The sequence below is a fragment of the Mus caroli genome, unplaced genomic scaffold (genome assembly GCF_978045245.1).
Source record: "Mus caroli unplaced genomic scaffold, Mus_caroli_1 scaffold_20, whole genome shotgun sequence".
Classification (NCBI taxonomy): Eukaryota; Metazoa; Chordata; class Mammalia; order Rodentia; family Muridae; genus Mus; species Mus caroli.
This window is the reverse complement of record NW_028227275.1, coordinates 18,875,012-19,160,979: the sequence shown is the minus strand read 5'-3', so window position 1 is coordinate 19,160,979 and position 285,968 is coordinate 18,875,012. Positions and strand designations below refer to the sequence as shown.

Sequence of the window (285,968 nt, the reverse complement as noted above, 5' to 3'; positions counted from 1 at the left end):
TTGTGTGTGCACATGAACAGGTAAATAAATGGGCACATGGAGGCCACTGTCAACTTCAAATGTCTTCCTCATCTTCCTCAGTTGCAAAACCATGTAATTCTGGCCGCGATGGAGCTAGCTATGTAGACCAGGCTATCCTCAAAGTTCTAGTGACCCACCTGCCCCTGCCACCACACCTGGCTTCTACCTTATTCTCTTTAGATATTTTTAAATTTTATGTGTATGAGTGTTTTGTTCCCATGTATGACTGTACTGAAATATTTTTATTGGGGGGTTTTCTGCCCCACTCTTTCCCATTTAGCTCATCACCCAGAAACATCAGAATTTATTAACAAGCTACAAATCTAAACTGGGCAGGGCCTGAGACTATTATAACCCCCCCCCCCCCCGCCGCAACTCTGACTCCGCCTCCTCGTCCCTGGGATTACAGGGACCATACATCATATCCAGCTTTTAGTCCGGGTGCGGGGCACCTGAACTCGGCTCCTCATGCTTGCACACCAAGCTCCTTATGGGCTGAGCCATCTCCCCAGACCCTTCAATTTCCCAGATAAAACTAAAAGTTATGCGGCTTCACACAAGGGTCCAGGAAACATGCTCTGCGTGATGAGTGTGGTTCCCGTGTTCTGGCTTTCCTCTTAGGATGTCGGGCGCCGCTACGCTGGCGTGCAGAGGATCGGTCAGAATGGTTCTGGAATGGGTGGGGTCCCAAGTCCGCCTCTTCCTTCCAGGGAATCAGACGCCCTCTGTCGGCTGCCAACCAGGCCAGGGGTGGGTGAAGCGGAGGCCAGGACCAGCAGGATCCCAGTCTCATTGGGAGTGAGTGGAGGGTGGGGCATGAAGGCCTTCTCCGAGGGTCTTTAATGAAGCAGCTCTCTGAGATGAGACTATCTTAGCTTGTTCGTTTTGTTGTTGTTTTGTTCTTTAACTGGGGGTGGATTTGAATGTGTACATTGAAGGGTGTGTGTGTGAGAATATCCACAGAGGAAAAGGTTGGCTGAAGGATAAGGCTTATATATATATATATATATATATATATATATATATACACACACATATATATATATACACATATATACATACATATATATACATATATTCATTCATTCTTTTTTTTTTTACAATATTTGGAGAATTAAACAATTAATACAGTATTTAGGGTAACTATTGTTGTGGCGAAACGTCAGGACCAAAAGCCAGCTGGGCAGGAATGGGCTTATTATTTTGTTTACCCTTACAAGTAGGGAAGTCAGGTCAGGAACTCAAGGCAGGAACCTAGAGGCAGGAGCTGAGGCTGACCCACAAGAGAGTGCTGCTTACTAGCTGTCTCCCTTGGGGCTTTCTCAGCCTACTTTTTTTGTAGAACTAGGGACCACTAGCCCAGGGATTCCACCACGAATAATGGACAAGGCCACCTCACATTGAACACATTAAACATTAAGAAAATGTACTACAGACTTGTTTATAGACCAACCTTAAGAAGGATCTTTCTTTCTTTCTTTCTTTCTTTCTTTCTTTCTTTCTTTCTTTCTTTCTTTCTTTCTTTCTTTCTCTCTCTCTCTCTCTCTCTCTCTCTCTCTCTCTCTTTCTTTCTTTCTTTCTTTCTTTCTTTCTTTCTTTCTTTCTTTTTCTGTTTTGTTATTTCAAGGTAAAAGTCTGTGTAGCCCCAGCTGTTTTGGAACTCTGTAGACCAGTCTGGCCTCGAACATGGAGAGCTGTAGTGATATGTATAGTAAAGCCTTTGTGTCTGGCTTTGAGTGAAATGTCTCAGCAAAGCCTCTGCTGTGTTTGGGTCAATCAGTAGAGGCTGGGAAATTGCTATGAGATTGAACCTTGAAGAAATGTTGTCTCTTTGGAAAGTCTGCCCTTGGTGTTACATGAAAGCTTGCCTCTGCAGTCATCTTGGTTCTCAGACACTCCTGGCAAACCTGGAGTTCTTACTTGTGATTATGGCTAGCCATGGTCAAAAGGGACTGAGATCTGTGTGGGATGTCTGCTCTCATGGGCAGTAAGGGCAAGATAACTTTGGTAGTTGGAACCTTCCCCAGGCCCAATTACCCTTGTATGATGTTTGAATAAAGTAACTGGGGTGAGCTAGCTGGGTGTCAGTCTTCTCTGAGAGGCTGCACCATTCTACTCCTTTGGAGAATGAAGGCTTAGCATCTTGGTGAGCACCTACGACCAACATCAGTCAATAGAGACCCGCTTACCTCTGCCTCCCGAATGCTGGAATTAAAGGCATGCACCGTCTCCACCCGGCTAGAAAGCATTTTCTTGGGGTTTTTGTTTGTTTGTTTGTTTTGGTGTTTGTTTTTGTTTTGTTGTTGTTGTTTTTTTGAGACAGGGTTTCTCTGTGTAGCCCTGGCTGTCCTGGAACTCACTCTGTAGACCAGGCTGGCCCCGAACTCAGAAATCCGCCTTCCTCTGCCTCCCACGTGCTGGGATTAAAGGCGTGCGCCACCACCGCCTGGCTAGAAGGTATTTTCTTAATTGTGAGTCCTCTTCCTAAATGACTCTAGTTTGTGTCAAGTTGACATAAAACTATCCAGTGCAACTGATGTAATAGCAATATCTGATCATTAAAAACACATTTAAATTTCTATTTTTTGTGTGATTGTATATGATGTCTGTGAGGCCAGAAGACAACTTTGAGGAATGGGTTCTCTCCTTCCATCTTTCCGTAGGTCCCTGGGATCGAACTCAGGTTGTTGGGCTTGTGAGGCAAGCAGTTTTATCTGCTGACCCAACTCGGTGGCCCAGTACTTACTTATATTTACTTACTGTAGCCGAAGCTGGCCTCAAATTGGCATAGGTAGCTGAGAATGACCTTAAACTTGCCGCCACTTTCCAAGTACCGGCACACATCATTGAAGGCGCACATCAAACGTGTTTACGTGTTGCTGGACTAAAAACCCAGTGCTTGGTGCGTGGTACGGTGCGCATGTTCTCTATCAGCTGAGCTTCATCCTCAGCCCCTGTCCTGGGTAGCTTTATGTCAATTTGACACAAGCTAGAGTCATCAGAGGAAGCAGCCTCAACTGAGAAAATGCCTCCGTAAGACTGAGCCATAGACAAGCCTATAGTCATTTTCTTAATTAGTGATTGGATGGGGGAGGGCCCCACCCATTCTGGATGGGTCCTCACTAGGCTGGTGGTCTTTGGTTCTATAAGAAAGCAGGCTGAGGGCTGGTGAGATGGCTCAGCAGGTAAGAGCACTGACTGCTCTTCCAAAGGTCATGAGTTCAAATCCCAGCAACCAAACCATATGGTGGCTCACAACCATCCATAACGAGATCTGATGCCCTTTTCTGGAGTGTCTGAAGTCAGCTACAGTGTACTTACATATTAATAAATAAATAAAAAATAATGCTTATTAAAAAAAAAAGAAAAGAAAAGAAAGCAGGCTGAGCAAGCCATGAGGAGCAAGAATTCTTTCGTGGCCTCTGCATCAGCAACTTCCTCCCAGGCTTCTTCTTCCCTGGGTGAGTTCCTGTTGGAACTTCCTTCACTGATGGAATCCTAAACGGAATAAACCCTTTCCTCCCCAAGTTGCTTGGTCATGGTGTTTCATCACTGAAATGGCAACCTTAACTAAGACAACCCCTATTTTAAGTTTTAAAAAAATTACTTTTAATTATGTATATGCCTGTGGGTGTGTGCACTTGAGTGCAGGGGGGGGGGGGTATTGGATCTCCTGAAGCTATAGTTACAGATGGTTATCGGTGCAGATTCGAGTGCTGGGAACCAAACTCTGGTCCTCTGCAAGAGCAGAACAAACTCCTAACCACAGAGTCAAGTCTGCAGTCTCCCAGGGGACGAGCTTTCCCCAACCGTCCACAGGTTACTGGCGTGGAGAGCTGCCTATTAAAACAGGGGACCAAAACTGTTGGAAGAGATGATTTTATCCAAGTTTGGGCTTGGAAAATGGGGTAGTGCTCTTCTGTTTCATAGAAAAGCGTTCCCCATTTTCAAAATGGGAGTTAGTTTCAGAAGCTTTTACGGGATAGCAGGTGGGGTGTTCATGTGCTTGGAGACATCGGAAACCTCTGGGTTCCCAAGGTGTCTTGTTTGTTTGTTTGTTTGTTTCGTTTTTGTTTTCTCCATAAGTTCTCTGAAGGATTTGTAGAGTGGAGACTCTGTCTCTTTTTTTGACATTCCCCTTCTGGCGTCTGGCTCAGTGGTTCAGAACACTTGTTGCTCTTTTGGAGGACAGAGGTTAGTTCAGTGTCCCAGCTCTCAGAGTCATCTATATCTCCAGTTCCAGGGGATCTGATGCCGTCTTCTGACCTCCTCAGGCACCAGGCATGCATGGGGTATGTGTATACACATTCAACCAAAAGCTCATTCGACAAAATAAAGTGAATTTAAAAAGAAATATTCTGCTGGGTGGTGGCGGTGGAGGACACCTTCAATCCCAGCACTTGGAAGGCAGAGGCAGGAGGATTTCTGAGTTCAAGGCCAGCCTGGTCTACAGAGTGAGTTCCAGGACAGCCAGGGCTACACAGAGAAACCCTGTCTCGAAAAACCAAAAAAAAAAAAAAAAAAAAAAAAAAAAAAAAATCCTTCTTCCCTGATCTGTTAAAGAACGCCTGTTGCAAGAGGAAAATAAGTGGTGTCTGGCAGAGGAAGAGGAAGTGTTGCTAAGGATCCCTTCCTGGCACTTAGAGGAAAGAACCCGTTCTGTCCCAGGAGCGGGAGGCGATTGGCAGGGGCTTTATCTACATACATTTCCTATCATAGCCAGCTAAGGAAATGCTAATTTCCTGGTAAGCTCAGCTCCTTCTTTATGAGTTCATTTGCATTTCCCTCTGTAACTTCTAGCCTGTTTAGTTACACAAAACCGTCACCCAGATAGGGTTCCTTTGAGTTTCTTTCTGTCGCCAGCTGGAAGGACTGTAAAGAAACCCAGCTATTACAACCCTGGTTGACAGGGGTGTTAGAGACTTCCCTTCAGGTTAGAGGTTCCCTCGCTGTGCCAAGCCCAGCTCTCCTACTTCCTCTGCTGGTTTCTGTCTGCCAGATGTGCACAGACAACCCCGAACCTAAGACACTCCTTCAGTGTAACCACCTGGCCTGCCCGCAGCCTGCTTTCTCAGTCCCTCCCGCCTCTCACAGGCTCCTCACAACCTCTTCTGTGGCTCCTGGGCATTTAACATAACTCTCTTTCAGTCTGGTCAACCCAATTTCCTGCTGGTTGGTCTGGTCTTAAGCAGCTTCCTGAGCCTCTGTGGCTCAGAACGCCATCACTCAGCCAATGGGGCTAATGCTCATGCCTCCTTCACTGGATGTAGAAAGAGCATCATGAGATGCTGGCCAGGCCATAGACCGGAGGACCCGGCAATCAAATCTATACAGCTCTGCCTGAGGCAGCATGGCTGTTCTCTGCAGGATTTCACAAGACCAAGTACAATCAAAGCAGAGCCCGTACCATGCCCGATAGTCTGTAGTGATGAGGAATGTGAATTTTCTTCTGCCCAAGGCTCCATGCCTCTTCCCCAGCTGAGAGAGGACAGTCTTAGCATCCGTAGGCCGATGTGGGGGGCACAGCTTTCCTGTAATCTGAGGCCCTTCTTTGTCTCCTTCTTTGTTGTTCCCTTGCAATGCCCTCCCACCCTGCCTTGTCTCTATCTCCAAAGGTTCCTTCTCCTGCTTTCCTTTCAGCTAGCAAGGGACGCGTTCTCATGAAGAACTTATCTGGGGGTAAAGTAGCCTCTGACCTCAGCTGTCAGTAGTGAAAAGGCTACAGATTACCCTCGGGAGTTTGTTTATGTTTTTATGGATCCTGAGACTTATCTGGGCAAAGGGAGCTGTTTTCAGTCACACAGCTGGTGCATATCTTCCCTTTGCACGCGACTTTTCTGCCTCTCAGATCATCAGTGGTTGAATTTATCAGCTGCTTGCTGTCTCTTCCCTGGGTCCCTGGGAACTAGTAGGTTTCTTGCAGAGTCTGACTTTTCAATTTAATTTTGTACGCATGGGTGTTTGGCCTGCACGTATGTCTGTGTACCATGTAAGTGTACCGGGTGCTCACAGAGGCCTAAAGAGTGTGTCGGATCCCCTGGAACTGGAGTTATAGATGGTTGTGTATCACAGTATAGGTGCTGAGATCGAACCTGAGTCCTCTGGAAGAGCAGCCAGTGCTGTTAACCGGTGAGCCATCTTGCTAGCCTTTGGATTTTTTTTTTTTTTAAGTTAAATAAATGAACCACCTTACAGATCTTATTGTAGGGTATGTAGATATCAGCTTGGTATAACTATAGCCGTGTTAAGTCATGATGGAGACAACTACTCCAAGGAAACAAACCTACCAGGTTTTTCCTGCAAAGCATCAGAAGTTAAAAGTTTAGGGTCACATGTGTGGGAAGGGGATTAAATATGGATCCTGCTTTTTTCCCCTCTGGCAGCAGCCATCAGGTGAGTCAAGATGGGTACATACAAATACATCCAGGAGCTATGGAGGAAGAAGCAGTCCGACAGAATGCGCTTTCTTCTGAGGGTCCGCTGCTGGCAGTACCGCCAGCTCTCTGCGCTGCACAGGGCTCCCCGCCCCACCCGGCCTGAAAGACTGGGGTACAAGGCTAAGCAAGGCTATGTCATTTACAGGATTCGTGTCCGCCGTGGTGGTCGTAAATGCCCAGTTCCTAAGGGTGCAACTTACGGCAAGCCTGTCCACCATGGTGTTAACCAGCTTAAATTTGCCCGAAGCCTTCAGTCTGTTGCTGAGGAGAGAGCTGGGCGCCATTGTGGGGCTTTGAGAGTCCTGAATTCCTACTGGGTTGGTGAAGATTCCACATATAAATTTTTTGAGGTTATCCTCATTGATCCGTTCCATAAAGCTATCAGAAGAAATCCTGACACCCAGTGGATCACCAAACCAGTCCACAAACACAGAGAGATGCGTGGGTTGACATCTGCTGGCCGAAAGGGCCACAAGTTCCACCACACAATTGGGTTCAGGCTACTCTCTAGCTCCACCGTTACTGCCAATACACGTGATATTTGTAAAATTCATATCCAATAAACAATCTAGGACAGTCAAAAATTTGGATCCTGATTCTCCACATGAATTTGACTATTTGATTTTTTTTCCCCCAGATAAATAGAATGCATGCCAGCCCGGATGAAGTCAGTTTTATCCTATTAGAATTTCTGGCCCGAATTGCAGCGGGCCTTGCTCTTTGCAACCCGTGACTACACCATCTCTTCAGCCTCCCCCACCCCCCTTTTAAGACAGGTTCTTGCTATGCTGTTTTAGGTGGTTTGATCAAGGTGGAGACCAAGCTGGTCTAGAACTTGTAGTGAACCTCCTGCCTTTGCCCCCTGAGTGCTGGGATTACAGACCAAATCATTCATTTTTGTGACTGGGTGTATTCCATTGTATGGAATTTATTATTATTATAATTTATTTATCTCTTCACCTGCTGATGGACATTTACATTGTTTCAAAGGCTTCCTTATAAATGCAGTTACTATGAGAACTGACCAAGCCTTCACTGGGGCTTCAGTTTCCCTTGATCTGTCCGTGATGGTCAGTCATGCAGTAGATTTTGATTTCTGAGATGAGGTAGGTTGTGGTTTGGCTCAGCGTTTGTATCAAGCAGGGTAAGTCCAGACCCAGGATAAATTAAGGAGTTTTTCATCTTATTCTATGTGCCGGGATAGTTTGTATTTTGCAGGGAGGGGCTTGTTTGTTTGTTGGTCGGTTTTTGGTTTTGTTTTTAAGTTTTTTTTGCTGTTAGTTTTGTTTTTGTTGTTTGGAAGGGGTTAAGACAGGGTCTCGATATGTAGCTTTCTCTGTCTGGTCTGGAACTCACTCTGTAGACCAAGCTGGCCTCAGGCTCAGAGAAACTCATCTGCCTACGTGAGTGCTGGGATTAAAATGCATTATTACGGGGCTGGAGAGATGGCTCAGTCGTTAAGAGCACTGACTGCTCTTCCGAAGGTCCGGAGTTCAAATCCCAGCAACCACATGGTGGCTCACAACCATCCGTAATGAGATCTGATGCCCTCTTCTGGTGCATCTGAAGACAGCTACAGTGTACTTAGATATAATAATAAATAAATCTTAAAAAAAATGCATTATTACCATGTTTGACTAATTCCCCATCTCCCTATGTTTTCAAACAGGGTTTGTGTAGACTTGACCATTCTGGAACTCATTTTGTAGACCAGGCTGGCCTTGAACTCACAGAGATCTGCGTGCCTCTGCCTCCCAAGTGCTGGGATTAAAGGCATGTGTGACCATTGCTTGGCTGCTAGTTTGGTTTTTAAAAAAGACATTTATTTTGGGGATCAGTGGATAAAAGGACTACTTGCTCTTGCATTAGTACATGGTTCCATGCTTAGAGCCCACATGGTAGCTCACAACCATCTGCAATTCTAGTTCCAGGGCAAGTAATATACCTGGTATATACTTGGTATATATATATATATATATATATATATATATATAGGCAAAATCTGAAATACAAATAAATCTTTAAAAAATATTATGTATTAGTTTACTTTTGTGTGTGTGTTTGTATGTGTATGTATGTGTCTATGCACATGCCACAGCATAGTTGTGGAGGCTGCAAGCAGGAAACAAAGAACATACGGGGATTAGCAGGACCCCTTTTTTGTTTGTTTGTTTGTTTGAAACTGGGTCTCACAATGTAGAGCAGGCTAGTCTCAAAATCAGAGATCTGCCAGCCTCTGCCTCCCAAGTGCCAGGATTAAAGGTGAGCACCACCACGCCTGAACTAGAGATTGAACTCAGGGCTTTGTGCACACTAGGCAAGCATCTACTATTCTGGGCCCAGAGTGTGATTTCCCCCCAAGAAAGATGAAGGCTATTAAAGCAGGCATACAGGCACACGCCTGTAACTTAGCCCTGGAGCCAGGAAGGTTAAAGAGCTTGAGAGTTTGAGAGCCAGAGACCAGCCTGGGCTGGATACAGACAAGAACTTGTCGGGGCTGGAGTGATGGCTCAGTGGTTAAGGGCACTGACTGCTCTTCCAGAGGTCCTGAGTTCAAATCCCAGCAATCACATGATGGCTCACAACATCTGTAATGGGATCTGATGTCCTCTTCTGGTGTGTGTCTGAAGATAGCTACAGTGTACTCATATAAATAAAAATAGATAAATCTTAAAAAGAAAATGAACTTGTTTTTAAAAAAAATTCTGAGGTATTTACCCCCATATTCTCATGAAAGATATTCTGTGAATCCTTGATTAATGGATGTTGTTGCCCAGATATTATAACAAAAACATTTCAGGAACCTAAGAAAATCAAATTGATTAATATTCATACATACATACTTTTTTTTTTTTTTTGGTTTTTTTCAAGACAGGGTTTCTCTGTGTAGTCTTGGCTGTCCTGGAACTCACTCTGTAGACCAGGCTGGCCTTGAACTCAGAAATCCGCCTGCCTCTGCCTCCCAAGTGCTGGGATTAAAGGCGTGCATCACCACGCCCAGCATCATACATACTTTCAGTTTAATTTTTTGATATTTTATGTATATGAGCGGTATGCTTACATCTATGTCCATGCACCATGTTTGTTCTTGGTGCCTGTAGAGGTCAAAGTGGATGTCAGATCTAATGGAACTGGAGTTACAGATGGTTGTGAGCTGCCAAGAGGGTTAGGAATTGAACCTGTGTCCTCTGCAAGAGCAGCCAGTGCCCTTAATCTTAATCCAATCTTAAGATGGTGAGTCATCTCTCCAGTACCTCCTTAAAAAAAAAAAACATTTTTATAAGTTCTTTAAGAACATCACACAATGTATTTTGACCACATGACTTCCCAACTCCTCCCAGATCCACCCCAACTTCTTGTCTTCTTAGATTGTTTATTTAAAAACTCCAATTTTTGCTCCATACATTTCTAGGTATAGGGCTATCCAATGGAGCACAGTCAGCCCACCAGGAGCTGCACCTTCAAAAAACCAAACTCTCTGGGCTAAAAAGGTGGCCAAGCAGTTTACAGGACTTGTTGCTCTTGTAAGAGGACCCAGGTTCAATTCCCAGCAACCACATAGTGGCTAACAACCCTCTGTAACTCTGGTTTCAGAAGATCTGATGCCCTCTTCAGACCTCTGTGGGCACCAGGCACACACGTGTTGCACATACATACACACAGCAAACACATCCATACACACAAATAAAATAAAATACACATAAACACTCAAAAGAAAATACACATTAAATAAAACAAATAAAATAAAATACACACAAACACAAAATAAAATATACATTAAATAAAACAAATAAAATAAAATAAAATACACATAAACACACAAAAGAAAATACACATTAAATAGATGTGTATTTTAAGCAAACCCCATAGCCCTCCCTGTCAGTTAGGGGTAGAGCTTGTGACCTCATTCCCACCCCATGCTAGAATGTTGACTGAGGTTCTCCTCTCACAACGGTGGTCCACTGTGGGTTGTCTCCAGAAGTGGGGGATGGTCTCTACGAGGTACTTTCCCTCTGCAGTGAGCTGGCTGGTCCAGGAGGGAGGTAGCCGGATGTAAGTTTCTGACTTTTGAGCATCTTGGACTGCAAGCTACGTTCAGCAACCCCACTCACGTCCTTGGAAGTTATATGCATGTGCAAAGGGGCCGAGAGCCATCGTCCCCGACGAGCAGCCTCTGCCCATCAATCCCGTGGTTCCGTGGAAGGGAGTGTGTTGTGCGTGAGGGAGTGATCCCTGACAGGTTTCGTGGATGATAGTTAATTGCCTCTTTCGTGGGAGCCAGGAGGTTTATTAGGGAGGTTTTTGCTGCTTTCCACTGTGAGAGTTTTTTTGCGCCAGTGTTTGATGAATGGTTGTTTTCATGGCTGCCAAGAGCTGCTGAGTAAGGATGTAGCTGCAGACATTCGTTGCCTTGCTGTTTGTCCAACAACTCACTGTCTCCCAGCTGGAAAGCTCATTACTCATGAGCTCTTCTTTCCCAGGTACAAGAACATAAAGATGTATTTATGGAACACCGTTCAAGGGCAACAGGAGCAAAGCTGTTGATCAAAAAGAATTATACAGTCAAAGGGTGCATTTACATACAAAAGACGAAAATGCAAATGCTAAAGAGAACCTGAAGACATGTGCCAAACATTCTTTCCTTTTTCCATTCATTAAGAGAAGGGGAAGCACAGTTCATACAGTGTAGAATTCCACATAACAGTTTTCACTTCAAGATGAATTTTACAGAACTAATATAAGCCATTGCCACCAGCTCATTCCAGAATAATTTCAGCCTCAAAAGAACACTGTGTATCTTGTGAGTAACTCTGATTTCTCTCTTTGCAGCATGAAGTCCGTTCACACTGTTCATTGGGCAGCATAAAGTCCGTTCACACTGTTCATTGGGCAGCATAAAGTCCGTTCACACTGTTGGGCAGCATGAAGTCCGTTCACACTGTTCATTGGGCAGCATGAGGTCTATTCATACTGTTGGGCAGCATGAAGTCTGTTCACACTGTCTGTTGGGCAGCATGAAGTCCGTTCACACTGTTCATTGGGCAGCATGAGGTCCGTTCACACTGTCTGTTGGGCAGCATGAAGTCTGTTCACACCATTTGTTGGGCAGCATGAAGTCCGTTCACACTGTTCATTGGGCAGCATGAAGTCTATTCATACTGTTGGGCAGCATGAAGTCTGTTCACACTGTCTGTTGGGCAGCATGAAGTCTGTTCACACCATTTGTTGGGCAGCTATCACCACTGCCCCATCTGCAGAGCTCTTCCCATCTCACAGGATGGAAATTCTCACTAAACAACTCGTTTCCCTTCACATCCTTCTACTTTCCATTCATGTGAATTTAGCCACTCCAGGAACCTCACGTGATTGGAATCTGTACAGTTTTGTGACAGTTGCCCAGGTTCATCTGTGTTGTGACACATGTCAGAACCCTCCGCCTCTGCCCCCACCACACACACCTCTTTGGGACAGGGTCTCACTTAAGGCTGAACACTATCCTAGTGTGTGAATTCTAGTTTTGTGTGTCCACTCATTTAGTGATGCACACTGGGTGTGTCCCACTTAGTGCTAGTATGAGAAATGATGCCCAGACATGGACATACACATCTTTTTAGACCCTGCGTTCAACTCTTTTAGGTATAGTGTGTAACCAACAGTGGAATTGTTGGATTACATTATAATTCTATTTTTAAATTTCTGAGAAATTTGAGGTGGTAGTGGTCACAGTTATATGGATATAAAATGAGTAAATAAATTATCGAGGAAAAATCTTTGAGAAATTTCTATGCTGTTTTCTACACAAGCTGCTGTTGGAAATTGGTTCTAATGTTTTGTCTTCTTTGACCCCCCAAACCAGCATTCTGTGTGCCCAGACGCTGAAGGGCCTTGTCCCCAATTGGTTTTGATCAATAAAGAGCCAATGACTAGTGGCTGAATGGGGGAAGGGAAGGGGGGGAAGGGAAGGGGGAGTGGGGGTAGGGGGTAGTAGGGTGGGGTGGGGTTGGTCAGCAAAGATAAGGGGGTGCCCAGAAGGAACCAGGGCAACAAGATAAAATATAGATTTAAGAGATGTTAAGTCAGGAACACTGGAGGGGAGAATGTGTTGGCTGGGGGAGGTTTAGAAGTGCCCAACCATTGAGCTAGTCAAGGCATAACAAAATTGGCTGGAGTGTGTGTGTCTTCCATTTGCGAATCCGGAGAGCTCTTGGGTGGGTGCAGCACGCACAACTGTCAGGCACCAAAGTGGATTAACTAATTCACCGCTACAGGCTGCACCACTCACAATGCTTGTATCCCTTTCTCTACAGCTTCACCCACACTTATTATTTATGCATTTTAATAAACAGTCTGACTATGTAGCCCAGGCTGGCCCAACAACTTGCAATCCTCCCTCTGACTCGCTAGTACTAAGGGTGCAGGTTTGCACTACCAAGCTCAGATAGACATCTATTTTTAAGCAGCCACTGATCACCTAGTATGTCAGGTCTCTATACTTGGTAAAAACTGGAGATGCCCAGATGTTGAATGTCTGCTCTCAGAAGCTCAGGGCACCACGGGAGAAATTCAGGATGATGGGCGTCTACCAGATGTAGAACAGAGCTCTGTCCAAGCATAGAAAAGGAGGTGAGGGGTTATATGAGAGATGCCACCAAGGGCTGAGCTATTTAACAGGATGTGGGTGGTGACTGGGAGGTGGTCAGGGGCAAGCCCTCCACAGGGCCTGTACTCTTCTCAGCTGCTAATATTACTTTTGTATAATATTCCTTCCACACTGAAAAATAAAAGTTATTCATTGCTGAATTGTTGTATTCGTTCTTATGTATGAGGCGTGTGTGTGTGTGTGTGTGGGGGGGAAGCAGTGCAGAGGGTGACTTTGCAGTTAATTATCGTTAGTCACTTTTATATGAGCTTTGGGGGTCAAACTCAGGCTGTCAGGTTCGTGCAGCAAGCATCTTGCCATCCCCCCTTCCACATACAAAAGGGACTAACCCATAAAACCATAATACAGTAACGTAAAAGTGACAGAGTGCTCTCTGGGGGATTGGTTTCTTGCCTCGTTCCATGTTGGATCTCTTGCTCCGGAATGTTAGTCATGGTGCCGGTAAGACACTCAAGAATCCCTCTGGAGAGCCCCAGATGAAAAGTTACCAGAACCGTCTTCCAGTGTGACTGTATGCTCGTGCTAGCACCAAGTTAGCAGCCACGCAGCGCCAACGCTTACAGGGACAAAGCTCCATCCAGCCTCAGATGTAGGTGAAGCTAAGATCTAGCTGAGGTGTCATCCAAACCCACACACTGTCCATTCAGACACCTCCAAACCCTAGAGCCCTAGAATGGTGTGAGGCAGTGCATGTTGACTGCTCATTAAGGAGTTTTGTTTTTGTTTTGGTGGTGCCCTCTTGCCCAGGTCAGTTTCCATAGCTCTGGGGATTGAACCCAGCCAGAGCCTTGTGTATGCCAGGCAAGCGCTCTGCCAGCCCGAGGTGTTAAGTTTTGACATAATTTGAACAAGTATTGAGAGACGTGAGAAAGATAAGGAATATTTTGAAGAAATGAGAAAACCATAGAGGATAGCACGGGAGATCTGGCCAGGAACGGGAATTTGAAGTGCAGAGATGCTTGCGAAACCCACAGTTCTCGGGAAGAGTAGGCGAGTGCGCCCCCTCGTGGCAGAAATCATGCTTAACCATTCAACCTTTCCAGCTTGCGCTCAGAATGTCAGCTTAGAATTCCTCCAAAGGCCATCGTGAATTTTATGACTCAGTTATGTGGCCCATAAACACACTCCCGTAACGATGCAAGACAATCCTCTGAAATGTCAAGTTAATGTATTAAGTGTCCTCTCTGGTCATTTTCTGTTCTTTCTTAGCCTCTTGTTTTTATTTGCAAAGCCTGCTGAGTCATGATGTTCAGGAGGGGACAAATATGTAGAATTCAATTATAAAATGTCAGAGCTAGGCCTGGAGGTGTATCTAAATGCTATAGCACTTGCCTAGTATATGCCACACCCTGGGTCCCATTACCAGTACTGAAAATAACTAAGATCACCCCAAAGTATCTTATGAACAGGGCAAGGCTTTGCTCATTGTTCTGGTCTTTAGAGCCTTCTTTTATTCGCTGATCTTTGTCCCCCCCAAAAAACCTAGGAGTTTGGGAATCATATTCCCCAATCCGAGAGTAGCCGAAGGGAACAATCAATATAATTAACGCTGCCACCAGTCACAGCCAGCCTCAGGTCAGACCCAGGTGGGAAAGTTGCCTAGAGAATGGATTTGCCTTTGGGGAGCGTTACTGAGGGTAGAATGCCAGGTGGTTAGGTCATCAAAACAAGCAATTTTTTTCTCTAAGTGGGGAGGCCTTATTTTCTTTGAGACAGGATCTTGCTGTTTAGCCCAGGATGGCCCGTGGTGCGCTGGGATCACAGGTCTGCTTTCCCACACCTGACTGGAACAGAGGCAGGAGACTCTAACTCTTCCCTAGGCTCAGACTTTTACTGGAGGAACTAGTGCGTTGTATTCTGAGTCGAATTAGTGCCTCCTATGGAACTAAGAGCTCCTGGAGACTTTTTTTTTTCTTTTTTTCTTTTCTTCTTCTTCTTCTTCTTCTTCTTCTTCTTCTTCTTCTTCTTCTTCTTCTCTCTTTCTTCTTCTTCTTCTTCTTCTTCTTCTTCTTCTTCTTCTTCTTCTTCTTCTTCTTCTTCTTCTTCTTCTTCTTCTTCTTTTTTTTTTTTTACCGAGACAGGGTTTCTCTGTGTAGGCCTGGCTGTCCTGGAACTCACTCTGTAGACCAGGCTGGCCTTAAACTAAAAAATCCGCCTGCCTCTGCCTCCCAAGTGCTGGGATTAAAGGTGTGCACCACCACCGCCCGGCGAATGTGAGACTTCTTATTTCTCCCAGACCCAATGCACCATTTTAAGGGAAGAGATATTATACTGGGCTTTAGAGTGGAAGAAACGAGAACATACAAACCTGGAAGATGCGTGCGTGAGTGCCCAGACCATGGGGAGATACTGACAGGCATGAATCACTTGGGGAATAGTTGTGCTAGAGGCTAGATGCATTGAAGTTACTCCAGCCAGTTTTCCCGGTAGCCTCAGTCTAGGCAGAGGATCCATTAAGCAAACAGGCAGCGACTTTGCATGTGCCAAGTGCAGGACTGGGCAAGCCCAGGGAAGTAAGCCAGACGGACACCTATCCCACTGGGGTGTGTGAGGGAAGACTCCCTGAAGGGACCAGGTGAGCTCTGAGCTGAGCTGTGAAAAGAGTAGGAGGTGGTTAAAGCTGGAGCAGGTTCTGGTGGAGCTGAATAGGCCCCCCCCGCCTGGGGGGCGTGTCCCGGGGCGTGTCCCAGGGGCGTGTCCGGGGGGAGTGTCCCTGTGTCCTTGAAGATGGTCTCAGGTGAGCAGAGGAATGGGTAAAGGTGTGTGTGCAGGAGGGAAGAGGGAAGAGTGGGAGCGGCTATGGACCCTGTAGGTTCAGGGATGAGCTGGGTCAGAAGAGGGAGAAGTGGGGTCTGCAGAGGCTGCGTGCTTGAGAGACTAAGGGGGCCCCTGGGAACAGTCATCCAAAGGAGGAGGTAGATTCCAGCAGACAGCTTTGGTATTACGTGTGGCATTCTAGACTTCTGGACCTCCTACAATGATGATGAGTCTCCTTGTCCTCCTCCTGGCCTTGAACTAGCTATGTAACTGAGAATGGACCTCTTCTCCTGATACTCTTACCCCCATTCCCAAGTGCTGAGATTACAGCCATGTACCTGGGGTTGATGCTGGAGATCAAACCTAGGGCTATGCAAATACTCTAGCAACTGAATAGAGTATTTCATTAACTCTGGGTCTACATCACTAACTCTAACCAGCCCCAGGTCCTCTGCAAGAGCAGCAAGTGCTATTAACTGATGAGCCGCTTCTCAGTGCCCACCCACAACTAACGTTAAAAAAAAAATTATTATGTGGTGTGTGTGTGTGTTTGCAGCTGTGCATGTGTGCATGAGAGGAGGAAAGAGGACAGTTCTGGGGAACTGCTTCTCCTTCACCATGGGGCTGGGGGATTGTACTCAGTTCTTCAGGTTTGTACAGCAAGTGTTTTATCCACCAAGTCATTTTGCCAGTCCACAGATTTTGAGCACTTAAAACGTGCTGAGGAGCCAGGTGGTGGCACTGCACGACTTTAATCTCAACCCTCAGGAAGCAGAGGCCAGTCTAGTCTATAGGGCGAGTTCCAGGACAACAAATGGACGAACAAACAAACAAAACAACAAATCCACCAAAAAACCAAACCAAACCAAAGGAATTTCCATCCTTTAGCTCACTTCAGTTTCGCCCGGTGAAGTTGCTCTTGTGATTATTCCTGCTCTACAGTTGGAAAAAGCAACCAGGTAACTCATGCAAGGTGGAATCCTCCCACCTCCCTCAGGCTGGGCCTGCAAAGCAGGACTTTACAGCATTTTCACATTCGTCAGCACTTCATTTTGAGGTAACTACAAATTTACATACAGTGGTAAGAGATCCTGTGAGCATCTCCTAATGGGACATCTTGCAAGCCCTTTATCCTTTCATAGCAGAGATACTATGTGCCAGTGCTCTAGCTTCTGGAGACATTAGCTAACAGCTGATGGTGAATGTGAACGTGAATGCAATCCCCAGGGAGGGTTAGAAGCAAGGAAGGTGGCAGATAGATGACATTCAAGGGAAGAAAAACCCAAAGGAGACCTTGAGGGTAGGAGGCCAAGAGAGGTGGTCTCCTGGACGCTAAGGTGGGGAAAGGAAGAACAGTGAAGTGTCCAGTGTTGCTGAGAGCTCCTGCAAGGAAGACTGGAAATGTTCGCTGGATGTAGCAGCCAGAAAGGCAGAGGTGACTCAGGAAGATGGGATTACAGTTGGCGAGGGCTGAATGGGTGAGGAATGAGCAGAAGAGCGGGCAAGTCGGAGGAGAAAACAAAAGTGGAGGTAAAGAAATTTCTTGTGCATCTTGTCTCCAGGAGAAGGGGTATTACCGAGAGTAAAGATTTCAGAGCCTGTGGGACAGTGACCGGCCTGAAGGAAGTGAGGAGAGCCTGGATTCCCAGTGCAGCTGAGTCCTGGCTGAGGAGAGCAGGCGTGCCTGTCTCTCTAAAAAAAGAGATGCTGGACGAGATGTCAGTGAAGCTTTGGGTAGTTCAGAGGAGGGGTCATTGTCGGCTGAACAGCTAGGGAAGGCTGCTCACAGCTGACTCCTGCTACGATGGCTTGCTTGGGTTTGGATGGAAGCAAGAATCGGGGCAGGCAGGTGTGACAAGCAATCTTAGGACTTGGCAGGAGTCCAGGGCCCTTGCAGGTAACAAAGAGGGTTCAGCTGGCTGAGACTGAGGCACCTGAAAGAGAACAGCAGGACAGATGAAGCCAGTGGATGCAGCCTCGTGTGGGTGGTGGTATGGCTGGGGTTGCTGGCATCCAGTGATGTATTTGGCTCAAATCCCAGTTCCAAGCAGTTTATGTGCTGTGACATTAAAGAAGTTACTTACCATGACTACAACTCCTCATCTGTGAAATGGTGACAACCCCGATAGGGTTATTGAAGGAGGAACAGATAAGATAATGTGCACAAAAAGCTTAGTGTACTGCCTGCCTGCTGGTTAAATGGAAACCCATGGGAGGTGTGTTTTAAGGGACAACAGCTGGGTCACAAGATGTGAAGAGGATAGAGCTAGGAACGGCCTGCACAGGACCTTGAACACAGCAACTACTGACCACCGTTCTGTCTCTGCTAATGTTGTAACCCTCGAAATTACTGATACTACTAGAGAGACTTCAGTGTTGTGTACAGTTTGTCTCTGCGTTCTCTGCTCCCCCCCCCCCAGCTCCCATCTTCTTTTTAGCAAACGGCAAGCACTATAGCAGACAGCTGGTTTCTGTGCTGCTGTGTCTTCCTGCAGCAAGCCAGGGGCTCTCTCACCGTTAAAATGGCACTACCCATAGGCACCTGACATACAAGATGTGTTTTCTGCCTTCCCTAGGTTCTCAGAGCTTCTATTCACATTTTCTTTCTTTTTCATCCTTCTCCACTCCACCTTTTTTTTTTTTTTGAGCCAGAAGCTCCCATAGCCAAGGCTGGCCTTGAACTAGCAATACTCCAGCCTCAGAAACCAAAAGGCTGTGGTTACAAGAAGTGTGTCACCACACTAGTCTCTCGAACTGTCCTTGCTGTAATGTTCCGGAGCTAGGCTGGCTCCCAGGTCCTAGGACTCCCGGGCATTAAGTGAGTCATCTCTTGAGTGGCAGGAACATGGTTAACCAGAAATTAGCCAAGGAGGGAAAAGTGCGCAGGCGCAGTATCAACGCGCTTGCTCACCTGCGCTTGGGTGGGAGGAGCTAAGCCCGGAGGCCGGACCCAAGGCGGGACGGGCGCGGTGACGTCACGGGCGCGCCACCGCAGAGTGAATCGCGTCCCGGAAGCGACGGCGGTGGAGGGGCAGACGGCTCCCGGGTGGACCTGCGACTTCGGAGCGTCGGTGGGAGGTGGCGCGGCGTGGGGTGGGGCGGGCCTGGCCTGAGGGACCGCTCCGGGGCTTGGTGGCCCTTCTGTCCCCTTGGCCGTCCCTGTCTCTCCCTTTCCTGGGATAGCGTCCGGGTAGGTGACGACCGTGACGCCCCAGCCTCACTGTATTTATTTACGGAGCCTGGCCCTCCCACCGGGTGTGGGCCGCCACCTGCAGGCACAGCGACCTTAGGCGTGGCCTGCCCTGCGCGGCCTCAGACGGGCTGGTGGTCGAGGCCTCTGTCGGCCCTGACCTGCTAAGCCTGTCTCGCGCTTGCCCGGGTTCCCTTTCTCCCTAGCTCGTCCTGTCGAGAGTTTGGGGTCCAGTCGACCCCTTTTCAAGTGATGAATGAGAGCCAGGGTTAAGAGTGTTGTTAGGAAAAATTCATGAACCTCTGGGAGCCCTGGTAAGGGTCTCCCAGTGTACACTGGCGCGTTCATAAAGACTTCCCAGGACAAGATGGTCCCCCTTACCCTGACACCTGAAGGAGGAGCTAAAGATAGGAGAAAGATGTCACAGGACATCTTTTCTCTTGGGATTACCTACTGCCTTCCTTCAACAACCTGGTTATTAATGGTTTATATGCTCTTGAAAGGTCTGTGAGGGAAAGGAGCGTTGGAGGGGCTCATGAAGAGTAATAGGCTTTATAGCTAAGACACCACCTTCACCCTGCTACTTCCTACTTCAGTAGGAATAAAATTTCTTGCAGTGTGAGATGGGTATTCGCGTTCACCTCTCACAGTTACTCTTAGGAACCACACGAACTGTAATGCAAGGGGGAAATGTGTTGTAGTCTGGAAGTGCATCGTGAGTGTAGGGATTTATGATTACAGAATGCAGACTTCAGATCGGGAGCTGAGTGGGCCGGAGGCGAGCCCCAGCGGGATGCCTGAGGTTCTCTCTGAGTGTTCACCTGCCCCTACCAAGTCAGCAGCGTTTGATCTCTTCAACCTGGTCCTGTCCTACAAGAGGCTGGAGATCTACCTGGAACCCCTGAAGGATGCAGGGGACGGTGTTCGATACTTGCTAAGGTACAGACTTTAGGGTTCCTTTTTTTCTTCCTCTGGGCTCTCCTGTCTCCCTGGTCTTCAGCAGTTCTGGCCAGCTAGGCAGTAGTTGGGCGATCCTTTCTGCTCTAGCGATGACTAGTTCTGGGGAGACTTGTTGTGTGACCTTTAGGTGTATTCGGGTCTACTTGTGTTCCAGCTCTATGCAGGGAAGGTGGGAACTGAGAACCACTTGGTCTTCATTAGGACTCTGTAGTTGGATAAGCTCCTCTTAGGGACTGCCGGAAAGCCTTGGACACTGGCCTAGTATAGCTTAGAGCAGATGTAGGGATTTTTTTCCCTTTTCTCTCTGAATATTAATGTAATTAATATTAAAATCTTGATTTTTATTATTTTGTATGCACGTGGCATTGTGTGCAGGTCAGAGGGCAGCTTTTGGGAGTTAGCTCTCCTTCCAGGGTGGATTCTAGGGACAGGCACAGGCTTGGCAGCAAGCACTTTACTGGCTAAGCTATTTTGTTGTTGGTTTTTTTTTTTTTTTTTTTTTTTTCGAGACAGGGTTTCTCTGTGTGACCCTGGCTGTCTTGGCACTCACTCTGTAGACCAGGCTGGCCTCAAACTTAGAAATCCTCCTGCCTCTGCCTCCCAAGTGCTGGAATTAAAGGCGTGTGCCACCACTGCCCAGCTGGCTAAGCTATCTTACCATCAAGTTATAATTTTAAACAAACTCGACCACAAATACCTTTGAAAAAACGAGATGCCATTTTCACTGTTGCTTGGGATTATGGTTTTCAATTTTTTTTTTCTATTTTTGCTTCATTTTTTTCATCCTCAGTAATTTTCTTCTAGCTTCCTTTCCTTTCGTTGTTGAGATAGTGTCTCACTGTATATAGCACAGGCTAGTCTGAAACTCATAGTGCAGGCTGCTCTCAGACTTACAAGCATTCTGTTGCAGACTTACAAGAACTGGGACCAACTTGCTTTAAACATGTTTTTGTTTTCTGAGCTATGGTCTCATTATATCCCTGACTGGCCGGGAACTCACAGAGGTCTGTCTGCCACTATCTGGAGTGCTGGGATTAAGGGCATACGCCACTATGCCTAGCCTGGTTTTTTTTACATTAAAATGTTTTTTTTTTTTCCTTAAGTGATTTATCTTCGTTTTAGATTTTATGTGTGCGGCTGTATTGTCTGTATATATTTATATGCACCATATGTTTGTTTGGTGTCCTTAGCGGCCAGGAGAGGTGGTCAGGTCACCCGGAACTGGAGTTACAGATAGTTGTGAGCCTCTGTGGGGGTGCTAGGAGCTGAGCCTGCATCTTAACCAATGAACCATCTCTTCAACTCCTGCCTTGATTTATGTTAAAAAGTATTTTATCTGGGAATATGCCTGTGATCCCAGGACTTAGGAGGTAGAGATAGGAGCATCAGAAGCATCAAAGTAGCTGTAGCTTCATAGCAAGTTTGGGGCCAGCCTGAGCTATATAACACCTTGACTCAAAAAAATACCCCCCCCCCCCAAGAGCAAAACAAAAAGCCTAAATTGCAAATAAATGGCTTTGCACTTCTGATTACTTAACTTTATGGTTTTGTTTTTTTTGTTTTTTTGTTCTTTTTGCTTTTTTGTTTTTCCGAGACAGGGTTTCTCTGTATAGCCCTGGCTGTCCTAGAACTCACTTTGTAGACCAGGCTGTCCTCGATCTCAGAAATCCGCCTGCCTCTGCCTCCCAAGTGCCGGGATTAAAGGCGTGCACCACCACTCCCGGCAGTTTATGGTTTTTTATAAAGGCCTTTGATATTATCAAAATAATGTTATACTGAATTAAAAGTAATTTTTTGATATCTTTCTCTGGTGAGTTCCCACTTTTCTATTTTTTTTTCCAAGGATGTCATGGGCACTTGTTTTGCATCTCCTGTCAGGTTCCTATCTGGCACTGCATTTCATGTGGTTATTATCTCCTATAAATCTTTTCAAACTATACCAGGCTCTTGTTTAATGTACTGGCTTGCTGAAGTGACTGGGCTCACTGTCCTACAGAATTTCCTTCTAAGAATTGTCTGGTTAGCTGTGTGTAGCTCTTTAACTGGAAAGTTAGACTAAAATCTGGACTTATTCAAGCTAAAGACTTTCTTTTTTTTTTTTTTTAAAGATTTATTTATTTATTATATGTAAGTACACTGTAGCTGTCCTCAGACACTCCAGAAGAGGGCATCAGATTTCATTATGGATGGTTGTGAGCCACCATGTGGTTGCTGGGATTTGAACTCGGGACCTTCGGAAGAGCAGTCGGCGCTCTTAACCACTGAGCCATCTTGCCAGCCCAAGACTTTCTTTTCTAAAGGAAATATTGTGTCCTTAATGTGGCATGACTCCCAAGAATCACATAAAATTTGTGTCCAAAGCAGAAGAGGGGAGAGTTGTGTATGTGTATACATCAGAGGACAACTTGGAGAAGTTGACTCTCTCCTTCTATCACATGGGTCTCAGAGATGAGATTCAGGCCTGCAAGCTTGGCTGCAAGCATCTTTACCTGCTGAGCCATCTCACCAGCTCAGAGTAGGTTCTTTTTTTTTTTTTGTTTTTGTTTTTTTCGAGACAGGGTTTCTCTGTATAGCCCTGGCTGTCCTGGAGCTCACTTTGTAGACCAGGCTGTCCTCGAACTCAGAAATCCGCCTGCCTCCGCCTCCCGAGTGCTGGGATTAAAGGCGTGCGCCACCACGCCCGGCCCAGAGTAGGTTCTTAAGTTGGAACCTGTGGACAGGTTTAAGGGTTCCCTGAAGCTGCAAACAAAATTGTGTGTTCTGGCATGCTTATTCATGATAAACAAGCCTCTAGTTCCCATCAGATTGTTTTAAAGACATGCAGCTGCTTTGGTTGCCAAAGAAGATGGTAGGAGGCTGGAGGAGTGGACTGGGTTACCTTGAAGGGTGCTGTTGAGTCTATATCCTTGTTTCAGTCTAGAAGTAGGGGACCACTTCTAATTAGGATTTTTTTCTTTGAGCTCCCAGGCTAAACAAACCTGGTACATCACTTAGTAGTATTCCTTGACAAGACCGTACAGTCTCACCCACCCCTTGTGACTGTATGGCAGAGTCTAGAGATGAGAGTGAGTGCTCACAGCTGTGCTATCTGCTGTGAGATCCGTGTGCTCTGAGTGCAGGACATAGGAAGGAGGAGAGGCCTTTCTCACTTTCCTTAGCCCATGAACTTTGACTTTCCTAGAGAGCTGTGGCTGTGCATTCTGCCATTCTTACCCTGTCTGTCTGTCTGTCCCCTCTGTTTTGCCCATTTCAGGCAAAGCACCCAAGTTACATATCCCCTATTCTCCTTTTCTCTGCTGACAGAGAAAAGTGCTTCTTGGCACACTGACTTTAAGGTTTTCCATGATCTGGAATCAGAGGTCTGAGGATATTCGGAGAGCAGTGTGGCGCTGGATGGAGGGGGAGCTCCCCGCAGCTGGAGTCTCTGGATGCTGGCAGAGGGATCACTGGTCTGTGAAAGTGGCTGTCAGATTAGTTTATTCTTTTGATTGTTCTTTTTTTAGTAAAGAGAGTTTGACTGAAGAGGGACCTAATCTTGGAGTTTGGCTATTGGGTCTGGAGCCACAGTAAAATTTTAAGGCTCTTCTAGGATCAGCTGCTCCACTTTGTGGGTCTCCCAGGATCAAATTGTCAGTAAAGGCGTTAGGACAGGAGGATGGCTTTGAAGGAGAGAGGAGAGTGCCTTCACTGGCAGCGTGATGGTCTCACTTCTCAAACAGGGTGGAGCTAGACCTTTCTTACTTTCTTTTTTTTTTTAAATGTGTGTGTGTGTGTTATTTTACTTTTACCATAATGCCAACCACCTGTGGTTCTGTGACTTGGTGAAATGTGTTTGACTTGATGAGAAAGACTTCCTCATAATCTTCAGCAGAAGCTAAGAGCCCAGGCTGGGGAGATGGTTCATTTGGTAAAGCGCTTGCCGCACAAGTGAGATTACCTAGTTTTGGATCTCAGCACCTACATAAAAAGCCAGGTGTAGTGCTGTGCGCCTGGGGAGGTGGAGACCAGAGGACTCTGGGAACTTCCTGATGAGGTAGCCTGGCTGAGTTGGTGAGCTCAGGGTTCAGTTGAGACCCTGTCTTCAAAACATAAGGTGGAGGGCTGGAGAGATGGCTCAGTGGTTAAGAGCACTGACTGCTCTTCCAGAGGTCCTGAGTTCAATTCCCAGCAACCACAAGGTGGCTCTGTAATGGGATCGGATGCCCTCTTCTAGTGTGTCTGAAGACAGCAATAGCGTACTCACACATAAAATAAATAAATCTTTAAAAAAAATAATAAGGTGGAGAGTGATTAGACACATGCACAAAGTAAAAGTCCCATATTAACTAGTTGACTTAGTAGTTGTAGATTTTAAAAATTAAAACATAGGAAATACACTTATGAGCAGGCAAGATGGCTCACTGGGTAAGGCTCTTGATTCCAAGCCTAAGGGCTTGAATTCAATCCCAGAAGCTACACAATAGAGGGAGAGAACTGACTCCGTAAACTGTCCTCTGACCTCCACATGTGCACACATTGGTGCACATTTGTGCACACACAAAATATAGCAATTAACTTCTAAACAGAAAATCATGTCAGTTCTGAATGCATTGTTTGCCGGCAGTGGATGTGGTTATTTTTTTGGTCCTTGTTTCACTCCTCTGATGTCACCGTGTGTATATTGACTGAGGAGAGGATATCAGTGGCTTCATTATTACTGTCTTCTTTTTTCTTAGCTTGCTTCTTTTTATTTTACTTTATTTTTACTATGAGACAGGGTCTTATGTAGCCCATACTGACCTCCAACTAACTGTGACTGTGGCTGACCCTGAACACCTGACCCTCCTGCCTCTGCCTCCCCATGCTGGGATGACAGGCGAGGGCCTCCACACTGTGATCTGCATCTGTGCTTGTATTAAATATAAAGATGTCCCTTTCCACAGCCAAGCCAGCAGCACTGTCTTGTCCTAGGAGAGCCGACTCACTTCTTTCTCCTCTCGTTGGGGACTTGAGTATTGACATTTGGTGGTGGTGTGTGGTGGGGACTGCATCTCTTTTCAGTTCACACTGGTTGTGTTTTCTGTGTGGCAACAGCATTTCATGCTCATGTTGGGGTTTCTCCTCTCCCCCTCCACCCCCCACTTCTTAGCTCAGGACCCTGTGCTTGCTAGAAGTGCTCTATCACTGAACTAAATTTCCAATCCTTCAGTGTTAGTATAGTATAGTAGGTAGTATTTTTATCCTTTTGAATGATTATATACTTAAAACAAAGTATGATAAATTCTCAGATTGTAGAAGTAGAGAGAGAAAGTAATGGGTGGGAGGAAGTCCATGCTGCTCTTTCTCACCTTCTGTGCTGATGAGTACTTTTATGTTGGTTGGTTTTTCTACACAGGGTTTCTCTGTGTAGCCCTGGCTGTCCTGGAACTCACAGAGAACCACTCACCTGTCTCTCCTGAGTGCTGGGATTTAAGGCGTGTACTGCTGCTCCTTGTCCCTGTTGAGTTTTTGTGCAAATGGTAGACTGGGGAACTTAGAAGGTTTTGTTTTTTCCCCATATCTGTTGTTTTCTGCAGTCCAGCAAGTGGCCTGGGGGTGTGTTGATATGGTCTTAGGAAACTGTGAAATAGGATAAGGGAACCTGCTAAAAGAAGAACCTTCTTACTCAGTGCCCTTGTGTGTGTGAGAGAGAGAGAGAGCCTTACAAAACACGGGAAGCAGCAGTGACCAGGTTTCTCAACAGACGTTAGAAAGCCTCTTCCCTCTGGAAGAAAGTTCTGTGGGTCCTCTAGTGTGGTCCCCCCAGGGCTACTGTGTGTCCACTTTGTTCCTCTGCTAACCTCCTGTCTTACAGATCGACTCATGTGCATTTCTCCTGGGTTTTTTGTCTTCTCTTCTCCAGATTGGGCTGTCTGCACTGCCAGGCCTCCTTGAGGCTGGAGGAATGGCTGTCTTGTGATCAGAACTTTCTGTGTTGTAGGTGGCAGATGCCTTTGTGTTCCTTGCTGACTTGCCTGGGCCTCAACATCTTGTTCCTCACTTTGAATGAGGGTAAGAACTACTTCTTGAGGCCAATGTGTTTTTTCAAATGAATGTGGGGGAAGAGCCCTGAGGTGGGCTCAGTGGGAGGGACTACCTCTTTGCCCGTTTGCTTCTTCCTAGGTCTGTTTGATGTTGGAACACAAGCTCTGTGTGACTTTGGGCACATGATGTAGCCCATCGATGGAGACTATCTTCCTTATCTCTGAAGGGAGGATAGCAACAGTCTTTTCTCATTGACATCATGAGATGAGAGCTCGTGTGTGTGTGTGTGTGTGTGTGTGTGTGTGTGTGTGTGTAGAGCTCAGCTCAGTGCCTTACACAGATTGTAGCCAGCACACTATGGCTGCAGTCTGTGTACTGCTTGCTCCCTTTGTGGTACATCCACCTTTCCATTTTGCTTTCCTACCTAATTTAAGGGTCGTTTGTCAACATGACACGGGGTAATGGGATCAGGAGGAGGAGAGGAGGAGATTTTTTTTTTTTCCCCATATCTGTCATTTTCTCTGGTTCAGCAATTGAGCCTCGATGTGCTGGGTGGCCACCAGCAGTGGGGAGAGGCACCCACACAAAGCTACGAGGAAGATGTGTGTCTAGGTGGTGACTGTAGATGTCCTGGGTGACAGTGTCTTCTAAGGACTTCTGTAATGTATGCTGTAATCCAGACCTTTCAGGGTTGGAATTGTCAGGTACTTGTAGATAAAGCACTGCCCATCCCTTCCCCTCCAGGAGCTGAGTGAAGGCTCCAGGGCAGGATGTTCTGAGGAACTAGTCCTTTATGTGTTCTTAAATCAATTTCTCTCTCTCTCTCTCTCTCTCTCACACACACACACACACACACACACACACACTTCTTAGTATCTTCTGTTTTCTGTGGACGTACGGAATCAGTGGGTTGAAAATTTCACCAGTTCATACAAGATCATATATTTTTAGATTTTCTTTTTTTGAGGCAGGGATTCTCTGTGTAGCCCAGGCTTTCCTTAAATTTACCACATAGCCCAAGTTTGCCTGGAAGTACCTATTCTCCTGCCTCAGCCTCTCAGATTCTGGGGCTACAAATGTAACCACCGTTATAGCCAGCTTTTTTTTTTTTTTTTTTAATATTTATTTATTATAAGTACACTGTAGCTGTCTTCAGACACTCCAGAAGAGGGCGCCAGATCTCATTACGGATGATTGTAAGCCATCATGTGGTTGCCGGGAATTGAACTCAGGACCTTCGGAAGAGCAGTCGGGTGCTCTTAACCTCTGAGCCATCTCTCCAGCCCCCAGCTTTATTTTTCTTAGTTGGATTTTTCTTTGATTATATCTCCTAGGATTTCAATATTGTGTTACAGAGGAGACATTTCTGCTTTGAGTTTGTCTCTGCCTCATTATCAATCCTCAATTCTCAGGACCCCTATGTTATCCTCAAAGCCAAAGAAAAGGCTTCCAGTCTGCCTTAGTGGAAGAGAGGGCTACATTTCTATCATTGGGGAACTTCCAGCTGCACCCAGACTGCAGATGTGAACAGCTATTCTGTGTGTTGTGGCATTTTCTATTTTAGTTTATGGATATCTTGCCTACATGTATGTCTGTGTACTGTGTATGCACAGTGTGTGTGTAGGCCAGAAGAAGGCGTTGGATCCTCTGAACTGGATTTACAGACGGTGGTAAGCCACCGTGTGGGTGGCAGAAGTGAAGCCCAGGTGGCAGAGCAGCCCATACTTTTAACCACTAAACCGTCTCTCCAGCTCCTGAGACAGTTCTTAATGTGCTAAACAAGGCTGGAGTTCCTCTGTGCTCATAGGTTAGAGCTGACTTCCTCAGAGGAGACAGTGAGAGAGACAGCCACAGTCCATGGTGTGGGACAAGGTCAGTGAGGGAAACCAGAGCTGGGGTGAGCAGGCCATAGAGCGGGAGATCTGGAGTCTTCTCACCCACAGTGTGATCACATCAGGCCTCTGAGCAGGGCCTAGAGTGGGTGAGGAAGCATGCATGTGGGCGTCAGTGGGCAGGCTCCCGGGCCTCATTGACTGTTTGAATTGTAGCAGTTTTGATCTCTTAGGTGCATGGTACTCCATGGGTGCCTTGATGATTTCGGTGCCTGCCCTACTGGGCTACCTTCAGGAGGTGTGCCGGGGACAACTGCCAGAGTCGGAGCTGATGCGGAGGAAATACCACAGCATAAGGCAGGAAGACCTGCAGAGAGTTCGCCTTTCCCGAGTGCACCTTTCCCGCCCTGAGGCTGTTGCTGAGGTGAAGAGCTTGTAAGTATTGCAGGGAGGCCAGGAATGTTTGGGATCGAGCCAGTGCCACACTACAGACTACCTATGCCACAGGCTGCACTCGACTTAATCTCGTTACCGGTCCTGAGCAGAGACGCTGTTATTATCCTCCACTTACAGAGGAAGGCAGAGGCTTAGGGAGCTGTGACTGAGACTCCAGATTCAGCTACTTCCACAGCTATGCTCTTTCCCCCAGAGACACCAAGAGGGGTCTTGCTTAGGTACCGCCTTTGCAAGCCTGTGCAGGGCTTCAGCCCTACCTCTTCCACTTCTGTGCAGTGTTGGAGAGCTCAATTTTTTATGTCTCTGGTCCCTCATCTGTCAGACATAGTGCTTGGCTTACTCAGAAAGTGCTTGTGAAGATGGCTTGAGTGTGGAGTACCCAGGAATTGTTCAGTGTCAGTTATCATTACCATACTAAACATGACGTGGCTGGCACTTTGAGGAAGCAGTGCTAAGACTGCTGGGAATGTTAAGTGTGTCAACATCAGGGGCAGCGGGCATTTCCTGAGCCTTTCCTTGGATCAGGCTCCGTGGAGGCTTTTGACATCTAGTAGTGGTGATGTCAGAGCCCCGAGTCATGGGAGTGAGGGAGCTTCAGGTGTCTGGGGATCTCACACCTGCCCCCTCCACCCATAAAAAGAAACTTTTCTGTTTTCCGAGATAGGGTTTCTCTGTGTAGCCCTGGCTGTCCTGGAACTTGCTCTGTAGACCAGGCTGGCCTCGAACTCACAGAGGTCTGTCTGCCTCTGTCTTCCAACACCCTTTCTGTTTACTGCAAACATTGAGCATTTATTTCCTGAGATCAAGGACATTGTCTATGTATTCCCAGCAGAACGCTCAGAATTAGGACATTTATATTGATATATCAGTACTGTTGTCTGCTATGTAGTCCATAATCACATTTGCCAGCTGTATTGATGATGTTTTTATATTGATTTCCCTTGGTTCAGAATCCGATCTAGGATCATGTATTACATTGAAGGTTTGTTCCTTCCCTGTAGTGCTAAGATTCAATCCAAGACCTTGCCTGCCAAGCACCTCAGCCCTCATAACCTGTGTTCTGTTCATCTGGGGTGAGCAGTTCTGGGGTGAGACCTGACATACTTGATACAGCACAAGCTCGCTGTGTTGTTTGCCTTCTTGTTAGACTGAAGGGATACATTTTGAACAGGACTAAAAGTGGAGTATCATAGTCCATATCAGAGCCAAATGAGGTCAGGAAACACTAACTTTGGGCACTTGCTTAAGGTTTGTTTCCCCTTGGTTCGTAGTAATCTGTGGAGAGACTTTGAGACTGGAATATCTTGTTCCTCGTTAGCATTCACTTAGGTGCTGTAAAAGCCATTGGCGGGTCTTCCCACATCATTTTCTTCCTGGGATGGCTGAGGTAGCTCTCTGCTTACCATTCCGTTTGCATTTATCTTCTGGCATTCTGCAGTGAGGAAATGTGGTTCTCATTTGTTATCAGTATGAATGCATAGATTCTTATTTCACTCAGTGGGGTCTGATCTATCACAGCCCTTCCTTCCATTTTGGAGTGTTGTGGGTTGGCCACTGGGACCACTTTGAACTGGTTTTGTGTTCTTCCATCATATCCCCGTCATTTTTCTGTGCCACCTTACTGTATGGCACAACAGAATATTCACACTTGTCTTACACTATCCCTTCTCAGCTCTAGAAGCAGCTGTGTTTCTGGGCCTTTTGGTGGTAGAAAAGTAGTGCCTCCCAATTGTAATAAAATAATATTAATGATAATAATAATAATAACAATAATAGCAGGGACCTGAGCTGCTTCACTTCAGCAGGTTCTCCCAAGGGGGTTGGAATGGATTGGAGCATCTTTGCCAGGCCATCTTATCCCTTAGCAGTATTTACAGATGGTGACCACTGCTGACTGGCTATGCTTGTGAACCCAAGTTCCACTTTCTTGTAGCTTCTGTACTCCTGAATTTGTGACTAGGTTGGTTTGGAGGGAGCAGGGACTGTCCACTCACAGAAGCTCCTGTGTCTGCAGCTTGATCCAACTGGAAGCCTTCTTGGCCCGCCTGTGTTATACCTGTGAGTCAGCCTACCGTGTACTTCACTGGGAGAACCCCGTGGTGTCCTCACAGTGAGTAGGCCCCTTCTTTTCTACCCTGCCATCCTGTAGTAGTTGAGAGTGGATCCCTTCTGTTTCCAGTGAAGCCAATGCCTTGAAAAGGCTTCTGCCCCACCTACTTCAGGAGAAGAGTACTGCACGTCTCTAGGGTGTGGGTCTGCACATATGCTTTTGAGCTCTAAATGGTTGCTTAGGTGCCCTTTAAAAAGATAAACAGTAACAGTACTGTAATAATATATATAATAGGTTGTAGTTGCTGCTAATCAAACTGTGGTCTTCTGCAAGAGCCAAAAGTGTCCCAGGCCAATGAGCCACCTCTCTAGCCTGTATATGAGATTTCTTTCTCTTGACTAATTACATCATAAGTGGTTACAACAATGTCTTTGGAATTATAATGTGGATTGTGAATGACTGAAATTTATGAAAGTGTTCTGTTTCATTACTAGCCCTACAGTGAACATTTTATTGGACTTTAGTTTTAATTCTTTTAAATTTTCAGGAATTAACTTAAAAGATAAGAGTACTGCATAAATGAATGAGGTTTTCCTATGTCAATAATGACTCTAACTAGGTCTATCCAGGCTTTACTTTGTGCCCGTGCTCAGAAGTTCCTGTTATTGTCTTACTCTTTCTAGTGACCCCGTGAAGTAGCTGCTGTTTTAACTTTCGCTGTGTAGATGAATGAAGTAATGCTTGAGAACTAAGGCACTTGCCATAGAGACAAGTGCCAGTTTCAGGTTTCAGGCCCAAGCCTGTGTCTAGACTTCAGAGCCCAGACCCTGGAGCCAGAATGTGGGCTCCCACTTGAGACACAGTGTAGCTTCACTGGTCTCACTTGATGGAAGCCAGCGATGTGGTACTTCTGTGTGCTTTCACAGCTGTTCTACACTGGTTTGCTTGGCTGGTCTTGTCAGTTTGTGGCAGAGCTGTGTCTCACCAGGGTGCTCCCCACCATTTCCCTTCTGACTGACATTGGACTTTGTGTTCACCCAGGTTCTATGGCGCTCTTCTGGGCATGGTGTGCATGCTCTACCTGCTGCCGCTCTGCTGGGTCCTCGCCCTGTTAAATAGCACACTCTTTCTGGGAAATGGGGACTTCTTCCGAGGTAAGCTCCGAGAGCCCAGCCCGACAGCTGGGTGGGTCCTGTTTAGCTTTCCTGCTCCTGTCTGTTTGCTGTGCTTGCCACCAGGGGGCAGCTTCTCACTCTGTCTCTGGGAGGGCTGCTGCTAGATCTCTGGAAGTGTGCTGAGGTTGGGGGCTGACAGTTCTCTAAGGTGGCTGCCTTTAGAGGGGTCACCTTTCCCTTTTAAGACAGATACATCACTCTTATTGATACGGTATCTTCTAGAAGATAAGGAAGGGATCTTTTCCCTAAATTGCTACCTACTCCTGCACTGGGGCCAGCTAGATTAGCTGCCACATCTCTGTGTGACCCCTGCGTCTGCTGTCTGGCTTCTGGATGCTGGGCAGTCTGGGGAGGCCTGTGCCTGGATGGTTGCTTGCTTTGTCTCCTCTTTCTGTCCTTAGTTTATGGAGCACTCGCTGAACTGGATCACTGGCCGACTCTTTGTAGCCTGGGGCAGGTGTGATGGAGAAGACTTCCAGAGCACCACTTACTGTGTCTCTGTCTGGGGAATTCTTCCTAGAGTTTTTTAAGATTAAAGGTGTGGCGTGCTCCAGCACACCACTCACTGTGTCCTATCACCTCCAACCCTGTTTTGCATCCCCTTGGCAGTGGTGTGTGAGTACAGGGCCTGTCTGCAGAGGCGGATGAACCCCCAGCAGGAAGAGTGTGCCTGTGAGAGCTCAGCACTACAGGGGGCCGGAGGGAGGGGCCTGCTGGACAGCTCACCTGCCCCTACACCCACGGAGGTGAGTGCCTCCCCACTGGCAGGGCCTGTTGCCTGTCTGCGAGGGCCTTTCCCTCCCTCTTGTTCTTAGCGATGTGTTTATGAGGCACAGCTTCTGGGCCAGAGCTGAGGGGCTTCTGCCTGCCAGTGAGGGGCTTCTCCATGTCCAGTGCCTCTTTAGGTGCCCTGTGGGGTGTGCCGTAAGAATGGGGCTGAGATATTCCCTGTGGCAGGACAGAAGGCTAGACACAGAGTGAGTGCCAGAGGCTTTTAGCTAGAAGGTAGGGCTTGGTTGTTGGCTACTGTTGGTCCAGCAGTGCCTTGTTCTGTGGCCTGGCCTGTGGAGTTGGAGGGTCCTCCTTGGTGTAATTTTCATCTTTCTTGCAGCTATGCAGTTTTCATGGGGGTGGGATCTAGGGTTTTGGAGCCTAGCCACTGGCTCTCAGCAGATGGCTCTCTACTATAGGGACCACGATTGCCAATCTTCCTCCATTTTGCCAGAGAATCTTTCTTCCTAGGACCTCACGCCAGGCAGTGTGGAGGAAGCTGAGGAGGCTGAGCCAGATGAGGAGTTCAAAGATGCAATTGAGGTGGGTGGCCCTCTCCCAGTCCTCTCTACTGACCAGGCCAGATATTGGGTGGAATGAGAGTTGTGTGTGTGTGTCTGTGTTTTTCTAACATCCACATGGGGGGCCAGAACTCGCTGAGCTAGAACTCACTGGTTGAAACAGTACCACTGGCTCCTTCTACCCTCATCTGTCCTGGATGCCCAGGCAGGGCTGGCACTGCTGGCTTGTTGCAAGCCACTGTTGGGTGTTGGTGGTTTGTCACCTGGGTTGGAGGTCATGATGTCAGGGGTATGTTTGCGGAAGGTCCGGCCTTGTGTCTTGGCCTTTCTGTGTACTAAGGTCCATAGATGTCCCCTTGGGAGGTTGGGGAGAGTGGTTACATGGCCAAGCACTAGTTCAGGGAAAGTTCAGCAACCTTGATTAAGACAGTGATTTAGACTGGTAGTTTGAAGATGTGTTTTATTTGGCTTGTATACTTTAAAAAAAGAATCCTTTGAGCCAGTGGATAAAACAGGGCAAATTTTAGTTAGAAATTTAGATAGAAAATGTACCCTTGAAACTTTCCTAGTGTCTCTGAGTCTGCAGCAGCCACTATAGCCGAGGGCCATCGTCTCCTGTTAGATAAGTCACATGGGCTAGCAAGATGGCTCAGTGGGGAGAAGTGCCGGTTGCTAAGCCTGCGACCTGAGTTTGATTCCCACAACCTACCTTGTAGCAGTTCCTTGCAGAAGGGAACTGACACTGGAAAGTTGTCCTCTGCCCTTCATCCGTGTTCTGTGGCACACACATGTACAAACATAATAAGTGAACGTAGGTATCTCATATGCTGCAGTTCTCGAGTTGTCCTGCACTCCCTGCCCTCTGCTTACTGAGCCTCTGACTGTTGTCCCTGTGCCACTGCTGCTTGTCACTTATGTCCCCCTGGAAAGGGGGAGGTTGTTTGCGGAACAAGAGTCTTGTGAATGTAACTAGGCCCTGGATGCACAGCTGACTTCCTCCTCCCAGGCCTGCCTCTTCTGCCATTTTATTTGTGAGTGCTATAGACTTCCTCGGGTTGAGAATGGTGTAGGCTATGAGTCTGGAGAGGGTGCGGTGCTATGGTGGGGGTTTCAAGCCTTTTCTTTATGACCCAAGTAAGGAACACATTTGTATCTCCAGCCCTGGTTTATCCTTTGCTCTGTAATCTGTGGAACTAAGGGAGACTTAGCCCGACACTTAGCTGCTGTTAGGGTGCTTCCTTTCTTACCTGTTCTGTTGAACTGTATGATGGCCTGCAGGAGTAGCGTCGGCTTCCTCTGAGAGCACGCCTGTTGATGTCCCCTTGCGGGACGTGCTTAGAGCTCAGCAGGCACAGCTGTTCCCCTGCCCCCTCCTGTTTCTCCCTTCCTGCTATCTCTTTGTTTCTTCTTCTTTTTCTTCTTCTTCTTCCCTGCACCCTGGGAGGCAGGAGACCCACCTGGTGGTGCTGGTAAGTAGGAGCAGGGTGAAAGGGATGGGGCCGGGCTGGGCAGGCTGAGCCCTGCTGAGTTAGCTGTGCCACACTTGGTGGGGCCCACCATGCCCAGGTGCCTTCGCATGCAGGGCCTGGGATGTTGTAGGTGACGGGCAGAGTGGAATAGGCTGTTCTCATAGGAGGATGAAGAGGGCACCCCGTGCCCAGCAGAGGATGAGCTGACCCTGCAGGACAATGGATTCCTCAGCAAGAATGAGGTGCTGCGCAGTAAGGTGTCCCGGCTTACGGAGCGGCTCCGCAAGCGTTACCCAACCAATAACTTCGGTATGGCCAAAGAAATGGTTTGGAGGTGGGGATATGGTGTTAGGGCTGGTGGGACTCGTGGAGTGGGGGGAACATCTGGGCCACAGGGACAGAATCCAAGATTTGTGGGCACTGGTAAAGCTCTCTGTGGAACCTTGGGAAATAAACATGTCTTGGAAGTATGAGTGTGGAGTGAGTGGTCTCTTCATGTCTTCCTCTCATTGAATATCAGTTGACAGGAAGACAAGGTGCTCATAGGCCCAGGCTGCAGAGAGCTGTGGTTCTGAGGCTATAGAGTGACTGCTAATTGTAGCTCAACTAGTGTCCTTGGGCAAATTATGCCTCAGGTTTTACCCTTCTGAAAGAGTAGTGGTGGTTGAGTTGTGGATTTTATGATGGTGTATGCCAAGTCAGCACAGGTCCTGCCTGCCTCTTCGTACTGGGTGCTGTTTATGTGGGAGGTGCTGGTTGGGCTTCTGGATGCCCGAGAGCCCATCCTGGTCTTTGTGGTCTGGCTTTATGCAGTGAAGGGCACCTTCTTCTGGGCATGGTAGTTTTTTTTCGGGCACTTCTAGCCAAAGTTGTAGTTTGGTAAGCTAGTCTTTTCTTAGGGTTGTGGGTAGGTCAAGATCTTGAAGGGTGTGTTTGACTCTGAGCCCAGGTTGGGACCCTGGCTTTGATTTGGCCCTGAGAGCAGAGCCAGCTAAAGTCCTGGTGAGAGCCTGGAGTAGCTGCTTACTGAGAGTCACTATGGCCTCGGATTGTGTGTTTCAGTGTTTAGTGAGCTCTAAGTCTGTGGAGGGAGGGGAAATCCATGGATTTATCTTCAGGAACTTGAGGGGCCTCTGTGGCTTGCCTTCTTGCCCCTTACTAGTGTGGTTGTCTTTTCAGGATTAGATGTCCTAGGCCTGCTGTTTGTGTCTGTGTTCATATCCCTAGGTACACAGAATTCCTTTTACCTTTGTTGACTATTGGCTTTGGTAGACAGGCAGGCTCAGGTCCTTTCATAAGCTCACTCTCATTTCTCTGGTGGATGGGATAGGGCGAGACAGGCTCTGGGCCCAGGAGCAGATGGGTCGAGAGGTTCCAAATGCAAAGGGGTTACTGCTGTTGGTCCAGCAAGTGACATTTTGTCTTTGTGCATTGTAAGTAGAGGCAGTGAGAAGTTCCTGTTTTGCAGAGGGGTAACCTGAGGTCACCTAAGAGCTTTATCTCACAGGGGGAGCTGGGCTTCAACTGCAGGTCATCGGATTCCACTCTGGGTCCTGTTTGCCACCTCATCTGTCCTGTGACTTCTCTTAGCTCTGATGTTTAGGAGTGCCTTGTATAGTGTTAGTCCTGTCTTCAGACCTGGGTTTTTGGGTCAGATTCTCCTCACCTGGATAGGCAGAGGCCATATAGGTGTCTGAGGGCGGCCTTTTTGGCTCTTCCCTGCCTCTCCCCCTTGCTACAGTGCCTATGTTCCTTTGTTAGTAGGGCCTGTTCTCTACCTTGAGGGCAGGTGTGACATTCTGCTTCCAAGATGTTGGCCCCTGGGTCCAGGTTCCCAGATCAGCCTTGGGTAGGCTGCTCTGAGATCTCTCTTAGTCCTTCCAGACTGCCATAAGAAAATACACCATGCTGCGTGCTTCATAGATGAAGCAAATGTCATTTCTCACCATTGCTGAAACTGAGGTCTAAGTTGTGCCAGCACAACTGGGTCCGGGTAATAGATGGCACCCTTTTGCTGGCTCCTCAGGGAGACATGACAAAGTGCTGTCCAGGGCCTCCATTATAAGAGCAGTGTTCTCACTCATGAGTGCTCTGCCAGTCACTCACTAAAGGCCCCACTTTGTGATACCATTGCCTGGGGATTAGGATTCAATATATGAACTTTAGGGGACCTTCCATTCTGGCTGTCAGTAGATGACGTGGGTCTTTGGGAGGGATGAGATGAGGGCTTCCTCTGGAGCCTCCACGTGAGTCTTGGTGGAGCTACCAAGGGTCCAGGCACCCCTGTCCTAGCGATCACTGCCCTGGTGGGTCCTGCCCTGCCCTTCTCTCTTCACAGTAGGGTCACTAGGTGGTGAGTCGAGGGGGATGAGTATAAGAATGTGGCTGAGAATGGGCAGAGTGGCTAGGCTTGGGAGGAGCAGGACTGTTCTCTGTCACTGTGTGATCTGATGTCAGCTTTCAACCTAGATGTGCATGGGGACTGTGTAGCCCTGGCTCTCCGTCTACTTCTGAGGAGCTCTTGGACATGGGCTCTTTGTCCTGTCCAGTGTTCTGTCACCATGCTGAATAGGGTGCTTTCCTCTGTTCTTGGCGGAGGAGCCATAGTCAGTGAGCATGTTTTCTTATCCCGCTAGCATCCTGGAGTTTGTGTTCTCTCTGTCCTTTACATGGCTGTGAGAGGTCCAACAGCAAAGGGATGTTTACCTCAGATACCTCAGCCTTGCTCCCCTGGCTCCATAGTCTATTATCCTTGATCCCAGGGAGCGTCTTTTAGCAAGAGCTGTGGGCAATCCTGGCTGACTAGGAAGGAACTTTGGGACTGTCACGGGCAAACATGTTACCCAGGAGCACAGTTGTTCTGTCTGCTGCTGCCTGCTGCCTGCAAGGTCATAGCAGGCCCCAGAACCCATCTCTCATCTCTCCTCCATCCGCCCCAACTGCCAGTCGTCACCCGAGCTGCTCTGGCTGCTCTGCCACAGTCTGAAGCTCCTCCGTCTCCCTGTACTTGTGGCTTAGGAAGGCTTGTGTTGCTGCTTGCCCCCAGTGCTTGAGAGCCTGCCCTTCATGTCATGTTGGAAGGTGCCCTGTTTCAAGCTTTCTCTTGGGATCTTCTGATGACAGAAAGGAGGAGTTTGTGTTTCTTGGAGGCATATCTGTCCCTCGCTGTGGACAGATGTTTGGAAGGAGACATTATGAAAGGGTCACATCTAGTAGGCTTCATTGAGGATGCTGGGGTCCAGGTCCATGTTGGCTTGGCTAGATTTCAGTGGGGAGATTCTCTGGGTGTTCCTTGATTATCTGCCAAGCTTGTGAGTGTGTGTGGCACTTGGTGTTGGGAGTGTGCAAGGACTCGATCTGTGTGTAGCTTGGTGAAAGCTGCTCTGAGGAGCTGGCGCCTTTACTTATTTTAAATACACATATTGCTCTCTGCACCCAGCTAAGATGCTGGGCTGTGCCTGGCTGGGTCCTGAGTGGCCCAGTTAGAGTCAGGAACAATTTGGGTTGAGTGACCTGGGCTGGATCGTAGCTCAGCTGCTGCCTTTGTCTCTCAGGGAACTGTGCAGGCTGTGCCGCCACCTTCTCCGTGCTGAAGAAGAGGGTGAGTCTGCTGGTGTTTGCTGGGGCAGTGTGCTGTGACTGGGGCTGATGCACGACTTGAGGAGAGTCAGCAATAGAGTCTAAGCCCTCATTCGAGTCACAGGACCAGTGCCCTCTGTTTGCTAAGGCCCACACCCTTATCAGCCTTCTGTTGGCTGTTTTGTCCTGTCTCATCCCACCCACTGAGGCCCCTCTTAGTTGTATAGAATTGGAGGGAGCACTGGGGTGTCAGGTGCCTGAGGGTGGGCTCCATCTGACACTGTTGTTCCCGTCTACAGCGGAGCTGCAGCAACTGTGGGAACAGCTTCTGCTCGCGGTGCTGCTCCTTCAAGGTGCCCAGGTCCTCTATGGGAGCCACAGGTGAGCGGGGCAGTGAGGAGGCCAGAGAGGCGGCCTGTGGGAAGGACTGAGGCGGCCCTGCACAGAGCAAGACAGCTCCCTGAGTCTCCTCTTTCCTCCCAGAGGAGACCACCTGGTTGAATCTTATTTCATTACCCCAGGTTCATTTTTAACAGAATCAAAGTAACTTCTCTTCCTTTTCTAAATGCTGTGTATGTTTGTTGTAAATAAAACCTGTAGATGAGCAGAAGGAAGTCCTCCCCTGCCCCTATGTTCCTGACAGGGAGGTCGGGGACGGGCAGAAGAGAGCATGGATGTGCAAACGCAGGAAGCATGAGTGTGCACACGTAGGAAGCGTGAGTGTGTACATACAGGAGCATGGGCGTGCACATACAGGAGCATGGGCGTGCACATACAGGAGCATGAGAGTGCACAAACAGGAGCATGAGTGTGCACATACAGGAGCATGAGTGTGCACATACAGGAGCATGAGTGTGCACATACAGGAGCATGAGTGTGCACATACAGGAGCATGAGTGCACATACAGGAGCATGAGAGTGCACAAACAGGAGCATGGGTATGCACATACAGGAGCATGAGTGTGCACATACAGGAGCATGAGTGTGCACATACAGGAGCATGAGTGTGCACATACAGGAGCATGAGTATGCACAAACAGGAGCATGAGAGTGCACAAACAGGAGCATGAGTGTGCACATACAGGAGCATGAGTGTGCACAAACAGGAGCATGAGTGTGCACATACAGGAGCATGAGTGTGCACATACAGGAGCATGAGTGTGCACATACAGGAGCATGAGTGTGCACATACAGGAGCATGAGTGTGCACATACAGGAGCATGAGAGTGCACATACAGGAGCATGGGCGTGCACATACAGGAGCATGAGAGTGCACAAACAGGAGCATGAGTGTGCACATACAGGAGCATGAGTGTGCACATACAGGAGCATGAGTGTGCACATACAGGAGCATGAGTGTGCACATACAGGAGCATGAGTGTGCACATACAGGAGCATGAGAGTGCACAAACAGGAGCATGAGTGTGCACATACAGGAGCATGAGTGTGCACATACAGGAGCATGAGTGTGCACATACAGGAGCATGAGAGTGCACATACAGGAGCATGGGCGTGCACATACAGGAGCATGGGCGTGCACATACAGGAGCATGAGTGTGCACATACAGGAGCATGGATGTGTATTTGTGCTTTTGATAACTGCGGTGATAACTTCCTGCCCTGTGATGTGCTGCAGTGTGGGGCAAGGCTTTTTTCTGCCAATCTTACAAGTAGCACATGCTTGCTAACTATAAAGTTTTGAGGTTATTATAAAGAAGAAAGGAAGAGAAAAATGATCCTGTAATCTTACCACCCAGAGATTTTTAACCACTGTTAAAACGTTTAGGGAAAATTTCCTCTGGTATTTTATTTTGTTGATGCCAGAAGAATTTCCAATGCATAGAACACCTGGGAGAGGCCTGCTGTTGGCGTCAGAGCCACAGTTCCCCAGCGTGTCTGAGGGAGGGAGCTGGGTCAGGGAGGGTGTGGGCCGGGCCGTGGGTGGTCTGTCTCAGGACTGGGGAGGCTAATTCAGTACTTGGCACCTTGAGCCTTAAGGGTACAAAGAACTGTCTCACCGAGTTTTTCTTTCTTTCCAGCTCCTGAAGCCCAGAGAGAGACTGTGTGTGTGTGCGCCTCCTGCAATCAGACCCTGAGCAAATGAGGAGAGAAGCCAGGCTCCAACTGTCCTGGGGCCAGCAGTGACCCTACTGTCCCAACTCTGGGCCTCTGAGGCCTGTGCTGGGCAAATGTAACCTGACAGCTAGGTCCTTCCTGCCCTTCTCCTGCTGCCTCCAGCTGGGCTGGTGATGCTCTAAGGCCCAGGGGGAGAGGAGCCCCTTGGGTCCTGGCTCTTGGTTCTGCTCTATCCTATACCCTGTTAACTCAGGGCTAGCGAGGGAGTGTCCACCAGAGGGCAGAATTGAGCACAGCCTGCTCTCATCTGGGCTCTGGTCGTCAAGGTCAGGCTGGCTAGACCTTAGGATCCAAGAGACTTGAGGTTGGAAAAGAGGTTCTTCCCTGTTGGGTACTTGGCAGTCTCTCAGCCCCAGAGAGCCTGCGAGGGGACTTAGAGCGCCATGGCCTGCCTGCCTTTGCCTTTTGAATAGCCTCAGGACTGGCGTTCCCAGGAGCCCAGAGGAGAGGGGATGTGAGGGCGCTGCTTAAGTCCTTCAGTGTCAAGTGGATGGCAGGATGGGGAAGCTCTGCCTACAGAATCTTAATTCCCATGGTTCTCTGGTGTCCTCATCCCTGCTGGGTGGCTACAGGACCCTCACATCACTCCTCCATCCTGCTCTGAGTCTAGGGCACCCCACCTTTCTCCCACTGCCACATATCTCTAACCCTTATCTCATGGAGCATGTGGCCAGGTGAGTGGAGCAGAGAGACTGAAGGAAAGCCTTTGAGGTCCAGGGAAGTGTAGGACTGCCCGGATTTCAGGGCTGTTCCTGGAGTAGAGATTGCATTGTAGGATAGGGTTGGTCACATGGCCGGTTTTATGTTCCATCTGACTTGCCAAGGGGATGCTGCGCCTTTTCTTAAGCCATGAGCTGGCTCAGGCCCCCTCCCCTAGAGCTTTTTCAGAGTATTTATTTATTTATTTCATGGTTCCTGAGAGCATGCAGCACAGGGTAGGATGAAGAAGACGAGGGGCTTCTGCCTGAGACCCTTCCACAGTCATGGACTGCCCTTGGAGCTGATCTTCAGGAACTGTTTCTGCTGCCCAGTCATGGGCGTGGTGCCCACACCTGAACCATCTGAAGTCCTCCTTGCTGATAGGCCACACACACAGCAGTAGAGCACTGAGGGTTTGGCAGTGGGGACCAAGCAGTTGAGGTGTACTCTTTTGTCCTGATGAGAGATGCTCACCTCTGCGTATTTATACTGTAGAGCAGTAGACAGGAACTCTGTGGAGAATTGTCAATAAAAGGCCCCATGCTTATGGTTTTGCCAGGTCTCCTAGTGCTATTCAGGTCTTTCATGTTGCCCAGGGTGGGCTGTGGGTGGGCTTTGCACACCTCCTGTGGCAGTGCGTGAACCAGCCAGGCCCAGTGGAAAACTGTGCCTTATCAACAGGAGGGGTGGGCTTTGTCTTGTGACCAGACCCAGGGTCTTGGATTGAGGTTGGGACCAGAACTTAACTATAAATAATGCAGGCTTCAGAATGGAAAGGTTTTAGCTAATCCTCTGGGAAAGACAGAAAGGCCAGCGCTGCAGGAGGCTGAGAACTGGTAAGCAGGTTCCTGGAGGGGTGAGGTGCAAGTTGGCCCTGTGATCAGGCTAGGCTGGAGCACCAAGCTCATGAGGTAGGCTGCACATGATAAGGCCAGCAGTGCACAGCAGCAGCACTGTGAGCCAGCTCTGGGCTCAGCCCCACCTACCATGGACCCTGTAGCCTTTAGAAAGAATGCACATCTGTCCTGTGTTCTTACAGCAAAAGGCACCTACTGCTGCCTCCTCCTCCTCCTCCTCTTCCTCCTCTTCCACCTCCTCCTCCTTCAACAAAGAATGATTTAACTTTTCATTTTTTAAGGTATCAGGGAGAGTCCAGAATATAGTTTGAAACAGTTGATGCCATCTTATTGAAAGGTGACTGTGTAGCCGGGCATGGTGGCACACGCCTTTAATCCCAGCACTCGGGAGGCAGAGGCAGGTGGATTTCTGAGTTCGAGGCCAGCCTGGTCTACAGAGTGAGTTCCAGGACAGCCAGGGCTATACAGAGAAACCCTGTCTTGAAAAACCGAAAAACAAAACAAAACGAAAGGTGACTGTCACTGCTCAGGAAGGCTGGCTGTAGGGCGTAGTCACAGATGTGAGACAGGGGACTTGCCTTTTTTGTTTCCTGGAGGTCCCTGTGAGAACAGGTGGGGAGGCTGTCTTCAGATGCAGGTTCCTCTTGAGAGAGCAGAGCTAACAGGGTTCAGCAAGGTTGGTGGTGGTGTCACCATGGAGCCTGTGGTACAGAGATCTCAATGTGGAATGACAGACAGCTTGCACGTTGTAGAATTGGATGTCTGTGTCAAAATACACCTGCCAATTTCCTGGGTACCCAGGAACAGAGACAGAGAGCCAGGTTGTGTTAGAGTCCTGGCACGTGGCAGGGCAGGTTTGGAACTCTGGCATCTAGCCTGACCTGGGCTCAGGTCTGTTGAGTCTTTTGTGGTCTAGTATGTGGATGTCTTCAGAAGGTCTTGGCAGACCTGGAATAGGTGATGGTTTTGGGGTGTTTTCTGTAGCCCTTGGGGCTGAAGCCAAATGAATGTCCTTTTTCAGAGGTCTGTGTCTCTTCTCACAGCTGGCCCTGTTCACAGGTCGTCCTGCCAGTAGCTCATGTCTCACAGTGTCACAGTTTGTCTAGTTCATGGATATTCTAAATGGGTAAATAGAGGCACTGGGGTGGGGGGTGTTAAGTTACCCACCAAAGGTGGAGTGGGAATTGTGTTACAAGTGTTCATAGCAGCTACCGTCTAAGAAGCCTTGGGTAAAGGCCATGTTCTGGTCCCCACTCTCTAAGGAGCTGGCCACTGAGCTAACAGACTGGTCTGCCCCACCCCCACCCTCTCAGCACCATCCCCCTTCAGTCTCAACCAGAACAGAAGTGGCCTTGTGGCTGGAGCCCCCACCTTCCCCAGTTCCCAGTGACCCCACCTCCTGCCAGCAACACCCCGGCAGCACATTCCATTCTCTGGCACTGCTGGTGGCTGGGGATTCCGGGCTCCTTTGGCGGTGAGCCTTCTCTGGGGCTCCAGCAGAGGCTGTTTGGGCTGGGACACTAGGCTCCAGCCACACACATTCCAGCAACAAACACCCCCCACATTAGATTTCCCAAGGAGTGAACTTTAGCCAGGATTACAGATGGCTGCACAGTTGTGGGATGTGAGCTTGCTTTGTGCAGACCTGAGGCTGGATGCTAGTAGGGGTGAAAAGGAATGGGTGGGAGCGGCGGGCTTCTCTGCTGCTGCCTGGGCTCTTGTAGCATCACGGAAGCAGCTGAAGGCAGCCTTTGAGATTGCCTGTCCCCGTCCTATCTCACCTCTGTAGAAGGTGTAATCGTCCTCAGACTTTTAAGCTATAGGCTGTGGTTCCATGTGGTGTCCCGTAACTGCATGTGAGGATTGGGAAAAGTTTGGTGACAGTAAAAGGCTATCAGACACTGAGCAACTAAAAAACAATTCAAAACCAAACTTGAAAATCAGTTGGAGGTGTTTGTGGAGTCCTGTCCTGAGCACCGCAGTCTTGGTTCTGAACACACAACAGGCACCCTGTGCCCTCTGCCTCCTCTCCTGCCACACAGCCAGTGAACACTCCTTGAATCACACAGATGGGAGACCGCTGCATGTTGTGAACTGCAGTGTTTTTACTGTCTGTTCAGTTCCTGCTTTTATAGAACACAATGGCTTACAGAAAATAAGGACGTACTATTGCCCTACTTGCATGTAAATATCAAAAAAGTATGTCTTTGCATCACATTATGTTGGAATACTTGATTTTAAAAATTAATGTTTGTGGACTAGTGAGATGACTCATTAGGTAAGTCCTGGTCACATAGGCTGGATCCCTGAATTTGATCCCTGGAACCTGTGTTAAAAAGCCTGATGTGTTGCGTCTATAGTCTCAGTGTTCCTATAGCAAGATGGGAAGAGACAAGAGGATTGCCCTGGAGTGTGCAGGAGGCTGGCATAAGCCAGAGACTGCCTCAAGAAGATTGAAGGACAGAACCCACTTGGGCACTGTAGCACAAGTAATAATAAAAATTAAAAAAGAAGTGGAAATGGCTGACTTCAGTTTCATAAAAAATTTTTTTTCAGTGATCTTGACTTGGATCAGGGATCAGGATAGAATTTCAAACAATTTATGAAATGTCTCTAAACGTACTTCTGCCATTTTGTACTCTCTGTGTGTCTATATGCAGAATAGCATTCTTTATTTTTTTTTTATTTTAATTAAAATTTTTTTGAGACAGGGTTTCTCTGAGGAGCCCTAGCTGTCCTGGCACTCACTCTGTAGACCAGGCTGGCCTGGAACTCAGAAATCCGCCTGCCTCTGCCTCCCGAGTGCTGGGCATAAAGGTGTGCACCACCAGTGCATGCCACAGAACAGCATTCTCAGCACTGGAGATTATAAAATCAAAACTGATCATCTGTAAGAACTGAGTGCTGTGCATCCTACGCTATCAACCACTCAGCCAAGGTTTAATCCCTGTGTACATACAAACACATCTGTGCATTTCTGTGCAGGTTTGCTTTCATCCTTAAGTGGTGTGTGTATGCCCAAGGGTTATTTTGAAATAGATTTATGGCTAAATGTTTGATTTATATAATATATGGATTTTACGTATCTATGCCTGGAAGCAAGTAAGCGCTTCTTGGGTGGAAGGTTGTAAGTGGGCGGGGTTTAAGAAGCCCTGGGAGGTGGTTAAGAGTTTGGGGACAAATGGAGCATCACCATTTATGTTGTGCAGCTTGGTCAAGAACCTTAATGTCTTTGAGCTGTTACTAAAATGCACCTCCTCTGGCTCGGTGTGGTGACACACACCTTTAATCACAGCACTTAGGGGTAGAAGCAGGTGACTCTCTTGAGTTTTTAGCCATTCTGGTCTACATAGTGTGGTTAGCCACTTAGGGCTACACTGTGAGATCCTATCTCAAAATGGCAGCTGTAAAGCTTAAATTAGAATTCCAAAGTGCTTTTGAGTAGTGTCTGCTATTCGCCCTGGCATGGGTTTATATGCTACCTAGGGGCCTAATTCTGAAGCAAGCAAAACCCCAGATGTAGTCTCCATACTTCTGGCCTTTAGGTAAGACGTCCCTGCTTTTCCTTGCCCTCTTGTCAGCCATGTATCGCAGTTGAGTGAAGAATCAGTTGGGTATTTTGCTGGGTACCTACTGCGTGTGGGCATTGTTAGTGACAGTACAAATAACCACCATTGGCCATCTAAGCTCTGCATTATGTCCAGGTCCTTGTCGCACACTCGGCAGCACTGCCATGTACCCAGTGTCGCCTGGCTACTAATTCATAGGACCAGAGGCCAGAACTACACTGCCTCTTCTCACCCTCACCCCGAGTGTGAGGTCCCTTGCTCCCAAGTCACTCCTGTTTTGTATGAGAATTTTTTATGTTCAGGTGAAAACTTGATTTCCTCCGCTCTCTCGAAGGGAGGGGGTGGTCATGTGATTTAGTCCTGGCCTGGAGCTGGAATGGAAGCCGACCAGGTTGGCCTGCTGGCCTGCTGCTTGCCTGCTCAGGAGGGGTGGGGACTCCTGAGCTGTAGCTGTAGGCCTTGCTGTCAGGAATTGGGAAGAGGTACTGTCTTGTAATGACAAGAACTGCAGACATCTGGAGCCTGGGGCATCCCCAACACATAGCTGCCTACCTCTAGACCTTTCGTGTGGAGAGGTTCCATGTACCATGGGATGCAGTTCCACTCCTGTGATCAGAGGTCAGCCTTCACTGGTTTCTTGAGTCCAGGTGTGGGCTTTTGTCAACTGGGAAGGAACTCGGTATGACCAGCAGGACTAGCTAAAGAAAGACTGGCCCGGGGCCTTGCAGAGCCTCCCTGCTCTCTGGGAGAATTCCTCTCCATTCCAGAAGAGATTCTAGGCAGGCAGAGAACAGAAGTGGGGCATAGGGCCAGATCCCTTTTGGGGTGGTAAGAAGTGCCCTCTTGGGCTCTCCCAAACGGTAGGCTACAGAAGCCCTCTCCCACCTCCACTCCCTGCCGCCAGCACCTGCCAGGCGAGCACTGGACTTGAGCCAGAGGTGCCCGGAGTCCTGTGTGCTTGGTGGAAAAATAATCTCTGTGCCTGGTGAACCAGAGAAGTGCCTGTCAATATTTGGTTAGAGCGGAGGCTGGGAGACAAGGCACAGATTCAGGGAGCCAGGCAGGCTGGGCAGGGTTTGGGCAGGCTGGGTGGCAACCACCTCCTCTGAATGAGCAGCAGAGGCCTGTGCTGCTTGGGCAGAGCCCACCTGACGGCCCAGAGGTGATTTATGGTTACGTGGTCAGGCCACCTGCTCGTGAGGCCTCCATGGAGGGCAGTTTAACTGGCCCGCTTTAGTCTTTGCTTGCTGTGCCCTTCCTGGCCATGCCACCACTTCTGTTTTGCCCAGGTGACATTTTTCCAGGGAGTACCCTTCCAGAGCTGGTGGCTCCTGTATTTTGGAGGAGTAGCAGGCCTTGACTTCTCTGCTGGCCAGGAAAAGCTCTCAGAGTGCCTGCTGCTTGACCTGTGGACATCTACCCGATCTTCTCACATCTGTGGACGGACCTCACCTCGTCTCCATAGTGAACTCTTTGCACATGCCTCTTCCCTCCAAGCCTTCTCCTGGCTCTGCACCTGTACCTCAAAGCTGCTGTGTGGACCCCAGCCTTCTCCCTCCCTGCTTCAGGTCTCTTTGTCCTAGTGATGGCTCCCAGAGCCTCCCTGCATGCCACTAGGTGGCAAAACACCGGGGTTCTGGTGCTTGGCAGAGGCCCTGTTTTCATTCCACAGGAGTGGGGCCCAGGATTTGTTAAAAGCTCTGTAGATGGGCTAAGGTTATGTGTTTAAAAAATGCAGATTCTCAGGTTTGACCCCCAGTAATATTCTAAAAATAACAAAGCAGTCTATTACAGCAAGGTTGAGTGTGAATTCCCAGGCAAGTACTCTGTCTCCCAATGGCAGACACTCCTAGCCCTCTTGAGATGTGTCTCTAACTAGCTCCTGGGTAACATGGCTGCTGCCGGCCCAGGAACATGCTTAGAGTGGCGTCCATATAAAGCAGCTGTCACCTTTATGTCAGGATTAGTGCCCAGGAGTATCTGGAAATCCCAGGAGAGAGGTGACATTGTCCCCGGCGATCTGGCCTACTTAGACCCTTCTGACCTGGAAATGCCCAGATGGGGACAGTGCATGACAGGGAGTCTTCTGACTACGGGAAAGGGTTGGAAACATGGCACTTCTGTGTCTTCTCAGGGACATCTCTGTTCCTAACTTAGTGGCTTGGAGGTGAGAGTGACACCTTGTATTCTTGGAGAACAGTTTTTCTTAGGCTTTCCAAGGAGATGAGTGGATCAAGTGTCAGTTCAGGGTCCATTTCTCAAAGCCATCTGAACCTTCCTACACTTCCGCCTCTTGAGAGCTACTGGATAAAGAAATTAATTGGTCCAAAGCAACTGTTGTTTTATTTAATTAAAAACTTTAAAAAAAATTAAGGACCAAACCTGTTGTCTAGAACCAGCGGCCCCACAGCAGTAGCAATAATTTATCGTCGTTGGGATACAGGGATTGAGGCGGCAGGGCAAGAGCCAGGGAGCAGGGCTGTGTGGCAGTGAACGCAGAAGCAGCTGAGCCTGCACTCCAGTCCAGCGTGGCTCCAGATGAGGAGTGGGCGTGGCTGGAAGACGCGGAGGCCTTGGCTCTTGCTCTTTGGAGGACTGTGATGACACACAAAGGGGGATGGGGGAGGAAAGCTGTTCCCTAAGTACGGATCCCGCTTAGGGATGAGACCCACAATCCTTTCTGGAAAGCCCCTCCCACGGCTGCGGGAGGCCCTGTATCCTGTATCCGTCGTCCTTCACATTTTCCTTCTCTGCCTGTACTTTCAGACACCAGGGCTTCCCCCAGAAGAGAAAGTCCTTCTACTGGGAGAGGGGGCGTCCCCGGGCAGGCCCCAGGATCCCAGAACCCTTCAGTCAAAGAGGGTAGCCCCATGCCTATGCTCTGGAGCCTGTGCAGTAGGTGCGTGAAGGCATCCTTCCTGGGGATGGGTCAGCCTGGGAGTGAGGGTGAGGCCAAGTGGGCGGGGACAGAGGGCGAGGCAAGGCACAGCTGGCTGGTTGGGGCAAGGAGCAGGGGGTCCTTCAGTGGGGTTCAGCTGCCCCATAGAAAAAAGGATAGTAGAGGGAACAGGGGTAGGAGAACATAAATTTGACCGCAAACTTCATCTCCTTATTCTTCTTGTCCCAGTGGTAGACGGCCGTGAGCAGCAGCTGGCCCTCTACTTTGCGGCCCATGACCAGGAAGCTGCCCGTCAGGTTGTCTAACTGCGGGCAAGGGCAGCTTGCCCCGTTCTTCATATGCAGGACCATCTTCTTGGTATCCTTGCGTTTTAAGGGGCCTGCCTTGAGCAGCTTCTTCTTCTTCTGGGCTCCAATCAACTTTCGGTCCCCGTTGTCTATCTTGATCTCCTTAATGCGCATCTTGACCACTGTGGCAAGGTGGGCAAAGGATGGTCAGAAGAGGGTCACATTTGCTTATGACAGCGGGAGCCCTAGTGTGACCACAGAGACCTAGGGACAGGAATCCTAGGGAGAGGGCCCTCTGGCTAGCTCCACCCTTCTTCCACAGCTAGCCTCCCCAACTCAAGAAGCCAGGGAAGAACTTTGCACACCCAGGGAAGGGAATTGTTCTAAAAACATCTTTTCTCCCCTTTGCCCCGCCTTTTGCACTATAGTGACATTTTCTTTCCTAAGAGGCTCCCAACATAAAGATTCCTCCAAAGCAAAGGTTTCGTCATTGCTCCTTTCCCTATTTTATAGACAGGGAGGCTAGGACACAAAACAGAACCAACTTTGCAAAGGTCACATGCAGAATTCCGTGGCCTACAGTGATCTTGGTCCTAACTGGCTTGGTTCAACTGTCCCAGGATAGAAGAGTCCAAGATGAAGCCGTGGGGAAAGCTAGTCATAAGCCACCCCAGCCAGAGGAACACTGGGGACTCAGTAGAAATACCAGGGATAGGAGACCTTACTTCTATTGCCAAATCCCGTGCCCTAGGAAGGCCCCATCCATCTCTTAGCAAGCTAAGCTTGCTCCCCCCTTAAAAAGATAGCCCAGCCATGGAAGCATCTCTGTGGGAAGTGACAAAACACAGCTGCAGTAGCGGTAGTCAGGTGGGGCTGGCTGGTTCTGAGCCAGGCTGCTGCGGGCACTGTCAGGGTCCTGTGATTCCACACTCACCAAAGTCACTGGAGCACATCTGTTCCATGAGGCCATCAGCGCTGTGCTCCATCTCACACTGGGCACAGATCTTGGTCACTGAAGAGAGAAAGCAGAGTGGTCTTAAACAGCAGGACAGAACAGGCTCCTCCCTTAGCCCCTCCTCACAGAAGCTGCTCTAATTCCCAAAGGGGAGGATGGCAATGACTGAGTGTGACAATTCAGGAGTTCATATAGTGCCGGGACAGTATGGTGAGGTAGGCTCTCTTCTGCAGCCATGACATACATTACGGTCTAAGTTTTATCCCATCTAGTGCTTGCGGTGAAACGGGCACTGCCTTTTCTACTTATCAGCAGAGGAAAACCAGGTGTAATGTGGTAGCCTAGTCAGCAGAGCTTAGGGCTCAGGACTGTGGCCCCTGCTCTATGACCAGGGTGGATATTGTTTGCAGGGACCAGGCACAAGCCAGCATTAACTTTCTCGAAGAAAGTCCAAATGACTCATTTTTATGTGAAACATTCTAATGTCATCTGTTGGCCACACACACTTTTCTACAGCCTGCCTTTGGGTTCTCTTGTGTGCTGGCCTCCAGGTGACAAGCCTCGCTGTGAGAAGGGGAGTCATGGGTAGCAAGGTAGGGCCAGGACAGGGTTCTGAGCCTGAGTTTGTCCTGCTGTTCATGTTTGGGCTCCAAAGAAACTATAAAAGGAACCTGGAGGATTCTGGAAACTGTGGATTTCTTGCTTAGCTGACTCTATTCCTGCCTGCCACTCTCAGCCTTCAAGATAGGGACTTTCCCCTCCCAGAATCCCTCAGAGAGGGAGAAGGAGAAGGTGGGAGCCTCCTAAGACCAAGCCGATTAACTTGAGAGGGGTTAGGGTGATACAAGGAGGAGCTCAGATGCTTTGGGAGGAGTGGTGGGGGCGGGGGGAGTGGAGATTTGAATGTTCCAGCTGTGGGGGCTCATGGGAGCTCTCACTATCCCAGTTAACAGGCAAAGGTTGCCTGCTGGGAGCTATGGGTGTGAATGTGGGGGCGGGGGAGGTGCTAGGGGCCCAGGCCAGTTTGGAAGAGGACAGGCATTCTTGGAGAAAGGAGGAGGGGGTGTGGCCCCCAGATATGGGACAGCTTTGAGGACCTGCACAATGAAAAGGAAGCTGAATCAGAAATCAGGTCTAATGGCAGTATAACGTGCCAGTGGGAAGCAGGGCTTGGGAGCTCAAGAAGCTGGACTTCACTGCTGGGCAAAGAAGGTGCAGAAAAGTTAAGTACCCAAAAGCCTAGGAATTGGGAGGAGAGGAAGTTAGGGTTACAGGCGTAGAAACGAGGGCCCTCAGGACTTCCCTAACCACCCGCCTCTTCTCAAAGTTCCCTAGGTCAGGGAAGGAGTAGCGCTTGTCTGGGTGTTCAGGTCAAAGAAATTGCCTAGCGACCCCAAGCATCCTTGAGATGAGGAAAGGAATACGGCATTTATGAGGGACGTCTCCAGGGCATCCAGGGATTCCGCAGCTCGGAAAACCGAGCGTGCTGTGAGTTGCACAAGGTACAGGTCGGAGTGGGGAGAGACTCAGTGAGAATACCCAGAGCCTCGGGTAGGAAAAAAAGGAGACAGTGCCTGGGCGCTGGATGTATGCACTGTGTATAGGGGTTTGACACCTATCGGGGAGTACAGATGAGGGTTTGGGGAGAGGATCAGTCCGAGGTGCTCTGGGCGCAAAGGCGCTACCTGGAGGCGCGGTGGCAGGCAGGTGCCCGAACTGTACCGCGATGCAGAGGTCGTTGTCCAGGGGGAACTTGTGGCAGTGCAGCATCTCCGGCCAAGGGAAGCCGTAGGCCTCCATGAGCGGCGCGCAGCCGGCGCGCACGGCTTCGCACAGCGAGCGGCAGGGGTAGATGGGTCGGTCCAGGCAGACGGGAGCGAAGAGTGAGCAGAGGAAGACCTGGGTGTCCGAGTGGCAGCGTTTGGCCAGCAGTGGCAGCCAGCTGCTTGCCTGCTGCTTCACCTCGGCCAGGCTCTCGTGCTCCAGCAGGTTGGGCAGCCGCATGCGCTTGTAGCCCACCGTGTGACAGAGCGGCAGATCGGCGGGGATGTCGAGGCACTGCGGTGGCTTGGAGTAGGAGCGGCCGTGTAGCGGCTCGGCCTGCCAACCGTAGTAGTCGTACTCCTGGCCGTGTGCCGGCGCCCCATGCAGCGCCCCGAGCAGCAGCGCCAGTGCGGCCGTCCGTGCGCTCCCGGCCACCCACATGGCTGGATGTTGCGGCCTGCCCCGATGGCTCGGTGCTCGGCGCCCCGCTGCCCGGCGTGCGCCCCGGCTGGGATGCTCCCTGAAGTCGGCCGCTACTCGGGTCGTTCAAGTAGGTGGCAGCCTCTGCTCCGCTCCGCTGCCGGAGTGATCCAGGCGCCTCCCACCACGGGGCTCCAGCCCAGGCTTCGCCGTTCCCTAGCCAATCTGCAGCCGCTGGTCCCCCTCACCTCCCAACCCCGCCCCGGGTTGGCGGACCTGGGAGGAAACCCGAGTCTTTCCCGCCCGGCTCGGGTCCCGCCTCGCCTCGCGACCCTGACCCGTCAACTATTCCGCTGCCTAGACCTCTCCTTGTGCCTTTTCCTGGGGGCTCAGCATTTTCTTCACCCTTGCCCTCTGCTCCGTCTTCTTATCTCTCTCCACCACAGTCTCTCTCCTGTTCCTTTTCTCACTCACTTCACCTGCTTATCTCTGCGCCTCGGCCTTTCTCTGTTCGGCTCTGGTTTCCCTTCTCCAACACCTCCATTGCTCTTCTCAGATAATGGAGTCTCTTGACCATCCACGCCCTCCTGGCCAGGCAAGCAGAGCTTCACCCTGAGGTCTTTAAGTATGCCCTGAGGTTCTGCCCAATGCCAGGCACTTGGCAGCCCTCTGGGGATAGCAGATGGCTAAGACAAATCCGTGGCACCCGAGGGGGCGGGGTGAAGGGAATTTTGGCTTGTATTTAATGAATTCCTACTAAGTGCCATGCATAATGTGCACCACTGAACGATCTTATAAACATCTGTTTATGTTTTTGTTTTTGAGACGGGGCTTCTCGGTGTAACAGCCCTGGCTGTCCTGGAACTCAATTTGTAGACCAGGCTGGACTCGAACTCACAGAGATTCTCCTGCCTCTGCCTCCCGAGTGCTAAGATTAAAGGCATGCACACCCCGCCTGGCTATCCACGCCCTTTTCTAATGAAAGCTCGCACCCAATAGGTGCTAGCTGTGCTTGGAGACTGTCCTAGGCGCATTTCAAAACCTACCTCATGGGATTTTCACAGTGATGCCCTAAGGAGGGTAGGAACCATTTATTATCACTACTTTACAGATAAAGATGCTGAAGCTGAGGTCAGGTGAGGATTCGAAGTGGCTATTGGATACAGGTAGTGCGGTTCCAGAGTCAGAGCACACATCAACACCTGAAGGTCTGGATTCCGAGGATTTGGAGAAGTGGGGTTAACTGTCCCGGGGTCATGCGCTAAGGAGGGCAGGATCTGATTCAGGCGGTAGGCTCCAAAGGGCAGAGTCATTATTGCTGGGCAAGATAGAGTCCAGCCTGGGCAGGAAACACTGTGGGTGTAAGGAGAACTGCTTCTGTCCTCCAAGCAGACATCAGAAAGGTGACTTCCAGGATCCCATGCTTAGTGTCTGTCTGGGTTTTGTCTTCCTTGACTTTTCTGTGAGAGGAACTGGGACAGAGGTTTGTGGAAGGAGGCTCTTGTTGGTTTCACCAGACCTCTGGCTTCCTCTCCAGGGACGAGCTTCCAAAGGGCTGGGGGTGGGAAAGTGGGGTGTATGTGAGGGGGGTAGGGATTGAGGCGGTAGGGACTGGCTCCACTTTGAATAAGGAGTGTTTCTCCCCAATTCTCCTTCCTTCTTCTCTCTGCTCCTCAATATATCCAGGGCTCTTGGCTTCTAACCGACCTGCTCATGTAGGGGAGAGAGGTGGACCCACACTATAGTATCCACTCCACACATAGAGGACACTTGCCACATGCTGATATATATGAGGTACAAAGGCTTTGTCCTTCATGTAGCTGGTGGGGCTGTGAGGACAGCAGGCAGAGCAGAGGAAGCAGGCAGTCCAGGGTGGGATGGGATGCCTCTGATGTCCTGGTTGACATAGTTGAGTCCATGTATAAGCCAGCTGGGGCCTTTCCTTTATGTGTAGCATCAAGAGTCTCTGCAGATGGGCAAAAGGTTGATCCCACAGAGAGAAGCAGGGTGCAGTAGTAATGGGAAAGGATGCTGTCTGCAAGTGAAAACCAGGTTCAAATTCTGCCCCCTCCTTCCCAACTACTTGCGTAGCCTCTGGCAAGTAGGAGCAATCCTGACCCTCAGTCTCCTTCTTTATAAAGTGGGACTTCCACTGAAGTGGTTGTGATGGGCAAAGATGAATGGAAAGGCCTTGTGCAGCACCCACGTGTAAAGGACACTGGGAAATGTCAGATGCTCACAGGGACGAGGCTTTTGGGTGAATGTACATTAGGTGTCCTGAACATCCCCCCAAGACGCCTTGGACAGGACTCTGAGCTCCAGGGAGAATGGCACTGTTCTCTGTAATTCACTCCCTGCCTCATCTCTGGGCTTGGCCATCTTGTATGCTGTCTGGGAGGTGTGGCTCTGTGCCACACCCACTCCAGTTGCAGCAGCTCTGGACACTTACAGGAGCCTTGGACCTCCCAGGTGGTTGTGTAAGGTGTTGGGTCCTGGGCCAGCTGGTTTGGCTGGGCCATTCTTGGCATTGCTATGGGTGACCTGGACAGAGCTGGGCATTGTTCCTGTGGCTGGTTATGTAAGGCCAGCACATGGCTAGAAATCAAGCCTGTCTGGGCCTGGAAGCTTGGGCTCTGAAGGACAGTGGGGCTGAGCTGGGAGGATGATGAGCCTTCGTTACCTGTCAACTCTGATGTGGGGAGGCTGAGGCTCCCCAATATTGATGGGAGCAAGGGGAAGAGCCCTTTATAAGGCATGAAGCCAGAGTGCACTCTGCTGCTCAGGCAGTGCCCTTCTGTGGTCAGCCCTCCCCCTGGGTCTCCGGCTGAGCTACTTTCTGATGTGGTGTTGATTTTTGATGAGGTGAACCCAGGGCCTAGGCAGCTGGGTTGAACACCTGGCGCACTTGGCATCTGTCCATCCTGGGATGTATGTAGTCTGTCCAGGTTCACGCTACTTCAACTGGTAGAGGAGATCATTTGTTCAATAGAGCAAAATTTTGCATAGCTATCTTTCCCATCGAAGATGCCTCTCCGATCAAACTTAATTATTTTCATAAACTCCTACTGCTTTCTACATTTTTATTGCGTTCCCCCCCCCCAATGGATCTCAAAATCTCAAACCTTTCCAGAGGGTGTACAGAGTCAAACTTACGCGTAATTTAAAAGTCAATTTAAAGAGCAAGATAAATCAATTGATTTCAAGGCAGTGGGGTAAGGCAAGTTTATTAATAGACTTCAGATTACATATTATTATAATGAACATATAGGCCATATGTCGTTTTTGGGGTGCTATCAAAGAAGATATCCGTAATTATCTGCAAAGGCCATTAAACCACTTCTTCCTTTTCCACTACATTTCTGCGTGAGGCCAGATTTTCATCATACTGTTCAACCAAAGCACATGTGGTAACAAATTGAACACAGAAGCAGACAGAAGAGCCCAGCTGGCCTCTATTAGCCTGCACACTGAGGGGATTTACGGACCGTAAAGCAACGGCATTGTGGATTTTACTTCTCATTTTGAAAAAAGCATAATTATTTTTGCGACGTTTGTTTATATTTACATACAATGATTTATTAACGGAATTCATGGTTTTTTTCTCCTATTTTAAATTTCAAATGCAGCAAATGATAGCAACAGGGACAAAATCACTCTTCAGGATTCTAAATTAAATGAGTGAATGATTGGTAACGGAGACAAGGGCTCATAGGTGCCAGGCTGGCCTTGAACTGGCCACATAGCTGAAGAAGAGGTAGAATTTTTCACTTTCTTGCTACCATGTCTTAAATGATGAATTTACAGGGATACGCTGTGATCCCCAGTTTGGGATTCTGAACGTATGTACCTTGAGGGGTTCAGAGAGAACACTGTTTAAGATCTGCTGGTCTAGTTATCCTGCCAGCCTCTAAGAGAGTTGTCTAAAATTCTGCTTGTAATGTTTATCTTTCTGTCTATGTAGCTGATCTCATCTTGCTTGACACACTTTGAGGCTATGTTGTCAGGAGCACAAAACTTCATGATTGTTGGGGGTCCTCTTGGTATCCTCTTGGTATACTCCTGTTTGGAGTATTCTACTCGGTTACTTGTTTGTTTGTTTGTTTGTTTGTTTTTTGAGACACAGTTTCTCTGTGTGGCCCTGGCTGGCCTTGAACTCAGAGATCTGCCTGCCTCTGCCTCCAGAATGCCCCTGTTAGAGGTGTGCTGCTCCTTGCCAGAGCTGTTTGGTTCCTTTTAGTGTTTGAGGGGCTCTAGTTCTGTGAATCAGCACTCAGCTAGAACCTGAGCATGCTCTCTGTGTTTTACCAAGAGACAGACAAGACCGCCCGTCTATACTTTGCAACAAGTCCTGAAAAGAAGCAACCTTGGGCAGTGGGAGTGACCCCAGGTTGGGTCTGAGAGGTCTGAGTTACACATTTCCAATGTGCGAGCAAGACTTTCCCGTGCCCTGGGTCTCAGCTGCCTCTTGTGTGATGTGAGGGTGACCATTATCATTTTACTCTTTATGATTCACAGGGTGAGCTCAAAGGGCAAACGAGATAGTACAAATAAGAGCTTGGAAATTTACTTATTTTACCTAGGGGATAACTGCACCGTCCAGGAACTTTTTATGTGTACCAGGTTGGCCTCTCACTCAGAGATCTGCCTGCTGAGTGCTGAAACTAAAGACATGGACATTTTGATGGAGGAGAACTGGATATTGCCCTTTGCTTTTGAGGGGTCCGTCGGCCTCTGTCACCTCTTCCCTCTCCTGGCTGGGGGAGGTCCCAGGGGAGGCAAGACAGACTCTTGTTAGTATTTCAGAGTCTGCTGGGGTCACTGGCCTTTACAATCTCTCATTTCTGCCAGGACACTGTCTTCGTACAGTGGCTGCTCTGTGTGACCTAACAGAACCATTAGTGCTGTCGGAACCTTTCTGACTCCAGCTTCCCGCTCTTTTCTTACACTCCAGCCTTTCACCTCTGCCCACAGCAGAGCCAGCATCTGCCTGGAGGTTCAGAGCATCGGAGCATCGGAGCTGTGCAGGGCCCTCTGCAGAGCAGCCTTGGTTATCACTGGGCATGCACAGACCTGCTCGGGATCGCCGGGCATGCTAGTAGCTTTGAGGACTCGCACAGAGGAACTTAGGTCAGTGGTCCTGGAGGTGTATATAAGTCCTTCCTGCCACAAGTCTGGACATTGAAGCCTCTTCAGGTTCTTCTAGAGCCTATAAGGTTCAGGGAACTAAAGCAGAGACCGGGTTTGTCTTGGGCCTGGGTCTTGAATCAGCTCAAGATTTACCCATCTGAAGGGGGAACGCAAGAGGGTCAGCATGCTGGCATGCAGTGGGTGTGGCAGTGGTAGGCAGAGCTGTGGATGAAGAGAAGGCCAAATACACCCTCCTCTTCTCCCTGGGCCCCTAGCATACTGGGGAGTCCCCAGGATGTGGGACAGTCCTGGCCAGAAGCTTATCAGAGAGGCAACCAAATGTATTGCTGAAGAACATGCTCTCTGAGGCTGGAGTGAGTTCTAATTCATCAATGCCATGTGGGTGAGTTGCTTTCCACCCTCCCCTCTTGTTTCATTATCTGTAAATTGGGAATATTAATTCTTGATAGTATGATCAAGAAGGTCGCTTTAACTTTTTTTTTTGAAGATAATATCTCATGTATTTTTCAAACTCCTGATCCTTCTGTCTCTCCCTTCATGGTACTAGGGTTACAGGCATGTGTGGGGGCACTCAGTTTCTAGAGTTAATTTTAAATATTGCTTAGAACAGTGCACATAGTAGGAGCTGTCTGCACAACTGTTAGTTCATGTCGAACATTGGCACGCCAGTGGTGATCAACACCAAATCCTGTAGTTCTTGGTCCCTAAATTTCTCTTCTCTCCATCCATGTCTTCTCTCTTCCCTGTCTCCTTGCCTCCCCTCCCCTTTGGTCTCTTGAGCTCACTCCTGAGCACTGGGATTACAAGCGTGTGCCTTGTGCCTGGCCATGATCTTCTCTCTCCTCCCATCATGCCCTGCTTCCTCTCAGCCTCACCATGTTCCAACAGCTGGAGTGGAAACAGTTCGGTTCAAGACCTTCCGTAGTCTCCCTCGCTTCTGGGATAATGGCTCTGGTTTGGCCAGCTCTCCTTGTGGGGTTCTCTAGAATCCTGCGACACACTTTGCAGTGGTCGCTCCTTCAATGGCCTGGTCATTATGTGATTGTATTTTTTCCCCCTTACTTTCTGGCAAATCTGGAGGAGAATAGAGAGGGCATTAGAGCCCCTGTAGCTGGAGTTACAGGCAACATGGGTTCTTCTCATCGGCTGATCATGTAGATCTTTTACAAAATGTATTATTGGTTATTTGGTTAGGAGGGACATTATGGCTATTAGAGTGTTCTGTGGGATGGGGCTTAGCCTGGGAGCTTAGGGTCTTCAGGAGCAAGGCCTGCCCATTGGCGGGATTGCATGGTTGAGGCTTACGAGCCCCATTAACCTCGGAGGGTCTTGAACTGAACGGTTTGCACTCCAGCCAGTGGAATACAGTAAGACTGAGAGGAAGCAGGGCATGGTGGGAAGGGAGAGAAGAGATCGTGGCCAGGCACAGGGCACAGGCTTGTAACCCCAGCATTTTGGGTGATGTGACCCAAGGGGATCAAGCTTGGGTCCTCTGCATGAGAAATGTGTATGCTTAACCACTGAGCCATCGCTCCCATCTCACTGCTCCCTCTCTTGGATGCAGTTTAGAGGTGATGAGGCACCTGGTGTTGTGCTCTGTGCTTTCCTGTGTGCCATCTCATTGAATTATCCCAATAGCACCGCAAGAGAAGCATTGTCCCCGTTTTATGTGAAGAAACAAACTCAGAGAAGGCAAGTAACATTCCCAGAGTCGCACAGCTGAGAAAGGTATCAGGACTCAGATCCATGGTTTTCGTTTATGGTTGCATGGGAGAACTTACCGGGGGATGAAGAATTCTGAGTCCAAAGGGGCCTGAGGAAGCAGACCCTTCAAGGAGACCCAACCCACTATAGCGGAGGCAGGCCAGCTCTCTGATTTCAACAACACACACTCTAGAAGGCAGAAGGCCATCGATGAACAAATACATGGACCTGTGGTTGTTATGAAAGAGGACTTTCTAAGGGAGAGGTACTCTGAGCCACCTCTGTGGGGAGGGGAGAAACTCTCTTCCCTTAGGCTTTGTTTCTGCTGCTTTCAGGCTGTGGGAATTTGGACACAACCCAATTCCTTGTGCTTGGTTTCCCTATCAGAAAAGCGGATGGGGAGGGTTACGTAGAAGATTGCTCAGGTGTTAGGTGCAAAGGGTTCTGTGCAGTCACAAGCCTCAGAACGGATTGCTAGGCTTGAAAGTACAAGGCCCCCTTTCTATCCCTAAACACAGTGATGTGGGCTGCTGGGGCTCCCCACATTTAGAAACTGTTGCAGCTGAGAGTAATCCTCAACTGTGCCCTGACCACCAGCGGCTGTGGACACGGTTCTGGAAAGCTATCAACCATTCCCCACGACTCCCCAAATCGGCACAGACACAGAATGGCTCATTTGCTTGTAAATAAAACAGCGATTTCTGTGATTGGAGCTAAATGACATGCTCTCAGGGTCACAGCTCCTTCCCAGGCTCACAGAAATCAGCTGGCAGCCCTTGAGGCAGGACGGGGGAAGGGACCGGCTTCTCAGAGGACAGCAGGTCAGAGGCTCTGGGGGGGGGGCACTTTGTGCTCTTGGTGCAGGAGAAGGAAGTGAGCATCTTTGGGAGGGACCTAGGGGCAGGACCGGGGAGGGCAAACCCAGGGCATCAGTGTTTGGGGTTGGGACCAGCTGTTGGGGGAACCCTGGTCAGACAATGGCCTCATTAAGGAGAGGGTGCAGGCAGGCAGGAGCTGGGCATGGCTACAGCAAGAGGAGAATTTGAGGAACTGAACCTCTTCTTGCTAGGCCAGCCAATGGAGCAATTGTCCTCTGGTGGGAGGGAGCCGGAGGTCTGAGCCTGGGAATGGCTGGACAGTTGCCCTTGGGGGCAACTGAGGTAGTCCCGGCCCCTTTGCCCGGCTTACAATAACTCCTCCACTGGTTGCTGAGAACTTGGGCCTCAGAAGGGATTGCTAGGCTTGAAAGTCCAGGGTGTGGCTTCTCTTACAAGGCTCTTTGAAAAGGGATTCCCAATTCTTAATTGCCCCCTTCTGGGGAGCCATTCAGTTTAGGGTTGTCTCTGGCCTGGCTCACCAGGCTTCTCAGCTCTCCTGTGCAGCCCCACCCTGCTCCTCTGTGCTAGTGGGTCTGCTCGGTGGGTTTCAAGAGCTCCACCTGCTCTTGAGTTGAACTGACAGTGCTTCTCTGCCCGGTGAGCAGCTTGCTCCACCTGAGCTCCATCCATCAGCACGGCTGGTCCTCCACTTAAGCTGAGCAGGAGACTTCCTGTACAATACGTGACCAGACGTTTCTGGACTCAAATGCTGACAGAGCTCCCACTGAGATGTACCCAGAGCCCAAAGACAGAGGTGGCATGGTAGAGTTCAATAGAGAAGACAGGGGCAGGGAAGTTAGGGCTGGCACTGAGCCCCAAAGTTCCACCCAGCTGTGGATACTGCCTCGGGGGGACCCTTTACTAGAATACCTGATGGTTTTGGAAGCTTTTAACAGGTCAGACCTCTGTCGTGATGGGTCTGTGTTGGTTCTGATTGACAGATCTACAGATCTGCTGGAATTGGTCTGTCTGCATTGTAGCAAATCCTGGTTCTGACTCCTGGCTTTGGTTTTTGCTTCCTTCTGAGAGAGGAGGTGGGCAGCTAAAGTCTGAGGATTAGCTTCCTGCAGCTGGGAACTGTTGCTGGTTTAACATGGCTGATGCTGGCACCTATCACAGTAGAAGGGAGAGAGTCTTAAACGACACAGTAAAGCAGTTGCTGCACATAGAAATTGATCAGAACATACGTTTCCATACCTAGGTCACCTGCAGAGATCCCAGTTTGGTGTCTGTCACCAGGTGTTTGGATGTAGTAGACCTCGGATGGGGGGGTGGGGCATTGGTCTTGAAGGTGTTTTTGTGTGTATGTGTGTGGCAATGAAGGTGAACCCAGGGACCTCTATAAGCCAATGCTCCATTACTGAGCATTGACTACTCTATGTTCATGACTACTCTATGTTCATGTTCTATAGTTCATGACTACTCTACAAAGGCTGTGACTGGTCCTCCACTCTATCCTTCCCCTTCTGGCAGTTAGAGCCTCTCTTCCCATCTCCTGCTCACGGGGCTCCTTTGGGATAAAATAAGAATCCTCCTTTCTGGAAGGTCCACATAACCTGGCCCTCTCTCCTCTGCCCCTATCTCTTGTCTTTGGTGGTCTAGTTTTTCACAGCCCTCTTGTTGGCCCAGCCCCCAGCTCAGCGCTCTGACAGATGGCAGGGTCAGGGGACAGCGTGTGTCCTACATTAAGTGATCCATCATCCAAGTGTCTAGGCACACAGTGGGGGTGTTATCACCAACCCCCCTGTGCATAAGATGGGAAGACGGAGGTGAATCGGTCGCACAGTAGGGAGGTTCCGGATGGATGCCCCTCTACCATCCGTCTCTGTGGCTCTCTCTGTGGCTTCTCATACTCACCCTTCACTGGACCTGGCCAGCTTTATACGAACAGCATCACTGATGAGGACATTATAGGGGGTCCTGCTTCAGGAGAGAGTTCCATACGACAGCTACTAGGGTCCTGGTGAAGATAGCTCATCTTAATTAAGGATTTGGTAGTTACTGATATTGTCCTGTTCCATCATGACAGCACCAGGAGGTTTCTGTGAATGGTCCTTATTTGGAGATGAGGGCATTGAGGTTAAAGGTTAGCTTCCTCCCGTTCACCCAGGCACTGCGTGATGGAGAGGCCCAGAACAAAGCTCTGATTCTTTCTGCTCTGACACTCTGTCCTTTTCCACCACCCCATGAATCCAGTAGGCCAAAGTCAGGAAAGCTAAAAGAGCTGGAGTGGTCCCTCTGCAGCCCACCAGGGAGGGCTGTTAAGTCAGATCAGGGGCCGCTGTGTTGACCTCGCTAAGCAGTGAGGCAATTGGGGTCAGGAATAGGTGCGTTCTTTCCCCTTAGCACATCACCCAGCCTCCGGCTTCCTGGAATTGTTGTCAGATTCCAAACTACTTGGCCGCGAGTTCTTTCCCCCTCCCCCAGATCCTGCACACAGCAACGAAGCACCCATCCACTTCCAGACCACACCCTCTCACACCCTTTGCTGAAGAATATCTAGTTGACAGGAGAATAGGAGGCCAGCTGGGCTTCCATGCCCCAAGAGCAAGCATAAGCCCAGCTACTTTCTGTGCAATCTTGGGGTTCTGCGTCTCCTCTCCCAGGCTTGGTTTTCCAGCCTGTGGAGGCAAAGGTAAAACCATCCTGGTAAGAGGATTGGGTGATGTCATGTCTTAGGAGACGGTTGATCACTATAATTGATTAGTTGGAGGTCAAGGTTGACAGAGTGTCTTAGTGGAATCTCTGTAGTCATGAAAACATCTCCTCCTGCCACTCCAAGTCATGGCCACTAGCTACGTGTACCTGGGGCTACTGAGAAATGGAGTTTCAAGGTAATCATGCTTTAGGGAGGTAAGAATCATATGGCACAGAATAACCATCTATTAAAAATGTTTTTTAACCTTTATTTTGTGAGAATGGGCATTTTGCCTACATGTTCACCCATCCACTATTTATGCATTGGATCCCCTGAGGCTGGAGTTACAGACAGTTGTGAGCCACTGTGTGAGTACCAGGGATTGAATTCAGGTTCCTGGAAGAGCGACCAGTGCTTTTAACCCCCAAGCCAACTTCCCAGCTCCCTTACCAACTTAAAATGAGCAACCCAGTAGTGTTTAGTGCACTGACAGGAGCCACCACTTCTCTGTAGTTACAAACTCTTGGTCATCTTCTAAAGAAACCCTGCTCATGAACGCAGGCCTTTCCCCTCCTCTCCCTGCCAGATCTGGCAGCCAATACAGCACAAGGGTCTACGACTTTGCCTGCTTTAAATGCTTCTTAGGAATGTCCGTCTTCACACACAGAATGTGACTGGCACGGCCAGCTTCTTTCCCTTAACTTGACGTTGTAGAGTTTCTCCATGCTATAGCAAGGGCTAGTCCTCTGTTCTTTTTCAGTGATGGCTGACGGCCACGGCACTGCACAGTGGCCATGATGATATGCTTTGAGAAAGTGAGAGAGCAGGGCATCCTGTGCTGCTCCCCGAGGGATGCAGTGGGACAGAAGGACCTAGAGAGTGGGAAGGATGAAAACGCTGCCTGGGGTCCCTCCAAAGACCTCAAAAAAGTCCAAAGCTTTGCCTGACGACAGGCAGGGCGATCACGTTTGGAAGTCTCATTGAGGCCCAGTACTGGGCTGGGTATGAAGTAACTATTTAATACTAACAGAGCCATTTAAAATATATTTAATTATATATACTTTTGTATACTGTACTATACAAAAGCTATATATGAATTTATATGAAAAAAATCTTTTTGAGACAAGGTTTTCCAGTGTAGCCTAGGCTGGACTCAAACTCATAGCCCTTCTCCTTTCCAGGGGCTGGGACTATAGGTGCGTACCAACACATTCAGCATCACAGAGTTTTGCAAGTAGAATCTCAGGGTGCTGAAAGAAGTCATTGGCTCACTTAGCTGGGACATGGCAGGCCTATGAACCTGAGTCTGTCTCTTGTGGAGGCCAGTGATCTTCACCAGAGCTGTCCCATACAAGAGAAGCCAATTAGGGACTCAGTCCCCTTCCCCCAAGCTTAAGGGTTTCCCAGCTCCATTCACTGCTAGTCTTTCTGTACTCTAATGGGATCTGGGCTTCTTGGAGAGATAGGAGGGTGGCTCATAGACTAGGGAGTAGACTCTATCTCTTTCCCATTGTTTATCAGTGAGTTAACCTGGCTGTGCCCTCGGAGGTCCCCACTATTAATTGATCTGGGAAGGGGGATCTGTTAATTGCTGACCCAGAATAAACAGGCCTAGGAGAAATGGGGCTGATAGCAGACTGAGCTCCTCAGCTGTGCCGCCCTTTGCCCTCTGGGAAAGGGCGGTGGGAAGGGGTGATAGACAGCAAGTGGGAGGTGTGCTCCTGGGAATGGCTTTGGAGTGGGGGATGGAAACTGGCTTCCTGGGGCCCCAGAGTCACTGGGTATGTCCTTCTGGGAATAAAAACTGGCTAAGCTCCCATGTTGCCATGCCCCGTCAACAGGGTTGGGATGACAGTCAGCAAGACTCTGATAGTCATCTCTTTTATCTTTCCCTTTTTCCCTCTTTTCTTTCTTCCTTCCCTGAACATCTTTTCGCTTTGAGCGATCTATGCATGTTTCTTTCTCCTCCCTCTCAGGATGTCAATGTATTCTTTTTGTATTCAATGTATCCATCTAAAAGCCTATGCTTTCCTTGTAACCCTTCCTTGTCTTCATTAGTCACCATTATCTCCATCCATCTTTATCTTCCCTTCCCCTGCAGAGTGACCACACGTTTCTGGGGAAGAGAATGACTGGGATCCTCCAAACATCCTGGCCATGGGGTTCTGAGTCTGGGTCCTACACAGTCTTGACTGAGTTAACAGGCTGACCTCAGGCATGCTGTTCACTTGCTCAAGGTTAAGTAGTCTCACTGTCTCTGGGGGAAGAATAAAACTTTATTCCTTCAGAGTAGAAGAGTCTTATTGTCCAAACAATATTATTACAGGATGCTGTTAGTCTTAGTAACCGCCCACCATGAGTGACCTCAGAACGTCCTGGGTAAAGAATGTGCAGCCATCTTTCCTTGGCCTCAGCCTGGGTGAGTCTGTGACTCAGGCCCTTTTGTCTCCTAAGCCAAGACTAGATTTGGGGAGGGGCCCAGGGAGTAGAGCACACTTCAACACCAGGCCCTTGGTCAGAGTTGGGTGTCTGATCCCCCCTTGGTTACCCCAGAGCACGCACTTCTAACATGTCAGGAGTACTCACATGGGAAGAGATTTGCTCTAGCCTCCAGTGATTTACCCAACCTCCAGTTACTGGGTAAATAACACAAAAAACCAAGTCAGTCCAAAAAGTCCTCTTTTGAGGCTTCAGGGAACAACTGGATTCCTGGTCCCTCTCTTTGCTTTCCCCAAGAAGGAACAGCAGTAGCAAGAATGACGGTAATGATGATGGAGCCTTCGTTAAGTGACAGACCCAGTCCTGGGTACCCACCCAGGAAGGAATGCAGGAGGCTGCTGAGGGACAAAGCCATTTGGGACCTTAATCTCCCGCTTCTGCACCACCCCCAACCCTTAGGTGGATCTGGTTGATTGTGTTCACCTGCCAGCCACCACCCCTGATCCTTAGCTGCCCTACTGAGAGATAAGATAATCACAGCCCATTAATCAAGGTGGCCTGGCACGCTACAGGTGCAGATAAGCCCCTCCTGGGCTGAATCCCCAGTGCTGGGCCTGTGGAGTTGCTAGGGAGTTCCAATATCAAGTGTGTGGAGACGGAGGTGGAGTCTATCTACGATGGGCACTGGAATGGTGATGAGCTGGGAGGTTAATTGAGAGTCCAGAGATCTGGCTGGCTGTCCCTACTCTGTGTCGTTACCACAATCCACAACACCTCTCTGGGTCTCTCCTTACACCCGTGGGGAAAAAATGGAGAAGGGGCAGGAAGAGGGTGAAAGGCCCCTATAGTTTGAAGATGCTCTGTGGCCAGCACAGGGTGGTGAGGAGTTTGTTGCAGGGATAGAGGCAGAGGGTGTTTGTGGGTAGAGGGCCTGCCTCGGCTAAGGGACGATGGGCTCCGTGGGATTTATCTTACTCCCTGTCACAGGGTGGTGGTTGGTGGCCATAAAGGCTGTGTGACTGTGACAGGGTAGAGAATGAATAGCAGGTCATGTGCACTTTGGGGTCATGTGTACTTTGGAGTCATGCATACTATGAATAGGTTCTGGGATAGTGGAATTTGATTGAGGTCCCAGATCTGCTACCTTCCTATATAGAACCTTGAGTAGATCACTCAGCCTTTGTCCCTTAGTTTTCCCTTCTGGATAATGAGGACAATATCAGACTTGGTGCTCTGGGAGGTTATAGGAGGAAGACCAACACAGAGCACTCGGCTCTGTGCCCGAAAGGCAGCTGGCAGCGGGAGGCAGGTGCTCAATAAACGTTAGTTTTTTAAAAAAATTATTATTCTTTCTTCTTGGTAAGGTCCAAAGGGCATGGGCAGCCTTTAGTATCTAATTTGTGTGGCCAGGACTGTGGAAACAAGACCGCTTAGCCCCTAACAGCTCTTGACCTGAGGCACTGAGTCTAAAGTGTATTAGTGGCTATTTTAGAATTTTATTTTAATGATGTCATTGGTTGTGGTGGTCAGGAGTTAAGGAACATTTCAGTGGTGGTGGTTCTGTCTCAAGAGCTCTCATGAGGTCAAGATCAGCTGTGCACCGGGGCCGCGGTCCTCCCAAGGCTTGTTTGAGGCTGGAAGCTCTGATTCCAACCTCACTTATGTGGCCACTGATCAGAGGACATCTAAACAGCCCATATCCTCCAGTGCACAGAGGGAGTGAGTATGGGACTTTTCTTTGCTTGCTCTGGAGTTGCCAAGAGCACCAGAGACTGATCGGTAAGTCCAGCTCAAACTCCAGGGCAAGGGGACCTTTCTGTGCCCCGACTCGCTGTCCCCATGCTCTGTCTCTGGATGCTCTGCCCCTGGATGCTCTCTGCCAGGATGCTCTGTGTTGCAAACTGTACATTGTCTCTGGTCTTCACACCTAAGTCAGGAGTTGCTTCTCTTTGCCAGTGAGACCACAGTAGTTCAGAGAGGCTGAGGGATCTGCCCAAGGCCACCCAGCAGGGATATCTGAGGTAGTGTCTGGTCCTGGGGGCTTGCCTTATTTGCCCTGGGCCATTTCCCACTCCAGCTGAGCCACATCTAAGGCATCTTGGCTCTGAAAGATACAGAACCAGCTGGGAAAGCCGGGGACATCCTTGGTTGTGGAGTTAGAAATAATAGATGAGGCACAGGGCACAGGGCAACTGGCCCAAGGGAGCTATGCTTACTCTGATGCCTTAATTTATTTACTCCGTGCCTCTTTTTCTGTATCTACCTGCAGGACAGATGCAAGGTGAGCTGAGGGCAGTACTGGGGGGCTGCATGCTACTGTCAGGTAAACTGAGGACAGTATGGTATAGGAGGTATGCTGTATGTTATTGAGATGGGATTAGTCAGTGTCGGGTTGGGCTGGTAGCCTATCCTTGGGACGATTATTTATTTATTTATTTATTTATTTATTTATTTATAAAAGCAATGTCCCCCTTTCAGTCTGGAGCCTCCCATCCAGGCCTTGCTCAGCCATGACTCCCTGGTCAGCCCTATGGGCAAAGGTCAGGACCAAAAGCCTCAGTAGAGAAGGCCCCTGACTGAGGCAGGACTCAGGCCAGACTACTGGTCCCCCACCTCCCGTCCCTGCTCACCTTGTCTCTTCCCAGGCTCAGGATATGCTGCAGGGTGCCACAAGGAGCTCAGATAGCATTTCATTTCTGCCTTCTCAGAGAGAGGATGGTACATGGATGTCCAAGCACTTCTCCAGGTTTGCCAGCAGAGGGGGCAGATGCTGTGTCTGGGACCTGGGAAGTTTTAAGAAAGGCTGGGGTGCTCTTGTCCCTGAAACCTTCAGCCCAGATACTGGCTGAAGGGTTTTGTTGTTTTTGTTTTTGTTTTTACAGTCCATCCATCCATCCATCCATCCACCCACCCATCCATCCATCCATCATCCATCCATCTGTCCATTGTATGTGTGTGTACAGGTCAGAGATGAACTAGTTCTCTCTCTCTCTCTCTCTCTCTCTCTCTCTGTCTGTCTCTGTCTCTCTGTCTCTGTCTCTCTGTCTCTGTCTCTCTCTGTCTGTCTCTGTCTCTGTCTCTGTCTCTGTCTCTCTCTCCCATGTAGGTTCCAGAGGCTGAGCTCAGACATCAGGCTTAGAGGGAAGTGCCCTTACCCACTGAGCTATCTTTCTGGCCTGATTTTTTTTTTCCAGATTGGGTCTCATGTACCCTAGGTTGGCCTGCATCTGAGACTGATCCTAAGGTTACTGGCATGCACCATCATCCTGGTTTTATATGATGTTAGGGATGGAACTCGGATGTTAGGGATGCATGCTAGGCAAGTGCTGTAGCACTGAACTACATCCCCATCCCTGCAATGGGGTGATTTGGTACCCAGCTGGCTAGAATGGGAACACCATCCCCCAAAGGACCTGTTTCTACTCCCTGGAGATAAAGCCACGGGAAATGAGGAAATGACAGAGTTTCTGGGCCTGGCGACCTCAGATCTCTGCTCATGCCTTCTGTGGGATCCAGAGGAGGGACAGAAGCCATTGATTCACTCCTTGATCCCTTTGGCAAACATCATCGAGCATCTACTGTCTGCTAGGTTTGTGTCACAGGGGAGTTGATGGCAGGCGTGGTCTCTTCCAGGGCTACTGTTCTACTGGGAGCTGTGTGGTAAAGTGGGGTTTTATTTCGAGTGGAAGGTGAGGAAGAGAAGGGTGAGAGAGTTGGAGACAGGACATCCGTGTCTCCACTTGCTCGCTGAGATGGCCATAGGAGACTGAGGTGGAGCAAGGCAGCAAGTTTGTGAGTGGGAATTACCCACATGCTTTGTCCAGCAGCAGGGTCCTACTGTTATCACAGGGAATGATAGCTACAGGGAAGACTTTGGGTCCATTACATACTCGCAATTGGCACCAGGCAAACCATGGAGGTCCTGGAAGGACAGGCCAGCAATGCCACTTAACCAATGGTGGGACAAAACCAAAGAGACTAAGCTCAACTTTCTCCTTACAAGCTGTTTTTTATTTTGTTTAATTAAGACAAGGTTTTATGTAGCCCAGGCTGGCCTTGAACTTAAGATGTCCTTGGATGTCTGATCCTCCTGCTTTCGTCTCCCCAGTGCGGGAATGGCAGGAATACATACACATATGATTTATGCATTGCCAGGGATTGAACCTAGGACTTCATGTATGCTAAGCACACCTACCAACTGTGCTACATCCCAGGCCCCTTGAACTTATTCTTTAAACCCAGGAGTGTGTTGTTCTAAAGTTTAGGGACACAAACTGCACCTGAAGTTAATAGAAAGGTTCTGAACACATGCTAGATCAGCGGTTCTCAACCTGTGGGTCATGACCTCTTCGGAGGTTGAATGACGTTTTCATGGAAGTCACGTAAGACTTCTTACCATCGGAAAACACAGATATTTACATTATGATTCATAACAGCATTAAGTTTACAGTTTTGAAGTAGTAATGGAATAATTTTATGGGGGGGTCACCACAGCCACTTAACCAATGGTGGGACAAAACCAAAGGGACTGTATTAAATGGTCTCAGCATTAGGAAGGTTGAGAACTGCTGGCCTTTTTTCACTCATGGGAAGCAAGCAGGAGGCGTTTCAATAAGCAAATGGATCAACTATGGTATGTTCACGCAGAGGAATATTATTCAGCAAGAACAAAGGAAATGACTTATTAACCCATGAGGAGCCATGGAAGAAACCTCAATGAGGTAAGCAGAGACCAAAATACTACATACTGGGCAAGGCAAAACCATGGAGCTAGAAAACAGGTCGCCAAGGTTGGGGTGCAGAAGATGAAAAGCTGGGGCATGGTTATTTTAGGGCGGTGAAACCGTTTTGTATGACACTGTTAAGGCCGACATGTCACCATGCCTTTGCCCAAACTCATAGAGTGCAGAATCACAGGGCAGAGTCCTAATGTGAGCTCCAGCTTTAAGTTATGGTGTCCTGACATTGGATCGTGAATTGCAGGCAATGACGCACCGAAGCGAGATGTTAGGATAAGGGCAGCTAGGAACACTCAGGTCTCCTGTAAATGTAGATTCCAACAGCCACCGATTTGTTCTTAAATGCTGCATGTAACTAAGACCCTAAATGCCAAAGACTGTCTCAGGAAAGCCTTTGAATAACTGTCACAAAGACCATCGTGCTCATTAAAGGCTGAGCAGCAGGGAGGTGTGATTTGGAAGCTAGTGTGAGAGCCTAGCCCCAAAATCAAGGCTGAGCAGGGGCAGTGTGTGAATTGGAAGAGCAGTGGGAGGTGTGAATTGGAAGCTAGTAGGAGGGCATAGCCACAAAGGCCGCTGAGCAGTGGGAAGGTGTGAATTGGGAAGGTGTGAATTGGGAAGGTGTGAATTGGGAAGGTGTGAATTGGGAAGGTGTGAATTGGGAAGGTGTGAATTGGGAGACCAGTGGGAAGGTGTGAACTGACAAGGTGTGAATTGGAAGAGCAGTGAGAAGTGTGAATTGGAACCTAGTGTGAGAGCCTAGCCACAAAGGCTTCACTTATTTGGACAGTAGACCAATGGAGGGCTTTTCAGGCTAGGGGTATTGCATGGTGATATAGTCCAATAATGATAAGAAAACCTAGAATGATTTCTGGGTTGTTTCCTGACGTCTTCAGATTCAGTGCTAGGCAAGGGGCATGTTGCTCCGTCGGTAGACAGCTTGCCTGGCATGGACTTGATCCCCCGTGCTAGGCATGGGAGAGTTCATCTGTAATTTCAAAACTCAGGAAACAGACTTAGAAGGATCAGAAGTTCAAGGTTATAGGGTAAGTTTGAGGCTAGCTGAGATAGGTGAGCTCTTGTCTCAGAAAAACTGGGGCTGGAGAGATGGCTCCGTACTTAAGAGCTCTGGCTGCTCTTTCAGAGGACCCGAGTTCAGCTTCTAGCACCCACATGATGGCTCACTTTGGTTCCAGGGGACCTAATACTGTCTTTTAGATTCCATAGGCACTAAGTACACACATGGGACAGAAACATACATGCAGGTAAAACACCCATATGGGGGAGTGTATTGGGGACTTTTTGGATAGCATTGGAAATGTAAATGAGGAAAATACCTAATAAAAAATTAATTAAAAAAAAAAAGAAAAAAAAACACCCATATTCATAAAGAATATGAATTTAAACCCCTCCTGCTAGGATTTTCTTTGATTTGGACTATGATGGTCCACTTCACTGCCATGGCGGGGGGGGGGGAGGGGGGGAGGGGCGCTCCTGTCAATCTCTTCCCTCAGTGTGTCAAGACACTGCACTCATCTCTCAAGACCTTGCTGGCACACAGGAGAAGAGTCACATTTCTCACATCTTTAAAAACTTTAATTGACTTTCTTAAAGTACTCGGGGGCTGAGGCGATGGCTCCGTGGCTCAGAGTGTACACGGTTCTTCCAGGGGACCTGAGTTTAGTTCCCAGCATCCACATCCATGGCTTTAAACCACGATAACTCCAGCTCCAGGGGATCTGATGCTCCTTCTGGCCTATGTGGGTACTTGATATCATGTACACACACACACACACACACACACACACACAGAGTTAAAACTAAATCTTTTTTTAATTTAAAAAACTATTTTTGTTCATACTAAAATTGATCCCCACGTATTCCCCACCCCATGTCATTCTGAGTGTCAGAGCGGTCCATCTGTTACCATTGAGGAACCCAAGTTGCTGTATCATTAGCATCTGGGTCCATAGTCTACACATGGGTCCTTCAGTGTAGGACACTCGGTGTGTTTGGACAAACATATAAGGGTGAGTACCACACTATGACACCACGTGGAAAGCTCACTGTCCTTTGAATCCCTGCTCCAGTCATTTACCCTTTCTGCCCCTAGCCCCGGCAACACTGGGGTCTCCTCCATTAATTTGCCTTTTTCAGAAGTTGATTTTGCCAGAACCAGACAGTTAGTAGCCCTTTAAAAGGTCATTTATGGGCTGGGTGTAGTGGCGCATGCCTTTAATCCTAGAACTTGGGAGGCAAAGGCAGGCTGATCTCTGAGCTCTCTACAAGCCTAGTCTGTATAGCAGGGTCCAAGTGAGCCAGGACTGCAGACCAAGAGCCTGATTAAAAAAACCCAAAAAACAAAAAACCCCCAAAACAGCAGCCTTATTTATTATTATTGCATGTGTATGTTCATATGTGAGTACCACAGCGCTTGTGTGGGGGTCAGAGGTATCTTTCAGGTGTTGGTCTTTTCCTTGCACTGTGGAATCAGGGATGGAGCAGGCAGGACACTTGATAGTTTTTAGTTTTGTTAATTTTTCAAGCTTGGACTAACAGTTGCTTGAGTGCAGTATCCCGGACACCACCAGGGTTTTGTGTACCTTTGAGTCTGCTGATGTTGGCTGTTGCATTTCATTTTATTTTGTTTTATAGACAGGACCCAGGCTGGCTTCAGTTTGTTATGTAGTTGAGGATATCCTTGATCTTCTAGTCCTCCTGCTCCTACCTCTGGAGAGTGGAATTTATCACCTAACGTGGTGTTGAGGATCAAACCCAGGGCTTGTTTTGAGGTGCAAGCTAAGCAAGCATTCTTTCTACCAACTGACTACATACCCAGCCATACATATTGCCCCATGTTTGGAATAACACCTTGATACCTAGGGTTCAAAACCCAGGGACTATTTTTATTTTCTTCAGATGTAATTTGATCACCAATCTGGCTGGCTGAATCTGGATTTGGTGTGGTGCTCTCTCTGCTCTTCCTGCCCGTGGTTCACACATGCAGGCTCCAGTCCACGCGTGGTCTGGGTTTGCAGCATCCTTCCTTCACAAACCCCGTGGCTTCACTTTTCCCCCCCGCTCCAACCCTGAAGGGATCCACAGCACAGCCCTGCTCCGATACATTTCCAAGGTCAGCAAACATCCTTGAGACGAAGGAAGAGAGCCCAATAGCTCAGCACTGGGCATAGGATCTAACCTGGGAATGTCTCAGTGACTTATGCTTTTCGGCACTTGCAAGATGGTGTTTGTGTGATTTTTGGCTTCTCTTCCTTTTATTATCCTTAATGGAGAACTGGCCTGAATTAACTTGTCTGACTGAGTTTATGGCCAGGATGAGTATCTGTGATCACATCCTCCTGAAATACCCCTCCTAGGTTCATTGGATGCAGAAGGCTTGCTTTTATTGGATGGGCTTGTGCTCGCTAAAGACAAGGCTGACCCAGGCTTTGCCACTGCAGTCATTCTGTTGAACCTGTCTGGTCTCTCGTAAATATTTGAAGGGTCCCCAAGTGACCAGCTGTGGAGGACGCTCTCCCTCCTTTCCTCCCACTTTGAAGCAGGAGTCCAGGGCTAGGAAGTGACCTCACTCCATCAGGGTCTCCTGCCTCCATCCTTGGTACATTGCCTCTGCATCCAAAATGCTGCCCATGCTACACCTGTGTTTCAGACAGCAGCAGGAAGAAGGGGAAGATCACTGCCCTCCCATGCAAGGAGACCTTTCGGCTGGAAGACCCAAGCAACACACTGCTTAATCTCCTGGGCCAGATCTTACACATTGCTCACATAGGGCGGCCAGAGAAGTGGTGAATGGCATCTCTAAGCTGAACAGCGCTGGGAAGTTTGTAGGGTTCTTTTTCTTAGGAAAAGGAACATTGTCAGTGAATCACTTGAAATCTCTTTCCTTATGGGACTCCAGTTTCTCATCTATAGACACTGGCGGAGGGGTGCTATTAGCACTTTGAGTGGCACTTTCTTTACTGTGCGGTGCTGTTCTATACTATATAGGATACCTGCCATCCCTGGCCCTGCCTATTAGATGACAGTCACATCTGTAGGCACTGTGATCATACCCCAGGAAACAACATCACTCTTGTCTAGCTGCCCCTGGGTGACAATTCTTCTCCCTGATGAGGAGCTTAGGGGCAAGATGACCCTAAAGCCTCCCACTGGGAGCATCCTTGTTACTCTTGATTCTGTGGTTCTTGGGTCTCAGGATTTTTATCTGTCATATGGGTGAAGGTAGGGGAAAGGATGCAGATGTCTTCATGAGTCCTCCCTGGAGGCAGAGGGGGATGAAGTCATCGTATAGGTAAAGAACAGGACATTAATGTATCTCTTAGTGGAGAAGAGAAAGGATGGAAAGGAAGAGGCCAAGACAGCTTTCTAAGAAATGTGGGGGAGGCATGGATTCAGAACACCTGGTCTTAACTTAAGCCCCTGCTCTTCCCCGAGGTCTTTCTCTGCGCCCTGGTATGAGGGATGAAGGGAGATGCTGGCAATGCTCACCTTCATCTGTCATGATGCCCTCATTAGCGGCTCTCTTGTCCATTGGCGGGACCTCATCAGTGGGACCACCTGACCTTTAGGCTGGCGGATACACTACCTGGCAGACCTGATCAAAGAACTGGGACCAGGAAGCCCCAGGACCTGGGCCAGTGCCCATGGGCTCTACCTCCCATCCTGCAGGTCTCAGCCCCTACCAGGGTGGGGAGCAGCTAGATGGAGCATGCTGTGTCTAATCACTGATGGAGCCAGGGGAAGGATGTGTGAGTCATGGGACTCACACTGCCTGGATCCAAGGCTGGTTCTTACACTTCTTAATGGTGTGAACATTGGACACACTGTTTGACCTTCCTGTGTTGTTTGTCGGCCCTTCTTCCAAACGGAGATAATAATAGATGGTTTTCACGGGGTCACTGTGAGCTGTAAATGGGACACTATTGGCAGGCTCTGAAGAACAGGGCTCGACGCACAATTCTGGGTGGTGTACGCCGGCTTTCAGGAAATGCTGGCCGCCGATGATTTGAATGAAGTAAGGTCTTTCCTTCTGTTCTTGCCTCTGGAGATTCTGTATATTTAATGTGATTTACAGGGCTTATGGGGGTTTGCCTGAGGTGCCACAGCTAGCCAGCACAGGCAGGAAAGTTCCAGTTCTCCATCACCACAATGAGGTACCCAAGGAGTGGTTAGGGAACAGCTTAGCTCTGCTCAGAGCTGGTGAATCTCTGGGCCTTGAGAGGAGAGGCAGCTTCTCCTGCGGAGCTCGAGAGCGTTGGTGAACAGGTAGCATGCAGCTTATGAGAACCCCGAGGAAGACAGAGTGAAATGGATTGGAGGATGCCCAGCGGAAGCCACATAGCAAGCAAAGTCAAGAGGGCCTCTACTCAGAGAGGAGACCTGAACCCAAGCTGCCTCAGTGGTGCCCATCAGAGCTTGGGAACCCAGAGCCACCTCCCTGCCGCCTGCCCCTTTGTTAACATGGATGCTGACACAAACACAGGCTTACTCTGTTAGATTTTAGCTTTCCACTCTACATGTGAATGTATGCTGAGAGCTGGAGGGATGGGGTGGCTCAGCCTCAAGTGAAATGATCCAGCTATACTCAGGACATGGTGGGATGGGGATAGGGAGGTGCAGTCAGGGGTTTAGAAGGCCAACCCTTAAGGGTCCTTAGGGGGAGCTGACTGTCTAGCCATGCTTGTTACAGGGGAAGTCGAGCACAGTACGAACGAAGCGGGTCTTACTGGCTTCCAAGCACCCAGCAAGGCCGACAGAGTCCCTGTTGATGACTGCCTGTCTCCTCCATGCTATTTCCTCTTGTCTGTCCTCATTCGGTGAGACTGGATGTGGGGAGAGAGAGAGGAAGGACTGTGTCTGGAGACATTGGGGGTTTGGGTTGACATATTGGATCTGGGGTTAGGAGACCCGTGTTGGTTCTAGAAGGCGCTGCTGCTGAGTATATTTAAGTAATACGATAGCGGCAGGGTTCATTAGATGTCAGTGAGTAATGAATATGAATTAATAACGGCGATAACCACATCCTACAGTGCTGCTCAGTGCCAGACATTCAAGCCCTGTCTACAAGGTCTCGCTCATGCTTCCTAGTAACCATATGAGGAAGGCACTCCAAATCCCGTCTTGGAAAGGAACACTGCACTATGAGCTGTGGCTTGTTGGGCTCTACGGCAGGTCTCCAGAGGAGCTGGGGCTGGATTCTGCCCTGTGTCTCTCTAGCACTTCTGACTGTCCCTTGGTGTTATCATGGTTTAAATGCTCTTATCTGGGTTATGTTGCTGTAACAGGATCCGTAGGATGAAGAACGTGACCAGTACTTCAGGCTCACCCACTATTCAATCCACAAGGGTCTGCAGAGTCCACCTTCTGCATGGGCACCTCTCGCACGGGCCAGAGATAGAGCAGCGAGCAGCACCGCTCCTGATCTAGACAACAGCATGGGTTCCTGGAGATGGGCGGGCAATCACCAGCTCCTAGAATAAACAAGTCTAGAGTTTCGGGGAGTTGTTCATTACTCACAGGCAAATGAGTGGGGGGGGGGCTGATGGGCGCAGTTGACTTTGCATGGATTGGAAGAGAAGAGACATCTGTGCTGGTGGTAACTGGAGTTGAAGTCAATAGACGACACCAATAGACATCCGGGAGCAGGGCTGTGTAAAAAAACCTTACAGGTGAGAGCTGGAGAGGTGTGACAGTGACACGAAGTGGAAGGGAGGGCCTTCGCAAGAGATAGAATTTGGTAGGGCCCAAGTGGGGAGTCTTGTGGGCACTGGCAGGAAGCTTGGATTCTATTCTCGGGGCTGGTGGTGTAGCTGTGTTGGTGGATACTAGAGCAACGTTGGCCGAAACAAACAAAAGCTTGTTTTGCTCGCTTGAGAAGAAGACGGGAGCGGTGTGGCTGTTGAGTCTGGTTCCGTGGTTTGTGGGACTGTCCTCTGGGCTTTCTGCTTGTGTTGTATAAGCAGAGGCAGCTGTAGGTGTTAAGTCTCTACTCCAGGCAACTCCCGTTCGCCTCTTCTCAGCCCGAGCAGCTAACCACTCTGCAAGCATGGCTGGCAAAGGAAGCCAGTGTGCGAATGGGGGATTTTGCTGAGTTGGAAGGAAGGTGCGCAGCAGGGTGTGCACTTCAGTAGGCTATCTAGCTGCAGAGAGCAGCTCAGGTTTCTATGTCCCTTCTATACCTGTATGATTGAATTGGCATTTGGCACCCTGGCCCACAGACAAAAAATCCAGCTACCACCTAGTTTTGTGTGGCTCGAGAGCTAAGAATAATTTTCACAGTTTAAATGCAGAATGCCAAACAGGCTTAGGCCTTCATCTAGGGCATTTGCTCCGTTTTGCTTTGGGCTTGTAAAACCTAAAGTATTTACTCTCTGGCCCCTTGGAAGAAAAGCTGGCTGGCCCTTGGCCTGCATTAATCGGTTTGACCGAAACTGACTGAGACAGTGTGTTTGAGTGTGAAACCCTCCTTGTCATGGCTGACCAACTTCTCTGGTGTTTTAAGTACCTGCTGGGTGTCAGACACAGGCACACCACCCACTGTAAGCCTACGCCCCGCAGGACTCAGCAATGCATAGTTCAGTCAGATGAGCTGATGAATGCTATCAGGGCACTGTTTACCAGAACAAGTGATTTATTTAGCATCTAAATTTTAAATGGTGCCCAGGCTTCCCAGGAAGCCGCCTGGCTTAGAAAATTACCTATAATAAATGTGTGTAATAAATCCATTCTTTTGAACTTAAAGGAAGGTACCCAAGTTTTCTATGAAAAAAAATATTTCAGATTCTCCTCATCCCTGCTAAATACATGTTGTGTTAATAATTAAAAAACAATGGGTTGAATGGATGTTAAATTATCAGCTTGCCAAAATGCAATCAGCGCTCTTATTTTTTCACAATTAACCACGTGGAAAAAAATAAATTCTGCTTGCTGGCTTCTCCGTGAAGAGTCCCCTTCTGTGCTTCTAAATGATCCTGGATCCACAGTCTTTGCTCAGGGGCTGTGCAGGGTTGGGGTTGGAGACATTTGGAGAGGCGATCCGGGCACTCAGGGTTTTCACAGTGCCTCCAGGGCCACCAGACTCTGAGACTCTCCAGGTTGTAACTCAGTTTGTATTCATTTAGTGGCCAGGAGCTTTATATCCTAAGTAGTCAGCTTTAGGTCTCTTGTCACAGCTGAGTGTCTAAAAGCACCCCAGAGCTTTGGGGGTGCAGGACCTAGTCAGGGAAGAAGGTGGCCGGAAGGGTGGGCTGGGGCTGCATTCTGAGGGGCTTTGAAAGCTCGCCCTAGAGGAAGCCTTACTGTGACAGTCACAAAGTCTTCCAGAAAACTGGCATCCCCTATAGCGGGTGGGTTTTCCCTATAGCTAGTAGTTTTGTTTTGTTTTGCTTTGTTTTTAAAATCTGGGTTTCTGGTACCCCACGACCCTTTGAGGCCCTCTCTGTGTTGGAGAGGAACAAGCTGACATTATGCCATGTCACCCTGCCTGCCTAAAGATCATGTTGAATAACTTCCCTCCTTCTTGTTGCCTGCGCCACACCTCCTAATTTAAGAGCAGAATTCATTGGCACCTGCTTCACACTCTCTTTGGGCACTTCAATCATAAGGACAAATCCTTGGAGCTGTCTCTGCATCACTTTGCAGAGATATTTGTACTCAGCCTGGGCATGCAATAGGTGTGCAGAGGCCTACCCATCAGCCAAGGGTACATTAGGAGAAAGAGGGACAGAGACACAGGGTCCCTTCTACTCTTATAGAGCTCCCAGAGCCACTAAAGAGTTAAGGCACACATGCAGGCATCACAAGGTTATGGCATGAGCATGGCCATGGTGCACAGTTTAGCATTTAGCACCAACTACATTGATGTGGTCTTGGGAAAGAAGAAAGAGGTCAGCAGAAGGGAGGGGAGGCCCTAGTTTGGGCTCACAGAGAAGGCAATCTGTCAAATAAAGGTGCATGGGTAATGGATTATTCCTGAGACATGAGCTACTTGGGGGATCCTGGCTGCAGCCACACATTTACCATGTGTCCTTAGTCAGCTGAACGTCCCTCTTCCTTCTGTGGCCAGGGTGATGCACCGTGAGAAACCCTGGCAGAGATCTTTCTTCTGTATGGTAGGGAGACGGCAAAGGGCCTGCTACCTAGGCCCGAGGACCCAGAACCCATATAAAAAGCTGATCGTAGTGGTGCGTGACTATAACCCCAGCCTTATAAGTCAATACAGATAATTCAAAATAAAAATAAGTATTTTCAAAAAGGTAGGTTAGCGATTAGAGAAAGGCATTCCACAGCAACCTTAGGCCTCGAGCTGGAGAGATGGCTCAGTGGTTAAGAGCATTGGCTGTTCTTCCAGAGGTCCTGAGTTTAATTCCCAGCAACCACATGGTGACACATGAGTACTTAAGTACATGTACACGTACACATGTATGCACATAAGAATACGTCTACCCACATCCATAGTGTGTGTGTGTGCGCACACACACACACTCACATGGACACACACATGGATACACACACACACGGACACACACACATAGACACACACACGGACATACACACACACACACGGACACATGGACACACACACACACACATACATGGACACACACACATACACACACACGGACACACAACAGAGTCTTTCTCCTGGCTGTTTCTGATGCTTCTGGCTTGTTCTATGTTCTATGGTTCTGGGTTTCAGGGCTCAGCTTGACCCCCTCAGACACAGACTTCTGCCTTTACATGGCTCCTGAGCTGTCTGTGAGTTTGGATTCACTGGTCTTGCAGCTCCAGCTGCAACATTTGGACCTTCCTCCTGTGTTGACAAAGCCTCTCTGCTGATAGATGAGTTCTAGGTGCCATGGAACTGGTGTTCTCCCACCTCTGCCCCACGGCACACAGGCAAGAGTGTGAATGTGCTTCAAAACCTGTGACAAATGACATCGGAGACTGAAGCTTCGTGTCTGATCTTTAATTCATGGGGATTTCACACGTGCTGGCTTGAACAGGTCATTGTGATGTATGGCGTTTGAGTCAGCCTGCTGTCAGAAAAGCACGCCCTGATCTGCCACGGCTGCCTGACAATCAGTGCATAGACCGCAGCGGCAAATGGCTACCAGGTCTTCATAGGGCTTTGGTATTGACACTACATACTTTTCCATCTTGTGCTTCTTCTATTCGTCTCCCTTGCCCCTCCCCTTCTTCCTGTGTGCACGCACATGTGGAGGCCAGAAGTCTATGTGGAGTGTCTTCCTCTGCCACTCCCCACTTTGTTCAAAATTAATTACTTAATTTTGTGTGTGTGTGCATGTCCTGCGTGCCTGTGGAGGTCAGAGGACGACTTGTAGGCCTCACTTCCTACCGTCCACCATTTAGGTTCCACGCCGGGCTTTACCCACTGAGCTGTCTCACTGGCCTTCTACCTTCTGAGATCGGTTATCTCGCTGAATCTTGAGTTTATCAATTCAGCCAGGTTGGCTGGCCAGGCTCTTCCCCGCCCCTTTCAACGATGGTTTGTCTATTCAGATGAAAGTTCCATAAAGTTCACTAATCTTTAAATGTACCATATCATTTAGGGCTTTTTCTGTATGTAGACATCCATGTGAACAGCAGCGAGATTAGAATGTGGGACATTTCCGTTGCTCTGGAAACTTCCTTATACCCTCTCTCAACAGCACCCGGCCCCTGCCTGCCATCAGACAAGCTTGCCCCAGGAAATCTTCGCGCGGTGTGATGTCACGCAGTGCAGGCTTCCCCCTTCATTCCTGACTAGTTTCAAACATGCAAACACCATCACACTCTTTCATGGACCAGGCTCATCTTTGCTGCATATCACCAGTAACAGTCTGTTTTTGCTCCCCAAAATGGGCAGAACCCTTAGATACGGCTCCTCCGGCATATGGCGGGGTGGGGGGTGGGGGTGGGGAACCAGAGGGAGCCTTTCCCCTGGGCGTGGCTCCAGGCGTGGCTCTGCTAGCTCTTCCTGTAGCAATTCTTAAGGAGCTGGAGCAGGTGGAAGCCTGGATAAAGATGGAGCAGTGACCTGACCGAGAACAATAGGAGAAAGAAACTCAGCAACAAAGTGGACCAAACTGGAGACTCAGGAGAGGCTACATTGTATCTAGGGCTCCTAGACAGTCCAGGGAGTCTGAAAGTACCTGAGATCAAGGAATGGTGAGTTAGTCATTATTAGCCTTGACCTCCACTGAGAGTGCAGGAGGTGAGACCTGAGGCAGGACTTACTGATTGCCCAGGATGGGCTCAGCCACAGTCATCATCTCCCCCATAGAGTGTCCCTTTCACTTGCTTGCTGGCAGTATGTTTTCATTTTCTGGGAAGCCCCTACAGCATCTCCTGTTCCAAGACTACAGAAAGTTCCCTAGGTGATGTCAAAATCATACAAGTACAAAGATCACAAAGAGGAGGCTAGGGTTTAGAGGTTAGGGTCAGATGTATACCATGTTTTTAGGGCAAAGCTGAGGACCCAATTCCACCATTCACTTTCCTGGTGGAGCTGTGTCCTGAGCGCCTCTCTCCGGCTCACCCCCACCAGGCAAAGGGCATGAGAAACACCTTCTCCAAGCTCCCTGCCCCTGCACCTGGAGAAAGGTCACGGTCGCTTATGCCAAGCTCATCATCTCCTGGAGTCTTTGAACTACTACCCAGGCTGGGAGCCAAGTCCCGGGTGTGGCAGTGGCAGCTGCCAGGTAAGAGCCATCTCGCCTCCTTCACAGCCAGGTGGCTTGACAGTTGCTGGGCCCAGGCCAGGAAGCTGGAATCATGGCTCTGTGCTTACAGAGATGAGGACTTAGAGACTTGTATAAAGGGAAAGTGCTTTCCTAAGTTGGAGGGGCCGAGACAGCGTGGGAGTCTTGGGCTGTGAGAACTTGGGGTAAAGAGATACACGGGACTCAGGGATATCAGGGAAGGGTCTAGAGTAGGGAGTACATAGGAAAATCCCCCTTCAGTGCTTGGGGTCAAACTCAAGGCTACCCCATATTAGAAAAGCACCCAACCAATGAATTACACACCCAGGTCCAGGAGGCACTTGCTCTTAGGGTGACAGAGTGAACTCAGTTCTTAAAGTGACCGTGAGAGTGAATATTTCCTGAGAGGACAGTGCAGAAGAAGCAGAATGCAGGGGTCCCTGAGCCCCTGGGTGTTTGTTGGCTGCTGCCTATGCCACACAGAGAAGTGCTGGGACCTCTGGTAGAGGAGGAGAAGGTGGAGCATAGGGGATGTCTGAGGACACGCAGAGACCACCCTAGGTTCTCAGGCTGACCACACACGGAAGTCCCTGGGCAGCTTAAGAATTTTATCATGTCTCTGTTCTAAACAGTGAGCCTCTGATGACGTATTCTGGGGTGCAGCCCGGCTGCTGCAGCTTTTTGAAGCTGTCTGGAGATTTGAATGCACAGTGGTATTTGCAAATGTATTTATTTAAATGTGTGTGAATGTTTGCCTGTATGTGTGTATGTGCATCACATGCATGCCTAATGCCCACATAGGCCAGAAGTGGGCATTGGATCTAAAGATACAGGCAGTTGTGAGCCACAGTGTGGGTGCTAGGAACTGAACCTTGGGTCCTCTGCAAGAGCAGCAAATGCCATCTCTCCAGCCTCAGACCTCAGTCTTGAAGGATCAGAGAGGGTGTTGTGCCTCCCTGGTTTTCCCTTCTTAGCTTTTAACTGAGGGCTCACAAGCCTAATAGAAATGTCTGTGGCAGAGCCACAGATCACATGGAGGAAGATGTCTGTGGTGGAACCACGGCACAGACCACACAGAGGAGGGGACTGGAACAGGGAAGGAAGCTGATAGTCAAGTTCTCTGCCTATGCCTGTGAACCTTGTTTGTTACCTAAGAGACAACCTTGGGCAGGTGGGGTTTTATAGCCTCAGGCTCAGTTGACAGACAGGTGACCGAGTCTGCTAGGTTGAGGACATTGTAGGCGTCCTACAGCTGAGAAACCATGGAGCCTTGAGAGATTTGTACTTGTGAGAAGCTGATAAGAAATGACGGTCAGGGGGCTGGAGAGATGGCTCAGCAGGTAAGAGCACTGACTGCTCTTCCAAAGGTCCTGAGTTCAAATCCCAGCAAACACATGGTGGCTCACAACCATCTGTAATGAGATCTGATGCCCTCTTCTGGAGTATCTGAAGACAGCTACAGTGTACTTACATATAATAAATAAATAAATCTTAAAAAAAAAAAACAGCTGAAGCAGGGCGTGGTGGCGCACGCCTTTAATTCTAGCACTTGGGAGGCAGAGGCAGGCAGATTTCTGAGTTCGAGGCCAGTCTGGTCTACAGAGTGAGTTCCAGGACAGCCAGAGCTACACAGAGAAACCCTGTCTCGAAAAACCAAACAACAACAACAACAACAACAAAAATTAAAAAACCAAAAAAACCAAAACAAAAACAAAGAAAGGTCAGGTCTGTTGCCCACAGACTTGACTCACAGAACCCCCGTTTTGTTTTTTTACTATCTTTAATTCTTTATTAGTATATATTAGTTGTGCATAGTGGGTCTCATATGACAGTTCATAATGTATATAATATGACAGTTCATAATTTATATAATGTATTTTGATTATATCCATCTCATCTCCCTTTCTTGTCCCCCCTCCTTTTCCTTACTAACCTCCCCTTACTCTGCTTTCATGGATGCTTTTGTTTTAATGATCCAGTGAGTTTCATTAAAGTTACCTACAGGAGCATGGTTGAGGCTAATTAGAGTTTGGGCACTTTGCCAGTGGCTATACCACCGAAGAAATGTCTCCCCTTTCCCAGCAAGCATTGACTTTGCTCAGTCCTCAGGGAGGACCAGGGACCTATGAGCCCCCTGACCCTATTAGAGGGTGTTGGGTTCAGGCAGGCAATCTGTGCAGGTAATCGTGGCTGCTTTGGCTTGAAGGATGCTATAGCAATGCCATGCATCCCACACCACTCCATGTCCTCCCTCTTGCTCTTACATTCTTTTAGGTCTCCTGTTCTGTGGTGTTCTCTGAGCTGTGAAGGGGGTGATGGAAACTGTCCTTCATGTCTGAGCATTCTACCAACTGATGGTATTTCTAACGTCAGCTTCCGTAGTGTGAGATGGGACCCATCCTTGCAAATAAATCAACATGCATTCTCATAAATATGCACACATGCACACACACACACACACACACACATATGAATACATGCCACATTCTTCTAATGAGGTCACTACACCAAATGAAAGATCTACAAGAAGGGATAGACACAAGAGACTGTTCAATCATTACACGAGAGTGTGGGTGACAAAAGACTTGGTGGGGAGCCAGCTCCCAGCAATCCTTGACAGATCCCAGCATCCTCACACAGATATCAAATAACACAAGAACAGATCACAGAGGTTTCTGAAGATGGGGATGGGGGAGCATTTAGGGTAAGGCTAGGAAGCTGCTGAAAGCTCTACATAACCGTTCTGTGAGACAGTTGTCATGCTGGCTTCCAAAGGAGGTGACACTGCTGAGTGGCTTTTTGCAGTGGCAGCAAAAGTCTGTTTTACTTTCGCTGATGTGGGTTTTTGCTCTCACAGGGAAGTTCCTGCAGGAGCAGTGGGGTGGGAGGAGAGCACTGGCTTTGGTTGCGACACCTGATCCACTTCCGACTATTTCTAAGCTGCTTAGCCTTGGGTAAGGGGCTTTGCTTGGGTCCTGATGTCCAAGTGTGTGTGTCAGTCGGCTTCTTCTAGCCATGAATAAGGGATGGGATTGCATTTATCCTCCATATAGTAACACTTAAAAAACAAGCAGACAGCATTCTTGGAGTAATGATTTTCAAGACACAGGACCCAATAATTAGGATTCAAGATTCTGGACCTCAGAGTGTTATGGTTGTCCCTGCTGACTGCCTGTCATAGAGAAGGGAACAGGCCAGGAACAAAGCAGAAGGCTGCCACTGTGATGCCCTCATACAGTGTCAAGTGTGTAACATCATTGAGGGTAGGCAGTGAGAGAAAGCTATGCAGGCCATAAACTCTAACGCACTAAGTAAAACAGCAGAACTCTAACTGGTCATCTGGTGAAGACATTGGAAGTAGCCTTCAAAGAGGCAAAAAAAGGGGACCAGACACAGAGAACAATCAGCAAAATGTCAGGTAACTTCAAACCCAACCACAGCAACGATCACATCAGATGGAAGGAGTCACAGACTAGTCATAGTCACCTTGGCGTCAATGCTACGCTGCCTTTCAGAAACACTTAAAGAGCCATATATATGCTCAAAGTAAAACGGCAAAGAAAGGTACTGTCAAGAGGATGCTGGAGGAGCTGAACACATGTCAAGTCTATTTAAGAACAAAGGGGATTAGCTCCTAGGTCTAGATCTCTAATCTCTGATCCATGTCTGTATCGTAGGAAACATCCATCCATCCCTTGTGGGGTTTGGGAGAGTCCCAAGTGTGGTAGTTCCTAGGAAACGGCTCCTAGATTGTAAGCCAAGGGGTGTAATTGGATCCTAATAATTAGCAGTGGAATCACTGAACCCCTGTGAATCAGATGGTTAGGCCTGGACTGTTTTGCTCTCAAGAAGAAATCTAACAGGGATTAGATTTGCCTAGACAAACACATGTGGGAAGGTAAACTTTGCTAGAAGAACCAGCTATAGGGTGTGGGAGGGCTCAGTGGGTTAAGTGCTTGCGGTGTGAGCATGAAGACCGGAGCTCAGATCCCCAGCACCCACATAAAATCCTGGTGCAATGGCACGCACTGTAACCTTATGGCTTGGGGAGGGTGAACAGGTGATCCTGGGGGCTCTCTGGCCAGCCAGCCTTTTGGAAACAGGGAGCCCCAGGTCCAATGAGATACCCTGTCTGAAAACATGAGGCAGAGAGCAGTAATACAAGTCACTAGAAGTCAACCGCTGTTCTACACACGCACATGCACGGATAAGCATACCTATACACACATGTGCATAACACACACACACACACACACACACACACACACACACAAATGGATAAACACACCGGTACACAAATGTGCATAACACACACACACACACGGATAAGCACACCTGTACACAAATGTGCATAACACACACATGTACACACACATATGGATAAACATACCTGTACACACATGTGCATTACACACACACACACACACACACACACACACGAACACACCTGTACATAAATGTATACAACACGTACACACACACACACATACACACACAAGTTTCAGTGATCACTTTTTTTCTCCTATCAGCCCCCGGCAACCTAATCTGCTTCCCCTTTTAATGAATTTATCTATTATGATCATTTCAGATAAAGTTAATTATTCTCTGTGACATTTTGTGTCTTTAGCATAATGTGTTCATGGTTCATCCATGTTTTAGCATGTGCTAGTATTTCATTCCTTTCTCTGGTCAAGTAATAATCCATTTTATGGATATGCCACAGTTTCATTGGCCATTGATGGACATCTTTTTTCTACCTCTTGGTTCTTGGCTCTGTTACTGAACATGTGTGAACAACTGCCTATCTGAGGATCTTGTTTGCACTTCTTTTGAGCATAAACCAAGCAGTGCAATTGTTGGGTCATATACTAATTCTGTCACACTGTTTCACAGAATAATTATCTCTTGTTATTTAATCTCAATGTACCAGTAGCATGGGTATGTGTGCCCCTAAAGTGTGCGTGAGTGCCGGCGAGTGTGTGCCATGGCACAGGCGGGCAGATCCGAGGACAACTTTCCAGAGTCAGTTCTCTCTTCCCATGGATTCCAGAGGGGAACTCAGGTCATTAGACTTGAACGATAAGCATTTTTTACCCTCAAAACCTCCTCTGTCATTGGCCTGATCTCTTTATTTTTAAGACTCTATTCTTCTGAATGAAAAGATGATCTACTCTAGAAAAACTTGAAGATTATTAAAAACTTACAAAATTGTTTTAAAAGTAATTTAGCTGGATGTGGCAGCCTGTGCCTGTAATCTCAGCACTTGGGGGGGGGGTGCAGTAGAATTGTGGTTTTGACATCAGCCCCCCCCCCCCCAATATAGTGAAACCTTGTTTTATAACCAGGGTAATTGTAACAAGGCTGTAACTCTGTGGTAGAGGGCTTGCCCAGCATCACAGGTCCTGGATTAGACTTCCAGCACTGTAAAAGGGGAGACAATATATATATATATATATATATATATATATATATATATATATATATATATATATATAAAACTTGTTACTATATATTACATATTTAATATACATAGTAACAATTCAAATAAATTTCTATGGAAAAAAGGTATTTTTATTTCCTCCCTCTTCTTTCTCTGAGGCTGACTCATTTGCCCTTTAATGAGTACATTTCACAATTTTCTAGTATACTTGGGTTATGTAGTGGTATATACCTTTAATCCCAGCACTTGGAAAGCTGAGGCAGCTGGAGCTCTGTGACTTCCAGGACAGTAAGGACTTTGTAGGTAGACCCCATCTTAAAAACAAAAAACAAAAAAACAACAACAAAAAAAAACAGAACAAAAATAGACTTAAAAATTTAATATTTACTGTGACTATGATTGCAGTATTAGGGATTCAGTGTAGTGCCTCTTGTACTAGGCTGGTGCTCTACCAGTGAGCTAAATCCCTGACCTACTGTGTGCCTTTCCATACATTTTCTGGGCATCAATATCAATTTGAATATTTTCATATAACTATGTCAAACTACCCAAACTGAAACCCTCTATTCATTTCTTATGAATTTCTGTGTCCTAAAGACTATCTTACAGCCAGGGTGAGGGTCCCCACCCTCAGATCTGAGATCTGTCTGGATTCCATTTAATGAAGTGTGACAGTCCGGTCCTCAGACTGGATATAGCTGCCTTTGGGTATGGGATAATGAGTATAGTATATGAATACGTTATAAATTTTCTTTTGTCTGTATATACAGATTCTTTGTAAAAAATGATCATGAATTACTTATAAGAAATAAAAAAACCAGTCTAGAACCAAGGGCCTGCAGGCTCTGTGCCCAGCTTGTCCCTTAATTTAGCACTTGCTTCAGTCTTCCCCCACTGCATAATGAGTTGTTTATGTCTTTGCATCCCTCGGGGGCGGTTGGGCAGGCTTATTCATCTCTCTGCCCTCCCTGCCTCTTCCCACAGAGCTGAGCCCAGGGCCAGGCACACAGCAGGTTGGCTGAATGGCAGGCTACCCCTCTAGCTTGCATGGAGGCTACCAAGACCAGGGTGGGTCCTAAAGTCCCTCCTCTGAGACTCACAGAAGGGTGTTATAGGTATAGAGTCCAGACCCCAGAGGCAGGCCTTGGGTGGTCACACTCTCTGCCTGGATAGGGGAGCCTAGCCTCCCTGGGATGTTTGGTGTGAACGCAGGTGCATTTGTTCCTGGTGGCTTCAGCCAGGGGTAGCAGGCTGCACCCAGCTGAGAAAGTAATTAGCAACTGCCAAGAGGGGGGAGGAAGCAGGGATGCTGGGGGCCCTGGCTCCCTTTCTAGAGAGATATAAATAGCCCGGTCTCTGGGCTCTACTCTGGAGGTGGAGAGCTGTATACTCTGAATAGAGGTGTGAACTGGCAGTGTGGGGAACCAGGGTGCAGGCTGCCTTCTTGGGCACATCTGTCAGTCTGGGTGGGGAAATGGTACTGGAAATGGGCTGAGGTCTGTGTCTATAAAATGCCTGGCTAAGGCTCTTCTCCCCCAGCCTGGGGCTTCCCATCTGTCCCCACAGACTAGCCTGCTAGGACTCATGTTCCTGCTGGCCTCAGGTTGCTGTTGGGGTCATGACGATGGCTGGCCAACGCAGGCCCCATCCTCCTACCTACCTTTCTACAAGGAGTAGGCTGCTAGGGGTCGGTGGGAGCCCAGAAATCCACGCTATTTATAGCATTTCTCCTGGCACATTCTCTGAGGTACTTACTGGGCAGTGTGTGCCTGACTCATCTGAAAACACTTTATAAATAACCCAGCGGGGTACGGTGGCATGGGCTGTCCACCCAGAGCCTGGCTTTGAGCCCCAGACTTGCTAGCTGTCCTCTACAGAGTGCCTCTCTACTCTGGGACAGCTTGGGATGCTGGCGGGAACTTTGACAGCCCTGGAAGAGGTGCCATAGCAGGTCTGTTCCTCTCGGTCATGGTGTTAACACCACAGCTTTCTATTGGGAGCCTCAGGGTTTCCTAACTAGGCAAACTGAGCTAGTATGTGCTAAGTTCTCTGGGTGACCTAGAACTGAGGACTCAGAACCTCGCTGGTAAGAGGCGAGGGCAGAGTGTGGTGAGCAGCAAGGCCATGTCCGGATTGTCAGTTCTGAGTCTCCTTTCTAAATTAGACTCCAGGGTATTTACTGAGTCTCCGGGTGCCTGAGCTGTACTGGAAACATATTTTAACAAGGCTTGGCTGGTTGGTTGACCTATTGTTTGGGGCCTTCGCAGATTAGTCAGTACCCAAGGGAGATGTTTGAGGTTTCTCAGGAGCACAGTGGCCAGGTGTTCCCCTTCAGGACAGTCCTGAAGCACACCTGGAGTGGGCTGAGAGGTGAGCAGGCAGCGTGCTGGGCCAACAGTGAGCGTGTATTGTCTGCAGTTCTTTCAGAACTCACAGGGGAAGCTATAGTCTGGCCAGCATATATGTGAATATAGTCTGGGCCAGAGTATATGTGAAGATATGGCTTTAATCACTTGCCTATGCCGTAGCAGAGAAGAGAAGCAGGCCTTGGACTTGGGTCTGATGACACTAAACACACCAGGGTCCCTCAGTGCCACACTCTTCCCTTAAGGACACCAGCCTCCAATTCTTATTTAGTTCTTTCTCAAGACTGGGTCTCATTTATATAGTCCAGAATGATCTAGAATTCACTGTGTGGCCCAGACTGGCCTCCAGCTCACAATCCTCCTGCCTCAGTCTTCTGAGTGCTAGGACTACAGGCACATATCACCACACCTGACTCACGAGAGCTGTTCTCCTGAAGTGCGTGGCATCTATGTGCCCAAGGCTCGGAATGGATCTGCCCAAGGTCAGGGCATGTGCCCAAATGATCATGAAGTCAGCATGAAGTGGATTGAAAGTGCACCGGAGACATTCGAAGAAACCTAGAATAGTCTGACGCTGTCTGCAGGACCGGAACCCAAGACAAGTGTAGAATCAATTGCTGGGTACGGAGGCAACAAGCTCTGGCCCCAGCCATGCACTCCTGTTGTGTGGGATCCTGGCAGTGGGATGGCTGTTAATACTCCCTGTTTCTGCAGTGGATGGCCATGTTTGAGCTATGCGGGATGGGCCCCAAGAAACAGCGCTCCAGGGGGTCTCTCAGAAGATGTGTTGGGATAGGTGCAGGAGTTGGGTATAGGAGAAAAATGTTCTAAGGGCTGAGGCAGCATTTGTGAAAAGCTCCCACGATCGGAAAGGAGAGTTGGGGAGATGGAGATGTTCTCTGAGGATGGGGTAGCTGAAAGGGAGATGACTGGACGGGTGAGACAGGTCAGATCGGGAAGGGTGGATAGATGTGTTTCTTTCTGACCTTCCCTGAGCCTCCGTTTCCTTAGCTGAAACATGGGAAGAATAAGCCTTCCTTACCCCCAGGGCTGTGGGATTTAAACTGGATAGCAGCAGTAAGCAGGTACCTCCAGCGAGGTGCCATTAAAACCGCATGTTGCTATTGAACAAAGGGGTCCCAGTTTCCTTTTACCTATTTGCAACACTGTAGCAAGAGGGGGTGTTAGACACATGGTGGGTCGTGTTCCCCTCTGCCCACAAGTCTCCAGGGCATTCTTGTTCTAGTCCCTGTGTGTCCGCTGCTTCTGTTCCCCAGTGCTCAACTCCAGCTACACTGGCCTCTTTGCTACACCTTGAACTCACTCCTGCCGTGGGGCCTTTCATTTGCTGTTTCCTTTGCCTCTGGCCACCCACGCTATTGAAAATGAGCTTTAGATGAAGCAGACACACTTACACTGCAACAGACACGCCTCAGCTCAGCTCCTTTCCTGCCTTTTCTCAGCTTTCTCCCCTCTTAATGCATTATTATTATTATTATTATTATTATTATTATTATTATTATTATTATTCACTTGTCTCTCCCACTAGAATAAAAGGCCCAGGAGGGCAGTACTTTTTGTCTATTTTGTGTCTCACTCTATCCCTACCTCAAAGCCGGTGTTCAGGAATGCATGTTGTTATTTTTGAATTATTTCTGGAACCCAGAGGGATAGGCTGAACCAGCCTGGGGGCGGTGCCTGGCAGCCTATGTACCATCTCATTCCTGAGGAATTCCCCAGATCCCCAAAGCATCTGAGGGCCCAGGAGCCTCCAGCCTGGGTGGCCTGACTTAGATGCTGGGAGCAGAGCTGCAGCCGAGGCTGCCCCTTCAGCTGCATCTCTGGGGGAGCACTCTGACCGAGCCTCCCACCTTACGCACCCTTTTTCTGGAGCTGTTTTTCTCCAGACCTTTCTCTGGGCTGTGTCCAAGCACGAAGCACAGTCCTGTGGTCCCTCTGACTGCACCACCCAGTTGCTGGTGTCCCCGAGACCTCTCTCCTCCCAAGAGTTCCAGTCTCCACCCCAATCTAACCCCAAAAGCTACATTCCACAGATTTATGGTCTGACGAGTTGGAGTGTCCATGTTCTGACACATTCCCTGAGTCCTGTGTTTCCTCTGGAAACTTTAAGAGACCCAATGCTTCTTTATAAGGTGTGGACAGTTGACCTGTAGGCCTGTGAGGCACCATTTAGAGAGACCTGGGGTGGGGGTGGGGGACTTGCTGGAAAGAGGAGGAGACTTAGATTCACGAACCAGCCTTGGATCCTGACTTTACTGCTTAGCTGAATCACGCAGTAACCTGCTTGCTCATCTATAAAATGGGTATGGTAACTAGGCTATAGGTTACATGAAATACCGTTTCTGAGGACCTTAACCGGGCCTGGCACAAATCAAGGGATCAGCAAAGGCAGCTAATAGTGGGATGTGGGATGTGGGATGTGAGCCTTGGCTTCCCCCAAGAACTAAGCCTTCATTTAGTGGTCCAGGCTTGTCTAAAGCCCTTTAGGTGCAGGGGGTGTTAGAACCTGCCAGAAACAAGGCAAGAGCCCCTCTCTATAAACCTGGCTTCTCTATGGCTGTAGCTCGCTCTAATGAGTCTGTTCTTTCCTTCTGACCAACCAGGGCTCTGGTGAAGAGGATCAACCTGAAACTCAGAGGGGATCCCTGCCCACAATATTGGGTATGTTCTTCTGGTACTTACCTAGTCCAGTTTTCCAGGAACCCCTTGAGGATCCTGAGTTACTGCTGTCCTGGATACAAACTACTCTAGAAAGGGAGACATCCACATGTGTATGAGCAGCTGTGAGGAGAATTTGCAGACTGAGAGTCAGGCCCAGGAGAGCCTTTAGGGTCGTGAGGCTTATACCCTGTTAATAAGAGACTATCTGAGGACCAGAGTGGTGGCCTTGTGAGCTTTACATAACACAAAGCTAGTAAGAGTGTAAGCCTGATCTTGAACCTGGGTCCCTGCTGCTTATCTGGGGCTCTCTCCATGGTCCCTTACTCTCCAGTGTGCTGGTAATGTCAGGGCAAGCCCAAGTCTCACTTCCTGTTTCTGGGTTTTGACTTGTACTCCTATTCTCAACTAGTTAAGCAGGTCACAGGAGCCATTGACGTTGTGGGATCAAGAGGGTGAGGGTTGACTCTGATTCCAAATGAGCCCATGACAGGAAGACCCCAAGGCCTGTGCTTACTCTGTCCCTGCTGTCCCCACCAGTGACGGTCTCCCCAGTTCTGTTATCTAACCACCATTCTCACTCCTGAGAGCGCTCTCCCAACCCCACCCGAGGAGGCAGGCCTGTGAACCCTCTCCCACCCCGTTTAGTAATTTGATCATGGCGCTTTTGGGATCCTGGCTTCTGACATTTTCTGAAGTTCATGGCCTCTCTGGTGTGTATTTGAAAAAGTTCAGCGGTCAGGTCAGTTTTAGAGGCCACAGGCAGGGAACTTGGGGTCACCTGTGTTCCCAGCCGAGGTCAGAGTGCAGGCCTATCTCCTGCCGAGCCTTTGCTGCTGTGGTGTCCTCCCCTGCAGGCCAGCCTGGCTTCGCCTCACCACCCTACCCAGTCATACTCCTATCTACCAGGAAACCTGATGGAGAGGGGCTTTTCCCAGAAATCTTAAAAGTTCTTTTCTTTTTTCAGTACTAGAGATGGAACCCAGATCTTCTCACATGCTGAGGAAATGCTCTGTGCTTGAGCTACATTCCTAGCCCAAAAGATAATTTTAAACTAAGGGTGCCTCTTTCAGAAAGCATTTTACACAGAGGCCTAAATGAAAGCCCGTCTCTATAGGAGATGAGGCACTGGACCTGAGGCCAAGGGGCCTGCTGTCCATCAGATCAGCAGAAGGCTACAATTTGGTTAGTCTCCACTGCCTTGAAAATAAAGGAGAGGAAGAGGTGGAACTGCCTGGCCAGGCTTTCCTACTGAGCCTCACAAGATGCTCACAGCACCACAGGTTGTGCTGTCTGCACCAGACTGCCACCAACGGCACCAACGGCGTGGTTGAGGTAGAAAATGGCACATTACAGCCTATGGAAGCCCCGGGATTCTGTGGATCCAACTCTATCCCCATCCTACTACAGATGGAATCCCAACAAAATTTAAGGAGTGTCTCCATTTAGAGCTTAGAACTGAGACCTAATGCATTTTCTATTTACCCAGCTCTCTAACAAGAGCTGACACAGGCTGTCACATTTACTTCCCCGTGTACTTTATAGCACTAGTGATGTCACCATTCCCCAGATGCAGAAATCAAGGTCTCAGGCTCGAGAAACCACATGCCCATGGCCACACGCCAGAAAGCTGTCAGCTGGGCTGGACTCAGCCTGCTTGAATGACCACCAGACTACCCCACCATCAGATTGCCTCTGGCCAACCTTTGATCCCAACCTTCTAGAATGAGGTAGCTGTATTTGCAGTCTCTGGATGGCTCACAGTGGGCTTAAATGCCACCAAGGTGGTACCTGTTCCTTCCGTTAGAACTGTGCCCAACCTCACGGCTTTCCTGGGAGGAAACAGTTCCTACCACTAAGCCTAAAATCCCCTGGGATTCGTTCTGTTCCATTTCACATAATTCCACCTTCCACAGAATCCCCGATGCACCCTCTCCCTCAGAGGGCTTCATACCCTGGAGTGCCTCAAGTACAATTATCTGCTCCCATTTAACTTGGCAGAGGCCAAAGTGTGGCTCTTCTTATCCGCTGTAATTATTCCATCCCCTGTCCACACGTTTTTTTTCAGACATTTCATCTCTGATCATCCTCCAATTTTGGGTGTCTTTCTGGAACAGTGGCTGCCAAGAAACTAAGGGAAAGAACTCATTAGGAGTGAGGGCGAGGGTCCATGTGCTCACTGAGGAGAGCATTGATCTGTCAGCAACAGGGTCGTCTGGAAGGTCTTACTTCCTCTCTTCTTGGATGTCTGGATACGAGTCTGAAGGTGGAGAGAGCTAAGTGCCTGATTGGGCATAGGAGAGATGGGTAGAGGCTCTGAACTGGAACACGAGTGGGATCTATTTCCGTGTTCATATGAGCTGCCTTTTACCAGCCAAGTTCAGCTTTCTATTCATTCCATCAAGTTAACCAGCGCTTGCCACGTGCCTGACTAGAGCTATGAGATGCTCTCTAGGTTAAGATGTTCTAGTATGGGATTCTCTGGTGAGCGGTGAAGAGTCTATGGGGAAGATGTAAACAGAACGACTTAGGGGCTGGTGAGATGGCTCAGTGGGTAAGAGCACCCAACTGCTCTTCCGAAGGTCCAGAGTTCAAATCCCAGCAACCATATGGTGGCTCACAACCTCCCGAAATGAGATCTGATGCCCTCTTCTGGTGTGTCTGAGGACAGCTACAGTGTACTTACATGTAATAAATAAATAAATAAATCTTTAAAAAAAAAAACAGAATGACTTAGTAACGTGGACAGTTAAAGCTGTGGCAGGGCAGAAGGCAGAGCTCCGTGAGCGAAGTAGAAGGGCCAGGAAAGGTCTCCCAGAAGGCGACATTAAAGCAGAGACTTGAAAGTAGGCAAGACCCTCCCAGGAAAAGATCTGGGGTTTCTGGGAGAGGGGAAAGATGTACAAAGTCCTTGGCAGGAGGGTCCGTCCATTGGGTGTGATGGGTGGAAATTTGAATTAAGGTTGGAGGTTCGCTTGTCTGAGACGTGAGTGGCCATTTGGTTTAGCTCTAGTGTTCTCTTTGCTGGTATGGAGCTATGAGTAGCCCTTCCAGATCTAAGCTTCAGTGATAGCTACCGTATGGCTGAGCCAGGCTCGGGGCAAGGCCTCTAGGTAGGAGCCAGGACTGTTCTCCTTAGTCTCACCTCTAAACTCCCCCAAGGAGAAGCATCTGGACATCCCGACTGTCTCCATCCTCGCTCTCTCTTTCCTTCAAATGTGGAGCTCACAAAGTCTACCTGACACCAGACAGAAGTGGTCAGAGTTCAGCCCGCCTGGCTCTGTGGCTTCTGGGCTCTGCAGACTCTAGACAGTGGCGCAGTGGAAGAGTTTATCAAAGTAGGCTGCAGCAGGCCTCATCTTCCTTTTAATTATTGTCATTAAAATTTCCATGACTACAAAGGCTATGTAACCCATAAGGAATAAGAATGTAATAAAACCCTATGCTCTAAGTGGTCTAAGCTGTTTAAAGAGAAAGTTTCCCTTCCTATCTGAAGTCCCACTCCCCCCCCCAACCTTCCCCTCATGCTTGTCCCCAAGCTTGCCTATAGCTAATCATTTGCTTGAATCTGGTGTGTGTGTGTGTGTGTGTGTAGTATTCCTCTCTGGTAGTTTTACATTCATGTTAATTTATATCTAAGTTGCATACTGTTTTAGCTTTTGCGTGTTATGGAACTTTATATAAATAACCACCCTGGATGTACTCTGATGGCGTTTGCCTTTTTGGAACAGTGTCTTCTGAGATGAATGCAATGTGTGTTGCTACTGCTAAGCAGTGATCATTCTACAGTGACCCCAATATTCCCCGTCCAGTCTCAGGATATTTTGGTTGTCTCCAGATTTCTTTTCCTTTTACAGGGTGTGGCTATGAATGTCCCCATTTATAACTGGACACACATATACAGGGCTGTGAATCTAGAAGTGGAATTTAGGCTATGGTTTGTTTTCCAAAATGGCGGAGGCAGCTGATGTTCCCATCAGCCTGTGAAACAAAAATGTCCCCTTTGCCTCCCAGTGTATGCCTTGTGTGTCTTCTGCATAGTTGATCCAGAAAGCATGGCCCATTGTGCTTCCCGGAACCTTTTGGGTTTTGGTTTGCTTTTACTTTGTTTTGTTGAGACAGGGTTTCTCTCCCTGTGTAAGCTGGGTTGGTTTGGAATGTACCACCCTCCATCTCTTTCCTGAGTTGAGGAATTATGGGTTTGAGCCACCGCGCCTGGTCTCATTTTTTGGCTTGGCTGAGGTGACAAGAACACTGTCTTCTCTTTAGAATCTGTTTCCTGGAGTTAGAGAGCTCAGCCATTTATAAGCACTTACGAGTCTTCTAGGGGATACAAGCTTGGCTTTTGGAATCTCTTCCTAGACTCAGCTTTTTGCCTTTGCTAGAGAAAGACACAACCTGCTCCTCCCCCAGCTCAGCCCTTTCTATCTCCTTTAGGATCCTATCCCTTCCCTTCTTTCCTGTCATCTTCAGTGTGACAATTCCCACATTTCATACCCAAATAGCAAGGCAGATGGTGTTGGTCACATCCCTAGTCTGGCTGCTTCCAACCTCTTTTTCCTTGTCTCCCTTCCCTTTTGGAGTCTGATGGGGTCTTGGCTTCCATTGGTACTAGACACAGGCAATGAAACAAGCCATGTCTGATAGAAGGCTCCTGGGAAAGATTAATTTCCTGAGAAAAGGAAGATGCCCTCTCTTCCTCCCCACTGTAGATGCTTGTACATGGTGGCCTTGGTCAGCCTCCACTGGACCACAGCTCTGAGGGGGAGAAACCTGGTGCTCAGTAGTTGGCAGAGAAAGGATGGAACCAATTCCTGGGTTCTCGGGGACACTGGTGAGCCTCTGGGCTAATTTTGGAGCCGCTACCCTCCAGACTTCATATGTTAGTTAAATGTCTGCTCCTCAAATGGTGTTAATAGAACAATCTATTTGCAGCCTAACCTCCTGGCTGATGGAGTTCCTCTTTTGATACGCCCCCACCTCCTTCTCTGTTATTCAGTTCACTGGCATCCTTGGCTCCTCCTCTCTCCTAACTGTGCTCTCCCTCCCTCCTCCACAGTGTAATTCCTGCAGTGGCTCTTGAAATCCCAGTGAGACCTGACATTCTTCATCCACCCTCCTGGGGGACTGACTTTGGGCTTCTGCCACAGTCCAGGGCTCAGGCTCCAGCTGTCAATGGCTTTCTCCTTACTCCTCACCCTCCTTCACTGAACACCTACTCCAGGCCAGGGCTGAAGCTGGCTCCTTTCAGAACTCCTTTGACTCACTGGTTCCCAGTGAAGCTCCTATAGGAAACATCGTGCTCACGTGACCTAAGTGAAGCTGGGTTTGTGGAGGTTAACTGTCTTGCCAGCGGCCATCTAACCAGTGAGCAGCATAGGAGAGACTCAGAGACATCCATGTACCCACCATTCAATAGCCAGCCCCTCCTACAGCTCTGTTTACCTTCTACTAGACTGACCCATTTCCATGGCATCAGCTATCGCAGGGATCCCCGAGTTCCACCTCTGTTCTCCCACTAAACCCTAGCCTTGAAGAATCATGGGTATTTGTTTTTCATCTTGTATGTGGAACACATAACACAAACCTGCTCTGACTTGGAACTTGCACTGTAGCCTGAAGAGAGGTGACACTTTTTAGTGACGGGGAAGGAAAACAGTGCCCGAGAAGAAGGACTGAGGCGTGTGAGGCAGAGAACAGGCACTGGCTGGTGGAACATGGAATGCTGTGGAAATATTCATTCCAGTGCAGGGCCCCTCCTCATGACCTGTCAATGACTAGAAATTCCAAACCCATGTGACAGGGGCCAGAAAGCTCTGTCTGTGTGTAGGGTGGCTGAAGAGGGGCTTTGGGCTGGCAGTCTTTGACCGGTGGCTATAAGGTGGGAGTTCTAGTGCTGGCTGATATGGGCGGTTAGGACAGCTTTCTCTCCTTCTGCCTGTGCAGCAAGAGTCCTTTCTGTCAAAACAAGATAAGGTTCCCAAAGTGAATACATGGAGGCGGCATCATGAGTCTGACATCTAGTAACTTAAAGGCAAACACTGGGAGAAGTTGAAGCAGAAATCCCCCAAAGAGTGAAGCAGCCATATCTCCTGGTTAAAGGGTTTAGGGTATGGGGCAGAGTGGATAAGACTTCTTACTTTTTTCCTATAAAGCCTTCTGTATGTCCCGAATTTGTTATGTTTTGAAATAGGGTTTCTCTCTGTAGCCTTTCCTGACCTGGAACTCACTCTTGAGACTCTTGATGTTGGCCCCAGACCCAGAGATCTGCCTGCCTCTGCCTGGCATGGATGCCTGGATTGTTAAAGTCATAGGCTTGTATTCTGCAGAGCCTTGGTGAGGAGAGGTTTTGGCAGCTTTGGTGAGGATGAAGGGGTGGGTGTGTGGTAAGAGAGCAAATGAGTTGTGTCTCCCTTTATCCAAATCCACCTCTTTTTTTTATAGACCTTTCAATGTGAGATTGTGTTAGAATGAAGGATTCTTCAGCCTAAATTGGTCTAAACTGCATGATCGGGGTTAACTAAGGATGCTTTAAAAGCACCTGTTCCCTTTTATGCCTTGACTTCCTGAGATCGCACCCTTCATTTCTTCTCTGTCTTTCCAAGTGGACTGCCGAAGTTTGCTGACCATGTACTAGATGTGAACATAAGACCCTGCAGTCAATCATTCATGACTGACACTCTGGTGGGAACCTCCCAGAGGTGGCTCACACAGCTTCCCAGCACAGTGGCTGTGGTAATGACAGGCAAACATTTCAATCAAGAGTTTTCTGGTGTTATCCTTGTCTCTGTACTTCCCACTGATAGCTGTGAGCTCTACATGTAGACCTTTGCCTCCTACTCTACTCTCTGGAGGAGGAGGGGGGGGGAGAGAGGAGCAAGAGAGGGTAGGGAGTTAAAGGAGGTTAATCCCACGTTGGCTTAGTCACCTTCTAGTGACTCCTCTTGCAGACATGTGTCATGGTCTGCCTCCTCTGGCACTATTTTTAGGGCAGTCCCCTCATTCATGTTTCTGGGGGCTTTTAGTTGCCCTTGTCTCTGCCTGGCTGCTGCTTCATTCAGTCTGCAGTCCTAGAGACTCTGTGTTCCCAGGTACTATGCAAACATTCTTAGCTTCTGCAGCTGTCTGAAAGTCTGACACTAACCCTTGAAGGTACTGTTCAAATCCCATATACCTTTAGGGAGACGCCTCTCAGTGCTATGTCTTTATTGTCTTGGTCTTTGTTTAGGAGCAGGGTCTTTCATAGACCTGGTTGGCCTTGAGCTTGGTATGTACCAGACACTGACCTTGAACTCCTGCCTCCACCTCCCAAGTGCTGGGATTACAGCTAATGTGTCACCACTCCTCTCATCCCAGTCTCGTTTTCTGCAATTGACACATCACAGACTGGGTATGTTATAAAGAAAAGATGTTCATTTTGCAACATGGTTCCAGTCTAGGGTCAAAGTGTCTTTCCTGGCAAGGTCTTGTGGCAGCACAGAGTATCATGTGCTAAGAGGTGGGGAATGTGGAGAGACCTGGTCCGACTGGCTTTTATGGCAGATCCATTTTTAAGATAACCCACTAGCCCATTAATCCATTATTTCATTAAAGGCATGAGACTTAATAACCTCTTAAAGGTCCCACTTGGTTTTCTTAATATAATGGGGATTAAATGTCAACATACAATTTTTTGGCATGTATATATGTATGTATGTTTGCATGTGTATGTATATATGTATGTATGCATGTGTATGTATATATGTATGTATATGTGTATGTATGTATGCATGTGTATGTATGTATGTATGTATGTATGTATGTATGTATGTATGTATAGCTATGTATGCACATGCAGGTAGCATGTCTACTTTATTCCCCTGAGACAGGGTCTATTTCACTGAGTCTGGACTTGTCATTTTCCTTCTAAGCTTGTGGCTATCAAGCCCCAGCAATTTTCCTATCTCTGCTCCTCCCCTTCACCCCAACACTGGGGTTACAGATGTGTATAACCATGTCTAACTCTTAACGTGGCTGCTGGGGTTCTGAACATAGGTTCTCATGCTGGCACGGCAAGTGCCTTGCCCATCGAGCCACCTCTCCAGTCCCTCAGCATACGTTTTAGACAGAAAATCTGTACTCAAAACCATATCCCTGGTTACCACTGATGAAGTGCCGTGCTTGTGTCGGGGCGGCAGCACCTGTGAGCATCCCGTGCTCATCTTTCTGGCTGCTGGGTAGTATATATTCACTCTGCTGACTGAAGGAACTGACGATTGTTTGTGGATCTCTTTTCTGTGCTTTAGAGAGTCCTGCTGAGCGGGGAAGGAGTGTCACTGACATTCAGTAGGGCGTCCAACGTAAATCTGCTGCTGTTTTCTTCTCAAAGGACTGGGTTTGGAAGTCAGGTATGATCTAGAGAAAGCTTCCTGGACTTGGCAGCTACTCTCTGGGGAGGGAAAATGATCACATGACCCCCACAGTGACTAACAGAGCCAGAGGCTCTATCCCAAGCAATCTGGCTCCAGAGACACTGTTCCTGCCACACACTTCCTCCCAGTCTCCAGCGCACTGCACTGTGTAATAACACCATTTAAGACTCTGCAGACCACAGTTTCCCCCTCAAGCATCCATGCATTTGTTCCCCTCCTAGGCCTGTCTTTCCTCCCCTCCCTCCACCTCCCAGGGGTTTGCCCGCGCTCTCCCTGGCTCCTCTGCAGTCTGCAGGACTGATTCTCCCTCTCATCTCTTTCCAGATGTCAGGATTTCCAGATCTTTCAGTTGGTTTCTTTTTCTGGCCACGATCCTCCTTTTGGAGACTTTCCAAAGCAGTCGCAGATTGGAAGATGATAACAGTGAATTAGTTAGTAGATCTTCTTTGATGTTATTTTGTGGGTGAACTCATTAATTTATGACAAAAACATCAAAGACCCAGGCTCCTGCACGGGGCTGGGCTGTCTCAAGGCATCTGGATAATAATGATTAGTCAGATTAAATCTCAGGGCCTCTCTGCCTCTAGAGTTACAGCCCAAATGACTAGGGTGTGGGAACATTCCATCCTATGGTGTCTTAGCTCAGTCTGAGTCAGCGTGCTGTGGCCCTCTCTTCTCACCGTACCTTCTAGGCTTGAAATCCATCAAGGTTGGCGTAACTTCCCTGGAGGCAATGCAGAAAAGTGGGCAGAGGCTGTGAAGGTCTCTTCCTGTCAATGAAGTTAGATGTTGAAAGGGACCCTCTGTGCTTGCATAGATGACCCCAAAGCCTTAGAGTTCTTGTCCTAGAACGTAGATGGAAAGACTCCTAGGACAGAGGCAGCATCACACCTGGTGCCTCTCAAGCTCTCTCTGCACTTGGAAGCTGAATGGACTGGTTAAGTCAGGACTGGTTGGTTGAAGTGGAGCTTGGAATAGAATTCATCTTTCTTCATGGCACAACACCTAATCAGCTTGCATCCGTGGCCATTGGTGTACTTCCTTCACTGGCCATGGTGGAAAGCTGGAGGTTTCCTACAGTCATACTCTCTGGATCACCCTTGTATTTCACTCTCTGTTGCTTCAGTCAGGTGTAGTGGCTCATGTCTTTAATCTCAGCACTCTGGAGGCAGAGGCGGGAGGATCTTTGTAAGTTCAAGGCCAGCTTGGTCTAGATTGAGTGGGCCAGTCAGGATGTATAGTAAGACCTTGTCTTTGAAAAAAAAAAAAAAAAAAGAGCCGGGCGTGGTGGTGCACGCCTTTAACCCCAGCACTGGGGAGGCAGAGGCAAGCGGATTTCTGAGTTCCAGGCCAGCCTGGTCTACAAAGTGAGTTCTAGGACAGCCAGGGCTACACAGAGAAACCCTGTCTCGAAAGAAAAAAAAAAAAAAAAGGGTTTTCTTCTGAAATTGCCTGCTCTTCTCTGAACCACTGATGTTTGGTGTTTCCCCTTCCACCCGACTTCCTGCCAGTGACCCCAGTGTCTGCATCTTCACAAAGAACCTTCCTGGTTCTCTCAGACAACCATGCTACTATCAAGGTTGCTGCTTCCTCTCTTCCATTCCAACTCTCAAACTCTAACCAGGAGAACATGCTGTCCCACTGACAGCCTTCCTCAAGGTTACCAGTGACTTCTGTGCGGCCGAACCAATGGTTGTAAGAGATTGCTTATTTTAGGATCTGCAGAGTAACAGCGCTGTGAGTAAGGTGACCTTCCCAGCCTTCGCTGCTGGGATCCAGGGTGTCATTCTCTCAGGTCTTGGGCTTCACTGTCTCTTTTTAGTCTTTTCTGTCTTCTAGTCGAGAAGTGGTGAGCTCAGGATTAGTTCTTGGCAACTGTCTGGCTATACGTCTTCCTTCAATGAACTTACCTAGTCCATTTGTGAGGGATGGGAAGTTTGAGACAGAGTCACTGTTCTGTAGCCCTGGCTGTCCTGGCACTTACCATGTAGACCAGACTGGCTTTGAATCATGGAAACCCACGTGCCTCTGACTCTCAGGCACTGAGATTAAAGGCGTGCATCACCATGCCTGGTTTGTCCTTTGGTTTAAAACCCCATTTGGATCTGGAGATGTCTACAAGTTTTATTCCTAACTCTTACTCCTTCCCTAACTCCTAAATGTCTTTCTTCTTCACCACTCTATACTATTTGCATTAAAGTTCAGACCTAAGTCAGCCAAACACAATTCAAACCATACTTCAGGGCTTATTCAGACCCTAGCTCCCGCTCTATATCCTCAGTAGATTGAAGATCTTCACTTCCAGGTGTCTCTGATATCAATATTGGGATACTTTTAGATCATACATTTTAAACTGCAAACACTGTCATCACATTATCTTCCAACCGTGTCTAGAACTTGGTTACTGACTACTTCCAAGTGTCTAAGCTATCTCTCTCTGTGTACCTTGACTGGAATAATTTAATGGGTCTCAAAGCTTCCAACCTAACCTCTCCAATAACTCCAGCATACAAAACAAAATCCAAAAGACTACAGTTAGGTAATGTCAATGTCTCTACCCCAAACTTTCCACTGTATCTTACTATCTCACTTTTTTGATCCAAAGTTCTTGGGGCTGCAAGGCCCTAAAAATCTGGTTACTTCTCACTTTGTTTTGTTTTATGAGATGGAGTATTTCTGTGTTATCTTTGGCTGTTCTAGAACTGGCTGTGTAGATCATGCTGGCCTCAAACTCAGAGATCTGCCTGCCTCTGCCTCCGAAGTGCTGGGATTAAAGGCATGTGCCACCACCACCACTCTGCTACTTCCCATTAAAGGAGGAGGTGGAGGAGGAGGAGGAGAGGAGGAGGAGGAGCAACAACAACAACAACAACAACATTCCGTCTTCCTTTCCTTTGCCCTTCATTCTATGGACTCTGGTTTGGAGCTAGTTTTTGGACACATTAGGCGTGCTCCTCTTCAGAGTCCTTGAGCTCTGTTCTTTCTGCCTCGTTGCTCTTTTCTTAGGCAGTTGTGTGCTTATTTCCTTCTCTTTCTTTCAGACCTCTACCCACATCTGTCCTTATTAAGAAAGTTTCCCCTGTGTATTCCTTCAGAAATCACCTCCTTTTGACCTTTGACCCCAGGTCTGTATCACAGCTCACTTCATTTTCTAGCAATGACCACACTCTGCACTGAACTTATTTTCTCATGTGTGGCAGGGACAGTCTCTGTATATTTAGTCGTTGCTGTATCTCAAGTCTCTGCAATCTAGGACTCAGTGAGTACTCAACAAAGAGTCAGTGAATGGAGAGACTTGTTGAATGGCTTTCTTCTAGCCAGCAGGTGAACGGGGGGGGGGTGTTCCAGATGACTGTCAGGTTAATAGGATTTTGACGTCAGTGAGAGGGACAGTGACACTTGCTGTGCAAGAGTAAGGAATGGTCTTAGATTTCCAATGGACACCATGAGATGACGGGCTCATTTGTTAGCAGTGACCACTGTAGATTTGCAGATGATCCCAGTTTGTACATTAGTGTCAAAGCACTTACAGAGAGAGCTATGAGGCAGACCACAATACCTGCCCTTAGCTGTTTTGGCATGTCACTTATCCTTAGAGACCCAATGTGCTCTTAATGGGCAGGTGGAGATGTCTGTTCTCTGTCAGCTTATGGCCTGCAAAGTACTAGAAGGTGGCAGGGTAGTCAGGGCACAGACCACACACTGACTGTTTCTGTCTAAATCCTTCTCGTGGGAGACTTTGGGCATCTTATTCTGGAATGCTGAAGGGATGGATGACTTATTCTGGGATGCTGAAAGGTGACAACAATATGGAGTGGGGCTGGGGAGATGGCTTAGCAGCTAAAGTGATTGCTGTGCAACAGCGAGGAGGGTTCAAATCTCCAAGGTCTATGTAAAAAAGTCAGATATGGCATGCCTGGAACCCAGTGCTCATATGGCGAGATAAGCCAGCTAGCCTGGACTATGCAGAGGCAAACAAAAGACCTCATGGAAGGTATAGATTGACAATGACATTTAAGGTTGCCCTCTGGTCACCTCCCCACAGGCTCTGTGGCATCCACACAGTGGCACTCAGAGCATAAATCCACCTCCCCCCACACACACGAGAGAGAGAGAGAGAGAGAGAGAGAGAGAGAGAGAGAGAGAGAGAGAGAGAGAGAGAGAGAGAGGCAGACAGACAGACAGGAAGACACAAGAGAGATACAGAAAAAATGTAACTCACAGCAATTGTCAGGATTTCAAAATATATGTGCAGTGTAGAACTGTCTGGCACACATTAAGTGATCCATAAATGTTTGGTATTAAAAATAGAAAGTTCTGCTGAAAAAAAATGCTATTAATATGTCTTTGGGGTAACAAACCATCCTAAAATAGTAGGGTTACCATGGAATTTTATAAGACATGATAATGATATTGTGATTACAGAGGAGAATGTTATTTTGCTTTTTGAGACAAGGTCTCACGTCTCTCCACCCACCTCAGCCTCAGGAGCGCCGAGATTAAAGGTGTACACCATCACACCTGCCTCAGGAAAATGTTCTTATTCTGAGGGGATGAGTGCTGAAGTATTTAAGGATAAAACTGTGGAATCTATCGCTTTCTAATAATCTAGTGAAATTATATACGTCTCCTTGATCCAGTTTCCGTCAGCAAAGCCAACAAATCAAAATCAAATGTAAAAATACTATTGCTGAGGTAGTTAGACAGTACAGTTCTGGCAAATGTCTTTTCCCCAAATTCTCCTGTATGTTTGGAAAAATTTAAATGGGAAATTTGGTAGAAAAAGAAAGGACCCTAGCTAAAGGCTAATGAAGAAGGCCAACAAGTATATCCTGCAGAAAGAGGACCGTAAACTCAGGGAGTGAGACAGCTACTCAAGGTAGGAAATCGGGAGAAGTCTGAACTGGAGTCAGGTCTTCTGGCTGCCTGTTGTGGCATCTACTCCAATCCTATGTCATGGCCGACGCTGCTGACCTGTGGGCAGCCAGGCTGTAGAAGAAGTACCCAGCTCCCTTCAGACACAGATCTGGGGTTATTATGGATGTGTTCAAAGACACCTGTGTTGGGGTTTCCTTTCTGCTTATTAAGTAGATAAACCATTTGATTGGAAGGCCTAATGCCAAATTACCACCTTGGAGAGTGGGCATACCGGTTTGGCATGAGGTTTTTGACTAGTGGTGGTAATTGGGTATTGTGGGAGTGTGTATAAACTCTGGGATGGCTGTAGGGAGACAGAAGTGTAAGGGGTGGGACCTGGACTAGGAGGACCATAAAGAAAGACTGGCTTCCATAAAAGAAAGGGCCCCAGGAAAAACCTGGGGATGAAATGTGTGTACGTGTTTAAAGAAAATGCTCTCTCATATCTGCAGCATATTCCCCTGGCTAATGGGATTTAAGGAAGCAGAAAGGAGAAAAGAGGAAAGGGAATGTTCCCATAAGGCTGGGCAGTGCTTGGGGCAGGACGGGGGAAGGTTAGAGTGAGAATTTGAAGGTGTTTGGAAAGGTCAGAGGCTGGCGGCCTGTGGATGGTGGGGACTTCCGTATTGCAGGCCGGGGTGCCTTGCCGCAGAGCCCATCTTCTTTCTTCAGCTTCTGGAAGTCCCCGGAGGCGGTGGAAGCTAGCGCAAAGCTCTAGGCACTCCTGCTGGGGGGGAGGGTAGGCAGGAGAGGCGGGGCGCTGGGCGGGGCAGGACGGGGTGGGGCGGGAGCGGAGCCGGTGGCCGCGGGCGGGGCTCCTCTCCGGCGGGTGCCGGAGTCTGGGGGCCGCGGCTTCCCCCTCCCCGCCCGCCGAGGCGCTGGCCCCTCCTTCCCCCGCCGCCCCCGTGCCCGCCGCTGCTGCCACTGTCAAAGATAAAACCGGGCCATTGCCTGCAGGAACCCTGGCAGCAGGCGATCGGGTGGTGAGGAGCCTCCGGCGCGGCCTCGCCTCCCCGGTCCGGCTCCCGCGTCAGCACCGTGGACAGCACGGACCACCTTTCGGGGACCCTTCGGTCCGCAGGAGCACGCTTCAGGTTTCGGCGATCTCATCAGTACCGCGGACAGCGCCCAGGCCCTCGCTGGCCTCGGCCAGCCCACCGGCTCTTCCTATCAGCACCGCGGACAGCCCCCCTGGACCAGCCCAGCGACAGCCAAGGACTAGTCAGAACGCCCTGAAGATGGCCACTGAGGTAGGGGCCAACACCTTAACCCGCAGGCAATGCCGCAGGGAATGATTCCCCACTAGGGGCAGACTGGGCACGAGGAGAAGACGGGGGTGGATGGGGGTAGAGGGTGGTTCCCTGGGTTCATAGGGGGAGGTGTGGAGTGGCATGGCATATAAGCAGAGCTTTGCTGAGTGGTCCCTTCACCTTTGACATGCCAATCTTGCCCATGCCACCCTGAGCCCTGGGAATCTACTTGTTACCAATAGCACCAAGTCCCAGCTGGTCTGGGGTTTCCCCTTCTCCTGAACACAGGGTTCTGACTCCCTAGAGGTTTGAAGATCCCTGCACACCTGTGTAAGGGGAGGGAAGGTGGCCTTCTGCTGTTGTTGCTATGTGGTGCAGTATCCTGCTTCTAACCCAAATGCGTGTCTAGGGAAGACACACCTTCCCTCACATCCACATTTCCTTAGGAAGAGAACGTGGACAAAGACATGCTCGGGCCCAGAACCCAAAGGGTTGGTTTTAATGAACCTCCTTCACCAGCCCCCACTTTTGAGAATTTCTTTCCTTCTCCATTTGAGCTGCTGTTCTCAGTGTATCCACATTTGCCTGTGAGGGGGAAGAGACTGTGTTCTTCACAGTGTGTCTATAGACCAAGGGACCTGTTAGCTAAGGACAAAATCTTGGCATAATGTGTAAGAAGTCGGGACTTGTGTCTCTACCCCCAGAGGTTACTCCTCCCCAGGGAGAGCTCTTTACGCATGGTGAAGCTGACATACGGAAGAAAGGATTGGCTCGGTACCCACACAGCATGCCAACAGCAGAGCTGAAAGTTTCTTTGAATTTTTAGAGTGTTGCAGCACACTGGGTCTCCCCAGCTCTGCTGCTGCCGGCTTTTGTGGTGACTCCCCATTTCCAGCCTAGCTGGACCACTGCCAAGGAGGAGAGCAAAGGCCTGTGAATGATTCTGTGCGGTGCCTCTGGGATTCCGGCGAGTGGCATGACATCAGTACCAGGTGCTACTGCCATCATTCCATTGGATCTCCTGATGTTGCTTGGCATTGTTTGCCCGCTGATGTTACACGAGGTTAGCTAGCAGGGACTCATGCCCTCCCAGAACCCCTGCCTTCCCATGGGCGGGCAGGCCTGTCAGACCACAGCAGCAGTTGCTAGTGTGATCTAATGGACTCCAAAAGGCCTGTCCGACTTACATTCTCTCCCCTACAGGTTTGCTGTGGCCTACACAGTCTACCCACAGACTCACACTTCTCGGTCGAGGCTAGGTTTCCAAGAAGCTGTTGGCAGTAGACTTGACGACTCTCCCCTGGGAGAGACTCTGCTCATAACGCCTTTGTGGGTATAAGGCCACGGCATACAGAATGGCTGTGCGTGTGTGAGCAGCTCTGTGAAGTGGCCATGGATGGTGTTATTATATGCAATTAACAGACGAGAGGACGGAGGCTTGGAAGCTTGCCTCAGCCTGGTGAAGGAGTCAAAGAAGGCTTCATTATCCCATTTTACAGATGATTCAACTGCAGCATTAAGACAATAATTCACCTTGCCTCCATGACCACTATCTTCATGGTTTGCATCGAGGATAGTGTATCCAGGTAGCCAGTATGATGCTTACTAGAGTTCTAGGGGTCTTGAGACAGGGTTTTGAGTGAGGAGAGACGTGTTAGAAAGAACGAGAGCAGAAGTTTTAAACCTGTGGGTCACAACTCCTTTAAGGCCATCCGAAATATCAGATATTTACATCACAGTTCACAATAGTAGCAAAATTACAGTTGTGAAGTAGGAATGGAAATAATTTTATGGTTGGGGAGTCACCAAATACAACATGAGGAACTGTGTTAAAGGGTCCCAGCATTGGGAAAGTTGAGGACCACAGAGCCAGAGGGACTTGGGATCTCTGGCTGTTCATCTTGACGACAGAGGGGACAAAAGTCTGTCCAGATTGGGCAGGAGCTGAGGGCTAACACTTTCAGCCTCTCAGCTTGGCCTGGCTGGACTCTGTTGGCGGTGCTGAGAGAAGAAACTCAGGCTCTGCCAAGGCACAGGATGTATGGTGTCTGGGCCAGGGTGACTCATCCCCCTAGGCTGTTTTTTTACTATTAGGATTGGATTGAGATTGCCAGGAAAAACCTGTTGGGGGGAAGGAAAACCTCATTCCAAGTTCCCATGATCATTTCCTTAGCAGTCTAAAGAGAAAGCGGAACTGTGTAGGAGGAGGAGATGGGGGGAGGGGAGGAAGGGGAGGGGGAAGACAGCTTTCTATGGAAACTGAATTTTTTGCTTCCTGATTTCTGTTTAGAGGTGAGCATTAGGGGAAGGGTGTGTGCGGTGAAGGGGGGGGGCACAGAAGAGGGAGGAAGGACAGTTCCTGAGTGAGATGCTGACCTCATTTGGAGAGCTTTACCGAGCCCATTTCCTGAGCAGTGAGCCTCTGCAAATGTGTGTCACTAGGAGCAGGGTCTACCTGGGAAGCAGGCCAAACGGCCAAGAACAGCTGGGAAGTAGCTTTTTGTTCCGAGGGGCATCCTGAAGTGGATTTTGACAGGTCTTTAAGTGCACCCAAGTAGCATTATCCAGGCAGGGTATTTGGAGGTCTGATCTCTGAGTCACTGGCTTGAGCTTGGGCCCAAGTATAGGCTGAGAAGAAAGGTGGCCCTGTGCCCAGTTTTCCACCCTCAGGCCCTACCTGGCTGCAGTGACTCATGAGCTGCGTTCCTCTACTGCCACCCAGCCCATCTCGTGATTCTTGAGCTGGCCCTCACCTGCATCTTATGGAGCGAGATGTTTTTTAGTGAGGATGGATATGTGGACCAGCTGGGACCTCCTGTTTGTCTTGGGCATGCCAGGCCTCGGAGCTCATTGCATTCCTGTGGTTGTTCTATTCAAGCCCAGCCTGAGGGACTACAGGTGTATAGAGCCATATACTATGTCACCTGCTGTGCTCTGTCTCTCTAGGTCTCCTTCCCGCCCTTGTTACACTGTGGCCTGGGAAATGGTGCCCACAGATCCCATCTCTGATTTTCCTCCTCATGAAACACCCTTGGTCTTGGCCTCAGCTGCCAACAGGCTGGGTTATGGTGATGGAAGAGAGAGGAGGACAGGCAGGGCTGGGGACTGTGAGATAGGGGGAGTTCTCGGAGACATCTAAGACACTCCTGGAAAGATGCTGAGGGAGAACTTCCTAGGGGAGACAGATTCTGCAGCCCCAGGGAGTATTGGGGGTGGCTGTAAGAACTCTTTCTTGTTTCCTTAAAGCTAAGAAGCTAGCTAGAAAGTACTTGGAACCTGACTCTAGCCTCTAGCTTTATTCTCAAACTGGAGCAATAGGAGTTAATTTTTTATACATGTGTGGCATTATTTAGCCAGGTTAGTGCTTGCACTTAAATAAAATTACCTGAAACATTTAGAAAACTGAATAGCTGATGTTACGAACTTTTAGATTTGTGGCTTCCCTTAAAAAAATCAGAAGTGTCAGGTACCTGGTTGCACATTCTTCAATGACAATGGCAATGGTTGGCTGGCTGATGACAGACATGGGTACAAGCTCTCTTATTAGCCCCAGGTCCAACCCAGCCCACTGACTACTCTATCTCTGGAAATGTCCATGTCCTCTATTCCTGACAAGGCTTCTTTCAAGTCAGACATTGGGAGGTTATGATTATGGGGCTCCTGCTTAGTGTCTTTGAAGAAACGGGGACCAGAGAAGGGCAGACTCTTCAAGGGCTATGTGTTGTCCAAGACCAGGTTTCCTTCTGCCATCTTTGGCTTGGCCCCTTGGTACTTCTGGATGGAGCCACCATAGATGGAGAGAACCATGAGGCCCTTTCTTTCCTAAAATCCTACTCTTTACCTACTGTGCCAGACTGTGTGATTTGTGTGCATCGGGTCAGTCCGGCATGCCAAGGCTCTTACATGTAAATCATGTCTCATCTGCTCTTCTCCAGGCCAACAGACATTTCTCCAGGGCAGAAGCAGGTGCCTTGTTACCTGGAGCCAGGCAAGGTTCTTAGGTTCAGGATACAGCTGTTGCTAGAGACTTGAGAGTGAATGAATCGGTCAAGAGCAAATAGGTCTGTATTATGTAAGACATCACCTAACATCTTACTAATTGAAGATTACTTCCTTCTCAGTAAAGTCCTGAATGGAGCGTTCCCAATCAGCAGGCATATGTCTTCTGAGTGGTCAGTTAGGGACTCAGGTCTTTTCCAGTTCTACTGTCTTTAATGCCTGACTCCTCTGGTTTTTAGGGAAGGAAGGAGTTTCAGGTCTGTAGGAGTCAAATCAGATATTCACCATGTCCACTAACGTTGCTTAGCATGTGGTCACGCCAACGTGCAAGGAAGCCTTGGAATGAACTTAGTTGTTCTTAGGAGAACGAAGAATTAGCTGTGAGCCAGCCAGTCACTAAGAGACACACCATCACGGATCATGGAAGCGCCTGCATCTATGTGTACACAGGGGCAAGCGTGTGCGTGTGTGTGTGTGTGTGTGTGTGTGTGTGTGTGTGTGCATGTGCGTGTGTGTGCGTGTGTGTGTGTGTGTGTGTGTGTGTGTGTGTGTGTGTGTGTGTAGGTTCAGACAAAGGATGATGCCTGGGCCGGAAGCCAAGTCCCGGCCAGAGTGGCTGAACTAATGGTTTCTGTTTCCTTTCCATTCTTATCCCTGCCTTCTGTGGTTTAGTACTTTTTTTATTTATTTAATTTAATTTAATTTTTTATTTAAACAATTTTTAAATTTATTTTTTATTAGATATTTTCTTTATATACATTTCAAACGGTATCCCTAAAGTTCCCTATACCCTCCCTCCGCCCTGCTCCCCTACCCACCCACTCCCGCTTCTTGGCCCTGGCATTCCCCTGTACTGGGGCATATAAAGTTTGCAAGACCAAGGGGCCTTTCTTCCCAGTGATGGCCGACTAGGCCATCTTCTGCTACATATGCAGCTAGAGATATGAGCTCTGGGGGTACTGGTTAGTTCATATTCTTGTTCCACCTATAGGATTGCAGACCCCTTCGGCTCCTTGGGTGCTTTCTCAAGCTTCTCCATTTTTTACCTTGAACTATGACAGAAAGGGACCATCCAATGGGTCCCTTAGGCTTACCTGCCCCTACTGAACTGTCAGCTCCTGCCTAGTAGAATCAAGAAATACTGAGACTGGAGGGGCATTTATGTGCCATTTATTTTATTCCCCAAACAATGAGATCAAATCTCTCTCTCTCTCTCTCTCTCTCTCTCTCTCTCTCGTTTTTCGAGACAGGGTTTCTCTGTGTATCCTTGGCTGTCCTGGAACTCACTCTGTAGACTAGGCTGGCCTCGAACTCAGAAATCCGTATGCCTCTGCCTCCCAAGTGCTGGGATTAAAGGCGTGCGCCACCACCGCCCGGCTGAGATCAAATCTCTTGGTTGAAGCAAAGAGAAGGTTGAAGCAAAATTTCTCCTGAATTTAGGAGAGCCTTATGTAATGTTCTGTTTTCTACATTTCTAAGGCCTTGATAAGCCAATCATTCACTCTTTCTGTCTTGTCAATCCCTCTCTAGTCTTCTCTGCTTTTAGGCATCTCCAACCTGAAATCCTTCCTGTTGGCCGAGACCCATCCTGTTTGTGACCTCGTTCTTGACTGAGGTGCATGCTTGTCTCCCACTGATCGTATCTATCCTGCCGATCAGTGTGGGTCTTGTTAGATGCAGCGTGGGTCTTGTTAGATGCTGCTTTGAGCCGCTGGAGCAGATCGTGTCTTCGTTACTCCCCTTTCCAGGGCCACCCTTTCCTCCTCTTTCTACTCTGTCCAGCCCCCATCACTGCGTATCCCTAACCTTCCCTTAGGACTCTGTGCGGTCTCCAGAAGCCTTTGTACATAAACATCTCTGAGTAGCTGTGACTTTGTTCCAACCATTCATCACAGTCCGACTCATTAGGCTTTAACTTGTCTTCCTCCCTGGAGCCCATAGACTGACTGTTGCTCAGTATCTGGAGAGCCTGGCACTTGTAGGGACTCAATAAATGAGAGAAAAGTGACTGGATGGATTCAGCTTAATTACACAGGATGAACTAGCTTTCCTCCTCTCTGCCTCAGGGCCTGGTCTCCACGCGTTTCCAATGCTGGGTGTATTTCACCAATGGTGTGTTTGTCTCCAGTGTGAGTGACTGAGGCTGGAAAGGGAGAAGAAAGAGACCTCGTTCTTCTGCGGTGTAGTGCCCACTTCCCTCAGGGGCCAGGTCAAGGTCAAGTTTTCAGATTGGATGGAGAGACAGAAGTCACTCCATGCCTTCCTACCAAGGAATGCTATTAATTCAGCAGCTGGCCCCAGTCAACTTTACACTCAGTCATCTCTTGGGATATAGCCATTCCTCGGCCTTTTCTGGGTTAAGAAAACCATGGTGGGTGTTTCCTGGCCTTCTAGAACTTGGCTAGGACTTCACTCTCCCTTGGAGTCCAGGGACGCATCCCGGGTTTCCTCTCTTCCACGGGCTCCACTCCCCAGCTTGCTTGTCACCTCTACTTGCAGAGCTTCCATCTTTGTCTGTGCAAGCGCAAGACCAGCGGCCACTGCGCCTCACTTCTCTTTGTTAGAATCCAGTTTTTGCTGTGATTGACGGCTCTGAGCGTCTCGTTTTGGTCCAGCCTTGCTCCTTCTCTCGGCTTCTGTATGCACACTATGATAACTTCAGGAAGCTCAAGTGAGCCACACGAGGCCTGTTTCTCAACAGCCCTGGAGCCTGGCTGTGGGGCCAGCCTATGCCTGTGCGCCAGGATTCAACGATGCTGGAGAGTCCTCTGTATCAGTGCACTGAGACAATGGTCGCCTAAGCACGTGTCCCCTGTTCATCTCCCCAGGTCCACAATCTTCAGGAGCTCAGGCGAAGCGCTTCGCTGGCCACCAAGGTCTTTATCCAGAGAGACTACAGTGATGGCACCATCTGTCAGTTCCAGACCAAATTCCCGCCAGAGCTGGATAGCCGGGTAAGGGCACCTTTTTAAAAACATGAGCTCCACCTCTGTGGTGGCCCTGGGAATTAGGTTTTTTTGTTTTTTTTCTCTCCAGTCTTATATATGACACATAATGTCACAAAATGCCTGACTTGTTCACCTGCCTCAAATGGAAGAATGATAAATCCATTGGATTGTCTTGCATTTCCACACAGAAAATTCTCTGAAAAACTAAACAAAACAGAACAGAAAACCCCAGACTTGTTCCTGTCCAGCAGTTCAAGTTACCATGGCATTCGAATTCACTAGAAATCTTGTTAAACAAATGTAAATTCCTGAGCCCCAGTGAGTGAGATCAGGTGTCCTCCACACTTGCTGACACAGTAGCCGGCCTGTGGTTTAAGCATCTCTATTTGCTGGCAGCTGTCCTTAAGCTTGGTTTTCTGGGGAGCTAGGAAAAACCTCAGTGTACCCCAAAGCACTTCAGTCGGAATCCGGGGAGCAGCGCCTGGGCACTGGCAATGTTTTATGCCTTAATTTGCAAATTAATTTTTAAAAGTTAACTAAAAATTATTTTAACCATAATTGGTAGGACTTCATTTTTTTTTTTTTTAAAGTGAGGAATTCTCAGGTGAGCTAGAATTGAGTGGTCCCTAGATCCTGCTTGGGCAGTGGCTGGCTGTCAATCACAGCGCCTTTACCCACTCTTGGCTGGATTGGGGTCATTTGTGAAGTTTGGGAAATGGGGAACCAGACAAGACATCTACCTGGGTAGGATAAGATGACAGTCGTAACTGCTGCTCTGACCTAGCGCCCCCCTTCCCAAACTGAGCCACCACCTCCTGGGGTGGTGACTGGAGTGCAGTGTTGCCTTTAAAAAGTGCCTAAGAGTTGTTAGTGTGCAGCCAGCACTGGGCACCACCACTAAGCCCTTGTCTCAAAACTATGCCCATGGCTGCCAGGGTCAGCACCACCTGGGAAACAGTGCAAGGGTTTACGGTTACCTTAGAGCTCCCAAATATGAATGTGTTCTAACCAGATCCTTACACACACACACACACACACACACACACACACACAGAGAGAGAGAGAGAGACAGACAGACAGACACAGAGAGAGACAGAGAAAGCAAGAGAGAGATAGAGAGAAAGCAAGAGACAGAGACAGACAGACAGACACAGAGAGATCAAGAGAAAGAGAGACACACAAAGAGAGACAGAGACACAGAGTGTCAGACAAAGCAAGAGAGAGATCAAGAGAGAGCAAAAGAGACAGAGACAGAGAGAGACACAGACACACACAAACACACAGACACACACACACATGCTCACAGATATACACACAGACATACACATACAGACACACACACATGCTCACAGATATACACACATACACCTACACACAGACACACACAGAAACACACACATGTTCACAGATATACACACATACACCTACACACAGACACACACATACACACATATGGACAAACACACAGACATACTCTTACACACAGGCACACATAGACACACACAGAGACACATACAGACAGAGACACACATAGACACACACAGACATACACTTACACACAGATACACAGACACACAGACAGACACACAGACACATACACACACACAGACACATATATATACAGACACACACACAGACACACACATGCTCACAGATATACACACATATACCTACACACAGACACACACAGACACACACACACAGACACACATACGGATAAACACACAGACACACACACATACACACTTACACATAGGCACACATAGACACACACAGAGACACATACAGACACAGACACACATAGACACACACAGACACACACAGAAACACACTTATACACAGATACACAGACACACACACAGACACATACATACAGACACATATACACACTGACACACACACACACACAGACAGACACACATGCTCACAGATACACACACATACACCTACACACAGACACACACACATACACACATACGGATAAACACACAGACACACACAGAGACACACTTTTACACACAGACACACATAGACACACACAGAGACACATACAGACACAGACACACATAGACACACACAGACACACACTTATACACAGATACACAGACACACACACAGACACATATTGACACAGACACACACACAGACACATATTGATACAGACACACATACAGACACACATAGACACACATACAGACACACACAGACACACAGACGCACACACAGACACAGACAGACAGACAGACAGACAGACAGACAGACAGACAGACACACACACACACACACACACACACACACACACGTATGGCAGCTGTGGTGGTTAGTGACTTCTTAGCCCCTGGAGTGTCACTTCTAAGCTCTCACTGTCAGTTGCAGGCAGCTGAAGCCCCTTCCAAATCAGGAGACTTTGCCCTGGCACAATCATTACAGTGGGATGTGACATCACCAGAATACATGACCGAGCTTTTGCATAAAACATCTAGGACATACAGGTTCTCAACCTGTAGGTCGTGACCCCTTTGGAAGTCGAATGTCCCTTTCACAGGGGTCACATATCAGATATCCCCCATATCAGATATTTACATTATGATTCATAACAGTAGCAAATTGCAGTTATGAAGTAGCAAAAAAATTATTTTGTGATGGGGGGGGTCACCACAACATGAGAAACTGTATTAACGGGTCACTGCATTAGAAAGGTTGAAAACCACTGACCTAGGACACCATAGGTCTCCTGTTTCCAAGGGAGGCCAAAAGTCATGTTGGTTCTCATCCTATCGGAAACCAACACGGTATGGACAAGCCACTCAGGCAGGGCCACACGGCTAGCTCATGGGCAAGTCCGGACCGAACCCCAGGTCTCCTGCTCCTGAGCTCTGTCTATTCTGCTTGCAGCCTCTCAGTCATGCCTTTGTGACACTATTTCACCCCCTCCCACCCATGCAGCCCCAGGACTGTTATCCCACGCTGCTGGGGATTGCCCCCAGGCTGGGGAGACTAACAGTCTGCCTCTCTCTCTCCAGATTGAGCGGCAGCTCTTTGAGGAGACCGTGAAGACCCTCAATGGTTTTTATGCGGAGGCTGAGAAGATCGGGGGCAGCTCCTACCTGGAGGGCTGCCTGGCCTGCGCCACGGCCTACTTCATCTTCCTCTGCATGGAGACCCACTATGAGAAGGTGCCGATTCCCCATCTCCCCTTCCCCAGCTACCTTGCCACAGGCTCGTCTTTAAGGACCCCTATTTCTGCAGGTTCTCAAGAAGATTTCCCGTTACATCCAGGAGCAGAACGAGAAGGTCTTTGCTCCCCGAGGGCTCCTGCTCACCGATCCGGTGGAACGCGGAATGAGGGTTGTATCCTTCCGCGCTCTTCTACGCGAGGTGCAGAGTTGTCTACCCAACGGGCTCCTTGAGGATGTCGCTAGGAAATGGGAGCCTCCCTAGGGGCCTTCCGGGATCCCACACACCACTGGCTGTAGGCGTCCTTCACCGTTAGTTATTGGGGTCACATGTGAGTTTCAGGATTGGTCAGCCACCATGCAAAGGCTTTGAAAAATACTATCTCGAGTTCGAGGCCAGCCTGGTCTACAAAGTGAGTTCCAGGACAGCCAGGGCTATAACAGAGAAGCCCTGTCTCAACAAAACATAACAAAACAAAACAAAACAAAACAAAACAAACAAAAACAAAAACAAAAACAAAAACAAAAAGAAAAAGAAAAAGAAAAAGAAAAAGAAAAAAAAAGAAAAATACCATATCATGTGACGTCCATCTCATCCCAAGAGGTCGGGCCTTTCCTAGCCTCCCGTGTGTACCAGGATGGTGAAGGGAAGCTGGCTCAATCACTTACTTCAAGCAGCAGATTGTCACAGTTAGGATTTGAGCCCAGGCTCTCTTAACCTGTAATACTTTCTGGTACTTAAAGAGTCTGCAGGGCTTCCAACAATCTCCTTGAATAGCCTGTGTTGAGTCCCACTGTCCACTGAATACAGATGAGCAAAATGAGCGGCAGGATGGGGTTGCTGTATGGGTTGGCTGTCTTGGTGACAGGCCGGGCAGGGGGTGGATGGGAGTTCTGCTGACCCCACCTGGAACAGTAGTTCAGGTGAATAGCTCCCCGTGCAGTAGTTAAAATAATACATTTTACAATAAAGCTGAGAGAAGAGTTCAGAAAACATAGTCCCCAGAAACACCCATATCTCCCCCGATTCTTTTTTTCCTGAGTTCTTGTGTTGTGTTCAGTACTCAGGTACTCCATTTAATTTTCACAGGAACCTCAAGGCGCTGTTAGTGTCCCCACTTTGCAGATGTGATAATTGACTGTTAGCAGGTGAAGGGACTGGCCTGGCCTAACTGGAGTGGGCCATTAGGGATCTGCAAAGGGAAGTGGTTGTATCTAACATCATTTCCAGGTGCATCAGTGACTTGGGATCCCCTAATGCATCTCGAAGAATGGGCATAGCGGGATTCAGGTCACAGGCTCGTTCTGGGTCTGTACCCCGTTCTTTGGTTAGCAGCCGGGTGTTCTCGGCTCCTTAACTATCGTCCCAGATCGAGATCTCCATCTATGAGGACCGGTGCAGCAGTGGTAGTTCCAGTAGCGGCAGCAGCAGCGGCAGCGGCAGCAGCAGCGCTGGCGGGGGAGGGGCGGGGGCCCGGTGACTGGCCGAGAGTCCCTGTAGGGAGGTGTACGGCCGGAGCGAGGGGCTGGCAGATCTACGGAGGCTGCGCTACCAGAGCACCCGCTTCTGAGTCTTTCTCTGGGCCCACCCTGCCGTGTGGTGCGGAAGGGAAGGTGCCTGCCCGCTGTTCCGTGTCCCCAGCCCTTTGCCCCTTGGCAGGATCTTCTTGACCCTGGACATTTTTTTTTTTCTCCCATGAGGCTGATCTGGGTCATCAGAGCCAGACCTTCCTAGGATGGCTGGGGTGGGGGTGGGGGACCCAGCTTGGACAAACCCTATCTTTCCTGCCTCCTTCCTCACTCTAAGGAGGACCTGGAAATTTTCCACCCTGCATGATACTTCACCCTCAAAGACTCTTTCTAAGGCCCAACGCTACTATGGGCTCCTGCTTGTCAGTGGTCCCATCTCCTCACTGGAGATCTGGAGAGATGTGTGCCCTGGGAGCTATTCAGCCGCTCCAAAGGCAGTGACTTTCCTGTCCTTAACTCAGAGCCGAAAGTTCTCTCAGCCTTGCCAAAAAGCACCCAACTCTGAGACTTTGCACCCCACCAGGAACTGATTTTAGGGGTTCAGCCTAGGACTCTGATGTGCTCCACTGGGGTATGGGAAAACTCTTTGGATGAATGAAGCTGGACAGAGCTTGAACTCCTGAACTGGAGCCAATTCCTGCATCGTGTGCATACATGTGGAGTGCACTGTGTGCGCAAATGTATGTATGTATTTGTATGGGTGGCTAAGCATGTACACATGTGAGCAAACAAGGGTATGAATATGAGTGCCTGTATATGTATGACTGCACAAGTCAATGTGTGTATGTGCACATGTGTGTGAACCTATGTTTATCTGAGTGAATGAGGGAGAAGGTAAGTGCATGTGTGCAACACATGCATGCAAATTATGTATGCGTGTGCACAAGTGCACTGCGTGAATATGCATGTCTATGTGTAAGTATGCATGTGTGTGTGGAGAGAGAGAGAGAGAGAGATTCCGTTGTGTCGTTGTGTGTTCTCTTTGGCTGCTGGGCTAATGACTACTGAGTCTTGCCCCATCCTGTCTCACATTGGTCTGCAGAGCCTCTCTGTGAGTCCCTCCTGGCCCTCTGTAAGTCAATGTCCTAAAGCTGGGCTGTCAGCTTGGCTCTTCCTCCTGGCCTTTCTCCCACCTCTGGCTCTATTGTACACATTCTGATGGAGGGATTGTTGGGCTCCCAGGAGAACAGAGCCAGCATTTAGGTGGTCTTTGGTGCCCCTCTCCTAGCCCCCATGGCACAATGGGGCCACAGATGCTGCATATTCATCCTGCCCAGGTGTCAGGACCCTGAGGCCCTTGTAGATGAGGCTTCCCTGGACATTCAAGGCGAGGAAAAGCGAATGGAGCCGTGGCTCCCTAGGGGAGCTAAGTTGAAGGTGATGCATCCTGGGGCCTTAAGACGGACGGAAAGGGGCTGCCTACCTCAGCGGGCAAGAGGTGCTAGAACTAGACAGGAAACACCAGCCACTATCAGCAGCTTCCTGGAGCTGAAAGGGCCTGTCTCTCTACAGGCCAAAGCAGCAGCACGCGACCGCAGGAGACTGTGCTGCAGGATGGAGAGGGCTGGCCAAGCCCCTGACGCCTCAGGGAGCCCAAGCCCCATGAGCCCTGGTGCAATGAACCCCTTCTTTCCGAGCTGCAGCCCCCGATCCCCTGCAGAAGCCTGTGCCCTCTGTAGCCTGCTGTGCAGCCAGGCGTCATGTCTGACTTTGCACAGCCTGTTGGGAAGGTTGGGAAGAGGCAAAATGGAGGGAGACCTTTTGTTTTATTCTGTTCCCAATAAAAGGACTTGCCAGCTTGAGGGTCCATGCTGTTTCCACCAGGCCATCCAAGGAGACACTGGGTGTGGGTATGAGGAAGCAGCAGATGGCACGCAGGACTGATACACTGTGCCCTTGGAGTGTATGGGTCAGTGAGGAGGGGGACTGCCCAGGTCCCTCTACCAGCCCTTAACCTTTGGTAGATTTGCAACTTCGGGTGGAGCTAGTAGGGTCAAATAAAAGCTAAGCCAAGAGTAATTTATCAGTGAGATAGGGAAGGCCTGTTTCTTGAGTTCTTACCCTAGGTCAGGCACTGTCTGGGGTTGAGTCACACAGGTGGGCAGTTCAGTGTGGAGGACTAGAAGGGGCTGCCAAGGAGACTCAGCCAGTGAAATGCTCGCCACATAAGCCTAGTGACCCGAGTTTGGGCTCTGGAACCCAGGTAAAGACGGATGAAGAGAACCGACTCCTTAAATTGTCCTCTGATCTCCATACACGTGCATCACAGAATGGTACCCCCCCCCCGCGCTGTGTGAATACATTAAAGTTTTAAAAATATTAGAAAGCAGGAAGATATTGGAAACTAGCATAGCCTATAGCCCGAGTTTCACCAGATTAAGCATTTATTAATCACCTGTGTTATACCAGACACTTCGATAAAGCCATATTCTAGGGATGAGGAGGGATTTAAAGATTAGCTGAGTCTTCTCAAAACGTCCAGAGAGGTTGAATAACATGCATCACCATAGAGCCAGTGGAGTTAAAATGGATTTACTCCCAGGTAGAAAGTTGTCCGAGGTTTTGGCGGGCTGGGCCATGTACACAGATCTGTGGGTCAAGGGTCTGTTCCAGAAGGGACCTCGATAGACCACAGGGGGTGTCCTGGAGTGGGGTCACGAAGGGGGTCTCCTCAGGAGCTTCCGGTTGCTGCTACTAAGGGACACATGGCTGGTGCCTGAGCACCCGGGGGAGCCGGGGCCTCTGTCTCTGCTCAGTCTTCGGGTGTGTGTGGGTTGGTGGGTTAGTGAGCTGCTCCGGTCGGTGGCAGGGAGGTCTTGCTTGAGTTCTGCTTTGGGGGGAAGTTGGCTGTAGCTTGAGGTCAGGCTTAAACCTCAGCCTAACTGTTTAGAGAGGAAGGCCTGCAGATGGCTGGGGATTTCCAAACTGGCAAAATTCACCCGCTCCCCCTACCCACCACCTTGCTTGACTGGCTGAGAGGCATTCAGCTCTCCCACTTTTAAATGGCAAGGATAAAGGAGATAAAAAGGGTAGCCATGCTGGAGAGATGGCCCAGCAGTTGAGAGCACTTCCAGAGGGCCCGAGTTCACTTCCTGGCACCCACATGGCTGATCACACCTGTGACTCTAGTTCCAGGAGACCTGACACCTTCTGACTTCCTCTGGCACCAGGCACACACATGGTACATGCAGGTAAACACTCATACATATTAAAAGAACATTTCTTTTTTAGGAAAAAAAATGGTATTTGTTTGAGGCTTATCATGTGTGCACTAGGCTAAGCCACCACATAATTCACTGCTTGGGCCTTCTGGTGAACTTTCCATGGTGTGTGTTACTATACCCATTTTACAGAGGAGGCTCACAGAAGTTAAATGACCCCAATTCACACAATTAAGTAGCAGAGCTTGGCTTTGGATCTAAGGAGGAGGCTGCAGACTGCAGAAAGGCACATGGGTGAATCTAGTTTCAAGGGTCCCTTAGATACTCAGAGACCAGAGTCATAGATTCCCAGGGAAGGACCTGGGTCTATTTGTGTCTAGGTTCTGAGGCAGGCCTGGCACCTCCATGCCCCAGGAGCACAGAATTATGGGTGGGCTGTGTGCACAGGCATGTAGTACTCACAGGGATAGCTCAGTGAATGGCAGGGGAGACCTGATTTTGCAGATCTGGTGAAGTGTGTGGCTCTCTCTGCTGCCTCAGTGTTTCAAGCGGTGGCCTGTCCCCTCTGGCTGGTCACAGCCATGTCACTTCCCCTTGCAAGGAAGACACAAGCCACAAAGGACAGGTCTTCCCTGGTTCCCTCTGAAGGGCACAGCCTTCCTGACACACTCCACGCAAGTTTCAGAGCATTGCCTTTCTTCCTTTGGTCAAAGACAGCCTGTGTGATACGAAGACTACAGGGTTTCTATAAGTTCGAGTGCCGCCAAGTGGTGGGATCATGTACTGCAGCCAAGAGCCAAAAGACTACAGAAAAGCCAACCACCCTAAGCCAGCAGCTGTTGTGGCCTGGAAGTTCTTTGCGGTGTCTAGAGTTGTGAGTCCAGGCAGAGATCCTGCCACAATCACTCTTTCTCCCCACAGTCAGCTTCAGCTGCTCCAGGCACTTCCTGGTCCGGGAGGTCCCCCTCACCCCCACTTCCCGTGAGGTTCCCGAAGGAAGCACCCTCACCTGGCCTTTGCCTTCTATTCCAAGGACAAGCTAGTGAAAACGTGGCTCCAAACAAAATCTGGCTTTGAGCTCTGACTTCAAGATATGGGCCAGCATTAGAGGCAGCCTCGGCTTTCTCCATTATCACACAGAAAACACTTCACACAACTGTTCAGACCTAATCCCGAGACCTGGATTAAAAACACTAGCTCCACAAAAGTAATCAGACCCAGCCTGGAACAAGTTCAAAGAGAGACGAAATTGTCTATCTGAGGTGGAGGAGAGGAGGTCTGGAGAGCTGGTAGAGCACTGGGTCCTCACTTCTTAAAAAGTCAGTGTACTGAATACATGAGCTCTGTGCATCTTTCTGTGTTTTATTGTCTGATAAAATTAAACAAAAAAGTGTATTTGCTCCAAGGTAGGAAAACAAAGCAAAACACTAGAATTCATGGTTTACTGAAGATCTATTAGCATGCCTCATGTTAACCCAGGCAGTTGCAATTTAACATATGAAGTGTGTGTGTGTGTGTGTGTGTGCCTCTCCTGTTTGCTGTTTATTGGGGATATTTATAAAAGTGTTTGATATACTGAGGGTGAGGCCACCAAAAGAGAAGGTCCCTGTACGTAAGAAAACCAGAAAAGGTTAACACCAGCTTTTGTTTTGTGTGGTTTTTTTTTTTTTTTTTTTTTTTTTTTTTTTTTTTTTTTGAGACAAGGTCTCACTATGTAGCTCCAGCTGTCCTGGGGTTCACTATGTAGACCAGGCTGGCCTGTCTCACAGAGAGCCACTTGCCTCTGCCTCCTGAGTGCTGGGATCAAAGGCGTGTCAAGGGCTTTATCTTAACTGATATCTATCCTCCACCTCCAGGCCCTGCACGTAAATATACGATCAGTATTTTTATCTGGGAGACAAAATCCATAGCTCTTAGAAGACTCTCAGGCTGATAGTAAAGGTTAAGAATAACCCATCTCTGGGCTGGAGAGATGGCTCTGCCGTAAAAGGCTAGGCTCACAACCAAAAATATAAGAATAACCCATCTCAAAGAATCATCCAGAAAATGGCCAGAAGTGTGCCTGGCATGAGATCGGTGCTCTGTAATGCCAGCATCCCTTTTGGCTTTTAGAGTCTAGCATTTGAGGGATTCCACATGGTTCTTCTCAGGTGACTCCTGAGGCTATATTTTTCCAGGCAGCACCAAGGGCAGAGTATGCCGTGCTCACAGCTCTTCTTTTAAGAGGTCCTTCAAAGGACCTGTCATTTCAGCATCTGTGGGCTGTGGGGTACAGGATGCAGTGCACAGCATCTGGAGAGGAATACAGGATGCAGTGCACAGCATCTGTGGGCTGTGGGATACAGGATGCAGTGCACAGCATCTGTGGGCTGTGGGATATAGGATGCAGTGCACAGCATCTGTGGGTTGTGGGATACTGGATGCAGTGCACAGGGAGTGGCACCAGGGTTTGTGCTTTTGACTCAGGGATGACAGAGGAGCAAATGTGAAGGTCTCAGGGACAGCACCAGCCAGGGGACTCACCACCCTTACCCTCCCACCCCAGCCACTCATTTAACTTCCCAGAGCCTCGGCTTGGTCCTTCGTAAATCAGCAGGCATTACGGGAATGCATCCTTGTAAATGATAGTTGGTTTCCTCAATGTAAGATATTAATGCGATTGTGGAAGGGACACAGGGACCTCAGTATGCAGCGGACCTGTGACACAGTGTTATAGAAGGTTGAAGATGCTCACATGGAACTAACTGGCTTCAGTGACCCCTAATATGCACAGCAACATTGGTGAGCATCATTGCCTCATCTACTTCTCCAACACTCTGGTGGATGACCATACTTGAAATCTGATTTTATATGTGAGGTTGTTTAGGTAGCTGGACAAGAGCCCAAAGCTGAATGTCTCGGAGAAAAGATTTGAATCTAAGTCCCTGACACTGCATCCTGGTTCACTCTGCCTCAGCATGTCACAGTCAGGAGCGAGATGCCGTTCTACCTGGGCTGCCTCGTGAAGACAGATTCCAGACCCAGAGTGAAGCACGGGGAGAAAATGCAGACACTGAAAAATTAGTTTTGGAGGGGGGATGGAGGGGCTCGTTATTTTGGAGTAATTCAAGTTATTGATTTCTGTAATGGAAAAGTGATTGGGGACCAGCTACCACCTGAGAGCAGTGTTGCTGGATGTTTGGGAAGGAGGAAACATTACACACAGCTTACAAGGTCTCATATACAATGACAGCCCCTTTCCTGGCTGTCCCCAATTAATCAGTAAACCCCATGAGGGTGGGGATCTTGTCCACTCATGTCTCCCCCTCCCATACCCGCCTCAGGTGCCTGTCAAAATGCCTCGCCTTGGGCACTGTATGGGAGATGCAGACTATCACGGGCTGCCAGGAAGGAGAAGATGCAGCTGTGCATTCTGAAGGCTCCTGGGCAATGTGCTGCCAAAAGGCAGATGTGGATAGGCAGTGCTTAAGAGCGATACAATTGAACGGCAAATGGCCACCAAATAACTCAATTAAAAGGCAGAGGCAATGGTCTGGCCATCCCCTGAGCTTGCCACAGCTCTCAGTAAGGTCACCCTGGCTGCGTTTCTGTGGATCTTCTGGGAGAGGAGGGGGACAAAGAACATGTCCTGGCTCAATTTAGCCCTCATCCATACTGCCTGAACACCATGATTTCAAGCAGGGAAAATCCTTTTGGACTTTCATGATTTTTTTTTTTAAGCCTAGGTATTTAGAAGGTAAAATACTATGGGTGGGTGGATGGATGAATGGATGGATGGATGGATGGATGGATGGATGGATGGATGGATAGATGGATGGATGGGGATGGACGGAGCAGAGATGAATTGACAGATATGTGGGTGGATACAGAGAGTATGGGTTCAGGGGAATGACTGATGGATCAGGACTAAGAGGGCTGCTTGGCTGGAGATGGATGCTCGGAGACCCTGGAGAGGCAGGTGAATGGAAGAGCACTGATTGGCCTTGTGTTCCCCTGAGCCGTTCACAACACAGGCCTGGACTCTTCAAAGCAGAGACTCTGTTTATCCCATCCCCAAATGAGTTCGGCACTTGTAACTGAGTGATGGATGTGTCTTGCTGGGAAGGAGTCTTCTAGGTCTAATATTGCCTGGTTAATGACTTATGGATTGTTGTAAAGTCAGGTACCACAAGAAGTGCAGCCAGGAGTTGAAGGCCTTGGAACAGATTTCATAATAATAATACCACATTTCATCAGCTAGGTGTTGCGCAGAGCCCTTTCCTGGAGGGAGCCTCGCCGCCGTCGCTCAAGGCTGTTACTACCCCACTCTGTGGATAAGAACCTGAGGCTCAGAGGGGAGACACTGTACCTTACTCCCGAGTGTGGAGGTGGATTGTCTGGCAGGCAAGCTCCAGCCTTTGATTTTATAGTCTCTTAGTGAAGAAAAAAAATTCAAACATAGATGGATAGAAGGAAGGCCACAGGGACCTAGTACTAGACCTCTAAGAAGTGATGTGGCACTTGGCGCATGGGAAACCTTTTGCTTGGACTGAGCTACTGTGACTATTTTAATGACAGTGTCCCAGAGCCAACCCCCAATTCTTCCTCTTTCTCTTCTCTGCATCTTCCTGGAACAGCAGAGATGGGTACATCTGGTTTGTCTTCCTCTGTCTGGTTTCTACCTGTTCTCCTGCCACTCAGGAGCAGTTGGGAGCTGGGGTGTGTTTCTCCTTCCACAGAGGGAAGGAAGTCAACCCTTAGCTTGGAGGGGCATCCAGCCACTCGGAGGGTAGGATGTTTTGTTGCTGCTCTGGGACTGGCCATGCAAGAGGAGCTACCTTTATGATAACGAGTGGCCTCAGTTGGATTTTCTTCGTCCTCACAAACTGGTGTGGTGGCATGGATGGGCTCTGAGCAGAGCTCCCTAGGAATGGTGGCAGATTCTCCTTGCTCCCCTCCTTGCTAGCTCCTGACCTGCCTCCTTACTCCCAGCTGCCCAGGTGTCTCCTAGAGGGCGCCTCTCTATCTTGGAGTGCTTCCAGGATCAAGCATGTGGTTCTTTCTGTCACTTGGTGGGAGGAATCAGTTCCACTCACTTAACTCTTAAAACTGTGGTCGCATGCTTCTGAAACAGTGGAGCTTTCTGGGGAAGGAAGTGGGGAGGAGCACCCTGGCCTGAGGTCTTCAAAAGAACCATGGGCAGTGTGAACCCGGGGAGGACACACGGGGTCGCAGAGTCTATGGTCCCCAGTCTCCCTGTCTGCAAAGCATGCGGCAGAACTAGAAGACCTCTCAGGTGCCTCGACACCAGCTGCTTGGGGAGTCTGTTAGTGCTGATGGGCACTGTCTAGAAAAGTGCTGTGGCTTCCAGCAGCCTCTGCTCTGTGCGGCCCAGCCGACCTCATGCCTACCCAGCTCTATTTACCTTATTTATCCCCATCTTTGGCAATGATGCCCCGTGAGCACTATGTTGAACCTGGCATATGCCAGGGCCAGGGAGCTGGCCTCTGCCCCTTGATGGCTATTTGTGGTCCTACTGTCTCTTTCCCACTTACCTGCAGCATCCCAGGGTAGACAGTGCACACCCCTGGTTGTTCCAGGCACAACTGTTGAGGAGCGTGGGAGCTTTGACGTCAAATAGAACCTGGCTCCATCATCAATTTTGGTATTTATTAATAATGAGGTCTCTGATTTATAGGAGGTGCACTCCATGCCAGACACTGTGGCAAGTTTAATACAATAACTATGAGGTATCCGTTACTGCTAAAACTCAAGTTTAATAAATGTACGCTTCATACTCACTTTAGAGAAGAGAAACCGAGGTTCAAGGATATTCTACCTACTTTAAATCTTAAATATCTTTTTTTCCTCTAGGGGCTGAGCACTCTGGCCCACCCCACCTAAAGTAACAGTTTGCCTCTACCCAGGTGCTCGCAAACTCCCTTAATGTCTCCCCTTTTCCCCCACTCAGGATTTTCTAACACACAAGACTTTACCGTCATGTTTATATGAGCATGCCTTGCTAAATGTCAACATGGAAGGGATGTTGCCAGTGTTGTTCACCGATAAATATCCGAAGCCACTAGAATAATGTGCAGCGCATAGTGGTCTGTATTTGATTTTCAGTGACCAGTTGGTTACATAACTCCCTCAGGTGCAAATTACCTGGAAACTGAAAGCACACAGCTTAGGAACCCAAGCTGCAGAGTAGACAGTTTGGGGTCTAAATTACAGCGTCGGCCACTTCAGTGAACTCTGACCCTGTGTAGCTTGTTCTTCTCAAGCCTCAGTTTCCTTGGTAATGGAGTAGACCAGTAACATTTGCCTTTCAGGATGGAGTAAGGATTAATGTAGACATCTATGCCGTTTTTGGCATATAGTGGGCATTTCGTAAATGTTAACTTCTCCCCGAGGATGCTCTTGTGTCTTCTTGCTTCTCGTTTCTCCTCTGATGGTCTACCCTCTGACTGAACCGTTGCTCCACAGTGCTGCGTAAGAGGGCAGAGCTGCTGAGGGCAGAGGACAGTGGGATTATCTGTCCTGTTAACTAGCCCTAGCTGCCTGCCTCCTTCTTCCTCCTTCCAGGATGTTCCTGTTGCCAAGGAGACACAACCTCAGCCCTTGGCAGGTTTCTGACTCCCTGTGGCTTGGCTACTGAGCTTACAAAAGGAATGAGACAGCAGTGACCTTGGGCAGAGAGGTAAGGGGAGGGATTTGACTGTACTCCTGAACTTGTTGGAGTCTGAAATCTCTGGAACCCTGAGATGATGAAATGATGAAATGTTCTCTGTCCCCATGTTCCTCTAACAGAGGCTGTGTTGGAGTTCTTGCTTGGTCCAGCCTTCTTGGTCGGGATGTGATGCCCAAGCCCTGGGAGGGGGCCATAGCAGCCAGAGTGACTTATATTCAGACTCTTGGCCCTCGGAATGGCACCTTCCCAGAGTCGGGACTGTTGGTGATGGGGGTGACCTGGAGAAAGTGACCAGGCTGGCCTGGTGAGGGCGCTCTCCACGTGGGTGTGGCCTGCTCTTCCTGCAGGCTTTGGTGTGACTCTGGTAGGATTGCTTCAATTCTCAGCTCTTTGGGAACTCTGTTTCTCCCTTCCCACTTAGCCCTTGACTTGGAGAAGGATGAGAGACTGTGGCTTCTGCCCAAACCAGTTGGCTACCTGAATGAAGTGGGTAGGCACGGCAGGGCAGGTAAGCATGCTGCTGGGAGACAGCCAGACTGTCTGGGATGCCACCCCACCTTTGCTTATCCCAGCTGTGTGATCCCGAGGAACCACTTAACCCATCCCTATAATTATAGCCTCTTCCTCTAGGGATTGCTGCAGGGATTAAGCGAGTTGGTTCTTGTAAAGAGTTTATGTCCTACCCAGACACGCTGAGCTCACTCACTGAAAGCCATTATTGTCATTCTGAGGGGGAACATTCCTGGAGGAGACTGCATCAGACAGAATAAAAGCGATATTTTGTTGTAATTATTATTACTATTAAAATTGTTAAAGATCATTTTGAAGAGGTATTCTTGAAAAATGGAACGAAGGATGGGAAGGACCCCACTTCAGGCTTGGCTAGAGTTGATCATGTGTTATTCACCTGCCCTGAAGGTGGCTTTTCCATTTATTATTATTATTATTATTATTATTATTATTATTATTATTATTTTTTTTTTTTTTACTTTTTACAACTTGGAGCATAACCTAAAAAAAGATGTCAGGGACCTAAGTGGGTCTATGGGACAGAAGAAAGATGGGTGTGTGTGCTCCGAAGTGGACAACGAGGGCTCAGAGGCCATGAGTCTCAGGACGAGGAAGTGGAGGGGTTAAGGGGATGGAGACAGTGGCCTCCTAAGCCTTGCTGAAGCTTGCACCCAGTCACTCATGGCTGATAACGCTCAGGAAGTGAAATAAAGGTCTGGAGCCAGGGGCACCCGGCTCCAATATCTGGATGCCTGGTGAGTGGCGGGCAGGTGACATTGGGTTGGTTCAGAGTCTGCCCATCTTCCATAAAGTTTAACCTGGTATTTTTCCCTCCAATATAAGCATCTTGGGTGTAGGAGACTTAACCTTCTCACTGAGGGAAGCTGGTTACCCTCTTCATGAGAAACCCACGAGGTTCTTAATAAACACTTGCTGAATGGACACACGGATAAATGAATGCATAGTGTTTGCTTCTCAGGCACAGCAACCTGAGAACCTAGCTAGACTTTTAAGAAAGCCCCTTATAGTCCCCTCCCACACTATACTTGGCTTTTTCCATCCAGCTGGAGGGAAGGTGGTGTGCGTGTGGGGTATCAAACATGTTATCTTTACTCACTGTTACAAACCTAGAGCTCTACCCAGGCCCTGTTGTAGAACAGGGGCTCAGCCAACAGCTGTTGAATGAATGAACAACGCCATGGAAAGCCTTCTTACCCTGAGTTTGCTCTCAGCAGTTAGGGAACCTTGAACTTCTTTCTTTGACTCCCCTGACCTTCCCACCAGATAGGATGAAATGGCACAGCCAGACCCCGTGGCCTGAAACTCAATGTTTGGGGGGGGCGGGATCAGGCATCCTCTGGAGTTGGCCGTCACACTTGGTGTCCTTGGCAGGCTGTCTCGCTGGTTTTTATTTTAATTTTTTCCTACTTCCATTTCTCAGGCTGACATGTGTGGCCAATCAACGGAGCTCGCTATCTTGTCATTTCCTACTGCTCTGCGCTGCATTTGCGACCAGTCCCCTTGGGCTCTGGGTCTTCCTTGTCTTGCTATCTCAGATCCACTTGTTCAGGTCTGAAAAGGCAAGGGCTTCCGGGATGAACGGGGAAAAGTCTGAGCAGCGAGTGTACAGCCGCTCACCCTTAACACGGTGGCAGGAAGAGAGCTGCATGCCTGGTGTGGGGGCCAGCTGGCTCTGTGGCCCTGGGCAGGGTGACCTCCATCACTTCATCTCTCTGAGTCTCATGTCTGGGGCCCTTGCAGATCTTTAATTCCCTGTCGATGGGTAGGGACGGTGCTGGTGGAATTGGAACGATTTTTAAGTTGTTGTGTGCTTCCCAGGGAAATTGTAGCTGTTTTCATTTTAAAACTTTTCATTTAGGCTCTGGTTCTGAGTGTAAGCACAGCACTGGCTACAAGGAATTCATATTTGGTGATTTATTGGGAATATTATTATGGTATCAGGAAAGGGTAGTTTTTTTGTTAAATATGTTTTTAAAAGGCTTGCTGCATTCTTAAGCATGATTTTATTATATCTTCAAGCGACTTTTTTCCCCCATGAAGAATATATCTGTGATTTATAATGGGCCTTCACTACCAGAGCTGGTCATGAGCATATTCTGTGGTGTTACATCATCCCCAAAGAGTACTCTGGCTGCGGGCACTCCCAGGCTCCCAGGCATATTGCAGAGGCTGAGTTGCAAAGTTCTTTCTAGAAACCAGCACTGCTGGAGACTCACCATACCTACGTCCAGTCATGCAGCGGGGAGTTGGGGAGAACAGGGGGTGTATGGATGTGCTGACCCAACTCTCTTGTCATTTACGGAAAGGCAGTGGGGTTCCAGAACGGAGATGTTAATTCCTGGAAGGATACTGCACAGAGCACTGCCTCTGTGCCTGCCCCTCACCCACTCCACGTGCCTTGTCTGGTCCTCCGAGTATTTCCTTCACCCAGCCTGGGGCCCGAGGACGACACTTCTCTTATGTCATGACTTGTTTCCTTGTACCCCCTGGTGGAAGGGTCACAGCTAATTCAACACTCCAACCAGCATGCACTTGCTCAGACATCCCCTCCCCCACTAGCTAATATCCAGTAGAGAGTCTACTGGCATCATTTTTCCAGAAAAGAGGCTGGAAGACTTAGCAAGTTCAAACTTAAGCATTTTTTTTTTTTATCAACAGTCCCAAAGGGCCACCTTTTCCCTTTCCGTCGCCACCACCAATCCAATAAGGCTTCCGTAATCATAGGAAATCAGGTTGTACAAAGCAGCAGCAGCAGCACAGGCCGGATCAGCAGGCACAGGATACATTACTGAATCAACCGAGCCAGCAACCACCCGGGAGCCATCTTTGTCAAGGGCAAAACAAGAAGAAGCTCACGAAGATACAGAAATGACTGGACTCTCTTGGTTCTTCTCACGGAAGGAGGGGTGGGGTAGAGGAGATAGTTTTCCTTTTTCTGTTTTCTCAGAAAACATGCAAAGAAAGGCTTCACCAACAACTAAGGTCCCATCAGTATCTCCCAAACTTCCCTTTTCAAAGATGGCCACCCCTGCTGTCCGTTCGAAGGAGCACATGGCGGGATCTATGGGGTGTGGAGAGAGGTAGGCAGCAGGAGAGATATAGTTTTCCACAAAGGTTGTTAGATTTTTTTTTTCCTTTATTGATGGGATTTAAAGTGCATATAACTGAAGGCAAAGTCCCAGGCCTAGAGAAAGATACGAGGCCTGAGAGAGAGGCTCAGAGAGTCTAAAGGCAGCCGATGAGTACCCACCTAAAAAGGCCACTTGAGCTGCAAAAAAAAAAAAAAAAACAAACAAAAGCGCAGGGAGGTTAAAAAAAAAAAAAAAGGGGAGAGACAAAGGGTTGGTTGGGAGGAAGGATTTTGGGAGGAAGGATAAGACAAACACTAATTCAGAAATTATCTGCCAAAGGTGACTTGGAATAGCTATTTCCACCCCAGCTATGAAAACACGGCTGACTGCCAGGTCAGAACACTTGCTTCAAGGACCACGAGTAGTGGGATAACGATAAAACCAGGACACATTACCCTGGGGCCCTTCCGGTGGGACAGGAGTGATAGGGCCTCTCCAAGCCTGGCATGGTCTCTGCTGAAGAACTATTGTGAGTCTAGGAGCACCTATCAACCCAGGGTGATGCGGGGGCTAATGGCTGTGGCCTGGAGCCCACTTAGAACGACCCGTCCCTCCCTGCCACTCCCCAGCACAAGGCAAGTGTCTTCTGCTACTGAATGTGGCCAGGGTTCCACTTACCCACACAGGCTGTACCGTCTTCATTGGGTTCATAGCCCCGATTGCATCTTTTATTGGTCCGACACCTGTAGCTTCCATAGGTGTTGACACATACGGGTTTGTCTCGAGGGCACACAAATGGGAACTGGATGCATTCATTGGTGTCTGCAAAGCAAGGGAGCCACTCGCCAGGGACGTGTGGGCAGTGTGTCCTAGCTTGGGATCTGTCTGCCCACTGAGCTGTGACCCTGGGCATGTCCCTTCTTGCTGGGCCTGTCTCTCTACTTCAGTGCTCTAGGATAGCTCCTCCTATCCTGGCCTGTGCACACTGGGAGAGCTCAGGCTTGGTCCTGGGTCTCTTCTGTACACGACACTTGCTCTAGGTAAACTATACGTGGATGAATGTAAACTTCCTGCCTTCAGCCATAACCTCTCCTCTTGGGCTCCAAGCTCCTGAGTCCAATCACCAATGACCTAGATGTCAGTTCCACCTCGATGCCTAATCCCCACCTCAGACTGATCATTTCCAAAATGGAACTCTGATTTCCCTCAGCCCTTAAGCCTCTTCTGTCCTGTTTCCATCTTCCACGGTTTCATCAGTGCTGCCACCAACTACTCAGCCACGGCAGCTGAAATCAGAGTCATCTCCGGGTCTCCCCTTTCCTCACCCCAGGGTGCGATCGCACAGCAGGGGTCCTATCCACTCTGCCCCCCTCATCTGTTTGCCTTCCTCACTCTGCCCCCACCTGTACCCAGCCCCCACGATCTCTTGCCTGGATTTCTGCAGTGGCTGCTTTATTGGCCTCCTGGCTTCTATGCTCCCCTTCAGCCTGCAATTCAGCAGCCAGAGTGAATCCATCAGGTTACTCTCTTGCTTAGCTTCCGAGGGCCTAAGAACAAAGTCTAGCCCCTTCCTGGAGCCTCAGGCCCCTCCTTGACCTGTGCTATGCTCTCTGCCTCATCTCAGTTGTAACAGCGCCTGTGACATGCAGTCCTGTGGCAACCTTGTACCCTTTGCCTTTGTTCTTCCTGTGACAGGGAAGCTCTCCCATCATCTCTTTCTGGGGATGGTCCTTCTATTCCTTGAGGTCTTAGCTTAAAAGTTCTTTGGCCAGTGCTACTTTCTGATCTCTCTGCTGAGTCCCCAGACAGCGCCTTGCTGACAGGGTTCTTAACCCATTTTCTCATGCTGTGTAATCCTGTGTTTGAGATCTGACCCTCTCCATCAAGATACAAAGGTGAGGCAAGGCACTTGTCAGGCTCAAAGCCAGACACGGTGCTTAGTATCATGTAGGAGGTCTGTTGGGTGACAGAAAGGAGGACTGTGCTAGGTCTGGGCTCTCAAAGGGTTCTCTCCGCATGTAGAGAAGGAACCAAAGTCTCCTGTGCCTGTGTTGTCCGTGTATCATGTGACCAGGATGAGGCCCCGGACTGGATGGGGGAGTCATGTCTTCCTCTGCCACCCTAGCCCCTAATTCCTATACTTCCTCATTTTGCTCTCCTGTGCCCAGTCAGCGTCCTCCATGGGCACACGGACTCCCCTTTCTGTGGCTGTCCTACACATCATACCATCCCTCGGGTCCCAGACCGACCTCAGTTTCTCCAGGGTGCCTTCTGGGATCTACCCCAGATAGTGTAACGCCTCCCTTGCTGCCACCCTGCTCGTTCTATCCCTGCTCCCACATATGGCCGTCAGTGGTTTGTATGTGGGCCGCTCTGTTGTCTGGGAGATCCACAAGAGTAGGGCCGCGTCTAGTTTTCTCTGGGTCTAAGGAAGGAAGAATCCTTGTCCTACATCCTCATTGCAAACCATCAGTGTTAGCATTCTGTCTAAACTCCACCCTGCAGCAGCCAGGTATGCTCCTCCCCACAGTTACCTGGCAACAGCCAGGTAGGCCTGACCTACTATCAAAGGGGCTGCTTGCCCCCTCCTCCCTCTCTTGTTCTCTTGCTTCCCTCTTGGGCTCTTCCCTTCCTCCTTCCCTTCCCCCCTCTCTCCACGTGATCATGGCCGGCCTCTACTTCTCTACTTTCTTCTTCTCTCTACCTTTCTCTGCCTCTACTATCCTCTTAACTCCCCTCCCCATGCCCTGAATAAACTCTATTCTATAGTATACGGTCATGTGGCTGGTCCCTCAGCGGGAAGGGATGCCTCGGCATGGGCCTGCTGAGACACCCCTTTCCCCATATCTGGCTACACCCCACCCATAGAACATACTCCCTTTCTCTTTTTATAAACACATCAGTCAGGATGTAAGGCTTTGGGTTGGACATCTTCTGGACACTGGGCTGCTAGATTATCCCCTTCATAGCATATTGGGAGACTTTAGAAAGTCATGAGGAGCTGGAGAGATGGCTCAACGGTTAAGAGCACTGGCTGCTTGCTCTTCCAGAGGTCCTGAGTTCAATTCCCAGCAACCACATAGTGGCTCACAACCATCTGTAATGGGATATGATGCCCTCTTCTGGTGTGAAGCCTGAAGACAGCTACAGTGTACTCATATAAATGAAATAAATAAATCTTTAAAAAAACAAAAACAAAAAGAACAAAGAAAGAAAGAAAGTCATGAGACCCTTGCTGAGCTGGCATCTGGCAGCTATGAGCCTTCCCTGTGCTGGACCCTATCTGCACTGCAGCACCCTATCTGCACTGAGATCACATTCCAGCCCTGCTGTGCCCAAGCGCCTTCCTCAATCATCACCCTCTTCATCTCTCTCATGCTGGCATAGCATGTTTCTGCTCTGCCTCTGCCAGGCTGAAGCTTATCCATCACAGTCTCAGTAGACACTGAGATGACGCGTGCCATCCCCAGGTGGCAGGCTGGCCCTGCCAATGCCCAGCAGTGAACTGAATCAGCCTGCAGTTGCTAATGTCACTTTCACCTTGGTAAGGTCATGGAATCGCTGTCTTGGCATCTGGAACCCTAAGGACCAATAGTACCTTTTTCTCCCTATCTTTCTAGCCCCTGTCTGCATCTTGGACCTTGGCAGGTCAGGCTGACAGTCCCCAGGAAGATCCCAGCCTCTGCCCCGTCCTCTGGTGCCTATAGGCAACTCACCCATGCAATGGCCATTGTCCTGCTGGGAGAATCCTTGGCCGCACTGCAAGGTGGGCAGAAGCAGAGACACTTGTGAGTTGAGAGGCCTCATCTCAGTCCCCTCCTAGTCACAGTAACAGAGTAGCTGTCACCCTGATTGCAGCTTGAGAGGTGCTTTTAGCCTGGGCCTGAGGGGAGCCCCTCCCTCTTATTCTAGCCTTGAGCTAAGAATGGAGAGAGATGGTGTGGGTGGGGGAAGGCAGAACAGTTGTAATCCACACTCTCCCTGTACTAGAGATCTATGTACCTCAGATAGACCTGAAAGTGGACTAGAGCTGACCTCTAGAAAGCCTCCAGAACTCTGGTGTATGGTCTGAGCCTCTTCCAAGGACAAGAGGAGGCCTCTTCAGGTATTCAGAAAACACCGAAAGTAGGAATCAGTTCTCAACACAGTGCACAACAACCTTAGCTGGCTTTGGCTTCATTCTCTGGGCCTCTGGTTTCCTCATCTGTAAAATGGGTGCACAACCCACTGCCTTGTCAACCCTCCAGGATTCTGTGAGAAGTTGAGATGCGAGTGTGTTGTGTTGATAGCGACATCATCTGAAGCCTGCCCTTTGCTGAGACCATCTCTATTGCTCTGTTATTCTAGAGGGCAAGTCTACAGATTTACCCCTAGGATCATGGGAGATGCTTGCTTTTTTGTTTGTTTTTTTTTGGACTATGCGGCTCAGAGGCTTTGGCCCACCTCTAGTGGGGCTGTGTTCTGAAGTTTGTCCTCATCCTGGGGGTAGAGGATCTCCAACACCGAGTTCATCTCCTCGCTAGCCACACTTCGGCTCACCATCTTGCCATCTGGCCACGTCACCTCCACACTGCTGGCTTCATCCCGTCCTGCGGAAGGAAGGAGAAAGGTCAGGAGCATGAGAGAGAGAGGGCCTCTTGGAGTAACTATGGTAACAAAGGTTGTAACTGATGACACACTCTCCTAAGGGCTGTGGGAATGATTTAGAAGCTCCTCTTTGGGGCCATCCTGTCCAATTGACCATTCTTTAGTGATGGAAAAGCCCAGTGTCTGCCCTGTTCAGTGCACTAGCCACTGGCCGTGGTGCAGAATGAGAGTTACTGAATTTAGCATTTTACTTAATTTAAATTAATTTATATCTCAACAGCTACACGATGCATTCCAGGCAACAGAACAGGCATGAGGAGGCTGAATTTGGGGAGCTGTGTGGCTCAGAGAGAAGCAGGTTGACTTCAGAGCCAGGGGTTCACATCTTGGCTCTGTCACTTGCTTGGTATGCTGAAAGAACATGTCGGGAGCAGGTGGCTGGGAGTCCTGGGGACAAATCCTAGCTCTCCAGCCAACTCGTGTGACCTTCCGAGCTCGCTCACATTTCTATTTCTGGAGCTCTGCTAGAGCCAAGCCCCTTCCTGTTACTGGAATGTCTCCTCATGGGTTTCCCTGTCCATCTGGGAGGTGGGCAAACAGACAAATAAAGAAATAAATCATGGTGTATATAGACACGCTTTGTGAAGAAAGGACGGGGAGTCATTCAGGGCTGGCCAGATCCTGTTCAGTGGTCAGGGTCAAACTCCTGGGGAGGAGGCACTTGAACTGAGCTGTAAGTAAAGCTTACAGGAAAGATGGGGATTGAGGGCACCTAAGGAAGGCCACTGCAGATCCGAGCCATTTACAAAAGATACCTGTGGGGGCTTGAGAGATGGCTCAGTGGTTAAGAGCACTGACTGCTGTTCCGATGGTCCTGAGTTCAGTTCCCAGCAACCACATGGTGGCTCACAACCATCTGTAATGGGATCTGACTCCCTCTTCTGGTGTGTCTGAAGTCAGCTACAGTGTACTTACAAATAATAAATAAATAAATCTTTAGACTGGAGCAAGCAGGGACTGAGCGAGTGGAGTTGACTGGAGCGAGCAGGGCCGACTGGAGAGAGTGGGGTTGATCAGAGAGAGCAGAGGTCCTAAAAATTCAATTCCCAACAACCACACGAGGGCTCACAACCATCACATACATAAAATAAAAAAAAATCTTAAAACAATAACAAAGACAAACAGAAGATACTTGTGAAGCTCAGACACAGTCCCTACAGCAGCATGCTATAGCAACACATCAGGAAACAGGTTGGGAAGGTTGGTCCAGTGTTTAGGCATTGCTAACGTTCGCTCAGCTCCTGCGTCAGGAAGTGGGCTAGCCCTGTGGCAAGGTCTGGCTAATGGTGATGACCTAGGGGTTGATCAGCAGCACCTGCCAGCCTTTCTCAGGTTGTAAGGGAAGGCAGGCAGTGCCCAGTACATCGCTGGAAGAGTGCAGGGACAGTCATGGAAAAGGCTCAGAGGACATCCCTGCTCCTCCCACAGATTCCCCGGGGCAGGGTGAGGCTTGGACAGCTCACATGTCTGTTCCAGGTTTTGCTTCATCTAGATCAGAGGTTCTCAACGTTTCCAGTGCTGCGCCCCTTGAATACAGTTCCTCATGTGGTGGTTACCCCCAAACATAAAATTATTTTCTGTGCTACTTCATAACTGTAGTTTTCTTACTTATCATGAATTGTAACAGAAATATATGTGAGAGGGCCCTTCAACTCCAGAGGGGTCTGGGCCCACAGGTTAAGAACACCCTATCTAGTCCGAGGCAGCCTCTCAGCAGGCCAATTACTATCCCCACAACTCCCAGAGCCGGGTTGGGAAAGGACCCGAAGAAGGCTAAGTATAATTCTTCTGTTTTAAAACAGAATCGTGAGGTAACATGAAATCTGGCATTTTTTAGGGCGTGCACGTGCCCAAATTAAGTGGCACATTTGAAAAGCAAACATTTTCCATTAAAAAAAAAAAAGGAGACAAAAGCAAGTGTTTCTCACCTAAGCCAACGGAACAGCTCCATGAATACATTTTACAGCCTGACTGAAGCCACAAATAACTCAAAAGAGTTGAGGAATATTCATAGACTCAAATTTGCAGCCCCCAGCGGGGCATGTGGCGCTGGACCAGGGCCTCTCCCTGCGCACCAGGGAGGGGCTGTTAGGTAAGTAAGCAAGCCATCCTTTTCCAGCCTTGGTTTATTTGTCTGAAACTTGGAGGTGCTGGCTGGCTCACAGCCCCTCCGCCCTGGGCAGCACAGCCTCTCACCCTTGGATCATGAAGACACAACTTCCACTGACCATGTATCATCACCCTTGGCATTCTGGTCAGTATCAGTTCTTAGACAGGTCTTAGACTGACAGCATGCTCAGACCAGACCTGACGCCTCATGGTGTCAACATACCTTCATACATCTTCATCTTAGAGACTAGAACACTGAGACTTGGAGAGGCCAGGGACACTACCCAGTCACCCACCCAAGGCCTGTGTGACCCCAGAGATTCACCCTTGTTATACTGCCCCCACCCATATCATAATATTAAATATCGAGCAGGGATCTAGGATTCAGCCTTGAACAGAAAGGACCCAGGCAAGCTGGAGGATGCGGGTGGCTGTGGGGAAAAACAATCACAATGTTATCATAACAAGTGAGGGAGGTGTTGGGACAGGGTTGGTGAGAACAGCAGGTCCGTTCATTCGGTCAGAGACAGAGAAGAAAGGTGTTCCAAGGTTGGGAGCTGCTTGGTAAGGACACGGGTGTGGAAGGATATTATTAGGTGGGGTGTGGGGGTGGGGCAGGAACCGAGGGAGGAACTTTGAAGCTTGGTGTTTTGTGTCCACTTTCTGAATGTAGACACCTAGACTTGGCAAGGCCGGAAGTGACTTGGGAGTGTCTGAGCCAGGGCTGGAACCCAGGCTCTGTCCTGGGACAGGCAGATAGATCCTCAGCCCTAGGCTGCTGTTCAGGCATCTCCAGTGTTGTGAAGCTGGAGGACCTGGCTCCTGGTCTCCAAGGCTGGGCCTATGTGCAGGGAGGGGTCTGCCTAGGGGACACTATTACCCAGCAGAGACATAGGTCAGGAACAGCAGGGAGTTGCCTCTGGCAGCTTTGAAAGGACAAAGGCCAGGGAGCCACATGGAATTGTGCTCTTCGGAATTACAAGCAAAACAGATGGTGGGAATACAGTCGGTGGAATATTTTTGCACTTTAATAAAGGCATTTTTATGTGGGCCACTGAATTTTCCTTCCCTAAATGAGCACCAGCCGGTTTGGAGGCAGCTTTGAGGCACTTACAAACAATTAGCTGAAGGGAAGGTGCGGTGGAAGGGGGGTGGGGTGGGGTGGGGTGGTATCAGTGCGTGGGGTTGGGAGAACTTGAGTGGGTGACCACAGTGGGGGCATACAGGGTCCAAGAGGGTTGGAAGGTCTTGTTTTCATTTGCTGGGTTTGGCTGTGCACTGGTTCAGCCTACTGGCAGTCAGGAAGGGCAGAGGCAGCCCTGTTGGGGGCTGGGTGGGCAGTAGTCAACACTATAAACAGAAAGGCTTATTTATGAAGCCAGCAGGTGGCCTGCACCCAGGAGGAGCGGCGACAAGGGATGGTGCGGGGAGGGGGCAGCTGTGCAGGAACTGCCGAATGTGGTTAAGGTTCCCTGGAGTGAGGGCAGGGTCGTTGTCGGAGGAATAAGACCCATAATGCCCTGCATAGCTGGCTGGGTCCTCAGGGGACCCCTAGAGACCAAGGCTAAGAAAGGTCCCGGAGTTTTGGTTTGTAATTGTCTGGTGCAGCACAACTCAGGTACTCTAGGGAGGGAGGTGAGAGTACACGTACGGTTTGAGTCTGCTGTTCTTATTTGTTCCTGCACAGACCTAGGAAGGCCTGGAGCATACAGAGAGGCGACTGCAGGCAGGTGAGCCTGAGCAAAAGCAGCCTCCGGGAGTCTGACCCGTCCTCGTCCTCCTGTGTGGACCGGAAGTCCGTGTGGACCGAAAGTCCGTGTGTACCGGAAGGGCTGAGGTTATATACTTTCTGGGTACTCACCTCTGTGCTCACCCCCCCTCTAACCCCCCCCCCCAGCACCAGCTCACCACATCTGAAAGGAGCATCTGGGAGGGATTCAGGAGTGAGGACCATCAGGGAACGGGGTTGCTTAGGTTGGGCAAGAACTGTGTGTCCACTGTCTGGAGGGCCTCTTGCAGCTCTCCCCCTCCAGACCCGGCCCCTGGACACAGCCTCACCCTCTACTCAAGTTCTCAGTCATCCAGAAAACCCTAGGGCAGGCATTTCTCACCCCCAACTGCTCAGAACTGGAAACAATCTAGCTGTCCATCAACAGGGGACTTGGTAAATAAGTTATGAATGCTGCCACACAGTGCAATACTCCGTGGCGCTGGAGGAAAATAAAAGACGCGCATAGTGGTGGAGGGACGGCCAGGCTTTCACTGTTCAGGGCAGTAAAAAAAGCAAGTTTGCCATTTTTCATTCTAAAAAAAAAAAAAAAAAAAAACCAACAAACCAACCCAAAACCTAAGTAGTATGTATATTTATATATGTGCCCCTGTGTGCATTGCATGGGAGAAAGGCTTATTTGAGGCATGGCCTCATATTTGAAAATTGCTGTTGTCCCTTCTCCCCCGCCTGCTCCTAACTTCCTTTTCTGCTTGGCATTTTCTTTCTTTGTAGCACTTAATGCAGTCTTAACATGGTCTATTTCACCTACTTATTCTGTTCACCATGTATTCCGTGCTTTTCATCTCTCACTAGCATACAGGGATTTTCAAGGCAAGGGTCTCGATGATGTAGTTCCTGCTGGGCACCTAGTAGGTGTTCAGTGCACATGAATGGAATGAGTGGATCAAACGGATCTGGGGTGAAGGAGATGTTTGTGTTTTTTACTTAATATTCTAAGCACTGTGATGAGGTTGTGGGTGATTTTTACTTCTTTTTATGATTTGTTATATTGTCTCATTTCCCTATAATCAATACACATTGTTCTCACAATCAAGAGAAAAATTTTAAGAGGCCTCTGAGAACGAGTGTTGTGGGGGATGCTGCCCCTGCACAATGACTCTCACCACAGTGCTGCCTCGGCATTCTTGGATATGACAGGACACCCTCTGTCTACCACAGCCTTTCCAAGCCTCCCCTGGAGACCCCAGGGAGCTTGGCCCAGCTCCCACTTTCTAGGCTCTGCTCCTATCGCCCCAACTGAATATTCCCACCACTGGGCCTTGGCTCAAGCTAGCCTGGCCTCTGGGACGCTCTCAGCCCTGCCCCTGCCCTTTTAGTTCCTACCATTTTGCTAGCCACCCCCATCCTCCATCCAGTCTTCTTGGCAAAGCTGTCCAGAGCAGGGTTGATTTGACTCACAAAAATCACATTCTCTCAAAACTCCAAGTCAGCACCGGGTGCATCCAAGTTAGTTTTGCATGACAGCCTTACATGAGATTTCCAGGGTTTACCCAGCAGACCGGAGCGTTTCTTCCGGCCTCTCTTCCCCATGTCTCTGCCTCTCTTTCTTTCTGCTTCTGCCCTATTCTCTTCTCTTGTTCCTTTTCCTCTGTCATTTCCACTACCTGGTTTCCCCACCGTCTCTCTCCCTGCCTGCTCTGCCCTACTGCTGCCTTTCCCATCACTCAGCAAGGACAACTCTATGCTTGGCCCAGAAAGAACCCGTTGGAATCCTAAGTGTCCCTGAAGAGGCAGGGATGGAGCTGGCCTGTCTCACTCACTGTTCAGGCTTCTGGAATGATCCCGGAGGCTGCTCTAATGCCTGAGACCCATCTTAGGCAACTAACAAGGGTCTATTCTGAAGAGTAGGCCTCCTTTTAGGGTCCTTCTGGGAATGGAGCCCTACAAAGGAGGAGCCTGGTAGGGGTAGGGTGTGGGACCCTTGCGGCAATTTGGTTTAAACCAACAGCAAATCCCATTCTTTGCACAGTCATGAGGGCTGGCATCAGGAGGGGCCCCTAGTCAGATGTAGTTTATGTAGCCTGGGTGGTAGATGACTCCTGAGCACCCTGGATCTCACCAAATGATCCTGTGAGCTGTCCAGTCAAGGAAGCAGGCTCCAATGGTGATGACAGATTCTAGACAGAGAAAGGACCCAGGGAGGTCTCTAATACACATCTCAAAATACCAGAGACTGTCTACAGGATGTGAGGCTAGACAGTCTCAGCTCAGGCCCTGTCTCTCTGCTGGTTTACTCTGGGAGCCTCGATTTCTTTTTCTGTCCAGTGGAGCAGGGCTGACATCTAGCTTGATAAACATCCCACCTTGAGACAACAGCCACTTTGATGCTTGAATGGCCTTCTGGGATACCCAAAGGCTGAGGAGATATACATGGAAGAAAGGGGCGGAGAAGACACAGGAGGCAGAGCCACAGAGCTCAGCAACTCGGTGTCTAAGGAGGAGTCCAAAGCCAGCCTTTTCCTATCCTCAGGAGCTGTGAACTGGGTCAGTGCATTTAGCACTAACCTCAGATTTCTGCTCTGTAAAGTAATGGACTATGGCTCATAATTCGTCAAATTCCCAAGAGAATTGATGAAGAATTTAGGCAAAGCCCTGCACATGCGAAACACTCCGTAGGTGTCAGCTACTGCTAGTTTCCAAGAGGGAGGACTCCATGTTTAAAAATCAGCTTGTACCTTTAGGGCCAGCACAGCAAATGGCTGCCTTAGGAGTGACAGATGCCCCAGGCTCAGGCTAACCCATCCAAGCGCGATAGCCCAGGAACATGCTCATATAACCAGGCCCTGGGTCCCCTAAATATTTATTGCTTCTTTCTCAGACTACATAAATATTATGTGTTCTCTATAAAAACCAGAATGCACACACATATACTTGAACATATGGTAGAAAATACAAATTCAGGCAGGCCAGGGTTTGAATCCCAGCTCTGTCATTTGAGAATCATAAGCTCCTGGTCAGTCTTCCTCTAACATTAGGATCCATGTTTTCCTCATTTGCAAAATGGAGATAATGACCAACAGAGGTACTCAGGAGAACTGAGTGCTCTCCACTGTGCCCAGAACAGGTGCCAGTCCCTGTAGTGATCTAGCCACACAGACCGAAGCAATTGCTTATGCTCTCTGCATTTCCTTTCTGTGCACATATGATGCGTGCCTAACGTTAATGCTGGTATATACGTATCGATTAGAGAACATGTTGTCTAATCTTTTTATATTAAGATCATATCACTTCACAAGGTGCTAACACACGGGAAAGCATCTGGTTAGCACCTGAGAATCTTCGACTCAAATGCTTTAACTCCTGCTCACCCCTTCCCCAGTGCCCCTCCATCTTTGGCCCATTAATTGTAATCCCTGTAGCCTCCCTGTGGAATTTTCACATCTTCCTCTAACCTCCAGGCTTTTAAAAAATGGTTTATTTTGAAATAGCTGGAGACCCAGCAGGTAGTTAAGATAGGACAGAGGGGGTCTGTATACAGAGTTGCCTCCGTGGCTATGGCTTGCTTTATGATTGTACCACATGGAAATCAGGGCTTTGCCATGGGGACCAGGTGTGTGGACAGTTCTGGCATGATGGCACCTTAGATTCGTATAGCCACTGCCAGTGAGACACCCATCACTGCGGGGATGCAGAGATGGGCATCCACCTGGCAGCATCTCTTTATCGGGAGCTTACTACGACCTCGTCATTTTGGGAAAGTGACTTTGGAGATAAGACCCCTTCACTCAGCAAACAGCTCTTACGGCTGGGCTGCATCAGTGTACCACAGCAAGCTGAATCACGAGCCAGTAACCAAGCAACCAAAGGATGCCTGCATTGTTTCTGTTTCTGTTTTGTCTTTTGACACAGGGCTCTTCTGTGTAGCCCTGGCTGGTCTGGAACTTGATCTGTAAACCAGGCTGGCCTAGAACTCAGAGATCCACTTGCCTCTGCCTTCTGAGTGCTGGGATTAAAGGCATGCCCACCAACCCCGGACATTGTTTTTGATTTTTGTCTCACAAACATACTACTACTATGAATAACAGTGCAGAGATCTCTGGGTCTAATTTTTCATTCTTCTGCGATCCATAGTCAGGGATATTACAGACTGTCCCCCAATTGGTGATGGCAATTGTAACTTTTAGATGTGAAACCCGAGATATTCAATTAGAAATTGAACCTAGGACCTTGAATGTGAATTCTTCCTGGTCCAGTAATATACATTATGGTCCCCCCTTGGGACACTGGGCAGTGGTAGATAGTCATGAAGGGAACAGCTGACACTGCAGTACACCATGCTGCTAACTGAGGACATGTCTTTGATATGCTGAGCAACTCAATGCCTTTCCAACTTGAAATCTCTTAACTTACCTTGGCACGGGACCCCAGTATAGAACAAGAAGTACCTGTAACTACTGGGGCACACCTAACAGCTTTTATTATTTCAAAAGAATCTACCAAATGGGCCAGTGAGATGGCTCGGCAGTTAGAGGCACTTGCCGTGCAAGCCCAGTGACCTAAGTTCAATCCCCGGGACCCACATAAAGGTGGAAGAGAGAGCCGACTCCACAAGAGTTGTGCTCTGACTACCTCGTGCATGAATGCCTACCCCTCCCCGCTGCCACTAATGATAGATACAAAACTAAAGCTATGATCCACAAAAGCGTTTTTTAGAGTGGGAGCCTATGCACACCCCATGGCTGCAGCAGAGCCAGTTTCTCCTGTGTCTGGAAGCTGCCGAGGACCTTGCAGCATGATTTTGGGGTTGCTCTAAATGCTGTGGAGTAAGAGCTCATTAGCCCCAGGAGTGTGCTGTTGACTGCTTCTGTGATAGATGGACACCCCTGCTTGTAGACACACAAAAGAAAGACCGTGGTTGTTTTAGAATCCCATTCTCCATCAAGATCCAACCTTCACCTCTTCAAGTGACTCTGTGCCCATTGAAAACTCAGGACTCCGGCTGGAGAGATGGCTCAGCAGTTGAGAGCAACGACTGCTCTTCCAGAGGTCCTGAGTTCAATTCCCAGCAACCACATGGTGGCTCACAACCATCCATAATGGGGTCTGATGCTCTCTGATGCCCTCTTCTGGTGTGTCTGAAGAGAGCAATGGTGTGTACTCATATAAAACAAACAAACAAACAAATAAATAAATAAATCTTTAAGAAGAAGAAAAAAGAAAGAAAGAAAACTAAAAACTCTAAGCCTTCCGTCCCAGGAAGACATCAGACTTTGGGCAGTACCTTAAAGACTGAACTGGCTCCTGGGGATGGGGGTGGGGCACAGACAGCTGCTCTGGACATATTTGGTGGAGTTCAGTGTGTGAACAGAGCTATGGTCTGGGCAGAATTAAGAATGGAGAATTAAGTACTCTGACCTCTAGGTGAGCTATTTCCACAGAAGTCCTGGCTTGGGGGCTCTTGCTTTCCCATTCCTTCGTTCCTCTCTCTTGGGCACAGCCTCACCACCGAACACAGGTGGTGGCCTTTACAATGGGCACCCACTGTGCTGCCACCGAGAAGTTACCTCCCAAACCCTAGGGCTGCAGTACACAGGAAGGCTTAGTTGGAGAATCTGCTACTGTTGTCATGGGCCCCGACTCACCCAGGCCAAAATGTGCCACAGGCTCCATTTCACACAGGTAGCCAGAACCCCCATCAATGATCCGTAGGTGCGCCCCACTCTTCTTGGTGTAGAGTACAACCTTGGCGCCCCTGGCAAAGGCCCCGAACCGGGTGCGAGGTACCACACGCAACCAGTTGTTGCTGAAGCCCTGGAGGGAGGAAGGATGGCAGGCATCAGCCAGGGTGGCATAGAGCCGGGAGGTAGGAATGCTGGGAGAGAGGGAGGGGAGGAGGAAGGGGAAGAGGAGACGGGGAAGAGGAAGAACGGGAGGAAAAGGAGAGGCGCAGAAGAGAAAAAGAAGAGGAACATGGGCAAAGCTTGCTTCAGGGAGGAGGGAAAGAGCCAAGAGACTGTGGGCAAGGTTTGGGGCCAAGAAGTTCCTGTGGCAGATGGCAGAGGGCTGAGCAAGGGATTCTCCCGGAAGTGGTCCTTTCTGCTGGGAACTTAGGTGTTTCCAGGTACTAGGTTCTCTATCATGCTGGCCAGCGAGCCCCGGGTTCCTGTGCCCTAACGCACACGTGGGTCCCCGGGAGCACAACCAGGCTGGGAGCTAAAGGTCCTGAGGTCAGTGCATACCTGATTTCCCCGGAAGACAGACAGTGGCTGAGCCATGGACTCTCCATGTGACAAGATGAGATCCAGCATCCCATCGCCATCGAAGTCGGTCACTACGCCCCCTACAAACAATGAGAGTTCCCCTCTGGCCATCAGCATCTCGACTTAGGGGAAGAGGGGCCCACAGGTGTGGTGACAATAGACAGCCATGAGTGTGAGAGGCAGACAGCACAGTGCTGGGGCAGGAACGGGGCTGCAGGCTCGTTTCTCTCCTGTCCATCATCCAGGAATCCACTGACAGACTTCCCTTCCTCCCCCTGAATTTTCTTGGGGTGGGGGGATGGGTACAAGTTACTTCCGGCTTCTCCTGTGCTTTGAATGATACACTTTTTTATTTACACAGTGGTTGTTTCTGTTTTTTGTTTGTTTTATTTTGTTTTCAACATCTGCAGTGTTTGTATAGGCATGGTATCTTTTTGGTCTTCTTTACAACCCAAAGAGGTGAGAAAGGCAGACACTCCCATTTTGTGGAAACCAAAATCCAGAAAACAGAGCGGCCACTTGTCTGCGTCAAGTGCCCTTTGTCTGACAATGAGCTGGTTGCTAGCAGGGGAAGGGTCAGACACAGGATGCCTGCCAGGGAGCAGAGGGGGGCACATTCCTCAGCCCTCCCAACTCTATACAAGGCCTGGCTGGAGAAACTATGGCTGCCCACAGTTCCTGCCCCTCCCCTGCAGCCCTGAGGATGGCAGTGGTCTCCTGCCTCCTGCCTCTGGGCCCAGGACTCTCCTTCATCCTCACTCGGGACAAGATCAGCTGCCTGACTTCTTGTTCCTCCCTCCCAACTGCTGAGCTGGGGGGAAGTGCTGCAGCCTTCAGGTGTCTTACCTGTACCCCGGCCCTCAGGCTCTAGGGCGTCACCAGGATTGAGCTCCTCGATGAGAGGGTCCCCGTGCTCCCTGCGTATGACACTGTAGAAAGGATAGAGTTGTTCCAACATGGCCACCGTGGGCTCCCTAGACCCACTGGCCCAATCGCTCCATTCCCCAACACTGTGCGCCCCGGAAGCCCGTGGAATTTCTCTCTGCCTTCGCACTATGTCAGGTCTCTTCTTGCGTTTTAATTTATGTTGGTAAACATTGATTTTTCCTTCTCTAATAGATGAATTATGGACAGCTAGGGGAGGAGCAGGTGATGGATGGAGAAGGGCAGAGGCACAGCTACCTTCACCTGACCTTCATGCTCCCCCAAAGGGTGCTGGGTTCCATAGCTCTGAATGTTACCCGAGGTTCAACCCCATGCAGCTTCTCCCTCCTCAGCCCACTCCCCCTCCACCTACTGGCTGTCCTGCCACAAGCCATCCCCATGGCTCTTCCTTTATCGCTCTCCTGGCTTTTATCACTTTCTGCCCATGTTAACTCTACTTGGGGCATTTTATCTCTCAGGCTTCTCTGTGCACTTGCTGCAGGTTGGGGCCTCGAACAATTCATCTTTGCTTCTCCTACAACATCGAACACAGGGTCTAGATCCCAAGCAAGCTCCAAGCAATCACATGTGTGTGGGCTATCAGGGTGAATTTCGGAGGCAAACAGAACAGGAAGGGTTCCTTTGGGTCGTGAGATTCCCTCTGTGTATTCGGAATACTCAGTCATGTCCCTGAGCACGAACTTCTGAGACCTGTCCTCTTGTCTGGCTGTCTCTACAAGTGAGCTATGTGTGGTCGACGGTGGTAAAAGCTTCCCTCTCCAGCTTCTTTCCCTGGTTGAACTCTGTAGCTGTGGATCCCTGGCTGGGGCAGGAGAAACTTGTTTTCTTCTCCCTATCATACTGTCTGCTCACACCACAGAGGGGGTCTCTGCAGGAGCTGGAGCCTGTGGTTAGTGGATGCAGAGCACTGCAGAATTTCAGGGTTATACAGATGCCCACAATGCATCCTCCATTCACCTAGGGCATCCGGCTGAACACTGTGTGTGGGTAGCTTACAGTGTACCTGGGCAGGGTGCTGTGCTTAAGTACACATGAGCATGTGCACATCTGCTAGAGGTGTGACCCTTCAGCTTATTGGCAAACCCTCTCCTTTTGACCATCTGTGTGCTACAGGCTCCGGTGCAGCTCAGCAGAGATAAAGGGTGAGAAGGAGGTCAGGGGAGGGTTCAGTCTGGCACATCAGCTGGTTGCTCTGATGGACTAGAGATGTGGGGAGGCTTGGGGTGGGCACAGAAAATTTCACAAGACCAGGAAGTAGTGGAGGGAGACTTGAGAACAGACCAGAGGTATTTAGATGTGGGAGGCAGCTCACATGGTAGTAGGCCTGGGAGAGTCCTTGCTTGCATGGTCATCACAGGCTCGTGTCACTGGGGCTTGGTTTGGGTGTTACACTCCCTGAAGCAGCACTAAAGGACCATGAGGCTTTGGGTCCTCAGTGGCATGTGGCAGGAGAGACACTGAGCTCTAGGGGCTAGTCTTTCAGTGATGGCAACAAAGTGGCACAGTATGGGGCAAGTGGGGGTTAAACTTCCAAGCTGCCAGCGGAACAGTGGTTCCAGCTGCAACTCCTCAGCTGTGTGCTCAGGACCCAACCATCTGCCTCGGGGACTTGGGGTGCAGCTGTATACCTAGGTGGCTTCTGTTGCCCCTGAGTAGAAGCCGACTTGCCCCAAGGTGCGACCATGTGGTGACTGATAGCCCAGCATGGGAGACCGCAAGGCTGAAGTGGGCCAGGAAGGTGGACAGGCAGAGAGGTACCTGGGGTTCTTAGGCCACAGAACTAGAGCCCTAGACAAGTCGGTGCTCAGGGCCCCAACAAGTGACACTTTATTAGCCAGAGAAGGAAAGCAGCATCTCTGTTAACGAGCAATTGATCTTCTGCAATTAATCTAGAAGTTGTGAATAAGCTTTTTGCAAGGCACCTAATTAGTAAATCTGGTGCCTTCAGGGGGTGATTACATCCAGTCGGGATTGATGCTTGGTTAATAATTATATTTTAAAACATGCTTAGTCACAGCTTGTGCCTTTTATTAATAGTCAAGCCCCACTCCGAGAGAGGGAAAGAGGCTTGGAAGGCCATGCAGGTGACCTGACCCATTTCCTGGCTCCAACACCCTTGTTCCATCTCCCAACCTAAGCGTCTTAGTGACATCACAGACCCCGTGAAGTGTCCGTGCTGTGCTTTTCAAGCATCCGTGTGGAAGAATGGCTGTATGCCCATCGTTCTCACTAGGCATCTCGACTCCTGGGCCTCAACCCTCGAGATCCGACCTAGAGATCTGAGATGGGCAAACGCATTGGGTGATCCCTCCAGTCCCTGGGATGCGCAGATGTTTGAGGACTTAGATTCCCTCTTCAATCTCTACCATTAACCGTCAATTCCAGCATTCCCTAAGATGCTCTGATGAGCAACCGTCCTCTGAGAGATGTGTCCTGTGGCCAAATCTATTTGGAACACTCCATCTGTCCATCTTTCAGAAAGTTGAAATACTCTGATGTTCTACTATAGGTTCTCAGAAGTCTGCAGTAAATAAGCCAGACCCTCTTTGTTTAACCCAGGTTTACACAACAGAGGATCCTGGAAGCCTTTCTATGGCTGTTGGGGTTCTTTCTAGTGGGGGTGGAGCTTTGGGCCTATCTGGACCATGTACTCTCTGCTCATTCTCAGCCACAGCTGGGACTGATGCTTTACTGCTTGGTCTCTATCTTGCTTGATACTCTATCTTGCTTGGTCTCTGTACTCTTAATCAAGAACCATCCCACCATCCCCCTTCCCCTATCCCTTCCCCCCCTCCCGCAGCACAACCTCCCTGACCCTTGGAATCCTGCCTTCTAATTTTTCTACCCGCCAATGGCCTGGGTTTGGTACCGGAAGAGGCGATTGGCTGAGGAGCTTCTGTAGGCAATGTTGTTGAAGAAGACTTCCAGTTCCTGGTCATTGTCGAAGTCGGCAGCAATGACAGTCCGGACAGGGGAGGGCGTGGAGAACTTGGGCGAAGCAATGTCCTGGAGGAGAGAGTGCCAAGGGTCAGAAGACAGGAGGGTAGCAATGAGCAAGGAACCACACCCATCTCTTGTACATCCCCTCTGTCATGGACCTGGAGTGGTAGCCCTTCGGGAATCACACACACTTCACACTGCCTGCAGAACATGGAGTGCGGCAGAGTAACAACAGCCGCGGTTCACACAGGAGCTCAGAGCTGGGTCCAGATCCAGATTACACTTAATCCTCCTGCCAGTTCCCTGAGCAGCCTGGTGTCAGCATTCCACTTTACAGATGGGATAACTGAGGCTTGAAGAAGGAGGAGGGTTACTGAAGATGGGCCCAGAGCCAGAGCTCCAGATTGTAGATTTGGACCAGGTACATTTCCTTCTTAAGTGCAGAACCGGAAGCCAGGACAGCACCGGGAACCACCTGCTTCTGAGTCTAGGCTCTAGCACTGGCTCGATGCTCGACCCTTGGGGTACATCTCACTGTGGATAGCAGCAGGCTACACTGTGAGGCCCACATGGCAGGTGTGTAGCCATCTTGGAGTGGCCAGGAGACAGCTCCCTGGGGATCCGTGTTGCCTCATCCCACTCACCAGCCCCATGGAAAGCCAGAGCATCCTTTAGCTTCGTCTTCCACTGCTTCTGTTCCCTCATTATGTTTCCTGGGAGCCTTAGGGTTTTATTTGAGACGTGACTTGGAGAGGTGTCATTATCACTTAATACCTGCCCAGGACTTCCAGGGAGACTCTGGACCCAAGACAGCCAAACTAGGAATCTTTCCCAGAAGTTCTGGCTGTCTGGGGAGGGTCTGGCTGGTCCTAAGTGTGGGATTTGCCTCTAAAAGGGAAGAAGAGCTGTGCAGATAGTTTTTTTGTTTCTGAGCAGAATACTCCCATTGTGGGTAGGGGGGTCCCTTGTAGAAACTCAGTGGCTGTTCAGATTCCACTGCCTAATTGAAGAGAGCTGGGAAGGGCTGAGCTGTTCTTTGGGAACCCCTGCCCTTGAGTCAGGCCCTGTGCTGGCATCCGGCCCTGCCTCCTTCTCTCTCTGTGGTGTGCTTTGGAACCATAGGAAGGAGCTTTCTTGGCCCAGCTGCAGGGATGCTTGCTCCTGGAGGCAGGGGAGGGTGACAGTCCTCATCAGCACTGTAATGAGGTTGATTAAGAGCCTGGCTGGCTGGTCAGGGTGGGCTGAGCAGGGTCTTCAGAGCCGGGGAACAAGGAGACCTGAGGATCTCTAACTCATTACTGCTCCATCGATCCTGTAAAAATGGAAACTTACACAGCCCCCCTGGGGTTGCCCCTCTGCATGCCTGGGCTTCGAGATAATCTATGTAAAGCTTTTATCAGGGATCCTGGCACGTGGGTGGCACGTGATAAGTGGGGCATTTGTTATTATTGTTATGGTGTTGGGAGCTCTGTGGAGGGGCCTCAGAAGGCTAGCGTGTTCTCTAACCTCAGCACAGGACATCTGGAGCCAGGTGACTCTGTAGAGTGGGGGCTGTCCTGTGCATTGTGAGATGTCTGCAGCAGCCGCTCTGCCTTTTGTCCTTTCCCAGTCAAAATGCTCCTAGACTTTGTCAGATCTCCTGAGGGCAGGGAGGGCCGAATCATTTCTGGGTCAGAATGCCTGATAAAGAAGGAACTCACCCAGAACCCTGGGATCAATGCCCCAAGTTCAAGGCAAGCATCCTCCTCTCCAGAAGGCCTGGAGCCTCAGCAGGGAAGGGAGCACCAAGACAGATGTGGGTGGGGCTTCTTCAGTGTCTCACAGGCTTTGAGCAACTCTCTGCATTCACAAAGCCGGGAATACCATAACTTCTCATTTCCTGTTCATTGATATTATTTACCAAGTCCCAAGTATTGCAAGAGTAGCCTAGCCTCTTGATATCAGCTTCATCAAATCTATACTCTGTCATATGCTGAAGACTCAAGCTTGGTACTACCACCCAGCAGTCCTGAAGGAGAATACCCGTCATTACGTTCTGCAGACAGCTCCCTAGGTGGACAAGGTTGTGTGTGTTTATCCTATCCTTTATTTGACCTTGGGGACATCTTGGGAGCTCCCTGGCCTCAGCTAATCTCCTGTCTCATCATTTGACCCTAGGTCTGAAGCTCAGTTGGAAGGCCCAGTTAGACTCTGCAGGTGGCATGTCCCTGGAGCCCCGAGGAACAGTGGTTACCAATGACAGGATTCCTGCGGGCTACCTTGGAGGATTCTCTTCCTCTCTGGACACTTGCTTTCTGCCCTGGGCCTGAGACTCTGCCCAGAGCTGGTGACCTGGATCCCTGCATATTGCCTTCCTTGAGATCCCACCCCTAGTTCTCAAGAGCTCCAAGGTCTTCTGGACTTATCAGGAGGCACAGGGCAGGCTCCATCTCTCATGGTCTGCCTAAACAGCGTGCAGGGCCTGGCTGCTCTTACCCGAAACCGGACCTTCCCGTGAGCACTCATCTGTAGATAGAGGCGATGTGGGCCGTTCCAGTTGCCGTAGACGATGTCTACTTTGCCGTCACGGTTGAAATCTGCTAGGGCCACACCTCGGCCATGCTGATGAGGGTCGTCTACGCCTGCGGAGGAGAGGAAGGAGTTTCAGGGTGCTATCCCTTGCATGTTCCATAAACATTCACCTCCAGCCACAAGAGGTGACATTTATACAGTTCTTGTTTTCCCAGGAAGATGGGGGTGGGGTGGGGTGGACAATTACATCTTAGATGTTGTCATAGGGGCAGGAAGTAGCACAGTCATCTACCCACATGCTACCTGGACTCATCTCAGGGTAGTACGGCCCAGGAGAAGGAGAGTGTGGGCATTCTTGGGGACCAAAACCTTCCCCAGCTCTGATGCAAGGGCACATTGAGACACTACTCTGATCACATCCCTCTTCGGTGAACTCTCTCAAGGGTTCACCAGTGCCTTGGGTCAAGTTCAAATTTGTGCCTGGGGATCACGGGCTCTGGCTTACTGTGCCTCTTATTGAGACTTCTTTATGTTTTACTGTCTTCTTGACTTCCTGGGCTCTGACCACCACAGTCCTTCCATCCTTTAAGTGAACCAAGTTCTTCCTACATTCCCCATCTTTGTGCTACCTGGTGTCTCCTCTCCAGATGCCTTCCTGGCCTCTGGAAACTTAACCCCTTAAAGAAGCCTTTCAAGACCTATGCATACAAAGCAGCCCACAAAATAAACCAGGTTCAAGAAAACAAATGTGACTTGTGTGTGTGTAAGACAGGGTTTCTCTGTATAACCCTGGCTGTCCTGGAACTCACTCTGTAGAACAAGGCTGGCCCCAAACTCTGAGATCCTCCTGCCTCTGTTTCTGTCTCTCAAGTGCTGAGATTAAGGACATGTGCCAATGCTGCCCAGCAACGTGTTTTCTTGAATAGTTGGACTTCAGGTTTAAATTCACACACACATACATGCACGCATACACACACACACACACACAGAGACATGCACACGTGTGAGCACATGCACAAAGACACGTATACACAGTCATAAAACTTGGCGTGAAAGTTGGAAGAGGGCTATGAAGGAAGAGGCCTGAAGGTGCAGGGCGAAGAGACTAAGAAAAGGCACACGGGTATCTGTGACATGTGAAAGCAGATCGGGGAACTGTTTGAAAAAGGAAGTGACGGAACAGCAGGAAGGGTGACAGGAGGCGGGGAGGAGTTGACTACGACCAAAGCATGACACGTGTTTGAAGACATCACAATAAAACTCAGTATTTTCTATAACTAGAGGAATTAATAAAAAGAAAAAAACTGCAGCCGCCTAAAGCAGCTCCTCCCACCTGCCCCTCGTCATTCTAATCTTTCCCTTCCTGGTGCTCTGGTCACAGACTGTGCTCTTTGGGGGGGGTCTCTTGGCTTGGGGGTCCTGTCTCTCCATCTGCCCCGCTCTCTTGAGGTCAGCCACGCCCCGTGGTTCCTGTGTGCTGCAGGTCTACCTCTGTGCCTGTGGCTGCACAGCAGCATTCAGTCAATACTTGCTGAATGAATGAAGAGACATAAATAATTTGACAGCAGGCAAGCTGGGGATGCTGGTGACACCAAAGGAAATACAGCAACCATGACAGAGAACCCGCAGCGGGCCTGTGAGAGCAGGAAGTGCCCCGCCCTCCACTTTCACCCTCCACCGAGGAACCCATCAGCCCCGAGGTCTCTGCTGCTGGCCTAGGCTCAGGGCTAAGCAAAGATGACACTTTCAGAGGATAAGCAGCTGCAGGTTGCCCTTAGGTACAGGGTGGTAGACCAACAGAATAGAGGTGAGATGAAACAGAGAGTCGAAGATCCTGAGGACAAAGTCTGGAGAAGGCAGGGGTGGGGGTTCTGAGGACCTTGGAGGTGTTCTCATGGAGAAGGGAGGCCTGGGGGGCTGAGTACCCAGAGACTCAGTTCAGGAGGATGGCATTGCAAGGGACTGGGAGCAGCCTCCGATCCCTGGGGCTGGCATTCCATTAATTCTCTGCAAACTCTCTTGCCTAAGCAGAGGTTGGTGGCCTTCTGAGCTGGCCCATCTCTCTCCTATCTGTGAGGCACCTTGACAAGGAATGGGTTCCTCTTCTGGGGACTAAGCTGTGCCAGGCTGCATTTCCTAGCGGCATCTGTTTGGGTGATGAATGCCCCCTTGACATGTCTTGTTAAACCCCTGCAATCACTCTGACTTTCAATTATGGGACTCGCACCTTGCATCTCCTCCTGCCTGATACCTTTTCCCACTCCAACGTGTTCGCTCACCTCTGCTCCATCTCCTTAACACCTTATCAAATCCTCCCGGTTCCCCGTGCTGCCTCCTCCTCTTCAGCCTGTGAGATTTCTCAGCGGCAGCAAGCCGGTATACTGCTGGAGCATAGCCCGGGTGGGGGATGGGCACGGAGGGCAGGCCAGACGACCACACCCCTACTCTGCCAGGGGCAGAGAGACACTGGGCCAAGGGTGACAGGCAACCAGCTTGGGTAGGCAGTGTTTCAGCTGGGGTGGGAGGTCAGGAGTGTCACATGTGGAGACGCCTGAGCAGGAAGCTGGAGGGGAAGATACTCTTACTTTGAAGAGAAGGGATGGGCTCACACTTGGGGCTTGGATTCTGCTGTCTGGAGAGTTGGTGGGTTCAGACCCTCAGTCAGCCCTTGCTGCGGCGCCAAGGAGGAGGTGCACTGAAGCCTCCGTTCATTCTTAGAATGGGAGGAAATGGGAGATGAGGAAGGGGCTGAATGGCACACACATATCCACAGCCTTTGATTAAAGTATTCATTCTGCCATCACCTGGGTGCCAGTGGCAGACAGTATAAGATCCCAGTCTTTGTAGAGCATACAGGCTGGTCATGTGGGCAATGTAGAAACCTGAATGAGAGGAACATGCTAGGGGCAGAGGAAACACAGAGAAGGAAGAAAGAATGTCTGCCAGGTGCCACAGAGGGGGTCAGCAAATGCTTCTCAGAGGTGACACTGACCACAGTGTTGACTGTCATGTGGAAGTTCTACTGACAAAGAAGAGGGAGGGCAGCCCAGCAGAAGGAATGACCCATGCAAAGGTCCTGAGGCTGATGGGAGGGAGGCAGGGATGGGAGCCGAGCCAGAAGCCCTGGTGACGGCTTGGTTTGCATTTTACCCTGCTTCTTAGTATGGCTGTTCACATAGTCGTTTGTTTCTAGAGTGTTAGTTCCTTTCTTAAATGAGGGGATGTCTTCAGCCTTCCTCAGGTCAGGGTTCCCAGCTCCTAACACTAGCTAGACACTTAGCAAAGCTTCATGACATGGTTGTTTAATTAGCTGGGCATTGTGGTAAACTCAGGAGATAGAGGCAAGCTGATCTCTGTAAGTTCGAGGCTAGCCTGGGGTACAGAATAAGTTACAGGACAGCCAGCGCTTCAGAGAGAAACCATGTACCAAAAAAAAAAAAAAAAAAAAAAAAAGAAAAAGAAAAAAAAGAAAAAAGAAATCAAAACCAAACTAGCCAACCAACCAACCAAATAAACAAACAGACAAGACCAAACTAATTTAACAATGACTGGTCTACTCTGAGGTCCACACGATGAAAAGGATCCCATGCCAGACGCTGCCCATATGACCAGAAATCAGAGGCTGGACAGCCCAGATACCTAGGATAGGAAAATAATGAAGAACATAATTCCTAGTGATACTCTACTCTACTCATCGATGGGTGCCTAGCCCAATCATTATCAAGGAGTCTTATTCTAGTAGCTGATGGGAGCAGAAGCAGAGACCTACAGCCAAACACTAGGAGGGTGGGAGGGACAGATGGAGGGAGGGAGGGAGGGAAGGGAACTGTGGATGTGATATATTGTATGAGAGAAAAATTTAAAAAAGGAGATGGTTATTGAATTAAACTGAATGTTTATGATAACAAGGGAGATGTATCAGAGGGTCAAGGTGCCCCGCTGCTTGTTGATCTGAGTTCGAGCCCCGAGAGCCACACAGTAGAGGGAGAGAACTGGCTTTTGCAAGTTGTCCTCAGACCTCCACTTGAGTGCCACAGCATGCACACATCCTCACATATACACACAGTACAACGAAAGAAAGAAAAAAACAGGAAAATAAATGGGGCAAAGTCAAGCTGAGGGGGGAGAGGCCAAGCCGAGAGGGGAGAGTTTCAAGGGGAATTTATGCTAGCAAACAAAAGCAGACCGAGAGGTTCACAGGCCAACGCCAGTTCTGGGCATAGGGCACGCCTGGCACTGGAGCCTCCCTGCCCCATCACCAAACACCCTGGTGGCTTGAGGATAGCAGAGAAACCCAGTGGGCCCCGGGGACCTCAGGGGCACAGGGGACGTTCGCATCTACTCACCGGCACTGGCCGCAGCATCCACAAAGGTACCGTTGCCTTGGTTGTGGAAGAGGAAGTTGGGCCCGTTCTCGTTGTCACAGAAGATATCTGAGGCACTGCTGCTGAGAATGGGGCCTACGCTGACACCCCGACCCGCTAGGAGAAGAGGAGCATCCACAGTGAGTGCCTGGTGCGCACCCACAGCGAGTGCCTGGTGCCCACCCACAGCGAGTGCCTGGTGCGCACCCACAGCGAGTGCCTGGTGCCCACCCACAGCGAGTGCCTGGTGCCCGGACCAGCCAAGGCACCAGATAAATTACTCTAAGGAAACAATTCAGAGAGACCTCAGGGAGCTGACCTTTGGGAGGCTTCCAACTGAGCTGGACCTCAGCTCCCAGTCTCCATAACTCTGGTCCCATTGAGGCCAAAGAGGAGCTAGATAGGACCACTTTGTGCCAATGGCTTCATTCCATGCCCCAGGAACACAGGGTGTGGTCATCATGCATACCAGATGAACCACAACATCTCCCAAACCAGCTCCATCCCGCTGTGAGGCACAGGCAGTTCACAGGACCCTCAACAGTGTCCCACTCCCACGGCAAGCCCTCAAACACACCTGTCAGAACCTATGCCTGTGTTTTGGGTTAAGAGTCTGTGGAAGTCAGCTCTACCTGCAGGCTCTGACAGGCTGTGGGTTCCAGCTGTAGGCCCAATGTTTATTTGGCCTTGGCTGATGTACTAAGCAGGTTTGTCCATTGATAGTGAACTGGCTGAACAGATTACGGTGTATCTGTATAGTGGAGCATTCTGCAGCCACTAAAAGGACTATGTAGATCCATATGTATTGACTTGGAGGAGTGCCAGTGATGGAAAGAAGAAGGAGAAGGAGGAGGGGGAGGGGGAGGGGGAGGGGGAGGGGGAGGGGGAGGGGGAGGGGGAGGGGGAGGAGGAGGAGGAGGAGGAGGAGAAGAAGAAGAAGAGAAGGAGGAGGAGGAGGAGCAACTTGGCAAGTTAACAGTTCTTTGTGATCTTACATTTATTTAGAAAAGAGATGAGAAAACTCTTAGTATTCCAGAATATACAGGTGTGTACAAGCTAGTTTGAATTTGGAGAAAAGTGAAGACATTTACACTGACTAGCTGGACCAGGAAGAACTAGGGAAAAGGAGAGATATGGTAATTGGTCCTTTCTTGAACATTTCCTGTTGTTTGGCTTGTAGCAACAACTCTTGCTTTTGTAGTCTGAGAGTGCAAAATTCAACAGAGTATTCACATTAAAAAAAGAAAGAAAAGAAAAAACCAACAACAACACAAATCAAGCCAGCTCTATGTTAGGCTTTGGGGACTAACATCAATGTTGAGCTCCTGATATGCAGAAGTCCAACCTTAGTGCACCCCGAACACATAGCCTTCGAACTCAGTGGGCTTCAAAGACAGCATCTGCTTCCTGGACCTCACCTGCTTCCTGGAAAAACCATCCACGTCTGGGAAGCCTCACCAGCCACGGGCCCTGGATGCTGGGCAATTGTTAAAATAGCCCACAAGGAACTAATGCAGATTCTCACAAGCTGCTGGAGTACAATTTGTTCCCCATTGAGCGTCAGTTTCTTCTGTTAAATGGGGGCTTTTCTGACCTGCCCTTTCTGTCTCAGCCCTTATAAAAATCAAATGAGAAGCGATGATGGCTTACAAGCATCCAACAAGAGGGAGCTGAAAACGAATCCCTAATCACAGTTGGAGGATGTTAGTACAACCACAAAGCAGTGTGGCATACCCTCAGAAAAATAAAAATGGAACTTCCATATACCATGGCAAATTTGCTGCTGGGCATACATTCTCCAAAGGAAGTGAAGGCAGTAGGGTCGAGAGTTTCTGCACTCCTGTGTTCACTATAGCAAGATTCGTGAGTGCCAATATGAATCTACCCTCAAGTCCATCAGAAGACCGAATAAAGAAACTGTGGTAATGTTTGTTATCCAGCCTGGAGGACAACGTGCCAAGCGGAGATGAGACACACATACAGGAATCCCTAAGGTGCGGAGTTCAAGCTACAGAAGCAGGGCACAGGGTGGAGTTACCAGGGTCTGGTGAGAGGAGAAGATGGGAAGGGAACAGTTAAACAGGGGGAGCTAAGTCAGAGAGACTATTATACAGTCTGGTGACTACCGTCAACAAGCACTTGCTGTTCTTGCTACTTATGATGGTGGGTCGTGAGTGACCTCCCCACAAGTGGAGAGTGATGCATGTTAGTTCAAGCCAGCTACTCCACAAGGAATAAGTATTTCAGGACATCACGTTGTGGATGATAAATATGGAGTTTTCAGAAGTCAATTTTTGAAATCTGAGGTGAGACCCATGGAGGCTCTGTGAAGCCTACAGCCTTACTGCGCAGCCTGGCCTGTGGAGCCTCTGCTGGGGCTTCTCAGAGACACAAAGACTCAAGCCCTGTTGAGTCCTGCATCTCATAAGACCACTGTGTGGTTTGTACGCCCCCTAAAGGATGAGGCATATTACTCTAAGGAACTAGCTATGATGACAAAAGGAAACTGGGAGGGGGTGGAGTTTTTAAGTAAATGAGAACTCTTGCAGAGCCATGTGGTAATGGCCAGGCCCATGGCCATCGAGGGAAGTGACTGAGCTCATCTGAGGAAACTGTTCTTGGGTGTCCATGGTCCTTCACCCTGAGAGATGCTCCCTGAAGAATTGTGGGGCTTTGTTCCTGATGTGAAGGGAGCTGGGACAGGGGCCCCAAAACGACTTCATCGCTTTCAGTACTCTGACTAGACTTCTTGCTAATGACTTCTAGGCTTCTTCTCACGGATTTGCTTTTCCCAGGTACTCAGTTTGTCTCAGAGGAGAGTCCAGTCTCAGGAAAATGAGCAGCCAACTCCCCATTGCTGCTCTCAGGAGGGGTCTCACAGAACATGAAGGCCGTGGAGTCAGGTGATGCCAGTGGAAAGGATGCTGAGAAAGGACCCGGGCATCATCCCTGCCTGTTAAAAAGCAGGGCTAGCAGCAGCTGTCCCTGCCCTGGCTACTGCCAGACTCCAGCCTAGGGGAAGGCTTCCAAGAGATTCCAGGTGGGACTCAGGATCTGCCACCATGCAACCCAGTCCTCCCCTCTCTGTGGCATCCTCCAGTTTCCTCTGCCTCTGGCGCCCAAGCTGTGACACATTCCCTTCATTTTCTACAAAGCAGGTTATTTCCCTTTTGGACAAATTTCTAAATCTTTCTAATTAACTAATTGGGTTGGGTTGAAGCCTTGCACCATTTGTAACCTGTAATTACTAGAAAATTGCCATGGTAACCACACTACTAATTAGCAGCAATTTATTGCCATAGCAACCGGACCATAACAGAGATGTTACCCACAACTCCTTTCTTGGCAAGTTGGCCACGCATTTGGGGAGCAGGTGAGTCCACAGTCAGGGAGCCAGCCTTTTGGGGCTCATTTCCAGAAACCTTAGGATATGGTCCAAACCAGGGTCTAAGGCAAGTCAGCCAGGTGCTGTGCCCCTTGCTGATGCCGTAAGATTAAATCTCGAAACCAACAGAAACATCCCATCATAACTGTATCCTTTCCGTCCTCCTCTTTGCCAGTCAGACAGAAGTAGCAGCATCTCCTCTCCCAGGACCCATCTCTGTTTTCCTTTCTGCTTTGTGACATCCATTTTCCCCCTCCTCTCCCTAGGCTCAGGGCTACCCAGACGGTTGCTGTTAGGGATATCTTTGTTTAGTCTTGGAGAACGACACCTTAATGAAGTTGACTCCACCCCTTTCAATGGATTCTTTACTGTCTGGGGCCAGCACCTTCTCTCAGAGACACATGGCTCCCCAGCTGAGCCTGCTGGGCTGTGCTGGTGAAAGGACTCAGGGTCACCTCATCCAGGGTTGAGCTGTGTGACCTTGGACATATCACTTAACCTTTCTAGGCTTCTGTTTTCTCATCTATGAAGTAAACTGGTAATAATAATAGCTCCTTCCCAGGGGTGTCATAAATATTAAGTGGGATGAATTTTGGAAGGTACCTTGGAAAATGTCAGGTGCCACACAGTCATTAGCTGGGACTATTTACCACCTGCTGAGTGAATAATATCACTTTATTTTTGCCCAGCACTTCAAGCTTCAAAGGCCCCTTTGTTATGCTGTTGGGCTTTGAATGTTTATCTCTCTCCCCATCCTTCCCAAGGACATGTGTCCACTCTGACAAGTCTGTCTGAGAGGCTGGGGGCTCCAGGGGGGTAGTGACCCCCACTTTAGTCCCCACTTCCTCTGGCCACCTATCAGGCTTCCCTGTTTGTTCATTGGACCCAATTCCTATGGGGAACCCTTGGCTATTCTCAGTCCCTGCATCTCTAGACCTCTGAGCCCCAGTGCTTTGACTGTGGTCTCAAGTATGATTCTGGTGCAAGGGGTCCACCTCCTGGCTCTCAGGGATGGTATGGAGAGGGAAGGGAGAGGCTATGGGTGGAGCATGCACTCAACTGCTCCAACTATGGGTTGTTGACCCAGGCATGAAGCAGCAGACTGGGATCCAGGTTCCTAGGAAGGGCATCTGGGTTTTGTGCAGGGCCATTGCCTCTCTCTGGCTTCAGGAACTTGGGAAAGTGTCCTCCGGGTATTATTCCTCTGCACTGCAAAATGTAGGAGGTGGGGTAGGGTGGTGAGAAGGCCCTTGAGATTTTACTTTTCAACGTGTTGAAACAGTTGGAACATGTTGGAGGTGGTTTCCTGCCCCACATCCGACTGTTCCTCATCAATGGGGTACAGACCTGTGACACTCTCCTGTGAGAATCTTGTAGAAAACAAGGTTCTTGTGGACACCAAGGTCCATAGGCTGCCAAGAGCATCCAAGATATTATAAAGGAGTTGATCTAAGATGCTGGAAAATGTACGAGGTAGAGAGATGAAGTAGATGGAGAAGGGGCAATGGGTAAGGTGTAAACAGGGCCTCCCTCTCTACATTTGCTTTCTGCAGAATTCCAAATTGAGGTGCTGATGCTGCTGTGTTGGTGGTGGGCAAGCCTGCTGATGTCGGCAAGGCTGGACCGTGAGACTACGTGGGTGCCGATACTGTGAGACAAGGACACTCCTGATCAGCTCAGGCCTCTCCAACCCCTTTCCCTAGAAGGTTTCCAATCTGCCACCAGAGGCTGTAGGAAGAAGGGCCCTTCTTCCTGGGTCCACCCTGCATCAAGGAGGCAAGCAGAAGCTGTGTGAGGCCAGAACAGTCAAATGACTGGAAGAAAGAGTCTGGGGCTTCTGCTCTGTGCGCTGGGCAAGGGTGCAGACATCTCACATTAAGTGTCCCAACACCCAGAGGTGTGTCTCGTCACCACCGCCTTCTTAGCCGAGAAATAACAAATTGCATATGTTTATCACATGCAGCATGGTTTTGGAGAATGCATATGCTATGAAATGGCTAGAATGGGCTAATTAGCATATGCATGATCTCACATATTTATTATTTAAATTTCTCGAACACTTAGAATCTATCTTCTTGGCATGGCGCAAGAATACAGTAGATTGTTATTAACTGTGGTCACTGTAGTGTACAATAGACCTCCTGAACGCACTTGTCCAGTGTAATGAAAGTGTTGTTTATTTTGGCAAATACGTCTTCAATACCCTCCCGTTCCCTCTATTTTCCAGGTGTAGAAACTGAGGCTTACACGGGAGCAATCACAAGTGGCAGGTGATAGGGTCTCAGCTCAAACACTCATGCTGTTCCCTCTGCTTGCCTTTCTAACACATCGGCTCGGGTTTCCTCTCAACAGGGAGGGGACCGTACTGGCACCTTGTGATAGAGCCACTAGTGTCCTTTCTTTACAGTCTCTTGAGACCACTGGGGGAAATGCGTGTGAAAAGTGTGAGTCTATCAAACATCTATGCACTTCAGAACCAGGATAGACCCCTGTGACAATCGTACACTGCACCTGACACTCCCGGTAAATGGTTCCTGTGTATGCTGGACTTTGGGAACCCCTCTGGGGATCCTCCTGGGGTTTCTGGACCTGGCTGAGGTACCTGTCTCTCTAGCCTTGTCTGGTCCTGGCTGCTAGTGTTGGCTGAGCTACAGCTATCTAGATAGCTGACACCCACCTGGAAACCTGAGAGGCTCCTCAGCCCCCACCCGGCAGACACCAGTCATTGCTGCTGATGGGGATCTGCCAGAAGGGCTCAGCTGGGCTTTGGGCCTCTCCGTCTCCTCCAATAATGACTTCCTATAAATCAGATCTGCCCTCCGCTTTGTTCCACACTGCTCCCAGCCAACAGCAGAACTCTCCACCCAACATCATAAATCCACCTCCATTTTCTTTCCAAATTTCCTTAAAGGCTTCTTTAATCACCACCTTGCAGCCTGGGCAGATGCTCCCTCAAAGGGGGTGTGGCCTGAGTGCAGAGGTCCTGGGAAAAGGGTAGGGCCTGGGAGAGGGAGACCATGTGCAGAGGGAAGAAGGATGACGGTGACAGAAAGCTGCACTCCATTTGGGGATGAGATAAAGATGCCCGCCTGCATGGTGCCCAGGCGGGAAGACACAGACTTCCTGCCTCCATGACAGGTGGGCTGGCTCTCTCAGCTCCATCCTCGAGCTAGCTCAAGGCCCCAGGAGATGCCCAGCAGAGAAGCCTGGTGCCACTGTGTCAGAGCCACAGGCCCAGGCCATGGACTAGGCATTCCCCATGTTATTTCCTTCTCCAAAACACTGTGAAGGTAGAATTTGTGTGGGGAGAGGTCATTGTCTTCTATGGTTGTCCAGGCCAGCATGGGCCTGCTCCCTTTAGCCACTCTGCTAGTTGGTCAAGGTGCCTGGTGAGATACCACAAGACTGCTGCTCTCTCCTATGCCAAACCCTCTGCGGGACGGACACCACTTCTCAGGGTTCCCACACATCTCAGCTCCCAGCCTTTCCTGGTTCCAAGCGGTCTCTGATAGTTGAAGAGGCCTTGGAGTGATTAGGGAGCCACAGCAAGGGACAGCAGGCTCTCTACTGCCACTGTGGGTGCCAGCAGCTCAGGTTCAGACACCCTCCAGGGGCTCAGTCCCCTGAGAGCAGGCATTTCAGCCACTAGATGGCACTGTGACCCAGCAGAGTGGTAGTGGATGCCAGAATCAATAGTGTCTGGAGAGATCTCCCTTCCCCCCTCCTGCACAACTAACAACTTGTGTGTGGTTTGCGTGCCATTGCTCTCCAGCCCCCCACCACTGCAGCCTGCTGTCCTGAGCACCCCAGGCCAGACAGCTGCTTTGGCCTGACAACCTGCGTACGCAGTTCAGGGCCTGTCTACCAATGCATACCCAGAGGGTAAGGGGCCTTCCCTTTACCAGCTGGGAGCAGCTTGCTCTAGTTGGAGGTCATCAGAACGGTCGGCTGGTTATGGCTGGTTTAAGCATCAGGACATAGGGCCCCAAGTGCTGGCTTTCTCCAAGTCTCCTAAGTGACCTTGTACAAGTCCTTTCTGCTCTTTGGACCTAGTCTGATCCCTTGGCAAATGGGAGGTCCTGGTGGCTGCCCTCAAAAAAAAAAAAAAAAAGGGAGCTCTGTGGCTTGGCTGCAGAAGCCTCAGTTTCCTGAAGCACATCTGGCCACTGCTTGCTTCTCCCTCCCAGCCTGCTTAGGCCTTGCTTGTCCCTCCTGGCTTCCCAGACCCCTTCCTTGCACTATTCTGGCGATGAGCGCTGGCCACCTGCCCAGAGTCTTGGCCATTGGGCTGGGCTCAGCATAGTGGCCCTTACATTGGGGGTTCATTCCTAGGGCTCAAGGGAGCACTCCGGGGCCATTTCCCAGCCAGATGTCCATGTGTCATTAACCGAGTGACAAGTGGGGGTTGCAGGATAATGTTGGGGGGCTGGGGAAGGCGGGCAGACAGAACAGTAACTTGGTAGGCCAAATTGGTTCTTGCCAGCCAAATAGCTTCTGGAAGTCTGCAGAACTGCTCTTATGTGTCCTCTGGGTATGCCAGCTGCCCCGGCCTCCTCCATCCCTCCACAGAAGCTGCTGCCCCCGCCTTGGGTTGCCCTATCCTTCCAGCACGGCCAGCACAGTTGGCTGGGGCTCCCATCGCATCTCTGCTCCTCAGCTGTCTTTGCTTGCACCCCTCCTATCCCTCCTGGGTTCTGTGCCAGCCCAGCCAGCATGAACAATGCCCCCTTCATGCTCCAGCCTCCTGAATTCTTCCATTCTGCGTGTAATGCACTCTCCCCGTCCTTGCCTCCCTTCCATCTCATCATTTTCAAGTGTTTCATCCCCCAGCCCATACCCCTCCCTCTCCTGCAAGATCAAGGCACTTAATTGCCAAGCCAGCCCAGTACACAGAACTGGGAGCTTACTCAGAAAAATTGACTGTACCAATCTGGGCTGAAGCGCCTCATGTTTATTCTTCTTCCCAGGGAAACATGGTTTATTACTGACACTCAGCCTCTCCGCCACACGTTTATGCCCAGGGCTCTCAGGCACATTGATGGGGCTTGAGCCATGCAAACTATTTTATTGTCTAGTCATTTGTCCCCGAAAACTTTGTCAGATAGGCCAGCATCAATCTCTGTCTCTCATGGAGGTGGCGAGTCGGCTGGGTAAGGACACCGTTCACTCCTGCAGCCTTTCCAGCATGCTACCATCCCAGTGTCTGGAGGAAGGGAGAGGCCCACTTCATCTCCCCTGCCACTTTCCAGCTCCACAAGCCTTGAGTGTAGGCTGGCCGACGCTGTGGTAGTGTCTGTGGTATAACTTGGAGCAGATGTACGGGGAAGGCTAGCTAACGGGAGGATTTCTACATCCCAACTGCAAGGCGGGTGTGAACGAGACCAAGTTGTTATGCACAGGCCTGGCTTCCTGATTTTTGGCACTCACCACAGGAACTGGATGGCTCTGCCATCAACAGCCCTACTGGCAGATTATCAGAGTTTAGTCAGCAGCCCTGCTGGAATTAGAAAAACAGCCTTCCCTAGAAAGAGCTCCTGTCAGAGGCTCTCTCTGACAATAGGTCCCCCATCCAGAAAGTTGAGGGGGGAGCGCACCTTCCATAAAAAGTGCGGGAGAGGGTTTGGAACAAGAACACAATTCTTTGAGCTCAGTTATCCGAGACGGGACCCAGCCGGAGCTTAGGGACTTAGCGCTCAATTCCTGGCCGCTTATGTGTGAGTAAATAATTTCATCTGCTGTTGGGCAATAAAGAAAGCTTTAAATCTCAACTCCTGTGATCTGTCAGATTTCTCCAATGCAGTCTGCTCACTCATCACTGGGGTTACAGCAGGGGAGGGGGCACGGGGTTCCTGGGACAGGATACATGGTGTTCTTTCCCTTTCACTTCATGCCTGCTGTACGGTGTCCCCACCCCGCCAAGCTCACACCTGCCAAGGATCTCACCTCCCCTTTGGAGGGGCAGCATACATGGTGGGAAGGGAAAATGCCTTCCTCCCTGCTCAGGGATTATAAACCTTCTCTGTCCTCCTGGTTGCTGATGACTTAGACACAGTGCTCTGCAGGGCCCCGGCCCCCCGGCCCCAGCCCTTCTGCTAACGACTCGGCTTACCTGTGTACTTGCTGACCCCAGCCTCAGCTGCCACGTCCCTGAGTGCCAGGATCCCCCGGGACAGGTCACTGGCCTCAGGGTCCATTTCGATGAGGGCATCAGGCCCCACATCACCATAGGCATAGTTGGCTATGTAGATAGAGTATCTTCCGGAGCCCTGAGGAAGAAGAAAAGGAGGAGGGTGAGAAGCCCTGGCCATGCTAGCCCTGGCTTCCCCAGGATTTGTCCCCACCCCAGGGATCATAGCTTCATCAGTGGGTTGAAGCCTGTGCCGCTACAACCCTGACAGGTGCTCATCACAAAAGCTGCGTGCGAATGACGACCCCCCCACACGCCCCTTCTCGAGCCAGACAACAAAGCAGCCTCTCTTGTTCTATCCTGATCCAGAAGAACACATCTCTCCCTCTCCCCCACAACCACCTTTTTATAGACAATTTTCTAATGTGCCTCCCTCCAGCTGAGCTCGCTCCAGCTGCCAGCCAGGGTAGCTGCTCAATAAATATTTGCTGATTGATTGATCTACCAGTTCCCATTATTCTCCGTCTCTCTCTCTCTCTCTCTCTCCCATTCAAGCCCACTCCAGCCAAGATGACAAGCAAATTCCTGAGCCTGCTCCCTCTCCTCCTTCCAGGAAAGGCACAGATTCGCGGGGTCTTCCATCTGCCTTCCACTCCCATCTCCCTATATTATCAAGAGGAGATGTTTCACTGTTTTGGCCTTTATAATACTGTCTCCGTTTTTTTTCCCCCCTTCATAAGAAGGGGAAGCCTGGGGCACTGGCTTTTCCTTCAGTAGCCGTTCTCAGTAGTCCAAACCCCACAGATAAGATTCCTTTATGCCTGTTATTATAATGGTGTTCCTTCTTCCCAGGAGATACACAGTTTCTAAATCTGTTTCCAGCGTCCCCATTATCTTCTCATCTCTTCTGTCCAGAAGGTATTTCTCCAGCTCGTACGGTCTATAGGGTGCTCTTCACACCTTGTAAATTCTGAACCCACAGACCCTGTCCTTGGGTGGCTTAGAGTCTAGTGTGGAAGGACAGCTAGAGCAGAAAGGGAACAAGCTGAGCTTGAGCTGACAAGGTGATGCTGTGGTCCTCATTGGCTTCTGTTTGCTTCATTCTCTTATCCTACAGCATCTCTATCGGGCCAGGGTCCTCACTCCACTCCTTCTTAGGACCATTTTCTCTGGGGTTGGGGGAGCTGATCCAGAGACACTCAAGTGTGCGTGACTTGGTGGCTGAGGACAGGGAAAGACGCTTAGAGTTTCCAGGGACACAGAGATGTCAAAACCACACCCAAGTGCATGGCAGATGTAAGGCACAGGGTCTTCTGGTTGGCAGCCTGGAGGCCGGCACCTCGCTATGCCAACTTTAGGAAAGGTTTTCTAAGAAGGGTCCAAGCCAGTGAGTCAGAGGGGAAGAACCATCCGGGCAGAGACAGGGAATGGTGGGTGCACGGAAGGTATGGTTCAGTGTCACCAGAAGCTAAAACACAAGGCAGGAAGTGTTAGGAGATGAAGTTGGAGACTGGGAGGTTGTTGCCCGAAAGCCTCACTGCCTCTTCTCCTTGGATTATTGAATTTCAACCCTGGTATCTGGGAATCAATGCTTTATAGGTTCCATGACTCAAAGTGGTCCCTAGATAGCACCCCTGATGCCATCTGGGAGACAGTATTAGAACTAAAGAACCCCAGGGCCCACCCCAGACTTACAGGAATCTATATTTTAATAAGACCCCACAGGACACTTAGGCAAACTAAAATTTAGGATGCTTTACGACCCATTGGCTTCTCGATAGAGGAAAACTTTGAAAGGTTCTCACTCCTACCTACTCCAGGAGCTTGATGTGAGTGTGTGTGTGTGTGTGTGTGTGTGTGTGTGTGTGTGTGTGTTTGTGTGTGACTTGAGGTGATTGGATGAAGAAAGAAGAGGACCAAAGGGAAAGGTGCACCAGGGTGAACCATTCCTGACTCCACCACCTGTTTAACAAGCCCATCAGCAAATGGACAATTAAGTCCACATGGGCTGAAATGCGCTCTGCTACAAATTAGGAGATTTATATAATTCAGTTTTACCTAGATCCTTACTTCAATTCATCAGGGTGATAAAGCAGATAAACACAGACATATTATAGCTATAGAAGATTGCAGAAATTCACATGTGAACTTGACCACAGTAATTCTGAGAGGGTGAGATGATTGCAGGAGGTGTTTCTGGAGCTCTGGGTCTAGAGGAAGGTACAGAGGTGTTTCTGGATGCAGAGCTAACAGTGGAATCACCTGGAGGGCTGGTTTAATACAGACTCTTGGCCCCATTCCTAGGGCTTCCAACCCAAAAGATCTAGAATGGGCCTGTAGTATGTGCATGTCTACCAGACTTCCAGGTGCTGCTGAGGCTGTAGCTTAGTGGCACAGTGGTTACCTAGAATGAATGAGGTCCTCAGTTCAAAACCCAGTACTACCAGGAAAAGGGAGAGGGAAACAGATTTGTGGGGGCATGTTGCTGCCGCTGGCTAGTGACTCTAGATTCTGAAAAGCACCAGTCAGAGGCTACTAGCCTAGTCCTGGTCTAGCCTCAGGCCCCGGATGACTCTTTAGCCGTGGGCACGTCCATCAAGGCCTGCAGGCTGCCTCTTGCATGTGCTAAATGCGGGGGCGGAGGGGGTGGTGGTGGTGGGGGGGGCAGGGTGTCTGAGAAGCCGGAATGAGACAATGTATGTGAAAGGTCTCCAAGAAGATAAAAAAACGCAATATAAACATGAGGCATAATCGTTATTGACCAGGGAACGCTTCTTGTAAGAGATCAGCTTTGAGCTCCATCCAGGAAGGTGAGTGAGTGACGGGACAGCTGGAGATAAAGGGCAGGAGATGGCTCCGGATCTGGAGCAGAGCATGAAGAAGGGACTTGTGGCTAGGCAGTGACAGACTCCCCTCAGCACGTTACCACCCTTGCCAGTCCCCATGAGTTGAACTGTGTCTCTGGCATTTCTGATTCAGCGGGTCTGAGGGATGCAGCAGGCAGGGCCTGTGCTTTTTAGTGCACACACAGAGTCCAGAGGAGGATGTTGTGTGTCTCATTCTACACTGACCACCACATTTCTCCTGCGACAGGGTTTCTTCCTGAACCTGGAACTTGGCTGGTGGCCAGCAATCCCAGGAACCCCCCTGTTTCTAACCCCCAGAGCACCAGGATTGCAAGCACTTGTAGAACCACCCCTGGCTTTTTACACAGCGTCCTGGGATTTGAACTCAGGCCCTTGTGCTTGTGCAGCAAGCACTCTTACCTGCAGAGTCATCCCCCTCACCTCTGAATCTCCATTCCTCACAGTGCTTGTGCTAACAATAGTCTGAGGGCCACACTCTGAGAACCACTGAGCAGCTAGCCCAGACACCCCCAGGTTGGGGGTGGGGGTTAAGTGAAGATGGCTTGAATGGGGTGGGGGTCGTCAGGAAAGCCTGTCTATTATCATGTACCCAGAGCTGGGGTAGCAGGGGGATGAAAAGGGGGTTTGCTCTGCTTTCGGGCAGACAGAGTTCAATTCCCAGCTGTGCCTGCCATTTATTATGTGACCAAGGTCAAGTTGTTTAATTGCTCCAAGCCTTAATTTCCATATCTGTAAAAGGTGATAATGGTAGCTTGTACCCCATGGGCTTATTGTAAAGATTCAGAAAGAAGAGGCCTGTGACGTGGGCATCCGTGCATGGTTGGTTGCACAAGGGTGGGCCGCTTTTGTCTTCTGTCCTTTGCCACTGCTTTTTGTGTTTTCTATGCCACGCTGCATTCCTGTCTTCTAGCTTCTGCATTGGCCTTGGTCTCTCCCAGTTCATTCCGTACAATTCCTTGGACCCAGGAATGGGCGTAGTGGTGGGACCCAGAAAGCACCTCTTCCCGTGGTGGTGATCCACTGAAAGGTTTTTTTTTTTCCTCCAGTTCTCCAAGGTCTTGGAGGATGGAGTGAGGCCAGGCTGGGAGCAGACAGCTTCTGAGCACCGCCCGCTGTGCAGAGGGACGACGCCCTCTCCCTTTTGCCTTCCCCACAATGCTTTTGTCCCATGGTTAAATGCCAGTGTGAGGATGACCTTGCTAGGACATAGAGTGTATCTCGGTGATTAACCTCCACTCCTCCCTCCAGTTCCGGGAGAACCTTCCACTTTGGCCAGTGTGGGAGGTTAAGTCCTGACGAGAGAGGCGGGGAAACAGAAGGAGTGTGGACAAGATCCCCAGCTGTGACCAGACCTGCCACCTATGGCCCTCCACCTCCCAGGGCTCTTCAGACCCACTTCACTGTCCCCTCCCACCAGGCAGGAGTCCAGGTGGCATGGATTCAGGTCAGGGCTAAATGTGGCTTCACAGCCCAGCTTGGCTCCTCTCCCCAGCACCAGCTTGTTAAGAAATAAATATTTATACCTGGCACCTGCCTTCTCCTAAGGCCTGGAGGCCCCTGCTGCGAACATTCTCGCTGAATCCCCAATCCCTCTGTGCCATCTCTTGGAGCCCACCCCTTCAGCCCCACAACTGTGGAGCAGGGCAGCAGCTGTGCCCTCGCTGCCGTGATTATTGTTATAGCACCAAGCAGGTGGGTGGCAGGAGAACAGGTGACAGGTGGACAAATCACATCCCCAGAAGTCGCTGTCTACGGTAGGGCTGCTGGGACCCAGCTCCAGGCACAGACAAGAGCTCCTCTCCTTGCTTCCAATTCAGCCACGCTTCCCCATGTCTTGGGTTGGACACAGGAAGGGGGTTGATGGAACCATTGATGAACTAAGGTTCTAGAACATTCAGGTAACCCTGCCTTGACCACTTCTGCACTCCCCTGTCGCACCTTCAATATTATAAAGATATGGACAGGGTCACATGACTCAATGCCTAGCTCACTGAAGCATTTAATTGAATGAATGAGCACCCCATTTAGTATTGGACTTTGCTTCATGTCTTAGGCATGTCACTGATCTTATTTTGGTTCCCCAGTTAAGCCACTTAGTATCTTGCTTCTATTGTGTGTGGGACAACGGGAGCTACCAAGGTGGGACAGCCTTGGGCCCTCTGCTTCCTCCCAGGCCCTCCTGGGCCCTTGCACTTACCGTCCTGTCTACACAGGCCACGGAGCGTCCCGCAAAGAGGCTGGCCACTCCACGGGCCACATTGACGTCATCACTCAGGATGTCTTCCCACCGGTTATTTCGGAATTTGAACAACTTGTCTGTGTATGTGGCCACACCTGGAGAGAGGAAGCAAGGATGGCTGGTGGACAGTGGACAGGACACAGGGAGACTCTGGTTCTGTCTCCTGGCATTTGCTACAAGGAGGCTGGGGCTGAAGGTATCTTATGGTTAAAGGCAGGGAGGCTCTCTGCAGGCAAAGCTCCTTTCTAGTTGTGAACTTGACTCTAGCAGGCACCAGAAGAGAGGCTCAGGCTAAGGGAGACAGCAATTATAAGCCTAAGGTTTAGAATCAGTGAACAGAAGTTCCAGTCTCCGTTAGACCTAGATTCCAGACTCTGGGCAGGTTGCTCAGCGTCTCCAGGATTCAGTTTCCTTATCTGTTCATGGGGATGACAGTAGCCACATTCAAGTTTGCTGAGGAATGCATGAGGGGCTGTACATGGAATGCTTAGCCCAGTGTCCCCCTAAGGGGAGCTCTTATCAGGTGAAAATGAGTCCTCCCTTCTAAATACGAGCCACTTACCAGACAGCAGATCCCCAGTTCACAGGCTGGTAGTCTGTGGATGTATTTGAATGAGAGTGTGAGTGTGGCATAAGAATGGGTAAGTGTGCAAGACTGGGGCGTGCGAGCGAGAGTGAATGTGGGAGAGCGAGTGAATGTGAGTGTGAAAGTCAATGTTCAGGATGGATGCGCTAGTTTGAGCACAAGCACGTGTGCAGCCGAGTGTGAGGGAATGCACAGGGTTAAGTGTGCACTGGTGGGAGACCGGGAATGGATGTGTGAGAGAATACAGACAAGTGTAGGAGGGGGTGTGATGGAGTGTCGTGCATGTGTGAATGCGTGCAGCAGCAGCACTGTGTACACTGGGTGTACACACTGGGTGGCTCACTCGGAAGAACACCCGTGTGAGAAGCAGGGAGGCTGACTGTAGCCATGCAGGTGGAGGTGTCTGAGGAGCTGAAGATGCAGGCCTAAAGATGCTCTGTCTTGGGAGGGCCACTGTGGAGTGTGTGTGTGTGTATCTGTCTGTGTGTGCACATGTGTGTCGTGTCTGTGTGTGTGTGTCTGTGTGCGCGCACACACGTGTGTCATGAGTGTGTATGTGTGTGTGTCTGTGTGCGCACACACGTGTCATGAGTGAGTGTGCGCGTGAACATGTGTTTGCACATGGGCATATGTATGCTCTGAGGTGATGTTAAGTTCTTTATCCTTTTCCAGCCTCACCTTGCTCTTCTGAGAATGACACACAAGAGCTGTCCTCACTCACGGTGTGACTGGCAATTGTGAGAAGACCCACATACCGCTTCATCACAGGTCAGACCAGGTGAGAGAGCATGGTGACAGCTTTGCACCCCTGCAGGGACACAGCCCCTCGCTGAAATCCCTGGGGGCCTAATGTGTTTAGAGACTTAGATGCTGTCTTCATCTTCTAAGAAGATAGCATGGTATGAACACTGTTGATTATATAACACCCCCAGCAGGGACTGGGGGCGGCACCCCATAATTAAACACATTAATATTTCTGCAGTGAAACATGAATATTCACACTAAGTGGGATAAATAAAAGCTTATAAATAGCTCACATCAGCTCAGGACAGGTTTTGTTATGTAGTGAATTTCCCACCGACTTAAAAAAAAAAGTGCTGGAGGCTTCTAGAACGTTCTGGATTCAGATCTGTGGAAAGAGCCTTGTGCTGTAGCTGCCATCTCTCAGGTCACATGAGGTGGTAGCAGGCTTGCCATTGCTTGCAGATGCCTAGGGGCTTCTGAAAATGGCGCTTGCAGGTCTCCAGCCTTCCCCAGAAGACAGCATCCCTTGTCCATCTCATTCACATTGGGGCCCCCCTTAACTCTCCTATCCACTTCCTGAAATGACATCAAATATGTTCCACCAAAGCCTGGGTAGATTGACTCTGGTTCCTGTGAGTAGCCTGGACAAGAATTCCGTGACCCTCCAAGCTTGGGAAAGATTGTATACCAGCCCAAATTTCGAGGCTTTTCAATAGTTATCAAATTATTAAAAATTTGAAAAGATTGCAACAAATTGTCTGCTTAATTTTACTGAGCGCAGAGTCTCCCAGATGTACTTGGCCACGGAGCTCTTTGGAGACTGTCCATGAGCTAACCCGGCACCGGCTTCGCTAGTCGCTGTCTAGGGTGCTGAAGTCTGAGCAGGCTTCGGGCTTGTTAGCCAAAGGAATTTGGGTATCTTCTGCTGTTGGTCCACCCCTCTCACCGGTGGCGCGCCTTCTGGGCTCACCAGAGATACCCAGAAGAATAAACTAATTAAGGTAAAATGTGCAACAGCGATGTGGAGCCTTGTAGATCATAAATGGGAACGGCAAAATCAATGGCAGCCCCTCTGCAGGCAGAGGCCTGGAGGCCTGGGCGACAGGAGGGTTGGGAGCCCGTGATTTAGGAAGAGCAAACGCGCTGGCAGCTGCAACCTGGGTAATTAGGTGTGTCAGGAAGACAGATAAACAGCGAGCTGTGCGGGTCGATGGCACAGGCAATAAACACCCAGCACTGGCCCCTGGCCCAAGTCAGTGCTGAGGTGGGCCTTGCCTCCTGGCTCCTTGTAACTGCACTTTGTCCCAGGGTCCCACACCACAGTGGGCCAGTACTCAGGAAGAGAGGGGCTGTTAGTAGGGTGGGAAGTGGAAGGCACCTTTGAGTCACTGGAGGGCTCAGGAGAAGGATGTCATTGGGCAGGGAGGGGACTCTGGGGGTCAGTGTCATAGAGGTGAGTCTGGGGACTTTTAGGCACAGAGGTTACTACCAAACAGCTGGGTGGCTTTGTGACAGCCAGCAACATCCATTTGTGGGATGGTCTTGGGGAGCCACATACTCATCCTTCTCTCTTAGCTATGAAATGGGGTAATGGAAATGGCCACCTCTCCATCAGGCTGTTATGAGCGTAAGTTAGTTAATGTCTGTAAAGGGCTTCAATAATGCCAGACACAGGACAAATTCCACAAACAATAACAGCGTCTCTGTCCAGCGCTTCCCCTTCCTCCGGGGAATTATAGGGCATGACCAGGCCAGTCCTCAACAAACCACATCCCAGCAGGCAACTGTGACATTAAGTTTCAAATGCCTCACAAGACTTAGTCAATGGAGAGCCAGCAGAGCAGTGTTGGCCCCAGGGGAGAAAGCTAGTTCAGACAAAGGATGTGTTTAAAAAGAATGAACTCAGACTCACGAGGTCCCTGGTAGAATTCCTGACCTCTTCTTCCTCCCTCTATCCCAGAGTGAAGAGGCAAGCCCTGCCCGTGCTCCCCCAGCTGTGCTCCCCCCGCTAGTGCTCCCCCGCCAGTGCTCCCCCAGCTGTGCTCCCCCAGCTGTGCTCCCCCGCCAGTGCTCCCCCAGCTGTGCTCCCCCCACCAGTGCTCCCCCCACCAATGCTCCCCCAGCTGTGCTCCCCCCACCAGTGCTCCCCCCACCAGTGCTCCCCCCAGCTGTGCTCCCCCAGCTGTGCTCCCCCAGCTGTGCTCCCCCCACCAGTGCTCCCCCCACCAATGCTCCCCCAGCTGTGCTCCCCCCACCAGTGCTCCCCCCACCAGTGCTCCCCCGCCAGTGCTCCCCTGCCAGTGCTCCCCCGCCAGTGCTCCCCCGCCAGTGCTCCCCTGCCAGCAACCTTAGCTTCCTCCAAGCATCTCCCCAAGAAGATTCATGCCATACAGATACATGGTGGCTCAGGTACTGTCAGATGGCAATGCCCAGCTCCAGACTGTCATGATGTGGCAATGCACCCTCAGCCAGTGTACAAGGCTAGTGGGAACAGCTCTGGGTCCTTAGCTAAGACCACAGTGATGAACTCTGGGACCCAGTACTCACATGTGTGTGTGTGTGTGTGTGTGTGTGTGTGTGTGTGTGTGTGTAGGTCAGAGGACAACCTTGAGTGTCATTCCTCAGGAGTTCCCCACCTTGTTCTTGCTTTGTCTTCCCCTTGAGGCAGGGTCTCTTACTGGCCTAGAGCATGCCTAGTAGGGCAGGCTGGCTGGCCAGTGAGCCTCGGGGATTTGCTTGTGTCTACCTTCCTGGTGTTGGGATGACAAGTGTGTGGCATTGCACCTGACTGACTCATGTGGGTTCTGAGGAATGGACTCAGAAGCACTTTACGGACTCATCTCCCCAGTCCCTAATTCTTGTTTTTGAATACATGGTCTCATATAACCCAGGTTATCCTCAAAATTTACTACGTAGCTAAGGATGGTCTAAGAACTCCTGATCTTCGCTCTGGCTCCTCAGAGCTGAAAGCATAGACATGTGTCACAATACCTAGCTTTTTCCATACTCTATGGTGCTGCTTTGGTGGCCTCTCTCCAGGCAAGCTGCTCACTGGTCACATGGGATGGGACACAACACCGGCTGTCTGGGGAGTGCAGTTTCTGAGCTCATCTTTCAAAGGGAGCCAGGCTGGGGCAGCTGAGAACCAGGACTCTACGTCTAAGGGAAAGTAGGCCGGGGATCCAGAGACCTGAGAATCCATTTCAGGGCTTGAGATCAGGGTGGAGTTTCAGAAATAAATAAGATGACGTGCAGCTCAGACTTCATGGGGCATAGGAAGCCCCTGGGGATGGTGACATGGGTTCTGGGTTGGCAGGCATTGGGTAAAGCTTGGAGTTTTCTGAGTGTCCAGCGGATTCCAAAGCTGCCAGCACAAGGCATCACGCTATGGTAGCGAGGCACAGGGAACTCTGGTTGCAGCTGGAGCCAGCCTGGCTGAAGGAGTTGCTGGGCAAGAGGTGCATCTCCAGAGAGCAGATGGCCCATCTGCTGTGTAGGCAGAGGAGGCCGGAAGAGCAGCCTGCCCAGATCCGTTCTCTCTCTAGCATGGTGACTGACACATCATCTCCTCTCTGGGAGGTTACAAATGTCCCTGCAGAACACAGAGTGTCTCTTTAGGTGTGACACAGCCCAGAAGCTGTACAGGAAGAGTTGGGAATCCAAGACTGTAAAAATGAAAGTTTCCCACATTACAAAGCCCACTATGATCGAGGCCGAAAGAAAAATGACAAGCCAGGGAAAACCAACCACAGTGCGTGTTTCAGACAAAGGGCTAATTTTCCTAATTTATAAAGAGGTGTTCCAAATCAATAAGAAAAAGACCAATAGTCAATAGGAAAAAAAATGGGCAAAGGCATAGACAAGAGAGCCAAATATATAAAAATATTCCCGGCCTCACTCATTTGAGAAAAATGAAAATTAAAACCACTCTTGGAAATCAATTTTTTTCCTATCAGATTGGCAGATAGTGCAAACGAAGTTGATGAAATGTTGTTTGTTGGTAAGCTTTTAGCAATTGTTTGCTTCTCAGACACCAGAGCAGTGTGGTAAGTGCTGCCCCGAGGGAGGGCAGCTTGGCGCTCTGAGCTCCATGTGTGTATTCCATTGACACGGTCACTCTGTTTCTGCCAGTTTATCTTAAAACTATCCACTCAGTCATGGGAAATAGTGGATTGTACGAGCTCATTCATCGAGTGACATTCTTTGTAAGGAGAAAAGAACTGAACTGAATGCAAGTAATGCCAGTGCTGACCCATGGAGAAGTGATAACTGACGCCATATCTATACACGGGAGTACTATACAGCCACAAAAGAATGTGGGGTCCTTCTATGTGGTGTTGCGAAGTAATATCCACAGTGTACTGAAAATGCAAACAGCAGAACTGTGGGTCAGGGCCCACTGTGTGCAAACAACATGGGGGAGGTCCCTGAAGCAAGGCTGGGGTTAATAGAGATGTTTTAACATAGGTTAAAGGATAGGGTTAAAACAGAGGCCCTCAGAAGGAAGGCAAGACACACCCAAAACACGGCTGTGAACTTTCCAAAGAAGAGTCATAGAAAGTCAGTGTGGGAGTGGGAAGCCCCAGGGCAAGCGGCCAAGCCCACGGACTGCAGCATCCAATGCTCATATATTTTTTTTTCCAATACAGGGTTTCTCTTTATAGCCCTGGCTGTCCTGGAACTCACTTTGTAGACCAGGCTGGCCTCAAACTCAGAAATCCGCCTGCCTCTGCCTTCCAAGTGCTGGGATTAAAGGCGTGCGGCACCACTGCCCGGCTGATGCTCATCTTTTTAACTGAGAGTAAAAAGTATAAATAGAGTAAGCGCTGTGTTCATAGTTGGTGCTGCCCCACCCACTACCACACTACCAGTCAGGGCCAGGTGGTGACTCCAGAGGATGGATTTGCCTAAGAACTAAGAAGTCCAGGGCTCACAGATGCAGAGGGAGGCCCTGGCTGTCTCTTGTCCCCTCCTGTCCTGTGCACACTCCCATGGAAACCTTGGCTTGTCTTTTCCCACACAGTTCAGGACTGGCCTTCTTGTGACTGGTTAGTCCTATTCTGTTCTCTCTACAGTTCTCAAGACTTGCCCCAAGCCCCCTCAGGACCCTCCAATGCCAGTCTTCCCCCGCACCTAGCCTACTTGCTGCAAGGATCTCTCTGCTGTGGCCAGGATGGAGCCTATTGCACTCTTCTCAGGGCACCTGTGGAGGCTCTGGCCTTCCGAGGCCACAGAATCACCCTGTGCTGTCAGGGAGTGCTTAGCAAATGCAGGTGCAAATTATGTTCTTTTCATCCTTTATCCCAGCTGTTCACGCAAGAGTCTATATTTGATGCTAAGTGACAGGCACCTCTTTGGGTTCTAGAGTACAATGCTGAGCCAGACAATGTACAAGACCTGGACAGAGCTAGCATATGACCCACTTCCAGACTCAAGTATGAGTTATGAAGGCAGTAAGCCAGTTAAAGAAATAAGGGCACAATTTGAGATAAGGTGCCTCTTAGAGGGGCCTTATTTGCAGAGTGAGCCCTGGGAAAAGCATTTCAGGCGTGAGGAACAGCAAGTTTGAACTTCAGGCAAGGATGTAGTAAGTGGGGAGAAAGTGGGGGAAATGTTAGCATAGCAGTTTGGCTGCACCAGGAAGGGATGCAGGTAACCCCAAGGACCTTGAAAACGGTCTGTAGGGCCACTGGAGGGAGGAGACTTTGTGAAGTCTGAATGGTTCCTGGTCTATAGATGAGTCAAAACAGAGGGGTCAAGATCTTGTCTAAGGCACCCAGAAAAGTTTGCATAGACTGACTCTCAGAGGGTATTGTAGGGTCCCAGACCCTTCCAGGACTTCAGTGCTAGCATCCCAAACCTGGCTGAGGGAGAGACACTGTCAACACCCCAAAGGCCACATGACTTCAGTGGCTGTCTAGGGCTCTCAAAGAAGCTCTCAGGACCCTCACAGAGGGCAGGGTGGCAATGGATGAGTGCTGTCTGGGCTGGACCCGAGGAAGTGCTGACATGACACAAATGTCCCTGCTCCATGCCCACCCCTTGTTGATGAATCAATGGATCACTCAACTACAAAATTAACTCAAACCCACAGACATCCCTCAAACCCACAGAAGGTCATTGGGAGGGGTGCACGAGGCTGAGGCTGCTGGGCACTGCTATCTTGCCTCTGCCCCTCTGGGCACTCTGGTGCCCTAGCAGCAGGTCTTCTGGGCTGTGGCATTGTGACATCTCTCTTGGCTTTCTTCTGCTTGGGAAGTGATTCACTTGCCGTTCCTTCCTGAGACTTATTTAGTCCATTTTAATTAAGCTCTTGGAATAGTGAAGACCTAGCTGGGGTCACTATGAGTCACACAGTGACCCTTTCTCTTGCCTAGGGTCACCCAGAAAAGTTTTTGTGGACTGACTCTTGGAGGATATTGTAGGGTCCCAGGCGCTTCCAGGAACTTTAGTGCTAACATCCCAAACCTGGATGGGGGAAGAGTTTAGAGAGCTTAGTTATGGACTTTAGAGACCAGGGACTGGGAGAGGATGCCAGATGCTGAGAGAAACTACACGCTGTACTGGGAAAAGCAGGGTGGGATCCTCAGTGCTTAGAACGGCACATAGTAGGTGGTCACTAGCAATTTGTCAGGAAAATAAGTACGTCAGTAGGGGAATACTCATTGTTTGTCTGACCACAGACTTGGGATGATTCCCAGGTGGTGAATCAGAGTCTTCTCGGGCTGCAGCATGGCCTTGAGAGTTAAGTGTCCACAGCCTGGCAATGGGGTGCTATCCTAGTCAGCCCTCTAACTGGATTGTCGCAGGTCAGTTGGAGGCTGTCAACACCCCACCCACACAAAAACCTCTACAGAACCTTTGCTCTGGGAGTCACAATGACTATTCTAAGAACATGCACGGGAGGGGCTGCTGCCTCAGAGACAACCCTCAGGTCCCCTCCGAGTGCGCTGTCTTGGAGGAAGCTGTCCCTTCCTCTGGCATCCTGCCGGAAGAGTGCAATTAGGACAGTTGTTCCCGTTCCTGCTTGCTGGCATTCCAGGGCCTTCCTGGGGACCTGTCCCTTCTGCAGGCATCCTAGACTCTGCTTCTTTTCTGACCTTGCCCCACATTAAAGAGTTGATCAGCCCATCAATTAATCGCGTCCTAATCCAATCTCGGCTTGGTAGAGAGAGGGCAGTAAATCCAGCTGGGTAATCATGCCCTGATATTTGTGTTGGGATAATTACCATCTCTCAGGCCTCACTCGGTGGCAAGATGAGATGAAAACCCATAAAACACCACTCAGGGCTGTGGCTCATTGTTTCTTGGCGGCACAAGACTGGCTTCCAGCCATCCAGCCTGCCCACCCCTGCCCCTGGCACCGGGCCCCAACCTTCCTCCCTCTCATTCATGCAACTGACTGAACTCAAAACTCCTGGAGCAGCCTGGGTGGGATGCAGGATTGGGACTGGCAGCTGAAAGCCTGTGGGTGTTGCTGGGGAGTGTTGGGAGACAGGGTCCCACATCCAGGCACTTGGTAGCCTCCTGGAGAGCTTGGAGAGCTCAGGACAGCATATTTGTGGAAATCTAAACCACAGATTAGACCAAGAGTTGGCCTTGGAACTATTATCTGGAAATGTCCTGTGCATACCCAACCTCACCTCTAGGGGGCGCCATGGTTGGGATACCGTGCAAACGTTAACTAATAACTCTCCAGCGGCAGTGGGTTTATCAGTGAGTACAGTTTAGGGTCGAGGGAAATCCAAACTGCATCACAGGAGATAAAGGGTCATCCTGGGGTCTCTGCCCAGCACGAGGAGGTCCTGGAGGCAGAGGAGACTGGCTAAGAAAGGGCTGTCAGTGAAGGGAAGAGATAGCCGGGGCAGGAAGAGAACCTGCCTTTCATCTGAGATGAGCTACCTGAGCAAAGGTTAGGAGTGATCTACAGCCCCAAGAACATAGCCTGCAACTTGTGGAATGCTGAGTGCCCACAGTAACCAGGCTTCTTCTTTGCCATGGGGACAGAGGATTGAGAAAAGCTGTAGCATGTCTTGATGGAAAGGACAGATAGAGGTGAGGCCCTGGGTTTGAATCCTGGGCTGCCGGGTTTGGGTGAGTCAGCTAACCCCTTAACACCCAGTGCCTTCAATCAGTATGGCTGCTAATTCCTTCCTAACCAGACTGCTGAGAGGGTGCCTGCGATAAGGCAATAAGGCTCTGAGGGTTGGGGGCCAGGGCCTGACACACAGAAGGTGTTTTCTGTATTAGTCACCATTAGCCTAGTGGACATCAGTTTCCTGGCCACTCAGTGTGGTATCTGGGCCGTGTGCACCTGGTAGCCCAGGAGCTGGCTGTCAGGAATAGCAGGCTCACATCCAGACCAGAGGAGCCAGAATGCACATATGCAGACCCCCCCCCCCATTAACGGGGATGCATGTGCCGGTGTGAAAAGAGCTCGAGGCTCCACGAACTTCAAGGTCAGCCTTCCTCAGAGTCCTGTGCCCATGACACCACCCTGATGCCCAGAGTCTCTCTGCCTGGCACATAGGAATCCTTGCACTAGGCTAAAAGCTGAAGAGGCAAATTCTAGAAGGTCTTCAAAGCACTGAGGACAACAGCCTGGGACATCTGTTGGTTCCAGGAGTGGTTCAGATGGGCTGAAGGACCACACAGGAGAGGTGGGATGACAGGAGAGGAAGAAGAGAAGAGGGGAGGAACAGAGGAGGGGAGGAGAGGAAGGCTCCTCAGACAGAAGGAGAAAATGATGTTCAGTCTGAGGGAGAAGATCTTTTTCATGCCCCTCTGTCCCAGCCCAAGGTCCCAAGGATGAAACTCCATCCCAGGAGATGAAGGGTCAACCTGGGGTCTCTGTCCAGCATGGGAGGTCCTGGAGGCAGAGGAGACTGACTAAGAAAGGGCTGTCAGTGAAGGGGAGAGGCAGCCAGGGCAGGAAGAGACCGGATAGCCCAACCCTCACCTGAGAAGGCGTTATTGGTGTTGAGAAAGTAGATCTCCTCACGGCCGTCCCCATCGATGTCACAGGCTGTGACCCCGATGGCGTTCCCCTGCCGGTCCCTCAGAGCATAGTAGGGTGAGCTGCGCTCGTCCACCGCAATATTCACCAGCCGATTCTGGGCTCGATTGTACTTCAGAACCAGGTTGGGGCCGGTGTACCTGTAGGAGCAAGGAGAAGGTCATGAGGGTGAGTGGCTTGCTCCACCCAGCTCAGAGTCCATTGCACCTTGAGCAACTCGGTCCCTGGCGTACACAGGAAGGAGCCTTGCCTCAGGAAACTCGAATGAAAGAAAGAGAGAAAGAAAGAGAGAGAGAGAGAGAGAGAGAGAGAGAGAGAGAGAGAGAGAGAGAGAGAGAGAGAGAGAGAAAGAAAGAAAGAAAGAAAGAAAGAAAGAAAGAAAGAAAGAAAGAAAGAAAGAAAGAAAGAAGGAAGGAAACCGAGGCTAGAGAAAAGTGGATCAGAGCTATGTAGAACACAATTCAAGGAGTGGGCTGGTCAAGGAGAGTGGGCAAGCCCTAACTAAGGGCCTGGCTGAAGGAAAAACAAAAACAAAAACAAAAACAACCTTGTCCATTTCATGGTAAAAAGGCATTTTCCCACCGATGACCTCATTAACTTAAAAAAAAAAAACCAACCTGATGTTGACAAAAAAACCCAGACAAGACTGGTATGGGAGGCTATGATGCTAGAAACTTGCTTCCCAAGGGAGAAACAGATGAGGTCCCTCAGAGAAACTGCAGCTCAGAGGAGCTGAGTGTAACTCCTGAGGGAAAGCAGAATCGGGTGTCAGTGCCTGAGTCCAGGCACATTTCTGATGCTCTCCTGGGACCCCAACCCTCAATCCCCACCCCGTGAGTTATCCCCCGAGAAGCTGTGTCACTGAGCGTCTAGACAGCCGTTTGCTAGGGGGAAACACTGGTTAACAGTGTCTGCGATGAGAGACTACCCATCTCAGGGTGGAGTGTCACCATGCAGACCTGCTGCATCTTTTTCTAGGGAGTTGGGATGAAGGTTGAAGCTGTCCGTCACTCATACCTGTCTCTCCTGAACCCACGCAACCCTCCGTGTCCCACAGAAGCCCCGGGCTTGTCTCTGCTTTATGGGTTGTTGCACTTTCTGTGCCTTCTAGGTGGGATGCTGGTCTAGACAGCTAAACGGCTGGCTCCCTCCCCCAACTTCTTCAAGCCCTCGATGACTGTACTCCCTGCATTTGTATCTCTACCCATTCTTCCTCCATGGTCCCCATGTGGCCCCACAGATCTACTAGTCTCTGTGTTCTGGTTCATCCTTCCCTGCTCTCTCTGGTTCCACTGGAACATTGGCTCCATGAGAACAGAACCTTCTCTTCATGCTGTGCTCAACAGCATATAGTAGGTACTCAGTAAATATTTATTGAATGAAATCTCTGAGTCTGGTGGACTCAAGAGTCCCATGGTTGGTGTTTTCCCATCATTTTTCTCTCTGGGGAAACTGAGGTTATCTAAGATTATCCCAGGCAGCATGCTCAAGCATGATGTGTCCCACTCTCGAACAGCAGTTTGCCAGGATCTCCAGAGAAACCCACATGCCCCATTCACCAGGGCCTGCCGGCTGCCCTGTGCTTTCAGCTGGGTGGTGCATCCACCATGAGTTGGCTTAGTGGACCCAGAGAGGACAGTCAGTGCTTGTAGGTCTTTGGGAGAGATCTCTTCTTAGTCCTGAAACAGATCCAGCCTAGCCCTCTCTTTTGTCACCAGAAGTCAGAGAAGTCTGGAGGGTGCTGGTGGCTGGCCAAGAGCTTTCTGGTCCCCACAGAGTGAAAGGGGAGATGGAGCTCACGGGGTAGGGGTGGGGGGCGCTGAGTCAGCGTCGGGAGGATGGGAGGGTGCGCCTTAGACACCTTGACGAAGTGTGTCTGAGAACCGAGCATCAAGGGCGTGCGGTGTTACCTTCGAAGACACGCCAGGGTGGACGAGACAGAGCACTTCGGTTCTAGCATTGTCAGCAGCTGGCTCTGACCCCAGGGACGGATGTGACTTTTCGTGTTAAATACTAGTCTGAAAGCCCCAGGTCCTCAGCTCTTCCACGGTGCTCACTGGGTGTTGGCCCCACTAAGAGCACGCACTGTCATTCAATGTCTTGCGCCAGCCCCACACAACCCAGAAAGGAAAAAGTAGGGTGTGTTTCTGAAAAAGAAACTGAGGGTGAGAGAGGCCCAGTGAAGTCCAAGGTCATACATACAACTTGTAAGTAGCCACTGGGCTTCTCTCTTCAGGGCAGGAATTCTGTGCTCTTTCTGTGCTGTGTGTGATGCTAGCGCTCAGTCCTGTGTGTATTTATTTCTCTGGTAGCTTCCCCACAGCAGTGGCTCTGAGGAACGTGAGTGGTCGAGGTTACCAGAACCATACATTTTAACAGCTCTTTACGAAGTTTGCAAATGCTTTCCGCTCCTCCGCTCCACGGAGGCCCTAACTCTGCTGTACTGGGGCTGTGGCCTTGGGCTCTGGACTCTGCTGTTCTCTTCTGTGAGGTAGAAACTGGACTAAACAAGGAGTCCATAACTGTGACTGTGGAATGAGCATCTGAGCCTGCCCTCTCACGAGTGTGACCGTGGAGTGAGTGTCTGAGCCTGCCCTCTCACGAGTGTGACTGTGGAGTGAGTGTCCGAGCCTGCCCTCTCACGAGTGTGACTGTGGAGTGAGTGTCCGAGCCTGCCCTCTCACGAGTGTGACTGTGGAGTGAGTGTCCGAGCCTGCCCTCTCACGAGTGTGACTGTGGAGTGAGTGTCCGAGCCTGCCCTCTCACGAGTGTGACTGTGGAGTGAGTGTCCGAGCCTGCCCTCTCAGGAGTGTGACCATGGAGTGAGTGTCCGAGCCTGCCCTCTCAGGAGTGTGACCATGGAGTGAGTGTCTGAGCCTGCCCTCTCACGAGTGTGACCGTGGAGTGAGTGTCCGAGCCTGCCCTCTCACGAGTGTAACTGTGGAGTGAGTGTCCGAGCCTGCCCTCTCATAAGTGTGACTGTGGAGTGAGTGTCTGAGCCTGCCCTCTCATAAGTGTGACCGTGGAGTGAATGTCTGAGCCTGCCCTCTCACATTCAATCAGAATAATTCCAAGCAGGTGACCTCCACCATATGCTCCACCTTCCAGAATCTGGTGAGCAAGGGATCCCCAGGCTGAGCAGGGCAGCCTGAAAGCTCTGTGGGTCCAGGGGTTTAACTAAACTTAGGAGGTGGGCAAAGCCAGTGTCCATCTCCTAGGATGTGGTAGGGGAGTCCCCACATAATGCCCAGCATCGATATCCTCCTTACCCCCTACCTCTTGGGTAACCCAGATGTTTGCCATGCTCTGGGCTCAGCTCTCAGCAGGAGGGGAGAGAACATGCCCTACCCCCCATGTTAGAGGCTAGCCCTTTTATCCTGAAACTGGGTGGCTGGGGTGGGAAAAAGTTTCTTGTCCTATGAAGTGGCCCCTGATCATCTCTTCTTGGAAGATCATGGGGTGCTGGTCTCAGGATGCCTCCTATGGGGATCGTGGGGTAAAGTGGATAGTCTAGGTCAGGCCTCACTGGTTACACAATTAGCACATGTCAAGGGGCTCCCCAAACCTACATGGGACGTGGGAGGAGGTCTGACATGGGACAGGGATTAGAGACATGAAGTCTGTTTTGAGGTGGGGTTCTGAACAATCTCAAGGCACAGCCAAGTCAGGGCATTGCAACAGGGCCAGCCTTCTCTCCATCAGGTTACCCCAGGCTGGCCCTATAGCACTAACATCTGCTCCCAGGCTCCTCCCCCAGGAAGAGCCCCCACCCCCCTTCTCTAGGTTGCTGTTGTTACAGCTTGCTTCCCCAACAGCCTCTGAAGATGCACTGCTCTTTCCGGCTGTGCCTGTGCCTTTGTCCAGCTGCGGCCCCTGCTCCACGGGGAACACTCTCCCACCCTCCTGGCCCCAGCCTATGTGAAGTCAGCCCCACGTGGCAGGCTGGATGTGACCTTCTCTCTTCCCGGTATCCTGCAGTGTCTTGCCTTGGCTCGCTCTTGAGAGGGCAAAGGTGTCTGTACCACATCCCTCCCCTCATTAAGTGCATACTGCCGGAGTCCAAAAGGATGTGTGTCTCTGCGTGTGCTGTGCCTAGAGCATACTACAGCGGGTGCTCAGACATACAATTCAAGAAGAAGGGCTTAGGGGAGAAGGGGTGGAGGGGTGGGGTGGGGACGAAAGGTGTGAGGGGCAGGGATGGGAGGATGAGGGGTGAAAAGTGAAGGGATGAGAGGTGGAGGGTAAGGATGGAAGGGATGGTGTGTGTGGATGCAGGGGGAGAGGGTGAGTGGTGAGGGACAAGGGGATGAGGAGTGGAGTGGAGTGGAAGGTCAGACAAGAAACGATGGGTAAGAAGAGGAGGAGAGGGAAGGGTACGGAGGATCGAGGTGTGTGTGTGTGTGTGTATACATGCATGTGTGTGTGCATGTGTGTGTCTGTGTGAGTGTGTCTGTGTGTGCATGCACATGTGCATGTGTGTGTTTGTGTGAGTATATGTACATGCACGGGTGTGTGCATGTATGTGTCTGTATAAGTGTGTGTGTGCATGTGTGCCTGTGTGTGAATGTGTCTGTGTGTGCATGCATGTGTGTATGCATATGTATGTGCATGTGTGTAATGCATGTGTCTGTGTGTGCATGCAAGTGTGTGTAAGTATGCATATGTGTGTCTGTGCGAGCATGAGCGTGTGCATGTGTGTGTCTGTGTGTGAGTGTGTCTCTGTGTGCATGCATGTGTGTATGCATGTGTATATGCATGTGTCTGTGTGTGCACGCAAGTGTGTGTATGCATGCATGCATGTGTCGGTGTGAGCATGCACGTGTGTATGTGTATGTCTGTGTGAGTGTGCATGTGTATGAGTGTATGTGCATGCATGTGTGTATGCGTGAGTGTCTGTATGTGTGTGGGCATGTGTGTGTGTGCATGCATGTGTGAGGCAGTGAGGGCAAGTGTGTGTGTATATAAATTGTGTATAAATGAGAATATGTGTTTGTTGGTAAGGGTGTGTGTAATATAGAGGTGAGCGTGTGAAGGTCTGTGTGCAGAGGTGAGGGGGTGAGGGATGGGGTGAGAGGTGAAGCAGGAAGGAGTGCATCAGGAAGTTATCCTGAGCAGCCTTCAGAGAGCAGTTCCCACGCACACACTCTGTGTCAAGTGCTTCCAAATCCCACTTTATCCTCACGATAGGCCTGGGACGACCCCATTTTATAGATGTGAACACTAGAGTACAGAGGTGAAGTGACTTATCCACAGTCTCTCTGTGGGCCTGGGCAAAACATAGGGTCTTGTGTTTCCTTTCTCTGACGCTTGCTGGGGAGCACTGGGTATTTGTAGGAGTCCAAGGGGCTTTGAAAGCACAGCTAAATGGAGCCAGGGAATTGGGCAGGGCCCCATGTTCTTGAAAGCTAGTTATGATGCCTAATATCAGAGTGTGCCAGCCATGGTTAGGCTATCACAGCCTTGGCAGTGCATCCCGACTATGGCTCAAGCTTGTCACTCAACTCCTCTAAGTTTTCAGCTTCCTCATCTGTAACTCGCTGCCGCTCACACCTCGAAGGACCGCTGTGAGGCGTGTGAGAGTGTGTGTGACAACACTTGGTAAACTGTGAATAGTTACACAATTGCAAGCTCTCATCCTCATTAAAAAAAAAATCACAACAAGCCCGAGGCGTGACCTTTTGCTCCCCAGTGATGGAGCAGTTAGTTTCTAAAGAAGCTACCACTTCTTATCCTCGGTCATCCCACCCTGGCTAGGTAGGTGGATTTCGTCATTGATTTCCCTGGTTAAACACATTTCTCAAAAGAGTTGTCCTCGTAAGTGGTCTCTGCTTTCCCGCCATGCATTTCCTTATCCCATCGAACCTTGGCCCAAAAAGTCACTCTAGTTGCCATCCTTGGTAGCTTTAATGTGGCCAGATTGAGGGAGGCCCTGTCTGTCCTTATCAAGTTTGGCCTCTTGGCAGTGAGTGCCCCCCACTCTCCCACAGGACAGCCCCACCCTCACTGGGCTTTATAACGCCCTGCCTTACTTTCTTCCCTCTCTGGCTTCCCCTCCTTTCCCCCCATGGTTGGGTCCCTTTTCCTATGCCTACCTTCTGACTGCTGGAGTCTCCAGGCTTGGATTTGGTTCTGTTGTCTTTTCTCTCTCCATTTTCTAGTTGGTCATATCCATTCCCATGACTGACAACCCCTAAATTTATATCTCTTAGCCCAGGCTCAGACTCATATATCCGACTGCCTACCTGACATCTCCCCTCATGCGCCCGAGATGGAGCATGTCCAAAATGGGACTATTGATTGCTCCATTTCTCCCTCCCTCAAGTAGGCACCCAAGCACTAAAAACCAGGCGCTTGGCACCAGCCTCAGCCCCCCCTCCCCTTCGTCTTCCCATCTAATCCATCAGCCCTTCTTGTCATATCTACCTCTAAAAATATCTCAGCCTTATTCTTTTCTTTCCTCCCCGACGGACTGCCACCATCTCTGGGGTGCCTCCTTTCTCTGTTTTCCTCGTTTGCCCCACTGATCTAATCTCCATTTATGAGTCTTTTTAACAAGTAAGCCAGATCGTGACAGCTACCTCCCTGAAACTCTTGGGTGGATGCTGTGGTTTGAGTCTGATGTGTTCCTCACAGGCCTGTGCGCTCAAACTCTTGGTCTCCAGCAGGTGGCGTTTTTTTTAGGGGGTGCTGTGGAACCTTCTGGACAGGAGGTATGCTTGATGGAGGGGAGGGTGGGACTTTGAGGATTAACTAGGATCTCATTCTGGTCTTATTTTCTGCTTCCCGATCCACCAAAATGTGTACAAACCTTGGCCATTCCCTTCTTCTCCATGAAGCCACACCGCTCTGCTGTTTCTGCCATGGCAGACTTCATCTCTGATACCATTGGCCAAGATAGAATTTTCCTCCCGCAGGATGCTTTTGTTAGGCAGTTCACCAGTGTTTGGGAAAGCTGCTGCTGGGTGGGTTTCACAGGGCCCTGCCTGGCCCCGCCCACTTAGCAGCCGCCCACTTTGCTGACTGACTCTCTCTCCCCAGTAGATTTCATTCTCCTTCCTCCTGCTGTTCCCACAGCTGGCTCATCTCCTGTCTTAGGGTTCATCTTAAAAGGCAGCTCCCTAGAGAGATCGCCCATTTCTGCCTCCTGATCCCTGCACCCTCTTTCCTACTATGACCTGTTCTCTCTCTGTTTCCTGTTTCCCACAGTGGGCTGTGAGAGGCAAGAGGCTAGGGACAAGCCTACTTGCTTCACTGTCATCATCCAGTCCACACCATGTGTTCAACAAATCTTGTCAGAGTGAACAGAAAGAGAAAGGGCTAGGTGCCTGATCATCTCTTGGCTGATCAAAAGGCACGTTGTGCACAGTCCCTTGGTTTGTCTTTTATCCTCCAATTTTGGTAGTTCCCCAGACATGTACAAACAGGGCCATAACAGAGAGGATGTGGACAGCTGATATCTGGGGTAGAAGTAAGAAAGAATTACTGATAGAGACAGAAGAGCTACGTTGTTGTAGTTGTTGTTGTTAATGGCGACCCGTGTGTGTGTGTGTGTGTGTGTGTGTGTGTGTGCATGTGGGAAATCACCTACATGAGAGAATATAATCACTAGGTAGTTACCATGTGCCAGGTACTAGGCTAAATAATTTACATGTGATATCTCTTTTCACAAAATAGAAAGCTTTTTAGACTTGGAAGCTATGTAACATACCTATTTTGAGAATTAAGAACAAGAAACTTCTTTTTAAAAAGTAAATTATGAAAAATAATCTGCCCAACAAGAAAGAAAATCGAGAGAGAAGGAAGCAGGGGCCCGGGATGGCGGCACACACTCTCCATCTCAGCACTCGGGAGTCAGAGGCAGGGGCATCCTTGTTAGTTTGAGGAAAGCCTCGTCTACAGAGTGAGCTTCAGGACAGCCAGGGCTACATAGAGAGACCTTGTCACAAAGGGGGTAAAACACAGATGGAGGCAGGAGGGAGAGAGGAGGGGAGAAGGGCATGTGCATACAGACAGGTTGAACACTAGAGACAGCCACAGGCATACACACAGATGAAGGGGTGGGGCTCAGACCAACAGAGATGCATGGAAAGAGGAGCCGGTCAACCTGTAGACCAGGCTGATGGAAAGCATTAGTTGGCTGTCACCTTGAGTGCATTTAGAGTTGCCATGGAAACAAGCTCCTGGGCATGCCTGTGAAGAAGTTTCTAGACTGGGTGATCTGAGGAGAGAAGATCCACCCTAACTGGTGGCGGTGGTGCCACCATTCTGGGGCGAGGCTCTGAACGGAAGGAAAAGGTGCAGCAGGCTTCCTCTCTCTCTCTCTCTCTCTCTCTCTCTCTCTGTTTCCTGACTTGGAAGCAGCTGCCCGAAGCGCCCACCTCATGGCTTCTCCACTAGGAGGCGCTGTGTTTAAACTGTGAGCCAGGCAACCTCTCCCGCAGGGTGTGCTTATTAAAGTGGTGATGGTGTTTAACAGTTTTCCTTATTATTTCATTTTACTTTATGTGTCTGAATGTTTTGCTTGTATGTACACATACCATGTGCATGCCTAGGGCTCAAGCAGACCAGAAGAGGGCATCAGATCCTGTGGGACAGGATGCAGATGGTTGTGAGCCACCATGTGGGTACCAGCAACTGAACCTGGGTCCCCTGCAAGAGCAGCAAGTTCACTTAAGCACTGAGCCATTTCTGCAGTCTCTCAAAGCAATGCTAAACGTAAGTAGTACAGCGTGTCTCCAGAGGCTGAGATGTTGCCACAGGGAAACAGTCCCATCTGGTGGGCTACTTTAGACAATTCCTGTAGAGTTGTTTTAAAGATATGTTGTATTTTCATAACTATGGGCATAAAAGACATACTTTATTCTTGGTCACATTAATAAACACCCTCAGCTATAAGTTAAAAAGAAGTGAGTTTCTAGTAAAAAGTGATTAGCTAGCCATTAGGTAAAATTAGTTGAAAGACAAACGTATAATTGGCCTAAAGCAATAATCCTCCAAAGAACAATATGTGGCCTCTTGGCTGCTTTTGTAAATAAAGTTTTATTGGAACACAAGTATGCAAAGTCATATATCACATATAGCTACCTTTGGCAAAAGACAGGATTGAGTAGTTGCAACAGGGACTGTATGGCCTAAAAGCTAAAAATACCATCTGGCTCTTGGCAGATAGAAACTGTCAACCTTCATAAAAAAGAGGTTGTGAGCCATATATATTATCACATTTCACATATATAATATCTCAAATACATGATAACATGTATATTATATATCACATATGATGACATAGTGATATATAATACACACATATAACATAAGATTATATACACACACACATATATATACATATGTATATATATATGTATATATATGATAATATACTTTGAGTATGGGACTTTGTGATTTGCCTGGATAGTCAAAACATGGTAACAATGATGATGGGCCAGGTCCAGTCTCAGCCTTTCAGAGGCCCAGTGGTTTCCATCTGTCTCTGGGGGAAAGCTGGTTACCATGTAAGGAAAATCTGATGTTTGTGAGACAATCAGGAGCTGCAGAAGTCAAGTCTGCTCCATGGACGAGCAGTGAGGCACCAGGCGGTGAGCGAAGACCCCTCTGGCCCTCAGTCCAGTCTGTTGACACTGGAAGCAGCAGCATCCAGGTACCCAGGCATTCTGTACAACAGGAGAACCACCCACCAGGTTCTAGACCAAATTCCTGGTGCACAGAATGGGAGGAATAATAATTCATCTTCAAGCCATTAAGTTTTTGGAAAGAAATCAGATAACGATGAGCTATCACCTCAGACTTAAGGGAAAGAAAAATCCATCCCTGGAAAGTAGGAAAAAGGATTACCCATAAATCAGTGGAGTTCTCCAGGCGAGCCTCTTGGATTCACAACCGGCATGTCTGTCCAGTGGAAGTCTGGCTACAGTTGGCTTGTAGCTGGGTCTCAGAATATCTGACTGTGTTCCCAGAGCCCTCAGAGAAAAAGTTAACAAAGAGCCAGACAGAGAGGTGCATGCCTATGATCCCAGTATTTGGGAAACTGAGGCAGAAGGAACACAAGCTGGAAACAAATTAAAACAAAACAAAAACAAAACAAAACAAGAAAACCAGAATAGCCCCTGCTGTTCCCCACGGGGATTCCAGAGATCACCATTTTTTGAGTCCTTGTTTTCTTTCTAGCGTGTCACAACTTGGATGTGAAAGATCTCTCATCAGCTCATGTGTTGGAGGATGTCATCCTGGGTTCATGGTGCTGTTTTGAGAGGTCACGAAGTGTGATTAAGCTAGAAGCGAGTTTCTGGGGACAGGCCTTGAAGGCTGTGTCTGTTTCTCATTCTGGCCCAAGCTTTCTGAGTCACAGTCTGCCACATGAACAAGCTGTGCCGCCAGCTCCCATTGCCGCCAGCTCCCACTGCCGCAGCCCAGGCTTTCTCAGCCTCTGCATCTTCCTAACGGTGCTGGACCACACCATCTGAAACTGTGAGCGAAAAGCAGCCCCTCTGCTCCGAAGCGTTTCTGTCAGGCGTTTGACCACAGTGATGTGAGAAGTAACTAATGTACAGCTGTGGCTAAATGTTTCCCATTTTCAATCCCATACCTTTGAGCGCAGATTATCTCTTTGGAAATGTACGTAACGATCTTTCTTCCTTTCCTCATGTTTAATTCGTTGAAAGCCATTGAAGTTAAATAGGACCGGAAAACATATGGAAAGGCATTAAGACAGGAGACTCCCATGTTGCATTCTGGAACAGGATCTGTGCACAGACCAAGGATTCTCTGTGAAAGAGTAGGGCTTTGGGAATGGGAGGATCCTGGGTGGGATGAAGGGTCTGGGAAGGTATATTCCCTAGGCTTGAAAAGGGCATCCAGAAATAATGCAAGGCAGATTTGATCTTGATTTAAGATGAAGAAGACCTCCCAAAGACAACGCTCACTGAAAACAGTAACTAAGATGAAGGAAAACCCTCACTTCTGTTCTGAAGAGTGGACGGTTTTCCAAGAAAGGGATGTTTGGAACTAAGACGTAAGAATAATCTGCAGCTACAAGTGTCTGTGCTCTGTAAAAACTCCACGTGGAGTGACTGATGAACGACTCATTCCAAAAAGAGCTCCATGCTCAGCGTGTGCTCAGCGCCCTTGGAATTTCCTGGATTTTGATGTGCACAGGAGCACTGGAAGGCAGAGACCCTCCCTGGCAGTTCTGTTTCTCACTGTTTCTAGGACAACGCTGGGACTGAGCAGGTGCCCGCTCCTGTTTGCTGATGTTGACGAGGCGGTGGAGATGAACAAGACCATGACTATTTCTCAATGTATTTCCAGGAAAAGAGGGAGACATGGAAGCAGACATCACAGAAACTGTCAAAGGAGGGATCCCAGGGCCAGATGGAAGCTGTTAGTCAAGGTTCTTTGATTGTGTGCGACAAACACTTAAGCTGAACTAGCTGTGGAATTTCTTGGCACAGATTCCAAACTACAGGAATCGAGCGGGTGTGGGCAACCTTCGGGAGAGTGGAGTGAGGGCTAGCCGCTGGGGATTGTGGGCCTTTGCCTTCTTTCCCCCTCCCTTTCTTTCTGTTGGCTTCATTCTCTTGCACCATTCTCCTGTTCGAAGGGTTGAACGGTGACAGCATTCCAGCCTTGTACACGAACTCTAGCTTCACCCTCAATAGAAGGCACTTTCTTCTCTTCTCTTTCTTTGTTTTTTTTTTTGTTTTTTTGTTTTTTTTGTTTTTTGAGGAGGGCAGGATTTTTCTTATTATTTTATTTAGTATCAGTGTACGCATGTGATGTGTGAGCAGGGTGTGCACACACCACGATGCATGGGTAGAGAGATCAAAGCACAATATTTTTGGAATTCATTTTTTTCCCTCCTGCCTTGTTGAGGTGGGGGTCTTGCTTGTTTCTGCCATGCTGTGTATGCCAGAGTAACTGGCCCGTGAGCTTCCAGGTGATTCTCCTGTCTCTGCCTCCCATCTTGCTCTAGGCATGCTGGGATTAACAGATGCAAGCCACTGTAGGACAAACTTCAGAGATCTATGATTGGCTCAGCTGGTTTTGTACGGCAATGTCAGTGCCAGGAGATGGGAGCCTGTGATTGACAACTCTCAAATAGATGCTGTGTGTCATTAAGAAGAGAAGTGTCTGGAAGGATGAAGGATGTGTCTCTAGGTGACAGTGACTCATCGAGTCTGCTTTGGAAACATGTTCCTCAAGGCCTACTAATGGAGGTCCCTGACTCCATGAAGTCCCCGTGGACTCAGAGACATTCGGACACTCTTCCACTCTCCTCCAGACACCTGAGGAGGAGGTCAACCCCGAGTGTGGAGTGCCTGTGTCCTGGAAATGGGTCCTGTTTTAAATCTCTTTGCATGACCCTCATCCATGTGTCCAGAGGGCAAGTCTGGGCTGTGGCAGCCATGACTCCAGCATGTAGATCTACTTGCTTAGGATTTAGGGAGACCATTAACTGCTTTGTCATAAAACATTTTAGATACCTACTCAAACTTTATGGCATGCTATAACTACCCAGGATCTGCCACTTTCAAACTGCTGGCCTCTTTCTCAGTTGAGGAAGTATGACAATATAGGTCACAGTGGTGGGCCACATGGCCCGTAGATGTTTGCTTCTTCTGTAAGAGCAGAAGTGATAAGTTAATTATTGACCCCATGTCACCCCACACTGGGATCCAGCATAAAGCTAGGACCACTGCCAGGTACCATGATGGATATACATGACCTTTAGTGTAAATCTCTGCCTAGGGTCTCAGCCTGGTGCGGCGTAAATAAGTGACCCGAATCCCAAGTGTTCAGGAGACAGAAAGGTCACTTACACTGGAAGGAAAGACTTCATAAAAATACATTTGATCTAGAATGGGAGACATGCATAGTCTTTTAGTCAGATAGGTATAAACAAGTATTTGTAGAACAAACAGTACAGGCTAAGGAACATCAGAGAACAGAAAACTTGTTTAGGGATTGGATAGGTTGGCTGGACTGTACAGTGATGTGTGTGAGAGTGTAGCAGAAATAACAGATGACAACACAGATAGTGACCAGGCATAGAAGCCAGGCTGGTGGTCCCTGCAGCATCACACCAAGGCTTCAGATTGTCCTGGGTAGGAAATGGAGGGGAGAGCTAATGGATTCTAAGCAGAATATACCATCATAGCAAAGCACTGGAAAGCATTATCTGTTGACTATATGCATGAAGAATTGACCACAGGACAGAATTGAAACAGTGTAAGCCAAGCATGGTGCATTAAACCTCAATGGCAGCACTTGGGAGGTTGAGGCAAAGGGATGAGCACAAATTTGGGGCCAACTTGGGGCTACATGTTGAGTTCCAGGAAAGTCCATTGTGATTCCACACAATCCTTCTAAAGGGCTCTTTTGAGCTAACCTAGGTGGATTTCGGTTCCTCGTAAGTCAATGATGTCTAAGACAGAATAGTGGGGAAAAGAAAACAGGAAAACAAGATTTCGAGCAAGAGGGGCAGCTACTAGGCCCAAATGCTCTAGGACCAAAGTTCTGAGGATTGGACCAGCAAATGTGTTCGTGTGGACCATGCTAGGAAACTTGGTAAGGTTGAGTGGGTTCAGAGACCCTGGCACCTAAGCACCCATCTGAGAATGGTAGGCGTTTTCCTGCGCCCTCCTAAGATTCCTGGTCTGGAACACAAGACCACACTCCCACATAGGAACATGACCAATAGTCATGTAGATCAGAACAGAGTTCTCCATGCTAATGAGGTATCAGATGAGCCCCAAGGGTTTAGCCAATAAGCTTCCCTTCCTAGACATTCCTTCCTGCAAAAGGGATTTAAGCTCTGGTCCACCCAGAGGAAGTGGTGTGCACCCATTTTCAATGATAAACAGTCAATGAAACCTGCAATTTCCAGCATCGACTGGATGTCCGGGAGTGTGGGAACCCCTGGCTCATCTTCCTCCTTGTTTGTTCCCGAGTCCATGCAATTTCCAGCAACAACTGGATGCCTGGGAGCTTGGGAACCCCAGCTTTGACCTCAGCCCGTGCTGTTTCTCACTTGGGCTGAGGCCCATATCTTAGGCTGAGTTTTCTCACCACCTGAGCAGGGTATCAAAGCGTCCTGCAATCCCAGCACCTGAGGGTGGTATAGGGTAAATGCAGTCTAGTGTTCTGAGTTTCTTCTGCCCCCAGCGGAGGTCCCGTACCTCTGCGACAAAGTGGAATGCAGAACCACATATGTGTTTGGGAATTTGGAAGCCACTGGCAACCTTTAAGATGGCTCTTTCTTAGCGAGAACAGAGGCTTGGAGCTGCAGTGTAGACAACTCATTGAATTCAGAGGGGTTCAGAAAGGTCTAGGACATCATAGCCGGGGGACACAGGTTGATTAAGAGTCTCAATGTGCTCCAAGCTTTGGGTATGTTTATGGCAGTGGTTTGCCAGGATGCCTGGGCCAGGTGATCAGGAGGCAGAAGAAACAGATGTCAAGTGCTGCTTATCTACTAAGTCTGGGATCGCAAGAAAGGAAGTGAAGATGGGTGAGGTACGAGATAGCGTGAGAGAGCCATTAATAAGTGGTACTTGGACTGGTTTTCTCTTTGGCCAGTGGGTGAAATTTTTCTTTGAGAGAAGGGAGTGGCAGCTCACTTGAGGAAGGCAGATCTGGAGTAGTGACTAAGATGTGGCCTCAGAGAGCAACATTGGGCCACTGGAGAAATGGTGAGTTACACATCACCAGGTATGGACTTCAGTCCCACAAAGAAGATGGACTATCCTGGAAAGGGGGCATCCATGTAGGGAGGCCAGAGTGAGGTGGGCTCTGTAGAGATGTCACCAAGTGTCAGGGAGGGCACTGGACCTGTAGACAGAACACAGAGGCTAAGAGGATCGAGGTCTCAGGACAGGAGAGAGACTGCCTGACGCAGCTCCCCAGCTATCTCCAGCTGTCCAGTCTCCGTTCCTCTGGTGTGGGGTGAGGATGCTGACAGCCACTCAAGTACAGAGGATGAAGATCTGCCCTGTATCTCCGTGATGGTTAAAGTAGTGTGTGGCCCAGAGCACACGCTCAGCAGACACTGGTTAGCAAGACTGTCTGCCGTCTGACACATAATGGTAACTCAATAAATATTTTTGAAAAGCTGAATTATTATTATTACCAGGGTAGCCTTGAGCACAGGAGACCGAGTGCCACAGAGTTCTGGACCATATTTTATTCTTCTAACCCCAAATACAGACTTGATAAAGAACCTGGTTATATCCACTAGGATTCATTTTCCTTATCTATGAAGTGGGGTTAATAATATTTGCTCTGCCTCAAGGCCAAATGGCATAATGCATGTAAACAGAGACACAGCCATTGTTTTACTCTCTCTCTCTCTCTCTCTCTCTCTCTCTCTTTCTCTCTCTCTCTCACACACACACATACACAAAATCTATAAATGCATATATATACACAAGCACACATACTCTCTCTATATATACATATACACACATACTAACTCAACACACATTATCTAAATATATATACATACACACAAACACACACTATATATGTGTATATATATGTATATATATGTATATATATACATATATGTATATATATACATATATATATGTATATATATATACACATACACATATAAACACAACATAACACTTACATACACACACTATCTAAATATACATATATACACAAGCACACACTATCTATATGTATATATATATATATATACACATACACATATACATACAAACACTACACATACACACTATCTAAATATGCATGTATATACACAGCATACACACTATATATGCATATACATACATACAAACACAACATATATACACACTATCTATATATACATGCATACACACAAGGACACACACTATATGTGTGTGTGTATATATACACATACATATAAACACAACACACACACAAGCACACACACTATATGTATATATATACATACACATACATACAAATACAACACACATACACCATACACACTATATATTTAAATATATATACATATACACACATACATACAAACACAACAGACACACTATAGATGCATACGTATAAATACAACACACACACTACACACACACACACACACACACACACACGTTGTCAGCAACAGAGGCAGCTGCTTGGGCTCTCCAGAGAGCTCTCTCTTTTCTACCAAGCTCAACAGGAGCTGACACACAGGCTCTGAGTGCTGCAGGAATGCCCTGGTGAAGATATAAGATAGGCATGCTGAGGGCCTGGTCAGCAGCAGTGGAGGTTTTCTCCACTAGGTTAGCATCTGGGGCTGCACATGGGCTAGAAATGGGTTGGAGATGGGCTGGACATGGGCTGGAAATTGACAGGGGACTGCTGTAAGCCAGCCTGGTCTGATGTCTGCACTGGACGAGCAAAGAGACCCAGGGTGCTAGACACACATCACAGGCCCTCCTAAGTGCCCGTGAGTTTTCAGGTTTGAAGAAGGGTAGGGCTGTCATGCAAAGAGAAGGACTGAGGATGCTTCTGTTTGATCACAGCTCAGCAGGGAACAGCAATGGCCATCTTCAGATTAGGAAAGATCTGCCCTTCTGGCCCTGTCAAGCCAAGGTCCTGGACCACATGTTATCTTGATGACAACCCCATGATGACCTGCTTGGGTTTGCATATCAAATCACTCTTCAAGTCCCCAGTACCTGTCAAGCCTTACGGGCCACACTGTGTGGACCCCCTCATCCTTCACTTGGGGGAACCTCCACATGCTCTGGCCATACCCATGCCCATCTGTCTGCTCGCTTCCCTTGGCTACCCCATCTCAACAGGGAAATCAAGTTTCTGCTGGTGTTCCCTCTCATGCTGCAGCTAATGGGGTACGCCTGGCTGTGTCTTCAGAAATAATGGCTGGAGGAGGCAGCGAAAGTCTTCTAGTTGCTATGGAGTGTTAACTGATGAATTCAGCTCTTCATTTTGATTGGGAGGAAATAGTTCTAGAGGAGACGCTCGCTTTAAAAAAAATATAGAGCTGCCAACAACGAAATGTGTTCATTCCGAGGGGTCTTTGTTGCCAGGCTGGCTTCAATTCCCTTAGCCATGCATTAACACTAATCAGAATCTGGCTGTTGGAGCAAATGTGCATTAAAGTTTAGGGAGAGGAAATGTTGTGTGTTAAGTATTAGTGAGAAAGTACCAAATTGGACCCAGACATTTATTTCTTTAAAGTGCTTGCTACATAAAAATTACCTACCTGACTGGCAGTTAAGATAAACAGCTATGCTAATTACAAATGAAAGGTACAAGACTATAATCTAAGATATTAGGTCAACAGGCATTTTATGATTTGAATCTTCCATTCAGAATAAAAGCCTCACTAGGGCTGGCTGATCTCCTCCTAACTGCATGAAGCAGCTATGTACTACTTAAAGTCTAGATGTGGGGGCTGAAGGTATCATTTAGGAGCGTGTTAAAATTGTAATGGGGGAGGCAGCCCAGATCTTTAACTAGGAGTTTGTATTTTAGCAGGGGCACTCATGTGCACATCAGATTTGTAGAAGATGGGCTGAGGAGAGAGCTCAGTTGGTAAAGTGTTCGCAATATGAGCGTAAGCACCTGAGTTCAATATTCAGAACTCTTGTAAGAAGACTGAGTCTGGGGCAGGCACACTTGTAAGCATAGTCAGGGAGGCAGAGACAGGCAAATTGCTGTGGCTTGCTGGACAGCCAGCCCAGCATAACAGGTGAGATCCAAGTCCCATTCACACACACACACACACACACACACACACAGAGAGAGAGAGAGAGAGAGAGAGAGAGAGAGAGAGAGAGAGAGAAGGCAAGAGAGAGATAGAGAGAACAAGAGAGAGACAGAGACAGACATACACACACAGAGCAAGAGAGAGATCAAGAGAGAGAGACTGAGAGACAGAGACACAGAGAGTGTCAGACAAAGCAAGAGAGAGATTGAGAGAGAGCAAGAGAGACAGAGAGAGACACAGACATACACAGAAAGAGAGAGAGAGACAGACACAGAGAGAGACAGAGAAGGCAAGAGAGAGATAGAGAGAAAAGAGAGAGAGACAGAGACAGACAGACAGACACACACATACACAGAGCAAGAGAGAGATCAAGAGAGAGACAGAGAGACAGAGACACAGAGACACAGAGAGTGCCAGACAAAGCAAGAGAGAGATTGAGAGAGAGCAAGAGAGACACAGAGAGACACAGACATACACAGAAAGAGAGAGAGAGAGAGAGAGAGAGAGAGAGAGAGAGAGAGACCCTGTCCCAAAAAAACAAGGTGGGCAATGACCCTTGAGGTTGAGCTCTGGTTACCCATGTACACACACATGCACACACATGCACACAAATATGCACTTACACATATTCTAGCACACAAATTAAAAAGATGAAAAGAAAAAAAATCAGGAGGGCTGCTCTGGATCGGTGTACCTAAAGAGCAGACCACAGATGCTTACATTTGAAATTCCCAGGAACGAGTGAGAAGCACAGATCCCAGATTGAATGCCGCCCCAGCAACCGAGTCTGTGTGGAGTCCATGTTCTAAACATCCTCCAGGTGGTTTTTGCATTCACCAAGATGTGCGGCCTACTCCAGTCCTTCCCACCTCCTTCAAGAACCATCTACCATACTGTGTTCCGAGGCCAGCACAGAAGGACCCGGAAGGTGCTTGTCTCTGCCATTTAGGCATTTATAGCAACAACAGCCGCAGTCGAACACGCTCAAGACAAGCGGTGTGGTGTGAATACCCAGAAGGATATTATTGATTAATTCACAATTCACAATGCATTTGAGTTTCCCTCCCACACTCGTGAATACATGTCCTCCCTGAGGGCAGAAAATAACAAATGCATTGTCTTCATCCTTCCCAGTCCTGGAGATGAGAAAATTCCCTCTTGGATCTACCAGTTGTTCTTTTAAGTCACTGGATGGAGCCCAGGCTGGGATTAGCCACCCTGGTGTCCTGCTCTTAGCAGACAGGAGCACAGTAACTTATTTCACGAGCCTTTTCCTTTTTGTACCCACAACCCTTTCAAGGACCATGTGGACCCATGCTTTGAAACTATACCCACATCCAGTTGCTGTGGTTCAGTAAGGGTCAGATCAAGCCTGGGCATCTGCGAGAGCTCTGTCCTTTGGGATGGCAAGAGCATTCTTCTCCTTGTGATGTGTGCATTTAGTTCCTTTAGAAAGAAAAAGATTCGGACCATAGCACTCTCTTAAGAGATAAGAGAAACCAGCCAGCATCGTTTGAAATTCAGTGTGTGACAAGCAGAGACTGGACAGCATAGAACGGAGTCTGCCTGGACGTCTCTGATGATTTGTAGCCTCAATAAAGGGCCAGAAGGCAGCGGGCTCCCAGCAGTGGTCCTTCAGTGGGACAGTGTCTACTGTGGGATACCTAGCCCCAACCCTGAGGTTCAAAACATAGAACCAGAGAGGCACAGGACATAGCCTTCCATCTTCACTACTCAAAGCCCAGCCAGACTCTTGCATATCACCTTGTTTCCCCACATTTTGTCTTTTCAGCAAGAAAGCAGAGCCATCATTTACCTCCCCTCCTTAAATGTCACACTAAGCCTGAGGCTAGTCATGTGCCCAGGTCACATAGCTTGAAAGTAGCAGGCTGATGTCTGGATTTGGCTCCTCCAGTTCCCAGTTCTAGCTTTTCTTCCCTCTAGTCACTATGTCTTCCTTTCTTCCTGCTACTAAGCTAATATTTTAACTAGATCAGGGATTCCCTTCTGTGGAGCCTTCCCCACATTCCACAAACGGGTGCAGAAGCTGCCCGTGACACCACCTCAGCAGGTGTGGGCCCAACCTCCCAAAAAATACCCACAAAAGCTGAGTTATGGCTTTTTTATGTTGTGCCTCTGGCAAATTCTCTGGAGGTGTAGCTGAAAAATCAGAGCCAGATGGCTGTTGTGGAAAAGTCCCGACAGCGCCAAGGCTGTGCAGGCGTCTTGGGAGGGACATCTCTGCAGCTGAGGGGCACCATGCTGGACTTTAGTCCTCCAGAGCTCCTGGTTGTACTGCAACAGCACAGACCTAACTTGGCACCGTTCCCTCTCCCCCAAAATACTGCTCAGGAAGTGAGTCTCAGGGAGAGGACCTGTAGCAGGCACGGTGTCTGGGAGGCATGAATGCTCCTCAGGAGAGTCCCCCACAGGCCTGGATGGCGACGGTGATAAAGCAGAATGTGACAGCACAAATAAGGCTCCTGTCCGCACGATCATTAGACTCAACAGATAAATGCGGCCCCGTTGTCAGAAATGACAATCTGGGTGTTACAAATAACTGACTTGCCATTGTGACTGCAGGAGCTGAGCTGGGGAGGAACGTGGAAGACCTGAGCGGTGACCTAGCTTCTGCTCCGAGTGTCGCCAGAGAGCAGAGTAGGTCCCTGTCCGACCTTGCTCGCTGTGGGAAGGAGTGAGGAAGCCATCCTTGATGTAGTATTTCAAGAGCACTGGAACATGCCCTATTTCTTCCTCTTCATGTGAAGCAGGTGCCATACAGAGGGTTGAGCCACGCAGGAGCAGGGACCTGCATTAATCTGCTGGCTGCTATAACCAAAGACCATAGTGGTTCCACACAGTCATGCTTCCTCCCACAGCTCTGGTGTCCAGAAGTCTGAAAGGAAAGGGCTGGCCTCATGGTGTTCCCAGCCAAGGCATTGCCTGTTGTCAGTGCCTGCCCCTAATTCCATATTGGTGGTTGCAGTGTTGCTTCGTTTATGAAAACATCACTTGAAGATGAACTAAGGTCATGAGTGCTGTCATATTTTTGCAACATATGGTAAAGTGTGGGCTGCATGGTCCAGGAAGTAGATGTTGATTTGGGGGGGGTACCAGACTTTGATTTGGGGGGGTTACCAGCCACCATGCTCTGCACTAACACTTATTTTCCCAGAAAATGCATCAGCCAGACTAAGAGCAACAGCTGGGTAGAAGATGCTGCTGCTTGGGAGCACTGGGTCTTCCTGGCATTTGATGATCCATTTATTTTCTCTTCCACAAAGAGGAACAAACCCCAAGGTCCACACTCTTCCCAAGGGGCCTGCTCTGTGTTCTGTGGACCCACAAGGCTCCCAGAAGCTCCTCTAGACCCGAGAGCCCGAGGAAGATGAGAAGTACTCGAGATCCTGGACCAGTTTCCATCACACTATCTGCCCTTGTCCATCAGATACTCTGCCCTCCTCCATCAGACGCTCTGACCTCCTCCATCAGACACTCTGCCCTCCTCCATCAGACACTCTGCCATCCTTCCTGATTTGTCTGTAAGATTTTCTTAAAGTGTTTCAGCAAGAAAATGGAAGTCTATAGAGCACAGTTCTCCACACCCCACTATCCACGGTTCTTTGAGCCCCGTTTCTGCAGGCAGAATACCCAGCGTGAATCTCCACACTGGCTTTCTCCCACTCTGTGTCCTTGAGCGAGTTACCTGATGTCTCTGAGTACCCTGCTTCACAACTGTGTGATGATAATCTCCATCTCAAAGGGCTCTTGGGGGAAGTGATGGAGACAATGCCCCTATGATGCTTAAAACACACTCAGCAAAGGATGGATTCACTCCCCCCATCTTCACTGGCTGTGCAAGCTTCCATTGCTCAGCTCCCCTGATACTCAGCCCGGGACTTCTGGGAAGCGAAAACGTTCATCCAGAACAGGTGGGTCCAGCTGTTTCCCTCGCTACAGCCTCCATAAGAGTCGGCTGGCAGCCCTGGGCAACGGTGTGTAACAAACGTCATTGTCCCTTTCTCACAGATGAGGGAGCTGCCATCCACACTGTACAGAAAGCCCCATTATATGAGGAGGGGGGTGGAGGTGGGTTGATCCATCCAAGATGCAGCCAAGGCCTTCAACAAGATCCCCCAAAAGGCTGTGATGACCGACTTATAATTCATGACCCCATGAGGAGACATGAGACGCCCTGGATGTCTTTGATAACTGCAAATGTTCATTTGCTCACATCTTTGGGCTTCTAGTGACCTTGGACTAGACCAATGAAATCTCAGTGGCCAAGCACAGCTCACCAGGAGAGGCCACCCAAGTGGCAAAGGGCAGTGAGCGTGCTTCTGTGAAGGGCCCCCAATTACCCTTGCTTCCAGATTGGATTCAACCCATGAGCTCCGGGAGGCAGGGCTGACTGACACCAAACCTTCCGCTCTACTCCCAAGCAGCTGCTTGGAGCCCAGAGTCTGATTGAGTTTTAGAATGCATCATAATGACAGCTTAGCATGTATTGACTGCCTTCTGCCTGCCAGGCACTGGGCTAAGAACTTCATATGCATGTTCTCACATTCCCCCCCAAATGAACCTATTATCCCTTTTTACAGATGAGATATAGGAGCTCAAGTGACTTCCAGAGGGTCATTTAGCTACAAAGTGACAGTGCATGGCTCAGGCTGGGATTTGCATTCCTCTGGAGGCTCTGCACCCCGTCCATGCATAGTCTCTCTCCAGTGTTCTTGGGAATGGGGTTGTGACTGCCCGAGCTTGGTATTTTTTTTTCCTTGAAAGGACTTTATCCTCACCACTAAACAGAAATGTTCTAAATGGCAAAATTGGTAATTAAACAAAGCAAATAAACAAACCCACCATCACCACCCTCCCCAAAACACAAAGGACCCTCTGAGTCTGATCCCTTGATTAGACTCCTTAAAAGGACAGAGCTAATAGGATCTCAGCTATTTCCCTAGAGCACAGTGACATGGCAGGGTGATAGAAATGGGCTCAGATGGAGGTGTCCCACAGGAAAGCACCAGGGTGCAGGGTTCTCATTTAGAGGCTCAGAGAAGATCTCTTGGGAGACCAAAAAAAAAATAGCCACATTAATTCATTTTGTTTGTTTGTTCCTTTCTTTCTTTTGGGACAGGATCTTTTTATGTAGCCCTGGTTATCCTGGAACTCACTCTGTAGACCAGGCTGGACTCAAACTCACAGAGATCCATCCACTTGCCTCTGCCTCCCAAATGCTGGGATTAAATGCATATATTACCATGCTGGGCCCAAAAGGGCAATGTTCCAAAAAGGCCAAGGAATGTATGTTCTCTCTCTCTCTCTCTCTCTCTCTCTCTCTCTCTCTCTCTCTCTCTCTCTCTCTCTCTCTCTCTCGTACAAGTGTGTGTGTGTAGACTTCTTAGAGGCAAGAGAGAGCTATAGAAAGGGGTAGAGAGAAAGAGAACCACATAGAATGGATTGAGACTCCTTGCAGTAGGGGATATGGAGCCTAAAGTGGCCACCTCCTGTAGCCAGGCAGGACTCCTAATGGAGAGATAAGGACCCACAAAACCTTCAACCCAAAATCTGTCCTGCCTACACGTGCAGGGACAAAGATGGAGCAGAGACTGAAGGAATGGCCAACCAACGACTGGTCAACTTTAAACCCATTCCATGGGCAAGAACCAATCCCCGACACTATTAATGATACTCTGTTATGCCTGCATATAGGAGCCTAGCATAACTTTCCTCTGAAAGGCTCCATGCAGCAGCCAACCTAAACAGATGCAGAGACCCGCAGTCAAACATTGGACAGAGCTTGGGAGTCTTATGGAAGAGCTGGGGGGAAGGACTGAGTGACCCAGAGGGGAGAGCTACGAACTCCACAGGAAGATCAACAGTCAACTAACCTGGACCCTTTGGGGGCTCCCAGAGATTGAACCATTAACTAAAGAGTATACGTGGGCTGGACCTAGCTGCCCCTCCATGTAACAGATCTGCAGCTTGGTCCTCATGTGGGTCCCCCAACAACTGGAGTGGGTGCTGTTCCTAAATCTGTTGCCTGCCTGTGGACCCTGTTTCCCAACTGGGCTTTCTTGTGTGGCCTCAGTGTGAGAGGATGTGCCTAGTCCTACAGTGACATGATAGATTGGTACCCAAGTGAGCCTCCCCCTTATCAGAGGAGAAGGGTAGGGAGTAGGGGTAGGGGTAGGGGTAGGGGGCTGATATTAGGATGTAAAAAGAATAAATTAATTAATTAATGGAGGAAAAAAGAAGGGTCCCTTCCCCGAGGCTCTGAGACCATAGGCTTCTTCCAGCAGTATCAGTAATGGCAGCATCAACTTTAACAGCTGTAGCAACAGCAGTGACCGATACTTAATGTGGACCTACTATGAGCCACCTGGCCTCTAAGCTGAATTATCTCATTCGATTTTCACACTCTAAGGTAGGAACCATTATTTGCCTCATGTTTACTGATGAGGGAGCAAGGCTCAGCAAGGTCAAGTCATTTGCATGAGGTTGCACAGCTGAAAGGCATCCATGGCAGCCCAGGGCAAGCCCAGGCTTGTGCGTTCATCATACTTCTTTTGCTTTTCTCATCACCTGGATATTGCCTGCCTTGGTCTTCTGGGGGGTGACACGTTTTGAACTAGTGAGGGCTGATCCCTGGCACTGTCTGTGTCTATTACGTTAGAAGGAAACATGTTCTAGGAGATTGTGTTCGGCGGGTGCGGGGGAGACGATGGCTGAGAAACGGGAAGGTAATGGTTACCACTTCCTATGGCAACTGGAGGTACTAGGACGGGTCCCCCAAAGTCCCCTGCCTCTGTGCCTATAGCACCCCAGGGTTACAAGGCCCCTCCCTCCTCACCTTTCCCATCCTTGTCAGGGCTTTGTTTCGCCCTAGGAGGAGGAGGCCTCTGGAAACAGAATGTCCATTATGGGTCACTCTGGCTCCCAGAAACCTCTGGCTCTCTCATCCTCAGGGCGTTTTAGGTGAAGGATGCTGTTCAAGGCAGAACTGGGTGTTCTGTACCTTCTCAGGCTGGGGAGAAGATGAGCCCATCACTTGCCAGTTGGCAAAGAAAGGGGACAATTTCTTCTCCAGCAAAGACATTTCAGTGCATTTAACAGAGAGAGAGAGAGAGAGAGAGAGAGAGAGAGAGAGAGAGAGAGGACAGTCGGTATAATTTAGAAATTAGCCACCCTTTTGAGAGTGTCCATCTCTTGATACCTCAATGCATACCCCAACTCACAGTTACAAGGCTTACAGCATGCCTTTATTTAAACATATGTATGCTATCCTTTTGTAATGTTTGGGTTCACAGCAAAACTGAGCAGGAAGGCCAGAAGTCCTCACAAGCCCTCCTCCCTCCAGCTCTGCCATCCCACCCGTGGAACATCCGTTATAACACCGAGACAGTGCTGACATGCCATTACCAGTCAGAGCCCAGGGTTCACTGCTGAGTTTGCTCATGGTGTTGCGTGTCCCTTTTCTTCTGATGTGACAAGGAAGGGGTGACCAGCTGGAAGCCACCAGGTGAGCCTCAGCTGGTACTCAGCCCTAGTCCCTAGTCACCTGGCACAGACACAGCTTCTTTGCTAGAAGTACCAGTGATTGGTCTTGCAGGGGGCAGCTAGATAGCACCAAAGAGGGGCAGGAGACAGCTTCTTTGAAACTAACAAGAGTAATTTCCATCGGCCCTGAAAAGCTGTGACCACTCCAACCCTGTTGCTTTGCCTGATCGTCCAGCAATTTATTCTCATCTCTAAAGACACCCATGGGAGCTGGGGTGAGGGGTGAGGGTGGGGGTCCAGAGGGTGGGGTGGGGGGAACTCCAGAAGTCTGAGGACAGCAGGACTTTCCACTTTGGTATACAACCAAGAGTGTCAAAGAGCAGCAAGCCTCTTGAGGTGACACAGAATCAAGTCTTGTGTTTAGTAGGAGTCACAGATCCTATGTGCAAATTGACCATAAGAAGAATGTGGTTGTCACAGTCACGAACTCAATTAGCTGAAGTTACCTGCCCAAGACCTACACAAGATCAAGCCAGCCAAAGTTCCCACATAGATGGAGGAGGGGCTCTCTAGGCCCCACCCATTCAGAGGAGCCTCTGGGAGTTGATTGGTGCTGGGGAAGGGATATCATTTTTCTTTGAGGGTGTGGTCAGTGGTCAGTTTCCCACCCTCTGTATGCATGTACATGTGGGCAGTGCAAACAGAGCTTAGTGATAATAAAAGAGGAGGAGGGAGAGGAGGAGGAGGAAGAGGAAGAAGAGGAAGAGGAGGAGACAAGAAGTTGAGAGAGAGAGGTGTGGTGTCATCTGGAGTGAGCTGAAGGGGGAAGTAGCTGGAGCATATGATTATATTTCATTGTATACACGTGAAACGGTCTAAGAATAAAAAGGTGTGTAATATTGTAAGCCAAATGCCTGTGGACCAGGAGTCCCTAAGACCACTCCAGGTTCAATGATTTGCTTAGAGGCCACTTAAGACTCAGCCTAGAATCCTGCTGATTGCTAAGATGTATCGAAAAGATGCAAAGCAAAATGAGCAAAGAGAAAAGGCACGTGGGTGAGTCTGAGGTTACCAGGCACCCGCTTCCAAGTGTCCTCCCCCTGCAGAGCACACAGACAGCGCTTAATTTCCCCAGCAACGAGTTGTGACAACACGTGTGAAATGCTGTCCACCAGGAAAGCTCATTAGAGACTCAGTGCCTGGGGTTTTTATGGGGGGCTGGTCCCACAGGCACCCTGTGCCTAGCATACACCAAGAAACCTGTCTTCCAGAAGGCAAGCTAATATTCAACAGAAGCCACATTGTTTATATCAGCAGCTCAGGCACAGTGCACCAAGCATATCTGTTCGGAGGATGGTGGGAAACACCCCCAAAGCCAAGTTTCCAGACACCAGCCAGAGGCCAACCTTGCCAGCGGGTCTTTCTAAGGATAGCAGTCTCAGGCTGCTGTGACTCTTTTTGCACCGCCCGCTTGGCACATAGCAGATGCTCCAATCATCTTCAGCCTTTATCGCCACAGCACCACACACTCAGGTCTATCTCTGCAGCAAGGAGAAGCCATTCTATCACCACTGCTATCCTCCAAGCCAAAGGGAGTTCCCACTCGGAAAAATGGTGAATAAGTGTCTCTACACACTCCCAGGTCTGCTATCTATATCTATGGCACATTTCCATGGTTTCTGTGCATGGTTTCTGAGATAACAGAAGGGCTCACGTACTAAAACTTTCCCCTTTGAAAGTTGAACTCTTATTCCTCCATCTCAGGTTATAGTTTGCCACTTTCAATTCCGATGGTCACGCTGTTGAAGTCCAGCGGAGTCCCCGATGGAAATGGGTTCAAAGAGATAAGGCTCTAGCGAGGACCTTCCTTCTGGTTCCTGAATCAGCCTTTGGGACAGGATTCTAGCTAAGAGAATGATTACTCCTACTTATAGGCCAGCATATTCAGTGTGACAAAGAATGGGAAGACTGTTAACTGCCTCACTAACATGAAAGTAAATAAAAGCATTCTGCCAGCCCACTAGCCAGATGCTTCCACATCCGGAAATGAAAGTAGCAGGGTGCAGATTAGCTTTAGCTGGTCAGTGCTTGCTTCCAAAGATGCTTCAGACTCCTAGACCTTTATAAGCCATTAGTTTGAAGACACCAACTGTTCTTTAATCATTATGTCTTTTTTTTCCCTCCCCTGTTTGAAATACGTTGTCTGTTGTCCTTCTGACTGCCTAATTTTTTTCTGAGATCACCACAGGTTTTTTAAGAAGCACAGTTGCATCTTGTGTTTGAGTTTTATTTCAGATGACCAGATGTGCGCCTCCTCTGCCCCAGGCTGTGTTTCCTGGCAGGCCGGGTGGAGAGGATGAAAGCAAGAGAAACTGTACGCTCTGATCTCACTCTCACTCATACTGTGTCCCACCCCGCAACCACCTCCCGAGTTTCTCACTCGTACTCCAGTAGAATACCTCCACCGCAGTCCAAGACTTGAATAATTAGGGAAAATACCATGGGTGGTTCAAAACAGGAGGTTGTATCTAGGCCATTGGACCAATGTAGACAAAATTATATGTTTAAACTTTCCAATATATGATTGAATCAGACAGTAATGTCCACAGTATTAGCAGATATGAATAAGCAGCCTGGGTCTGAGGTTGGTGAGAACAGAAAAGAGGGACGTTGTATATAACGTGAAACACAGGATCGTGTAGAGATTATTAACCTCCATGAGACCTTAAAAGCCCAAAGGCCAAGTGCACTAGGAAAGCCCAGCTCGCCTCCCCCGAGGGTGGTGATGGGAATTCTCGTGGCTGGTGGTGTAGCTTGCTTATAGAATATTTGCTTAGCAGGCATGAAGCCCTAGGTTCAGTCCCTAGTGCCGTATAAAACCAGGCATGCTGCTGCATGACTATAATCCCAAAATTTGCTCAAATACATACAAAGTGAGTCTGGGCTATGAGTGAGACCCTATTTTAAAAAAAAAACAAAAAACAAAATAATCACACAATCAAAAAGGAAAAGAAAAGAAAAGGAAAGGAAAGAGGGGGAGGGGGAGGGGGAGGGGGAGGGGGAGGGGGAGGGGGAGGGGGAGGGGGAGGGAGAGGGAGATTTCTCACTGTTATAGAGATGCTGATGTTATAGAGACCGAACTGCCTTTCCTTGGGACAGGTCTGTGCTAGACTACAATATAATATTAAAGAGAGCTGGTTAATTTCCTTCCTCAATACTCAGGTATTCCTTAGGTCAGTCATCTTGGTTGTCTTATGCTGTCATCCTTGGTAGTCCCATTCAAAGGACAGTAGGCACTTTCCCCAAAGCCATGGAACATCACTGAGCTTGGGAGAATGCCCTTCCCCATGTGGTGTTTTTATATACACTGTTTCCTGTGCCCAACAGCACACTGGCTTCACACCACAAGGGCTGGGTCTGGGTCTCTCTGTCCAGTTTCTAAGTGAACAGTCTAGGCCAGGGCAAGGAAAGAGAAAGCAGGGGTCTCCAGAGCAACCTCCCCAAGCAGAGCAGAAATGGTAGATCACGGCCAACAGAAAAAAGAGGACACTGCACCAGTCAGAAACACCGGGAACCATTTTTCAGAGCTAGCAGCTGTAAAGGAATTAACGTAGATCACCATTTAGTGCACGCACAGACTCATTCCTCCCTCTGAGAGTTTCACGGTCATTATTAAAGGACACATTTCAGAGCATAATATTATTAGGCTATTGATTGTTGTTTGTTTCAATGTTTAATTCAGTAACAACTTGGGTTGTGGGGAGCTCTAAATGAAACAGATGCTCTGAAGACCTGCGTAAATGTTCTAATTTTCCACTGGGCTTCACAAAAGATTTGGCCGTGCCGTGGGGATAAGGACATCATATACAAGGGCTAGCTGAGAGCTGGGTTCTGTGGTCTTGCAGTACAGAAAACATAAAAGATAGAGAGTCACACATGCATCCAAACAACACACACGCTCTCTGTCACCACGCAGTAAATGATCCGGGACCAAAATTCAATACACACCTCAGGCACTCTTGCGGAACCGTCCCTGCACATCTCGGTGCTATCAGCACCCCAGGAGGAACAGAATAGAAAAAGGAAGGAAAGAGAGAGAGAGAGAGAAAAAAAAAAGCTTTCTCTGGACAATCATGGAGATGAAAGGGACTATTCCAGGAAGCCACTCCCTGCTGGACCACAGGACCAATTCCAAACGTACGGCCAGGACCACTCCATGGCACCTCTTACTTTCTCCAGGTGGCAGGTCCACAGGGCCTTAAGAGCATGTGGGACACTCCGGGACTGGCATGCTTGGGGCACAGACTTAGATGCAGCTGAGCACTGGAGTCTCTCATACTTCCTTGCCTGTTCCACCCAAAGCCTTGCTTAGAATGGACACCTCCCCTTTCCCTGGCTGGTGTTGGTCACTCTTGTGTCTATGCCTGGACCATGCTTCTGGGGTCAAAGTGTGGTCCCCTCATTGGGTACACCAGCACTAGGGTAAGCTTGTTACAAATCCTTATTTCTCAGATCCCATCTGGGACTTCTAGAATCAGAAAGCTAGAAAAGGAAGCTGTCTGGTTGAGAACTTAGGATGAAACTTGAGAAATGTATTTTAAAATAAACATGCTTTAAACAAGTCCACTGAGCCTTTCAGATACACGCTCAGTTTTTGAGAACAGCTGGTTTGAATGATCACGATGAGTGACAATCTCTTGCTCTCAGTTCAGCCCCTCCCTTGTCACTGAAGCTGATCTTCTAGAACACAAAGCGCATTAGTTTTGATGCTGGTGCATCCTGTCACATAGTAGGTACCCAATGAAATCTATAGACTACCCGTAAATGAAAGGTGATCTTTTTAAAACTGGCAGCTCCTGAGGATCTATGAAAATGAAGCAGAGTTGGGCTTGTGATCATAGCATCTGGGGAGTTTGAAGCCAGTGTGGGCTATTTAAAGAATCAAAGGCCAGAGTAAGGGACCTAGTGAGATACTACATCAAAATAAAAGCATAAAAAGAAGACTGTGGATATAGGCCAGTGGTAGAGCAGGAGCCTAATATATGTGAGGCCCTAGGCACTGAAGAAATACACTCTCAATATGGTAGGATAATATTTGTCTGATTATTGCATGTTTATTGTTGGTCACTATTTTTACTAGTACCTAGAGCAGTGTTCTCAACCTTCCAAATGCTGCAACCTTTTAATACAGTTCCTCATGTTACGGTGACCTCCCAACCATAAAATTATTCCTGTTGCTACTTCCTAACTGTAATTTTGCTACTGTTATGGATTGTAATGTAAATGTCTGATATGCAGGCTCTCTGATATGTGACCCCTGTGAAACAGTCCCTCCAATCCCCAAAGGAGTTGTGACCCACCGGTTGAGAACCACTGGTCAATGGGGGCATTTATCATCACTCCAAGCAGTTTGGTAAACACTGTGCAGTTTTTTTTTTCCTTTTACATTTCTCAGGCTTGTGAGGCGTGAACAGGTAGTTTCTCTTTGCGGAGGAAGACGCTGAACCTCAGAGAGGTTGTGCAAAGCTGCCCCAGGACACACAGATGGCATAGATGATGAGCCGAGATATGAATCCAGGTGTGCGTCTCCAGGGCTCATGCATGCCTTTTTAGTTTTATTTTATTTATCACTTGTGGTTGTGTGTGTGTGTGCGCGTGTGGTCTATATGTGTATGTGTGCATATGTAGGACATGTGTGAGTACACTTATGTTATGGAATACATGTGTACGTATGAAGGTTAGAGGACAACTTTGGCGAGTCAGTTCTCACCTTCTACTAGGGCTCAATTCAGGTTGTCAGCTGGGCCATGCCATCGGCTCTGTCCTTGCAAAGGCAGATCTCGATGTCCTTGCTGCATCCTTTCTAGTGTCACTAAGTCACTGGGGCTCCTTTGTCTGGCCTGAGCTGATCCCTCTTTGTAGCATACCTGGCCTGCTCTCCAACCTGGAGAACTCACAGCCATTCAGAGTGGCTCTGTTGCTCACTCTTGGCGGGAAAACAAACAAGGACAAAGCAAACAAACCCTTGCCAGTCACACTAGTGATCCGGTGCTGTGCATGTACTCCAGGCTCCATGGGTCTCTGAGCCCTTAGGTTACTCTGTTTCTTGTATCAGATGTCCCAAGGGTGTGTGAGGAATGTAGATGCTAGGCCACGCACTCCTAGCTCCAGTTCTAACACAGTAGGCTTGATAATGCCACAGTAGAGATGATAATGCCTCTTCTCTAAGCACCCCACTCCCCACGGATGGGTCTGCACAGAACGGTTTGAGGACCGCTGCTGTACCAGGGCTGGGGCTACTCTTATTTGTACTGGTTGCCTGCAGTGGATGGATGCAAAGGGCTGCTGCCTGACAGGCCACTGGAGAATGGATGAATGAACCCTTTTCTCTTGAAAGGATTGAGGTGGGGTGGGGTGTCCCATAAAATACTCATAGGAGAAAAGAAAGCACAGCAGAAACAGCCTTTCCAGATGTGGTACCAGCTGTTGGCACGCAAGCAACAAGCCTGAGTGTGAATAGAAGACACATGTTCCCAGCCACAAAATCTTGACGTATCGACTTTGGCAAGCCTTGCGGACCATGCTGCGCTGATAATGTTATTAACGCTGAATGTATTTGCCTGACCTTATCAGGCTGTATAAAGAGCACAGGTGTCTAATTAAGTTCGGATGCCAGCACCTCTAACTTCTTTTTCGGTAACTACTGAGCCCGTCATTTACCCCAATGCTCCCGAAATGATCATCTTTAAAACCAAAGACAGTTGGTCATTAGCATTTGTAAGGCGCTTGTCTTGATTTGTGGTGGGAGGAATCTGGTGCTCAGAGATGGAGGCAATTTCATTCCGCTTGGCCTCACACCAGCCGAGCTGGTAGGCGCCAGTGGCTTTATCAGCGCATCACACTTGTCGTCGGGCTCTGCTCTAGGCCTTTGTCCGATGAGTAGCCACACAGATGACTTGGAAGGGGACCCTGATGGGCTCACTGATCAAGTGGGCAGATGACGTAAGGTTGAGAGAAGAAGCCAATGGTGGGCGTCAGAGCTGGGACCCAAAGGAGCCCCATGAGTCAGGAGTGAGTCATGACATGGCTTCTACTGGGTTCAGGACAAACACTAAAACAACTGGAAGTAATAGTAAATGTTTATTGTAGAACCTACTATGTACCACAAATGTGTGCCGAGACCTTTGCACATATTAGGTCGTTTAATTCCTTACCCCTATGAAGATCCACTGTTATTCTCGTTTTAAACATAAAGAAACCAAGGCAAAAGCAGGTAAGTGCCCTATTACAACAATGAGCCATGGGTTGAACTGGTTTTTCATCTCAAGTCAATTCTATCTAGTCTTTCAATTCTATTCAAGTCTTCCCTCCCATTGTGGCTGCCAACCATACTCAAATACTTCCTATGTTGGAATGCTCACTATTTCCAGAAAATTCCTCATCCCTCTCCTATTTCTCTTCCCCTCTCTTTCTCTTCTCCTCTCTATTCCTCCTCTTCTTCCCAGGTACTCTCTCCATTTAATTCCTGTTAACTCGATTCAGAGTACTGGGCTTGATTCTGGCACCTCAGTGAGTCTATGTAGGCAGCTGTCAGGCAGGTGAGCTGGTCAGTGACCAATATTAAAAATGACTCTGAGGATCTGATGAGGTATATGGAAGCCCCGACTTGGAATCAGGATGACAGGTGAGGCAAAGGAAAGGTGACTCTGAAGGCTGCCACTGGGAAGTGTCCTAGAAGGACACTGGGATGACCTGTTGTTACAGTCTGGTTCACAAGTGGCCTAAAGTCCTATGTTTTGAAGCCATGGTTCCAGGGGAGACAGCAGCGTGACCTAATGGAATGGTTAGCAAGGGGGGCCTAGCAGTGTTTGTTTATGTCATTAGGAGTTTGTCCTTGAAGTGGCTCATGAGACTCAGGCTCCCTCCTCACTGTCCCCATGACCCCACCCCGGCTGAAAGGGTGAGGGGCTTTGCTTTGCTATCCGACCCTGTCATGCACAAAGACCAAAGTAATGGGGCCGACCAGTTATGAATAGAACCAACATGTGAGCCACATACACCTTACAGAATTGTACGTTGATTATCTCGGTTATTTGCTATAGCAACGGAAACCAAGGGACTCAGCTGACCTGCGGCATTTCTCCATTGTTTTAATCCAGGGACAGACTCAAACCCTGTATGTAGGTAAGGAAACCCGATTTTCTTTTTCAAACAATTTTTTTTTTTAGATTAGGATAGCCTTAGCTTTATAGAAAAATTGTGTACATATTACAGAGGGTTCTGAGATATGCCACATCCAGTTTCCTTATTGTTAATATCTTATATCAGGATGCTACATCTGTCATAGTTACTGAGCCACACTGAGCTATTATGATTGGCTAATGGTTAGACTTGACTCGTATTTCCCTAGAGCATCATACCCAGCGTCCTGCCATCCAGGCTATCGGATCACCTCGCATTCAGATGTTGGGTTGTCACACTGCCACTTCACTGTCACAGGAGGTCACCATCCCTGGTTTTGATGATCTAGACAGTTCTGACTAGTACTGGTCAGGTATTTGGTTTTTTTTGGAATGTCCCTTGATCTTCATCTCATAGTTAGACTGATGCTAATGGGTTGGAAGAGGATGTGCACAAAGGCAGTGTGTCATCTAGGCACTTTGTGTCCAAAGCTCATGACTTAGTTTTGTTGATGTTAGCCTTGATCACTTGGTGGACTGTTGAGTTTTTTCATGGTGTAACCAAACTGTCCCCTCGATACTCACTATGCAGAGCCCACGTGTAGCAGGTTACGCTTCACTTCCTCAAAGATGGAGTATCTACATGAGTTATTTTGAACTCTTCTATGTGGGAGATTTATCTATCCTTTCCCACTTATTTATCTATGCAATCATTTATTCATATAGGTAGAGATTCATTGATATTTATTTTGTACTTCAGATTTGTCTTGGTTAGGGTTTCCCATTCTGTGAAGAGACACTATGACCAAGGCAACTTTTATAAAGGACAGTTTTAATTGGGACTGGCTTACAGGTCAGGGGTTCAGTTCTTTATCATCAAGGGAGGAAGCACGGCAGCATCCAGGCAGGCATGGTGCTAGAGCTGAGAGTTCTACATCTTGATCTTAACTGTAGCTAGGAGAAGACTTTCTCCCATGTAGCTAAGAGGAGGGTCTCAAAGCCCAGCCCCACAGTGACACACTTCCTCCAACAGGGCCACACCTCCAACAAGGCCACAGCTCCTAATAGCACCACTCCCTGGGCCAAGCATATTCAAACCACCACAAGGTTATAACCCAGCATTTCATTAGGTTGTTAAGCAGAGTTCCCCAGTGTTAGCTCTCAGGAGTTCTTTGGGTATCTTTGGTTTCTCTTGTGACGTCTCCTTGACACACTCCTTCTGTGTAGACTTTAAGCACTTCCTCACTTTGCCACCTCTGTACGCTGCCAGCTCATCTTGTACATTTCCTGTCCCAGTCCTAGACTCAGCCATCTCTCTAGGATCCCTAGCTCTTTTATTGGAGAGTTGTATAATAAACCAAGATCTGGTGTTCTTGGTACTATTGGGGTGTCAGTTGCTTTTAGGGTCTTTGATGAGAGAGTAAGGAACTACACACCTGTATACTAACCCACACAGTGCACATCTAAATCTCCCTCCTGGTAGCTATCTATGTGTACACTAGGCTAAGTGTGAGCTCACAATGATGTCTGTCGCCAACTCCATTACCCCATGCTCAGTCATGGGGCAGGCCGATTTCTAAACAACATAAAAAGGAATTATGCAAAGAATTCAACCAAGAGCTGGTTGCCTCTAGACATGGTGAGTCCTCTCTAACTGAGAATATTCAAGCAAGTCAGGCATCTGTAAGAAAAGGCAAGAGATGGTGGGCAGACTTGGGACAGTAAGGTCAATTTAACTATGTTCTGGGTCCCTTCCAGACAGAAGAACCATATAAGGAGAGGCACATCTTTGCTACCCATGCCTTGCCAGGAGGATTCATGGTTTTCTAATTTCAAATATCTTAAGATCTGTGCAAGGGGAAAGAGCTGGCACTTTGGGGAAAATAAAGGAAGCTCTGCCAACAGGTAGGAAATTTACAGCGTTTGTAATCCAAAGAAGAGAAAACAGGTTTAAAATATAAATGACGCTCAAAAGGGTTTAAATTCACCGATGACAGTCAGAATGGATTATGAATGGAAAGCGCTGCTGGCTGGTGGGAGGATGCTTGCCAGGATATTGGTACCTGAGGAGTTAACCCTGCTGTCTCCGTAAGAATCTTGGGCATGCACAGGCAGGAGGACAGTTCTTTATGTGCACTGCTGTGGGGCTTAGAGTCTTGTTAGGAAAAAAAGGGGTCATCTGAGAGGCCAAGAGAATTCGATAAGAACAGACAATCCTAAGCATGCATGAGGTCAGGTGCCCCAGGGAGGCAACGCTACTCCATCTTAGGTGGGGTTAGAAATTGGGCTACTCCTCACAAGACAGGAGATCCCCTCACTTCTTCTCTCCAAGAAAGTCTTGTCCATGAATCACTGCCAGAGGAGACAACAAAGATGGAGGACACAGAGAATTCACCAGGGTGTGCACTAAAAATGCAGGCTGTGGAGGCTGAGGAGACAGCTTGGTCATTAAAGTGCTTGCCTTGCAAGCATTAAGACCGGAGCTTGATCCCCAGAACCCACATAAAAATTCTGGGTGGCGTGGAATGTATTTGTGTACCTAGTTCTGGAGAGGTGGAGACCTGGATCTCTGGAGCTCACTGGCCAGCCAGCCTTGAATAATTGGTGAACTCTAGGCTAGCAAGAGACTGTCTCATAGAAGGTGCGAGGTGTCCTTGAAGATAATGCCTGATCCACAGCCACGTAAACACTGACACACATGCACACATGCATATATAAAACACACAGCTGTGGGTCGTTTGGAGGTGTTGCATCCAGTTCTTGTTTTTAACATCATCTTCCTAGGTGATGCTGATATCAGATTTCCCGGAACGCATGTGGGATGCCCGTGGTGGTGTTAATGCTAGAGTTTGCCCAGAACTGTCTCAGTTGAAACTGGTGCCTGTTGCCCTGGAAATGTTTAGAAAAATCCCCCGTTATGTCCCCCAGTATCAAAAGCATTCTGGATCAGGTAACAAATGATATGGTTGCTCTTAGCATGGCTATCTATCTGAGCTACAGGGGAGGAGTCATGTATGGGTGGTTCCTTCACGGCTATTTAATACTAGATCGAATCTGAAGACAGTTATTATTGGAGGTGAATGTCTTCATTGAGACAGGAGAGGGTTTCAGAGTCTCCTGGGCTCAGGGGTCTTGGGGATCAGGGAAAATAAACTGGCAAAGCCTCCAAGGTGTTTGATGCTCTTTCTTCCTATAGTCCCTTAGTGGTTACAACTTATGAGTAGGAGCTGGCAGATGGGGACAAGGCTGACACTGCGGCCCCCAGCCTCCCGTTGGGCCTCATTTCCTCCCTTTCTCTTTCTTTCTCCCAAGTCTGCATTTCCCCCTGCCAGTATCAAAGGGCTGCCTGTGTGCTCCGCCCTGTTGGTGATGAGTCTTGAGATTAAAGAGTCAGACTGATCTTTGGTCAAATGTAACCATGGAAATCAGAGACATTAACCATTGCCTGCTGGGGGAAGCCCTGATAGGAAGCGTTCAGCATTTCTCTGTTCAGGGGAAATGGGATAAATCTCCCAAGCTGTTGATCTGAAACCCAAGGTCTGATCTCATCTTTTCCTCCCCACTCATGACACTCCCAGCTTGGTCCACGTTAGTGTTCTCAAACCACCTAGGGTCCAAATTTCTCCTGAGATTGGCAGCTGGCTTAGTCACTGGGCAACTATCTCCTCTGTTCTAATCCAGTCCCACTCCTTGGTGACCTCACACGGTGTCGGGGCTTTAAATACCAGCTACACACTGACAACTCCTAAATTTATATCTCTACCCGAGACCTCTTCCCTGAACTCAAGCTTCATATATCCAGCTGCCTACCCGACATCGCTCCTGAATGTTTAATAGACATTTCAAACTTAACTTGTCAAAAACTTGCTTCCAACGGCTCATCTGGATCCACTCCTGCTGTCTTTCCTTCTTCCAGGTGCTCCGGCCAAAAACCTGGAGCCTTTCTCCATCGCCTCTCACCCCTCCCCCAACCCATCAGCATATACTGTCAACCCCAGCCACCCAGCACACTGCCACCCTGGGTCTCAGCCACTGCTTTTATCTGGACTATTATGAGAACTCCTTAACAGCTCCCTCAGCTGGCTTTCTGTGCCTTCCTTCAGTTTATTTCCTTTCTTTCTTTTTAATTAACACACATTTATATATTTATTTTATGTGTATGGGTGTTGGCTGTTGGAACCCTCAGAACTGGAGCTACAGACAGTTGTGCTCTTAACCTCTGAGCCATCTCTCCACCACCCTTCAGTTAGTCTTCAACCTGAAAATTAAAATGGTGTTTTTATAGTAAGTTGTGTCACCATGCTGTCATCCCCGAATTCCTCTCCTACCCGTCCTCTTCTTATCAACAGAAGGACATCCAAGCCTGACCCAGCATCCCTCTAGAGTTTGGCTAGAGTTTGTCCCCTCTGAAACTCAAGTTGAAATGCCTCTGTGGTGGGGCAAGGAGATGGAGCTACGTGACGTGATAAAGCCATTAAATGGATGGATTCCTTTTTTGGAGATCTGGGTGAGTCACTGGGAGAGCAGGCTGTCCGAGTCCTGCCCCTCCTTGGCCTCTTCCTCGTGCCTTGTGTGTGCCCTCATGACTTTCTGCTGTCTGTTCATGAGCAAAGCAGTATGAGGCCTCAGCGGATGAGACTGCCCAGTGTTGGGCTCCCAGCTCTGTACAGAGAACGGAGAGGAATCCCTTTCTTTATCAGTTACCTCCTTTCAAGGATTTTGTGTGGGCAGTGGAAACTGCCTGACAAGCTGCCCCCAGGACCAGCACGGTCTGAGGCTCTGTCCATTCTCCTACACCTGCTCTATCTTACTGTGCTTGCTTGAGACAGCTCCTGTGCTCCAGCCTCCAGGCCTCCACTCAGTCTGCATGCAACCTTTTCCTCAGACACGACCTGAAGAGAACCATAAGATTTCCTTTCTCCCTTTCTTCTTCTTGGGGGGTTTGCTCAGATTCCTCTGGGGGACCCCCCCAGCCACTTCCCTGATTCAACTCCTGAGCACGCACACCATCAGATTGCATGGGCTGTTTGATGTCTTTCTTCTTTACTGGGATGCAGGCTCCGTGAGGGCAGGTGTTTTTGTCTGATGACTTAAAGCAGTGACTCTTTTGCCTGGATAGTGCCTGGGACAGACAGGAGGCTCTGCAAAAATATCGGTGATCATTTCCCTAAGCAGTCATCTATAAAGAGTGTATGTGAAGCAACAAGGAAACCACTACATCTTCAATAAGGAAGGGATCAGAGGACATGAAAAGACAATCTACAAAGAGGACATTCGTTACAGCTAATGGAGATACAGACAGACAGACAGACAGACAGACAGACAGACAGACAGATTCCTATATTTTCACCTTCATTAGAAATGCCCAAAGACATGTGTGGTAGTTTGGGTCAGCTTGGCCCAGCGAGTGACACTATTAGGAGGTATGGCCTTGTTGGAGTAAGTGTGTCACAGTGGGGGTGGGCTTTGAGACCCTCCTCCTAGCTGCCTAAGGACAGTCTTCTCCTGACTTCTTTTGGATGAAGATGTAGAACTCTCAGCTCCTCAAGCACCATGTCTGCCTGGACGCTGCCATGTTCCCACCTTGATGATAATGGACTGAACCTCTGAACCTGTAAGCCAGCCCCAATTAAATGTTGTCCTTCATAAGAGTTGCCTTGGTCATGGTATCGCTTCAGAGCAATGGAAACCCTAACTAAGATGAAGTGTATATTAAAGCAACACCATGTTATACTTCTAGTATCAAAATAATGAAAATAATAAAAAAAATATTGAATGCTGACGTGCACACCCATACAATGAAAGTGGTATAATCACATAAAAAAAAAAAAACTTTCTCAAACATTTCTGCAAAGCAAGCTGGTGATAGATATCAAGAGTAAAGCTTTTCATACCTTTTGACTGATGTCTATCAATCTATTCTAAAGAGGCAGTTAAAATTCAGACAAAAACTTGTGCAGTGATAAGTAGATACACAAAGCATGCTGTATACACTGGCGGAGTCTTAGACTTAGAAAGGACAGGAGTTATAACCCACACCCTAACACAGATGGACTTTGAGGACATTAAGTAAAGCAAAATCAGCCCGTCACATAAATACATAAGTCACACTGTGTAAGCGTACAAATAACAGGTACTGGCTAGTCACATGCAGACAGTGCAGACAGTGGAATGGTGGCTGCCAGGGGCCAAGGCGAGGGGCGTGAGGAGTCATTAGTAAACACTGCGGATGCAGTTTGTAGAGATGAAAAGGGCTCTGCAGATGGTGGTGGTGATGGCGCGGTAGGATGTGTTTGATGCTCTCAACTGAATGTCTACAAGGGGTTCTGATGGTGCACTTTACAAGATGTTTTCTTACCACAATATGAACTTTATGTATATATGTATATCTATCTATCTATCTATCTATCTATCTATCTATCTACTGGATTGGACACAGAGCCACACTTAAGCCCATCAATAGCTTATGACATGTCTCAGAGAAAGCGTAACACACATTTCTCAAAGATAAATCTCATTATTCCATAGTCAACGATTAGCTTGTGGGATACATTTACCTCTGAGTAAAATATGAAAAACAACAACAACAACAAATTATGCACACCATTTCCACCAGGGAGCTGTATGCAACAATGGTATAAAAGAGAAAAAAAACCAATACAGTATCTGTTGATAGGAAGTGGTTTCTGTAAAACTGGAATATTCTGTGCAAAAGGATGTTACATAGCTGTGAAAATCCACCCTGGGCGGGGACGGCTCAGTGGGAAAAGGCTTGTGACACAGGACTTCAGAACTCTAGAATCCAAGGAAATGCCAGTGGGTGTGGCAACCCTGCCTGGAATTCCAGCATTTAGGAGGAGGAGATAGGTGATTCTGGGGTCCAAATTGGCAAGCTTTCGGTACAACTGAACTACAGCTGCTTCCGTCAAGCGGTGAGTGACTGAGGAAAACACCTGATCAACTCTGGTCTCTATAGGCACACAAGTGTGCACATAGCATGCACACAAACACATGTACCTATAGTGTGAACACACATACATACATATACATGCAAAAAAAAACCACCCTATCTTAACAAATGCTTTTATAACTTGAGCAATCCTTGTGGCATAATTCAGAGTGAAGCAAGACAGAAGCTTTGAAATATGATGAGAATTCAAACTTAGAAAACCTACAGAGTCTAATTTGATCAATTCTAAGACACAGATTCCCTCCCCCATCACCACATTTCCACCCACCCAAAAAGAGGCGTGTCTTCCCCTCCTGGTAGGAAGTCTTGTATCAGGCACAATTTCACATTTCTTAGTGGCACAGACACTCAGCTCCCAAATGAGGGTGTCTTTTGATTTACTGAAAGCACATGGGAAAAAAGACTAACAGGCGTACTGTGACAAGATGTGAGCAGTAATTACGTGTTTGTGTTTCCTTATAGTGATCTATATTTTAAGGAAAATCCTACAACGAGCTTGATTGACTTTTAGAAACAGAAAAACATAGTATTTCTTCAAAGGCTGTTCACTGCCTGACAGGCTGAGGCGATTCCTCACGCCCTGTACTGTCTGGCTCCTGCCTAGTTTCTGGTATTATCTTCCTTCCTCATGAACTCCCCACCCCCACACACTCCAACAGATTATCTTTGGTTTCAAACATCACATGGTCTCGGAGGCCACCATCTCTGTGAGAATGTGCCCACCACCCTCCCTGTGCCCCCTTTCTGCCCGGTGAATCCTTTCTTAGCTTTCAGCAGCCCTTCTCAAAAGCGACCCCACCTCTGCATCTCCTTTCCTCTTCCCACCCACAGGGGACCTGGATAAAGTCCTGGGGGCTTGGTCCTCACTTCCTCTGCTATCTTGTCTTACCTCCCAACCTGGCTTAGAAAAACGGGAGCCCTGAAGCATTTCCCAGATCACCACCAACAGCTTGCTGATGTCTGATTTAATAAATAATTGCCGGTTTTTGTTCTCTGAACCTTCTGAGGCATTGAATCCATGATATTTCCCCACTCTGAGTTCCTTTTGGTCTGCTACATCAGTGACTTTTCTAGAAGGTTCCATTCCTTCTGAGGTCGGGTGACACTGGGCGTGTTCAGAGTGCCATGGCTGTATATTTTCTCAGCACCACCACCGAGTTTTCCTTTGGGAAGTTACTGAGATACTGTTGTCTGAAGTCGTCCTTGGTCTCGGGGTTCTCATCCAGAAGTCAGCACACCCATGGACAGGGCTTGGGGGTTTCATGAACTTTCTCCTAACCTACTTCCAAAATGACAACGTGCTAATTGCCTGGAGAGACAACCTTATCACCGTCCCATAAAAGCCATTCTCAGGCTGGCTCAGCTAGTTAAGCCTGTCTGAAGACCTGACTGAGCTCAATTCTCAGGAACCACATAACGATGGAGTTCACCATCATTCCAAAGTCGTTCCCGGACTCTACTCACCCAGCAATAATAAAAAAAAAATAACATTAAAAAAGAGTTGCCACCCCGACCCCCACCCCCACCCCACCAAAGGTTACAAATGACCGCCCTCGACATTCTCTAGTGACCTCATATTTTTTTGCTTTTAAGATCAGGCTGGTCAGTAGAGGCACACACCTTTAGTCCCAGCACTTGAGAGGCAGAGGTGTAGGATCTCTGAGTTTGAGGCCAGCCTGGTCTACAGAGTGAGTTCCAGGAGAACTATCTCGCCTCAGAGAAACCCTGCCTTAAAAAAAAAAAAAGATGTAATACAAATTATTGCTTCTGTTTTAAATCTCCCTTTGAGGAACTTCTAAGCCATGGCACCGTGTACTACATGCAGAAGATATTTTTGCATGGAGGTGGTGTTTCGTTAAGTCTCACTCAGCCAGCTCTGCCTACACACCAGGAAGGGGAGAAGTCCCGGAGATACCCAGGAAGCTTGTGTCAGTGTGTAGCATGGAGGAATGAAGCATAAAGCAGGACCTGCCAGCAGTCCCCGCCAGGCACCCCCTGCTGTGGAACAGGAGACTAACTCTGTTGTACATTTCTGATCACAACACGACTCTGGCTCTTCTGGTGCTCAGCCTCTGGTTAGTGCTCCCGGCTGCAAGGTCACCGGCCTACAACTCAGAAAAACACCAGGCAACGTTGCTTGGAGCACCTGAATAGAATTCTGACTACAGGGCTGGCACCTCGACTTCTTTCAACACTTTCCAATTTCCTCAAAAAATAAAGGAAAAAAAAAATTCATCCAGAGGGGGAGAGATCACTCTGGAAGAAATTGTTTAAATTGTATTCTTCTTGGGGTCGCCAGAGCAGCTTAATTCCTTGAAGAGAAAAAGTGCATGTCATTCTAATTCTTTGGAGTCCGGTGGCATCTCTTATCCCACCGGGCTGCATTCCTTCCCTTGGTCTGGGGTCACTCCTGCCCGTGAGCTAACAGCAGGACTCAGGAGCCAGGCTGCTCAGGGCTGCCTCCCTTACGGGATCAGGGAGCAGGAGCTGCGATCCTAAGGCCGGCATTTACACTCCCTGCTCAGAGATAGGAAAAAAGACCCTTTTCTTCTGCTTGATATATTTAGTAACGACCTTAAAGAGTCTGCGAGGCTGAATGAATTGGTGCATCTCGCTGCATTGGAAGCAGCTGCCACGGCTCAGACAGGAGGAGGGAGAGGCTGGAGGGGAAGAGGGGAAGGCGGCGGGGCGGGAGCCGTTGGGGAGAAAGGGAGCGGGAGGCCGGGAGAGAAGCGAGGGAGAGAAGGTGGAGACGGTGGGGAGGAAGCCAAGATGAGGCGCTGGAAGCGCTGGGCCTAGCCAGGCTTTGTGTGCTGAGCCCCTGGCTGTCTGGGCGGCGGGCAGCCTGGGATCGATTCCCGGTGACTGTGGAGGGTCAGCCCGGGGTAGGGTGGGGGGTGGCGGTGGGGGTGGCTGTGGCCAGAGTCTACCGTTAAATCTGGCTAAATGGCAGCACTTAAGAGCCCTGTGAAGGAATCCAATTTGCTCACAAGGATCGTCTACAAATTTATATGTCGGCATTTAACACAAAACGCGCCTGGACCAATCCCAGGGCAGAGAAGAACCTGGCCTGGCTGATGGATCCGCCTCGCCATCCCGCGCTAGTCACTAAGTGGGGGAGGGGGAGGCCGGCGCCTGTCCCCATAGGCCTGCTGACTGCAGGGTTCGGAAGGCTTGGGACCTCTGGATCTGGTGTGCCCAGATGTTGAGATGTCCATGCAGGAGATGGGGGGCAGGGAGGGGCGGGAAGCTGGGAGATCCCTCCTTCTTCTGTTTTCAAGGGGGTGGGAAGTAGGGCAAGGAGTAGCTGAAAGATTCCTGTTTGGCATCCAAAAGAAGGAAGAAAAATAAAACCTAGTACTTTGGCCCAGGTCAGGATCAAACCCTAGCCCCACAAAAGTGTTTTTTCCTTAGCACCGTTGCCGTCAACTCCATTAACCACATATCTTTGGCATAGGTCTTGATAGACCCTTCCTCCAGGCCTGCAGAGCCTTCTGGAGCAGGGTCATGGCTGGATTTGCAGCTCCTACTCACAGAAGCCTTGTCTAAATATCACACTGTCCCACCTAGACTGAGAAACACCTGGCAAAGCTTGCTCCAAGACTGGCAGGCAACAGACCAGTTTGCTGCCTCTTGAGACTGTGTAGTCTCAAGCTATAAAGCCAGGAGAGAAAAAGGAGCGCTGTCTATGGTATGTGGGGCCCCTTCACAATTGACATCAAAGACCCCTAAAAGGGAGTTGAGGCAGCAATCCAAAGATCCAGAGGGAGAGACGGGCTCAGATGAACTCTGAGAACCCTAAAAACTCTAAGGAGAGTTGAACGGCAGCCTGAAGAGCCTGGCTGGGCTCTCCCAAGCTCCAAGAGGCAGGCAGGCTGCTGCAGCTTGCACTCATCCAGGGTACCACTGATTAGGTGGCTCAAAAGCCCTCGGAGAGGAATAAACAAACATCTTCAGTAGGTCCTCAGTGCTCGCTCGGCTTCTAACAAAGCTCTACGGAGCTGATTAGTGCCTTAAACATGCGGGTGATAAAAAAGAAAACCAAATGTCTGTACAGAGAGGCGAAAGGGTTTCATAGTTAGCAGTCCGGGCACTGGCTCTAGGACACCTGAGTTCAGAGCTCAGCTTCCCACATAGAATCCCAAACATACACAGCTCAGCACCTGTCATGATAAGCAGCTTGCCAAAGGACTTAGACCTGTCACGGAAGATGCCTGAGTTGAGGCCCTTTATAAATTACCTTTGGCCCTCTTAGCTGTCAGGGGCCCACCTGGTCTCTGGGACAGCTTCACTGGCCTTACCGAGCCTCCCTGGTCTCACCTGTACCGCACAGATAAACCTAAGTACCCACATCATGGGGTGAACAGATGTTCAAATGAGCTAGCTCCTGTAGGGGGCTTAAGATAGTGCGGGAGACACAAGAGGGCTTCAGTCTCAATGCTGATAGTTAGTTTCATTAAGCATGCTCACTGCTAGGTTCAAATTCTGTCTGTTCTATGGGCAAACCAGAAGATCATGGCAGACATCTCGATTGGATCTAATTTTCTCTCTTATCCAGCTCCCTGCCACAGTTCCACATTGTGCCTGTAATGGGGGAGTTCATCACATTCTATTCTTTGTACGAGATGTCTATGGATATGTCTGTGGGCTCGGCTATAACAGATTCCCATCCTCTTGAATTCAGGACTACACCGTATACATCTTTGTTTCTCCTTGAGTGGCTGGCAAAGTTCCTTCCTACAGCTCAATAAGTGTTTGCTGAGCTGAATGTGACGCAGACCCACATAGCTTGGCGCAGTCATTTTTGTTAATTTAGGCCTGGGCATCGTCTTAACAGCAAGTGTAAGCTGCATGCTCTCCCAGCACCTGGGAATCTCTGCTGGACCTTCAGGATGTCATAGGAAAAGCGGGAGTGTTTGCCAAGCGCTTCTGAGCACTTGGTATTCACCTGCTGTCTAGTGGCAAATTAGTATTGGGCTTGCCTGGAATATATGGGTATGGTTTGAACAGCTGGACCAGGTGGGCCCCTGACAGCTAAGAGGGCCCAAGGTAATTGATAAAGGACCTCCGCTCAGGCATCTTCCGTGACAGGTCTAAGTCCTTTGGCAAGCTGCTTATCATGACAGGTGCTGAACTGTGTGTGTTTGGGATACTAGGGCTGAGTGGGGAACCACGTGGCTCTAGGTTTACTGTCTGGCCATAAGCTTGAGAGGAGGCGGTGGGGCGTGACTGCATCTCAGTGGGTGCTTTTTTATACTGGGGTGGGACACCATGAACTGCCCCCCAATCAAGTGGCGTTAGTATTTTCTCTTTTCTAGGTAACAATGACTAGTGCGATTGCTCTATCTACTATTGAAAAAAAAATCTTTGCTGTCCTCCATCTCTTTGGGATTTTCACAATGGCAGTACTCCTGCGTCACAATAGGACCTTGAGTCTGCAGTACCCACACTGGAGATGGAACAGCAGCTCTGAGACCCTGGGAGGAACGAGATCTCTGGTTGGTTAGGAACTGGAAGGCAGCTATGTCATCCCAGAAACATAGGCAAGAAGAGAAACGCTGGTTTCATGGAGTTGGTTTTCGCTATCAAAACTGAAACCTAAAATAACTCAACAAGTTCCCTATTGGAATTGATGAGCGCCTCCCGAGCGTAAATCAGAGTGGCAGAGAACCAATACGCTGCTATCATCAGTATGTATGGCCTGACCCAGGCTGCCTAAGACAAAGGAAGATTTTACACCAGCCTGGGCTCCTCCAGCCTTTGCAATGTGCTGGAGTGGGGGTGGGGGGGAGGGCTAGTCCCTGCTGCCTCCCCTAGGGGCATTTTATCAGTGTCTGACAAGACTCTAACCTCTGATATTGTATCCTTATCTAGGGTTGGGAGATGCTAATCCCAAGGACATAGTCTAGCTGGCCAAGCAGCCAGAATATGAATAATCTACACCCTCGGCCTCGTTCTGACCAAACAGCAAAGGTCCGAGCACCCTTGGTGACTTGAGATCTTTTACTCAAAATGTGAGCCATGGACCAAGCTGGAGTTTGCCAAAAATTCAGAATTTCAGGCCCTGCCCACAGACCCTAGAGTGAGGATATACCTTTAAATCAAGTGCCTAGGAATTGTGTGCACAAGAAGGTTGGATAAACCATGATGCAAACTCCATCATTATCAATACCAGCTCTGTCCCTTCGGTCCTGGGCTTCCTCACCCCCTCTATACAAAAACAAGCATCTTCTATCAGGGGCCATCAAACTGCTAGAAGCAATGATACCCCTTAAGAAGTATGCCACTCGATAGGAAGTTTGACTGGATGAAGGGAACTAACTCATCATCAGGCTTAACTCTGCGAGGATGGGTACCCTCTTACATCATGGGCTGTAATGAGATAATGGATATGAAGAGCTCGGTAGAGCTCAGAAACATGTGATTGTTGTGCACACATCAAGCACTGTTTGCTTCCTGTTCTTGCCATGTGCCAAGCTCACTATTGCCCCAGGGATTATTGCACAAGCCGTTCACTCTGCCCTATCATCCTTGGTCATCCTTGATGCCCTCGTTATGTTTAAGGACCCAGTTGCCTTGTGTGTGTGTGGGGGGGTGGGGCACTCTCTTTTAGGTCCTTCAGTTCCTAGCTCATTCTATGGTTCACATTTTAGCTCCAACATCCTCCATTTAGAGAGGTCTTTCTGCCCCTGGCAACCTAAAGCTTCCATCTCTTGTTACTTGCCTTGGCTCTCTGTCTTCACATCACCAGGTTCTAAAACCACTTTCCCAGTGTTGGTGGCTTCTCCCAGAGCTCCTCAGGGTGAGGATCTGGCCTGGTTGTCTATCGTCTTTCGACAGCCATCAGAGCACTGCTGGGCACAGACAGATTTGCTCTGAAGAATAATTCCCTGAATGGTCACTGGGGTTTGGCACTGTGGTTGGAAGGAAGCTTGTGGGTGTGGGCTTTAGCTCTGTTTTCTGCAATTGGTGTGGCTGAACTCTGCACAGTGATAACATCAACATAACAAAAGGTGCCCCTCCCGCCAGCATCAGTGCCAGGATCCTGGTCCTAGGGTATCAGAGCAGGCAGGAATGGAGTCTTGTCATCATGGGTTTTAACAAGCTCTCGGATATACCCTGCGGTGTGAGAACATTGTGGTCAGAGACAAGAGCAGCTCTTCTTCTTCCAGCTCTATCGTCCCTGCACACCTTAACTGCCCTCCGGCGTCCTCCAGTGCTCAGTCAGGATTGGGGATCTAGCTAGGATTGCTGTCACACCCAGCTGGCTGCTTGGCTTTTCTTCCCTCAGTCTCTCCACGCCCTCCCCTCCCTTTTCAATGGCAGGGCTGGAAGTGGGAGACAGCTGGCCAGCACAGAGTGATTCTTCCTTTCCCGGTGTTTTTGTAGAGTAAGTCAGGCTGATTTAATTTTAATCAGCCGAAGCAACAGAGCGGTGGTTCCCTACCATCGCTGCACTTGCGAATCACCTGGCGAGCTTGAAGATACTGCAGCCTGGGTCCCACTCCAGTGCGATTAAATCGGAATGTCTCAGGGTGGAGCTGGGCACTCGTTTCTATTAAATGCTCCCCTGACAATTCTAACTTGCAGTTGGGGCTGAGAACCATTACTGCGCTAGCACCGCTCTCTCCCACCAGCTTACCCAACGATAAGAATCACCAGGGATCCATGGGAAATTACTAATGCCACCCCCCTCCCTGACTCCCTTGGTAGAGAGGCTCCAAGGCTTAGGGGCCATGGCTTAGCAAAGACCTCTCCTTTTAACTAAACTTGGGATACACTGACCCAATGGTCTGGGTTCTAACTTTGCAGCTTCAAGTGACATAACAAGTTTCTGAAGCCTATTTCCCTGTCTGTGAAACAGTAGGACTAATATAGTACAGATCTTGGGAGACGGTTGGGGGGTCACGTGAGAATGTTGGTGCAAAAGGCTTGACACAGGGTGGGTATCCAGCCCAGGGGCTCAGTGGCCTCTGGTTGCCACCCCATCCTCATGTAAGGTAAATTCTGGAAAGCTGTTTCTAGTAACAAACTGACCTTTGTGTCCGTTTGGTATAGAGGTTTGGCTCTTGCATCTCCTTTATATCAGAGACTGCATGCACCATTTACCTTTGAGCCCCTGTGGTATTATGAGGGAGTCTTGGGATTTCCTCCATCAAGTATCACGGTCATGGGCATCTGAGGAATAACAGTGGGATAAGGGGTGGGGGTGGGGAACAACTGCTACTGTCACTAAAGAAAACCAGGCTGGCTGTGATGACAGCTCAGACCATATCACACCTTCCTCATGGTACAGCTAGGAGGTAGAAGGTTTTAAATTCCCATCACAGAACATTCATTTAGAGGGAAAAAAATTGAGGCATCTATAGTAGAACAAAGATGAGACACAAAGAAGAGACACCCGCCCCCCACACACACCAAGACTTAAACTATCTAGTAGCCCCTCAGTGTTTCAGGGCACACAGATTTAAGTACCATCTGTAGATGGCAGAGTCAGCAACTCCCTGTTACTCTTGGACAAAGTGCTGTTAAGTAAGAATGAGTGTATAGCTGAGCTCTGGAAAGAGCATTTCAGATACCCCAGTTAGGACCATTACCAAGGAACACATCTATAAATCCATCCTGTGAGATCAGAAAGCACCACAGCTTCCCTCTGACTCCTGACAAGGTGCAGAAAACCACCAAGCAGCCGAGAAAACACAGTGCCCACAGCCAAGGGAGTTTCTGCAAAAAATCCCCAAATTAGACAAAGGGAAACACGGCTGTTCTTCCTGCTCCCAGGGATCTCAGACTCGGAGGCGTAACAGTTTTGGGTGAGCCCTTGGTTGTTGCAACTATGATCCCTGAAAGTTCTTCTTGATTATTGATGAATGTACTATAATGCCTAATCTTGATTGTTAATTTCTGGGTGTGTCTCCAAACCTGTTTCTGAAGTTGGGTCGATCATAAGGGTCTTGGTGTCATCAATGGTTTAACTCATTGATGGATCTAAAACTTGGGAAGCCCATTGGAAAGTGATGGAACGGTGGAGGGTGGGCCTTCGTGGAGGTAGTGTGTTGCTAGGGTATGCCTTTCAAGGCCCCTGGCCCTTCCTGCTGTTCTTCTTCATTTCCTGGGTGTTCAGGAGCTTCGGTCTGTCAGTCTTTCTCCTCCATTGTGTCTTCCCCCCTCGGCCCAAAGCAATGGAACCAGCCAACCATGGGCTGGAACCTCTGAAACCATCAACTACAATAAGTCCGCCTTCCTTTTAAATCGCTTCTCTCAGGTGTCTGCCACAACAAGGAAAGTCTGACTAATTCACACGCCTCGCAAATTTAAAAAGAAAAGGGGGGAAAATCCAGAGAAGCATAAATAAAAATTACCTCTAAATCAACCACCTGGAAAACTTTGTAATATTTTGATATATTTCCTTCTAGTCCTTTCTGTGCACATTTAAATGTTTTACAGTATTGGAAGCCATGATAGTGAAATTTTGTGCTATACTTCTTTCCCTTGGTTATGATATCATGATTTTTTTTTCATGCCCTTAAATATTCTTGAAGAGTTTTAGCGACTGCATGGTATTTCATCCCGCGGGTCTTCTGTAATTCACAGAAACGGCTTGTTATTAATGGCTATTAAAGTGGCTCCTAGGTTTTTTTTTTCCATTACAAAATGGTGAAACAAATAGCCCTCCACAGAAATTTTTGATCATGTATTTCCATTTTTCTGAGACAGTTAATAGTAGAATTATAGAGTCAAGAGGTCTATACACATTTCAGCCCCATGCTTTTATTCTTTTACATTTTTGTTTCCATATCTTTTTATGTCCCTCTGGTAGATCACTGCATCTTTACCAATGCTGACTACATTTTCAACTGTTTTATGAGTGAAAATTAAAGTCTGATTTTATGCCACATTTTAAAGATTCTTAGTTGAAGTTGTATGTTTCCCCTGTCAATTGGCCATCTGCCTATCTTAACGTGTGACTTATTGGTTGCAATTATTTTAAGAATTCATACTAAAAGTCGATTGTACATACCATGTCCCAGGAAAGCCCTGCACGTGAGCCACCTTCTTCCGAATCTCACTGTGACATTGTCATCCAGATTCAGGTTTGGAAATGGCTACCTTCACCCTTTGGCAGCAGCAAGAAGAACTCAGAAACTATACTCCTGGTTGTTTTTTTCCCTCGTTCCCTTATCTGATTTCATGAAAGCTCTGACTCACTCAGACGTTAGTCCCAGTTGTCTCATCCATACAAATGCCCACCCCAAAGTGTCAACCGTCACTGTGCCTACTATGCTTTGTGAGCAGACATCTTTGATAGTGTATGTATTTCCAGACCTTTCAAGGTCAACATAAAAGTTAAACAGGGTTGGGTCTTAATCCAGTGCTCCTTGGCATTTCTTTTGCTGATGGTAAGCTATGTCACTAACCATCTTCCAGGGAGAAGTTAAATCAGTCGATGGACGGTAAATCTCGGCCGACGCTGGGGAAGAAGTAAACCCACTCTGATCTAATCAAATCTAATCATCGAGCTCAAAAAACGCTGCCGTGGCGGCTTTAATTTCAGTAACAGATCTTCACACAACTGTCAACATCATTACCAAAACACATCAGAAAATTGGATGAAAGTACAACACGTAGACACTCATAATCCCCTGTCATCAATCTCTAACAGGCCCCCAGGTGACAATTCAGATTAGGAGGTGAGCCTCCAAGGGACATCAAAGCCACAAGGGGCAATATTAACCCCAGAAACACCTCAGCTCTGTGAACTTGGTCACTGGAAAACTGAGGGTCAGGAGTGAATAGAAAGTCATAAAACTTGAACAAAGTTTATGATCTCGCCTGTTTGTTACAGGATGAGATAGCACAGGCAACTCGTGAGTTGAAAGAAGTGGGAAATGGTTGCCCATGGAAAGCTCCTCAAATACATGGAGTAGATGAAGAAACGGCAGATTTCAAAAGCATTGAGCAGTAGGCGGGCTGTGGCATGGCTATTGTCTCTATACTCCAGAGAGGAGCCACTTAGGCTACCGTAGTGAAAGAGCATGCTCTGAAGAATAACAAAACCCACGCTTATTTGAGTCAGTACCAAGCAAATATAAAATGTGCCAAGGGGCAAAAGTGGTAGCATCACGGGATATCCCATGGGAGGGAAGCCCATTGTTGGGTTGAAACAGGCAAATCAGAGTCGGAGGTGGAAGTCTGTCAGCACACGTGTGAAGCATCTTCTTTGGGTCAGGCACTGGCCTGACATTCAAGAACACGGGTTAAATAATGTGTCCAAGGTCAGGCAGATAGTTAAAATCAAGTCATCCACCGAGAAACTAGCATTTCAATTTTTTATGACAAGAGATAGAAAAAGAATGTTTGACAGAAATGAGTTACAGAACAAATAAATAATCCAAGACTGTCTTGGAGCCTGCCAAACGCAGAGAGATTCTTCTACCTCTCGTTTTGGGCTGTGAGCCTTTGATCACGAACAGATGGAAACCGCGAGACATCCAGAGACAGGAGTCAATTGTGAGAGCCCCACTCCTTCTTTGTTTCCTTATCAAAAGGCACATCAAGAGTGACCACCTTTCTTCTGCCCGCAGCCAGAGGTGGAATTCTCCAATTTTCAGAACGGCACAGGACTTTTCGCACTTGACAACGGCATGGAAATAGATGACAGAGGATGTATCAATCCCTCTGTCTGGTGGTGCGTGGGAGCCCCTGGGAGACTGTCTAGGTGTAGGTGGGATAGTGGGCTCCACTTACTGGACTGTTTCAGTTTATTTCATTCAAATACACGCGTGTGCATGCGCACGCGCGCACACACATACCATAGAACATACACACATAGCCTCTCTCTCTGTGTCTCTGTGTCGCTGTCTCTGTGTCTCTCTCTCTCTGTTTCTGTGCTTCTCTCTCTCTGTGCCTCTGTCTGTGTCTCTGTCTGTCTGTCTGTCTGTCTGTCTGTCTGTCTCTCTGTGTCTGTTTCTCTGTCTCTCTCATTTTGGGAAGCATCATGCCTTTCCCCAGTCCAAGAGACATTTAAAAGGCAAGGATGATGCTGCCAATAGCACAAGGAGCTTTAAAGCAGGATTTGCTGGCGGATGGTCCATGTTCTCTTAATTCAGATTTGCAGCTCATCCTTGGGCAGGGGACATACATTCTGCTTAAGAACAACAGATAATGGCCGCTGCCTGTTAACCTTTATCTGCTTCCCATGTGAAAGGAAAATCCTGTGGGCAGGGGCACGGGGATGTGGAAAGGCCTCAGGATGCACATGAAAGGTTTTCCAAAGGGTCATTAAAAAAAAAAAACCTACTTCTTAGGCGTTGGAACATGAGTCTATCATAATGTGTTTTCTCGATAATGAGATGGGCTATTCAGTAAATATATCAGAATACATCCATCCGAATGAACATCTCTCCTTCTTGGCTGTCGTCAGAGACACCAGACATTTATCCCAAGGCTGTGACCATTGTTGCAGACACTTTGGGGGCTCCCTGGAGAATCTTCTTCCAATCGATGCCACATTATTTGGAATAAGCACAATAGTGGCAGATTTTCATCCTGGGAAGCTGGGTTTTATTTTTGGAAAGAGTCAAGAGGCTTTCTGGCATTTGTAGCCAAGCCCAGTGAATAACCAGCTGATTGAGCTGGTAATGTTGTTCTGGATCCAAACTGAAGCATGGCTTTAAGGTGCCATGTTCTGGTGTGGTGCGGAAGCAGGCTCCCAAGGTCATCTCGAAGGTCCCACACTGCTGGACCAGGAACGAGGCCTTGCTGGAGCCCCTGGGAAGGACAGCATAAATTTGGGCGGGCAATGCTTAGTGTGTTCTTTGGGTGTTAAACAACAGAAGCCGATTCTACCCGACTCAGTGAAGAAGACCTTGCCTTGCAGGCTATGGGGACAGCTTACTCTTCAAACTGGGAGTCAAAGGACCAGGCTCAGAACAGACAGCTGCAAAAGAAGCCAGGATCCCATGACAACACAACTCTGAAGCTACAGCTAACATGACTCAAATTCCAAACTACTCTTCCATGCAGGAATTGTTCTGCCCAAAAAAATGAGACTCGGGGGAGCTTCCAATCGGAGGAGCTTAGGACGTGTGCCCACCTCTTGGCTCTGCCCTCAGCATCTGATGTTGGAACCTCCGGGGATCCTCTTGGCAGCTGTCAAGTGAGGGTAATAGTTCTTGATTGCCATTTATCCTAAACTGCCCACGGAAGGGGAGAAGCATGGGAAGAGAGGTGAACATTTAGGAGGAGGGAGTAAATGCTAGAGGGGCAGGGGAGGAAAAAAAAAGAAAAAAAAAGAAGAAAAATACGAGCCCCAGACAAGTCCCTTTATTCTTCGTACTACGGCTGTATAATGTTATGTAAAATACAACACTTGGCTCTCTTGTCAACATTTTTCTCGTGTTGTGAGTTACACTGGCCTCATTAGTCATCTCCGGTCACATGCGCTGATGGAGTCTTTCCCCTTTATCTTACAGCTCCTAAAAATACACTGGTCCGTAGCTTGTTCTTTCTCTAGGAGAAGCAAGGCCCTCTTTCTTTTCTTCATGGAAGCAGAGAACCATTTCTGTTCTTTTCTCATTTTGCTAATGCAGAGCACAGGGCTCTCTCTGTTTCTGTGCACCTCTGCCACAGCCCACAGTTGGCAGCTACACTGGGCGCCTGTCACTGAGGACGAGCCGGGGCGTGAGTGATGGCAGCACCTTGTCAGCCAGATGTGTTCTTGCTTCAGCCAAGTACCTAGGAACAGCAAATGTATGCATGTCCCCAAGAAACCCAGCCACCAGCCTGTTCAGGTGAAAGCCGTTTTCTAACCCCTATACACAGGGGGGAAACACCATGTGAGTGAACCAAGCCATCACCGACATGGGAGGCAGTAGCTGGCCCTGCCTGTCTGACACTCAGAGGAGAAATCTTTATATATATATATAAATATATATATTGTTAACTAAGAGCGTTGGGGAATTCCTCTGACCTCAGCGTCCCTGGGTAGTAAGGAACCGAAGTCATAGTTCTGTTCCTGGTTTCCCAATTTTACTCTCTGGGAAACTAGAACATTAAAAGGGAACCACAGGAGCAATCTAAGGCCCACTCGCATGCTGCTCGCAGCCTCTGAGAGCCGCCGTGGGGTTGGACTCTGGGATGGAGGCGGTAGACTGGGAGCAGTGATGCGCAGTCACATCCTTTGGGTGTAAGCAACAGAAGCTGACTCTGCCTTTTAGAGTCTGACTGGCAGGCATACACCAGAGCTCAGCTTTAAAGGGACGGTCCTAGTCAGGGTTTTTTTTTTGGGGGGGATAGCTGTTTGGGGTGGGGTGCACAGAGGGCACAGAGACTTTGGCTTAGTCAACCAGCATCTTACCTCTAAGACTCCTTATTTTTAATTTGCAAAGCTACCGTAAGACCTTCCCTCAGTGGTGTGACCTATCCAAGGCAACTCAAAGAAACCACCCAGGCTGACTATCATGGCGGCCAGCATTCAAGGCACCAATGTTATACAGAACATTACCTTCCAGATGTAGATGTCTTACGGCATTAGGTCTTAGGGCACACAAACTTCTGGGCATTCACACATGATTGCCAACTGTCCAATTCAGGACAATTTAAAACAGAAAGAACGCCTACCCCCTACCAACTACAACAGGACTATTAAAACACTCATTACTCCTCCTCCAAAGGGAGATGGACAGAATGTTAGAACCGAGAAATAGAATTTGAGTAGAGCACTTCTTTTAGCTTCATGAAAACAATGACTTTATCTTTACCCAGGTGGTTTTGCTACAAAATGGAAACTTGATTCTAGGTCAGCCCAGGAACCGCACTTGGGGACCAGGTTTCCAAACAAGTCACGGTCTCCCACAGCCTGGGTTTCACTCACCACTTGACCTCCTGCATGAAACTAGCCCTTCATGGGGCAGAAGCAGCAGTATGCCCCTTATCAGCGAGAACGTGTGTGCAGGGCAAAGCTAGGAGCCTGGTACACAGCAGGTGCTCACTACATGGGAATTGCCAGGGCCTCCCAAGTTGATCAAAGACTGGGTCACTACTGAGTTCTGCGGCTGTCAGACAGATGTTTTGACTTAAAACAGGGTTTTGCGATGACACCAATGCATACACTAGCAAGCGTTTGCTGAAAGGACCCTGATAGAGCTGTCTCTTGTGAGACTAGACCGGGGCCTAGCAAACACGTAAGTGGATGCTCACAGTCAGCTATTGGATGGATCACAGGGCCCCCAATGGAGGAGCTAGAGAAAGTATCCAAGGAGCTAAAGGGATCTGCAACCCTGTAGGTGCAACATAATGAACTAACCAGTACTCCTGAGCTCTTGACTCTAGCTGCATATGTATCAAAAGATGGCCTAGTTGGCCGTCACTGGAAAGAGAGGCCCATTGGACATGCAAACTTTATATGCCCCAGTACAGGGGAACGCCAGGGCCAAAAAGTGGGAATGGGTGGGTAGGGGAGTGTGGGGGGGAGGGTATGGGGGACTTTTGGGATAGCATTGGAAATGTAATTGAGGAAAATACATAAAACAAACAAACAAACAAACAAACCCAGGGTTTTGTTCTCACAAGCCTATCAGAATGTCACTAAAAAACCCAAAGAAATGTCAAGGCAGTATTGCCAAAACCATTCACATAATTTCAAAATATTTGTACTGAGGAAAAAATTACTAAAAACTTTCCCATACAAATACAATGACTATATGCACAGACTCATAACTTCTACATCTGTGAGAAGAGAACCTTGTAGCATCTTGGCCCCAGTGTAGGCCCTGGTTGACTCTGTTCTAAGCCATGGTCCTCAGAGATGACATACTCGGAGATACCAATTTTGCCTACTTTTCTTCTTGATTGTTTTCCCCAGTCCAGGTTCCCAGGGAGCCTTGCTCCCCACCCTCAGTGCATAATTCTGAGCATGCGGATTCCGGAGAACTAGCTGGTGTCTTCTTTGCATCACTGGCTCTCAATAGGTTTCTAAAGGACTAAAATGGAGGGTTAGAAGGGAAGATAAATGGCTGCTGAAGTGGATGATTTAACTAGAGGATTCCAAGGCAAAGGAGGAAGAGCAGGAGACTGTGTTGGAGGCCCCCCGCAGGTGGTGAGGTCGGCATGCCAGCGCCAGGATCTTAGAGGGTTTCCTGTAAGGTGTGCATATGTGTGTGATGCCTGTGTATGCAACAGTATGCCACCTGCTTCTCTAGAGAAACTCAAATCTCCCATCCACCTATTTCCAGTGCTGAATACAGGACTAGGCAATCAGCAGGTGTTCAGTGAATGACTAAGTGGCTGCACACATCACGACTGGGTGTCTCACCACTCCCTTTCAGATCTAGGTCTAGAATCCGTCACATGCGAGCCCCACCCTTCCCTTTTCATAGCCAGTTCTTTCAACCCCCCAGACTAGGCACATGGCCAGTCAGTCTTTTTCTTGTAATTGGAGCTTTCTCACTGGTTTTCAGCCTAGGAAATTTATGCCCAGAATTACTGGCAGTTTTGGTGCCAGACTCACAGAGAAAGATACTCTGAAATAATTAAGCTGACAGGCAAGGCATGGATACAGGGACAAGAGGCAGAAACACCAAGAGCCATCCTGGCCTTGGTTGGTATCTGGCTCCTGTCAGTCCTGATGTCCCCATAATGTCCCTATGACTGCTTTCCCAGGCTCAGCTGATAAGTCTCTGTTACCTGAGCTGCCTCTGTACATCCCCAGAAGATCTGCTCTGCCTTTTAAAAAGGAAGGACAAGATAACAAAAGGTTAGTTTTTAACACAACTAAGAGATCCAACCAATTCTACTTACGCAAGAGAAGAAGCGACGAGGAAGCAGCAATCGGTGTTGGCTGACAGGCCAGACTTAAAGAGCTCTCGAGTGGATGTGTGGTGGAACAGTAGGCAATACATGCTGCTTACGTTGGAAGACTTTCCAGATGTTGGGCACAGAATGTGTGTGTGTGTGTGTGTATGTGTGTGTGTGCACACGCGCGCGCACTCGAGCCTGCATGCATATAAAAGCCAGGGGACAATTCTGACTGTCACTCCTCAGCTGCCCACCTTGACTTTGAGGATAGCATCTCTCACTAACCTGGAGCTTGTCAAATGGCTGGCCAGCAAGCCCCAGGGATCCACCTGTCTCTTCCTGCTCTGTGCTGGGCTTACTAGCAAGTTCCTCCATACCTGGCTTTTTAAAGGGACGTTCTAGGGATCAAATTCATGCTTGTATGGCAAGCATTCAAGCGCTTTTAGCAACGAAGCTAACCCCCCAGCCTTTGCATGTGTCTTACTTGACTGCTGCGATGGATAATTTTATATGTCACCCTCAGTGGGTCATGGGGTATCAGGAAAAACACTGCCTCTGGTTGTGTCTGTGAAGTGCTTTCAAATAAAGTTAGCATTTGGAATGTGTTCTTTCTCCCCCCGCCCCCCAATCTTAAGAATTGAATCCAGGGCCTTGTGCATGTTAGGCAGAGGTTCTATCGCCCAGCTATTTCTGCAGCCTTCATTTTTATTTTACATTTAGAGAAGGGTCTTATTATCCTGGCCAGGCTGGTCTTTAACTTTAACTTGTGATCCTCCCTCTGTCTCCCAAGCAGATGGGATTACAGGTATTAGCCACCACACTGCTGGCTGAAATTAGCACTCAAATCTGTAGATTGGATACAGCAGAGAACCCGCCCCAAAGCCCTAATCATCCAATCGACTGAGGGCTTGAACAAAATCAAACAGGGAAGGAGTAGTTTTGTCCTGTCCTGCCTCCTTACTAGGCTGGGACACATTGTTACAGCTCCCCCCAGCCTCAGCGGATATCCACAGCATTGTTTCTCCTGGGTCTCAGGCTCAGGCACCCACTAGCTTTCTTAGGTCTCCATCTTGCAGGTGGCAGATGTGGTGGGATTTAGTTCCACAATCTCCTTACTTCCTGTTCCCTCCTGTTTCTCGTTGCCTTTCTCCTATTGGTGACCTCAGTGCAACTGCCACCAACTGCTATGACATAGGCTACAGATTATTATTGTCTCTACAGATGAGGAAACAGAGACTCCGAGGAATTAGAGACCACGATCTAAGGTCTCCCACTTGGAGGAGAAGCATTAGTTTAAGAGGTTCTGTGAGTCTCTAATTCCCATCCTTGGTCTTTGTCGTTTCCCTTTTTCTCAATCCCCCCAACCTAGCTTCTCCCATCTTTTATGTCTTAGTCTCCCACTGTCTCTTCTGACAGTGACCTTTCCCTGACTGCTCTTGATCCCATTTTCATGACAGCCCATAACTATGTATTTCAAGACTGGTTTTTCAACTCTTTTCAAGTATGAAGATACTTTCTGATTTTTTTTAAAAAACCCTCTCCATAGTGTGGTAGCTGTATGCTTAGGTATTGATAAAGTGCCCAGACATAGATGAATCCTCAGATGCCTTATAATAACTCTGTGACCTCTGGGTTGGCATTCACTTCTTTAAAATATATGGGAGAATCCGTATAGCCCTCCTTCTCCCTGCTATCTGTTTGGCGTGTTACAATATAGAAAAAGGCTTACAAATGCCAGCTTTGAGCTCCCTTTTGCTCATTGTCTGCCTTAAGGCTACTAATTTCTTCTGAAATGTGGTCTTTTTGTCCCTTCTTTAATATGCTTAATTATTTAAGAAGCCATGAACTATGATACTTACATTTTATATATCACCTCTTGATTATTCAGGGGCTGATTAATTCATGGGTTGCCCAAGCCATGTCCCCCTCCTTTGTACCCCATTTTGTTTTATCATTCCACTCCCTATTAGCTTTTTTTAAAGTCAGAATGGACAGTGGGAGTGAGAAATGATTCTGGATACAAACGATGAATTCTGATGAAGGATTTGGTTGGAGGAAGGTGAAATTATTTCCCAAAGTAAGAATTTCTTTAATTCATCAGGCATATTGATTCTCTCCAAGCTCTGTGGAGGCAGGGGTTGCTCTCCTTCACCACTAACCCCCAGGGCTCAGCAAGGTGCCTGGCACACGGTAGCTTAATAAAAAAAATTGTACAATGAATGAATACACGCTGACTAATATAACAGGGCCAAATAAACTTTCTCCCTCTCGAGACATTGATTTATAGGACACCACGTAAAATGCAAGATATCTTATTTTAGGCCTGTATGTCTGAAGACATCACGGAATAACAATGTTTAAATGACCCTGTTAAAAATTAACAACAGGGATGTACGGTTCTAATTAAAAAACAAATATACTGCGGTGATATCCTTCTGTTAATGGAAGAAGGACAGAGAGGTGTGGAGCTGCTGGGCCGAACTCCTCCTGTTATATTGTTAGGCATCAAGTAAACATATCCCCCACACACAACACGCTAAGCACTGGGCACACCTTGTTTCAGGTGCTGTGCTAGGCACTCTGTGTCCTTATCTCATCCGTCTGTCAGCACAACATAGGAAGCAGTATTATCTGATAGCCATCAGAAAGTTCTCAGTATGCCTAGGCATTTTCTTAAGCTCTCCAGCTTTTTGAAACAGGAATAAACTTGTCTTCTTCTTCCTTTCTTTTTTTTTGCTTCCAAGTTTTAAAATTAAAGATTTATTTTCTCATGTAACGTTAGATGTGTTTGAAAGATTAATTCAGATTTTAGGTACGGCTTTGGAAGCTTAGACGTACCTGCTCTCTCACTAGCTCCTGCCTTTCCATGATACTGAATCTCCACGAAAGGAAAGTTTTATAAAGAGGTTTCTCAAACTTTCCAGTCTCCTTAAGTTGTCAAGCAAAAGAATGCAGGCAGGGGCATCAGTCCACATGCCCGGTGCTGTCCAGGGCCCCGGTGCTGAAAGGCTTTAAGCAAAGCCTTTCCAGGTCAGCCATGAAGAGCAATGGCTGATGGGAGTTGGAGGCACGCCACTTTGAAGGAAACAACTGTGAAGGCTCATGAGGGAACTCGAAACAGCTCATTTTATTTGGTGGAGTGGAGGAAAATGTTAGAGATCTCCTAGCTACTCCTCTCACACCTTGCTTTTTAAGCCTGGGGAGAAAGGTTACTTTAATAGGTCATTGATGGGAAATATCTGCTTTCCTGAAAAGGAAAAATATACAAAAGTAATGATGGGAAATGATACAGAATTTCCTCAGAGAGTGAAGAGTATGGCCCAGCAACCGCACAGCTAGGTTTGTATCCTAAGGAAGGACAGGTGTATGCTGAAGAGATTTCTCACACCCAAATTCACTTCATCACCTCCCACAACAGCCAGGGTCTGGAACACACCCAAATCTAAGTGACCATCAATGGATGGATAGATGTAGAAAATGTGAAATATACAACCAGTGAGACATTATTGAGCTTTAAGAAGAGGAGACAATCGTATGATTTGTGGCAACATGGATGAACCTGGAAGACATTATGCTAAGTGAAGAATGACAAGGCAGGGAGACAAATGTCAGATGATCCCACTCACGTGTTGAATTTAAGGCTACCAAGTCCTTAGCTCATAGAAGCAGGAAGCTGAGTGGTGTTTACCAAGACCCAGGGCAGAGGTAGTGGGAACTGGGCCCATGATGGAGAAAGGACAGACTATCTCAGGAGGGGTTTGTTTAAGCAGTCTATTATATGGTATGGGCTTACGTCTAAAAAAAATGTATTATGTTCTTGAAAATTTGCCAGAAGAGCCCTGAATGTAGCTGGCCTCACCCCAGAGAGTAAGGGTATGAGGCGAAACACGGGTTAGCACGCTCAACCTCCTCATCCCACAATGAGGGAGGAATTGCTCTTGTTCACTAACCCCGGGACTCAGCAAGCATGACAGAGCTTCGAGCTGTGCACAACAGACTTATACCACGTTAAGTTTTCAATTCTGCCCAAGCCCAACCTGGAAGGGTTCCATTCTGGAGAATTTCACTGCAAAGAAGGGAACCAGAAGCAACCAGCACTAAAGGTTCCATGAGGCTGTCAGTCCCTTGGGACTACCTAGTCAACAAGTCATTATTGTGATTTAATGAAAAGGAAATGAATACAGAGACCCCGGCTGCAACTGTAAAAGATCAAACCCAAAACATCACAGAGAAATTCCATAGAGGGGGCAAAAAGGCCATATGACAACTTCAAGTGGAACTCTGTCTTTCCAGGAAACTGGACTCTCCACCGGGGAACAACCCTTCTCAGTGTATCGAGCATGAGTGAGTATTTTCTCTCAAGCACATGACTTGTCCTGTTATTTTCAGACACAACTTGTCTCTGCAGTGACCATGACGATTTATGGGACGGGATCCTATTCTTGTATTTGCAAGAGAACGGGGCACACGGTTATGCACACAATAGGTAGGCAGAGAATTTGTTTACTGGATTGATTGATGTTGCTCTCAAGGCGAAGGCCCTTGAATCAATCACTTCTGAGTGTAGCTAATGTTTATTATTTTCATTAGTTCCATTACTCAAGAGCCTCCATCCATCCACAAGACCCCTGCCTACTTCATTTCACTGAACACCGACTATGTGCTAGGCGCTGTAGGTGCACAGATGAAAAAAACATGAAGGTCCTGCCTTTTAGAGAGAATTATTGATCACGTTTCATAATACACACAGAATGTTTGTTGCTTAATTAAATTACATTGCATTTTGTTTTAGTGTCTTTTAAAATCTTATCCTACTAGCAAGAACCCATGTTTCATAAATGTAAGTTAACATTAGCCTATTGTATAGCACTTTGTGTTCCTGAAATACATACACACGCACATACATATATGCATACAGACATATGAAGACAGGCAGCTTCCCTCTGATTAAACTTCCTTTGGAGCTGGTTTGCAACAGCACCTGCTAAGGGGCTTGCTCTGGCTTGAAAGGAGGCTTCTCTGTGTCTGATTTGTATCGTGGACTTGGTATCAGACGATAAGAACAGCATCAGAATAAACAGAAGAAGAGGAGGATTTCCTGAGGGTGTGCAAGCAAAGGTGTTTCAAAGCTGAAGTGGAGTCATGCGGAACACATAGGTCTGGACCCCTCGGGGACAGAAATGGTGGCTTTGATGGCCACCAGAGTCTCTCTGGGTGCTCTCATTCTTTCAGGCTCTTCCACAAGTCAAGGAACAGGGCAGGTGGTCATCGTGATATGCATTTATAACTCATGACCTATGACCAAAAGGAGAGTCAAGAGGGGGAGACCAGGTGGAGACACTGATTGGGCAGCCGTAGGTCATAGGGAGCCCTAGATACACCTAGTGGATAACAGGCTGCTTTAACTGGCAGTCCCACAGGATCCTGGGATTGGAACATTTTTCTAAGTGATGGGGACTTTTCCTCACAGAAGCTATAAAGGTATTGTGGAGGACACGCATTAGATCCTGTCACCCTACTCTGAGCAAGGAACACTCCCTGACCAAAGCAATGCTGCTCTCAAATAGCACTTCCAACACGTGGGATTCATCAGCCTGCTTGTCTTTCCACTCATGGACAGCATCCAGAATGACTCCAGCATCAGCACATGTCAGAGAGCTGAGTCTGTGACTTCATAGGCTATACACAATCTATAAACGGCATGGGAAGATGGCTGCTGGGGGTGGGCCTTGCTGTGCACAGTCACGGGCTTTGTTCTTTCCTTGCAAAGTCAACAGCAATGACACAGGCTGGCATCATCTTTCCTAGCAATAGATTCTGATCGTGACTGTTCCATTTTCTTTCAGAGACGTGCAGCCTAAGGACCTGGTCTGGTTGAATGAATGCACAGGTCTCAGTGGCCATGCTAACACACAAATTCACACACACACACACACACACACACACACACACTTCCTTGTCCGACTACTGTGTGAGGAATGTGTCCAAGTATCTCTTAAGAGCTAAAAGAGATACCTTAAATATCTACACATGCATCTTATGCACCTTACCTACACGTGCATCTCCAATACCTTCTGGATATTATAAGGAGTCTTGGAAACCCCAAGTCTGTTGGGAGCCCCCAGACTCCTGTTTACATTTGTATTTAGATTTATAAAGAATCCTTCCACAACATAACAAGAAGTCCCAAATAGAAATATATTTTAGGGGACTGGAGTGATGGCTAGTCTTCCAGAGGTCCTGAGTTCAATTCCCAGAAACCACATGGTGGCTCACAACCATCTGTAAAGAGAGCTGATGCCTTCTTCTGGTGTGTCTCTCTGAAGAGAGCAACAGTGTACTTACATATGTAAGATAGATAAGTCTTTAACCAAAAAAGCTTTTTTAAAAAAAACATATTTTAATAGACTGAAAAATGGGAGGGGAGTCTCTAAAAGCAACCCCACTTTCAGAATGGTAACTGGTAAAGAGGTTGGGAAGAGAATCCCAAAGCACCGTGAAGAAGGATACTAGTCCTTGATCTGGCTGCAAAGTTTCCAGGAAGGTAGAACTTCAGAATCCTACATTAAGCCAGGGTCTTTGGAAAGAACCACTGTTCTCAGGTCGGTGGGACCGGTGTCTTTAGTAGAGGTGAACAGAAAGCCTCTCTGGTAAAAGGCATGTTTAGTTAAAGCCTACATAGCTCTCACATTCTAAGACCAAGAGAAAAGAATTAGAAGGCGAGCTGCCAAGAGTAGGCAGAAATAAAACACACACACACACGCACACGCACGCGCACGCGCACACACACACACACACACACACACGCACACACACACGCACACACACACACGCACACACACGCACACACACACACACGCACACACACGCACACACGCACACGCACACACGCACACGCACACGCACGCACACACACACACGCACACACACGCACACACACACATGCACACACACGCACACACACACACATGCACACACACACGCACACACGCACGCACACACACGCACACACACGCACACACACACACATGCACACACACACACGCACACACGCACGCACACACACGCACACACGCACACACACACACACACGCACACACACACACACACGCACACACACGCACACACACACACATGCACACACACGCACACACACACACATGCACACACACACACGCACACACGCACACACACACACGCACACACACGCACACACACACACATGCACACACACACACGCACACACGCACGCACACACACGCACACACGCACACACGCACGCACACACACGCACACACGCACACACACACACACACACACGCACACACACACACACACGCACACACACGCACACGCACACGCACGCACACACACACACACACACACACTTAATCCATAAGCACTAGAGATAACAGAATTGTCACATATAGATAGACTATAACCATGTGGAAAATATTCCAAAGGAAAAGGGCAAAAGCTCACAAAAGCTGGAGAGCAGGAAAACGAGCACAAGGGAGATTTGAAAAAAAAGAGTATGACACTCTTAGAAACAACAAGAAAAAGAAAGTGCATTTGAAAGTAAAACTCGGTAGTGGCTCAGATGTAGCTGAACGAGGAATCGGTGAATTGGAAGATACTCGTGGGAAATCACCCAGTGCAGCAGCACAGAGAGGCAGCAGAGGAAATGCTATGAGAAAGGTTAAGGATTTGGAAGGTGGATGGGAAGCCTAACACGTCGAAGTGGAGTTCCAGAGAGAGAGGGCTGAGGGAAGAGCATGGGGACTTTTTCTAAGATGAAGGCTGAGAACTATTTGGAACTAACTTGAATCTTCATATTCAAAAAGCACAGACTTTTTTTTTTTCCTTAAAGTTTCCAAAAGAGGCTTTGGCTATGGGGATGGTTCAGTGGATAAAAGTGCTTTCTGTGGAAATATGAAGGCCTGCGTTTAGATTTTTAGCACCTATGTAAAAGTTGGGTGTGGTGGCATATGTCTGTAATCCCGTCATGGGGCCGGTGGCATGCAGATCTCAAGTTTAGTAACTAGCTAGTCTAGCCAAATCTGTGGAATTCGGGTTTAGTAAGAGATGCTGTCTGATGATGGTGATGATGGTGGTGGTGGTGGTGGTGGTGGTGGTGGAGGAGGAGGAGGAGGAGGAGGAGGAAGGCATTTTATGGTGCTTCTATCCTCCATACACATGTATGAGTCACACTCATATAAACGTGCACACACCACACACCCTCAAAAAGATTCCCATTTCTTCGTGTGGCTGTGGAACTATAAAATACAAAGCAGGGCAGGGATAGAGAAGTAGAAAAAGGACAAGAGGCAGATCACCTATGAAGAAACGGCATTACTAGAAATAGGCACCCGAAGCAGGAGACAGCAGCTGGAAGACACGAGAAAATAACCTTCGGTCTGAAAAACATCTTTCCAGAACAGAGACACAATAAAGATATTTTTAGAGTAAGCAAAACCTGGGAGTGCACCAGCATCTGGCATCCAGTGAAGAACATCCAAACGGGGGGATACCAGGAAAAGGGGAAATAATCCCAGAAGGAATAAACCGTGAAAATGGCTGTAACTAAAACATGACTTTATATAGTAATAACGGCATTAATAATCACTGTACTGGGCAGGGTTAATAAGGAGCAAGACTAAAACACTCTCCCATGCTCAGAGGGCACAGACACCGTCAGAGCACACCAAGGGCCCTGCCTTGTTCCAGAAGGAGGTTAGGATAATTTTAGACTTTGCACAGTTAAAATGTATCATAAAATCGCAAACAAAACCACAAATAAAACAGAAGTAGAGGGTATTAACCCCAAATCAATAGGCAAAAATAAAAGATAAAAAACCACCAAGAACCTTTCTTATCTTCAATTTTTAAAAGCCCTTTAATAAATAAAACTTTTTTTTCATGACAAAGAATTACTATGTAGCTCAGGGTGGCCTCAAACTCAGGCCAATCCTCCTGCCTCAGCTTCCTGGGTGCTGAGATTGCAGGCATGCAAGCACCACCTCATCTAACTAGAGTGGCTCCAAAAAAAGAAGAAGAAGAAGAAGAAGAAGAAGAAGAAGAAGAAGAAGAAGAAGAAGAAGAAGAAGAAGAAGAAGAAGAAGAAGAAGAAGAAGAAGAAAGGAAGGAAGGAAGGAAGGAAGGAAGGAAGGAAGGAAGAAAGAAAGAAAGAAAGAAAGAAAGAAAGAAAGAAAGAAAGAAAGAAAGAAAGAAAGAAAGAAGAAAAGAAAAGAGCTTTAAACAAACAAACAAACAAGCATTGGAATGAACAAATACTAGAAACCAGCTCAGAGCCTAAACAGCCTCATGTTCCCACTCCACAGAGGCAGGCTGACTTCCGTAGAGACAATCAGGTGTGCTTAGACAGTTTTAAAACCCAAGCCAGAAGTACCTGCCACAGAAAAACACACTCCCACGTACATATAGACTACAAAAAGTGCAAAGCAAAGTGTGAAAAAAGTGCGCTTTGTGTGGTAGTTCTCTTTCACCACAGAGGCAGAGATGAGAGACTGCTAAGGGCGCCACTCTGACTCACGGCTTCAAAGGTTTCGCTGCTTGTCCTGTTGCTCCTGGGCATGCAGGAAGGGAGCCCATCATGGCGGCAACACAAAGTAGACTCAAACCATTCACGTATGGCTAAGACATGAAGAAGAGACAGGAAGGGGAGGAGACTGGGCATCCACCATCCGCTTTGGGGACATGCCCCAGTGACTGGATGACCTTCCGAAGGGTACACCTCTCAAAGTTGTCATTCTCTCCCAACAGTGCCGAGCGGCTAACGAAGCCCTTAACACTGGGGGCTTTAAGGGGCTTTGGACAACCACACTAGCTAGACTCTTAGGATGAATGTGTAATTAGGACGAATGATAGATTCACTCACCAAGAAAACATGTGAACTGTAAAGCTGCACCTAATAAATTCGCCCCGGCATATATCATACAAAATTTGACAAACTCAGAGAAGATGGACTACCACAGTAGGACGCTGCAAAATAAGTGTCTCGGTTACTACTAAGCAAAGCACGAAGAGGTTTATTAAAGATTATGATTCGAACCACGCACTAACAGGCTTGATTCGATGGCTGTATAGAGAACAGTGGTAGCACCTTTTACCCATGACCTACGACCCTGAGCCGATCTCTGGCCCTCGGTTTCCTCATCTGCACAGTGGGGACAGCTCTGCACAGTGTTTAAATCCAGGCTGAGGCCTCACTGGTGAGAAGGCTCCCTGCTATTTCACGCATCTTTAGCATAGGAAGCACTGCCAATTCGGCGCAAGCTGCCAATTGGAAATCACGTGTCGGGTTTTTGGCGATACTGGAATGTACCAAAAAATTGTGACTTGGAGCCCATAGCGTGCTGTTCCTTGTGTGGGCCCCTGCGATGGTTAAAATGAGAAGCAGCTTCCTGCTGAGATGGCTTTTACCCTCAGAACTGGTTTACAAGCAGGTGAAGGCAAAGTCCGGGAGCTCATGCTGAAATTCAGAAGGGGGCATGCTTGCTTTTGGCAGCTTCAAATCCTCACGTATTTAGAAAGCAGTAACGCCACCTGCTTCCGGGTCAGCAGGTCTTCAGAGGAGAAAGGATTTGTGAAGAAACCCCAAGAAAGGAAGGCTGAGTCAGAGGCCTCCAGAGCCCATGCTGGAGGGCTGCCACTGGTCACTAAGGCTCTCCTTTGCCTTGCAGAGGAGTTGGGGGACTGAGTAGGACACGGCCAGCCCATCACTTGAAAAATGGGGAGGAGAGACCTTCAAGGAAAGTGATGGGAGACAAGAACACAGGCTGACTTTCTGAATGGATGAGAAATTCAGGTTACTAAAAGTAGCCTTGCTGTTTGCGGCAGAGGCAATTTTAGTGTCTTAATTATATTACTATTTTTGAGTGGCTTTTTATAAAATAACTCTTCGTTACTTTGCAAAGATCAGGGTTTTTGTTGTAGTAGCTGTTGTTGTTAACATGCCTCTTAAAAATAAATTTAAAAAACAAATAAAACGACAACTAATTGTCAATAGCTTTGACCCTGAGAGTCCGGTGGCATCCTCTCATTACAGAGACCCTCCAGCTGCCTGTCCTCTGCCCAACCCTGGGAACTCTGTGCATCTCTGGATAACCTCTGACCTTCAGGGGTGCCTGTTTGTCTTATGAGTGACACTGGCTACTTGGGACCTTCCTAGTTTGGGTGTGTTTGTCCCTTTGAGGACAGTGTGTTGCTACAAACCCCTGAAGCCCTTCTGCCTCCAGCCAGTGGTAGCCCTGGGAGCCCCACAGTGAGATTCAGGCTGACTTTAGGGTGGTGTTGAAGAAGATGGCCCCACAAATAGGTCCGGCAACCTAAGTGTAACCCCAGAATCCACGGGAAGGTAGGAGAGACACAGCTCCTGAAAACTGACCTCTGACCTCCACGGTAATGTATGGTGGCATGCCCCGTCCACCATAATAATAAACAGTTTAATTAAAAAATCATTTTTTAAAACTACACATATTCCCATGACAGGAAGCTGACACTGATTCTGAGAGACGCATTTGTTGGAGGGATACATTTCATTGTTGTGCAATTATAAAAATAACACTGTTAAAATCCTCTGAGGTAATGGCAGTCACCTCTCTGAAAAATGGTACCAGCCACTTGACCTTTTACCCACTACTATTTGGTTCCTGTGGCTGCCGAGACAAATCACCCCGAACCTAATGGTTTAAAGCAGAACAAATTGATTATCTTACCATCGTGTGTATTAGATAGCTGATGTTGGTCTCACTGGGCCAAAATGAAGTGTTGGCAAGGTTGCTGCCTTCCAGGGATGCTAGGCAACGCTCCCCTGTCCCATTCTTCGGTAACACCTACATCATCACCAGTGCCAAGAAGGGAGGGCGAACCTTTCCTGCATGGGATTACTCTCTCCCTTCTTCTACCTCCTGTTTTCCAGTTTAATTGTGTGGGAGTGACCTCCCCATCAAAAGGTATTAACACGTTCATATCTGCAAAGTGCCTTCTGCCACGGGAGAAAACATTCGTGGTTTCTGGGGACCAGGGCACATGCCTTTTTGGGTGAGTGTTGTTCTCCCTTTCTCTGTGTGTGTGTGTGACTGGGGACAAGGAGGACATAGAGGCCTGGGTCTTTTGAGCTGGTTAGCAGAGTCTGTCGCCTGCCCTTGTTTGTGGCTGCCCAGAGCTGCAGAGCAGGAGGCATGCATGCAGCAAGGAGGTATTTCTGGAAAGCCTGCCACACTGCTGAGAGCTCTTCTTAGGGAAGTTTAAGAATGGGATAGAAAGGCCTGGCTCTGGCTCCAACAGGATCTTACAGTATTCAGCGTCAGGGGCTGAGCATGCTGTACCACAGTTGAAGATTCAGCATCTTTGGTCATTCTTCCATGATAGCGATGACAATAAGTCTCAGGGTTAAAGGTGACCCATTTAAGAAATACATTTTTTTTTTCCTTTTTAACAGAGAAGCCTTTAGAGGAAGTCCTTTTTGCTGTTTGAATTAGAAAGTATTGAAGTTCCTCTAGCTGGGTTTTAACAGCAGCAGCAGCAGGCTCTGCTGAAGGGGAATAGCCCCTTTCTTCCTTGGAACTGTTAAATCTAAATTGGTAAAGTTCAGATCCTGGGACGTGGGTGGCTGTACATGGAGTAGGGGCTCAGACGGCTGTTGAACTAAATAATCCCCAAGCTCGCTTTTTGCTTACAGCCTATGAATAAATAGAAAAAGATCGAAACGAGAAGCAATTTAGTGATAGCCATTAAAACTTAAGGCATCCATTTCCTTAAGCCATCATCTCCACTTCTTGGGGGGCCATCCTAGAGAAAAGCTGGTGTGTGTCTGTGAGGATAACATGTAGTGTGTCGACACCTGCAACGGGTGGAGACGAGAAACAATGTCAAGGCCACTCGGAAAATAAGGAAACGTGTATGGTATATCTGCACCAAACAACTTCTTTTAAAGAGATACATGCTACACTGACGAAATCAAGCCCAAAATTGTGTGTTTTGATATGTATATATATATATATATATACACACATATACACACACATATATATATATAGTTTATATAATATAGAATAGCTATCATCTATCTATTATCTATTCACCTATCATCTATCTATCTATCTATCTATCTATCTATCTATCTATCATCTGTCTGTCTACCAATCTATCTATCTATCATCTACCTATCTATAACACATTGATTACTATCAGGAAACAAACACCATACTGGAAAAACTGTTATTCTGAGAGTGACTAAGGCGAGCTTGTGGTAGTGAGCAGAGGTTGGGAAAGGTGGATTTTTACCTTCATTTATATTGTCTGACTTTTTTCCCCCAGTGAAACATATTTAAGTGTAATTAAATGAGAAACATCCTTAGCAGCAGAAAATGAAACTGGGCCTGGGCAAGTAGCTCCGCTGATAAAGCGCTTGCCACATAGGTTTGGGCATCTGGGTTAGAATTTTCAGAACCCACAGCAATGAGGTCTGTAGTGCCAGTTTTTGAGGTGGGGGCAGGGAGCAGGTAGATCCTTGGAGTTTATTGACCAGACAGCCTCACCAAACCAGTGAGTTCCGAGTTCAGTGAGAGGGCCTTTCTCAAAACTGAGTGAACACGGTGGCGAGCAAACGAAGAAGATACTTCATATTGACCCTCTGACCCCTGCAGGCTCAGTCAGACATGTGTGAGCACACCTGAACACACATGCACACATACAAACTGGTACGCCACTCTCACACACGCACAGAGAAACCCAATGTGACAGTTTAAGATAATATCAAAACAGTCGACCGAATCTATTAAAGTCTGAGTACCACTCTTGTGTGTATACTAGTGCTCATGTGTGTGGAGGTCCACATGTGTATGGACGTACACATGTGAGCATGCGTGTGGACATCAAAACAATCTCCAGTACTACTCCTCAGACACCGGGTAGCCTATGGTTGAGACGGAGTCTCTCAATGGCCCAAAGGGTCCTGCCCATCTCTGCCTTCCCAGCTCTGGGTGGACAAGCATGTCTGCCACGCCAGCCCTCTTTGCCTGAGTTCTGGGGATCAGGGTCAGAGCCTCATGCTTCACCAACTGGGCTATTCCCTAGTCCTAATATAGTATTATCAAAGCAATAACAACAACAACAAACACAACAGGACTGAAAGTTCAAACATATTTATTCCTGTTGTGTTTAAAGAATGTGTACATCTGTATACATTTAGACACAAGTCTTAACACAGCACATAAATCTGATGCATTCATACTCACACGGAACCTATTATTTATGACACCTGTCTACCCATAGCATGCATATGCATGCACCACAACCACACATATCTGCCTACGGTTATAATACCACAGGAAGTGCCGATTTACTGAAATCATACATAAATATCCTATTCTTCTTCATTGCTCTTATTATTTTTAATGGTATCTCCTACGTGATCATGATTAATCAGGTAATTGAATTCGGGTTGCCTTTTAAATAATTCAATTAGCTTCAGTAAATTAAAAAAGTTTCCTGACATAGTTGCAAAATTGAGAGAGAGAGAAAAAACCCCTCAAAAAACCCCAAACACTGCTCTACAATCTGCAACATCCTTTAAACGAAGCCCTCCAGAGTGTGAAGAGCCTGCTAAGGTTTTACCAAATGAATGCTCTTTGTGTAGAAAAACTGATCTAAATCGTAGTTTAAACTTTACAACCACTACAGTTTCTCCACCGGAGCCAACTCCTGCTGGAAACAAAGAGGGCAGAGGGGTTATCTCAGACCTAAGGGGATAGCCCTTAGACCGCTGCTGTAAAGGATTGCGCCAGATTGGTACCAACAGGAATCCCTCTCCAGACTCTATGAGACTGGAGATTGGGTGTTTAGTTCCACTGAGAAAAGGGGAAGCCACCGGGCTTTCCATTTGCCCAGGGAACGGTCCTGAAGACCCTCAATGGTCTGTGCGTGCACAGCCTTCTCTGGGGGCGATCAAGTCCTCCCCTCTCCCTGCGGGGAGGCAGCTATCCGCAGACCTCAATCACGCACCTGCCGGTTAGCAGATAAGCCCTCCATATGCGCAGGCACTCGCCCAGCTGTGGCGGAGGAGCGGTGAGCCTCCACTTCCCTCCCCCATCCCCGCAGAACAAAGGGCGGTCATTTTCTGCTCCTCCCAGAGTCAGAAGCACGCACACGCCTTCCATCACAATTAACTCCAGAATCCGAAACACAACACAGACCCACCCGCAACATGTGCAAAATCAATGCTGTCGATAGCCAGACCGAGGATACTGAAAAAGCAAAGCAAAACAAACCTATTCAAAGAGTAAATACTCCCGGTAACAGGGCTCCCGGTCAGACACACCACAAGGTCAACAAATCCAAGGCGACTTCAAGTACTAGATGCCTTATAAACCAAAGAGCTGGCTATTATCCCAGGGGTTGCAAAAGTAAACGCACTCTGGGATGGGCTAATAGATCTGTAGGATAATGGGTGGGCCTGCCCCTACCAGGACACTGACGCTACAGGTAAAGACATTCCTATTCAATTTTTAAAAATGTCAACTCCTGAGACATGCCTCTCAGAGAGCCTACAATCAGACAGAGAAAAAAGCAGAATTTAATATGGATACAGGGCAGATGAAAGAGTAAGAGGTCTAAATCAGAGATGCTGCCAAGGAGTTGGTAGGATGAGAGGCGGGGCAGGGATCCTGGCTGTCTTTATGTAAAACAACAGTGGCTTTACATCTTCAAGGCAGCCACGAAACAAAAGCTAAAGGAAATGGCCTATTAAGCTCCCACATGAGGGGTTTAGATTAGTCAAATGAGTTTTGACCTGAGTAACTGAGCTGTATTGCAGAATGACCACAGTGCTTCAGATGGTGCTCAGTGCGCAGCACATCCACACACTACAGGACTGGCCTTGTCCAGAGGCAAGAGGAGGTGGACCAGACGACCTCTCAAGGTCCTGATTTAAATACGTCTGTATAGTCAGCTCTTGGTTATCCGGCCCAAAGTAGAAGACAGTGACAAATCTTCCTAAGCTGAAGATAATAAAAGTTGTGGTTGCCTTTGGAATGTACGTTGGTACTTAAATTGGACGGTGCCTTTCTGATGCTCCAAGAATTCACAATGCCTTACAACAGCCACTGAGAAACCCTGACCTGGAGCTGGGAGGCTGCCCGATTTCTCCGTGTTGGCTCATCCCAATTCCTCCCATAACTCTTCCTCCTTTGCGAGAGCAACAGATGCGTCATGCAGAATGACACATCGCAGCTGCAGCTACTTCAGCAGCCGCCTGGAGAGAAACGGGTCAAGACCATGTATGATCTAGGCCTTGTTTGCAAAGGTAAGTCTACTTATGGACCCAGGCCGGTGGCAAGCTGGACATGGTGTAGTCACCCACTCTACAATGACTATGAATGACAGTCTAGTTTCTCAACCATAGAGGACACAAACATTCTTGAACTCAAGAGATGAGGTCTTAGGGGAGCAGGGCACAGCCATTGCTCAGGAAGAACAGGGGCAACTCCCTGTACTCCAAAGGATGTGTGAGATGGAGACACACAGAAGCCAAGTTTAATCTGGGGCTTGGGGAACCAGCCTGAACAATGGGTCTGTTGGTCACAAGCGCCTTTTGACCTGGTAATGACAAAGAGACCCTGAGACCCTCCCTGACACCAGACTTGTTTTTTTTTTTTTTTCTTTTCAAACAGGTTAGGACAAGCCTTAGGGGAGGGTGTGTGTGTGTGCCTTAGGGGAGGTTGTGTGTGTGTGTGTGTGTGTGTATGCTGGGAGAGAGAGAGAGAGAAGAGATTGAGATTTTCTGTAACCTGCTGGTTTTGCAGCTGGGTGATGAATCACGAGGAGGGTGATACAGCCTGGTACTACTGTGTCAGCATGCCTCGGAGAGGGCATCAAAGAGAGAGAATGAAAGACCAGAGAGGCCTTTGCATTTTCCTCCACAGGAGCATGCTTTGTTCTTCAAGGTCTTTTCACCCCTGTGGGGAACCTCAGGGGAAAGTGTGAGTGACCACAGGGCAGCAACCAAGGTCTCCTGAAGTGACCATGCAGAGGCAATACGAGGTGGGCCAGAGGATACAGCCGGTGTGGAATGGGAGCGGAAGATACAGAGGTCAGAGACAACCTCCCTGTGGAGGCAGAGAGATTATCCATGGGGGCTAAGGAGGGGTCCTGACAGCACCTGCCAGGTGTCCCGTGAGAGGAAAGAAGGGTGAAAGGACTCACAAACCTTAGGTTTTTCCATAGTAACTTGTGAGGAAATGAGCCACACAGAAGCCAAGTTTAATTGGGGGCTTGGGTAATCAGCCTGAACAATGGATCTGTTGGTCACAAGCGCCTTTTGACCTGGTGTCTTGGGTGAACAGAAAGCCTATTCCTGATGCTTAGGGGCGGGGATGGAAAGGAGGAGGGAGGCTTACTCTCCCATTTCCTCTGTCCTCAGCCCCCCAGGATTCATCTGGGAAGACTAGAGTCACCTATCAGGAGACAGGGCCAACCACAACATCTCAGAGATGGAGGGCTGGTGACGTGTGGTGCTGGGCATGGCTCTACTTCTCCCTGCTTCCAGGGACAGCTGAGCATTACAGGCTGAACACCAGTAAGCCGCCCCGCTCACCGTGGGAGAAACAGATCCGTGCTACCACCTGTATCTGCACTGTTTTATCATTTTCTGCTCTTTAAGCAGAACTGAACTGCCAGCTTGAGATGTGGCTATTTGATTAGAATTAGAAATTCAGTTCCTTGAGCTGGGCATGGTGAGGCATGTCTGGAAAGCCAGGATCAAGGTATCACATGCTTCAGGCCAGCCAGAGTACATAGCAAAAAAAAAAAAAAAAAAAAAAAAAAAAAAAAAAAAAAGCTGTGTCCAAAAAAATGTAGGGAAGAAGGAATTCAATTCCTTGACCATATCAGCCATACTTAAAATCTTAATTGTCACACATGCCTAATGAACACCACATAGGGAAAATACTAACTAGCTTCTAGAAGGTCTAGAACTAAGTGGCTCTCATCTTCTCAGGGTAGAATAAATAATTAAATAAATAGAGAAAATTCCCTTTAAAAATATCTTTTTTATGTAGCATTGCCATGGACCCTGAGTTCAGCCCTGGGAGGTGGGTAGGTAGGGCAGATCCAGTTAGTTCAATGCACCCATTTTACAGATGAGGAAGATAAAGCTGGACCACAAAGGTTAGCAACTATTGGGCTAAATATAGTTAAACTTAAAACCAGTTCTTCACTGTGAGTTGTGACACATTCCTGTAATCCCAGCTCTTGGGATGTGGAGATAAGAGGAATTAAAAAGCTATCCTCATCTATATAGCAAGTTCAAGACTAACTTGGGATAGATGAGACCCTTTCACAAAATGCTTAAAACCAATTCTTCCATTTCTAAGGCTGATGCTTTTACTGTTGCATATGACTGCTACAAATAATGTCACCCGTTAGATATTTTGTTCTACATTACCAAAAAATAGCAGGCTCCTAGAACTAGGCAGATGGCCCCTGCTTTGTTCTTATCACTGGTTTTTGAACTGGTGTCGAGACTCTGTGTAGTAAATGGGGTGACTCTAGGATGCTCTGAGGTTCAACTCCTGACCCATCCATTTACTGTGGATTTATGAAAGCCCGTTGCTGTCTTTTGTTTGGTTTTCCGAGGCAGTCTCACAGTGCTCCATCTCCAAGTGCTGGAATCCCAGGTGTGTAGCACAACACATGTGGTGCTGGGGACTGAATCCAGAGCTTCATGAATGTTGGACAAGCAGTTTACCAACTAAGCTACATTCCTTACCACCGCCACCTCCCTGCCCCACTCCGCTTTTGAGTTTTGTCTCCATCTCTAAATGGGGTGCTGGGATGTCAGAGGGATGAAGAAGGTGATGCATGTGAAATATGATGATAGAGCCTGGCACACAATGGTGCTCAATAAGTAACAACTATCCACGGTGACTGGCAGAACTCACAATGTGCTATCATGTATAGCCAAGTGAGGCTTCAGGACAAAGTGTTGCAGTGATCCCTTCCTTCCAGAGGATGTACGTGGATCTCAAGGTCACGCAACTGGGACGGTGCACACCAGGGCACCATCTCAAGCCATCTGAACTCCGAGTCTCTGCTTTTCCAGCTACGCAATAGTATTCTGTTTTGGAGGAGGAGCAGCAGGCTATATGCCTAGCCAGGAGAGGCTTAACTATCCCTCTTGATTTCCACCTTCGCTCTTCTTTGAAATGGGTAATTAACGTTTTCTTAGCCTTATGTAAAGTACCGTGGGAATCAGTGAGCACGCAGTAACCCCTTCTAACCGTGTAGAACCTCCCTGGGAAGAAAGTGATACCTGCACGGCCAAGGGAGCTGATGTGTGGCAAGAGGCAGCCTTGAGAAGCCTGCAGATAGCTTTCCTCTAAGCTGCCGTTTGCCCAGAGCCCCTACTTTGCAGAGGGCAAAGCCACGGCATCCCAGAACCACAGCTCTGCCAGCCGGGCTGGTGCTGACCACAGAAGACTGCAGACCCAAGCAAGAACAAGCATTGGCCACTGCGTTGTGGTTTGGAGTTACTGTCACACAACCGTATCGCTGCAAAGGCTGATTAATACGTCTGTCAGACTCAGGGTGGGAGGCACTTACCCCGCCACAACGATCTCGAAGTCCCCATCGTGGTCCACATCCGTCACTGCCACTCCATAGTTGAGCTGGGTGGGGTTGCTGTCATAGTCAGGGGGCAGGACTGAGTTGGTGACTGCAGTGAACATGGGCTCAGCCCTCTGGGATCCCCCAGTGAGAGGCAGAAGCCACAGGGGCGGCAGCAGGAGCAAAGCCATCCTGACCATCTGAAAGCAAAAGTTACAGACTTTACTGAAAGGTCCCAGAGCTGGGCAAATTCAGTCCCGGGAGGCCATGTTGGCATTCTCCCCTGTCTCAGCGATCATAGAACCACTGCTTTGTAAGTGTCCCATCTCTGTTATCGTAACCTGCCTCCATCCCGGTGGGCCACTGGCCCTGGTCTTTCTCCCCTCTTCTGTAGCACCCATCATTGCACCCCTTGCGATGGGATTTACTGCACCTCACACTTAGTTACTGGCTGTCACCCTCTGCTAGAGTACAAGATCCACTTTGCCATGGATATTTGTCTGGTTTGTTTACTTGATATGCATCAGGCTAAGAATATGTTAGGCAAGGAGCAGTCAAGATGTATTTGAGGAAGGGAGGGAGGAAGGAAGGAATGGAAGATGGAAGGAAGCATGCCCTATATACTCTGAAAGAATGAGGCAAATAACAGATTTCAATGCAGAGGTGGGGGGTGAAACCTTCCCCCACCCACAGGCCAGTGGGTCCAGAGCAACAACAAAGGTAGTGGGGGGTTGCTCTCCTGTGAGGCATACCCCAGAGGTGGCCTGGCAGGTTCTCCAAGACAAGATTCCTCCCAAGGGCTGTTGGTCATTGCTTCCAGACTAAGAGGCAGTCAGTCAAGGGATGCATTCCAGTGAGGTCTGGCGGCTAGTACATCATTCACTTGGAGAAATTAAACCGTTGTGTGTGTGTTTTATTATAAATTAATTATGTATAATGCATTGTATAATTCATTATTATATCTCTAACATAACTCAGGGTGTTGCCAAACAGCCGAAGACCCTGGGAGTCGATGGCACTCGCCCAGGAGACAGCTGAGAATGGCCGGGGAGGTGGCACTCCACCTGCTCGAAGTGAGAGCAAGAGAGCTTGGGAATGCTGAAGCTAGCTCCACTCTAAGACTCTGCCATAGGCAGAGAGAATTGGACCTCACAGAATGTCCCCGAGACTCTCGTGGAATTCCAGGAAGTCCGTGCAGGTCCAATCCGGCAGCAAAGCACTACCCCTCCTGCCTTCAGTAGGCAGCAGGCCTCCTCCTGCCAGAACTTGGCTGCTTGCTTGTCAGCGCATCTGGCAGCAGAGAACAAGGCTGAGCCGTACTGACATCTTAATGAGGGAAGAGCAAAGGAGATCTGAAGACTGTCTCCCCATATGGAGACAGATGCTCCTGCCAGAAAATGAGCTTGCGCTCCAGGTCAAGGACCCAGAGGCCAAAACGGGGGGTCCAGGCACTGCCTTTAGATCTGAACAGAATCTGAAGCCTCCTTGATGTCTTGCTGTAGAGAAATGCAGGGGCAGAGCTCCATCGGAGGGTAGCGGCCATGTAGGGTCCATCGTTAAAGGAGGTTCTTGTAGTGTGTTCAAAGTGTACATGTTGGTAGCCCATGTGCTCCCATGATACCATGATACCAAATGAGGTCATTCCAAATGAAGAGTCCTCTGGCTAAGACAAGTACATGCTCTCAGAGTTCTGCAGCTGAGCAGGACATTTCCCTGGCTAAGGAAACCCAGAACCATCTTTACAAGCAGGTGTGGGTGGATAAAGAGTATTTAATAGGCAGGGTGGACATGATGAAGTGTAGCAGGGATCTGAAGGTCACAAAGCTTTTTATTTTATTTTACTTTATTGATAGCATGACTTCTATTGAAGGGACAATAGTGAACTCCTACTTGAGAGCCAAATCCAATTGATTGGCAGCGGCTGGGATATGTGATCAGCTTACAGCACCAGCCATGAGAGCTGCCTCCTCGAAGCTCCTTGGCCCCTTTACAGCTGCCGTTTGGGTCACCGAGACAAGGGTCAGATCCTAGTAGGGTGACAGACGCCTAACTGGAAGAAGTTCTAAGAAAGGCAAAGTCATGTGATCTGGCCTCTTGATTTTTGCCTTTCCTCTGGTTGGGGGAGAAAGGGGAAGCATACCTGTGGGTTGACCTCAACTTTGTTTTGGTGATCTTGACAAGTTCGAATACCACTGGATTCCTGCTCTCTCCTTTGAAATAAAGGTTTGGGAAGAGACCTCTAAAAGGGCTTTCTAGCTCCAAGACTCTATGGTGGATGAAAGGAAGTTTTTAAAGGAGATATTCAGAAGTCTCCACCACGTGTCCACAAACGGCTTCTGCAAACCTCATACCAACCTGTATGGTTTTTCTCCTCTGAGGACATTAAATCCATTTAAAAGAAAACAACTTTCCAGAAGGGTCCTCGGTCCTCTATAGTATCTAAAGGGCCAGGGAAGGGAGCAGACTATTAATCACATAAATTTCCAAATTCTTGGGGTAGGCTGGGGGTCGGGCTTAGGGTTTGTGTTCCTTATGTCTAATTGTTCTGCCATGCCAAAGGTACCCCATACACCCCGTCCTGGGGTGCTCAGGGCCAGCTTTAGGAAGTGAGGTGGTTAATACTGGGTTATCTTGATGCCAGGTTAGGAAACAGTAACAGTGGGGAAGCTTATGAGAAGCTATGGTAACTGCATCTGCCCCTTTCAGGATGGAAGCTGCCACTGGCATGCTCCTCCTCCTGGCTACTCGGAGTGGTCCACGCATAGAGCACCAGAAGCATCATTTAGCAGCCGATTAGAGATGCAGACTGTTGGGTCTCACCCAAGACCCACTAAATTAGAATATCCATTCTAACACGATGCAGGCTAATTTGTATATACGTTAAAATTTAAGAAGCATTACACAACCTTGGCTGAACACTGAAAGCACATGAGGAGCTTCACAAAATTCTCAAGCCTCACAACGATTTCTTAGAGAAGACCCCAAGAGCACAGACGACAAAGGAAAGTCGGACAAGATGGGCTATATCAAAATGAGAAACTTTGGTGCGTCAAAGAACACTTGTCAAAGGACGAAAGTCAACCACATAATGAGTATAAGTGTTTGCCAACTATATATCTGATAGGGTATTGCCATCCATAGTGTATCAATAAAACACTCCTGCAGCAGTGCAGAGGAGGAGGAGGAGAAAAAGGAGGAGGAGAAGGAGGAGAAGGAGAGGAAGAGGAGGAAGAGAGGAAGAGAGGAAGAGGAAGAAGATGAGGAAGAGGAAGGGGAAGAGGAGGAGGAAGGGGAAGAAGAGGAAGAGAGGAGGAAAAGGAGGAAGGGGAAGAAGAGGAAGAGGAGGAGGAAGAGGAGGCAAAGAAAAGGGAAGAAAGAAAAAGAGAAAAAGAAAAAAGAAAGATCCTGATTCTAGGTGGGCAAAAGACCTGAATAGACATCCTCCAGAGATATGCAAATGGCCTACGAGAGCATGAAACCCCACTAATTATATACAAACGAAGATCAAAACCACAATGACATATTTCACTCGCATTGGTTGACTACAACAATAATAAAAACCCAGAGAATAACAGATGCTGGGGAGAATGGGGAAAGCCTGTGTGCTGCCAGGGGGAGGGAAAATGGTACAGTGCTGTGAGAAGACAGGGTGGCTGGTGGTTCTTCAAAAACCTCACACTAGAACTACGACGTGGTCTAGAAATTCCACTTCTGAGTGGGCACCCCGAAACTGAAAGAATAAGTAGGTTTTTAAAAACTTGATTGCATTCATGTCATGCTGGGGCATCTTTTTCTTCTGTGCAACCCCCTCTCCTGGCTTAGAAATAGTTGGCTCCTTTGCTGTGAGGATAGTCTCCATGTGACAAAAGGGCGTGTGTGGGTTAATGATCTCTGAAGGTCTGGTGGCTCACCTTGGGTGTTTTGTTCAACCCAGATGTGTTGTGTGGCTAGAGAATCTACATCTAAACTCTTTCAAGTTTGGCCTTTTAAAAGAATGTGTAGGAAAACTCAGCACTCTGTTGGGGGGGGGGGCATCAGACCCACCCCTAAGCCATTGCCTGGCCAGCACACACCTACTTCACCACAGAAACTCTGGATGGCCCTCATCGTTTTTTCAAAGAGTGATCTTTCAGACAGTTGGTGACATTGGAATATGCACACCCCTGATGGTCTGGGCTGTTTGACAGGTCTTCCTAAATGGAACACAAAGACGTGGGCCTCTTGACGTGTATAACTTTGTCGAGTTTTTCTACCTCAAGAGAGTAATGAACTCTCACAGTTCACCCCAGGCTTCTTGATGGAAGAGCAAGAGCAAGGGCTTCTGGGAGAATCCAGGAGAAACAGATATCTACACACCTATGCCCAGGGCAGCAGTAGTAAACAGGCTGGCCAAAAGATGAAAGTCACCCAAGTGTCTGTGGATGTATAAACAGAGCATGGCACACATGAAACATATTCAGCCATGGCAAGAACAGAAATTCTGGCCGACACCACAATGTGGACAAATCCTGAAGACACGTTAGCAGGTAAAGTAAGGAAGTTAGTCACAGGAGAACAGACGCTCTGCAACTCCATCTGTATGAGGTCCTGGGAGTAGTCTGTACCCACACAGACAGGAAATAGCATGTGTTTTCCAGAGGCTGCGGAGAACCGCCGTGGGATCTGGTACTTGATGACTGTAGCTTCGGATGGGAAGATGAATTAACTTCTACAAATGGATGGTGTAGACGTTTGGCTTTGGATTTTTTGGTTGTGCTTAAATAGTAACTTTTATGCAGTGGGTATTTGACCACAATTTAGAAAGTGCAGACTCATGAATCTTATCTGAAGACCATCAGACTTAATTGGCCTAGGCTGGAACCTGGGCATAGGGGTTTTCAAAGTTTCCGTGTGATTTCAATAGGCTGTAAAGCTTGGGAAACACTGCTCCACACCAGTGCTTCAGCCTCTCAGGCTTTAATGTGCCCATGAATCATCCTGTGGTCTTGTTTAAATGCAGATTCTGGTTCAATAACTCTGCCAGGGCGCCCAAGATTCTGTATTTCTAACAGGCTCCCCAGCGGCATAGAGCCTTGCTTTCCGACGACGTGTAGTTTATAGAGCAGCACCATGGCTGCCGCTCCTAGAGTCGTGAAACCAAGCAATATACTCCACTGAAGGTCTGGGCTTCATTCAAGAACCTTCTCCTTTGCCTCTAGATCTGAGGAGTGGAATCAGCCACAGGGTGGGGCAATCCCCAGCTTGGTTCATCTTTAGATACTCAAAGCACCAGCTGTCTTCAGCCCACGGTAAAATTACCACAACTGGTAAGGACTGGGAAGAGTCCCAACTCTGATGTCTGCATAGAGGTAAGGAGAGGTGAAGGGGTCAGATCAAGGAAGTGGGAGTCAAGTCAAGGAGACCCAAGGAAGATGCCATCAAAAGGCAGGACCCACGGAAAATGGAGGTAGGTGAAGGCAGGGATACATGCCAGTTGTGTTCCCAGAATCCATCACTGGAGATATGCTATTAATATTATTAAGTGGAGGAAAGGCGGAAGGAATATGTCCACGTGGTAATATGAATCAGCAGAAACGGCTTGCAGCTTGTCATAGGTGTCTAAAAGCTGTTCTTTCTCTAAAGCAACACTTCTCAAACTGCAATGTGCTTGACAATCGCCCGAGGGTCTGTGCTAATACAGGCTCTAATCTAGGTGGTCTGCATGTCTAACAAACTGTCAGGCAATGGCCAGGCCGCTGCTCTACAGACCTCACCTCCAGCAAGAGGGTTGCCAGCTAGTGACGTCCAACCGCTGCTGCCCAGAGGAATCACCTCTGTCCCTGGGAGCACTGTGGTAAAGCCCGTGCTTCTCGGTGTGATTTCATTGGTCCTGGGTCATGATGCTGTATCTTCTTAGGAGCTGTCCAGCTGATGCTGACGGGCAGTTCAGGATGAAAAAACACTGCCCCAGACTCATGGTCCCCTGATGAGAGTGTTCACTGCGATCTGATTTGAAGTGAAAAATGTTTCTCCTCCTGAAATTCATCATTGACTTGTTGAAGTCTATGAAGAAAATCCATTTAGCTGAAGAGTGTCAACGGAGGCAGAAGATATGAAGTTTGGGGGAGAAAGCAGAGCAGGCTTCTACTGCCTGAGCCAGAAGGGTGGGAGCGGCCAGAGTGACCTCACATTCGATACGACTTGCTCAGGAGTCTCCTGTCACACTATTGTGAACATCTGAATCCTTGGGGAAAGGGTTCAAAATCAAAACTAGAATGGGATGAAGGGGTAGAAAGCGTGTTTTGTTTTCTTGGATGTTTGGATGTCAATCATTTGCTAGGCGTTATTACTTTACTGTGCCTGGCAGTCACTAGCAGCAATATTCACATGGTTCAGAGGGTATTACAGAGTGTGTGCTGTACACAGCGCTAGACCTCTGGTACGGAGCAAGAAGAACATCTGCTAGAGATGTATGAGTTCCACAAACTAAAGATGAACCAAGCCCAGCGTTTGCCCTCACGGAGCAAACCAGCAGCGACTGAAGTATGACACCCTGTGTCACGGCCATGTAAAACTCTGCAGGGGCAGAGCACACCAGAGGAGGGGGTGCTAAACGCCAAGGTATAGCCCCTTGGCAGAGGGGCACTGGGCCAGAGTACATGGCATCTCCGTAAGAAATGAAGAGCTCCGCAGGGTTGTTGTGGGGCCAAGGATGAGAAAGGTCTCTCTGAAGACGGTGTGGTGGCTGGACCTTGTGTTCCTGGGAAGAACTGTAGCATCATAATGACTTCCTTAAAATGCTCCATAAGCGAACTTTTCAACAATCCTCAGCAAGAAGTTGAGAGGGACCCCAAAGCCTGGCGTCAGCGACCTGCATCTGGACCCGAAGGCCCAGCACAGACCAGCACGCGACCTTGGCGTGTTCTTCCACCTTGCTGATCTTGAATGTCCTTGTCTGTAACGTGGGATCACCTGAGCCACGGTGAGGAAGGTTAAGCGAGCCCTAGGGGAAGGCCTGGCAGGGGGCCAGACGGAAAGCAGCTTGGTGGCCCATAGCAAAGGTGGAGTCAGTCTTCAGATACTGGCTCCTGGTCACATGCAGGAAAAAAAAAAATATATCGGTTTTCTCAGTTTTCTGTGGCCTCCAGACTTTCCCGAATTGGGTCTGAGAACTGGTATCCAAGCAACCCGGCTTCTCTGCTGTGGGGTCAGGCAGCTGTGGGAGAGGCTTCCAAGGGCAATTTCCAGGGCACTCAGTTCTTCTGCAATTATCCAAAGTGCAAGGACACACCCCACGCTCTCACAAAAGCAAGAGGACCAAATGTTGGAAACAGGCAGAGAAAACAGACCCTCTCAGACCCTTGTCAGACAGCTGAGATGAGGAGGAGAGAGGCATGGCAGCTGTAGGAACATTCTGCCCCTCACGGCCTGGGCCATCAGATCCTCAGAGACCCACAAAAGAGCTCTGGGGATGCAAGCACCACTGAAGAAGAGCTGACGGAGCAGCCCTGGCTCAGTCACCCCAGCCACACTTCCTGCAGACCTAAAATGAACCTGGCCTTGAGCGAGGTACTGCGGGTGGGGGGTCCTGAGGACAAGGTCACCCACCATTTGCTGTGTGGGGTGTGGGGTGCTGTGGAGGGGAACCACAAAGAGACCTGAGTGATTCCCTTGGGGAGCTGGGCTCACTTCCCAGAGCGGGGCTGCTGTGGCTGGGTTTCAGAGGGTGGAAGAAGTGAGCTGAACAGGGAGAGGCTGAGGAGGAGGGAAGGACACGCAGTGCAGGCAGCAGACATCTGCAAAGGTCAGGGGGACCCAGCTGTCACCCTGACCTGCCCTCGGCTGCCTGGACCACAGTGTGGGAGGTGGTACTCAGTCTCCACTCCTGGATCTCATCTGGAGGCTCTGTCTTTAGAGACACGGTCTTCGAGTGGAATTCCACTGTCTAGGAACATTTTGAGTCGTCAAACCAGGGAAGCCGTTGCTAGTGGCATCCTGTGGGTAGAGGCCAGAGATACAGCTGAATGTCCTTCAGAGCACAGGATAGACTCCAGGACAGTGGCATCTATAAATGTCAATTGCAGTGAGGCCGAGAAAGGCCACACTAGAACAGTGCCCCATCCCCCATCACCCTGGGAACTTTGGAAGACTCTGCCTGGGGACTCCTCTGGACAACTTGGTCCCTGTAGAGACAACTTGCCTTGTACTGAGCATAACCAAGCAAGATAGTCTGCTCTACAAAAGGAGCTGCAGTAGGCCAGAACAGGGCACTAACAAGGCACCACCTGCCAAAGAGTTGCCTAGGTGACCGCAGGGGCATTTCATTCTATCTGATGGAGTCCTGCCTCTAGCCTCCATTGGTCCCCAGCTGAGTAGAGAAGTAAGATGTTTTTCACTGAAATCCTCCAAAACCAACACAGCCATTCAGGCTTCAATTCTGGTGTCCCTGTTTTTCTTGTTTCATCATTCTTCATGACCTCTAGGTCTTGGGTCAAGGGTCAAGTCTCTTTGTGGATCCCTCCAGTGTCCTCAGCATCTCCATCCTGTCTGATGGGCATTTCTCCCCTGCATCTTCCATTCCTGCTAACTCCTCTCCTCTTACTCAACCCCCTGCTTCCCTCTCTGTCTCAGAGCTGATAGCAGATTGTCCTGTACAATTGTCCTGAACAAAAGTGGGCAGTAATGTGATGACATTATATACCTAACTCTGGCCATACTGGTGTTACTGCCCTCCATGTGGGCGACTCATTTAATCCCCATTAGAAGCCTGGGAGGTGGTGTTCCCATTTTACAGATGCAGAAACTTGAGCACAGAGGACTTAAGTAACTTGACCAAGGTTATGTACTCCTACACAGTGAGCTCACCATTTCTGTTTAAGCAAACTAGTACCAGGATCAATACTCCCAGACACCTCAGTACACTGTTTCGTTCACTCCACCAAGTTTTTCTTGATTCAAGTAAGATGGGGACAGAAGGGAAGGAGGACAGCAGTGAGCTAGCCAAAGGGGACAGGGGTGCGTCTCAGGCCAGGGAGATAGCGTGTGCACTGTGGAGGTGCAGGGTATTGTAGCACAATGATGCTCTGCATGGTAGGTGCAGGGCATGTGGCAGGAAGGATGCTGGGAAGCAGGCCTCATGGGGACCAGGTCCAAAGGATGAAGGCTGACAAGGTGACGGTATGGTAAAAAAAGAACACAGTAGGGCTGGAGGTGTGGCTCAGTGGATAGTGCTTGACTGAGTTCATGACAGCCTGGCTCCCATTCCTAACACTGGAAGAAGAAAAAATAAAGCAAGAAAATAATTACATTGAAGTATGCAGGGGACCAAGAGAGGGCAAGACGCAGAGAATAATGGATAGGGGAGTACTGGAGGTAACATCTGCTCATTCATTCATTCAGGATTGTTTATAACCTGCTGTATGCCAGGCTCTACGCTGGTCACCAGGAAAATACTGAGAATGAGAGAAAATTTCTGTGCCGTGGAATGCTCGTTCTAAATCTTTAGCTCTGTTTCTCCACCCTGCTCCCTCTGCTGGTCCCCCACATGGCCAGCCTGGAAAAACTCCAGACCTCTACACCCCACCCACCCACCAACCCAGGAGGCACAGAACCTATATATCTTTCCTCCCATTGTGGTGCTAGAAACGGAGCCTAAAGCCTTGTGCATGCTAGGCAAACACTCTACCACTGAGCTACATCCTCAGTGACCCTGTCCTTTGCATTGTCCCCAGCTCCAGGAAAACATACTGCTTCCTCCCATGAAGAGAGAACTCTAGATGGTACAAGAGAGGAAAGATGGATCTTTTCCAGAAAAAGGCAAAAGAGAGCCTAAGAGACCCAGGCCAGGATGTGTCACAGAGAGCACTCTGCTAATGAGACAGTTTTTGTGAACGGGAGAGATGCCTGGAGACTGCTAGTCTTATACCCAAGGCAAGCAAGCATCTTACTCAGTATGACCAGCAGCTCAGCCTTCCTGGCCTGTAAAATGGGAAGACAGGCTTGCACACCGGTGAGAGTGGACTCATATGAATGTGCCTTACCTTCTGAGCACAGTCCTGGGCATAGCAAACGCCCACACACGGTAGGTAATGGTAACAGTAATCACACTATTACTGCTAGTAATAGATGCTTGCCGCCTGAACAAATACATCTCAGGAGAAGGGGCCAGGCACGCAGGTGCCCCTTCCAGGAGCAGCTGTCAATTGTTGAGTGGAATGCTCTGGACTGTAAGACTTTGAGAAATAGACTTGCTTCTGCTACTAATTTGTCTAGGGACCCCAGAGGAGTTCTTTGGCTCCTTAAACACTGCTTTCAAGACGCAGAAGCCCTCAATACACTTAGATACACACACTCATTCTTCAAACACGTAGGAAAAGCCTAGCTACCAGGTTAGAAATGACAAGCCAGGCAATGGTCCCCAGACTCAAGGAGCTAGGTTTTCACACAACCTCATGAGCGAAGTTCAGAGTAGCAACAGGTACAGACTAGATGAAGCCAGTGGGAGGGAGGGATTAACTACTGAGGTGGGAGGAGAAGCCAGACAGGAGAGGGTCCCTGGAGCTGGTGAATTGGGATTCTAAGTGGCAGAGACCCATGGATCAGAAGCATGCATGTGAGACAGATCAGTGCATGCTGCGAATGCAATTGCTGCTTCCAGAAATGCAGACTCTGGACACAGGGTGGAGGGAGATGGGGCGGGGGAGAGAGGAGAGCGGAAAGCATTGTGCAGAGGCTGCAGCTGGGGTCTGTCAGAGCCTGCAATACCAAGGGAAGGAGCTGGAGTCACACCATAGGGAGGTTTTGAAGTAAGGCCGAGACATGATCAGACTTGCATTTTTCAAAAGGGCATTTAGCTTTGGGGCAGCCGTGTGCAAGGCGTCAAGTATGTTTCTGAGCAGTGCCCCAGAGGAGATGTGAACAGCCTGGTGTGGGGGGTAGTAGGGGCCACTGGATGACCTCCAAAGTTCTTTCCAGACCTAAGAGTCTGTGGGTCAGGGTTTTGTTTGTTTGGGTTTTTTTTCTCCCTGGAATCATTTAAAATGCATTAGTGGGTCTTGCTATTTAAGAGCCTCCTCTTGGGAATGGTTGTGTGAGACAAAGATTCAGTTCCTGGTTTGTCTTCAGTGGGAATCCAAATTTCCTGCTGTTCTGTGGGCCGAAGCAGGGTAAGGCTGCTCGAGGGGGGTCACCAGAGAAGCTCCTTGGGGTGGGGGAGGGGAGAGGAGAAGCAGCTGTGGATGGTGAAGAGAAAAGGAAACTCCAGCCTAGCTTCAGGCTCACAGCTGACCATCGTCCTACTGAGTGGCCCTTGCATAGGATTCATGAGCCCTGCTAATTAGCAGGGTCCTGGAGATATACATGGCTCTGACACCAAAGGCTAGCTTCCAGAAGGAGCTGGAAGAGAAGTAGGCCTCCCCAAGTGAGGCCAGTTTGGAGATTCACCTTAATGCCAGAGGCCACCTCAGCCCCAGAAAGGCCACCTCTAAACCATGCCTCCCTCCCCCAACCACACACATTTATTAGCACCCTTTGAGCTCCGGAGTCTCGGGTGCTGTCCTAGGTGCTGAATCTGTACAGGCGAGCAACTTGTGCTGTGTCTCCACCCCCAACACCATTGGCAGGGCAGCATCTCCTTGAAGACTCTTGTTTCTACCCTTGCAAAGGCCTCTTTGGATGAGAGGTGCAGGGCTGTGAAGTGTAACATAAGCTGCTCTTTGAGGCCAGGGTGAAAGATAGGCTGACTTCAAAGAGAAGGGTTTCCACTATACGCAGTGGAAAGAGCCCACCCAGCTTAGGTGACTGCTTCCCTGAGACTTGGGGCTCGCGGCTCCCAGTGCATCCAGGCAGAGGTCTAAGAAGTAAAACCTCATTCTCCAATGCAGGTAACCTTAGTCCTCCAAGGGAGCCTTAAGTGACTTCCTTCTCTAATCCTGACCACAAGGAGTGAACCACTCTCTCCAGCTGAATGCGGAGAACATCAAGTGGGGCTGTGACCGCCGAGCCTATGGGAGCTTTGCAGCTGAGCTAGGAGGGAAAAATCCAAGCGCTCAGGCCTGTGCCTTTCCTGGGAGCTTCAGTAAGATTTGCAGGACAAGGTGGCTCATTTAAGACAGGTGTGACAAAAGAAGTCAGGAGGCTCGGGCCAGAAACCCCACTGAAATCAATGCTCTAGCCAGAAGGAACCTGGCATAGGCAAGGAAAAAGACATCCCTATGGTCCCTCCTCTGGTCACCAGGACAGTCTCTTAGCTCAGCAGTGATTCCATGACCTTGTCAGAGTACTTGTGAGGTGCAAACAAAGATAAGAGTAACTGGAAACATCAGCGAGGGTCATTTTACACTCTCTGCACTCTCCATTCTTCTGTGGCTAATTAAAGCAATATGTCAAAATGTCCCTTGGAAGAGATCTTTAAGAATATGTCTGTTAAGTAAACAAGGTTTTACTAATTAGTACCCGGCCTTCCCATCCCTCCCAGAACTTCCCTGTAGAACTTCCCGGTGCAGGCTGCTCCCCTCCTGCCCTGCCCCCCAGCAGAAAGGGTGGCAGAGAAGTCACAGTCTCTCCTGACTCAGAGAATGGGGGACAAATCCAGTCGCCTGTCATTTGTGTAGCTATCACTTTCGCCTCCGGATGTTGATCAGATTTCCTGGGCTGGAACCAACGCACACGGGGGCCAGGGGACTGGAATGTTTCCAAGAAGGGAGTGTTTTGTTTCACACAAAGTCCATCCAATTTCTTTCAAGGAAAAATTTTTTTTCCTTTTTTTCTTCTTTCTTGCTTTCTAGGTGTCTAGCACTTTTGAAAGGCAAATCTTAGGACTTTCCTCTATTGATAAAGATGCTGATCCTTATCTTCTGTTAAGACAACCCCCTTCCACGAGCACACGAAAGGCAGCATAGGACTTGGGGAGTGACTGATCTAGTGCTACTGTGAGTCAGTACCAGAGAAACAGAACTTTTCAAACCCCCAAATTTGTAATAATAGCAGCATTAATAATAGTCTCCTTGTAATTTTCTAAGTGTTTCCACAGCTCATAATTATCCTTCACAACAACTTTGGGGGGAGTTTAGGTAAACCAGCCTCAAAGGAGCAGATGTGAGTTCCAGACTAGCTCTGCTGTCCACTTGCTATTGGGCTCTGCCTGGTCATCTCTCCACTCTGGATCTCAGGGTCCTCGGCTATGAAACAGAGCTGATTGGAACATTCCCCAAATCTCTACCATCTGTAAAGCACTGCTGGGCTCCGAGATCCTGGTGCCGTAGAGCCTTGGGGCCAGCTAATCAGTAGTGTTGGGGCTTCCCTGTGCACTAAGGGAAGTTCAGCAACAACCCGGCCTCTCTCCCACCAGATGATGCTTGCAGTATCCTTCATTCCAATTGTGGCAATATATTATCTCTAGACCCTGCCAAAAGTCTGGGTGGTGTGAGTTCAGTAATCTCTCCAATCACTACTGCCTAGGGGCTGCAGTGGGGTCGGAAACATAAGGAGCATGGGGGAACAAAGGTCTTTCCATCCATCCTTCACTCTTTTTCTCTAGCCCTTCACACCTTCTTGTACATGTTTCAAACCCAATCTCACAGTCCTCTGCTACTTCTTATTTCTTAAACGCCCTAAGTGGTCCAGCGTGTGTTTGGTGTGATAATGAACCAATTGATTTCATACTTTCTCCTAAGGAGAGTTCACAGGTTTATGTCCCCTAAGCAACCAGCCAGACTCTTCAGAAATCCAGAGCAGAGTCCAGGCTGGCCTGGGAGCCTCTATCTGCAGCCTGCAGGAGGCTCGGTGAGCAAGGATTTGTCAGCACTCTTAAATCACTGGGCTCTGAGGAAGGCTTCTCCCAGCAGAAAGATCCTTCCTCAGGAATCAATAGCTCAGGGCCTTCCATCACATTCAGAATTATCCTGGGACCTGTAAAATTTCTTTCCCCCAAGCATGGCAGAACCCCAAAGTGAAAATCCAGCAGTGGGCCAGAGAGAGACCTGCCAGTCAGACTTTGCTCATCAGTCCAGATGCCACCATGACCAGAAGCTGATGTGCAAACCTCAACACTTGGCCTTAGCTGCAGAGGAAAAGATCCCACCATGTTCCCAGTGATCCAGCACTAATAGCCCCTTCCAAATGACTAGCTCTTCGCATCGCACCTAAAGAGAAGAATCCCAAAGAACATCTTCCCCCATCTTTGCTCACCTACCCTCACAGGAAGGTCCTATACTCTTCCTATACTGAAGGTAATTATTCTCCTCCGATCTTACGTAGAATCAGATCAAGACCGAGAAGTTAAATAGGCTGACGTGGATCTCAAACACAGTTCTCGGAATCGCACTTAAGGAAAGGGGCTATGGCTCTCTGGTGGCCTACATCCTCACCTCCCTTCTTTCTTATGGATGAAGACCCATCTTGTCAGTGAGACCGAAGAGCTGAACAATCTTAAGCATTTTCCTTGGCAATAAGCACCCACTGGGTGACCTTCAAGGGCAGGAGAGGATTTTACTTCTCAGAATTCCGGATTGGCACCAGGGTTCCTAATGAAGAAAGGCCACCAAATCTCCTAAAGCTCCAAGAAGAACCAACCCCAAGGAAGTGCATACAGGACATAAAGAAACTGGGTGATAGTGGAAAACTATAGTGGAGTTACCCATGGACCCACCAGACCAGCAGAACAGAAGGACATCAGAAATGAGAGCATCTTCTAGGTGCCCCAGATGCCAGAAGAGGAGGGATTGTTTGAGACCACAGCCTCTACTACGGTGACCTTGAGCTGAGATCGGCAAGGATGAAGGACATCGGGAAACACTCTTTGGGAATTTTTTAGTTCACCTGGGATCTGAGTTTGAGGGGTCCCACCAGCAGAGGTGTGACTGCAGGACAGAGAGACTGTTCCAACATGCCTTAGAGGATGTCTAGGCCTCGCCTTAGGTTCTAAGACTATCTGGTGAGGGCCTGCGCATTTCTGATTCCATTGCACGGAGTTGCACAGCTTTTGCCTAAAGATCATTTAGAGCAATAAGACAAGACAGAGGAGGGAGGAGAGAGGATAACTTGGAATTTTACAGCCTGTGTATGTTCATTATGAGAGCTTTATCTGCCCTTGTCTTCTTGCAAAGAAAATTTCCCTAAATTTACTAAAGCTATTAGTATACTCAAGTCTGGCCAGTCAGTAATTACCAGTGCCTACTGCGTAGAAACATATGTCCATTTTCACAGCACAGAAGAAGCAGGTCACTGGAGTGGAGAAAGCTCCAAACAGGGAACTGGGAATCCTGGGGCTTGGCCCCATCTCTTCTACCAAACAGCCATGTGACCTTGGGAAAAACACTACTTTTACTTCAGCTGTGTTTTTTTTTTGTAAATACATTGTACAGGGGAATGTTGGGAATGGGGTGAGGTAGACCAGATACTCCCCAGAGCTCCTCTTTTTTTTCTAGTCTTAAATATTCTTAGGTTCCCAGAATTCAAAGAATACCCAGATACCAAGCAAAAAAACCAATGATCTCAGAGAGCAAGCGGGGCTATGTATCGGCTCTGCCTCCCCGGAATATTCTGCCATCCCACTGCTTCTGAGGTCCTAGGACCACCTGAAGTCACAGGACATGTGGTGGAAGGGCCCCAGTCACAGTGTCCTCAATCACAATGGATGATTGTTGAGGGGTTGGTAGCCTGAGCTTTCTTAAAGCATTAAGTTACTATGGCCAGTGAAGGGTAAGAAACAAGTCACTAGTCCTGAGCTAGGTGGTTTTGGTGCCCCCTACTGGTCACCAAGGAGCCCGTTCCACCTCCAAGCTTCCACTGACTTGGAAGGAGGCAAGAAAGCCTGAGGACCAACTCAGGTGGTCACAACCCGTTTAACAGAAGAATTTCCTGGTCGGTGGTCTAGTCCCTCTATAAGAATCTGTGTTTCAGTCTCCGCATTACACAAGCCATTGGTCTACTCATCCACAGGGCTCCTCCATGCAACCATAGGATACCTTAACCAAACACCCTGGAGCCAAAGAATAAGCACCAGGGTTCAGAAGGCCAGGTGTAGTCCAGATGAAGAAAGGAAGACAGAGCAACAAGCAGGTATATCACTGCACACATCCCTAATGGAAAGAAGGTCTTGGGAAATGCAGCAGAGAAATGTTGACTGCAGGCAAACAGGGAATGGGGGTGGGGGTGGGCATGAATTGGTAACCCCCCACATAAGATCATTAGCCTAACGCAGGTATCCAAGGAGTTTGAACACATCCCCATTGGTAGGGTTGTAGTACGGTGAATGGCTCAACCCCAACCCATCAGCTAAAGAGCAGAAGCCACCGGCAGCCTTCAACCTTCTCCAGAGTCTATCAGCACCAACTGGAGACCAAAATGTTCTAATCTAGTCCAGCACCAAGAACTAAACTCCCTTCCTTGCCTACCAAATTGACTTTAGAACCTGCCTCCAGAAGAGGCTTTTTAACCAAGACAGGAAAGAGAGAGGGGAAAAACCGCCTCCTTGAAGACCATATTGGGCCAACTGTCCATATTCCCATTTTCCCACCCTCCACGTCTCTGTCTCAATACCCAAGTGTGAGGAACTGTTCAAGTCTCTGGATCTGCTTTAATTCAACGGGGGTACTTCCTGTCCCAAGTTATCATGGTTTCAAATCTTCCCTGATAGCTTTTCCCCAGGAGTTCTTCCCAGGTTCAACACAGCATCAAACCGCTACTCTGGGAACCTTTTTGCTTTCTTTCCCAACTGGCTTCATTTTTCGAAGTCTTGCACCCATCCCAGAAGGTACCTCAAGTGCAACTCATGAATGCTTCCAGGAGAACGGATGAGATGTACAGATGCCACGGTAGGTGAACCCACCCAATAGCAATAGTAATCATTAGTCATTCAAGAAGGAAGCCCCCACCCCCACCCCTAGGGAGGCTCCCATCCCAGCTGAGATGACTTTGGATTCTTTAGTTGGTTTCTGCAGAAGCGGGACTAACCAGGGCTCCCAACTACTGTACTGCAAAAGAATCACGCTGCATTGCTGGGCATGCCCCCAAGCCTGCCTGCTGCCCCACCAAAACCTTTATGTGATTCCATAAGATCAAGGGGGGACCCCATGGTTCCCCTAGAATGCCAGAAAAGAGCTTGCCTGAAACATCCTTAGCTAGAAAGCCAGACCACACCTCGGTCCAGCAAAAGGCGGCTGGCAGCTACGCTGTGCACCGGGCTGGCTCCGGGAGCACTCTGCCACTCAGCGCTGTGCAGGGGAGACAGCTCGGCTTCCCGGGAGAAGAGCTATGCCCCGGGGGATCTTCCCCAACCTGGAAGCGTTGGCAGTCGGCCGAGGCTGGTAGCTTAGTCGTCCCCAAACTGAGCCCGCCAGCTGGGTGACTCCCCGGGTACCCTCAGCACAGCCTTCACCTGCTCCGCCCCCTACTAGCCCCATTGCCCCCTTCTCAAACCGCTGACCTCCATCCTCTGTGCCACTAACACGTTCTCTGCCAACTGTGGGCTGTCACCCCCACACCTCGGCTCCCATCTCTTCCACCACCTCCAGCCTGGCGCCCGCCTAGCCCCCAGCCCGCGGGGAGGATCTGCGCGCCAATCGAGTCCAGCGCCTCTTGGCAAGTTGGGAGCAGCGTCGCCGCCTTCGCAGTCCCGATCTTCCCAGGTCCCCAGCTGCATCCCCGCCACCCCTGGGGGCGTGCGGGGAGGGGTGCGCTGGGCTGGAGAAACTTTCTCCGCCGGAAGGGGTGGGGGCTCCAGGAGCGGATACTCACGCCCGGGTCAGCGCTCGGAGCCATCCTCTGGCTCTCTCAGCCCCACCGCTTGGGGGCGTCGGAGCGCGGGCGCTCGATGCTGCCTCTGCCGCCGGCGCCGCCGCCTTGCAGCGCCCAGCCCTGGTCCCGGGCTGGCCTCGAGCCTCCCGCCCCGACGCCGCGCGCTCGCTTTATACAACTCCACTCGAGCGCGCCCGGGCTTATGTAAAGGCTGGCGGAGGCCCGCAGCCAATGGCGCGGCAGCTGGAGCCGGGGCCCAAGCTTGGGGGGCGCACGCGCGGCCAATCGCGGCCCGGGGAGCCCGAGGAGCCGGGTGGGGGAAGGGGCGCCTCCCCGCGCTGATTTAGGAGCCGGGATTGCGGTGGCAGCAGCCGGCAGCCAGGCTGGCCCGGCGCGGCGGGCATTGGGGTGGGCGGCGGCGCGGGCGGCGGCGAGGGCGGGTGCCCCCCGTGCTCTGCCGCGCCCCGCCGCCGCGCCGCGTAACCTTCAGGAGGCAGCGGGGCCTGGCGAGTGGGGAGAGGGCGCCTTGGAGGGACGCTGGGGACCGGGCGGGCGGGAAGCGGATGTCCCCAGGGGGGGAGCGCGGGGAAGTCAGTGCAAGAGGGGGAAGGGAGGCCAGCGAGCCCCAGGACCCTGCAGCCACGCCGAGCGCAGGGCGGGGGGTAGCGGCCGCGCTGCTGTCTTTCTGCCTCCCAGATAGCGATCTGGCGGCTCCCAGGCCCGGCCAGAGCGGCCGCGCGAGCCACGCCGATGGCGAGATTTCTCGCTGGGGAGCGAGCTCCGAGTCGATCTTTATCCAGCCTAGGGACGTGTCCGAGCGCCTCCGGGGGACTGCTCAGTATGGGGAACAGAGCTTCACCACGGTCCCAGAGGGCGGGGAGCAGGCGAGCGCAGCTCGGCGGTCAGGCGCGGCGGCCCAGGCAACTGCGGGTAGAGTCTGCTTTCCCACATCCGCGCCCTCCGCCCCCGCAGGCAGAGTCCTCACCGTACCTAGCCCCCTCTCCAGCAGCACCCACCAGGGCTGAGCCTGGCCCACCTGCTCAGGGCGTCTGCATCTTTTGCCCACACGGAGTACTACCGCTTGCTCTTTCTCCGTTGTCACCAGCTGGCACAGCTGGGTGCAATGGCTTTGGTCTCTCTGGCCCAAGGGTAGTGGTGGGAGAGCAACTAACATGGTTTTGTTAGTAGCGCCCCATATACCTGTGTTTGGGGCAGGTAACTTGCTAAGGTCCACAACAATGGACCTTTTGCATCTACAATAGAACCTGGCTTATAATAGGTGCTCAGCAAGTAGTTAGTGAATTTTGACCTTTCATGAATAAGACGGTGGGTTTCTGAAAGCCAGACCCGGGGTCTTGGAGAAGGATATGGGACTCTGCTCAGCTCCAAAGGCTTTTGCGATCACTACTCACTAACTAGCTTGGCGTCTGTATGCCTGACACTTACAAAGACTTGGATGAGGGCTCTGCTATAGAGTTCCCTGTCAACCAGTTCCTGGCTGGACCTGGTTATCTCCCAGTACTGATTAGAACTGTCAGCCCCGTTTGTGCTCTTCTCTTAAAAGCAGAAGCTAAGCGTAGGCAGAGTCCATCTCTTGGGCCGCCAAGGAGCTCCTCAGCAGTGAGGAACCATTGAGTATCTGGCGAAAGTCACTGGCGTCTCTTTCTGGAAAAACTGGCCAATGTTTACACATAAGTGACTTTCGAGTATAATTTCAGGATCATTAGGAATCCCGAGTCTCTGGGTGCTCGACCCAATATCAACCTGTTTCTTCAGGGTTCCAGGCCAGTGGTTTGTAATCAACCTCTCTCTAGGGGTCGGAGACTGTTCTGTACCCTGTGAGAATCAGAATGGATGTGTGGATGTGCTTCTGGGAAAGATGCTCTCGTGTATGTGTGTGTGTGTGTGTGTGTGTGTGTGTGTGTGTGTGTCTGGGGTAGGGGTTGTTGCTAGAACATAATCCAAGGTTCTGCATTAATACACTTCATCCAGCAGCAAGTACACTTGGTCCCAAGCACCCCCCTGGTCCCCAGTTCCCTCCAAAGGAGCAGCGGTAGGCTCAGCATCCTGATGGCTCACACTACCGCCCTGTGCTGAGGATATCTGCATCCGTGTGGCTGTGGTCCTGGCACCTGAGAGACTGTATCCACACTTGTCCTCGGCGTCTTAGTCCCTGCCACTTTCTTTATGTGGAAATAAATAGCAGGTTGTCGGATTCTGTCTGATGCACGACTGTTCCTTAGCCAGAAGCTCCAACTCGGGGAGACAGCAAGTGACTGGTAATTAACCAGTCTCACTGGAGCCCAAGCATCCGAACACACCTTTCTTGGATTTGTTCTCACCTCTCTCTCTCTCTTTCTCTCTCTCTCTGCCTTGGAAGCTGTAAGCAGCAGCCCCAGCTGCCGAGCCTCACCTCACCTAAACCTGACAGATTTAGTAACCAGCTCAGTAATTATCAACATTAGCCACCCAGATGTGAATAGGTTGTCGGTGCAAAACAACCCTGCAATGATCTCACTCTCTCTAGTCAGGGAAGGGGATGACAGAGCCAAGGTGCCAGGAAAGGACAGTGAAATGTAAAGTGACAGGTGTTCCACTCAGGGAGTCCTTCGAGGGATAAGGGATGGGAAGGGATGGGCAGACCTGGTCCTAGAATTTCTAATTCTCCTAATGTTGCCTGTGTCTAGAAACCCTTGAAGCCAGGGTGTTTTAGAATTCAGAGAGGTGCCAAACATGTTGCACCATCCTGTGAGGTCTGGAGTCGCATCTGAAAATCAGACACATTCATATTTCCGCAGCGAAATGTCAGGATTTCTAGAGTAAGTGTTGAGGGGAAAGTGGTTTCGTGTCAGTTTAGGTCAGGATTTGTCTCCAGATGAGTTGAAGTAGCAAACTAGCAAAACCCCAAACAAATCCCAAATATTTTACCTCTTGGGGATGTGGACATTTGAAATTGAAGACAAAGACTGTGTTTTAGGTTGGTTGTCCCTGAAGAAATGAATTCTTCGTGAGAGTTGCAGAAGCAGCAGCCAGCAGTGGACGGAAAACCACAAATGGTGATCGGCACTCTAAGGATGTAAAAAAGTAACCCCTTTCTCACACCAAGCCATTTCTCTGGGTGGCCCTCTTTTTCTCAGGGAGCACGCATGCATCACGTGTCAATGGTGACAGGTATCAATGAGTGACAGGTGGTCAGGATGGGCCTTTGTCTAGGGTGAAAATAGACAGAAACTCCTTCTTGAAGAGATGCTTCAACCCCCACCCCCGGGGACAGTTGGTTCTGGAGACATAACTGTGGCAGACAGAGAGGAAGGAGCCTTCCATGGGGCCAGGGTTAGCTCAGAACGACTAGAGATAAACTCTTCCAGGAGGGATGCAGACCAGAAAGGCAGGCAAGAAGTAGGGAGATGCTCCCAAGTCCTGGGACAGCTGGGTGTTGAGGTCAGAACTGTTTGGGACTGGGGAGGACTCACTCCAGGAGGTGCCTGTCATAGTGGTCATCTGGGCTTAAGTGCTTGGTACTCACCTGACTAGGTGTGGAATATGCTTTTGGAGTTCCTCAGGCAGCAGAGTGTGCAGCCTGAGGGGCTGGGTGAGAGTCTGAGGCAGGGAACAAGATGGAGACATGGAAAGCTTGGGAACCTCTGACTACACAGTTCTGACTCTGTTTGAGTTGTTTAGCCACAAATATGCCCCCACCCCCACTCTGTTAAAAGGCTTTTTGGAGCTCAAGGTCAGCAGTAAATAAGTTTACACTTAAAGAATAGTCTGCTGGCCTTTGACTTAAGCCCTAGCACCTGACCAGTACCCCCTTTCTCTGCCAGAGTTCTCCTTGGTACCTGCAGGTCTAGTGACTGGGGGTCTATGCCATTCTCTCATGTTGATCCTCAGATTAGGGATTCTGAGATCTGGATGTTTTGGGTTCTTTCTTGTGGCTGAGTCCTTGTCACCTACTGCCCCACATTGTTCACATCAGCTTCCTCCTCAGCATCTGCAAACTCCCCCATGCCTCTTCCCTTGACACTCTCTATCCTGGCCTCACCTCCGTTTCTACCAACTGCCAGGAACCCCTTTCTTTTGTGGTACTTTGGTGGTCAGCTCTTGCTCCAGGCCTCAGCCCCTCCCAGTCTGGCATCTCCAACTTCCAACCCTGCCAGATTTCTGACAGACATGAGCTCATGCTTCTGGTTTAAAGAAGAAAGGCATTCTTTGTGGAAGCCGGTCCTCATCATGAGCAAATGCCAGGGAGAGCTCCCAGGTTGGGGGCACCTTGGCTGGTTTCATCCTGTAGGAGGAGGGAAAAGGTGGAAAGTGAACAGGAGAGGAAGGTGGGGAAGGAGGAGAGAGAGGAGAAGAATCAGAAGAGAGGAAGGGAAGAGACTCCAGCCGAGGGGAGGAGAATGTTTGAAGTCTTTTTCCTGTATCTAAACTGAGCGAACCTTGTGAGCAGCAAAGGGTCAAGCGCTGAAGATGAAAAGGAGACCCAGTGTGTGTGCAAGTGAGGAGGGGGGACATAGGAAAAAGAAAGGGGGGACGGCACAGCTGGATTCTGCATGAAGGGCTAAAAGCAAGAGAACAAAGACTGATGTCACTCACAGAGGGACCCAGGATTGAAATTCACAAGGGTTACTTTCTGGTTACTTTGTCCTAGGCTCTCTAACCAGGGGTGTTGAGCACCGTTCAGTTCTTGTCTGGTTTGCCCTGAAACTCATCCTCTACGTGGCATAAGATAAGGTGGATTTTGCAGAAGTTCTATCCCGGGATATTACACACACACACTCACATACACACACACATACACACACACACACGTATGTATGTATGTACATACACATATATGTGTGTATGTGTATGTATATACACACACATATGTATATAGTATATGTATGGGTATACACTATATACATATAGACACATATACACATATGTATATACTATATACATATAGACACATATATTCATGTGTATATATACCATATACATATATACACATATATCCACATTATATATACTATATACATATAGGTGTATGTATATTTACATATGTCTGTATATACATATGTGTGTATACTCTACACACATAGATATATGTGTGCATATATGTGTATATAGCATACATATATATGTATATGGTACATATACCTATGTGTGTATATACTACATATGCATATGTACATATGTATATATACTACATACATACAGGTGTATGTGTATATACATATAGGTCTGTATGTATATATGTATATATATATATATATATATGTCTGTATATGTATATATATATATGTGTGTGTGTGTGTATACTATACATACATACACATATGCCTGTGTGTGTGTGTGTTATAAGCTATAGCCTGCCAGATGCCAGGTCAAGTGCAGTAACTGAAGCTTTGAAAAGAGGCAGGTCAGGTAGTGTGCACACAGCACTCAGCAGAGCTCCTGACACGCAGTGGGTATGCCCTAAATGACAACAGTCATCTTTTCCCTTTCCTTTCCTCTGCTCTCCATGCCCACGAGCTACCTCCTCTTGCCTTCTCTTCTTGGGAAAGGCCACTCAGTTTCACCCCTTCCTCCTTCTCAGCCTTTCTGCACGCAATATTCTATTTTTCCGTATTTATTCTGTATTCTATTTTTCCAGGTCAGAGCACTAGGTCTTTCAGCCTTCATATAGTCCTTCTCCAATCTACTATGACCCCTTAATTTACTCACGGCACTTTACAGAATAAGACAACAGTCACTAATGCGCTCCTATGATGTGGACACATGAACAAATGCCCAGAGAGGTGAAGTGCCCTACCCAGAAAAGCACAGTTAATGAAAGACAGCTGGAATGAAAAATTTTGTCTCTTGGGTCCAAATCAGTACATCTTGCACTGTCCAGAGTTGAGTAAGTAATTGATTATTTCGTGGTGCTATTCTTGAGGGTAGAGACCTGGTTTTCTATTTCCTATAAACATCTCCAGGGCCTGGCCCACAATAAGCCCTCAATCAGTGTCAGTCAATTCACTTCTAGATACCCAAGGGAGTCCTGGCCACTCTTGCTTGGCCTTTCTACCCATCACCACTTCTGCCTTGATGCTACCTGCTCAGGCCTCAGAGCAGCTGCCCAGAATGAGCCAACCCTGTGCGCACTGTAGATGTGAGCTGCCCAGGAGTCCAGCCCCTGGTCCACGTTCTGGCAAGGCAGGAGAAAAGCAGGAGAATTAGATTTGTTTATGTATAACTCAGACAGGTAGAAAATAGAAGCAACTCCACTTTCATTGCAACAGAAAGGAGCCGAGACTTCATGAAAAGAAAGCTTTCTTCTCCCTGAGAGTTGAGATGTTAGAACAAGATTTCCTGCAGAGGTTGTAGAAACGGCTCCCCTGGAGGTCTTTAAGAGCTGGAGAGCTACTGGCTTTCTAGCGAGATGTGGGCATGAAGGCAATCATGAGTGTGGGGCCATGTGGGGCGGGGACATGGGCAGCTGGAGGAAGGCCCAGCATGCACCAGGCCTGACCCAGCATCTCCAGGGTAAGGTAAGAATGAAAAGGTAGGAATGAGTGCCAGGGCAAAGAAGGCCAGAAAGGGGAGAGCAGAGCCAGTGAGGCAGGTCAGAGGCTCAGACAGTAAGAGCCCTCTAATAGGCTGCCAGCTTTCTGGTACATAGCCCAGGCTGTCAATTGGTATTAGTGGGCTAGTGCACCGGGTGAGGCAGCATAGGGACAAAGCATACATTCTGGGTTCTCGGATTGATAGGACCTTCAGGGACAAAGGTCACACTTCTATGAGCAGTGAAAATGCAGAGGTTAGCCTTTCAAAATGTTAAACACAGACCACTGAACCTACAAAGTGAGCCAAGCAGTAGTATACACAAGGATTCTAGCACCGAGGAGATGGGGCAGGAAGCTAAGGATTCCAAGGATAGCCTGGGCTACACAGTGAGAGCCTGTCTCAAAAGCAAACAAGCAAGAAATCCCAAATAAACCTTCGGATTGGTCTTATGTGGTCTCCTGGAGCAGGAGCCAAGAGCACACTGCAGGAACACAAACAAGCGCAGAGAAAAGGTCTACAGATTCCCAGAGCCCCCATTTTCACCAAATTTACTTCGATAGTTTGTGTGTGTGTGTGTGTGTGTGTGTGTGTCAGGGGAGGAAGTATGATGGGTAAAAATTAGAAACATAAAATTAATACATTTAGGCATACCATGCAGGTATAAGCAAAACCGTGCGAACATGGCATGGGAAAAGCATGGGCCTTGAACAGAGCTTTAAGGCTCTTTGTGGATTGACCCCTAGATCAAGGTGAGACACACTAGCCTTTGCAGTTCAGAGCTCTTTTTGCGGGAAGTGGCCTCAGAGCTGCTCTCATGGATGCAGAGCCACATCCCAGGCACTGTACTACTCTTTCTTCAAGTATCTGCACACCTGTGCATCAGGCACTATGGTTTATGACAAACATGAGGGTGTTTATATTTTTTCCTGTGGCTGAGATGAGGAAATGGGCTCTGAAGGACCGCCAAAATCATCACGTGGTTAGACCAGGCTCCCTTTGGGCAGGTGCTGTCCCTTCCCCCACTGGAGCTTTCTTCCCCACCATCGCCACCCACCCTCCGCCCCTCCCACCCCCAGGCTTGTTCCATCCATTCAGCAATTACCCAGCACTCCTGCCAAATTCCATCCCCGCCCCCAACTCCCCCTCCTCTTTCCTCCCACAGCTTCCCTAGCAGGAGGGACAGGTCACAGGCAAATGGGAAATCCTAGAACATGATCTGCGTTGGTGCCTTTCTTCCTCTTCTGGTGTCCACATTTATAGGTAAGGACATTAGCACGGAGGAGTCACCAGCATCCCCAGGTCAGGAGTGGAGCATCCAATTCCAAAGCTGGTCAGTGGAGTTCCGGCTCAGTGCATCGCCCAGGGTCACCTGGAATGTAACCAATTCAGTGAACGGCCCAGGATGGATTGCTCGCCAGTAAGCATCTATCCAGGGCTTGTTAGGTGCAAGCTCTGTTAGGCCACGGGGGAACAAAGATAAATAAGACCTCTCTGCCTTCAAGGAGCTTACAGCACAGCAGAGAATTGATGCCCAAATCGTGCCGAGAAAGAGATGAAGACCAAGAATCGGCTGCAGAGACTGACTTCAACACTCTCCTTTTGCGTCCTGCAACCTCCTGCCAGCAGGGGCGCTGTGAACCTGGAAGCCGAGCTTCCAGTGACCTGATCCCTAGTCTCTAAGCAGGACTCTCCCTCTCAAACGGTCTCGTCCTCATCGTCAGCCAAACGTTCTTTCTCTGCAGTCACCTCAACCAAAAGCCAGTTCAGCCTGGGTCACCAGCTGTCCCTTCCTTTACAGAGGCTGGTAGCACTCTAGAAGATGCTGGACATGTACATGCCTGCTTCACCGTTTGAATTTGCTTCACGAAGCTATGACTCTGCTGTTCCACCCATTTCATAGTTAAACACGAACTGAGTCAAAGGAAGCCACAGGTAAATAGGAGATCCGGGCATGTCACACACGCAGTATCTACTGTGTTTCTCGTGACCATCCTGGTGTGTTGGTTGATCCGGAAGCTGAGGTCTGGGAACGATGAGAGAGGGTAAGCTTTGCTCATCTACAGGGCAGCTGATGTTAGTGTCCAGGTCTGGCTCCTGGCTGATGTTGGCCCTAGAGTGTTTGCTTTTGAAACTGCACTACAGACCTTGTATATTTCCAGTCACCCTGTGTCCACCTGTTTGGGGGGGGGAGCATTGGGTCTGCACTTTCCTGCACGGTGAAAACCATGACAGCCCTGACTTGACAGGCCGAAAAAGCTAAAAAGACTGCCACCTGGTGGCTTTCTAGGTGGTGCTGAAGGACCTTGGCTGGTCTGTGAGCTTCTGTGTAAGAAACAGACCTTACAGACCACCTATCAAGCCTGATGCTCTACTAAGCACTTTGCCTGGCTCCTCCCATTCATTTTCCACACTCACGGGGTGAACTTGGTCCCCCTGCAGCGTCATTCCCACTTCAAAGGCAAGGGCACTGGGGCTCAGAGGCTAAATGACCCCCTCAAGGTCATGCAGACTTCAGACCCCATGCTGGGATTCCAATTCAAGTTCTGATGCCTGGTCCTGCATCTCCTCCGCCTACTCTTCCTCTTCCTCTTCCTTACTCGGCAGGCCTCATAGCCTCAGGCTCTTACTCATCTCTCCTGCTTCTCCCAGCTGCCACCATCTAGACCTCTTTCTCCTCATGCAAGGCCTTCACATTCACTAGTCTCTCCATCTGCAACACACTCTTCGGTCTCTCTGTCAGTGGGATGGCATTTCTCATGCATCCCATCCAGGACACCCCTTAAAGAGGATAGTCCATCCATACATCCAAGTTGCCCACTGTCCAGCCAGCCAACCCCATGGACTTCTTAGGGTTTAATGCCCTCTGAAGTTGTGAGTTTTGCCCTGTGTTATTCCTTGGGCAGGTCAGTTGAGGGTAGGGAACGTCCATCCATGATGGCTCCATTTTCTTTCTGCAGGTGTGACTGAAAGGGAGAGGCAGGAGAGAAGAGGGCCCATGGCTGGCCTTTTGTCTATTGGCCTCTAAGGTCTTCTCACATACCCATGTGCTTTCCTGTTACTCTTGGTTTCCCATTTTGATGCCTCTTATTTCTATCTGTCTATCTATCTATCCGTCTGTCCATCCATCTGTCTGTCTGTCTATCTGTCTGTCTATCTATCTATCATCTATCCATCCATCCATCCATGTATGTATGTATGTATGTATGTATGTATGTATGTATCTGCCCATCTGTCTGTTTATCTACCTATCATCCATCCATGTATATATGTATGCATGTATCCTTCCATCCATGCCTTTATCTATCATCCATCCATCCATCCATGTATGTATCTGTCTGTTTATCTATCATCCATCTATGTATGAATATGGGTTATTTATCATCCAACCATCCATCCATCATCCATCCATCCATGGATACATGTATGTATGTATGTATCTATCCATCTATCAATCTATCTATCTCTCTACCTGTCTATCTACCTGTCTGTCTACCTGTCTATCCAGGACCAGTCATGAACTGAGGCTTGGTTCAATGTAGTAGGAGTTA

At 48.9% G+C, this 285,968-nt stretch overlaps 4 protein-coding genes and 1 pseudogene across 8 annotated transcripts; 3 read left to right on the top strand and 2 right to left on the bottom strand.

Annotated features, from left to right (window-relative positions):
* The first annotated feature begins 6,424 nt into the window (after positions 1-6,424).
* On the top strand, positions 6,425-7,290 carry LOC110285323 (large ribosomal subunit protein eL15 pseudogene; annotated as a pseudogene).
* Positions 7,291-18,865: 11,575 nt separating this feature from the next.
* Zfyve27 (zinc finger FYVE-type containing 27) lies at positions 18,866-41,279 on the top strand. 5 transcript variants are annotated; one of them, XM_029472672.2, is made up of 13 exons: positions 18,866-19,066; positions 19,808-20,005; positions 25,986-26,056; positions 28,095-28,296; positions 30,332-30,427; positions 31,409-31,521; positions 32,152-32,288; positions 32,785-32,856; positions 34,283-34,303; positions 34,468-34,612; positions 37,858-37,904; positions 38,182-38,263; positions 39,922-41,279. In XM_029472672.2, the coding sequence occupies exons 2-13, from the start codon at positions 19,809-19,811 to the stop codon at positions 39,984-39,986; spliced, it is 1,248 nt and encodes a 415-aa protein (XP_029328532.1). In that variant the 5' UTR covers positions 18,866-19,066; position 19,808; the 3' UTR covers positions 39,987-41,279. The 5 variants fall into 5 exon arrangements, with proteins under 5 accessions (XP_029328532.1, XP_085690334.1, XP_021007264.1 ...); XM_085834208.1 differs by having other exon boundaries at positions 25,908-26,056; XM_085834209.1 differs by having other exon boundaries at positions 18,875-18,954; positions 25,908-26,056.
* Positions 41,280-47,580: 6,301 nt separating this feature from the next.
* On the bottom strand, positions 47,581-51,615 carry Sfrp5 (secreted frizzled related protein 5). The gene is made up of 3 exons (XM_021152410.2): positions 50,970-51,615; positions 49,264-49,341; positions 47,581-48,511 (listed from the first exon to the last, which is right to left on the bottom strand). Exons 1-3 carry the CDS (start codon positions 51,487-51,489, stop codon positions 48,165-48,167), a joined length of 945 nt encoding a protein of 314 aa, XP_021008069.1. The 5' UTR covers positions 51,490-51,615; the 3' UTR covers positions 47,581-48,164.
* A 53,741-nt stretch (positions 51,616-105,356) lies between these two features.
* Golga7b (golgin A7 family member B) lies at positions 105,357-119,291 on the top strand. Its single transcript, XM_029472878.2, has 5 exons — positions 105,357-105,800; positions 112,628-112,753; positions 115,771-115,923; positions 115,997-116,098; positions 117,294-119,291. Exons 1-5 carry the CDS (start codon positions 105,789-105,791, stop codon positions 117,402-117,404), a joined length of 504 nt encoding a protein of 167 aa, XP_029328738.1. The 5' UTR covers positions 105,357-105,788; the 3' UTR covers positions 117,405-119,291.
* Positions 119,292-130,867: 11,576 nt separating this feature from the next.
* Positions 130,868-276,039, bottom strand: Crtac1 (cartilage acidic protein 1). Its single transcript, XM_021151716.2, has 15 exons — positions 275,887-276,039; positions 258,169-258,371; positions 181,302-181,498; positions 170,971-171,107; positions 165,889-166,045; positions 156,377-156,511; positions 151,995-152,140; positions 149,449-149,585; positions 146,481-146,563; positions 145,614-145,714; positions 145,017-145,185; positions 135,330-135,475; positions 134,603-134,645; positions 131,565-131,708; positions 130,868-131,083 (listed from the first exon to the last, which is right to left on the bottom strand). The coding sequence occupies exons 1-15, from the start codon at positions 275,908-275,910 to the stop codon at positions 130,965-130,967; spliced, it is 1,941 nt and encodes a 646-aa protein (XP_021007375.1). The 5' UTR covers positions 275,911-276,039; the 3' UTR covers positions 130,868-130,964.
* Positions 276,040-285,968: the final 9,929 nt, after the last annotated feature.

Excerpts from the sequence above, each read along its gene's own strand:
- Zfyve27 (XM_085834208.1), top strand. The coding sequence starts at position 19,809 with ATGCAGACTTCAGATCGGGAGCTGAGTGGGCCGGAGGCGAGCCCCAGC. Across the intron at positions 28,297-30,331 it reads GTTGCTGAGGTGAAGAGCTT|CTTGATCCAACTGGAAGCCT; the intron begins GTAAGTATTGCA and ends CTGTGTCTGCAG. Across the intron at positions 32,857-34,282 it reads AGTTCAAAGATGCAATTGAG|GAGACCCACCTGGTGGTGCT; the intron begins GTGGGTGGCCCT and ends CCTGGGAGGCAG.
- Sfrp5 (XM_021152410.2), bottom strand. The coding sequence starts at position 51,489 with ATGTGGGTGGCCGGGAGCGCACGGACGGCCGCACTGGCGCTGCTGCTC. Across the intron at positions 49,342-50,969 it reads GCCTGCCACCGCGCCTCCAG|TGACCAAGATCTGTGCCCAG; the intron begins GTAGCGCCTTTG and ends TTCTCTCTTCAG. Across the intron at positions 48,512-49,263 it reads GATGTGCTCCAGTGACTTTG|TGGTCAAGATGCGCATTAAG; the intron begins GTGAGTGTGGAA and ends ACCTTGCCACAG.
- Golga7b (XM_029472878.2), top strand. Across the intron at positions 112,754-115,770 it reads CGCCAGAGCTGGATAGCCGG|ATTGAGCGGCAGCTCTTTGA; the intron begins GTAAGGGCACCT and ends CTCTCTCTCCAG. Across the intron at positions 115,924-115,996 it reads TGGAGACCCACTATGAGAAG|GTTCTCAAGAAGATTTCCCG; the intron begins GTGCCGATTCCC and ends CTATTTCTGCAG.
- Crtac1 (XM_021151716.2), bottom strand. The coding sequence starts at position 275,910 with ATGGCTCCGAGCGCTGACCCGGGC. Across the intron at positions 149,586-151,994 it reads ACGGGAAGGTCCGGTTTCGG|GACATTGCTTCGCCCAAGTT; the intron begins GTAAGAGCAGCC and ends TCTCTCCTCCAG. Across the intron at positions 131,084-131,564 it reads AGACGGTACAGCCTGTGTGG|CTCAAGTGGCCTTTTTAGGT; the intron begins GTAAGTGGAACC and ends TTTTTTTTGCAG.